The 277,849-nt window shown below is 46.0% G+C and overlaps 20 protein-coding genes across 45 annotated transcripts; 12 read left to right on the top strand and 8 right to left on the bottom strand.

Annotated features, from left to right (window-relative positions):
- Window positions 1–28,211: 28,211 nt before the first annotated feature.
- SEMA4F (ssemaphorin 4F) lies at window positions 28,212–52,743 on the bottom strand. 3 transcript variants are annotated; one of them, XM_065929631.1, is made up of 14 exons: window positions 52,494–52,743; window positions 49,510–49,661; window positions 48,819–48,878; window positions 48,517–48,615; window positions 43,614–43,707; window positions 33,965–34,084; window positions 33,719–33,870; window positions 33,006–33,184; window positions 32,625–32,772; window positions 32,284–32,506; window positions 32,033–32,142; window positions 31,756–31,916; window positions 30,728–30,786; window positions 28,212–30,517 (listed from the first exon to the last, which is right to left on the bottom strand). In XM_065929631.1, the coding sequence occupies exons 1-14, from the start codon at window positions 52,639–52,641 to the stop codon at window positions 29,907–29,909; spliced, it is 2,316 nt and encodes a 771-aa protein (XP_065785703.1). In that variant the 5' UTR covers window positions 52,642–52,743; the 3' UTR covers window positions 28,212–29,906. The 3 variants fall into 3 exon arrangements, with proteins under 3 accessions (XP_065785703.1, XP_065785704.1, XP_065785705.1); XM_065929632.1 differs by lacking the exon at window positions 48,517–48,615; XM_065929633.1 differs by lacking the exons at window positions 43,614–43,707; window positions 48,517–48,615; window positions 48,819–48,878; window positions 49,510–49,661.
- Window positions 52,744–55,998: 3,255 nt separating this feature from the next.
- M1AP (meiosis 1 associated protein) lies at window positions 55,999–146,719 on the top strand. Its single transcript, XM_065927422.1, has 10 exons — window positions 55,999–56,198; window positions 59,479–59,770; window positions 88,160–88,345; window positions 89,240–89,408; window positions 120,627–120,800; window positions 124,991–125,153; window positions 126,115–126,256; window positions 144,125–144,331; window positions 145,393–145,533; window positions 146,453–146,719. Exons 2-10 carry the CDS (start codon window positions 59,531–59,533, stop codon window positions 146,630–146,632), a joined length of 1,602 nt encoding a protein of 533 aa, XP_065783494.1. The 5' UTR covers window positions 55,999–56,198; window positions 59,479–59,530; the 3' UTR covers window positions 146,633–146,719.
- Window positions 146,720–147,687: 968 nt separating this feature from the next.
- Window positions 147,688–150,617, bottom strand: DOK1 (docking protein 1). 3 transcript variants are annotated; one of them, XM_065929625.1, is made up of 5 exons: window positions 150,459–150,617; window positions 149,811–150,110; window positions 149,573–149,666; window positions 149,166–149,350; window positions 147,688–148,940 (listed from the first exon to the last, which is right to left on the bottom strand). In XM_065929625.1, the coding sequence occupies exons 1-5, from the start codon at window positions 150,516–150,518 to the stop codon at window positions 148,128–148,130; spliced, it is 1,452 nt and encodes a 483-aa protein (XP_065785697.1). In that variant the 5' UTR covers window positions 150,519–150,617; the 3' UTR covers window positions 147,688–148,127. The 3 variants fall into 3 exon arrangements, with proteins under 3 accessions (XP_065785697.1, XP_065785698.1, XP_065785699.1); XM_065929626.1 differs by having other exon boundaries at window positions 149,982–150,110; XM_065929627.1 differs by lacking the exon at window positions 150,459–150,617 and having other exon boundaries at window positions 149,573–149,662; window positions 149,811–149,918.
- LOXL3 (lysyl oxidase like 3) lies at window positions 148,970–169,052 on the top strand. 9 transcript variants are annotated; one of them, XM_065929612.1, is made up of 17 exons: window positions 148,970–148,988; window positions 152,932–153,280; window positions 154,959–155,122; window positions 155,757–155,971; window positions 162,667–162,759; window positions 163,392–163,451; window positions 164,402–164,467; window positions 165,606–165,822; window positions 166,056–166,236; window positions 166,369–166,523; window positions 166,770–166,937; window positions 167,072–167,234; window positions 167,434–167,677; window positions 167,772–167,887; window positions 167,967–168,103; window positions 168,210–168,321; window positions 168,503–169,052. In XM_065929612.1, exons 2-17 carry the CDS (start codon window positions 152,968–152,970, stop codon window positions 168,574–168,576), a joined length of 2,478 nt encoding a protein of 825 aa, XP_065785684.1. In that variant the 5' UTR covers window positions 148,970–148,988; window positions 152,932–152,967; the 3' UTR covers window positions 168,577–169,052. The 9 variants fall into 9 exon arrangements, with proteins under 9 accessions (XP_065785684.1, XP_065785685.1, XP_065785683.1 ...); XM_065929613.1 differs by lacking the exon at window positions 148,970–148,988 and adding an exon at window positions 151,308–151,408 and having other exon boundaries at window positions 162,703–162,759; XM_065929611.1 differs by lacking the exon at window positions 148,970–148,988 and adding an exon at window positions 151,308–151,408.
- Window positions 169,007–172,479, bottom strand: HTRA2 (HtrA serine peptidase 2). The gene is made up of 8 exons (XM_065929624.1): window positions 171,599–172,479; window positions 171,283–171,487; window positions 171,000–171,194; window positions 170,725–170,757; window positions 170,395–170,500; window positions 170,190–170,259; window positions 169,469–169,564; window positions 169,007–169,365 (listed from the first exon to the last, which is right to left on the bottom strand). The coding sequence occupies exons 1-8, from the start codon at window positions 172,330–172,332 to the stop codon at window positions 169,200–169,202; spliced, it is 1,605 nt and encodes a 534-aa protein (XP_065785696.1). The 5' UTR covers window positions 172,333–172,479; the 3' UTR covers window positions 169,007–169,199.
- Window positions 172,351–175,393, top strand: AUP1 (AUP1 lipid droplet regulating VLDL assembly factor). 2 transcript variants are annotated; one of them, XM_065929629.1, is made up of 12 exons: window positions 172,353–172,528; window positions 172,609–172,746; window positions 172,826–172,976; window positions 173,173–173,357; window positions 173,612–173,684; window positions 173,776–173,849; window positions 174,078–174,144; window positions 174,239–174,341; window positions 174,472–174,591; window positions 174,708–174,823; window positions 175,009–175,127; window positions 175,222–175,393. In XM_065929629.1, exons 1-12 carry the CDS (start codon window positions 172,479–172,481, stop codon window positions 175,256–175,258), a joined length of 1,233 nt encoding a protein of 410 aa, XP_065785701.1. In that variant the 5' UTR covers window positions 172,353–172,478; the 3' UTR covers window positions 175,259–175,393. The 2 variants fall into 2 exon arrangements, with proteins under 2 accessions (XP_065785702.1, XP_065785701.1); XM_065929630.1 differs by lacking the exon at window positions 175,222–175,393 and having other exon boundaries at window positions 172,351–172,528; window positions 174,947–175,083.
- Window positions 175,394–175,503: 110 nt separating this feature from the next.
- DQX1 (DEAQ-box RNA dependent ATPase 1) lies at window positions 175,504–182,293 on the top strand. 3 transcript variants are annotated; one of them, XM_065929621.1, is made up of 11 exons: window positions 175,504–176,638; window positions 176,890–177,083; window positions 177,463–177,847; window positions 178,189–178,422; window positions 178,511–178,610; window positions 178,715–178,873; window positions 178,954–179,145; window positions 180,604–180,723; window positions 180,897–181,087; window positions 181,425–181,615; window positions 181,873–182,293. In XM_065929621.1, the coding sequence occupies exons 1-11, from the start codon at window positions 176,402–176,404 to the stop codon at window positions 182,027–182,029; spliced, it is 2,160 nt and encodes a 719-aa protein (XP_065785693.1). In that variant the 5' UTR covers window positions 175,504–176,401; the 3' UTR covers window positions 182,030–182,293. The 3 variants fall into 3 exon arrangements, with proteins under 3 accessions (XP_065785693.1, XP_065785694.1, XP_065785695.1); XM_065929622.1 differs by lacking the exon at window positions 181,425–181,615 and having other exon boundaries at window positions 181,873–182,029; XM_065929623.1 differs by lacking the exon at window positions 180,897–181,087 and having other exon boundaries at window positions 181,873–182,005.
- Window positions 182,294–183,553: 1,260 nt separating this feature from the next.
- Window positions 183,554–185,769, bottom strand: TLX2 (T cell leukemia homeobox 2). The gene is made up of 3 exons (XM_065927421.1): window positions 185,115–185,769; window positions 184,432–184,669; window positions 183,554–184,329 (listed from the first exon to the last, which is right to left on the bottom strand). The coding sequence occupies exons 1-3, from the start codon at window positions 185,512–185,514 to the stop codon at window positions 184,113–184,115; spliced, it is 855 nt and encodes a 284-aa protein (XP_065783493.1). The 5' UTR covers window positions 185,515–185,769; the 3' UTR covers window positions 183,554–184,112.
- A 6,042-nt stretch (window positions 185,770–191,811) lies between these two features.
- PCGF1 (polycomb group ring finger 1) lies at window positions 191,812–194,113 on the top strand. The gene is made up of 9 exons (XM_065927420.1): window positions 191,812–191,938; window positions 192,360–192,465; window positions 192,623–192,775; window positions 192,928–192,999; window positions 193,126–193,231; window positions 193,415–193,448; window positions 193,558–193,644; window positions 193,783–193,863; window positions 193,967–194,113. The coding sequence occupies exons 1-9, from the start codon at window positions 191,846–191,848 to the stop codon at window positions 194,012–194,014; spliced, it is 780 nt and encodes a 259-aa protein (XP_065783492.1). The 5' UTR covers window positions 191,812–191,845; the 3' UTR covers window positions 194,015–194,113.
- Window positions 194,114–199,599: 5,486 nt separating this feature from the next.
- On the top strand, window positions 199,600–201,585 carry LBX2 (ladybird homeobox 2). Its single transcript, XM_065927419.1, has 2 exons — window positions 199,600–199,859; window positions 200,925–201,585. The coding sequence occupies exons 1-2, from the start codon at window positions 199,655–199,657 to the stop codon at window positions 201,308–201,310; spliced, it is 591 nt and encodes a 196-aa protein (XP_065783491.1). The 5' UTR covers window positions 199,600–199,654; the 3' UTR covers window positions 201,311–201,585.
- Window positions 201,586–206,323: 4,738 nt separating this feature from the next.
- Window positions 206,324–210,396, bottom strand: TTC31 (tetratricopeptide repeat domain 31). The gene is given in 6 exon segments (XM_065928849.1): window positions 206,324–206,418; window positions 206,502–206,554; window positions 206,861–206,989; window positions 206,991–207,175; window positions 210,131–210,217; window positions 210,349–210,396. Coding segments are annotated over 6 exon segments (597 nt in total).
- CCDC142 (coiled-coil domain containing 142) lies at window positions 210,071–217,543 on the top strand. Of its 3 annotated transcripts, none has more exons than XM_065929608.1 (9): window positions 210,071–211,698; window positions 211,997–212,083; window positions 212,162–212,311; window positions 212,447–212,577; window positions 212,647–212,760; window positions 215,611–215,695; window positions 215,917–216,094; window positions 216,218–216,417; window positions 216,549–217,543. In XM_065929608.1, the coding sequence occupies exons 1-9, from the start codon at window positions 210,654–210,656 to the stop codon at window positions 216,803–216,805; spliced, it is 2,247 nt and encodes a 748-aa protein (XP_065785680.1). In that variant the 5' UTR covers window positions 210,071–210,653; the 3' UTR covers window positions 216,806–217,543. The 3 variants fall into 3 exon arrangements, with proteins under 3 accessions (XP_065785680.1, XP_065785679.1, XP_065785681.1); XM_065929607.1 differs by having other exon boundaries at window positions 215,611–215,725; XM_065929609.1 differs by having other exon boundaries at window positions 215,611–215,725; window positions 216,225–216,417; window positions 216,549–216,805.
- Window positions 217,544–217,728: 185 nt separating this feature from the next.
- On the top strand, window positions 217,729–219,095 carry MRPL53 (mitochondrial ribosomal protein L53). Its single transcript, XM_065929610.1, has 3 exons — window positions 217,729–217,976; window positions 218,076–218,188; window positions 218,277–219,095. Exons 1-3 carry the CDS (start codon window positions 217,885–217,887, stop codon window positions 218,408–218,410), a joined length of 339 nt encoding a protein of 112 aa, XP_065785682.1. The 5' UTR covers window positions 217,729–217,884; the 3' UTR covers window positions 218,411–219,095.
- A 3,256-nt stretch (window positions 219,096–222,351) lies between these two features.
- MOGS (mannosyl-oligosaccharide glucosidase) lies at window positions 222,352–226,059 on the top strand. Its single transcript, XM_065929606.1, has 4 exons — window positions 222,352–222,834; window positions 223,013–223,239; window positions 223,690–223,886; window positions 224,112–226,059. The coding sequence occupies exons 1-4, from the start codon at window positions 222,495–222,497 to the stop codon at window positions 225,853–225,855; spliced, it is 2,508 nt and encodes an 835-aa protein (XP_065785678.1). The 5' UTR covers window positions 222,352–222,494; the 3' UTR covers window positions 225,856–226,059.
- A 182-nt stretch (window positions 226,060–226,241) lies between these two features.
- WBP1 (WW domain binding protein 1) lies at window positions 226,242–229,018 on the bottom strand. The gene is made up of 4 exons (XM_065929605.1): window positions 228,422–229,018; window positions 227,369–227,471; window positions 227,073–227,249; window positions 226,242–226,903 (listed from the first exon to the last, which is right to left on the bottom strand). Exons 1-4 carry the CDS (start codon window positions 228,488–228,490, stop codon window positions 226,443–226,445), a joined length of 810 nt encoding a protein of 269 aa, XP_065785677.1. The 5' UTR covers window positions 228,491–229,018; the 3' UTR covers window positions 226,242–226,442.
- A 142-nt stretch (window positions 229,019–229,160) lies between these two features.
- On the bottom strand, window positions 229,161–231,916 carry INO80B (INO80 complex subunit B). The gene is made up of 5 exons (XM_065929604.1): window positions 231,804–231,916; window positions 231,391–231,583; window positions 231,060–231,178; window positions 230,719–230,888; window positions 229,161–229,777 (listed from the first exon to the last, which is right to left on the bottom strand). The coding sequence occupies exons 1-5, from the start codon at window positions 231,910–231,912 to the stop codon at window positions 229,247–229,249; spliced, it is 1,122 nt and encodes a 373-aa protein (XP_065785676.1). The 5' UTR covers window positions 231,913–231,916; the 3' UTR covers window positions 229,161–229,246.
- A 14,639-nt stretch (window positions 231,917–246,555) lies between these two features.
- RTKN (rhotekin) lies at window positions 246,556–261,450 on the top strand. 7 transcript variants are annotated; one of them, XM_065929597.1, is made up of 13 exons: window positions 248,214–248,606; window positions 248,962–249,388; window positions 254,941–255,140; window positions 256,764–256,825; window positions 256,923–256,976; window positions 257,074–257,191; window positions 257,402–257,611; window positions 258,302–258,438; window positions 258,540–258,646; window positions 258,870–258,998; window positions 259,692–259,860; window positions 260,080–260,184; window positions 260,759–261,450. In XM_065929597.1, exons 2-13 carry the CDS (start codon window positions 249,317–249,319, stop codon window positions 261,091–261,093), a joined length of 1,698 nt encoding a protein of 565 aa, XP_065785669.1. In that variant the 5' UTR covers window positions 248,214–248,606; window positions 248,962–249,316; the 3' UTR covers window positions 261,094–261,450. The 7 variants fall into 7 exon arrangements, with proteins under 7 accessions (XP_065785674.1, XP_065785675.1, XP_065785668.1 ...); XM_065929600.1 differs by having other exon boundaries at window positions 248,220–248,606; window positions 258,344–258,438; XM_065929602.1 differs by lacking the exons at window positions 248,214–248,606; window positions 248,962–249,388 and adding an exon at window positions 246,556–246,629.
- A 138-nt stretch (window positions 261,451–261,588) lies between these two features.
- On the bottom strand, window positions 261,589–265,480 carry WDR54 (WD repeat domain 54). 2 transcript variants are annotated; one of them, XM_065927416.1, is made up of 10 exons: window positions 265,396–265,480; window positions 264,786–265,073; window positions 264,552–264,614; window positions 263,959–264,025; window positions 263,819–263,872; window positions 263,366–263,493; window positions 262,373–262,473; window positions 262,111–262,273; window positions 261,845–261,919; window positions 261,589–261,769 (listed from the first exon to the last, which is right to left on the bottom strand). In XM_065927416.1, the coding sequence occupies exons 2-10, from the start codon at window positions 265,005–265,007 to the stop codon at window positions 261,638–261,640; spliced, it is 1,005 nt and encodes a 334-aa protein (XP_065783488.1). In that variant the 5' UTR covers window positions 265,008–265,073; window positions 265,396–265,480; the 3' UTR covers window positions 261,589–261,637. The 2 variants fall into 2 exon arrangements, with proteins under 2 accessions (XP_065783488.1, XP_065783489.1); XM_065927417.1 differs by lacking the exon at window positions 265,396–265,480 and having other exon boundaries at window positions 264,786–265,378.
- Window positions 265,481–265,634: 154 nt separating this feature from the next.
- On the top strand, window positions 265,635–269,994 carry C3H2orf81 (chromosome 3 C2orf81 homolog). Its single transcript, XM_065927415.1, has 4 exons — window positions 265,635–265,671; window positions 268,049–268,270; window positions 268,357–268,578; window positions 268,669–269,994. Exons 1-4 carry the CDS (start codon window positions 265,654–265,656, stop codon window positions 269,992–269,994), a joined length of 1,788 nt encoding a protein of 595 aa, XP_065783487.1. The 5' UTR covers window positions 265,635–265,653.
- A 674-nt stretch (window positions 269,995–270,668) lies between these two features.
- Window positions 270,669–277,532, top strand: LOC136163001 (retinol dehydrogenase 12-like). Of its 2 annotated transcripts, XM_065927413.1 has the most exons (6): window positions 270,669–270,870; window positions 271,040–271,279; window positions 271,773–271,862; window positions 275,555–275,743; window positions 276,221–276,327; window positions 276,447–277,532. In XM_065927413.1, exons 1-6 carry the CDS (start codon window positions 270,693–270,695, stop codon window positions 276,633–276,635), a joined length of 993 nt encoding a protein of 330 aa, XP_065783485.1. In that variant the 5' UTR covers window positions 270,669–270,692; the 3' UTR covers window positions 276,636–277,532. The 2 variants fall into 2 exon arrangements, with proteins under 2 accessions (XP_065783485.1, XP_065783486.1); XM_065927414.1 differs by lacking the exon at window positions 271,773–271,862.
- The last annotated feature ends 317 nt before the right edge of the window (window positions 277,533–277,849 follow it).

Below are 277,849 nucleotides of genomic sequence, written 5' to 3'. Positions count from 1 at the left end.
CTCATCTGCCTTTTTCACCACCCGTTCACTCTTGCCTCTTCCTGCCCTCTTCCTGATCTTTCCTGATCCTTCATGCAAGTAGCTCCAAGCCCTTTTTAATCTAGTCTTCTGAACTTCCAATTCTCACTGCTACATGTCACCCTGCTTAGCTCAACAAGAGCAGAAGAACCTGACAGAAAATGAAAAAAAGCACTCCAATATATGTTAATATTTTATTCATGTAAAAAAGGAGTGAAGACTAAATAAGATTAGGATCATGTTATATATAGTTTTTTGTCCTCTCTCTCAATCTTATTTTATCTATGTATTTATTGCTTAATATTATAAGCACTTTCCCAAATCCTTGAGTATTCTTAGGAAACCTGGATTTTTTCATGCCCACAGAATATTCCACCGTATGTATTTATCTCATTTTTTTGTTAGATCCAGTGATCCCTTAGTTGCCAAAGCATTCAGTCCTCTTTCTCTTTGAATTTCTACAGCACATGGCACTACTGATCATCCTTCTGCCTTGAAAATGCCTTCCATTTGCTTTTGTAAAGTCCCCTTGGTCTCACTGAAGCCAGGGAGGCTTTACTTCAAGTCAGGGAGAGAGGCTTTATCCTAGCTGTTGGAAAAGATTGGCTTTGAAAGACAAACTTCTATTCATTATCACTGTTAGCAGTTTTCTAGGACTGCCATAACAGAATACCACAGACTGGGAGGCATCAACAACACAAATGCCTTTCATAATTCTGGAGGCTAGAAGGCTGACATCAAGGGGTCATCAGGGGTGTTTTCTCCAAAAGCCTCTTTCCCTGGCCCTATACCCTCAGCCCTAACCTCTTTCCAGGGTCCCAGACCTGCATCTCCCCTGCCTAATGTGCATGACCACCAAAACATAGTCCAATATAGAATCACCAACTCCACTGACCAACCCAAGGGAGCCATCTTTAACTAGCTCTGCTTGCCTCGTCATGCCTGCCAATGTTGCTGCCACTTCCTCGGGGTTCAGCTTGATGTCTCAGAGTCACTGTCCACTCTTTCCTTTATGTTCCACTTCACCAAGTGACAAGCCCTACAGAAATCTTTCTGACATATTTCCCACAACAGTTTCTTATGTCTCATTCTCATTGCTCCATTCAGACTTTGAATTTTCATCTCCCACTTGCATTCACCACCTGCTTGATCTTTTACCTTCTATTTCTGTTTTCTCCAATCTAGCTTACATCCAACCGCCATATTAATCTTCCTAAAGTTTGGCTTTCATGGCATGGCTTACCTGTTCAATAATCTTCAGCAGCTCCACATTACTTACCAAACTGAGTTTTGACATTTAAGGCCCAATTTAATATGACATGCCAAATAACATCCCCAATCTTATTTTTCACTTCCTCCCACACACATCTTGGAGGGGGAATAGTATAGCTCCAGAGTCAGAACTCAACCTAGTGCTTTGGCCTTGGGTAAATTATCTTAAGCCTCTGCTTCACCATCCATAAAATAGGAGTATTAGCAGCACTTACCTCATATGTTGTTGGGAGGATAGGATGAGATAAAGTACACACAGCTTAAAATCAGGCATAAATAAACATCAGATCTTGTTACTATTATGACATCACTGCAATCAAACTTGTCCCTATACAAGTTTTAAGATTTATTTTTCATTCCCCTACTTTTGCTCATACTGTTCCCTTGCCTGCAGTTTTTACCCACCATCTTCACCCTCTGAAGTCCTATTCAAGGCCCTGCTCAGATGCTTTTTCTCTGAGCTTTTCCTCAACCACAAGCTTTAAGAGCTTTATCCTCACCCCTCTCAGCTTTGCTTCCAATACTTCTAAGGCATTTACACCGCCTTCTGGTAAGCTGTGTAAATGCTTCATCTTCCTACAAATTAAGACAGTGCATGTCTTCCTTATATTTAATAACCTCTACACAGACCAGCACAGGGTCTGTCACAGAGCTGAAACTCAGGAAACTTTAATCAAAAGTTTAAGTGGATGATATTTCCTGTTTCTCAACAATAAAGTTGCATCCTGATACCTGTTTATTAATCAAATATTTATTAAGCATCCTATTAAGCTTATTAATACCTCTTATTAAGTCTAGGATTAATGAATATGGTTCTTGCCCTATCAAAACTTACAGCCTAGTTCAGAAGATTATGCTTTCAGAAATAAAACTGAGAACAAGTCAGGACAATATTTAGCAATGTGTTTAATCAACTATAATCAAATTTCACAACATATAATCCAGACAGTTTCCTGGGTGGTCAAGCTAGAGAGGAGTCTTTGAAGGAGTCAGAAAGTGGGGAGGGGAGGGACAAAGACAGAAATCTTCACTAGAAGGTTGAGGTTACTGGAAGGCAGATGAATTTAGATAGAGAAAGCAGAGGGAGGAGTAATTTTACAACAGAATAATTATTATACCTGCTCTATTGAGGAGGGAGATAAGCTAACTGGATACCTACTAAGTTAATGATTCTTTGCTATGAAGTATCAGTAGATGACAATGGATACCAGCTACAGTGTTCACATATAGTAATTATCATAACTATAAACACCAGGGATTAGCATTTACCTGTCAGAAGTCCATGTGAGTAATGGGCATTCCCCAAACCTGTAACTGAATAAAAGTAGCTACAGTTTCTGGGAAGTCAACTTTGATTGAAGAAGTTTTTGAGTTTTTTGCCTTTTTATTTTGAGGCTCTAAGTCGCTATTCAGATTACTAAGGTCAGTCACACTTCATCTAAGAGAAGAAGGTTTGCAGGGACGGCAGACTTCCCTCTCCATCACATAATATGGCCTTAAGTAAAGGTGGGCTTCCCTGAGAGCTCAGCGGGTAAAGAATCGGCCTGCAATGAGGGAGACCTGGGTTCGATCCGTGGGTTGGGAAGATCCCCTGGAGAAGGGAAAGGCTACCCGCTCCAGGATGCTGGCCTGGAGAATTTCATGAACTGTATAGCCCATGGAGTCGCAAAGAGTCGGATACGACTAAGAGACTTTCACTCACACACTCAAAGGCTTGAGCCAGCTGTGAGTTAGGAGATGCAAGGTGAGACATCCTAGAAAGAAAACTATTGCCCTCAAAGGTCTCCCCCGAAAGCCTGTCCACGAGCCTGAAGCGACACCATTATACACCGTGCGGTTGTATCCAGTTCTTTCCTTCCTGAGGAAGGCCACATTTAGGCTCCAATCTTTTGGTTTGGATGTGATTAGCATTCATTTGAGAGGAGGAAAGAGAACGTAGGGACTGAGGATGAGTCCCTGCCAGGAATATTGGGAACAAAATAACTGGGAAAAGGGAAAAATGACTTGGTAAAGGGGAAAGCCTCCCGTCCCGAGACGACTGGGCCGGGGCGCTTCCTCCGCTCTGCGCTCCGCGGGCGCCCGCAGTAAGCGGGCCGAGCCCGCCGGCGCCCGGCCCTCGGAGAGCCGAGCGGGGCCGCGCCTGTGCCCGGGCCGGGAGCACGTGAGGGGGCGGGGCGGCGGGGCGGGGCGGGCCCGCCCCGCCCTGGGCCGGGTAGCCGAGGATGCACTTCTGTCCGGTCTTACGAAATGGGAACGGCCGGTCCTGGCGCCGCAGTTTGGCCGCGGAGGGACTGATATCCAGGCAGAATATTGCTCAGCGCCCGTACCCACCGCGACTTCGGCAAAGGCTTCCTTGCGGGCCGGGCAAAGGATGCTGCGCCTTGCCCTCCCTGGGCCCGCCCGGCACCGCACGTCTCCTGGGCCCACAAGGCCTGCTCGCCGGGAGTTTCAGGTCCAGCCAGACGGGAGGGGTTTAAATGAATCACATGTTTTATCCCAAGTCAGAATTCATGGGTCTTATTTCTGTATCTGACTCCTCCCTCCTCTTCCAGTTTTCTGTCTCCTGAACTCCGCAGCCCGGAGCGTCCTGACCAGACCAAGATCGGCGCTCGTGCTGCCCCCTGCGGGTCAAAGAACCGACTGTCGTTGGGTGCCGCGACTGGACGGAGGATTTCAAGGCCGGATAGAGTATATTCCAGATTACTGGAGCTACTGACGTTTAAACATAATATTTCCAAAGAGTACAACAATTTACAGAAGACTTGGTCTAGGCTCCACCGGTCCTCTAGAGGTTTCTCTTTGGTTTCTTTTTCCGTTTTGTGAATTTAGAAGGGCATTGATATTTGCACAAGTGCAGTTTAGTGCAATAAAACAGATGTTCACCACCAAAGCATGTGATGGACCCACCTAGGTCAGAGCTGGTGTGTTACTGATGCCACCTCCATGATGCCACTGTGATTTCCATCACAGTTGGCTCTGCCCTGCCTAAATTGCTCACGGTGCCTCCTGTGACATACCAGTGGTCATCATCTGGGGAGTTCACAGCCCAGTGGGTTATCTCATTGCCCTGTATTCTGGGCCATAGTGACTCTTTCTTCAGGCACCCTGATTGAAAGTGAATAATTATTTTAAAAATAATTTTAGAACCATTCCACTAGAGTGGTGGTTAAGAGTATAGACCCCGAGGTCAAACTGCCTGGTTTAAATCCTGACTCAAACTTTTAAACTTTCTGGCCTTGACAAAGTCACTTTTTCTCTCTATGCCTTACTTTCCTTGTCTACTAAATGGAAGTGATGATACAGTCCTCCTAGAATTGTTGTGAATTGTAGATGAGATCACGCACATGAGTGCATTTAGTGAGTCTACTGAAAAAAGAGGGTGTGCTCTAAGTTCAAGCCACCCGAGTGTGTGTTCAGCCTTTGACACTTGCTAGTTTGGGGGATATGGGATGAGTTACCTCACTTCTTTGTGCCTTGGGTTTATCATCTGTAGAATAGATACGATAAGAGCATTATCTCACAGGTTATTTATGAGAATTAAATTAAATAAGTCTACTATGGTTCTCACACAGTAAGAACTCAAATGTCAGTCTGTTAAACCTGAACTAGATTTTGCTATATTCAGCATTTTGTTGCTTGGAAGTTTCTGGTTTTTAAATTCCCAGATAAACAATGTCCCATTTGTTCATCATTTTACAGTTGTCTTCAGTACAGTTGTATGTATCCATTCCATTGCCTTGGGAGATGTCCTCATCCCCATTTTATAGATGAATAAACTGAGGCTCAGAGTGGTTTAGTGACATACCCTGTGTCACACAGCAAGTAGGCCAGAACGTGCACCCAGCTCTTCTCTCTCCAAGACCAGGGCTCTACTTACTGTATCACTCTTGCCTTTATAATTCTTCTAAATGTGATGAGTACATATAGTGTGTTATAACTGTTTGTCAAATATCTATGCAATGCCTGCAGTTTTTCAAGTTTTAGTAACTTCCTAAAACCAGACCTCCAAATTTTAAGGAAATTGAGAGAAATACGAGTATTATTAATAATTGAGCCCAATCCCCTCACACTCCCCTTTTGAAATGCTCCCCTACAGAGCTAAAATTGCTTCTTTCTTCTTCTTTCTTCCCTGCAGACTGAGAGCTCTGTGAAACTCAAGACTGAACATGTCGGTTCACTTTTCTTTCTGTAAAAAAGAAATGCGGAGAAGAAACACTTTTCACTGAAAGGAGTCAGGAAACAAGATGAAATTTCTTTAAACTCTTGATAGTAGGTCCATCCCAGTCTACAGAGAAAGAGATTAAGGATAGATTTAATAATTGGGGGTCAAATACTTCATTGAAGATCTTTCTTTCCTGGTTAGTAAAGTAATAATAACAACGAACAATTATCAAATATCAGCCATGAGCAGGCACTAAACTAAGCATGTTACTTGTATAAGCTCCATTCACATGCTGCAGCAACCTTACACACACAGTACTTCAGTCATCCTCATTTCACTGATAAAGAAGCTGTCTGAGAAAGAACTTGGGTTTGCCAGCATCACGCAGCTAGTAAGTAAAGTAGCAGAAAAGGAACTTGAACCCAGGTCTGTCTAACACTAAGAGAAGAGGCTCTACCTCTGCCTGGCCTGCCCCCCAAGAAAGAGCAGGGCAGCTGCTGCCAGGCTTGCACAGGGAAGGTGCCTCATGTGGAGCAGCAGATGGGGGAGTGCGTGCACACTCCCTACCACAACCCTCTCTCTGATTTATTTTCCTCCCCAAGTGGCCAGGGCTTATACCAGAGTCATCTTCTTTGGCTTCTTCCCGGGCTGTGCCTGGCATTCCTGGCCCTGACTCATGCCCCAAAGCACTCTCTCCCCTAGCTCCTGGCAGCAGGGTGGGGGGGGAGATATCCAGTGTCGAAGATCAGCAAAGCCCTTCTGGCAAACAGCACCTATGTCTCCAGAGAGTGGTTTCGATGACACCAGCCCGCCCAGAACTTGTCTTCCCTTCTACAAGTCCCTAGGGCCCAGCTCGCAGGGAGCAGCTGCTCCTTGCAGCTCGCCAAACATTTCTGCTCAATTCATGCAGTTCTGAGCCTCCCATTCTCCTCCCATGTCCCTGCTTGCCCCTACCCATCAGGACTTCCCAGAGCCAGATCTTTTTATGACTGATGGCACAGCCAGTTTGTTTATGGGATTTGATTTCCAAATAGTCAACAGCTCCAGTAATTTCAACAATAACTGCACAAGTAGCCCCAGACGATTCATGGCTTCTGGTCCCAAGATTTTTTTTAATTTTTCAAAGGTTGTTTAGAATTCCAAGCTCATTTTCCTGTCATATCTGTGGCAAACTGTAAAAACCAACTATCACATACTGAATATATGTAGTGGAAGTCAAGGGAAAACTGAACACCTCTACAGGACTTGAGGGAAAGCAAGTACAACAAAGGAGGGAAAGATGAGGATTCTGAGAGGTTAAAGTTGTGAGGAACTTTAGATGCAATAGAAAAAGGAGTTTCCTAGCTCCCAGATGCGGAGGGACAAGAGGAGACCTTGTTGAAATGCAGATTCCAGAGTCCCTCCCCCAGGTCTGATATGGGGCAAGAACTCTCAGGGTCAACAGAGAGTTCTTCCAACACAGGAGGTTCACGGAAAACACTCAGAGAAAAGCTCACTGCAGGACCAAGAGCACCTGCTAGAGGGAGACTTCACCCTTGACGGAAGAGGACTCATGGAGCAAGGAGAGAGAGAAGGGCTTCCTGAGGAAAGTGCTCAGAAAGGAGAACAGTCAGGGAGGAGGAGAGAGAGGGAATGTGCTACAGATGAGAATGAGGTCGAGACCCCCAAAGGCCATATCATGAAGGGATCTAAACGTTCAGTTCAGTTCAGTCGCTCAGTTGTGTCTGACTTGTGACCCCATGGGCTGCAGCACGCCAGGCTTCCCTGTCCATTGCCAACTCCCAGACCTTACTCAAACTCGTGTCCATCGAGTTGGTGATGCCATCCAACCATCTCATCCTCTATTGTCCCATTCTCTTTCTGCCTTCAATCTTTCCCAGCATCTGGGTCTTTTCCAGTGAGTCAGTTCTTCACATCAGGTGGCCAAAGTATTGGAATTTCAACTTCAGTATCAGTCCTTCCAATGAATTTTCAGGACTGCTTTCCTTTAGGATGGACTGGTTGGATCTCATTGCAGTCCAAGGAACTCTCAAGAGTCTTCTCCAACACTACAGTTCAAAAGCATCAATTCGTCAGCATTCAGCTTGCCTTATTGTCCAACTCTCACATCCATACATGACTACTGGGAAAACCATAGTTTTGGCTAGATAAACCTTTGTTGGCAAACTAATTTCTCTGCTTTATCATATGCTGTTTAAGTTGGTCATAGCTTTTCTTCCAAGGGGCAAGCATCTTTTAATTTGATGGCAGCAATCACCATCTGCAGTGATTTTGGAGCCCAAGAAAATAAAGTCTTTCACTGTTTCCATTGTTTCCCCATCTATTTGCCATGAAATGATGGGACTTGATGCCATGATCTTAGTTTTCTGAATGTTGAGTTTTAAGCCAGCTTTTCCACTCTCCTCTTTTACTTTCATCAAGAGGCTATTTAGTGCCTCTTCTCTTTCTGCCATAAGGGTGGTGTCATCTGCATATCTGAGGTTATTGATATTTTTCCTGGCACTCTTGATTCCAGCTTGTGCTTCATCCAGCCCAGCATTTCACATGATGTACTCTGCATGTAAGTTAAATAAGCAGGGTGACAATATACAGCCCTGACGTACTCCTTTCCCAATTTGGAACCAGTCCGTTGTTCCATGTCTGGTTCTAACTGTTGCTTCTTGTCCTTCGTACAGGTTTCTCAGGAGACAGGTAAAGTGGCCTGGTATTGCCATCTCTTGAAGAATTTTCCACAGTTTGTTGTGATCGACACAGTCAAAGATTTTAGTGTAGTCAATGAAGCAGAAGTAGATGTCTTTCTGGAATTCCCTTGTTTTCTCTCTCTCTCTCTCTTTTTTTGGTCTCCTGTCAATATTTTTAATTTTTTAGTTTATTTATTTTAATTGGAGGATATTACAATATTGTGACAGTTTTTGCCACACATCAACATGAATTGGCCACAGGTACACATGTGTCCCCTCCCATCTTGAACTTCTCTCCCATCTCCTTCCCCACCTTATCCCTCTGGGTTGGCCCAGAGCACCAACTTTGGGTGCCCTGCTTCACACATCAAACTTGCACTGGCCATCTGCTTTATATATAGTAATGTATGATCCAACAGATCTTGGCAATTTGATCTCTGGTTCCTCTGCCTTTTCTATAAATCTAGCTTGTACATCTGGATGTACTGTTGAAGCCTAGCTGAAGGATTTTGAAGATTACCTCGCTAGCGTGTGAGATGAGTGCAATTGTGTGGTAGTTTGAGCATTCTTTGGCATTGCCTTTCTTTGGGATTGGAATGAAAACTGACATTTTCCAGTCTTGTGGCCACTGCTGAGTTTTCCAAATTTGCTGACATATTGAGTGTAGCACTTTCACAGCATTATCTTTTAGCATTTTGAAATAGCTCAGCTGGAATTCCATTACCTCCACTAACTTTGTTCATAGTAATGCTTCCTAAGTTCCACTTGACTTCACACTCCAGGATGTCTGGCTCTAGGTGAGTGATAATAGCATCATGTTTATCTGGGTCATTAAAACCTTTTTTGTGCAGTTCTTCTGTGTATGTTGCCTCCTCTTAATATCTTCTGCTTCTGTTAGGTCCAAACTGCTTCTGTCCTTTATTGTGTCCATCTTTGTATGAAATGTCCCCTTGGAATCTCTAATTTTCTTGAAGAGATCTCTAGTGTTTCCCAGTCTATTGATTCTGTCTATTTCTTTGCACTGTTCACTTAAGAAGGTTTTCATAGCTCTTCTTGCTATCCTCTGGAACTCCGCATTCAGATGGGTATATCTTTCCCTTTCTCCTTTGCCTTTCACTTCTCTTCTTTTCTCAGCTATTTGTCAGACAACCATTTGTTGTCTGAGGAGTCAGCCTGGTTGTGAATTTTCTCTAGCTAAACCGCAGCAGAGAAAGTGAATAGTAGGGTGCCTTCAGGACAGGAAACGGCCTGACAGGTACATGGGGAAAGCAAGTGGTGGGTTGTTGATGAGAATATAGCTGAAACAATTGCCAGTTGGCCCCAGGCTGGAAAGGGGAGGGAGGTAAAGCCAGGAGGATCTGATACCCAGAGTGCCCCAACTCAGACAGACTATGGGTGAATCTGTGAGGATCTCAAAGGGACGAAGCATAGGGCACCAGGGCAGACAAGTTGAGGACAGAGAAATCTAAGACAACTGACACTCCCATGCCCAAGCTGGCTCAGTAACCCACGCAGCCTCATCTCCTCCCACAAGCAAGGCAGCAGAAATCCTACACAATCCCCTGTGGCTGCCACATCCTTATCAAAGACTCCCGCGTATCAGGGCTAGGGAAACCTTAGCTTCCCAAGAACAACTCAGGCCCTCCAGTTGAATCTCTCTAGTTTCACCTTTTACTATGTCACGGGGTATCTCACAGTATCAGAAGCATGGCTAAAGAATTAAGGCTCAAGAAAACAAGATCCAGAAAATCCTGGACCTCAAGGACTATAACCAGGAGCTCAAAACCATTTGGACCCTCTTTAGATTCCTTCTCTCCTTTGCTCTGTAAGTCATCTTCATTCTCTCTCAGTAAAGGAACTTAAAAGCTTGGGCTCTGGAACCAGCTACCTGATATTCTTATCCTAACACTGCTCATCCATTTCCCAGCTGAATGACCTTAAGCAAGTTACTTACACTCTCTGTGCCTCAGTTTCCTCATGGAGATAATAATAGTGCCTGCCTCATAGTATTGCTTGAGGAGTAAATCATTTAATATTCTTAGAGCACTTGGAAGAGTCCCTGACCCCCCAGGTTCTTTCTCATCCAAGAGAAGAGTTTGGACACCAGGGATTTAATCAGATATTTGTCCTCAAGGTTGATGGTAATAAACTGGGATCCCGTTCAAGCCGATGGTGGGATCCACAGTTATCCAATCTTGTGGGTGGGGTGGAGGGACAGCAGGAGCTGCGGTGCTACTCAGGGCCAGGCAGGAGACATATCATCTTGTTAGGAGCAGGGCAATACATTCCTCACCCTGGTAATTATTCTCGGGTCCCTCCTGTACCATTGCACCCCTTGATCACCACATGATGATACCTTCTATGTCAAGAAGAAACTGGATATCTTGTCCTTAACTCTCTTCCCCACATTCAGATTCATCTGCTTTGAAACCCATCCACATTGTCTTTTTTCCATCTTTGTGAATGAGGTGCCCATCCCAATCCATAAAGAATCCCTCCTCGTGTCCTTCATTATCCCCCACAGTCTTCCTCAGGACCATCATTCCATCACCCATCTTCTGTCTCTCCACCTGCCACTTCTCTTCCATCTCTCCCTCTGTCCCAGCCCTTTCCCATAGAACTGAAACAAGCTCAGATCTCTCCCACTCTAAAGATAGAGAGATCTCCCTAGACTTCCCCTTCCTTAGGGCTCCACTTCCCCTCCCAGCCTAGCATCTCAAAAATTCATCTCCACTCACTTGACTCTACTTCCTTGCCTCCCATTCTCAACTCTCTGTTTTCTAGCTCTCACTTCTCCTAAGGAACCAACATCTCCCTCAACTACCAAAAGACTGGGCCTTTGCTACATGAGGCATCACTGCTACCCCTACTTTAAACTTTCTCCTTCCTGGGTTCCTATAGTAACACTCTCCCTGGTCATGTTCCTGCCTCCCCAACCACTGCTTCTCATGCTCTTTGTGTGGTCTTACCTCCTTCTCCACCCAACCTTGAACAACCCATTCTTCCCTTACCTCCCAGCCCCCCAGGGTGACCTAATCCATGCTCAAAGTTTCAGTCACCCCCTACACAAGCTAATGATTCTTAAATCTATATCCATTCGCTTAGTTCTTTCTCTTGAATATCAGATTACCCATCCAACAGCCTCCACAACATCTTCACTTGGGAAACCTCTGAAACATTGCAAATTTAGCATGTGGACTTAGGGAATAGTCCCTAAAACTATATCATATGGAAAATAGTTGAAGATACTAAAGGTGTCTAATCCACAGAGGTGATTCAGATAGATTACAATGGTAAATTGGGCCATGGCGGTCAACTGGTAAAGGAATGGAAGATTTTCTGTATAGACCCCAAGGGGTCAGATTCAAACTGGTGATTGGGAAATTGGAGAATTTAGATTTCAGCCAAACCTAAAGAAGACCCTTTGGAAGTCAGTGACTCAAATGTGGACTTCACTACCTTACAAGGTTGTGAGACCTTGGTTACTGAGAGCATTTAAGCACCAGGATTTAAATTCCTTCTAACTAATAGCTTTGTGAGAAAGTGAAACTGAGCTTATGAAGACTTGAGCAAATGCAATAAAAACCTGATAATATTGATACTGATGCCAGTTAGGCATTGACTTGTTGGCTGGATTGGAATCACCCGAAATGGAAATAATAGTAGGAACATTTTAGGATAGCTGAAAGGACAAAATAATTTGGATAAACTCTCAAGGAGGGAAAGACTGATAGTCAAGGAAAACTCACCATGGCATGATTTTCTTGGAGGTATTTTGTGCTTAGTTATATTTTTTTGGAACCACTCAGCTGACAGAGTTTTTGCATTACCCATATTGCCTAAAGTGAAGAAGAACTAAAGAGTCTCTTGATCAAGGTGAAAGAGGAGAGTGAAAAAGTTGGCTTAAAGCTCAACATTCAGAAAACTAAGATCATGGCATCTGGTCCCATCACTTCATGGCAAATAGATGGGGAACAGTGAAAACCGTGGCTGACTATTTTTTTGGACTCCAAAATCACTGCAGATGGTGATTGCAGCCATGAAATTAAAAGACAGTTACTCCTTGGAAGGAAAGTTATCACCAACCTAGACAGCATATTAAAAAGCAGAGACATTACTTTGTCAACAAAGGTCCATCTAGTCAAAGCTATGGTTTTCCCAGTGGTCATGTATGGATGTGAGAGTTGGACTATAAAGAAAACTGAGCACAGAAGAATTGATGCTTTTGAACTGTGGTGTTGGAGAAGACTCTTGAGAGTCCCTTGGACTGCAAGGAGATCCAACCAGTCCATCCTAAAGGAAATTAGTCCTGAATATTCATTGGAAGGACTGATGTTGAAGCTGAAACTCCAGTACTTTGGCCACCTAATGTGAAGAGCTGACTCATTTGAAAAGACCCTGATGCTGGGAAAGATTGAGGGCAGGAGGAGAAGGGGAACGACAGAGGATGAGTTGGTTGGGTGGCATCACTGACTCAATGGACATGGGTTTGGGTGGACTCTGGGAGTTGGTGATGGACAGGGAGGCCTGGCATGCTACAGTTCATGGGGTCACAAACGACTGAGCAACTGAACTGAACTGATATTGCAGAGGGATCCCTGAGTTAAAGTTCTGATTCAACAAACCCAACCACGTATTGCTTGAAGCAAAAGCCTCTGAATCTGGGCGGAACATGGTGGCTTGACAACCAGGCTGGAAAGGAGTTTTGCCCCTGAGTCTACAGATATCTCTGCCTTCTGAGTAGAGGACAGAAGACTGGAATCACGGTCTGAAAAAGAATGGTTCCCACCTACAGCCAGTGCCATGTACCTTCATGGGCCAAGATACCCCAGCTCGAAGACAGCTCCCTCCCTGCCCATCCCTGGACCGTCCCCTTCCAGAACACGTGTTGTACTTATGTTTTCCTGCTTCCTGAGCTTCTGTGACCTCTGACTCCCTTCTGCCTCTTCAAACCCTTTTTACTATGAACATATTTCACTGACTCCCATCTGGCTTGTCTGTACCTGAATTTTCTATCTCTCACTGATGCCTGCAGATTGATAATTTGATTGAACTCTTTCCCATAGTACTACCCACAGGCCCTATATTTTAGAGGGTTCTGCTCTGGCAAAGAAGCCTATGGGCCCAAAGGGGTGTGCTAACCTGGAGTCTTGACCTCCCTCTAAGCCATCCTCCAAATACCTGAGATGTTGGAATTCCATATCCACACAGCCCTAAGCCTGCTTCCAGGGTCTGGACAGGCCTTTTCCTTAGGTCTGTATGGTGGATCTTACTGCCTGTGTGTGAAATTCTAGGCCTGAGGCAGTGGCTGAGGCCAGGGCACAGGGCTCCTTGAGAAACAGGGGTGGGACCATGGCTAGGATTGGGAAGGGACAGCTGGAGGCTGGCGTCTTCCTTCTGTACTCTAGTCCTGAGCCCTGCAAATCCTGGAAGTACTAGGTATGAAGGTGGAGAAGGCCCAGTCCCCGGTCCGGAGAAACATTAAGGATGCAAGCAAACCAGGTTGCCATGTAGCACTTGAATTAAGGAGTCTTTCTTTCTACTCTTCAAGCCTGGAGCCTAGAGCCATCCTTCAGTGCTACTGGGCTCCCTCTGCATGACCTGCATCTCCTCAGCAGGAGGCAGCCCCAGCTCACAGTGCCCCCATCTCACACTGGAGCCCCCAATCGCACATCTGAGCCCCCGACCCAAGGAGAGGAGCAGGCAGTAAGAGAGTGCTGTCTCACTCTTTTGTGCTTCGGTTTCCTCATCTGTCAAGTGGAAATTATAATTGCTCCTCACATCCCACAAGATCATTTTGAGAATAAAATTGGAATTGCCTACCTGATTACCCAATATCCAAGGTTATTCCAAGCAAGGGCCTCTCAAAGAGAAGTGCAAGAAAGAGCTAATTTGGAGCAAGAAACACTGACACTTGTGGAACTACATATTATGTATTAGCTGTGCCAAGTTTTTAAGTCTAAGCTGGTTCCCCATGTGATCCAACATGCCTTGGGATGATATCAATTGATATCAATGGTATTTACTCAAAAGATGAAAGAAAATTCCATATTAGTTCAAGCAGAATATAACTTGGGAAAACAGATCACTAGCAAGGATCAACTCTGTAGGAGAAGAAAGCATGTTCCTACTCTGCTAAATGGAATGCAAAATGGGTGGGTACAAGTCCTATGGAAGGCAGTCTGACAATTTATCAAAACTATACATGCAGTTATTCTTTGACCTCATAAATCCACTTCTGGGAATTTCTTTCACAGATACACCTATATTCCTACAAGATGACATGTGTACCAGGATATTTATGGCAGCACAGGTTGTAAAAGCAAAAGATTGGAAATAACCCAATGGTCCATAAAAAGGAACTGGTTAAATACACTATTGTACATTCTTACAGTGAAATATCTTAAACAAGGAAGCTTTCTATGCATTGATATGCAAATATATCCTTTATACACTGTGTTAAAAAGAGTCAGAAATAAGAAAGCATCTTAATATTTTTAGATTTGTTTGTATTTCCACAAAGAGACACTAGAAGGATGCATAAGAAATTAATAAAAGTGGTAGGAGGGAATCTTTTCAATGTACATCTTTTGATAATGTTTTTGTTTCTAAATCATGTGAATATTTTAACTTTGCAAAATAGAAATGAATACAGGACCAAAAAAAATCCCCTCTACAATCATTCCAGAAGGACAAGGAGTACTGGGCCGAGCACCAGAAGATCAGATTTGGTCCTGGCTGGACCTCTGGCCGCCCTGAATTTCCTCAGCTGAAAGACAGGCAGGGGTGGCCCTGTCTGCTCTCTGTCCTTCCAGCCTCACACTTCTATAAATAAAATCCTTTCCTGGATCATGCTCTGTTTTTTATGATTGCTACCTTCAGTGCCATTTTGCTTATTCAGAGAATTTCAAGATAACTGAGCATGTTTGGCACCGTTTTCTAGAGAATTCCAGATCTAGCAAGTCATATTCCTCACTCTTGGATTAATTTGTCAATTGTCCCTGCCCCTATGCTCCTCTCTCAAGCTTTATTCAGAGGCTTTTAAATTTTCACTTTAACCTGGATTAATCCTTCTGTGTGTGTTAGTCACTCAGTCATGTCCAGCTCTTTGCAACACCATGATCTAGAACCCACCAGACTCCTCTGTCCATGGAATTCTCCAGGCAAGAATACTGGAGTAGCCATTCCCTTCTCCAGGGGATCCTCCCAACCCGGAATAGAACCCAGGTCTCCCACATTGCAGGCGGATTCTTAACTGTCTGAGCCACCAGGCAAGCCCCTTCTAGGAAGCAGTTTGGTCATGTAAAAGATGAATCATAAAAATTTAATGTAGCATCCTGTTTCTCAGGTAATTACCCTATACATAACAAAGTCCAGTTCTGTTCTGTTCATTCATTTGGAATTACTTCTCTTAAGGGTTACGGGAAGGAGGGAGCAGGAGCTGAACAAGGGAGTGCAGTTTATCTGGGAGCTTTTGGGGTTGCAGGCAGGACAGAAGACTGTGCTAGGGAGATGTTCTGCATGAGAGTCAGGAAGAGGGCCTAGGCTACAGGCTGATGAAGGGGTGACCATCTGAACGGAAGGCACGAGGTCTGGGTGGGATCTGCGCCCAGTACAGAGGCAGCGGCTCCACTGTCCCATCTAGCCAACTGTCTAATGCTGGTGTGGACAATGTTGGCATAACCCACTGAGATGCCCAAAGAACCCAACACCACAATTCTCTTTTTTTTCTTTAAAAATAATTTTTGACTATGTACACTCTGCTATATTTAAAATGGATAACCAACAAGGTCTTACTATACAGCACAGGGAACTCTGCTCGATGTTATGTGGCAGTCTGGATGGGAGTGAAGTTTGGGGGAGAATGGATACATGTATACGTGTGGCTGAGTCCTTTGGCTGTCCACCTGAAACTATCACAATATTGTAAGCTGGCTATATGCCTATGCAAAATAAAAAGTTTAAAAAATCATTCTTGACCAGAAACTAAATTTTAAATTAAAAAATCCTGATTATCCAAGTACAACTCTACTGATTTTTCCATATTTACTTCTAAGCCTTAATCATAACAACTTACTTTCCCAGAAGTGGAATAATTGTGTAGGTAAATTTCTGCTGTTTTCATTTATCATTACTCTATTAGTCTGTGACCTCAAAGTCTTCACAATGATTATTTCAATGACTGAATAATATCCCATTGCATAGATCTACTATGGTTTGGTTAACCACTTCTGCATTATGGTGAAGGACCTTGCACATTTAGATTCCCCATCCATAGAACGTTTTCCTTAGAATAAGTTCTCAGAAAGAGGAAACTAAGTTAAAGGATATGAACATGTTGAACATTTTCACTATTTTCTTACTGCTTTTCCCTTTCTTGACTTTATCCTAGCTCCAGCCATAGAGTTTACTAATATCATGAGGTAACTTATCTGTTTACATTTGTTGCCAGTGTTTGAAGGTGAGGTATTACTTTCTTATGTGTTTAATAAACTTTTTTAACCTGGGTTTAAGTTACTGAAACCAGTTTTTATTTTAAAAGTAATGCTTGATCATTGTAAAACTTTGAATGTCTTTTATAAATTTTAGTATAATTTATCATATTGACTCATATAATCTGGTTTTAAAAAATGTGTTGGAGTAAAGCTGATTTACAATGTTAGTTTCTGCTGTATAGCAAAGTGAACCAGTTATACCTATACATGTATCTACACTTTTCTATTTTTTACTTTATTTTTGACTGTACTGTGTCTTCACTGCCATGCACAGGCTTTCTCGGGCTGTGGCAAACAGGGGCTGCTCTTCATTGCAATCCTCAGGCTTCTCTTGTTGAAGAGCACAGGCTCTAGGGCACACGGGCTTAAGTAGTTGTGGTTCACAGGCTTAGTTGCCACAAATGAGAGCCTGTGAGAGCTTCCTGGACCAGGGATTGAACCCACGTCCCCTGCATTGCAAGTGGACTTTTAACCACTGCACCACCAGGAAACTCGCCACCCATTTTTTAGATTCTTTTCTCATATAGACCATTACAGAGTATGGAGAAGAGTCCCTTGTGCTATATGGTAGGTACTTATTAATTATCTATTTCATATATAATAATGTGTGTATGACACATAATTCAGTGTATTCTTATTTATTTAAACACTTTTTCAAATTCTCCATTGTTATCTAATGTTCCTACTTTATTTTTCTGTAGCATCAATTCTAATAAGGCTATTCCTCCACAATAAAAATGGATGTGTTTTAATCTTTGCTAGTTTTCCATGACTTGAATTAAATTTTTTAATAAGCTTACAGACCAGGAGTTTACATTGGTGTGTGGTATGAGGGCCTCAGAAAGGAGCAAACCTGTCTGATTGTATATATCTCCTAATATATACAGTCCCACCCCTGGAAAGTCAGTTTGGTATATATTATCTGGTGGAGTAGCTATTTTTAAGGTTAAGCATTCAACTTATATATTGCTTTGCAAGACTGGATTTCAATTTGCCCAGATAAGAGTCTTGATTTACACTTCAACATTTCCTACAGCAACTAGCCTTATGCCTTCCACATGGTAAATGGCCCAAAAACATTTAATTTGACCTGATTCAACATAAAAATAGAGCTAGTAGCATAGAGCTGCTTCTTAAAAGAATAATCCAGAAGCTGAAAGGTACTGTTTTTGATTAAACATATCTCCATTGGTCAGTCTTTCCCAGCAGAACGGGATGCCAGCAAAGCTGGACGTGGGCATGGGCAAGGTTAACCAAGGAGCAAACACACTTGGCTTCAAGTCCTGCCTCTACGACTTCCCAGTTGGGAGCCTTGAGCAAACTAAACTCTGGTTTCCTCATCTGTAAAAAAGACACAGAAGAGCTCCTGGTGTGCTTGAAGAAATAATACACCCAGAGCACCCAGCACTGTGCCTAGCTCTGGGAAGGTGCTCAATGTGTGATAATGATTACTATCTTCCTTGTCTCCACCGTCACCTGCATGACTTGCTAAGTCGCTTCAGTCATTTGACTCTTGTGACCCTATGAACTGTAGTCTGCCGGGCTCCTCTGTCCATGGGATTCTCCAGGCAAGAATACTGGAGTGGGTCGCCATGCCCTCCTCCCGAGGATCTTCCTGACCCAGGGGTAGAAACCGCGCCTCTTACATCTCCTGCGTTGGCAGGCGGGTTCTTTACCAGGAGTGCCACCTGGGAAGCCCAGGATGTGCACAGCTCTGGGAAAGCTCGAGTGTCAAGAAAGAAACGTGACAGGTATCCAACAACCGCCCCCTTCCTCCCCTCCCCACGTGTACTTGGGAGAATTCCAGCCCCAACTGTCTTTGCTGGGGCTGTTTTATCAAACCCAGGAATAGATTGTTGCCAAGTTATCTAAACTCTGCTTATCTGAGTCAGATTTTACCCGTCTAATGATCTATCACTAAAAGGCTGAATGCTTCCCAATTCATTCTAACACACACACAGCAGTCCATGAAGAGTGGGGTTTGCACACAGCTTGAAATATACGGCCTTTTTTATGAGATTTTCAAGAGCAGCAACTTCCCCTTCCCAGGCTGCAAAATCACGAAGACAGGATTCATTTCAAGAAACCAAGGTATTCTCCACACCAGGACATTAGCAGGCTAAAGGGGAGAATCTGTACCATGTTAATGGACGATGGAAAGGTATTTGACCCAATTCAACATCCATCCTGATTCTCCTAAAAGAAAAATATACACCCCTGTTAGTGTTTGAGACATAGAAGGAGACTCCCTTAATACTATGAATGTATTAGAAACCAACAGAAAACACGAAAAAAAAATGGTGAATTCTTAAAAGCACTGCTATTAAAATTAGATTCAGGTCAAGAATGAGCAGTATCTGGGCTTGTTTTGGAAGTTCTATTCAATGTGCTGAAATAATAAACAAATTTATCATCATTCTAGGAAGATATGACGTTAATCAAGAGGGCTCATTAAAACAAGAAATATCAAGCAAAACAAATCTTATGCAGCTATTAAAATAATGGTATAGAACTATATATGTTATTGTGGAAAAATGTCCAAGATATATTATTAAGTGGAAGAAACAGGATACAAAGAGCATTATAGTATGATTTAATTAAATGTATATTTATATACTTATGCTGAATATATATACTTATTGAAGTGAAAGTTGCTCAGTCGTGTCTGACTCTTTGTGACCCCATGGACCATACAGTCCATGGAATTCTCTAGGCCAGAAGATTGGAGTGGGTAGCCCTTCCCTTCTCCAGGGGATCTTCCCAACCCAGGGATCAAACCCAGGTCTCCCACATTGCAGGCGGATTCTTTACCATCTGAGCCACAAGGGAAGCCCATAGGTAATGAGTCTATATATATATATATATATATAGAGAGAGAGAGAGAGAGAGAGAGAGAAGACTGAAAGGAAATTCACCAAAATATATTTAGAGATAATATTTCTGGCGAGATACAGTGGGGTTTCAGGTGATACTTATTTTCTATACTTTTCTGTATTTTCTGAATGTTTTATACTGTAATAAGCATATTGTATAATGGGGAAAAAAACAATAAATCTCATTTACCCACAAACACATGCACATTGGCCATGCATGCAAAGTTCATTTAAAAGGATGAGCTGTTTTTCTCCTAAAGTGATTAGTGTTTGTGCCCTAAGGCCACTTCCCTACTCACCAGATTGGTCTGTTCTGCCTGGTCCCCTCCCCCTGGAGAGTCCCAGATCCCTGGGTTCCAGAAAGACCTAGCCCTGGGCCTGATTCCCCAAGTGGCTACGGCCCATGGTGTCAGCACCTACCCATAGTCCTGCCACATCTAATCTATTTGCAAAGAATTTCCAATCCTCTAAGGCTGCCCACCTTGCTCAAAGTTGAGACAGCTCTTCCTTGCAGTCATCCCGCAGAAGCCTTTGCCTCATCGGTAGGTGGATTTGGAAACCATTCTGGCAATCTCATACTCCAGGCATCTTTGCCCCGCTTCTGGGCTGAAGGTCATGGGCAGAGCATGCCAAGTCGAGTAACCTTATCCTAGGTTTCTTGGAGACCTTAAGTGTTTCCCACCTGTGCCCCAGCCCTGTACCTCAGATAGTTGTTTGGGTCCATCCTGCTACCTCATTCCTAGTGGCCACAATTTTGTGTCTGAACTCTGCATCTGCCACTGCCCACCTCATCATACATAGACATTGTCTGGCATATGTGGTTCATCCAATCCTTCATTCTGCACCCTGGAGTTTGTAAGAAGGCCCCTAGTAGGTCTCAATGCTTGCTAGGAAGAGGACTGGATCATCTGTCAACTCTGTTTCAACCTGAGTCATAATCTAGCAGCCCCTCCCCTGAGTCTCTTCTTCTACCTTTTACTCACCCCATACTCCACCAGCTTTCCTCCTGGTCCAGAACCCACCAGGCCATCAGAGCTTGTCAGGCCAGTTCTACAAGGCTAGATATCCTCACCCCAGCCTGGAGCTGGGGTGAGGATATCTCTACAGCATTGAAGTGAAAGACCAAGTCCCAGAGTGACTCAGTACACTGAAATCAAGACTGGTGTTGATTATTGGGATTTTTTTTTAATTGGCATAGTCAACCCTCATCTCTCCAGAGCCAACTCCCTATCAGTTTGACCCAGTAAGTAACATACAAATACAAATGCTTTCCAATGGATTCGTTTTGAACTTGCTAACTTCATAGTCATTTCTACCTAGCCTGGGTATTTGATTTATAAGCTTACTCCTTGGAAGGAAAGTTATGACCAACCTGGATAGCATATTTAAAAGCAGAGACATTACTTTGTCAACAAAGGTCCATCTAGTCAAGGCTATGGTTTTTCCAGTAGTCATGCATGGATGTGAGAGTTGGACTATAAAGAAAACTGAGTGATGAAGAATTGATGCTTTTGAACTGTGGTGTTGGAGAAGACTCTTGAGAGTCCCTTGGACTGCAAGGAGATCCAACCAGTCCATCCTAAAGGAGATCAGTCCTGGGTGTTCATTGGAAGGACTGATGTTGAAGTTGAAACTCCAATACTTTGGCCACCTCATGCAAAGAGCTGACTCATTGGGAAAGACTCTAATGCTGGGAAGGATTGGGGGCAGGAGGAGAAGGGGATGACAAAGGATGAGATGGCTGGGTGGCATCACCGACTCGAAGGACATGGGTTTGGGTAGATTCTGGGAGTTGGTGATGGACAAGGAGGCCTGGCGTGCTGCTATTCATGGGGTCGCAGAGTCGGACACGACTGAGCAACTGAACTGAACTGAATATTTGAGGTAAAGCAAACTAGAAAAGGGGAAAATAGCAACTACAAAGCAGGCATCAGGAAGTGATAACCCCCAAAAAATTGCGTGTAAGGTTTGGGAAAATGTAGACCCTCAGAAGGAAAAAGCAAAAACCCTATGTATCTGATATTACCACAAAGCACAATAATGGATGTTTACAATGTAACTCGTAGTCACATACAAACATGAGTTACATTCAGCATGCTCCCCAAGGATGCCTAGGTACTTACAAAGAACTCGCAGACCTCTGAAGGCTGCCTACTTGCCCAAATTTCAGGGCTCCCCTTTGCAGTACATCCATCAGGAGCTTTTTTTTTTTTTTTTTTGCATAACCACACTGCACAAGCAACATGGGTCAGTTCTCATCATCTGGATGGCAGTTCTTGGAAACTGATTTGAATGTACTTTTACTATTGGTACTTCTACATACTGATATATTTATACACAAAAATAGTGCTGTTTTCCTATACATGTGCAAGTTTCTAGAACTAGCCAATGGAGGGGAAAGAAATCTGAACCAATGAACTGTTAATGACTTAAGTTTTCTGGTTAACTTCAGTTTCCTCATCTGTACACTGGAGTATATAATACCTGCCTGCAGGACTTCAAACGATTCCTGTAAAGATAGGATGTATATGTGAAAAGGAATAAAGAGTATGTTTTACTACAGTAGTTTCTCTTACCGAGACTGAGTCATGGAATAAAACGTGGAGAGGAAGGAAAATTACAAGTACATAATACTCAGAGTTAGATTAAATATATCTGGCAGATAGATAATTGGTTTACAATGATCACTGCTCAGAGGACATTAACAATATGCAGCTCTCTGGGGAATAGCGACACCTATTGTACCTTGTCTGGTACTGCAACTGATCTGGAATATGGAAAGCCTATTTTAGTCAGGCACAAAATACCATTGCAAAAATAAAATTTTTTCATAGAAGCACTATTTATAATAACCAAGACATGGAAGTAACCCAAGTGTCCATCGATACATGAATGGGTAAAGAAGATGTGGCATTTATAATACTATTCAGCCATAAAAAATAACAAAATAATGCCATTTGCAGCAACATGGATAGACCTAGAGATTACCGTATTAAGTGAAGTAAGTTAGACAGATAAAGACAAATATCACATGATATCACTTATATGTGGAATATAAAAAATGATGTAAATAAACTTATTTGCAAAACAGAAACAGACTCACAGACATAGAAAAAAATTTTGGTTACCAAAGGGGATAGTGGGTGGGGAGTGGTAGATTAGGAATTTGGGATTAATCTATACACACTACTATATATAAAATAGATAAATAGCAAGGATTTACTGTATAGCACAGGAAATCATATTCTATATCTTGTAATAAACTATAATGGAAAAGAATTTTAAAAATATACACATACATGTATATGTATAATTGAATCACTTTTTTGTACACTTAAAACTAACACAACATTTCAAATTAATTAGCTATTACTCAATTTTTAATTATTTAAACAATTTAAATGGCCACATAGCATTTTCCTTGGGGGAAAAAAATCACAATTTTCTTCCAACTAAAAGTAACTTCTATTATTTTTCATTTGAATGTAATGTATATTAATTGTAGAAATTTTAAAGAAAACATATAGTCCAATAACATCAGTATCAACACTTTTTACTTCATTTAGCGCCACTACCGATACCACCATCATTCTCTCCTCATTCTTCTCTTTCTTCTTTCCCTTCTTCTCTTTTCTTCCCCTCTCCCCTCAAAAAAAAAAAAAAAGTGAAGTAAAATCCCTCACCAGGTTTTGTAAAATCCCTCACGATTACCAACTGCTTGGTACGTATTATTCCACATGTTTCTGTAACAATGGCAGTATATATCTATTACAAACAATAATGGACTAGGCTGTTTGTCATTGACCTCCAGCCAGAGATGACCAGGAACACAGTGGTAATTGGGTTTGTCACTCTACGGCGAAGGAGAATGCACCGCGTGGGCGACTATGGGGTGTTTCAGTAGCAGGCTGTTAGGAGGAACTTACACTTGTGTTGGTGGCTTGCAGGAGGGTTTAAGGAAGCAGGCTTTGCTCTAGATTGGGGGTTGACAGAAGCAACATAATTCTATGTTGTTATTGTTCAGTCGCTCAGCTGTGTCCGACTCTGCGACTCCATGGACTGCAGCACTTCCTGCAGGCTTCCCTGTCCTTCACCATCTCCCAGAGCTTGCTCAAACTCATGTCCATTGAGTCAGTGAAGCCATCCAACCATCTCATCCTCTGTCGTCCCCTTCTCCTCTTGCCTTCAGTCTTTCCCAGCATCACAGTCTTTTCTTATGAGTCAGCTCTTTGCATCAGGTGGCCAAAGCATTGGAGCTTCAGCTTCAGCATCAGTCCTTCCAATGAATATTCAGGATTGCTTTCTTTTTGGGTTGACTGGTTTGATCTCCTTGCAGTCTGAGGGACTCTCAAGAGTCTTCTCCAACACCACAGTTTAAAAGCATCAATTCTTTGGCACTCAGCTTTCTTTATATTCCAATTCTCACATCCATACATGACTACTGGAAAAAACATAGCTTTGACTAGATGGACCTTTGTTGGCAAAGTAATGTCTCTGCTTTTTATGTCTGTGTTTACATTGTCTTTATGTCGTCTTTGTGTCTGTATCTACTTTGCTGCTCTGCATGTAGGATCATCGATATCATCTTTCTAAATTCCATATATATGCATTAATATACAGTATTTGTATTTCTCTTTCTGACTTACTTCACTCTGTATAATAGGCTCTAGATTCATCCACCTCATTAAAACTGACTCAAACGTGTTCCTTTTTATAGCTGAGCAATATTCCATTGTGTACATAACTTCATTATCCATTTGCCAATGGACATCTAGGTTGCTTCCATGTCCTGGCTATTGTAAACAGTGCTGTGATGAACACTGGGGTACATGTGTCTTTTTCAGTTCTGGTTTCCTCAGGGTATATGCCCAGCAATGGGATTGCTGGGTAGCATGGCAGTCCTATCCCCAGGACTTTAAGGAATCTTCACACTGTTCTCCATAGTGGCTGTACCAATTTGCACTCCTACTGACGGTGTAAGAGGGTTCTCTTTTTCCATACCCGGTCCAGCATTTATTATGTGTAGATTTTTTGATGATGGCCATTCTGACCATGTGAGATGATGCCTCATCGTGGTTTTGATTTGCAGTTCTCTAATAATGAGTGATGTTGAGCATCTTTTCATGTGTTTATTAGCCATCTGGATGTCTTCATTGGAGAAATGCCTGTTTAGGTCTTTTGCCCACTTTTTGATTGTGTTTTTCGCTTTTCTGGTACTGAGCTGCATGAGCTGCTTGTATATTTTGGAGAGTAATTCTTTGTCAGTTTTTTCGTTTGCTATTATTTTCTCTCATTCTGAGGGCTGTCTTTTCACCTTGCTTATTGTTTCTTTCATTGTGGACACCACCATTCTACTTGCTGTCTCTACGAATCTGATTACTCTAAGTACCTCATATAGGTGAAATCATACAGCATTGTTGTGATTGGTTTATTTCATTTATCATAATGTCCTCAAGGCCCATCCATGTTGTAGCACATATCAGAACTTCCTTCCTTTCTAAGTTGTGTAAGAAACATGTAGTTTCAAACCACTAAGAAGATGGGGTTGCATGCTATTACATCATAGCAAAGCCTGTCCTGAGTAGTATAGCAATAAATACCCAAAAGAAAAAGAACTTATCTAATAAAGCTCCTAAGGACAGCTTTGTCATAAAACTTTGTAGTGGTAGCATATGGACAACTTAGTTTGTCAACTAGGAACAGATTCATGCTCCCTTCTTTCTAAGAATGTTTACCTGGGAATTACAAAGTGATCACAACACAATGAGGTATAGTATTATGATGAAACCACAGACAAATTGCCAAACTCCAGGAAATCTGAGAGGTGATCAGTTTTGAGTCTGATTAAAAAAATATTAATTTGGTGGATATGTATGCAGATGAGCTACACTAGGGGGACTGACTCCTGCGAAGGGTTGGAAGAAGCCCCTCCTTCTTCATTTCAGACAACTAGGAGTCTTTCAGTCCTACTCTGTCTAGTCAGTTCTGCTCTCTCCATCTATAGGTCAGTTCATAAAGCAGGCATTCTAGACTCAGATAGTTTCAGATACACTGGTGTTAGTTATAAGGTGCGTGGATTTTTCTCCACAAACTCATAGGTACAAAAACTATTATTTTATCTCTATAAGTCAAATTAACCTGGTTCTGAACTTCCAGTCACTTCATGGGGAAAATATTCTATCTCAGCCATTTGCGGATGATTATCCTTCTCCCTAGAACTGGACATGAATTCAGGGGACTTGTGTGGCTCCCACCAAAGGAAAGAAGAGCCTCTGCTTCCATGATGGCTGCTGCTATGCTCATCATCCAACCTCACACGAAAGATAGGCAGCTCCATCCTTCCACACCAAAGCATGGGGACCCGTGCCCATAATCCTCAAGGCCATGACTGTCTCCAGCATCCATAACTTCTATCGCACCAGAGCAGGAGTCACTCCTGGAGAAGCTGCATGGAAACGGGACACAGTTCTACATCACTGAAAGGAAAAAACAGCCAACTCCATCTTCACCTCTCTTCTGTCTCCTCACTTCTTATAAGGAAAGGAATAGCTTACCTACCACACACAATTAAATGTATCTTGAAAGGAGAGTATTGAGGTGGTTTGTGCCAAGTCTTTGCCCTCTTGGGCTTGCAGGGGAGAATTCCAGAGAACCCATCTGAGGCTGATTAGAACCTTTCCTGACAGATATGGAGCTGGCTGGCAAAGGCCTGAAACCTGAGCTTTTCCTAGTTCTCTTCCTCAGCTTCTGATTAGAGAAGTCTGATCAGCCTCTTCAACACGTAGCCTTCAGAGAGTCCCTGGAGTGAACCTCAGCCCCCAAGTGGACTGTATTCCCAGCCTCCTCAACCCAAAGGACTTGCTTGAAACTGAAGTTGAGATGTTGGTCTTTGGACCCAGCATCAGTTGCTGACTCCTGCCTCAACCATGGCTCCAGCTGCAGGTGACAAAAGCCTTCAGCCTGTGGTTCGGCGTTGCCACGCCTTGAAGTCCATGAGATGGGTGCCATACACACTAGTGGGAAGCTCCGGCTTCATCTGCAGCCCGAAATCCTAGGCTCAATGTGTCTAGGGTAAACCCAGTCTCAGGGGCTGGGAACCCAAGAAAAAAGAGAGGAAGACAGTTCCTGGCTTGCATTTCTTTCTCCACAGGACCAGAAGCAGTTCTCTGAAACTGACCCCTCATCTGGGCTCTTCCAAATACCCCTGACTCCATCTAACATCCACAGGGAGCCAGGTCACTCTCTCTGTTGCTTGCCCCTCCATACCCTAATGCAAACCTGGTGTTTTATATCAATTCAGTTGGACTTCTCCTCACCTGGGACCACATCTTCTATCTAGTGGCCACATAAATTGCCATATCACAGAGAGGTCTGTGCCTGGACTCTACTAGGGAGAATTTTAAACTGCATAAACAATTCTTACTGCTTTTATTGCTAGTTTTTCCTCCATTTGGTGAAAACTGATCTTTAAAAATTCCAACCCTGGCTCTACTACAAACAAAAAAGGCAAGGCCAGTCCCCACACCCTTGAGATAGGAGCTCTGTGCTGTTGATCAGGAACAGCCTGTTGTAGCCATGACTGCCCCCCTCTGACAGGGGCACAGTAGCCAGGAAGGACAAGGTCCAGCAGATACCTAAAGGCACCCTCTCCTCCCATCACTTGTGGGCTGCTGGGGAAAGGTAGGGAGTCAGGAGACTCCCAGGAAGAGATGTGAGTCTGCCTCCTGTTGGGCTAGGGCCAACAATCTGGAATTCACTTGGCTCATGACAAGTATGCTGGAATTCACATGGCTCGTGACAGTCAATGGTGAGCGTCTCTTTCTGGCTCTACTTTCAGTAAGGTCACGTGGATAGTAGCAGACCACTGGTTGGGTTGACAAGCTAAGAGTCACAATGTGTGGACCAAAAACAGAAGGGAATTTAAGAGTGAAGGCCAGAAAGTGGATGATCTTTAGAGTCTGGAGGTAAACACAAATAGCCAGAATCCTCACAGTTCTACCCGCAGGAACCCTGCACACTTCTTCACCTCCCTTATCACTGGATTCTTCCCTGCCCCACATCCCCACAGTCCAAAGATAATGCAACCAGCTATTTACACTATTTCTTTGGGAACAGGTTTCACATTTCTCTCCTATCACTCACTCTTGGGGCTTGAACCTTCCACAGCCTAAGATGTGGTTCCCCTCCATTCATGCCTATTTCCAACTTTCCTCAGTTTTCCTACATTTCACTTCTCATTTTCCTCCAACCAGAGCCACTATCTAAGGATCAAATGCCCCAAATCCACTGTGATCTGGGCCTCCCTCCTTGTGAAACTGTTCTCCCCTTTTCCCAGAGACTCCTGGTCCCTCTGAAATCTCCCATTCCCTTCCTTCCTCAAAATAAAACTAACCCATAACCTCCAGAAAGTACAGTGAGTGAGGATAAACCAAATACAGAGCCCTCCTCCATTCCCACGAAGATTAATAAGGTCACCAAGATCAGATGCATCTGAAGAGTATAAAAATGACAGGCCCTGCTCCCAAAACCTAGACACTGGCAGCTAAGACCTGACCAGAGATGACCCAGGAGAGGATGTTTGTGTGTGGCAATGATGCTTCTCCAGCCAAATGAGGCTTAAAGTGACTGCATGTGTCATGGTTATCAGATGGTTAAGCTGTGTGATTATGGCATAATAAGCCAATTTTTACAAAAACCACCTCTACTGGTATAGATAGTGCTTTATTGTTTACATGTTCTCTCATTTAATCCTTGCAGCAACCCTGAGGTAGGTATTATTATCCCCACTTTGCAGATGAGTAAGCCATTGTTCCAAGGTTAGATTACTTGCTGAAGATAACACGCTTACTTACGGCAAAGCCACCAATAATTACAACCCAAGGGGACTCTTGAGTGGTTCACAGGCTGCTGTCAAGGAAAGTGGAGCAGAAAACCTCAACTGGGAAAGGCTGGACCATTTACGAGAGTTCAGGGGGGTCCCTCACCAGGGAGCAATGAGGCACATTCGCAGGCCAAGCCTGAAACCGAGCAGGAGAAGCCTAGAGCTTCTGGGAGTTGTGAAGCAAGAAGAGATCTTTACATTTGGTGAGAGTTGACGTGTCTTCCAATAGGCACAGGGCCCACCTTCCAAGGAACGGAGCAACAAGAAGGTATCCAGCAGCTGCCAGTCCAGAGGCTAGCCACAGGGCAAGTGTGGCAGGGCAGGAGGAACTGCCCCTGCTTGGCACTCCTTCAACTCGGCCAACACGTGCTGACTTTCAGGTAGCGGTCCTTTACTTTTGTTAAGGCTTGAGAATCTGATGAGAGTCATAACCCCCTGTGCCCCCGAGAAAAACAGAGACACGCATGTACAGACAGCATCTTGCATGTGGTTTGCGGGAGGCCATGAACTCAGGTGAAATCCTGCTTCACAGCAAGGATGTCATGAGTAAAGTCACCGAAACAAACCTATCTTTGTGCAGCTTGTAGTTACCATGACTGTTCCCATTTTGCTATCCCCTGATATTTAGAATGTTGTGAAGTTTTAACAGAAGTCATGGAGAGGGCTCTAGCCAGAGAAAGAGTAGCTGTGCATGGCAGTGGTGGCAGCCAGGAGGTAAAAACAAAGAGGAAGATAGGGTCATATATACTATTCCACCCAGAAGATCACTTCAGGGGGTTTTGTCTACTCAACAGAGGGGCTGAGAGAGGTGATGGAGACAGGGCAGTGATTTTCTCCTTTCAGAAAGGAGAGCCATTCCCTCACTGGCTACAGGCTCTAAAGTCCTATAGGCACTGCCCTTACTCCAACCTGACCCTCTCAGCATCCCATGAATACACCTGAGCATTGGCCCAGTCATCCGTGCACATGTGACCAGGTAATCTATGAACACCCGTGTATTTACACATGCTCTTTCATGGAAGAAGGAAAACTGAGATGGAGTAGATCTCAGGACAGAGATTGCATGTTACATTTTGGGGAGCATGCATTCCCCACAGAGAATCACATAAATTTCAAGAATCAGCAAAAGGAGTCAGGGCACATGAGCCCCCAGACACTTCCACGGTTCCTCCTTCTGGCCAGGGCCCAACCCAAAAGCAAAGTCACAGAGATGTCCTGGGCCCCAGACCCAAACTAACAAGCCCGAGAGAGTGGGCTGAAGTGGTCACAAGGTTTGAGCGGGCAAGTGCAGGAAAAGTCCTGATTCACTGTGAGAGCAGTTCTGATCTCTCAGAGGAATCAGGCAAAGGCCTGGCCCTGAACCGGTCCAGGCCCAGAGAGAGCAGACAGGGAAGTTGAAGTGACCATTCAAAGGACAAAGAAAACTCAGAGGCCACGGTGACATTCCAAGCCCACGGACCCCCAGCGTCCCAGTGGTCATTCCACCCAGGGGTCTCTCATGCACTGGTGCTTATTTGCCCGGCCCTAGATGGATGTCTCATCACAGGTGGCTAGAGGAGCCCCTGTTAGCCGAATGTGGGCTGGACTTGGGCAAGGATCAAGTAGAAAGGGTGGAGGGAAGCCACCAAAGCCACTGCCCCTCTTGGCCAGGGCCAGGGGCAGCCGCTCGTCTTCAGGAGAGGGAGAGGGAGGGTCCTGGCTGTAGCTCGTGGTACCAGACGCTGGGACCCCCAGGTCCAAGCCCACCTTGTCTCTAGCCAGAAGTTCCCTCTGTCGCTGTCGCTGCTGATGCCGGCCAATCAGGAGGAGAGTCAGGGATGCTGCAAGAACTCCCAGGAAGAAGCCTGCTAGTCCAGCCCCTATAGTGTGAGCCTGGCTCAAGGGGCCCCGCGAGGTGCCCGACACCAGGCTGTAAGCAGCCACCACACGGGCTGCCCCACCCTCCTGACACTCACAGGCGTAAGCACCCATGGCCTCGGGGGATATCACCACTTCCAGCCCCTCCTGCGGGCGGGTGAGTGCAGTCACTCCGCTGGGCTGGTGCCACACGCAGGATGCCCAGGCTGAGCTCGGGGAACACGGCAAGACCACATGTGCAGCTGCAGCCACAGGAACTTCAAACACCACCGGGTGTTCTGGAGAGAAAGCAAAGGCACAAGAGATGGTGAAGCTAGAGGTTCAGGGTGACAGAAATGTGGGGTGATATGAGAAGGGGCCATGGTGGACAAAGCCAAAAAGTGGATTCCCATATCTTCCAGGATATAAGTTTTAAAGTAGGTCCAAAAAGGACAACTTTCTAGGCCCTTTCCAGCCACTCCACCCAAATTTCCCTAAACCATACAGACCTCCAGGCTCTTCAGGACACAAAGAAGAGACATCCGCTGACTCTATGTCTTGAACCAGCCTATAAAGAAGAGAACACTTGATAAATCCAGTGTCAACACCCCCTCTACCCTCCTCAGTACCACTGAACGTTCACTTGCCAGTTGCACCTCCCATCATCTCATAAATCACCTCTAGAATTATCAGTCAACATTCTCTTCATCTCTAAATTTTTCCCCAATACCTTTTATATGCATGACATTTACCACGTCAAATTCTACAAATATTTCTGGTAGTCGACCGAGAATTAAATCTACACTAGGTCTGTCAGAAAGACATTTGGTGGGGTACTTTAAAAGAAATACAGGAGCCTTCCAAGAAGTACAGCTGGTTGTCCACAACCCCAAGATTTCTCTGGAAATCTCTGGTAAAAGATTTTTCTGTTAAGAGAAAAGCTTCTTTTCTATCACAGTTAATCAAAATCCTGTTAGGGTCAGTGAGATGACTTTCTATTTCATAAAATAGCTCAGCTAAAGGCACATCTGTGGTTGTTACCTGCACTCGGTACTGAATACAATGGGAATGAAATCACCTTGTAAGTGCATAAAAGTGTAAAGAGAAGGATTAAACCCAGGGGGACATTAGCATTCAGAAACTAGATGGAAAAAGAACCAGTAAGAGATACATCTAGATAGGTGAGAGAGGTAGGAAGGAAAACCAGGAGAATGCAGAATCATAGAAGGTAACAAGATGAAGTTTTTCAAGGGAGGAAGGAGGGAGCGAAACCACTTCTAAGAGCACTTGTAAAATGAAAACTGAGAAGCACATGGCAACATGCAAGTCAACCACAGTCAGGGCAGGTCCAGCAGGGATGAGGACAGACAGATGAGTTAGTATGGACTGACAGATGGACACACAAGTGATACTAGCGCGCGCGCGCACACACACACACACACACAGGGCAACATTAACCCATGAGAAATAGACTCAGACAGATGGCTGGGCCAGAGCTCGGGGACATCAGGCAACGTAACAGTGCAGCCACCCTCACCCTCCATGCTCTCCAGGGTGGGCCACACACGCAGCTAGCCGAACGCTCCAGGCACAGACAGGGTCTCGGGCCAGAATGCACTCTGAGCAGCTCTGCAGACGGCCACAGTTGGTTGTATTCACTTGCGTCACCTCAGTACGGGAGCCAACCAGAAGCCAGTTCTACAGAAAGGGAATGAGGAAGAAGAACGTGCCAGACCTCCCAGACATCAGGGTCACCAACTGTCCCCGGATTCAGACATGGATTCCCACCAGCCTTGCCAACATCTACAACTCACTTGATATAACTTCATATTCTCAACTGGCTGAGGCTCTGGGAATAAGGCCAGATCCTCAAGGACACTGAGCTGGGCTCCAATCCGCACGGCTCGATGGAGGTGTCCGTCCTCTAGGAAGCAGGCAAGGGGCGAGACGTCATAACGTAACTGTACCTGGGCCCGGGACCCTGATTACCTGTATGCAGGGGACCCTCTCTGCGGCCACAGCCTGTGTGCGCTGGATGGGCAACTGGCTTGGCTATTAAACATACCTGTCCCCAGATAGAGCACATCATACTCTTTCCCTGAGAGGCTGGGCACCCTGTGGGCCACAGCTCTGACATAGGCTGTATCTGTCGTGACCAGCAGGGGGCGGCCATCAGCTGGAAACACGGGCTTGTCCATGAGTGGGTGGTCCCGGATGAAGGTGAGCACTCGGTCAGGCAGGAAGAGCGAGGAGCCAAACTGCTGGAGCTTCATGTTGTTGGTGATGCACTAGAGGAAACACAGAATGAGTGACAAAGCTTCGCAGGGGCCAGGAATGTCTGTGATGCCTAGCTGGACTCTTGTCCTAAGGCAGCAATTCAGTTCTTCACTGCCCCAGCCCCCTCACCTCTCCAGGCCTGGGCTGGGGTACGTCATTGTCCATGACAGGCAGTCCCCTGTTGCAGTCATGTTTCAGCTCTCTGAAGGGGCCATTCAGCACAGTCCGAATATCTTGGGGTCGGAAGGAACAGACAGCAGAGATGGCAGCCCCTTCCCTGGAAGAGTCACAGGTGGGAGCCAGATATTGGAGGGAACTGGGGGGAGGCAACTCAGCCTCTGTCAAATGAGATGACCCATGAGAAACTCACAGGGAGCTGTGCAGCCTGCCCCAGGGCAGAGGGAACGGGTTCTAGGGAGAATCCACTCCACTCTGGAGGAGACCGCACCGACACTGAACCAATCCCAAATATCTTCCACCCTGTAACTCTCCATATCAGGACCCCCTCACCACTGGGAGGAAAAGACGCCATAAAAGACAGGGGTCCCTGCTCCACGCTCAGGTCGAAGAATGGCCACGTCCTGCAGAACACTGGAGGCCCGGCCAAGCTCAGGCCCTGGACACAGCAGGTCAGCCTTCAGAAAGGTCGTCCATCTCTGCTGGAGGGTCTTCCGGCCCCCGAGATCGCCCTGGGATAACAAGCGTGTAGGAAGTTCTCTTTACAAGACCAGCAATAGGGAAGGACCATGGAGACCAACACACATTCCCCCCAAGACCCAGTCAAGATGCACAGAAAGGCAAGGAGACAGAGCCAGGTAACTGAGGAGGAGACACAGATATGGGGTGGGCAGGGTCACAACAATGAGGCTGACTAGGTTCTCTGTGCACTTGTGGAGTTCTGCACTACGTGCTTGACATAAGTTGCTTCATTTAGTCCTCAGAACAGTACCTATCCCTGCCCAGAGTTACCCAGGCAGTGAGCAGGCAGCAAGGGCTGGAACCCAGGTCTGTTTGTCAACAGTTCCTGCCTTTAACCTCCACACTGCAGCATCACACCGGGTAATAACAGGGTGAAAGAGGCCAGAGCCCTTTCTCCCACATTCCTCAAGCTGCCAGAAAAGCAGTTAAGGCCCAGCAGAAAAAGAGATGGAAGAGAGACACAAAGACAGAGGCCAGAGGAAAGACAGGACAAGCAGAGCGGAAAACTGGGATCAGGGTCTCACCGCACACACACGAGCCACCCTCGGGACTTTAACGCGTTCGTATGAATCAAAGGCGCGGGCGATCTCCGTAAAGAAGAAGTAGATCTCGTCGTCTCCGTCTTCATCCCCCCACTCGGCTGGGCGCAAGGCCATGGCTGCAACAAAGGCTGGGGCTGGGGAGACCGGCGGCTTGAGACCCTGCAGACAGAGCCCGGGGCCGCCCAGCCTCCCCCGACGCTGTCCCCGGAGCAGCCCCCCTCTGCCCACCGTTAAGCCAGGACGGCAAGGTCTCTGTCCGAATCCAGTCCTCAGCGCGACCCACAGCCCGAGAGATAATCGGCTCCGTCCCCAGGTAGTTTTTCACGGTGGCAGCGTAGAGGACGCCCCCTGCAGCGTGACAGGGAGAAGATGGGCTGTCAGACTCACTGAGGACGCCTTCAGAGAGGCTCACAGGGGCAGAGCAGGGAGTAAAAGCGGGGGCAAGAACCCTCAAGGGCTGAGCACCCATGTGCCAGGCACTGCTAGGCACAGGGGGCATTATCTCACTTAAAATAAACAGGAACAGAGTGTTCTAGGGCAGTAACAGGAACCAGGGTTAAGGGGGAAATGCTGGAATGTTCACGTAGAAGAACGAAGGATAAAAGCTACCCCTGTGGAAATCGAGACTTTTTGTTGGCCTGTTTCTTGTTGTTGTCATTTTTAATGACTTTTCTGTTCTGCAATATGCTAATTACATGATAACTTTCCAGGAAGAGGTCTGCTCTGCCGCATGTTCCCATCCTGCTGAAGCTCTCCCACTATGGTGAATGTCTGAAGGAACTTGTGTTCTTTCTGAGCATTAGTGGCGTATGCTGCCCTGGAACAAATCAGGACTTGAGCGTATGCTAGCATCATTTAGGGAACTGATCAAAATGCAGGTTCCTAAACCTGAGGCCCACAATCCTCACTCAGTAGAGTCGGGGGTTGGCCCAAGAACTACATCTCAAACAAGCCGAGTTACTACAGTGTGGGCGACTCGAGACCTCACTTTGAAAAACACCAACCCAAGAGGTTTCTGGATCTTTCACAGCCAGCCACAGGAATCAGATCCTCCCTCCTGTTTCAGTGGCGGAGCAGAAGTGCTCTAGCGATGGTGGGGATTGGAGAAGTGAGATTCTGCATTCTGGGAAGAAACGGAAGGTGCAGCTCTGTGGGCTGAATATAAGAACTATAGCCACTCTGAGCAACACTGCCAAAGGCTCGGACAAGAGTGGAGAAAATGACTTAGGGGACGAAAGAAGGTCACAAAGCCCCTGCTGGAGTTTTGAGTATTACAGGGACTCTGCAGAAAAGAGAGAAGCATTCCTTCACCACCTACTACATGAGAGGCACTGCGCTGGGTGCTAAGAACATCACTGCTCCCCCAAGAATTCCCAGTTGAGTCTAGAAGACAAATGTAACCAGATACCAGGAGGCGTGGACTCCTAGATGTATGGAGGACCCAGCCACATCAACTAGAACAGCATCTCAGAGGTCATGCCTGAGCTGGCTCTGAAGAATGAGCAATTTGCCAGGTAGAAGGGCTCCAGGGAGAAGACAGGCAAGTGGGGAAGGGGGAGCCATGTCTGGGGATGTGGGGCACCCCCTGTGGCTGAAGCTCCCACAAGGCACAGGGCAAGCAAGCAGAGATCGCTAGAGGTGCGGTGACAGGCACTCAGTTGTGATGAATCTTCTCTGTATCACCAGGAAAATGTGGACTTTATCCTAAAGGTGAAGGCAAAACCACAGAGATTTTCTTGAGGAGTGACATAATTAGTTTTGTTTTTTAGGAAGACAATGCTAATTAAAAGGGCCTTCTCACAGTAGAAACTAATACAAAATTGTAAAGCAACTACACACCAATAAAAATTAATTAAGAATTCCCTGGTGGTCCAGTGGTTAAGAACCTGCCTGCCAATGCAGGGGACACGAGTGCTATCCCTGGTCTGGAAAGATTCCACATACCGCCACTTGCTGCCACTGAAGTCACCACAACTCATGTCTGCGCACAGCAAGGAAAACCCAGAGCAGCCATTAAATAATTAATTAGTTTTTTAAAAGGACCTTCACACAGGCCTGTTGAAGAAGGACTAAGGCACAGCAGAGGAAAGAAAGAGGTTGGATTTGGGAGGTATTTCTGAGGTACAGCCCATTAGCAAAATTTGAACATCGAGTATGAGATGTGAAAGAATGTAGTAAGACAGTGTCTCTAAGGTTTCCACCTATAAGATGGACAATAGGAGGTGGTGATATTATGATGGAGGCTCATAAAGGAGGTGGCAATTTCAGTTTTTGGATGCACTAAGGTTGAAATGCCTTTGGGACATCTGGTTGGAGTCACTGGAAGGCAATCCAACAGAAGGGTGTGGACAACAGGGCCAGAGTCAGGCAACCTGGGAGTCAGGTTTAGGTTACTATTGAACTTAAAAGCCAGGGGAAAAAGGGAGAAGAGAATCCTGGGGCACTGCCATTTGAGAGCAATTGAGAAGATCATGTCAAGGAGGCTAGAGAAGCAAGCAAGGCTGGAGTGCTGGAGGCTGGTGTCCAGAAACCCCAGCAAGAGCCATGGGGTCCTGCACGCTGAGGGAGGCGGCAGAGAGCAGGGCCACCCTGGGGGAAGCACTGCATCCCGGGCTCACAGATGGTCCTGTGACGCTGCATGTCTCAGGCACTGAAATGATAACCACTAAACTTAAAAACACTTGATGCAGGGCCAAAAAAAAGGGGGGGAGGACCAGGAGGTGGGAGGGGAGACTACATTATCACTCAACCGCGTGAAAGGAATCCAAGCATTTTAGAGAAAGGAAGGGTTGGGTTTGAACTCTGAATACTTAGTAGTAGTATGATCTTAGGCAAATTACCCTTCCTAAGCCTCAGGTTCCTCAGATGTAAAGTGTGGATAATACCGCCTCCCACTCAGAGCAGTTAGATAAAGTAAAAATAAAGTGCTAGTCACGCTCAGTCGTGTCCAATTCTCTGCAAGCCCATGAACTGTAGCCCACCAGGCTCCTCTGTCTGTGGAATTCTCCAGGCAGGAATGCTGGAGTAGGTTGCCATTCCCTTCTCCAGGTGATCTTCCTGACCCAGGGTTAGAACCCAGGTCTCCTGCATTGTAGGCAGATTCTTTTACCATCTGAGCCACCAGGGAAGTCCTACTCAGAGGAGTGCTAAAGGTTAAGTGAGATAAACAGAGAAACCCAGGTGAGGCCTGGTGCACGGCTGGCATTCACCATGTGTTAGGTCCAGCACCTTACGAACCTTGGAGGACCATATGCTTGTCTTATGGCCATAAGGTAGGAGGCCACAAATATATGGCATCCCATATAAAATAGCATCCCATTTCCTTCCAGAGTGTTTCAGAAGGGAGAAAATAAGATTTGGGGCATAGGCTCTGGCAGCTAAGGAGCAGCAAATAAAAAAATCTTCAGTAGTTCCGGGGGGTTAGGGGTGGGGGAGAAGTTGATACAGAAGCCAGAATTGGAATGAAAATTTTTCTAAAAGCATTATATACGAAACACTTTAAAACCAAAATTCTGACAGAAGCTGTGTCATGGATACCATGAGAATGGGGGAGATGTGGTGAAAGAGATAGTTATAAATATCTTGGAAGCATAACTTGATGTGTCTGAGGGAGAATAGTCAAAAATATTGTGGAGACAGTAAAGGACCACAACCATCCAAGGACCCAACGGTGGACAGAGGTAAAGTCCCAAGACTTTCTAAGGGATCAGTGGGGGCAGTCAGCAACTCTGGAGCCTAGAACTGCTAAGAGCACATTCACTCAGGGTGGAAGAACGGAGGGCCACAGAGGGGCGGCAGGCGGGGTCAGACACTTGGGAGGGAGCAGCAGGGCCTCAGGCATTCTAAGAACACCAAGGAGCTTACAACACAGACTTCACACACACACAGAGGGAAAGGAGAGCAGCCATCACAGTCACGAGGGCAGCAGTCCACCGGAGTACAGAGTTCACACACCCTGAATTTTCCGGAACAGTCCATTTCAAATATTCTATTGTACTGTTCATACAATAAAATATCCCTGTATGAGAAACTGTTTAGGAAATTATTACTGACTAGATCAAGCTAGTAAGCATGAAAATATACATGTACTATATTGGCAAAAGGTGATAAGTCAAAGAGAGTGATGTCCAAAGTGCCAAATTCAGTGAACAAGGTAGTTGGAAAAAAACACCAGGTGTAATTCAACCTTATTAAAAATAAATAAATAAATAAATAAATAAAATATATATATCTTTAGTTGCAGGAAAGATTGAAGGAGTTACAACTATACAGTGTTACTGATGCTTGTTAATGAAATAACAAATAATCTTTATGTTCTCATCTCTATTGTTTTGTATTCACTGAATGTTTTTTGTAGTTAGCATCTTTTATTTTTATAAACCTCCCCCCAAATTAAGATACTATCACTTTGGAAATATGAGAGAAAAAAGATTGAAAGCCACAAAGATGAAGAATCACAGCAAAAGAAAGGTGACAATTATGTGCAGAAATAGATCTCTACTTGCTCAGATGTAAAGTCTGTGAACATAGACCTCCCAGATATGTTAATAACTCAACACGGACAGACTAGGATACAAGCCATGGCAGTGAATATTTCACTATACCCTTGAGGGGTTCAAATTTTAACTCTGGTATCAAAATGCTCACTTTTAAAGAAGGTTTATAATAAGAATTATCACTCATTGGCTTTAAACATATCCTATCCTGCCTTCTTCTTCTCTCTTTTCTTCTCATGGTCAGAGCTTTGCAGGGTAGACAGCTGGTGTGTGTGTGTGTGTGTGTGTGTGTGTGTGCGCGCGCGCGTGTGTGTGTGTGTGTGTGCGCGTGTGTGTGTGTGTCTGTGCACACGCTTAGTGGCTTCAGTCTTGTCCGACTCTATGCAACCCTATGGACTGTAGACTGACAAGCTCCTCTGTCCCTGGGATTCTCCAGGTGAGAATACTGGAGTGGGTTGCCATGTCCTCCTCTAGGGGATCTTCCCGACCCAGGGACTGAAACAGCATCCCTTACGTATCCTGCATTGGCAGGTGAGTTCTTTACCACTAGCACCATCTGGGAAGCCCAGCATAGACTGTTCCTGACCTAATATTCTCTATTTCCTTATCTAAGGATTATGCTAGCTGGATACTTTTTTAAAAAGTCTATTATCAGGACATAATTATGGATCACTGGAGATGCAGTTTTTACCCTACCTTTTCCTCTGCTGGCCATATAGGATTTCTCTATCTTGTTTTGGTGTGTGAATGCTAGTCTCAGGGTACACACACTCATGGATTTAAGAGATAACCGTGACTCCAAAAGCAGGCAGTACCCAGTGCATCTGGAACACATACAAGGCTCCTTGACTGATGCAGTAATCAAAAGATGCAATGAGACCAAAAGGAGACAAGAAAAACATGAGATGGGTTCCCAAGAGAAAACAAAAGCTCCCTTCCGCTCTTCTTCGTAAGAGCCCTATTTATTACTGGATGTGATAGGAAGGGCCGAAGATGACAAATCACCTTCTCCAGCTTAGGTACCTTGGTGGGTAATGGCACTATGCGCTCACAGAAGGGGACACTGGTGGAGAAGGTCTAGGGGAAGTGAGGGCGGATGATGAGCTCGGTTTGGGACATGCTGATTCTGAGATTCCTGTGGGACATCTAAGTGGAGCTGTCTGGAAGGTAGCTGGATATGTGGTCCGTAGCTCCAGATAGGGTATGGGAGGCATCAGAATTTGGTGGAAACAGAATCCGTAGGACTGGCTGAGATCACAATCACGAAGAATCCAAGAGAAGAGGATCTTGGGAACCCCAATATTTAAAGGATGAACAGAAGACAGACTCTGCAAAGAAGACTGAGAAGGAATTGCTGATGATCTTAGGCTAATGTGAACATTACTGTCAAAATATTTGCATTTTTCAAAATTGGAATAGTGCAATTAGAAATACTGAGATCATTTTTTTTTAATTTTATCTCAGTGCAGTGCAGATAAATGTCAAATTTGAAGATAAGAGTTCTGAGACTTTTTCCTAAAGAAATACAAGTACCAATAAACACATGAAAAGCTCTCCGATCTAACAGAAATGCTAATCAAAAACATCAAATTGGACTCTGGAGAAAGTCACTGCTTTATGCTTATTAACTATATTTTTGGTTATAGCTAACAGTGTAAAGAAACAGTCCCACTCATCACTGCTGGTAGGACTAACTGAAGCGCAAATGTGGCCAAATCCATCAAGCACTATAAAAATTTTTTATATCCTTTGGCCCAGCAATCCTACTTTTTGAATTGACTAATGTAATTAATTGTTATTGTTTAGTTGCCAAGTCAAGTCTGACTCTTTTGTGACCCCATAGATTGTACCCACCAACCTCCTCTGTCCATGGGATTTCCCAGGCAAGTATACTGGAGTGGGTTGCCATTTCCTTCTCCAGGAGATCTTCCTGATTCAGGGATCAAACTCGTGTCTCCTGCATTAACAGGTGGGTTCTTTACCACTGAACCACCTGGCAAGCCATGTAATCAATTAGATTCATGTAAAGGATTTACATAAAAATTTATATAAAAGGATTCCTTACACAGCATCATTTATAAAAGCAAGAAGTTATTTTAAAATCTGAATGTATAATATATGATAATAAATCATTGTACTTTCTATATTCATAGGATGAAAAAGTATGCAATCACTAAAAAAATCAAATTTTGAATAATTAAATTCTATGATGACAAAATGCTCAGTATACAATACTAAGTGAAATATATAAAATTCCAATTTATTATAAATGTACACATAATATATTTATAATATGTGTAAACACAGAGAATAAAAGAAAATACTCCAAAATAGTAATAGTGGTTACCTGGTGATGACTTTATTACAATAAGCTTTTTACTTTCTTCTTTATATGCTTCTGTATTTTCTCAATTTCCCACAATGCACGCTGCAATTTTTATAATTTAAAATAAGAAATACTCCTGCCATTATATTCTAATATTTTCATTACTAACAACTTTTACTTTTCTTTCAAAATACCTCTATTATCCTTAAAGACATTTGTATGACTCCTAACTGGAAATTTTGGTTCTAATTCTTAATGAATGTTACTGTTATCTTCTATACCACTATTCAATATTTTCAAAACAGAGGGACAGTAGGACACAATAGATCAACATTAAAAGTTCCAACTAAATATTGGCATTATGTCAGACCAGGAAAAAAATCAAATTATAGCCCTATAAAGAACTTCAGAGGAAAATATTTAATTTGTATATAGCTTTTAAGACTCTTCTTATAATGTCATGCATAAGAAAAAAGTTTAATACTAGATCTTACACCCAATTTTTGCTATTCATAAAATACTGTGCAATATTTAAATTAACATTTAAATTGTCCACACTATTGATAATATGTATAAAATAGATAACTAACGAGAACATACTACACAGAAGAGGGGGCTCTACTTAAGGCTCTGTGGTGACCTGGATGGAAGGCAGTCTAAGAGGGAGCAGATATACGCACGTCTACGGTTGATTCATTTCACCTACAGTAGAAACTAGCACAACACTGTAAATCAACTACACTTCAATAAAAATCAACTTAAGCAAAAAACAACTAATACAACTCCTTCCTGCTCTGCCCCATACACTAGCCATCAGGCCAGGGACCTAGCAGAGTTTTGAAGGTTATATTCCCATCTCAATGTGGAAACTCTAAGCAAATGTGCTTGTTTATTTTTAAGAAATAGTTTTCATAGTTAAAAGTTTTAATTGTCTGATATTTTATAATAAAGTTTGCAGCAACTTTAGTGAAGAAAGAAAAACCAGTATGATGAATGATGCTAAGGTCAACTGATTAGCTAGTTGGGGAAAATTAATTTTGATTTCCTTCTCATGCCATTTGAAAAATAAATTTCCAGTAGATTAGAGTTAAAATATTTGGGAAAAAATTTGAGAAGAAAATTTTACCTCCTCTCTAACTGAAGAAGGGTTTAGCTTAAAATACATAATCACAAAAGAAAAGATGTAGATTGGAATCCTAACATCTTACCTGAAAATTGGCCCAAGAACATGAGCAGAGGATTGACCAAAGAAGAAATAAAAGTAAGTACTAAAACATGAAAAATGTTTAACTTCACTATGTTAACTAATGTTTAACTAATATTTGAAGAGATACAAATCAAAGCAAGGTGCCATTTCTGGCCTCAAATCAGCAAAAAAGAAGAAGTTTAATAATAACAAAACAGTACAGTGAAGTTTATGTGAGAAAAAAACTCATTTACTGCTGATTTAGGGTGTAAATTGGTATACCCTTTCTAAAAACTCAATTAGCAACAAATAATGAGCTGTAAAATATTCACACCCTTTAATATAGCAATCCATTTATTGGAGTCTTAAAGAGACGATCTAAAATGAGAATAAAATTTTACGTGCAAAAAGGTTCATTACAGTGTTATAGTGGCAGTGGTTTTGTCGCTAAGTCGTGTCCAACTCTTTGTGACCCCATGGACTGTAGCCCGCCAGGCTCCTCTGTCCATGGGATTTCCCAGGCAAGAATACTGGAGTGGGTTGCCATTTCCTCCTCCAGGGATCTTCCCGATCCAGGGATCAAACCTGGGTCTCCTGCACTGCAGGCAAATTCTTTACCATCTGAGCCACTAGGGAAGGCCCTGGTGTTACAGACAAGTGTTATAGACAACAGTAAAAACTTTGAAGTGAACTAAAGAAATTTGAGAGAAAAAGTTTATATAAATGATTTGGAATTGTTAAATCAGCATATGCTCACAGGCTGAGTAACATAATACCATTAAAATTTTTCTTCACAAAGAATTTTTAAATTATATAGAAATGCCTGTGCTATAAAGTCACGTGACAATATTCAAAGTTATGTCTGTGCAGCATGACATTTTAAAGTTTCATAATACACACACTCATAAAATTTCTATTAACCTGCTTGTCTTAAACTATCATGAGAAAAATGGTTGTGTTCTCACTGAATTTGCAGAGCGTATGTGGAGCAGTCTAACCTAATATACAGGCTACGTGGCATACAAACTGCTCGCTTTGTGGCTACCAAAGAATTAGTCATTCTCCAGAAAAGCTTTAGGCATAATCTGTGATAGAACCATTCAACACTTGAGCAACTGTATAGGTATAATTTGTTCAAAGGAAGTAACAGAAGAAATTTATTTAATAGTCATTACTGATTCTTCTGAGCAACAAAGGACTGGCCAGCAAAATATACATGCATGAGTATATATGCGTGCGGACATAAAAAGGCTAAAATGAAATATCCTAAAATACTAGCGTGGTTTTCAGCGCAGGAATGCTCTAGAACTGTGTTACTATGGTAGTCACTAGGTATGAATGGCTTTTTACATTTAAATTGCAATTACATAGAATTTAATATTCTTCCCTTCGGTTGCACTAGTCACATTTCAAGGGCTCAACAGCCCATGTAACCAGTGGCTACCGTATTAGACAGCGAAGATACAGAACAGTTCCATCATCATACAAAGCTCTTTTGAACTGTGCTGTTCTAAAAGATTTCTCATGGTCTTTATACTTTTTGCAAACTCATTATAATATGCATTGTAGTAGATTCCTCTTCTACTGAGGAAAAAAATGACTAAAAGAAATAAGGTTAACAAAGGAAATGTTCACCGTCTACTGTGAACAGCAGACACATTCTCTAGAGAAAAACAAGGGAAATGACAGTCTGTGGGGGAAAGCAGGGGGACACAAGCGATCTGGGAAGAACAGGAAAAGCCAGAAAGAGATGTGGGAATAATAGACATTCCAAGGAAAGGAAAGGAAGGACACAGAAATTCAAACAGCAGGGTGGGGAAGGAGGCGATTATAGCAAGAAGTCACAGGTTCTGGTCTCTCCCCACTCACCAGCCATTACAGCTGCTGACCGCTGAGCTGGCTCAAAAGGACATTTCCCCCGGCCACTCTCAAGTCTTTCAACCTGCTGGAAACTGGACACATCCTACAGACCAGAAGGGGGCAATTGGTTTAGAGGTCATGGGGAAGTTCATAGTGAGAATTACAAGGATGGTCAGATGAAGGAAAAACCCCATTCCCATTCATCTATCATTCCCCCACTACCATCCCTGTTTCCCAGTCTGCTATTCCCGATTCCACCACCCATTCCTGTATTTCCTATCTCTGCCATCCCTCTTTTCATCAGTTTATTCCTCTTCCTTCAATTCCCATAGTACCTAACACCCACATGCTCTAATGAAGGAACACTAGGATGGCACTAGAAGACAATGAGAGACTGAAAGGTAGATCTCTCTGAAATGCTGCTGAACTGCCCGCTTGAGAACTGGCTGGAGAATGTGCTATAGGATAAGGAGAACCAGGGAAGAAAGCAGGCCTCCCAAGGGCAGGAGCCCTCAAGAAGGATAAAGAAAAGTACAGCTTGGTATAGGACCATCGGAAGCCCAGGGGCCTAGAGAGAAGGGCCATCCTTCCCCTAATCCCACCCAACAAATAACAGACAGAACCAGAATCAAGGATACATAGGAGGGAAGGGAATCTGCAAAGTCAGTGAAGACCTGAAGCTCAGGTCAGAACCTGAAGATCTGGTGAGTAAGTGTCTTCCTCATCCAGGGATTCCAGAGAGAGTGGCCTGGGTTGGGGGGTTTCGGGCGAGGGTGAGAGGTCTAAGAGCTGCACAGAGTCAGTCAGACAGTACCTTAGCCGAGCACCCAGCACTAAGAGAGGCTTTAAGATAACATCTAAAAATGAAAATCAGGGATGATTTCAACCTGGACTGGCAGGGAAGTTAAAAGTGGCCAGTCAGGAATCAGTTATGACATGAAGTGCCAGCGTGATATACCTAGTTCACAAACTAGGATGGGCATAGGATGTGGCTGGAGCCTAATTACTGTGATGGTGGTGGCAGTAGCAACACAGATCTACGTCCCCTGAGCATAAGTGTACCACTGGCCCATTCTGACTGCTCCTTTATTTGCTGCAGTTGGTAAACAGGGTTTTTTTGCTTGAGACAGGCTTGAAGAAGGCCTGTTAAAATCAGATGTTGTCTGATGCTCCCTCAAAGGGGACTACTGCTGTTTTTGTTTAGTCACTAGGTCATGTCTGACTCCTTGCAACCCTACGGACTATAACCTGCCAGACTCTTCTGTCCATGGGAATACTGGGTCGAGAATCTTCTGGAATAGAGGACCCCACAGAAGCACAATCACCTATCCCGTGTGGCACTGGGCACATCGCAGCTTGAGGAAAAAGATGACAGTTCAATGAGAGATTACCACGATGTTTAGGCTCTCTGAACATGGGGTTATTACCTGCTGCTATGGCCTGTCTTAAGGCCTCCTTTTCTCCATACTGCCTGGCCTTGCCCCTAATTTATTCTCCATACCCACCCCAGATTAATATTCCAAGACTGTTAGTCACTGGCTTGATAAATGCTTGAGTCAGAGAAAGACAAAAAAAATGGCTCACCGTCGCCTCTTTATCCCAAACTACTACTTCTAATCATACCTGGATCACCTGTTATTCCTAGAAAACAATTCCTGAAACTACACCCTTACACTTCACCAAGGACTTAAAAAGGATGAGCCTTTTCTCAGTTCTCATTCTCTTTGATCTTTTTGCACTATTGAATACTTTTGATTCACTCCCTTCCTTAAAATATTCTACTTCTTGACTCCCTTGAAATTCTACCTCCTGGAGCCCCTCATCCTACCTGTTGTCTATTTCCTTTGGTTGGTTCTTTTCTTTCTAAGCCTCCAATCATGTATCCTTAGTCATTTTCACATATATCTTCAAGATCTCATTAATTTTTCACATTTCTGTCCAGACTTTCTGTGAGAATCATTCCCCTAACTCTCTAAAGCCTGATGTCTTCCAAACTCTAGTCCATATTTGCACTTGACGGCTGGACTTACAAAGATGATCTATTAAAACTCAACATGTCAAAAACTCATCTTCTTCCAGTTTTCCCAAATGGCATCATTATAGTATCTAGGTTTATAGCCTTTGAGTGAGTGAGCCTATTAACTACATAGGTTACGATTACTGTATGTTCAAAGTGACATTTAATTAGGGTCTGAAAGGATAAGACCACTCTACCACATTATCTGAATGTTGAGATTCTTCATTATATCATCATGTGTCAGTTGGCACAGTCTTTTCAGCATCAGTTGAGATGAAGGCAAATCCCTCAAGTTGAAAGCCAGAGCTATGTAGGCAGGCTTTCATTAAGCTGTGGGGTTGGAACCCATCCTTTGACTTTGGCCAACAAGAGTGCAAGGCATATAAAGGACCTTTCCTAAATGATTAGGGGTGAGGGATAGAGGGGAGGTGGGCCCTGTTACATGAAGCAAATCAAATGTCACACAAGACTGAAGCCACCTAAGGTCTTCTTCTAGGGTGTAGGCTGGATTAGAAAGACAGGGCAGTGGAGATGAGTCAGACAAACCCTGAGTTTGAATTTGGCTCTGCCTTGACCATCATTATCTCTTACTTTTACCTAACTTTTGGGAACTTCTGTTTCATTCATGTAAATTGGAAATAAATACTGTCGTGATGTGATATCACTATCATAATAAATAAATATCATGATACGGTGATAAGAATTAATCTCATCTGTGAATGTAAGTATCTAGCACCAAGCCTGAACAGAGTAGACACTCAGTTAAATTGCAATTCTTCTCACTGTTGTTGGTGCTGCTCTTTTTTTTTTTTTTTTTTTTGGTGCTGCTCTTTTAAGTCTAACATTTATCTTTGTTAATCACTGGAGCCCTCTCAACAAAACAAATTAAAATATTTTCCTCTAATGTCAAATGAGCTGCCACTGACGGGTAGCACTCTGCATTTTTAGAGCTGGCAGGTCCTATGCTTTCTTTTGTAATAACCTTCATTCTTCTGTGCAATCAACTCTGAGCAAGTTGCTATGTCTGGATCAGCTAGTCAAAGCTCTCAGATAATAGTTACACACAGTGTCAGAGTTATCCCTCTGGGACATGAGAAGTTCAGCACTAAGGATAAGGCCAGAAATTGCTCAAGCAGATGGGGACTGCCAGGTAGCAGGATAAGACAGGTAAAGGCAGAAGAAAGCATTCAAGGAGTCTAGAGAGCAGTCTCGGGATGCTTGAAAAGTTAGCACAGTTGCTAGTTGTAACTTATATTTTCCTATAAACAACTCTTGATTCAAGGATGGTCCTTCATTTTATGAGCTTGCTGGATAGGAGGGTTCAGAAAAAGAGCTGAAAGTCATAGGAGTGCAGACCACAGGCCCCTAGCTTCACTCTTGGTTGCTGATATTCCTAAAAAAAAAAAAAAAAAAAAAAAAATGGATAGGGGTCCAAGTCACACCAATCCCGACAGGTGTGTCCAGAACATTTTCTGTCTAGCTGCTTATCTAACAACCATTAAGGTCCCAGCTCAGAAAGTCAAAGAAGAACAGAAGGCCTGTGGAACCAGCTTGGAGTGACTGCACCATCTGTAAACCATGGCTCTGGTATTCAGATCCATGGGCTCCCTGATGCTATATATACTGGGAAAGGACAAATATGGCAACGGCAGTTCCACTGCTACTTTTGTGAGTTTCATGAGACCGAAGGGAAACTAGACTCTCAATGTTACCTGAAGGGATACAGAGACTGTCAACATTCTGAACTGGGAAACCTTCCCAGGATGAGGGAACTAGCCATAGCTCAACAGGGAATCTATCACCAGCATGATGAAAATAACTCAACATAAGCCCAAGTCCCTCTCTGGAGAGCTCAGAGGGACTGACGAAGGCATCAAATATATACAATTAGAGCAATCTTAAGTCAAAAATACAAGGATGACGTTTAACAAAGAGGTTTCAAGGTATGTGCTGAGTAGACCCATGTGCCAAAGACTACTGAAGACCACAGAGGATCAAGTCAAGATCTAGCATTAATGACCACGGTGAGGAAAGGGAACTGTTGCACTCCCTCCTACCCCTACAGAAAGGGATAAAAAGTGTCCAGTCACATGAAGGATATTTGAGGCTTTGGACTAATTCCAGGGACTGATCACAAATGAATGCTGCCAGAATAACAGTAATCGACTACCAGGTAACTGATGGGAAAAGGTGAGGGGTCAGAAACATTAAAACCCTTCCTCAGATGTAACCAACCCCAGGGGCTTTTGAGGCCATGGCCAATCTACATGTGATTAGGGGTATCCATGTCCCAAGCCTGCATGGGTTTGAGGTTGGAGATGCCCAGGGCTTTAGCAGCAATGAAGAGGATTAAGAAGAAAATATTGTTGACAGAGTGCCCACCTTGAAGGCTAGATCCAGAGTATGAGGCCAACATGTGCTACATTAGTGGGCAGTGACCTCAGAAGCCATGAGAGTGAAGAGTCACAGCCCACACAGAGAGGGGTTGACGGTGGAGGTGGGAGAAAGGGGTGAAAGTCAGTCACATGCTGTGTGAGGAAGACACAGGCACACGCAGTGCTGTCTGAGGAGCGGACCCAGGTCACCTGAACAAAGCATGCACAGGGCAAGGAAACCAAGAATTGCTGGCCTATGAAGTGCCTCCCCTCAGCCCAGCTGGCATCCTCACTTCCTGCACCACCCCACTGCGGCCCCCTTTACGCTTCGTACTCCTCACCTTCTACAGACAGCCTCCCTCCCCCTCCCTTTCACACCCTCCTTCAGGGGACAAAGGCTCCACCCTATGAGGGCATTCTTCACCCACAATGTTCATCATGCACAAGGGCTGCCTTAAGCATGACCCCTGCCACAGTTGTTCACAGAAGTCCCCTCCCGTCCCCCACCCCTGTCACTCACAATAACCCCGCACTTCGGATCAAAAGCGAAGGTGCCACAAGTGAGGAGGTGAGAGGCATTGGCAATGGCGAGAATCTGGACAAAATTGTGACATTCATCCTAGGGGTCAGAGATGGTTAGAATCAGAAGCAGCAGGTACAAGGGAAGGTAGGGTTAGGACAGTTATATGCAGCTCTGGGTATGGTGTTAGAGTCCTCGCCTGGGTCCATTGGGATGCGAGCGTTATGGAGGGCTGACAGAGAGTCAGGGCTGGGCCAAGGCCTCAACTGACACATCAGAACAGGGCCTGGATTTATACCTACCTCCTTCTTGCCTTTCTTCCTACAGTTCTGTCTGTGGGCCTCAGGCACCATCCAGTCAATCTAGAAAGGAAGAGTGACCATTTCCCCCACATTCTCACCCAAATCCCTTCCAAGTCAGGGTAGGTGACACAATTCCACCACCTCCATCAACTTGGGAACAAAAAAGGCAGAACCCCCTCTCCCAACCACGGAGCACGGCTTTTCATACTGGAGGTCTTCTCCCATTAATGAGTGGTGAAATCTCAACCAACATTATTTTTAATGAAATAGAATACATCAGAACGTACCACATGTAGGAGAGTAAATATTGTTTCAAAAAAGTTTTCTTTCAGTACATACTTTGTGCACTGGGTCAAAATGTACCAGATATTTCTTACTAAGGGATGATCAAAAAAGTCTGAAAGCTATTTCCCTAGAGTAATGTGATGTTAATGATTCCTCTGCCCACTGTCACATGAACCCTGGTCACTGTGGCCTCCTCCACATCATCATGAACCTCCATTCTAGCCTCTGCAGTCGCCATGACCCCCCCAATTACTCTCAGCTGAAACAATGAAGTTGATGATCTACCCTCATTCTTTTTCACCCAGCATTCCCCCTCCTACCGCAACACCCTCCCCCATATGCCATAAAACCAAGGATGCAATCACAGGCTCTGGAATCTGAGGTCCTCCCCACTCTCATCTCTCACCCTTCGAGGTCTCTCCTCTGAAAAGGGCAGGGATACAGCGAAGATCGTGTCCCGGGCACCGACATAAAGCATGTGAGAAGCAGGATCCACAAGCAGAACTGAATAATTGTATGTCTGAGGGAAGGCGAACCGGGTGAGATAGGAGTCAGCCTCTAGCAGGAAGAGAGAGTAAGAGTGAAATGCGATATCAGCCTCATTTCATAACAGTTAAGTCCACACGAGCAAAGTCAAAGGGGCCAATTTTTTCTTTCTTCCAAGAACCATTTATTTAGCAGCCTTAAGGGCAAAAACAAAGCCTTGACAGGCCAACCATCTAATTTCCCCAGGGACAGATAACTGATGAGGCACAAAATAAAGTATGCCTTTTCTATAAAAATAGAACAGTTTATTAAAACAGCATAAACATTAAGTTGATTTAATATTGGCTTGGCCATAAAGTTCATTTGGGTTCCCATAAGCTGGTTATGAAAAACCCAAATGAACTTTTTGACCAACCCAATATTTATTTCTATTCATAGCAACATGATACATAATTGAAAATACCCTTAGAAGGTATGGGTACTTTCCTCTCTAAATTTCCTTTTTTAAAAAAATAATTACTTAATTGTTGTTCAGTCACTAAGTTGACTCTTTGCCACTGCATGGACTGCAGCACTCTAGGTCTCTCTGTCCCTCACCATCTCCCGGAGTTCACCTAAGTTCCTGTCCATTGAGTCAGTGATGCTATCCAACGATCTCATTCTCTACCGCCCTCTCCTCCTCCTCCTTCTCGTGCCTTCAATCTTTCCCAGCATCAGTCTTTTCCAATGAGTCAGCTGTTCGCATCAGGTGTGAACTATTGTTACTTAATAGTAACTTCTCTTTACTTAGAAAGGAAATGTCTCACTCTTTTTACCAACACATTAGTAGACCATTTCCTCTCTCTCCCACCACCCTTGATCCCAACCTGATTCTACCCAAAGAAGTAGACAGTAGCGTGGACAAGAGAATCTGCTTCAGAAATAGATTCTACCCACAGTTTCAGCCCAAGTTTAAATGTGGCTCTTTCACTTACCAGATGTCTGATCTTGAGTATGTTACCTGTCTGCTCTGAGCATCACTTTGCTCATCTGTAAACCCCACCATCCAGTGTTGTTGAGAATCAAATGAGATAACCTGTGTGGAAGCATCTGACACATACTACATATTTCACAAATTGTTCCTTTCTTCCACCCTTAAGCATGTGTTCTGTTTGGGCCAAATCTAAACACATATCAGCATTCAAAACTCTGATCTAGGACTGTCCTGGTGGTCCAGTGGATAAGAATCCACCTACCAATGCAGGAGACCCAGGTTTGATCCCTGGTCCAGGAAGATTCCACGTGCCATGGAGCAATGAAGCCCCATGCACAACTCCTGAAGCCCACAGGCCCTAGAGTCTGTGCTCCACAACAAGAGAAGCCACCACAATGAGAAGACCACGCCCTGCAACTAAGAGTAACCCTTACTCCATGCAACTCGCGAAAGCCCGCACACAGCAACAAAGACCCAGTGCAATCAAAAGATAAAGTAAATAATTAATTTTAAAACTCTGTCTATTTAAAGATTACAACAAATAAGTTAAGATGAATTTACCTTCTTAGCTCAATCTCTGGCTCCGGGGACCTGAAGTAATACAGCTCTGCTCTACCTGCTTCATCTGCTCAGCTATCTTCAAGACTGGTAGAATGGCCATGCGGTCTTATATGCGCTGCGGTATGGAGCCCCACCCACCCCATCCTCCCACACCCATACTCATATCTGTGCTGTATCCTGCCTACTATCCCATGCTTAGTATAAGCCCCAGATCACCCAACCAGCCTCATATCCCCAACTCTGCCTCAGCTTGTCATATAGACCTCTCTGGATTCCTGGATATGAACCCAACCTGGCAACCTCAATGCCATGCTGTGGCTATTGCTCCAACAGAAACTGAAACCCAGGCTCTGATCACAACTTTGTCTTCTGGATTCATAGCATCCCTATATGTCACTGGTCTGAAATTACAGAGCAATTTAGAAAACTCTATTACCCGGCTGTGAGTTTTTCCCAACAGGTTGTGCTCTTGGTTTCACTGGTTCTGTCTGTACAAGGTGCTAACCCTCAGGGCCCACTGCTCATGCCCAACTCAGCAAAGAGCCTTTAAAGTCTCTAAATCACTCCAATGACCACTTTTAACCTCGTGGCATCTCTTCACATCTTTTGAAAGGACCTCTTCCTCCTTTTTTTCCTTCTCAAGATTTTAAAAGCCATTTAAACAAAATTTTAAATCAACTCCTTGAATCGTTTCCCAGCACTCAATGTAGGGAATGGATAGAGGAACACTGAGGAAATTAGGAGGGTTATGGTGGATCAGGTAATGGGAGACTAGGAGTTGGCATCAGAGATGAAAGGACTGGGAAGTGGGTTAAGGAAATTAGGGCCGTGAGTCGGACAAAAGGCTAGGAGGAGGTTAGAACTGAGGATAAGGGAGTGAACCTGAGAAGTGGGCAGATGTAAAGGCTAAGTTGGAAATCAGAAGGATGGGTGTTTGGAATAGTATGAGAGATCGATGGGTTTGATAGCAGGATGGTCGTCAGGCTAGCATGACGGACACAAGTACATGTGAGGGAAAAGGGGAATAAGGGAGACGAAACTTGGAAATGGACAGTCTCCGGCAACCCCCATTCCCCTCCCTGGGCCTCGGTGTCTGCGTCTACACTGCGAGAGGCGGCTGCATAAATAAGGCAGAGCGGGAGCCGCCTGGGCGTGTCGTGGGAGCCCAGTCGCCCAGGCGGGCGGAGCGGCACCACGTGGGGGTCCCGCCTGCATTCGGGCGAGGCACGGGCAGCGAAGGAAGCCGTGGGCCGAGCTCTGGGGGCGCGGGGTGCGGCTGCCCGGGTGAGAAGGGCAAGTGGGTTTGGGTACCTGCAGGCGGGATCTGGGCCGGGAGCCAAGGGCTAAGGGCGAGGACGCCCGCGCCTTACCCGAGATGGGAAGCGAGGTCCTGGGGACCGAATGCGGGACGCGGCCACACGCCGGGCCTCTCAGCAACGCCAGCAGCAACAGCAGAAACAAGGGCGAGGTCCGGGAGGGCCGCAGGCGCGGGAGGAGCCGCGCGACAGCGGCCGGCATTTTTGCCACCTCCTGGCCACCGGGGTGTGGCGCGCCCCGCAGCCTCGCTCGGCAGCTGAACAGCCACCAGCCTGGGCCCACTCGGTTCCCCTCTGTTCGGTTGGGCCTGCGGCTGCCGGTCACAAAGCAACCTGGCTCCACCCCTTCAAGAAGAGACCGATGATTGGGCTAATTTTCTCCTCCCAAAGGGGTTGCGCGGAGGAGGCTGGACTAAGAGAAAAAACCCAACCCAGACGGAGGGAGAGCTACACCCAGGGTTAGGTGGGAGGTCTACCTCCGAATTGGGCTGGACTTGTCATTTCCAGAAGGAAATGGCAACCCACTCCAGTATTCTTGCCTGGAGAATCCCATGGACAAAGGAGCTTGGTGGGCTACAGTCCACGGGGTTGCGAAGAGTCAGAAACGACTGAGCGACTTCACTTCACTTCTTGTCATTTCCAGGACCCCAGTGACAGATTTGCAAGGGCTCTGCAACCTAGAACAAATAGACAAATTCTTAGAAATGTACAATATTCTAAGAGTAAACAGGAAGAAATAGAAAACATGAACAGATGAAACAGATCAGTAATGAAACTGAATCAGTAATAAAACAACTCCTACAAAACATGAACAGATGAACAGATCAGTAATGAAACTGAATCAGTAATAAAACAACTCCTACAAAACAAAAGTCTAGGATCAAATGGCTTCATGCTACCAAACATTTAGAGAAAAGTTAACAGAAGTTTAGGACCAAATGACTTCACAGGAGAATCTACCAAACATTTAGAGAAGAGTTAACCCCTATGCTTTTCAAACTAGTTCAAAAAAATTTCAGAGGAAGCAATGCTTTCAAACTCATTCTACAAAGCAGGCATCACCCTGATACCAAAACCAGACAAAGATATCTCCAAAAGATGAGAAAATTATAGGCCAATATCACTGATGAACATAGATGCAAAAATCCTCAGTAAAATAATAGGAAACTGAATTCAACAATACATTAAAAGGCTCACATGCCATGATCAAGTGGGATTCAATCCTCACAACTTAATCAATGTGATATACCAAATTCACAAATTGAAGAATAAAAATCATGTGATCATCTCAATAGATGCAGAAACAGTTTTAACAAAAGTAAACATCTATTCATGATAAAAACTCATCAAAAATAATAAATTAAGTAAATAAAATAAAAACTAAAAACTAAATTATTTTTAAAAACTCATCAAAATGAATATAGAGGGAACATATCTTAACATAATAAAGGCCATATAGGATAAGCCCACATCTATGTTTCAATAAAGTTTCAGGATACAAAATTAATATACAGAAATCAGTTGCATTTCTATACACTAAGAACTATAGTAAGTCCACTACATATGAACACGTTCAGTTCCAGGAGCATGTTCATAAGTCCACTTTATTCATTCAGGAGACAGGCAAATGGGCAACAGGGACATCAAAAAATGCTCAAGATTATTAATATCAGGGAAATGCAAATTGAAATCACAATGAGATGTCACCTCACATCTGTCACTATGGCTATTACCAAAAGGACAACAAATAACGTGTTGGCAAGGGTGTGGAGAAAAGGGAAGCCTCAGACACTGATGGTGGGAATTTAAATTGGTGCAGGCACTATGGAAAACAGTATGGAGATTCCTCAACAAATTATAAATAGAACCACCACAGGATTCAGGAATTCCACTCCTGCGTATTTGTCTGAAGAAAATGAAAACAGTAATTAGAAAAGATACATGCATCTCTATGTTCACTACAGCATTATTTACAATAGCCAAGATATAGAAGCAACCCAAGAGCCCATCAATAGATGAATGGATAAAGAAAATGTGATATACATATATATATACAAATATATATGCACATATATGGGATTTCCCAGGTGGTGCTAGTGGTAAAGAACCTGCTTACCAATGCAGTAGATGTAAGAGACTTGGGTTTGATCCCTGGGTCAGAAAGATTCTCCCTGCAGGAAGGCATGGCCACCCACTCTAGTACTCTTGCCTGGAGAGTCCCATGGACATAGGAGCCTGGAGGGCTACAGTCCATTGGGTCGCACAGAGTCAGACACAAGTGAAGCAGTTTAGCACACACATACACAAGCATGCACGTATATACAACAGAATACTGCTCAACCATTAAATTAATGACATCTTGCCACTTGCAACAACATGCTTGCACCTAGAGAGTGTTAGGCTAAGTGAAATAAGTCAGACAATCACAATATTTTATGATTTCACTTACATGTGGAACCTAAAATACAAAACAAATGAACAGCCAACCATAACGAAACAGAGTATAGATAGAACAAATGGGGTTGCCAGAGGGTGGGGGGCAGGGAGAGGGGAGTATGGAATGAAATAGGTGAGGGAGAGTAACAGGTACAAACTTCTAGTTGCAAAATAAATTAGTTACAGGTATGAAATGTACAGTGTGGAAATATAGTCAGTGACTATGTAATATCTTTGTATAGTGACAAAAATAATGATGCATCATGATGTTCAGTTTGAAATGTATAGAAATATCAAATCACTATGTTGTCTAACAGGAACTAACACAATTTTAAAGGTCAATTATACTTCAAAAACACAGGGAAAAGCTCATAGTAAAGAGATCAGATTTGTGGTTACCAGAGCCAGAGGCAAGTTGGAGTGGATGAAGGCAATCAAAAAGTACAAAATCCCAGTTATATGTAAGTACTAGGGATATAATGTACAATGTAACTAACACTGCTGTATGTTATATATGGAAGTTGTTAAAGAGAGTAAATCCTAAGAGGTCTCATCACAACAAAAAATGTATTTCTTTTAAATTTTTAAATTGTGATCTCTGTGAGATGATGGATATTCAGTAAATTTACTGTGGCAAGCCTTTTGTGATGTATGTAAGTTAAAGCATCATGCTGTACACCTTTAACGTATACAGTACTGGATGTCAATCACATATCTCAATAAAGTTGGAAGAATAAGAGTGACAGACTCAATGAGTGAACCCAGGAATAAGACTGGGATACCGCTGGAGTTTCATGGGGTAGGAGTGGCTTGAGGAAGTGTCGGGTTTGGCATAATATTCTCAACACAAATCCGAAACTCTACCTAAGCGCCAAAGAAGGGCTGTTAACCCTGGTGCAGCCTTGAAGACCGCGATCCCTAAGAGCAGCCTCAAGTGGACCCTGAGGAGGCGTCAGCAGTGAGCCGCCCGGCCTGAGGGGGGCGCCCTCCGAAGCGGTGGAGCACGCCGACGGCCGGAAGGGCCCGGTCTTTGCCTTCACCAAGTGGGTATTCTCTTTGAATGGGGTAGAGGACCTAAGGTTGGGAGCAGCGTTGTCGACAGCGCTTCGCCGAAAAGGCTTGGGCCGAACTCGGGTCTGCCCTCACGGGGGTGTCGGCAGGCAGACCGGTCAGCTGCCAGGGAAGCCTGACGCCCGGAGGCCCAGGTCAGACGCGTGTCTGAAGCCGCCTGCCGCTCGGGTTCTGACAGGGCGGGCAGAGCCGAGTCTCCTCCTCTGCTGACCCTCCCGCGCCTGGGGGCTAGGCGCCAGTCCGTCAGGCCGGGTAGGTGCCCTACTGACAGACCAAGACACTTTGAGTGGGAAAGGGGACAGGAAAATATATTAACTTCTTGTAAATCAATAGGAAACAGTGAAACCTTTGGGTCAAAGAAAAGGGGTTTGGTTTGGTTCAGTTTGGTTTTTCTTACAAGGGTGGGGGAACGAAATTTGAGGGCCTACGAAAATGTTTTAAGTTTTTTTTCTTTTAAATGAGGGTTCACGAAAACAAAGGTGCTTAGGATCATGAAATTTTTAACGCAGCCCAGTGGGAGGGAGAACCATTGACTCATAACACGTAAAGTGTCCAATATAGACGTTACAGGCGCTTTTATAGGGGCTTATTAAAGGGTCCTAAGCTATTCAGACCTGAAGTTTGAGACCTAACGGATGAGTAGGGTTAAGGAGGGGACCACTCAGAAGAGAATATCCAGAGGCAGGATCCAGAGCAAGCGGCCAACCGCCTTGGGGAGGTGAAGGGGGCGGGCAAGGGCAAGGAAGGTGGAGCAGGGGAGGGGGTTGGCGGGGAGTCGCATGGCGGGAAGACAGAGAGTTGGGAGGAAGATGCCTGCAGAATTCCGGATCCAGGGTAGAGATGTCAGATTTTGTTCCAAGTGTATGTGGAAGCCATTGAAGGGTTTTTTGGTAAGGGAGTAACTTGATGGCTTTTGGTGGTTCAAGGCCCAGACTTAACCTGTTTACAGAGAAACATCAAAGAGTGGGCATTCTTGTCAAAAGTGGAAAATATAGGATCACAAATAGTCAGATGCTGCTTAGAACCATGCCCAGACACATTAGATGCATTAATTTATCGTGTGTGATGATACAAGGAAGAAAGCTGCCTTTTACTTCATTTAAAGAATAATACTGGAATTGTACAGTCTAAAAATGACTGTGGGGTGGGATGATGAATTGGGAAATTGGGATTGACATATATACACTATCGATACTATGTATACAGTAGATAAATATTGAGAACCTGATGTGAAGAGCAGACTCAGATGCTGGGAAAGATTGAGGGCAGGAGGAGAAGGGGATGACTCATGATGAGACGGTTGGATGGCACCACGGACTTAATGGATATGAGTTTGAGCAAACTCTGAGAGATAGTGGAGGACAGGGAAACCTGGCATACTGCAGTCCATGGGGTTGCAAAGAGTTGGACATAACTGAACAACAGGAATCTAGCACACTTGATCTGGCACGCAAAAGAGTGTGTCTGAGTCTTTTGCAACCCCCATGGACTGTATCCCACCAGGCTCCTCTGTCCATGGGATTTTCCAGGCAAGAATATTAAAGTGGGTTGCCATTTCCTTTTCCAGGGAATCTTTTCAGCCCAGGGATTAAACCTACACTCCTGCATTTGTTGTTCAGTCTCTGTGTTTGTCTGATACTTTGCGACCGAATGGACCACAGCACACCAGGCTCTGCTCAAATTCAAATCCGTTAAGTCGGTGATGCACCATCTCAGCTTCTGTCAACCCAGTCTCCTCCTGCCCACAGTCTTCCTCAGCATCAGGTCTTTTTCAGTGAGTCAGCTCCTCACATCAGGTGGCCAAAGTATTGGAGCTTCAGTTTCAGCATCAGTCCTTCCAATGAATATTCAGGGTTGATTTCCTTGGCAGGTGGATTCTTTACCACTAAGCCACCTGGGAAGCTCACCTCTAAGAATAAAATTTAATAAAAGATGAGATCTTTGGGGAATATTATGAATTTATAAAATCTGTAGATTCTTTTAGATTTTCTGTATGAACAATCAGTCATATCATCTTGGCAAACAGTGACAGTTTTATTTCTTCCATTGCACTGCTTTTTTTTTAATGTGCCAAGTTTATTTGTCTTGCCTTATTGCTACCTTCACTACTGTGTTGAAGTGATGGTAGCAGCCTCCTTGTCTTGGAGAACTTTCAGCATCAACATTAAGAACTGTATTTGCTTGTTTTTATAAACATTTTATCAGATTATTCCTATTGTCTACTCCTAGTTTACTGAGATTGATTCTTTATCATGTATGAATGTTGTTTTGCTGCATCTGTTGAGATGATCATATAATATTTCTTATTTAATCTTTTAATGTGATAAATTACAGTGACTTTTTCTAATGTTATGTCAACCTTATGTTCTTGAGATAAACCCAGCTTGGTTATGATGTGTTATTCCTTTTATATATTGCTTTTATCAATTTGCTTATATTTTGCTAAGGATTCTTACTTCTAAGTTCAGGAATGAGACTGTCCTATAATTTTTTTCTTATAAAAATTTATCTGATTTTGGTATCAAAGGTTATGCTAACCTACTAAAATGAGTGGTTTTCTCCTGTGCTCTGCAAGAATCTTGTTTGAAATTCTTGATCTTTGAGAGTAATATGGAACTCATCAGTGGAATTATGTGGTCCTGTAGTTTACTTCATGGGAACATATTTGACTACCAATTAAATTTTTTCACTGGTTATAGACTATTTCTGTTTTTTAAATTTCTTTTTGATTTAGTGTCTGTTAAATATGATTTCCTAGAAATTTGTCCATTTTATTAAATTACTGGTATAAAGTTGTTCATTATGTCCTTTTGTAACCTTTTCCATGTTTATTTGTAATGATGTTCCCTTCTCGTTGCTGGTGTTTGTTCCAAGTTTTCATTTGTTTTCCTTTCCAAATCTGAGCCCTGGGGATAAGTGTAAGTAGCCAGTAAAGAAAAAAGGCAGAGCTGTTGCAGGTGGAGAAAACAGCATGAGCAAATGCACTGAAGTTAATGGTATATTTGGTTTTATTTCAGTGAAAAATTTGAGGTAAAGAATAGCCTCCAATAAGACTGAAGAGCAAGTCAAAAAGGGTTTTGAGTGAGTCTTGGAGGGTGAAAATATAGTTATATTTTCATTTTTAAGAATTACTATGTACAAAATAAACACTTTGCTAAACTCTGATATATAGAGTTGGTAATTTCTCTGTCCTTGGGAAGCTCGCAATACAGTGGGAGAGGCAGTCATAGAGACAAATTATACTATAGTACAATGCCAGTAAAGAAACAAAGTTCATGAGGGCAGATAGCTTACTTTGAGGCTAGAGTTTGACTTTTTTGATTAGTTCCATTCACCATTGCTAATCATCCTCAGCCTTACATTACAGGCAAACATCTAGATACCTTGGCAGCTGTTAAGATTAGGATAGCCTAGAGAAACTTGAGTCATCATCTGGTTTGCCTTCTTTCTAGGCTTAGTCCCCTAGATCTGTGTTCACTGTTTACACCTTCAGTTTTATGAAAACCAGTGATTTCTCTTTTCTTTCTTACAGGTGTAGAGACTATCTCAGTGGTAGCTACAGTTCTACCTCTGGTCTGGCTGCCATGTATCATGGGCAAATAGCTAGTAAAAGGCCCTCTAATCCCACACAGATGTACCAGCAACCTCCAAGGCTTCTCATTGTGCATATTGCTCTACGATCCTGGGCTGACGTCTGCTCCAACCTCTGTGAGGCTCTGCAGAACTTTTTCTCTCTAGCCTGCAGCTTGATGGGCCCCAGCCGCATCCCTCTCTTCAGCTTATACATTGTACAAAATCAGCACGAGTGCATCCTCCCTTTTGTGGTAAGTATATCTATACTTGTTTATTTTATCCTCAAAGCAGAGGTGAGAGTTCTGGAACAGAGATCAGTTATTATTACTTACAGCAAAAACTGTGCCCATTCCCCATACCCATAACCCACAGGCAACACATGAGAGCCTCATGTCATCCTACACACCCGGGATTTGTACTGAAAGAAAAGAACCCCAAAATTATTAGTGAAAGTGAAGTCGCTCAGTCATGTCTGACTCTTTGTGACCCCATGGACTGTAGCCTACCAGGCTCCTCAGTCCATGGGATTTTCCAGGCAAGAATACTGGAGTGGGTTGCCATTTCCTTCTCCAGGGGATCTTTCCGACCCAGGGATCGAACCCGGGTCTTCCGCATTGTAGGCAGATGCTTTACCGTCTGAGCTACCAGGGAATCCCCAAAAATTATTAATGTGAGAATGTAAATAAGCCACGTCTTGCCCCCCACCTCCACTCCTGAGAGAGAGAAAAACCTTGGCATTTACAGTCCTTTGGAATGTAAGCAACTGACCTCTCTCATCCCCCTTTGAAATGTAAACACAAGGAAATAAATCTCTGAATTTCTTCAGAAGTCTCTGGCTACTCTGCCACCCTTTAATTTCCAAAACTTGTCCTTTGACCCAGGTTCTAGTTTTTTGCTCAGGAAGCCCCATCTGTGCAGAAACATGAAAATATTTTTTACACAGGACTCAGGTGAAACGCCCCCTAGTTTCAGAATGGGCTAAGGGCAATGCTTTTACCAAGCTCCCTCACACTTAGATAACTCTTTTTCTCCTCAGACAAACCCAATTTTTTACTTCCTCCCCTTTACAAAGCTCAGAGTCTTAGGGATGGAAAAGACTTCAGAGGTTCTAGTAAATCCCCTTCCTGAGACAGCCTTGCTGTTGAGATACTCAGAAAAGACCCAGTAGAAAGCCAGGACTTTGATTTCTACCTATTGTGAATAAGACTTTATCCCACATAGTGTCCATGAAGCCATATGGTAGCCTGGACTCCCCTCAACCTATTCAACTTTAACAGGGTAACTATCTCACCCCCTCCCTATTGAGGTGGTATTGGAGGCAGCGGAGTGGAGGCCATGTGGAGAGTGGCAGTGAGGCATCTTTTTACCTCCAAGGCAGAGTGGTTTCAGTGAAAGCTTAGTGGGAAGCCAGAAGTTGCAGGACTTTGTTCCTAGTGAAATGTGTAATGGTAATGAAGCTTCTCTATTCCCAGGGTGTCAGTGGGGGGCATATGAGGAACCTGAGCTTCCACCCCCACCCAGAGATAACCAGACACTCTCCCTTCCGGGATATAATTAGAGACCAAATAGAGTCACACCCAACCTGGCAATAATTATGTGGAAATCACTTCCTTCACTGGTGCGGTGACAAAAAACTCCTGCTAAAACAGAAGATTTAAATAGGATTCATTCTTACAGCATAATACCCAAAGTGTTCAGAATACAATTTAAAACAAAAAAAAATCCCATGATTATCAGGGAACAGGAAAATCCAAACTTAAATGAGACAACAAACATTGAGATAACACAGATGTTAGAATTATCTGAAAAGGATTTCAAAGCAGCCATCATAAAAATGTTTCCGCAAACACTTATGAATATGCTTAAATGGAAAAATATAAAGTCTCACCAAAGAAATAGAAATATAAAGAAAAACCAGATAAAAATTTTAGAACTGATAAATGCAATACTCAATTTTAAAAACAAAAATCTACTATAGATAGGCTCAACAGCAAAATGAAGAAGACAAAGGAATTTGAAAACAGAGTAGAAATTACCCAATCTGAGTAACAGAGAGAAAAGAAACTTAAAAAAAATTTACAAAGCCTCAGGGATCTGTGAGACTATAACAAAAAGCTAATACATCATCACTGTCCAAGAGGAAAGGGAAAGGAGGGTGGGACTAGAAAAATATTTAAAGAAGTAATCACTGAAAATTTCCCAAATTTGGCAAGAGTTATAAATCTAAAGATTCAAGAGGCTGCAGAAATCCATTCTAAGACACATAATTAAAATCCTTAAAACAAAGACAAAGAAAAATTCTTGAGAGCAGGACACTGACAGCTTACCTATAAGGAAACAATTCAAGTAATAGATTTTTTTCATTAGAAACCATGAAGGCCAGAGGAAGTGTCACCTTTTTCAAATGCTGAAAGAAAAGAAGAACTGCTAACGTAGAACTCTATCCAGTAAAAATATCCTTAAGGAATGATTCAGAAGTCAAGATATTCTCAGATGAAGGAAAGCTAATAAGAGTTTGTCACCAACAGACCTACCTTAACAGAATTACTTAAGGGAGTTCTTGAAACAAAAAGGAAATTATAAAGGCTTTTGGAATATCCAGAAGGAAGAAAAAGTAGAAAGAATTAAAATATAGATAAATATAATAGATTTTCTATAGACTCTTCTAAATTATATTTGATAATTGAAAGAAAAATTATAGCATTGTCTGATATGGTTGTTAGTGTATATAGAGGAACTACTTAGGATAATTACATTATAAACGGGAGGATAAAAGGACTTAAGAAAATTAAGGTTCTTACACTTCATTCAAAATGATAAAATATTGACAATAGTATATTGTGATAAAGATGTATGTATAATGTAACACTTAAAACAACCGCTTAAAAAACCCAAGAGATGCTAGAGATGCGGATTTGATTGCTAGTTTGGGAAGATCCCCTGGAGTAGAAAGTGGCAGTCCCTCTCCAGTATTCTTGCCTTGAAAATTCCAAGGATAGAGGAACCTGGTGGGCTACAGTCCATGGGGCTGAACAAGTCAGACATGACTGAGCAATTGAGCGTGCACACATGCACACACAGTGATAAAAGAGTCACAGAACAGGAATAAATAATCCCAAAATTTATAGGGAATCCAAAGGCCCAGGATTGTCAAAGCAGTCCTGAGGAAAAAGAACAAAACTGGAGGCATAACCACCCCCGCCTCCAGCCAGAACTTCAGACAGTATTACAAAACTACAGGAATCAAAACAGCATGGGGGCCTCCTGGCGGTCCAGTGGTTAAGACTCCATGCTCCCACTGGAGGGGGCATGGGAAGATCCCACATGCCACCTGGTGTAGACAAAAAAAAAAAGCATGGCACTGGCACAAAAACAGACATATGGATTGCTGCTGCTAAGTCACATCAGTCGTGTCCGACTCTGTGCAACCCCACAGATGGCAGCCCACCAGGCTCCTGAGTCCTTGGGATTCTCCAGGCAAGAACACTGGAGTGGGTTGCCATTTCCTTCTCCAATACATGCATATGGATTAATGGAACAGAATAGAGAGCTAAGAAATAAGCCCACACACCTGCAGGCAATTAATCTTTAACAAAGGAAGCAAGAAGATACAATGAAGCAAAGACTGTCTTCAGCAAGTAGTTTTGGAAAAGCTGGACATCCAGGTTTAAACCAATGAAGTTAGAACACTCCCTCACACCATATATAAAAATAAACTCAAAATAGCTTAAAGACTTAAATATGAAGCATGACAGCATAAAACTCCTGGAAGAGAACATAGGCAAAACATTCTCTGAAGTAAATTGCAGCCATGTTTTCTTAGGTCAGTCTCCCAAAGCAAAAGAAATAAGGGCAAAAACAAACAAAGGAGACCTAATCAAACTAGGAAACCATAAACAAAATGAAAAGACAACCTACAAAATGGGAGAAACTGGAAATTATGTGACTGACAAGAGCTTAATGTCCAAAGTATACAAACAGCTCAATATCAAACATTTCTATATAAAAAAATAAAATGAAAAATGGGCAAAAGACCTAAGTAGACATTTCTCCAAAGAAGGCATATAGATGACGAAGAAGTACAGAAAAAGATGCTTGATAATGCTAATTATTAGAGAAATGCAAATACTAATGACTGCAGTGAGGTATCACCTCACACCAGTCAGAATGGCCATCATCAAAAAATCTACAAGTAATAAATGCCTGAGAGGCTGTGGAGAAGAAGCAACCCTCCTACACTTTGGTGGGAATGTAAATTGGTGCAGCCACTATAGAGAACAGTATGGAGGTTCTTTAAAAAACTAAAAATAGTTACCATGTGATTTGGCCATCGCAATACTGTATAGCTAGGGAACTATGTTCAATATCTGATACACTTTGCTATACACCTGAATCTAACACAACATTGTATATCAACTATAATTTTTTTTTTAAATTTCCAAAAGAAAAAAAAAAAGTCAATCCAGCAAGAAGACAACAATCTTTTCTTTTTTTTAATATTTATTTTTTGCTTCATTGCTGCTCATGGACTTTCCCTAGTTGCAGCAAGCAGGGACTGCACTCTAGTTGCAGCGCACAGGCTTCTCATTGTGGTGGCTTCTCTTGTTGTGGAGCATAGACTTGAGGCCACAGGCTTCAGTAGTTGTGGCTCACAGGCTCTAGAATGCGGGCTCAGTACGGGCTTGGTTACCGGACGGCAGGCAGAATCTTCCCGGATCAGGGATCAAACCTATGTTCCTGGCATTGGCAGACAGACTCTTGACCATTGGGCCGCCAGGAAAGTCCAAGAAGACAGCAATCTTAAATCTGTACCCACTAAACAGCAGAGCTGCAAATGTCTATTAACTCGTGAATGACTCAACAAACTGTAAAATTCTCACTCCATAAAACTGGAGTTTTGTACAAGCACACTGAGGACAGAGTGAAAGTGGTAGTGATGTTTACAGCCACATGACCCATATGACAAGTATGTTGTTCTGCTGTGCCATTTTCCTTGTGCATATCTGTCCCATGACCACATTTGGCTGTTATATCTATCTTCTGTCAGGCAACAGGGGTAGAGAAAGGTTGAGAGTGGTTTGGAAGGGCAAATAGAAAATATCCAGCATAGGAAGCTTCTGGGAGATGAGCTTATGTCCCAAACAAGGGTAAAAGGATTTTTATTTCCTTCTTCTAGTGACTGTGTTCTATGCCTCTGGTACTCAGTACATTTGGCTCTAGGTGAATCCCTTGTTCCCTTAATCACTCTATTAGGAAAGACAGACAGTTCTAGACTAAAAACCACTGACTAGTAATTCAGGAAAAATTGGAAGTCAGAATTTCCTTCCAGAAGATCAATAAGTTCAACTATGGTCAAAAGCTCAAGAAGATCACTGAAACGATGCCATCACCTCATGTATCCCTGTGTGCGTGCTCATGCGCAGTTGTGTCCGGCTCTTTTGCGACCCCATGAACTGTAGCCCAGCAGGCTTTTCTGACCATGGGATTTCCTAGGCAAGAATACTAGAATGGGTTGCCATTTATTCCTCCAGGAATCATTTCCAACCAGGAATCAAACCCATGTCTCCTTCGATTCCTGCATTGGCAGGCGGATTCTTTACCACTGGGCCACCTGGGAAGCTCACCTTATGTATAGATGGGTCCAGTCTTTGTTTAAATCCATTTTCTCTGACCTATCTAAGTATCTGACATTTTCTATCTGCAGAGTCAGCTCAAAATATAAATGGAGAAAGAGAGCAGATAGGGAGTCTTGCCTACGTTGAACACTTCAATTTATCTCCTCATGTTTGATTTATAAGTATAATAAAATAATTCTGAACTTTTCATGAGGAATCTTGACCAAGGATTCATAATAAAATATTAGAATTCCTTTTATATCCACTGTGCTCTTAATATAAATAAATTCTAAAATGATTAATCTCTCAAAGAGTTTCAGAAGAATTCCATTACTGTGATGATTTTACCAATTCTTTTACCTTTTTTTTGAGAGCAAAGAAGTTATTTAAATCATATAAGATCTACAGTGGTATTTGAAGATCAGTAGTGCTGTAATTTGGCTATGACATTTTCTTATCCTTACTAGCTGGTCTTCAATAGAATCATTTAAAAGTGGCAAATAATGGGAATATATTATATAAAGTAACATAAAGATAAACTCTAATACAGATAATATGCTGCTGCTGTTTAGTTGCTAGGTTGCTGTTTAGTCCCCAAGGACTATAGTCCAGTAGGCTCCTCTGTCCGTGGGATTTCCCAGGCAAGAATACTGGAGTGGGTTGCCATTTCCTTCTTCAGAGGATCTTTCTGACCCAGGGATCAAACCTGCATCTCCTACATTTGAGACAGATTCTTCAGAACTGAGCCACCTGGGAAGCCCAAAGATGATAAACTATAATTGAGGAGGGTGGGAAGAGTAAGAAAAGGAACTGTACAAACTTTATCATTGTATAGTGGAGATTTTCATTGCTCATTAATGGATATTGATAAAGAAATAACTTACAGGAATTATATAAACATGAAATTATAAAGACAACCACTAGAACAAATACAAACCTTTCTAATTATGACAGAAAAAACATAATAGAGCAAACAAATTTACACAGTATAGTGATTCTTCAAAATTTATGAAAACAGTATATAGCTTAAAATAATATTACTGAAAATAACTATATCTGTCACATTAATAAATGTGTCCTAAACTTACCTATTAAAACATTTAAAAAACACAGATTTGTGCACCCCAATGTTCATTGCAGCACTGTTTGTAATAGCCAGGACATGGAAGCAACCTAGATGCCCATCAGCAGATGAATGAATAAGAAAGCTGTGGTACATATACACCATGGAATATTACTCAGCCGTTAAAAAGAATTCATTTGAATCAGTTCTAATGAGATGGATGAAACTGGAGCCCATTATGCAGAGTGAAGTAAGCCAGAAAGATAAAGAACATTACAGCATACTAACACATATATATGGAATTTAGAAAGATGGTAACGATAACCCTATATGCAAAAAAGAAAAAGAGACGCAGAAGTACAGAACAGACTTTTGAACTCTGTGGGAGAAGGTGAGGGTGGGATGTTTCGAAAGAACAGCATGTATATTATCTGTGGTGAAACAGATCACCCGCCCAGGTGGGATGCATGAGACAAGTGCTCGGGCCTGGTGGGCTGGGAAGACCCAGAGGAATCGGGTGGAGAGGGAGGTGGGATGGGGGACCGCGATGGGGAATACGTGTAACTCTATGGCTGATTCATATCAATGTATGACAAAACCCACTGAAAAATAAAAAAAAAAAAAAAGAAATATATGTATAAAAAATCTGTACCTCCCTGAAGTGCTCATGGAATATTCACAAAAGTTGACAGTATGTTAAGCCACAGCACAAACCCAAAAACTCAGATGAATTAAAAACTACAAATAGATCAGTCAGCATTCCCTGAACACAGTGCAGTAAAACTGGAAATAAGTAACAGACACAGAGAACAAAAAGTCTCTACCACCTGGAAATTTTTGTGCTGTTTAATAGCTTTTGAGTCAAGAGGAAATTCAGGCAAAAATTGTAGTGTATCTAGAAAATAATAATAATGAAACACTATGTATCAAAACATACGTGATACAAAAAAGGCAATGCTAAGAGAAAAAATCATCTTTAAACTATGTTTTATTATTTTAAATTTTATTAGTAAACAAAAACTGAAATGAAAAAAAAAAAAAGAAAAAAAAAACTGAAATGAAGCAAGGAACTCAAGAAGAAAAGAAAAAACAAGCTTAAGGAAAACTGAAAGAAAGAAAAAAACAAAGATAAAAGCAAAGAGTAATGAATATGAAAATAGAAAATGGTATGACAAATGAATAAATCTAAATTTGTTCTTTGGGGGGAAAATAGGAAATATAGATCAACCATTATTAGTTAACTTAGCTTTAGGAAAAGAGCAGTGGGAAAGGCATGTATATACAAAATAAGGTAAAAAGAAAGTAACCATAGATACACTTGTGTGAAATACATAATTCTCCATGAAAATATAATTACCAAAAGTGAATTCACAAGAGATAGAAACTCACCATTTCCCATAAAAGGAATGAGAAAGTTATCAAAGAACTACCCTCCCCCAAAATAAAGTACTGGAACCAAATAGTTTTACAGGGGAATAATACCAAACTTTTAAAGAACAGATCTTTACATTTTTTAAACTGTTTTATACTGCAGAAAGAAAAAACATCGTTCCAGATTCTTTTTATGAAAATAACATAATATTGATCTTAAAATGTAACAAATATTGCAAAGAAAGAAAAACTACAAATCCATCTCACCCAAAATCCCAGCTAAAGTATTATCAGTAGAATCCAACTTGTATTTAAAAAATCAGCTACAAGAATGCAGAGATGGTGCAATATTGAAATCTATTAATATAGTTTACTATGTTAATATATCTAATAAAAATTTGATAGTGTTTTTTCCATAGGTACTAAGAAAAAGGTATTTAATAAAAGGCAATATCCAATCATTAAAAAAAAAACTTAAAAACTAGAAATGGGTGGCTATTCCCATAGTGTCTGTCTATGACAACTCAAAAATGAGACTTAATGAAAGACATTGAATATATTCCTGTGTAAGTCAAATAAATTTACTGTCATCACTGTTATCTAACAGTATTCAAGAGATTTTCACTGATATAATCACACACATAAAATGAAGTTAGAATATAGAAATAAGGAAGTGAGGGACTTAACTGGCAGTCCAGTGGTTAAGACTACATGCTTCCACTGCAGGAGGTGCGAGTTTGATCCCTGGTTGAGGATCTAAGACCCCACATTCAACACGGAGCTGCTAAAAAAAGAGAAAAAGAAGGAAGGGAAAGAGAGGGGAGGGAGGCTCAAGAGGGAGTTGATATGTGTATGATAATGGCTGATTTGCATTGTTGTACAGCAGAAACAACATGGTAAAACAATTTTGCCTCAATTAAAACTCAATTTAAAAAAGGAGAGATAAAATGATTATTATTTGCAAATTAATGATTATATATCTTCAAAACCCAAAAGAATTAACTAGAAAATTATTTCAAACAACGAAAGAATTCATGACAATGGTCAGATATAAATATTAATACAGATAATAGTACCCTTTCCCCTTCATGGATCACAGCCTTGTCTTGGATAAGGGGCTTGTGTAACTCAATGAAACTATGAGCCATGCTGTGTAGGGCCACCCAAGATGTACAGGTCATAATGGAGAGTTATGATCCACTGGAGGAGGGAATGGCAAACCAAAATCCAGTATTCTTAAATGAACAGTGCAAAGAAGTAGAAGGAAGCAATAGAATGGGAAAGACTAGAGATCCCTTCAAGAAAATTGGAGATATCAATGGAACATCTCATGCAGTGATGGTCTGGTAATAAGGATGGAATAAAGGACAGAAATGGTAAGATCCTAACAGAAACAGAAGCAACTGAAAAGAGGTGGCAAGAATACACAGAACTATACAAAAAAGGTCTTAATGACCCGGATAACCACAATGGTGTAGTCACTCACCTAGAGCCTGACATCCTGGAGTCTGAAGTCAGGTGGGCCTTAGGAAGCATTACAGCAAAGACTAGTGGAGGTGACAGAGTGCCAGCTGAGCTATTTAAAATCCTAAAAGATGATGATGTTAAAGTGCTGCACTCAATATATCAGCAAATTTGGAAAACTCAGCAGTGGCCACAGGACTGAAAAAGGTCAGTTTTCATTCCAGTCTCAGAAGGGCAGTGCCAAATAATGTACAAACTGCTGTACAGTAGCACTCTTTCACATGCTAGTAACGTTATGTTCAAAATCCTTCAAGTTCAAAATCCTTCAGCAGTATGTGAACCGAGAACTTCCAAATGTACAAGCTTTGTTTAGAAAAGACAGAGGAACCAGAAATCAAATTGCCAGCATTTGTTGGATCATAGAGAAAGCAAAGGAATCCAGAAAAACATCTACTTCTGCTTCAGTGACCACACTAAAGCCTTGACTGTGTGAATCACAAACTGGAAAATTCTTAAAGAGATGGGAATACCCAACCACCTTATCTGTATCCTCTGAAATCTCTATGTGGGTCAAGAAGCAACAGTTAGAACCTTACATGGAACAACTGACTGGTTTAAAATTGGGGAAGGAGTATGACAAGGCTGTATATTATTACCCTGTTTATTTAACTTATATGAGGAGTACTTCACGTAAAATGCACAAGCTGGAATCACGATTACTGGGAGAAATAACAACCTCAGATACACAGATGGTACCACTCTAATGGCAGAAAGTGAAGATAAACTAAAGAGCCTCTTGATGAGGGTGCAATAGGAGAGTGAAAAAGCTGGCTTAACATTCAGCATTCAAGAAATGAAGATCATGGCATCCAGTCCCAACACTTCATGGCAAATAGATGGGGGAGAAAATGAAAGCTTTTTTCAGTGACAGATTTTCTTTTCTTGGCTCCACAATCACTGAGGATCGTGACTGCAGCCATGAAATTAAAAGATGCTTGCTCCTTGGAAGAAAATCTGTGACAAACCTAGACAGCATATTTAAAAGCAAAAACATTGCAGACAAAATTCCATATAGTCAAAGCTATGCTTTTTTCACTAGTCATGTACAGATGTGAAAGTTGGACCATAAAGAAGGCTGAGGGTGGAAGAATTGATGCTTTCAAATTGTGGTGCTGGAGAAGACTCTTGAGAGCCCCTTTGATAGTGATAGCTTATAGTGAACGATGTCAGATTCATGATCTCTGAAGAAGATTTAGCTTCAGGACCAGGAACCAGGCTTGATCACTCAAGAACTTTTGTGTAGCAGAGTTTTATTAAAGTATGAAAAAAGACAGAGAAAGCTTCTGACACAGGCGTCAGAAGGAGGATGGAAAATGCCCCCTAGCTAGTCTTAGTGAGGGAATTAAATACTTTTTAAATTGGTTATTACAGGGAGGGGGGATTGGGATGGGGAACACATGTAAATCCATGGCTAACTCATATCAATGTATGGCAAAAACCACTGCAATATTGTAAAGTAATTAGCCTCCAACTAATAAAAATAAATGGAAAAAAAAAGAAGGTCAATAAATAAATAAATAAATAGGTTATTACAGTAAATCAAAAGAATGTCTCAAGGTTGTAAAGATCTTACTAGAATCACTCCCTCAATTTACATTTTAAGATAACAAGATTCACTTCGGTCAGTTCAGTCACTCAATCATGTCCGACACTTTGCAGTCCCATGGACTGCACCATGCCAGGCCTCCCTGTTCATCACCAACTCCCAGAGTTTATTCAAACTCATGTCCATTAAGTCGGTAATCCCATCCAACCATCTCATCCTCTTGTTCCCTTCTCCTCCCGCTTTCAATCGTTGATCTTTTCAAATGAGTAAGCTCTTCGCATCAGGTGGCCAAAATATTGGAGTTTCAGCTTCAACATCAGTCCTTCCAAATGAATATTGAAGACTGATTTCCTTTAGGATGGACTGGATCTCCTTGCAGTCCAAGGGACTCTCAATTATCTTCGCCAACACCATAGTTCAAAAGCATCAATTCTTCGGCACTCAGCTTTCTTTATAGTCCAACTCTCACATCCGTACATGATTACTGGGAAAACTATATCCTTGACTAGACAGACCTTTGTTAGCAAAGTAATATCTCTGCTTTTTAATATGCTGTCTAGGTTGGTCATAACTTTTCTTCCAAGGAGAAAGCATCTTTTAATTTCATGGCTGCAATCACCATCTGCAGTGATTTTGGAGCACCCTCAAAAATAAAGGCTGTCACTATTTCCACTGTTTCCCCATCTATTTGCCATGAAGTGATGGGACCAGATGCCATGATCTTAGTTTTCTGACTGTTGGGTTTTAAGCCAGCATTTTCACGCTTCTCTTTCACTTTCATCAAGAGGCTCTTTAGTTCTTTGCTTTCTGCCATAAGGGTGGTGTCATCTGCACATCTGAGGTTATTGCTGTTTCTCCTGGCAATATTGATTCCAGCTTGTGCTTCTTCCAGTCCGATGTTTCCCATGATGTACTCTGCATACAAGTTAAATAAGCAGGGTGACAATATACAGCCTTGATGTACTCCTTTTCCTATTTGGAACCAGTCTGTTGTTCCATGTCCAGTTCTAACTGTTGCTTCCTGACCTGCATACACGTTTCTCAAGAGGCAGGTCAGGTAGTCTGGTATTCCCGTCTCTTTCAGAATTTTCCACAGTTTATTGTAATCCACACAGTCAAAGGCTTTGGCATAGTCAATAAAGCAGAAATAGATGTTTTTCTGGAACTCTCTTGCTTTTTTGATGATCCAGCAGATGTTGGCAATTTGATTTCTGGTTCCTCTGCCTTTTCTAAAACCAGCTTGAACATGTGGAAGTTCACGGTTCACGTGTTGCTGAAACCTGGCTTGGAGAATTTTGAGCATTACTTTACTAGCATGTGAGATGAGTGCGATTGTGCAGTAGTTTGAGTATTCTTTGGCATTGCCTTTCCTAGGGATTGGAATGAAAACTGACCTTTTCCAATAAGGTCCTACCTAATAGGCCCCTCAGCGTCACTTCAGTAAAGAAAAGATGCTTGTCTGCAATCAGGTCAAGGTGTCAACTTGTAAGAGTCCTGACTGTCCTCACTCTCCTTCACAAAAACTTGTTCTCAGGAAGTAGTTTAATCTAATATGATTCTAGATCAATGTTATATCTCCTGAGAATATATACATTTTGAATAAATGTGGAATTAAAATTTGTAACACTGTTTGAAGGAATGCCAAGCATCAATAGCAGATGGGGGTGGGGTGGGGAGAAATTATATTTGGGGTGAAGAAACTTTCCTGATCAAAGAGCAGAATTGAGCAGTATTTGCAAAACACACATAAAATTCATGAGCATGTTACTTTGCTTACTTGCGCCTCTTCATGAATCTCTGGGGAAAACAGAAGAAATAGGATATAATTTTTACACAAAGAGAACTTGTAATCTAGATAAGAAGCTAAGAAACCTACTCAAGAAAGAAATGAGAACAAGCCTTTATGTATTTCTTTTCATGTACTCCCTAAAAGAATATGAAAAATTATATACTCTATTATGTATTATGTTGACATCTAGATTTTAAAATTCTAAGTGTAAGTAGTTGCTAAGGATATATAACTTCCAGTATATTTAAATATCAATATTTAAAAATAACACTATAACACCATTCTTATTAATCTAAATATTAATATAGGAATTTGATACTCTCATTTTTCAATTTTAAAAGTACATGAGCAAGCTCTTTTTTTAACAGATGGAAATTAATATTATTCATTTTCTCCTTGAATTCATATTTCCATTTCAATTTCCCATAGTTTTATCATAATGTAATAGGACTTTGTGGTTGGCAGTCTTTTATTGATTATCTTATCATATTTCTCTGCATCAAAAATATATGTCATCAGATTTTAAAATTTCCTATGACCATAGGCTCTAAGGAGTTATCTAGATTGAGCTATTTTTAAATTATTGTTCATATAAATTGATCAAAACAACATATATATTATCTATTTTGATAATTATTGGCATTGAGGATAAAATTTAATTAGAAATGTATCTCAGTGGTGAACACATTGGGTTCTTTTTTTCATTAGTTAAGGTATGTGTGAATAAATAAATTATTGATTAAATGGCACAACATTCAGTATTTTTTTTCTTTTATTTTTTATTTATTTATTTATTTATTTTTTAACATTCAGTATTAATCCTATTCCTATTTTCTAGGAGGTTTCTAGTGCTGAGAAACCTCATCCTGATAAATACAGATGTCAAACAAACTATCAAATTCATTCTGAGTTATATGCCAGAAATTACATATGGATATATATGTATCCACACATACATATCCATATGTATGTATCCATTTACTTTAATGGATCATTAAAATAAAGTTCTTTTAATGATCTATTAGCTGCCACTCAATTTAGTCTTCCTTCAGTTTTGTTAAAATTGGAGATTACCCGATTGCAAAAGATTTTTAACCCAATCATCAAGTCATTTTCTTTCTTAGACACTAATGTCAATATTTTGAATTATTCCTTTGTTTGGTGCCCCTGGAAGTTTTAAAAACCACATGGCAATTCATCACAGTAAAATTTATAGTGGGTGAAAGATAAGTTCCTCTCAACTCATCCTTTTTATTTTGGGTTTTCTTTGTGAAGTGGAAGACAAGTAATTGTTAAAGGGATGGTAGGAATGAAGAAGGAGCCTAACACCCTCATCATAGGCATAATTATGGAAGTTTTAGAAGAGAATACGGTAGAAATGGAAGATCTATATAACAATTCTTGAAAATTGTATATTCCTATGTACCCCAGGAACTCTTATAGCCCTAGTGGTATGTGTGTCACAGTTGGAAGAGACTTACAGGCTATCGATACTTTAGAAATTTAGAAAGAGTTGTTGGAAAGGGGGTGAGATGGAGCTCAGAATTTAAAGGCTAAGGTTTGTAAGAAGAGTACAGTATTTTAGGTGTATGTGTGTGTGTTTGTTGGGGGGCTGGTGGAGAGGCTGAAAGTTCAATACAAGCATCTATGGAGGTTGCAAGTGAATGTAATGCCAGAGAGAAAGAAGGAATATGCCTGATAAGAGTAGAGGATGCTTGTTGAAGAGTAGTGGACAGTTTATGAATAAAGAAGTACTAGTCTTGGTTCAAGTTTTAGATCCAAATGCAACTTGAGTTCCTAACCTCTCTCTTCTTGACTTTGAGTCCTTAAGCTAAAATTTATTCAACCAGAAGATGAGGACAATGTAAATACTTATCTTAAAGAATATTAAATGACTTAATTCATGGCACACAGTATGTACTCAGTGTTAACTGTTTATTATTTTTTTTATCATGGTGATCAAACCCTAAAAACACTTAAAACATTGCTGATTAAACAGAAGGGATTTGTATGGAGTTAATGGGCCTATTCTACAACTGATAAAAATTAGTGAAGAAAATATACTATTTATGTAAATGACATAGGTCCATTCACTCATCCAGTTAAAAAATTTATTATTATGTGCTTATGATGTGCACACGTGCATGCATGCCAAGTTGTTTCAGTCATGTCCAACTCTGAGACTTTATGGACCGTAGTCCCCCAGGCTCCTCTGTCCATGGGATTCTCCAGGCAAGAACACAGGAGTGGGTTGTAATGCTCTCCTCCGGGGCATCTTCCCAAAGCAGGAATTGAACTAGTGTCTTTTTTGTCTCCTGCATTGGTAGGCGAGTTCTTTACCACTAGCACCACCCGGGAAGCCCACTTATGATGTACTACATACCTTAAAAAAAATACAATTCCCACTCACTACTAACTTTACAACAAGTGAGATAAATAGCCTCAGAATACAAATGGATAAGAGCCACACGAGAATGACATTTTTCCGCAGTATACTGACCAGTTATTGTCTATCTCACTAGAATATAAGCTCAGTATAACAATATATTAAAGGAGGAATCTGAGCTGTTTCTTCATTGCCATGTCTGCAGGGCCTAGAACAGTACCTGGAACTCAGTTGTATTAAACAAATTATTTTTTAATAAATGGTAAAGGGATGCATATATAAAAAATTTCAGGGAGAGGAAACTATAAGCTAAAAATAGAGGAATTACATACTTTGAAACTTTTTGATGTATCTAAAACTACTCAATAATGAGAAATTTATTGAAAAAATAAACCAGGAAAATAGTAGGGAAAAAAAGGATACTATCTTATGGTAGGAAAGGTCTTTGGAAACATGATTTAAAAGGTATGAAACCACAAAGGGAAAAATGAGACGATTTGACCATATAAAAATTAAAATTTTCTGTTTAGGAGAATACAAATAAGGTTAAAGACAAAAAACAAACTAGGTAAGTATTTTCAGTGTATATAATCAGCGTGACATTAATCTTCTTAATATGTAAAAAAAAAGCACTTACAGATAAACTGGATATCTGAAACACATTCTTCTACAAGCTAACAATATATATACTAGATGAAACACAGACATCTTTTTTTTAACTTTTTATTTTGTATTGGGGTATAGCAGATTATCAATGTTGTGATAGTTTCAGGTGAACAAAGAAGGTGTACATATACATGTATCTATTCTTCCCTAAACTCCCTTCCCCTCCAGGCTGCCACACAAGGTTAAGCAGAGTTCTGTGTGCTATACAGGACGTCCTTGTTGGTTATCCATTTTAAATATAGCAGTGTGTATATGTACACCCCAAATTCCATATCTTTCCCCTCCCCGCATCCATCTCCGTGGCAACCATAAGTCCATTCTGAGTCTGTGAGTTTGCTTCTATTTCGTAAGGTCATTTGTATCATTTCTTTTTAGATTCCACACATGAGGGATGACGTATGATATTTTTCCTTCTCTGTCTGACTTACTTTACTCAGTATGACGAATCTCTGTGCACTGTGCTTAGTCGCTCAGTCGTGTCTGACTCTGCAGCCCCACGGACTGTAGCCCACCAGGCTCCTCTGTCCTTGGGGATTCTCCAGGCAAGATTACTGGAGTGAGTTGCCATGCCCTCCTCCAGGGGATATTCCCAACTCAGGGATCGAACTCAGGTCTCCCACACTGCAGGCGGATTCTTTACCACCTGAGCCACCAGGGAAGCCCAAGAATACTGGAGAGGGTAGCCTAGCCCTTCTCCAGGGGACCTTCCTGACCCAGGAATCAAACTGGGGTCTCCTGCATTGCAGGCAGATTCTTTACCAACTGAGCTACCAGGGAAGCCCATGACAAACCTGTAGATCCATCCATATTGCTGCAAATGGCATTATTTCATTCTTTTTAATGGCCAAGTAATATTTCATTATATATATGTACCACATCTTCTTTATCCATTTATACTGATGGACATTTATGTTGCTCCCATGTCTTGGCTATTGTAAACAGTGCTGCAATGAACACTGGGGTGCATGTATCCTTTCATATCATGTTTTTCTCTGGATATATGCCCAGGAGTGGGATTGCTGGGTTATATGGTAGTTCTATTTTTAGTTTTTTAAGGAACCTTCATACTGTTCTCTATAGTGGTTGTACCACCTTACATTCCTACTAACAGTGTAGGAGGCTTCCCTTTTCTTCACATACCCTCCAGCATTTATTGTTTGTGAATATTTTGATGATAGCCATTCTGACTGGTATGAGGTGATATCTCATAGTTTTGATTTGCATTTCTCTAATAATTAGTGACACTGAACATCTTTTCATTTGCCTCTTGGCCATCTGTATGTCTTCTTTGGAGAAATGTCTATTTAGAAAATACAAGTATCTTTTAAATGCATAGTTGAATTCATAAGAAATTAAGGGAAATCCCCAAGTACCAAAGAGGGGTCAACAGGAAGCTACAGTGTTAGATAGGTATAAAAGCCTTGACTTTATTTGCTGATCTTGGGGACCAAGGGCTTTGTGTTGAAAGGGAGAAGGAGACAAGGCATTAGGCCCTTGTAAAGAAGAGTTAGAACCACCACCCTGGCTCAAAAAGTTAAGACCATTCAAAAGGTTATTTTCTCAGTGAAAAGGCCAGCTAGAAAGAATCCACTCACTGGTCAAAGGAGATGATAAAAAAACTTGTTAACTTATGTGAGCTCTGAGTAGAAATGAGAAAGAAATCACTGCTGAAACCTAGAAACTACATGCATTCCTTTATGTCAGCTTAGGATTTGTCTTTATCTACAGGGTCTAGGAAACCCTAAGTTTAAAACATAATTTAAAGTGGTCTTGGGGTGATAGCACCTCAGGGCACCGGACTGAAGCAAACACAAATCCTTTCTAGACGTACATACACCATAAGCTTAAGGCCTCACAGAATTCCCACACATTAAGATCAGTTTAAGATAAACTCATAACCCAAAATTACAAAATCAGTGAGAAAATAAACATTATGAGTGAGAGTCCACAGAAACAACAAAGAGGAGAATTAGAATACCATTTCAGATATTGGAAATATCAAATATATTTAAATATCTTTAGGATGTTTAAAGAAATAAGAGGGATTATTCAAAGTCATGAATAAAGAATTTAAAACTTATCAAAAAGGATCCAAAAGATTTGAAAATTACCAGGGTAACTGTACACTGAAGTAAAGGGAATAGTCAGACCTTTCAGTATCTACTGGATACTGGCTATGAACGGACAGTTTCCAAAGGTTCTGAACATTATTGTTGCCCCCAGTCAGAGCAGGGGCTTATGGCAGTGAAGTGATCAGTGAAATTTTATGTTGGGTCCGATGATCCCCAAATGCATCCTATGGCTATTTCTTCAGTTTTAGAAAGTAAAACTGGAATAGACATGCCTACCAGCTGGCAGAATCCCCACATTGGTTCTCTGATCTGTGGAGTGAAGGCAACTGTGGTGGGAAAGACCAAGTGGAAATCTCTAGAGCTGCCTCTTCTTAGGAAAACAATAAGTACAATACTGAATTCCTGGAGGAATTGTAGAAATTAGTACACCATCAAGGACTTGTAAGATGCAGTTGGTGATTTCTACCATATCCCCGTTCAACTTGGCCTGTATGGCCTGTGCAGAAGACAGATGAGTCTTGGAGAGTGTATTATCATAAACTTACTTAGGTAGTAGCTCCAACAGCAGTTGCTGTACTAGATGCAATTCCATTGCTTGAGCAAATTAACACATCTCTTGGTACCTGGCATATAGCTGTTGATCTGGTAAGTGCCTTTTCTCCACTCTTGTCTGTAAGGTCCTACAGGAGCAGTCTGCTTTCAGCTGCCAATACCAGCAGTACACCTCCTTCACTACCCTACCTCATGGGTGTATCAGTTCTCCAGCCTTGTGTCATAACTTAGTTCACAGGAATTTTGATTGCCATTCCCTTCCACAGGTTATCACACTGGCCCATTACATTACATGCTGAGTGGACCTAGTGAGCAAGAAGTAGCGCCTATTCTAACTTAATGGTAAGACATTTGTAAGCCAGTATGTAGGAAAGAAATTCGACTAAAATTCAGGGGACTTCTACCTCAGTGAAATTTTTAGTTGTCCATTGGTATGGGGCATGTCACAATGTCCGGTCAAAGGTGACGAATCAATTTGTTGTTTTTGGAGTAGAAGAGAGGATCTAAAGTTCAGACTGCTTTTAAAAGAGATAGTTGACATCTTTCTACTTTTAGTTCCACCTACATTCTGACTTTAAAAACTACTTGATTTTGCTAGTTCCTAAGCCTTTTGAGAAATTGGTGGTTTAAACTGCTTTCTTCCTTGGGTTTTCCACTACTGGCTTAAGATTTAGCTCTCTTGGGACTGCTAAGTCAATTATCACTTTTCACTTGTATTACAGTTTCCAAAATTTTGTTGCAATTTTTCTCCTCTCATTCAACAAACATTCAAAGGTTACAAAAGAACATGTAGAAAAAGTCACCTTCCTACTCTTATTTTTCAGCTAACCAGTAGTTTCCTGCAGGCAATAATTATTACTACCTTACTGGGTATCTTTCCAGAGATATTTCTTTACATAAAAGAAAATATAAATGGGCTTCCCTGGTGGCTCAGACAGTAAAGAATTTGTCCAAAAGCAGGAGACCTGAGTTTGATCCCCAGGTCAGGAAGATCCCGTGGAGAAGGGAATGGCAACCCACTCCAGTATTCTTGCCTGGAGAGTTAGATGAACAGAAGAGCCTGGTAGACTACAGTTGATGAGGTTGCAAAGAGTCGGACACAACTGAGTGACTATCACTTTCACTTTTCACCTTTCTTCTTATCAAAACAGAAGAGATTATGATACTTTTTTGAATCTTGATTTTGTTACACAGTATATTTGGGTAATCATTTCATTCAATAGATAAAAAGTATTTTAATTTTTATGGCTAAGTAGGATTCCATTAATGGATGAACCATAACTTTATTTAACCAATTCCCTATTAATTGACAGTAGGTTATTTCCAATCTTTTGCTATTCTGAACAATTCTAAAATGAATAATCTAAAACCATTTTTGCACATATGAAAACATATATGTAAGATAAGTTTCTAAAAGCAGACTTGCTAAGTTAAAGGGTATGTAAACTGTGATACTGTCACCAAATTGCCCACTACAGCAACTGTGTTAAAATATATACCCATAAATGGTATACAAGGGTGCCTGTTTCTTTAAATCCTCAAAAACATTGTCATTTAACTTAAAAAAAATCTTTACCAATCAAATAGGTGAAAAATAATAGCATCTCAAAGTACTTTTAACTTGTATTTCTTTTATGAGTGAGACTGAACATATTCAATATTTCAAGGTCATGTGTATTTCCTTTTCTGAAAACTGTATATATTTCATTTCCTATTAGATTATTGGCCATTATTTTTATTGATTTTAAGGAAACATTTATGCAGCTGTGGAAATTAACCCTTTGTGATATAGAAGCAAATATTTTTCCTCATATGGTCTTTAGATTTTACACCTAGTATTTTTTTTGGCCAAGTGTATATTTTCTATTTTTATTCAGGTGAATTTATTAATCTTTTACTTTTGGAATTTTGGGTTTCATGTTACGGTTAGAAAGGCCTTTCTTACTCTTAGATTTCCTCCCAAGCTCTGCATGCTGTCAATTTATTGCCTCTCAGCTCAAAATTCATCTTTCAGTGAACCTCGGCAATGATAAACAGAATTCTACTTTAAGCCTTTCTCTTTCACAGTAATCATGATGTTAAGTTTTCTGAGTAGAGTGTACTAGAGGGACATTGCAGGAGGAAGGTAGATTTCTGATGAAACCAATGGGTTATGAAGCCACGTCGTAGTGTTCCACCCAAATGCCCAGAACTTACAGGCCCTTGGTGTTATGGACTGAATAAAATTCATGTATTGAAGCCCTAACTCCCAGTGTGATGAAAGGGAAAGCTTCTGGGACATAATTAGGTTTTGATGAGGTCATGAGTGGGGCCTCCATGATGGGTTAGTGTCTTGTAACAAGAGGAACAGACACCAGGGCTCTCTCTTCCTGTAAAATACATGCATTAAGAAAAGTCCATGTGAGCACATAGCAAGAAGGCCGCTGTCCGCAAGATGGAAGAGGGCTCTCACCAGAGTCTGATCAGGTTGGCACCCTGATCTTGGCCTTCCAACTTTCTAAACCGTGAGAAAATAAATGTCTGTTGTTTAAACCGGTCAGTCACAGTTTGAGCTAAGACATTAGAAACTCCTTAGCCCTAGCCTGATCACCTGTCAGCTGCTCACTCAGCCTAGACACTGCATGCTTCAGGCCTCTTGCCTGCACTCATGCCTGACTCCCTTTGCTCACCTGTCATTCCCCGCAGAGGTCTGTCTCTGGAGGTCCTCCCAATGCTGTTGTTCTTTTCAACATGGATACTGCTTACTCCAGGCCTCCTACCCACATTGGCACTCCACTCTGCGTGCTTGTGCATTGGCCATTGTGCCTATACCTGAAGGGTTTCTGTTTTCCCAGTGGCCATGGACCAGCACTAGCTTGAGCAAACCAGTGAACTTCTTTGTATCCAGTGAGCTACAACCATACATTCTCCAACTGGCTCTAAACCCCAACCTTGGGAAAGGGGTCCCCTTTTCAAGTCTGTCCTTTGAGATCTCCCCCTCAGCCTGCAAGCATGCATGCATAGTTGAGTAGGTTAAACTATGTTAAAATATTCTATATAAATTTTCCTTTTTTAAATTACTGTGGTTTCTGTCTCCTGATTGAACCCAAAATTGATACAATCTGTTCTAGTACTTACACATTTTCAATTTTTACATTTAAATCTTTGATCCATCTGGAATTTATATAGGTATAAGTTGTGAGTACAAATAGTTGGAAAAGACCCTGATACTGGGAAAAATTAAAGGCGGGAGGAGAAGGGGACGACAGAGGATGAGATGTTTGGATGGCATCACCGACTCAATGGGCATGAGTTTGAGTAAACTCCCGGAGTTGGTGATGGACAGGGAAGCCTGGTGTGCTGTGGCCCATGGGGTCGCAAAGAGTCGGACATGACTGAGCGACTGAACTGAACTGTGAGTATGAATCTAACTTAATTTTTCTCCGTGACTACCTAGTTTGTTGAATACTTTTTCCAACTAATGTTAAATAGCATCTTTATTATACACTAAATCCTGCCATGTATTTGGGTCTATTTCTAGACTTTAAATTATATTCTGTTGCTTTGTTTTTTCAATTTCCAGTGTCATACTGTTTGAATACCTGTTTAATATTTGAGAGAAAGAATCTCTAGCTATTCTTGTTTTTTGTTTCTAATTTTAACTTTATTATCAAATATCTATTCTGCTAGAAATTTTACTGGAAATTGCATTGGATTTATAGATTCATTTAGAGATAACTGACATCTTTCTGGTCTGAGTCCTCCCAAGAGCTAATGACTTTTCATTTGTTCAAGTCTTCTTTTGTGTTTCTCAGTAGCATTTCAATTCATATAAATTTTGCACGTTTATTATTATTTTCATTCATAAACATTTATTTGGCCACTTTGGTTATTATGATGAGAACTTTTCTGCCATTTTAACTTCTAGTTGGTTCTGGAACAACAACCAGAATACAAAGGGTACTTTTGATGTTGTTCAGTTGCTCAATCATGTTTCTTTGTGACCACATGGACTACAGCATGCCAGGCTTCCCTGTCCTTCACTGTCTCCTGGAGTTTGCTCAAACTCATGTTCATTGAGTCAGTGATGCTACCTAACCATCTCATCCTCTGCCACCCACTTCTCCTTCTGCCCTCAATCTTTCACAGCATCAGAGTCTTTTCCAATGAGTCAGTTCTTTGCATCAGGTGGCGAAAGTGTTGGAGCTTCGGTTTCAGCATCAGTCCTTCTAATTAATATTCAAAGTTGATTTTCTTTAGGATTGATTGGCTTGATCACCTTGCTATTGAGAGAGTCAATTCCTAGCATCACCTGGAAGCACCGACTCAATGAACATGAGTTTGAGTAAACTCCGGGAGTTGGTGATGGACAGGGAGATCTGGTTTGCTGCGATTCATGGGGTCACAAAGAGTCGGACACAACTGAGTGACTGAACTGAACTGAACTGGACTGAAGTCTCCAATTTTAACAAAACTGAAGGAAGACTAAATTGAGTAGCAGCTAATATATCATTAAAATAACTTAATTTGTATATCCATGTATAATTTTTGGCATATAACTCAGAATGAATTTGACAGTTTGTTTGACATCTGTATTTATCAGGATGAGGTTTCTCAGCACTAGAAACCTCCTAGAAAATAGGAATTGGATTAATACTGAATGTTGTGCCATTTAATCAATAATTTACTTTTTCACACATACCTTAACTAATGAAAAAAAGAACCCAATGTGTTCACCATTGAGATACATTTCTAATTAAATTTTATCCTTAATGCCAATAATTATCAAAATAGATAATATATATGTTGTTTTGATCAATTTATATGAACAATAATTTAAAAATAGTTCAATCTAGATAACTCCTTAGAGCCTATGGTCATAGGAAATTTTAAAATCTGATGACATATATTTTTGATGCAGAGAAATATGATAAGATAATCAATAAAAGACTGCCAACCAGAAAGTCCTATTACATTATGATAAAACTATGGGAAATTGAAATGGAAATATGAATTCAAGGAGAAAATGAATAATATTAATTTCCATCTGTTAAAAAGAAAAAAGAGCTTGCTCATGTACTTTTAAAATTGAAAAATGAGAATATCAAATTCCTATGATATTAATATTTAGATTAATAAGAATGGTGTTATAGTGTTATTTTTAAATATTGATATTTAAATATACTGGAAGTTATATATCCTTAACAACTACTTACACTTACAATTTTGAAATCTAGATGTCAACATAATATATAATAGAATATATCATTTTTCATATTCTTTTAGGGAGTACATGAAAAGAAATACTTAAAGGCTTGTTCTCATTTCTTTCTTGAGTAGGTTTCTTAGCTTCCTATCTAGATTACAAGTTCTCTTTGTGTAAAAATTATATCCTATTTCTTCTGTTTCCCCCAGAGATTCATGAAGAGGTGCAAGTAAGCAAAGTAACATGCTCATGAATTTTATGTGTGTTTTGCAAATATTGCTCAGTTCTGCTCTTTGATCAGGAAAGTTTCTTCATCCCAAATATAATTTCTCCCCATCCTACCCCCACCTGCTATTGATGCTTGGCATTCCTTCAAACAGTATCACAAATTTTAATTCCACATTTATTCAAAATGTATATATTCTCAGGAGATGTAATGTTGATCTAGAATCATATTAGATTAAACTACTTCCTGAGAACAAGTTTTTGTGAAGGAGAGTGAAGACAGTCAGGAGATTTACATGTTGACTCCTTGACCTGACTGCAGACTAAGCCAAGCATCTTTTCTTTACTGAAGTGACGCTGAGGGGCCTGTTAGGTAGGACCTTATTGGAAAAGGTCAGTTTTCATTCCAATCCCTAGGAAAGGCGATGCCAAAGAATACTCAAACTACTGCACAATCGCACTCATCTCACATGCTAGTAAAGTAATGCTCAAAATTCTCCAAGCCAGGCTTCAGTAATACGTGAACCGTGAACTTCCACATGTTCAAGCTGGTTTTAGAAAAGGCAGAGGAACCAGAAATCAAATTGCCAACATCTGCTGGATCATCAAAAAAGCAGGAGAGTTCCAAAAAGTCATCTATTTCTGCTTTATTGACTATGCCAAAGCCTTTGACTGTGTGGATTACAATAAACTGTGGAAAATTCTGAAAGAGATGGGCATACCAGACCACCTGACCTGGCTCTTGAGAAACCTGTATGCAGGTCAGGAAGCAACAGTTAGAACTGGACATGGAACAACAGACTGGTTCCAAATAGGGAAAGGAGTATGTCAAGGCTGTATATTGTCACCGTGCTTATTTAACTTATATGCAGAATACATCATGAGAAACTCTGTGCTGGATGAAGCACAAGCTGGAATCAAGATTGCCGGGAGAAATAGCAATAACCTCAGATATGCAGATGACACGACCCTTATGGCAGAAAGTGAAGAAGAACTAAAGAGCCTCTTGATGAAAATGAAAAAGGGGAGTGAAAAACTTGACTTAAAGCTCAACATTCAGAAGGCAAAGATCATGGCATCCAGTCCCATCACTTCATGGCAAATAGATGGGGAAACAGTGAAAACAGTGGCAGACTTTATTTTGGGGGGCTCCAAAATCACTCCAGATGGTGACTGCAGCCATGAAATTAAAATACACTTCAGGTGGCTCAGACAGTAAATCGTCTGTCTACAATGCGGGAGACCTGGGTTTGATCCCTGGGTCGGGAAGATTCCCTGGAGAAGGAAATGGCAACCCACTCCAGTACTTTTGCCTAGAAAATCCCATGGATGGAGGAGCCTGGTGCAGGGTACTGTCCATGGGGTCGCAAAGAGTCAGACACGACTGAGTGACTTAACTTCACTTTACTCCTTGGAAGAAAAGTTATGACCAACCTAGACAGCATATTAAAAAGCAGAGACATTACTTTGCCAACGAAGGTACATCTAGTTAAGGCTATGGTTTTTCCAGTAGTCATGTATGGATGTGAGAGTTGGACTATAAGGAAAGCTAAGGGTCTGTCATATATGACAAACCCACAGCAAACATTATCCTCAATGGTGAAAAATTGAAAGCATTTCCCTTAAAGTCAGGAACAAGACAAGGGTGCCCACTCTCACCACTACTATTAAACATAGTTTTGGAAGTGTTGGCCACAGCAATCAGAGCAGAAAAAGAAATAAAAGGAATCCAGATAGGAAAAGAAGAAGTAAAACTCTCACTGTTTGTAGACGACATGATCCTCTACATAGAAAACCGTAAAGACTCTACCAGAAAATTACTAGAGCTAATCAATGAATATAGTAAAGTTGCAGGATATAAAATTAACACACAGAAATCCCTTGCATTCCTATACACTAACAATGAGAAAACAGAAAGAGAAATCAAGGAAACAATACCATTCACCATTGCAACATAAAGAATAAAATACTTAGGAGTATATCTACCTAAAAAAGTGAAAGACCTATACATAGAAAACTATAAAACACTGATGAAAGTAATCAAAGAGGACACAAATAGATGGAGAAATATACTGTGTTCATGGATTGGAAGAATCAATATTGTGAAAATGACTATACTACCCAAAGCAATCTATAGATTCAGTGCAATCCCTATCAAGCTACCAATGGTATTTTTCACAGAACTAGAACAAATATTTTCACAATTTGTATGGAAATACAAAAACCCTCAAATAGCCAAAGTAATCTTGAGAAAGAAGAATGGAACTGGAGGAATCAACCTGCCTGACTTCAGGCTCTACTACAAAGCCACAGTCATCAAGACAGTATGGTACTGGCACAAAGACAGAAACATAGATCAATGGAACAGAATAGAAAGCCCAGAGACAAATCCACGTACCTGTGGACACCTTATCTTGACAAAGGAGGCAAGGATATGCAATGGAAAAAAGACAAACTCTTTAACAAGTGGTGCTGGGAAAACTGGTCAACCACTTGTAAAAGAATGAAACTAGAACACTTTCTAACACTATACGCAAAAATAAACTCAAAGTGGATTAAAGGTCTAAATGTAAGACCAGAAACTATAAAACTCCTAGAGGAAAACATAGGCAAAACACTCTCCGACATAAATCACAGCAGGATCCTCTATGACCCACCTCCCAGAATATTGGAAATAAAAACAAAAATAAACAAATGGGACCTAATGAAAATTAAAAGCTTTTGCACAGTAAAGGAAACTATAAGCAAGGTGAAAAGACAGCCTTCAGAATGGGAGAAAATAACAGCAAACAAAGCAACAGACAAAGTATTAATCTCAAAAATATACAAGCAACTCCTGCAGCTCAATCCCAGAAAAATATATGACCCAATCAAAAAATGGGCCAAAGAACTAAACAGACATTTTTCCAAAGAAGACATAGAGATGGCTAACAAGCACATGAAAAGATGCTCAACATCACTCATTATCAGAGAAATGCAAATCAAAACCTCAATGAGATACCATTACACGCCAGTCAGGATGGCTGCTATCCAAAAGTCTACAAGCAATAAATGCTGGAGAGGGTGTGGAGAAAAGGGAACCCTCTTACACTGTTGGTGGGAATACAAACTAGTACAGCCACTATGGAGAACAGTGTGGAGATTCCTTAAAAACTGGAAGTAGAACTGCCATATGACCTAGCAATCCCACTCCTGGGCATACACACCGAGGAAACCAGATCTGAAAGAAATACATGCATCCCAGTGTTCATCGCAGCACTGTTTATAATTGCCAGGACATGGAAGCAACCTAGATGCCCATCAGCAGACAAATAGATAAGGAAGCTGTGGTACATATACACCATGGAATATTACTCAGCCATTAAAAAGAATTCATTTGAATCAGTTCTAATGAGATAGATGAAACTGGAGCCCATTATACAGAGTGAAGTAAGCCAGAAAGATAAAGACCAATACAGTATACTAACACATATATATGGAATTTAAAAAGATGGTAACGATAACCCTACATGCAAAAAGAAAAAGAGACACAGATGTACAGAACAGACTTTTGGACTCTGGGAGAAGGCGAGGGTGGGATGTTCTGAGAGAACAGCATTGAAACAAGTATACTATGAAGGGTGGAACAGATCACCAGCCCAGGTTGGATGCATGAGACAAGTGCTCAGGCCTGGTGCACTGGGAAGACCCAGAGGGATCGGATGGGGAGGGAGGCGGGAGGGGGGATCAGGATGGGGAACAGATGTAAATTCATGGCTGATTCATGTCAATGTATGGCAGAAACCACTACAATATTATAAAGTAATTAGCCTCCAACTAATAAAAATAAATGAAAAAATAAAAAAATAAAGAAAGCTGAGCCCCGAAGAATTGATGCTTTTGAACTATGGTGTTGGAGAAGAATCTTGAGAGTCCCTTGGACTGCAAGGAGATCCAACCAGTCCATCCTAAAGGAAATCAGTCCCGAATATTCATTGGAAGGACTGATGTTGAAGCTGAAACTCCAATACTTTGGCCACCTGATCCGAAGAGCTGACTCATCTGAAAAGACCCTGATACTAGGAAAGATTAAAGGCAGGAGGAGAAGGGGACAACAGAGGATGAAATGGTTGGATGGCATCACCGACCTAATGGACATGAGTTTGAGTAAACTCCAGGAGTTGGTGGTGAACAGGGAGGCCTGGTGTGCTGCAGTCCATGGGGTTGCAAAGAGTCAGACACAACTGAGTGACTTATCAGTTTTAAATGATCAACCACATCAAAATCCTCATTTCTGGTAAAATATCACTCTTGAATAGAATGCCTCCCAGTTCCTAGACTGACTGAGAATTTAAGAGTGACACTGCTAGGCCTCCAATTTGCAATAAAACTGAGCAGTCACAACTGTGCCTTCCTTTGGGTGAGTGAATGAGTTAAAACACATTTCCTGTTTCTAGTAACTCCATATAATCAATGCCTTTTGGCTAGGGAAGGTTTTAGTGCCATGCCTAGAATGGAATATGCATTCCATAGGTCTTGGTCAAATAAATGGATTTTCAGGAAGGGAAAAATACTCTTAAGGAATAATTGATGATAAATTAGACTACCAATTAATCTGTAACCTGGTTCACTAAAGATTTGCACCCTTGATTCATTTTTCTCTGCAGCAAGTGAAAGGGAACTTTGCTAGGCTGAAGGCCTGCATCTCAGAACTCCGCATGCTGCAAAGAGAAGGTTGTTTCAGACCACAAGGCATTTCTCTGCAGCTAGCAATAGAGGATGGGCTCCAGCAGTTCAAACAGTACAGCCGACACGTGAGCACAGGTGCAGCTCTGACCTACAGTTCCCTGGAGGTAAGAGATGCTGGCCTTCGGATACTAAGCCTTCTTCCCATTTACGTCCCATCTAAATCCTTCATTATTTGCCATCCTTCTATTGTTCTCTGTTTCATTCACATTGAAGGTCATGATTAGGTACTCCATTGGGTGTGTGAGTGAGTTAAAATACATTCAGTCTCTATAGCATCAATCATCAAACAAATGAGTTTAAAAATAATTATCTTTCATCCACATGCTTATTCACCAATCAAAATGTCTAAGTACAAAAGAAAATTGCATATATTTAATACTTGCCTTCCAGAGTGTAATGTTCAGCCTGGATTCAGACTGAGCAAGGAGAGACATCCAATGGAAGTACCACTGAGAAAAGAGCATATAAGCTCTCTGATATTTAGTACACATCTAACAAGTGGAATTTAAGGATTCTGTTTCCTTTGTTTCTTCTTGAAATCAAAGCACTTTGAGCAAGAGAGATACTGCCTGTGATTCAAGGAATCTTAAAAGTTGAAACACAGTGGGGGACTTCCCTGACAGTCCAGTTGTTGAGACTCCATGCTCCCAATGCAGGTGGTGTGGATTCATTCTCTGGCTGGGGAATTAATATCCTACATGCTATGGCATGGCCAAAAAAAAAAAAAAAAAAAAACTGGAACAAGGATGACTTCTCACTAATCACTTTCTGGGATAGATTCAGTTTGTTTGGAAGGGTGCTGTTACGATCTATCCCACCAGAGTTCTCCCACCAGAATCTGTCAAATAAAACTTGATTTGCAAGTTATAATTAAATCCTCTTCTTCGCCCTAGATACTACCAATTTCTTCGATGTTTATCCTCTAGATCTAACCTGTTACATTCTTCACTCTGTACATCAGCAAAAATAGGCACAATGATTCTTTGATTTATTTCCAGATTACCGTTCTGACTTCACAGCCTGGAAAAGAGGTGGTCAAACAGTTGGAGGAAGGATTGAAAGATACAGACCTAGTCAGGATCAGGAAGCTTCAGGTTGTTGAGATCACAAAGGGAGCCCTAGAATGTATGAACTCAGCATCCCCTGTTGAAGAGCCCAGCAATGAGGGTAAGGATTAAATGAAAAGGTTAAAAGAATGGTAAGATGTTTAATGAGTAGTCTTTTACACCCGAGGAAGATTATTTTCCATCGTCTTTTTATAGTCTTAAATGAAATAAAGCCAACAGATTTCACTCTGGTCCAGAAAAGTGTTTCTAGGTGGTAGAGTTTAATTTTTTAATCTTATTTTTAATTTTAGAAGCAATGTGTATTAATGCAAAATCTGAAAGCTTATAGGTAAAGAAAGTAAAAATTCCTTCCTCCTCAAGAGATTGGGGTATCCTTTGTAATGTTCTAATAAATAAATAGATAGATAGAAATACTTTATATTTTAATGGGATTATGACATACATAATATTCTGTAACCTCTTTGTGTGTTATACAGCTGTCTATGTTAGTATCTGTAGACATGCTTAGTTTTTTACTGGATACATGATATTTTTTACTTTCTGGTTGGACCATAGTTTGTTTAATTGCTTATTCATGAATAATCTGGTTTACTACATTTTGCTGTATGAAGAGACTTACATGCAGGCTGGCTTTGCTGGACCTGTGACCAGCACAGTCATATGAGGCCCTGCATTCAAAAAGGCCCTATGCTTAGAATTTAATGCTTTTGGGTCACTGTCTTAAAATTATTGATAATTTTATTTTTGAATTTGTGCTTTGTAAGTGAAGTTTGACAGAACAATGGAACATGTGCCAGAGGATTATATTCTCGGTTCATATGTGTCCTGCCTCCCCAGAACAAGTTCTCAATCACTAGCTTTCCAGTCCTGATGGTCCTAGACTGCCTACCCCTACCAGTCACTGCTGGCACCAGATCCTACACTTCTCTGAAGAGAAAATATTTAAACTGAGTTTTAAAATACAAGTAGGAATGAATCAAGCAGAGGGAGAGGAAAGAGAAACTCAAAAAGGAGAACAGGGACATGAGAAAGCAAGATAAATCATTGTTCAGAGATAAACCCATGCTTCCATGTCAGGAGCCTATTGGACAGAGGCAGGAGTAAGGCTCTAGAGGTAGGCAAAGGTTAGATGAAGAAAGACCATGTATGCCATGTACCCACTCTGAGACATTTGGATTTAATGCTGAAGCATTGGAAATTTATGAAAAGATCTTTGTCAGAAAGTCAAATAGAGATTCTCAAATTATGGAATTTAAGATTTTTAACTGATTTTAACTTATCAAGTTAAATTCACCCTCCAGCAGTTCTTTGTAGTTATATTAGCTTTCTCCAAGGTTATATACACCTGGAGGTGCTCACTGTTCTGATACCATTGATCTCTTCCTGGTACCACAAAAATAACCTCACTCTTCACTTCACGCCCTAATTGGGTCAGGGAGTTGGTAGCTAAGGGTGTGTTTCCCATCGAATTCTGGCCCATGTGGGTCCTTCCAGCATCATGGACCTCTGACATTGTGCCAGTTGGGGAAGGAGGGTAACCAGCCTTGCTGTGTGGTAAAAGATATCTTACCTACTGTACACCCTCTGCTTTTCTCAAGCCAGTCTCCTCACTGACTATCCTATTTCTATCCTTCCACTTGTAGTAATCTTAGCCTCTGAATTTCCTCTTCTTTCCTCTGAATTCCTCCCCTTATCCTCTTCCAGCCAAATCCTCTTCATCCTTTAAGGCCTAATTCTTGCCTGGAGAATCCCAGGGACGGGGGAGCCTGGTGAGCTGCCGTCCATGGGGTCGCACAGAGTCAGACACGACTGAAGCCACTTAGCAGCAGCAGCAGATCCATGACTACTATACTGATTTACCTCTTCTTAGAACAACCACATAGCTTGTGGCCTGCACAATACAAGTTAGCACTTAATTATATACCATATAGAATTATTTACCACTGCTTTATTGTGATTCCCTAGTAGCTCAGCTGATAAAGATTGTGCCTGTATGCAGGAGACCCCAGTTTGATTCCTGGGTCAGGAAGGCCACCTGGAGAAGGGATAGGCTACCCACTCCAATATCCTTGGGCTTCCCTAGTGGCTCAGCTGGTAAAGAATCCACCTGCAATGCGGGAGACCTGGGTTTGATCCCTGTGTTGGGAAGATCCCCTGGAGAAGGGAAAGGCTACCCACTCAAGTGTTCTGGCCTGGAGAATTCCGGGGACTATATAGTCCATGGGGTCGCAAAGAGTCGAACACGACTGAGTGACTTTCGCTTTCTTTCTTTCTATTGTGTGATAATTTTGTCTTCTCACCTGAACTGTAAACTATTTGATTTTTTTATCTGCACTAAATCTTAATCTTTAAACCTTGGCATTACAAATTTATCTTACTTATTTATGTGCGCCACTCTGTAAGTATCTCCTAGATTAGCAGTAAATATTTGTTAAAGGAACTGATGGCTATGATACCTGTGGAGTCTGTTCTTGCTCTGCCCAGCATCCCCTGCATCCCCTTTCTCTAGTAACACCTCTACTTTCCTAGTCAGAGAGTGGACGATAACCCAGGTAAGGCAATCATAGTTCTCCAGGCCAATAATCTAAGAGTCCCTCCCAGTGGGTTCTCAGACTGAATCTGTGAGAGAGAAGCTCCTTTTATTTCTCTTTGGCTATGAATAGATCAGATATGGACTATGTCCTTTTCTCCCTTCAGTGACTAGAGAAAGGAGATACAGATATCTCAAATCTTATACAAACTTTTCTAGAAATTAAAAAATAAAGAAAAAAAAATGCCCTCCCCCTAGTCATGATAGAAAGCCAAACAAGAACAATGGCAGCTGGATGGGAGGGGAGTTTGGGGGAGAATGGATACTGTTTCTGTATGGCTGAGTTCCTTAGTTGTTCACCTGAAACTCACAACATTGTTGATTGACTATACCCCAATCCAAAATAAGAAGTTAAAAAAAAAAGAAAATTGCAAGTCAATCCACTCATGAAAATACGTAAAACCATCTTAAATAACCTAATCATATCTAAAAAGAGAATACAGAGCTGATCAAGTTGAATTTATCCCTGTAATGCAAGGTGATTTTGCATTAGAAATGCATAAATATAAATTTAACCAAGGAGAAAAAAATTTATACTCTGAAAACTATAAGACGTTAATGAAGGAGATTAATGATGATACAAATAAATGGAAAGATATCCTGTGTTCATGGACTAGAAGTACTAATGTTGTTAAACTATTCATGCTGCCCAAAGCAATCTATACATTTAATGCAATCAGTATCAAAATACCCATGACATTTTTCACAGAACTAGAAAAAATAATCTTAAAACGTGTATGGAACCACAGAAGACACCAAATAGCCAAAGCAATCTTGAGAAAAAAGAAAAAAACTAGAGGCATCACACTCCCTTACATCAGACTATACTACAAAGCTACAGTAATCAAAAAAGTATGGTTCTGGCACAAAAACAGATACATAGATCAATGGAACAGAATAGAGAGCCCAGAAATAAACCTATGTACTTATGGTCAGTTAATCTATAGCAAAGAAGGAAAAATACATGTTGGAGAAAAGACAGTATCTTCAATAACTGGTATTGGAAAAACAGCAGAGCTATGCATAAAAGAATTAAATTGGAACATCTTCTCACACCATGTACAAAAATAAACTCAAAATGAATTAAAAACCTAAATATAAAACTGGAAACCATAAAACTCCTAGAAGAAAATATAGGTGAAACAGTTTGACATAAATTTTTTTTAGATATATCTCTTAAAGCAATGGAAACAAAAGCAAAAATAAATAAATGGGATCTACTTAAACTTAAGAGCTTTTGCACAGTGAAAGAAACCATCAACAAGATGAAAAGACAACCTGCTAAATGGGAGGAGATATTTACAAATGGTATCATTTGATAAGGGGCTGATATCCAAAATATATAAAGAGCTCATACAACTGAATATCAAAAAAAAAAAAAAACAATTAAAAATGGGCAGAAGACCTGAATAGACATTTTTTCCAAAGAAGACATATAGATGGTCAACAGACACGTAAAAGGATGCTCAGCATCACTGATTATCAGGAAATGCAAATCAAAACCACAGTGAGCTATCACCTCACACCTATCAGAATAGCTGTCATCAAAAGATAACAAATAATAAATGCTGGCAAGGATATGAAGAAAGGGAACTCTAGATTACTGTTGGTGGGAATGTCAATTGATGTAGCTACTATGGAAAACAGTATGGGAGTTCCTCAAAAAATTACAAATAAAACTAACACAAGAGGATGTAGAGTTGGCAGTGCCTGACAGCGCATCTGACGCGAAGCTGGATGGGGTAGAGAGTAGGGGATGGTAATGAGGGGTGGTGGGAGAAGGAGGCGGCGCGGTGAATCACTTATAAATTGTGACTCCAAAGCAGGACCTGGAGGATAATGGTTATTCATGATGAAGAGGGAAAGGCCTGAGACATGGAATCAGCGATTGCAACCCTTCAGTGTGAGTCTGTGGGCCTGAGAAAGAGGAATGCCTGCCACCTGGGCTTCATTCAGCTGCAGCCACTCCAACCGCTCCATGTGGTGAACTCAGAGGAAACCCTGAGAATGCAAGGTGACAGGCCCCGGTTAGCTAAGGTGCCCCGTGACCTGCAACCAGAGGGTTATACATTCTGAAAAGACAACTCAAAGGACTGTCTCCAACCCAGACAGAAAGACCCTTATCAGATGACACAGATTTACATCACGATTAAGATGATGTGCAGAGAAAACCCAGGCCCCCAAAGAGATTACAGCCACTCCTCCAAACAGATCCAGCGGGAATAACCACAAAAGTCACCCCAGGGCCCCTTAATAGAACAGGGCGAGAGCTCCATGACCCCAACTAGGTAGGGTCTACGAGTCCTGTGTCAGCATTAAAGAAGTTACAGAAGACTGACCATCTGTCCCTCATTACCCCAATAAAGATTTCTTGGGGTTCACATCTCAAGGAAAATTTGAAGTAGGAGATAGATGGGTCCCTGGGCTGAACAGCTGGTGGTTTTCAAATGGAGCAGAACTGAAGTTTGTCTTAATGACACGTGCTTCCCTTCCTCCATTGATATGGAGTGAATAAACTGATGGGGGAATTTGTCGCAGTGAAAAGGAAAAACGAGGAATGAGTTTTTCTTTTTCACTTCTCTAAGAGTAAAGAAGATAAAGAGAACAGTGAGGAGGCCTGAACATTGCTAGTTTTATTTTACTTTATCTGCTCCTAATTCTGCATATCTGTAACTAAGTTTGCTTTTCTGCCCCCTAACTCTGCAGAGCTACACTTCACTTGACTCTATGCTAAATACATCCCTATCTGGTGTTTACCTTTACAACAGCCTTCCCCTTGTAGTTACAAAGAAGGCCTCAGAGCCACCAAACTGCCAGATGCAGTTACTGGGTTACTGACACCAGTTCATGACTGTCTTTGAAACAATGCAAGAGGATGAAATCAAGATCCTGTCACCTTTGTTCCCTCATCACCTACTGCTGACTGCGAACACTTACCTTAGGGGCACAGTTCTTGAGGCAGGAGCATACTATGTTCCCCTCTCCACCAGCTGAGAATAAAAGCCATCATTCTATTTCTTTAAAAAAAAAAAAAAACTAACACAACATTGTAAAGTAACTGTACCTTAATAAAAGATTAAAAATAGAATTACCGTATGATCCAGCTGTTCCACTCCTGGGTATATATCTGAAGAACACAAAAACACTAATTTGAAAAGACGTATGCACCCCAATCTTCATAGCAGCATTATTTTCAAAAGTTGCTTAAGGAAGCAATTTGTGTCCATCACCAAATGAATGGATAAAGGAGATGTGGTATGTATATACAATGGAATATTACTCAGCCACAAGAACGATTGAAATTTTGCATTTGCACAACATGGATGGACCTAGAAGATATTATGCTTAATAAGGTAAGTCAGACAAAGACAAATACTGTACATTAGCACTTATATATGAAATCTAAAAAAATAAATGAGTGAATATGATAAAACAGAAACAGACTTATACAGAGAACAAATTAGTGGTTACCAGTGGGGAGAGGGCTTAAGGGGGAAGGAAGATAGGGGAAAAGGATTAAGAGGTACAAACTACCATTATAAAAGTACAAGGATATAATGTCCAGCAAAGGGAAAAAGCCAATATTCTTATAATGACTTTAAATAGAATATAACGTAGAAAAATATTGAATTGCCATGTTGTAAACCTGAAACGAATATAACATTGTAAGTCAATTATGTGTGTGCTTGTGCACTCAGCCATATCCAACTCTTTGTGACCCCAAGGACTATAGCTCATCAGGCTCCTCTGTCCATGAAATTTTCCAAGCAAGAATATGAAGTGGGTTGCCATTTCCTACTCCGGGGATCTTCCCGACCTAGAGATCAAACCCGCATTTCTTGTGTCTCCTGCATTAGCAGGCGAATTCTTTACCACTGATGCCACCTGGGAAACTATACTTCAATAAAGAAGAAAAAAAGGTATAAATATAATTTACCACATCAACAAATAAAGGTAAAAATTTTGTTATCTTAATAGACACAGAAAAAAACATATGATACAATAAACATCCATTTATCATTTAAGGAAAAAATCTTAGTAAACCAGGGATAGAAAATAACTTCTGTAACTTGGCAATAATGTTTCCATCAAAAATCTACAATACAGTCCTTACTGGTGAAATGTTAGAAGGATTACCTTCATGCCTCTGCATGAAGCAACCTATGAACAGGTGAAACTAGACTAAACACAGAGGAAAAGGGGAAAAAAAGTGGCTGAGATGGCAGAGTAGAAAGACCCTGAGCTCACCTGCTCTTGCACACACAACAAAATCACAACTGTCTTAGAATAGCCATCAGTGAAAAAGACCAGAACCTACCAGAAAAGGTCTTCTACAATTAAGGACATTAAGAATAAACCACAATCAGGTGGGTAGGAGGGACAGACTTGTTATGTAATCAAGTCTCATACACACTGGGTGGGCAACGCACAAAATAGAGAATAATTATATTGTAGAGGTTCTTCCACAGGAGTGAGAGTTCTAAGCCACATATTAGACTCGCCGGTCTGGGCTGCACCAGAAATAAAAGCCAGAGAGCACCTGGTTTTGCAGGTTCAGTTCAGTTCAGTTCAGTCACTCAGTTGTGGCTAACTCTCTGCAACCACATGGACTGCAGCACGCCAGGCTTCCCTGTCCATCACCAACCCCCAGAGCTTGCTCAAACTCATGTCCATACAGTCGGTGATGCCATCCAACCATCTCATCCTCTGTTGTTCCCGTCTCCTGCCTTCAATCTTTCCCAGCATCAGGATCTTTTCTAATGAGTCAGTTCTTCAAATCAGGTGGCTGAAGTATTGGAACTTCAGCTTCAGCTTCAGCGTCAGTCCATCCAAAGAATATTCAGGACTGATTTCCTTTAGGATTGACTAGTTTGATCTCCTTGCAGTCCAAGGGACTCTCAAGAGCCTTCACCAACACCACAGTTCAAAAGCATCAATTCTTCGGCACTCGGCTTTCTTTATGGTCCAGCTCACATCCATACATGACTACTGGAAAAACCATAGCTTTGACTCGACAGACCTTGGCTGGCAAAGTAGTGTCTCTGCTTTTTAATATGCTGTCTAGATTTGTCATAGCCTTTCTTTCAAGGAGCAAGCGTCTTTTAATTTCATGGCAGCAGTCACCATCTGCAGTGATTTTGGAGCCCCCAAAATAAAGTCTTTCACTGTTTCCATTGTTTCTCCATGTATTTGTCATGAAGTGATGGGACTGGATGCCATGATCTTCATTTTTTGAATGTTGAGTTTTAAGCCAACTTTTTCACTCTTCTCTTTCACTTTCATCAAGAGGCTGTTTAGTTCCTCTGGCTTTGCAGGTTAGCAGGGTTTAATTTCAGGAATCCCAAGGACTGAGGGAAATAGAGACTTCATTCTTAAAGGACACACACAAAATCTCACACACCTAGACCCAAGGCAAAAATAGTAATTTGATAAAAGCCTGGGCTAGACCTAGCTGCCAGTCTTGGAGAGTCTCCCAGAGAGATGGGGGTGACCGCCACTCACCTTGGGGACACAGACACTGGCAGCAGCCATATTTAGGAGCTTTCTACTGGTCCAGGCAGGCACCATGGTGGTGTCTTCCTCCTAGCTCATTTGCACCAAGACCTGGCCCCACCCAACAACTTGGCACCAATTCTGCTACATCTCAGACCAAACAACTAACTGAGCGGGGACATAGCCTCACCAGTCAGCAGACAGGCTGCCTAAAGATTTCCTGAGCCCACAGCTGCCTCTAGATATGCCTCTAGACACAACCCTGTCCACCAGAGAGCCAAGACCCAGTTCAGCTCACCAGTGAGCAGGTACCCACCCTATCCTCCGGAAAGCTTGCAGTAGCCTCTAGACCAGCCTCACCCACAGAGGGCAGACACTAAAGGCGGGAACATCACAGCTCCGCGGACTGCAGACCCAGCCCACCCACAGCAGGCCAAACCTTACCCTAGGATCAGCTGGGCCCTGGCCCTGCCTAGTAGCAGGCCAGCACAAGCTTTTGGACACTCTAGACCCCATACCCAACAGTATTAGAAATGTCTCCCCTGCTCTGACCACAGCAATCTGATACCAACTCTGGGATGCCTGGGCTCAGCAGCTAGACTCCAGGTCGCAGCTCTGCCTTTCAACAATCCAGCACTAACCCCAGACCTGGCTTCATCCACCAGTGTGCAGGCAACATCCCTGGAGTCTTCTGGACCCTGACTACCCACCAGAGAGCCAGCACGAGCCCAGGGGCCCCCGGGGATTCTGCAGTTAGCCACCTTGTGACCAGGCTCTGCTAACCAGCGCCTAGCAGCATCCACACAAGGCAAGGCCTGGCAACCAACCTGGCTCGGGGCTAACATAGCTTACCAGAATGCTCACATGGTCACCACCACAACAAAAGGACCCCTCACGGAGGGAGCCCCTCGAGCATATAACTTGGGTAACAAGAGGGATGTGCACTGAGGGGATGCATAGGCTATCTCCAACAGAAGGCCACTTCTCCAGGGTCAAGAAAAGTAACCTACTACATACATAGAAGTACAAATAACAGCTTAAATAAAATGAGGCAATGGAGGAACATGTTCCAGCCAAAGGAACACAATAAAATCCCAGAAGGACTAAGTGAAGTAAAGATAGGCAATCTACCCAAGAGAGAGTTCAGAGTTTTTTGTGTTTTTTTAATACAATCAAAGAATTCAGGAGAAGAATGGATGTACAGAGAGAGAAGTTGGAAGTTTTTAATGAAGAGTTAGAAAATATAAACAACAACCAAACAGATGAAGAATACAATAACTGAAGTGAAAAATACACTAGGAGGAATCAATAGTAGACTGAATGTTTCAGAGGAATGAATCGGTAATCTGGAAGACAGGGTAGTGGAAATCACTGCCTCTGAACAGAAAAGAGATTGAAAAGAAAGTCTGAAAGCTTGAAAAGTATAGTTTGAAGGACCTCTGGAATAATATCAGGCACACTAATATTTGCACTATAGTGGTCCCAGAAGGAGAAGAGAGAGAAAAGGGCTGAAAATATATTTCAAAACATAATAGCTGAAAACTTCCCTAACCTGGGAAAGGAAAGAGTCACCCAAAGTCCAGGAAGTAGAGAGTCCCATACAGGATTAACCCATAGAGGAACACACCAAGACACATTGTAATTAAAATGACAAAAAGTAAAAATAGAGAACATTAAAAAGGACTAAGGGGAAAGCAACAAAAAACATACAAAGAAACTTCCATATGGCTATCAGCTGATTTTTCAGCAGAAACTCTTCAGGCTAGAACCAGGTGGCACAATATATTTAAAGTGATGAAAAGGAAAAAACTATAACCAAGAATACTCTACCCAGAAAGATTGCCTTGAAAAATCAGGAATAAGACATGGAGGCCCCATTACTGCTTTGATTCAGCATAGTTAATCATAGTGGTTTCCCAGATGGTGCTAATGGTAAAGAACCCGCCTGCCAATGCACGAGATGTAGGAGACGTGTTCAATCCCTGAGTAGGGAAGATCCCCTGAAGAAGTGTATGGCAACCCATTCCAGGATTCCCGCCTGGAGAATCCCATGGACAGAGGAGCCTGGCAGGCTACAGTGCATAGTTGGACACAACTGAAGCGACATCACACACATGCATGCAGTTGTCATAGACTAGTAAAATAAGAAAAATACTTTAAAAATATGAAGATTGGAAAGAAAGAAACAAAACTATTTTTGTCTGAAACATACTTAATTGGCTACATTAATGACCAAAAGATTCCATGGAAAAATTAGTAAGAGTGTAACAAGGTGGTTGGACATACCCATGGACTATAGCTCACCAGGCTCCCTGGGGATTCTCTAGGCAAAAATACTGGAGTGGGTTGCCATGCCCTCCTCCAGGGGACCTTCCCCACCCAGGGATCGAATACAAGCCTTTCGCACTGCAGGCGGTTCTTCACCATCTGAGCCAGTGAGGAAGCCCAGATATAAGACAAACATACAAAGTCAATAGCATTTCTATAATTAGAAACAAACTCTTGGAAACTTCCATTTTTAAAGAAATGCCTTTTACGATAATAAAAGAGTAAAGTATTTAGAAATAAAGTTTAACAAAAGATGCACAGAATAGTTATTGGGAAAAATTGAAAGCTTTACTGATGGAACCTTAAAGAATATATAACTAAGTGAACCATGTTAATGGATAGAAACATTCACTATCATAAGGATTCAGTTCTCCCCAAATTGATCTATCAATGCAATTCCAATCAAAGTGCTATCAGAATTTTTTGATGAACTTACAACCTAATCCTAATATATATATTAAAAGGTGATGGAATTCCAGTTGAGCTATTTCAAATCCTAAAAGATGATGCTGTGAAACTGCTGCACTCTATATGCCAGCAAATTTGGAAAACTCAGCAGTGGCCACGGGACTGGAAAAGGTCAGTTTTCATACCAATCCCAAAGAAAGGCAATGCCAAAGAATGCTCAAACTACCACACAGTTGCACTCATCTCACATGCTGGTAACCCACTCCAGTGTTCTTGCCTGGAGAGTCCCAGGGACGGCGGAGCCTGGTGGGCTGACGTCTATGGGGTCGCACAGTCGGACACGAAGTGACTTAGCAGCAGCAGCACACGCTAGTAAAGTAATGCTCAAAACTCTCCAGCCAGGCTTCAGCACCACGCGAACCGTGAGCTTCCACGTGTTCAAGCTGGTTTTAGAAAAGGCAGAGGAACCGGAGGTCGAATTGCCAACATCCGCTGGATCATCGAAAAAACAAGAGAGTTCCAGAAAGACATCTATTTCTGTTTTATTGACTGTGCCAAAGCCTTTGACTGTGTGGATCACAATAAACTGTGGAACATTCTGAAAGAGATGGGAGTACCAGACCACCTGACCTGCCTCTTGAGAAACCTGTATGCAGGTCAGGAAGCAACAGTTAGAACTGGACATGGACCAACAGGCTGGTTCCAAACTGGAAAAGGAGTACGTCAAGGCTGTATATTGTCACCCTGCTTATTCAACTTATATGCAGAGTATATCATGAGAAACGCTGGGCTGGAGGAAGCACAAGCTGGAATCAAGATTGCTGGGAGAAATATCAATAACCTCAGAAATGCAGATGACACCACCCTTATGACAAAAAGTGAAGAAGAACTAAAGAGCCTCTTGATGGAAGTGAAAGAGGAGAGTGAAAAAGTTGGCTTTAAAGCTCAACATTCAGAAAACTAAGATCATGGCATCTGGTCCCATCACTTCATGGCAAATAGATGGGGAAACAGTGGCTGATTTCACTTTTCTGGGTTCCAGAATCACTGCAGATGGTGATTGAAGCCATGAAATTAAAAGACGCTTACTCCTTGGAAGGAAAGTTATGACCAACCGAGACAGCATATTGAAAACCAGAGACATTACTTTGTCAACAAAGGTCCATCTAGTCAAAGCTATGGTTTTCCCAGTGGTCATGTATGGATGTGAGAGTTGGACTATAAAGAAAGCTGAGCACTGAAGAATTGATTCTTTTGAACTGTGGTGTTGGCGAAGACTCTGGAGAGTCCCCTGGACTGCAAGGAGATCCAACCAGTCCATCCTAAAGGAGGTCAGTCCTCAGTGTTCATTGGAAGGACTGATGTTGAAGCTGAAACTCCAATACTTTGACCACCTGATGTGAAGAGTTGACTCATTTGAAAAGATCCTGATGCTGGGAAAGATTGAGGGCAGGGGGAGAAGGGGACGACAGGATGAGATGGTTGAATGGCATCACCGACATGAGTTTGGTAGACTCCGGGAATTGGTGATGGACAGGGAGGCCTGGTATGCTGCAGTTCATAGGGTTGCAGAGTCAGACACGACTGAGCAGCTGAACTGAACTGAAGATATGTATTGAAGCTAAAGGTTTCCCTTGCCTGATATAAGATGATTATTAATATAAGGCTATTCTAATTAAGATAGTGTTTGTTGTATTTCTACAGGGAAAGACAAATGTCCAGTTTAGAACAGATGAGAGAACCCAGAAACAGACAGCCACATTATATGACAACTTGGTATGTGGCTGAGTTGACATGACAAAGCAATGGGAAGGAATGGATCTAGTCATCAAATCATACAGGAACTATAAGCATTCCATATGGGAAAAAATGAAATGTGATCCCTACTGCATGCCATTTACAATACTGTATTTTAAATAGATTAAGGACTTAAATATGAAAGTTAAAACTTTAAAAATTTGCAGGAAAATACAGGAGAAAATTTTATCACCAAAGTTAGGGAAGAGGAATTTACCTGCAATGTGGGAGACCTGGGTTCGATCCCTGGGTTGGGAAGATTCCCTAGAGAAGGGAAAGGCTACCCACTCCAGTATTCCTGCCTGGAGAATTCCATGGACTGTGTAGTCTATGGGGTTGCAAAGAGTCGGACATGACTGAGCGACTTTCACTTCACTTAGGGAAGAGGAAGAGTAAATTTGCTAACCGTAAAGTAAGAGATTGATACTTTATGGTATTTGATTACTTCAAAATTAAGAATTTCTATTCATCAGAAACACCATGAAGAAAATGATGACATGTCATAACTGTATTTACAACTCATATGACCAATAATGAGTTGTTATCCAGAATACGGAATGCCTGAAACTTGATTTTTTAAAAAAGACCATCCAATTTTTAAATAAAAAGTCTGAACAGGTATGTCACAGAAGAGGAAATCTCATGAAAAATAAACATAAGAAAAATTCTCACCATCATTAATAACCAGGGAAACACAAATTAAAACAATGATATCCCATCTTATACCCACTAGTTTGCAAAAAAATTAAGAAGTCTCACGAGAGTGTTAGCAATAGCAGAGCATGGAAACTCTTATATACTGACAGGAAGAATGTAATTGTTTCACAAATTGTCATTTTGTTATAAAGTAACATTCATAATACCCTACAACCTAGCAGTTCCATCCCTAGGAGAATATCTCCAGAAAAACTTTTTATAAATGTGCACTTGAAGACATGTACAAGAACATGAATATTGATAATATTTAAAAAGCCAAAAATTAAAAAAAAAAAAAAAAAGCCAAAAATTAGAGTACTCAAATGTCTGTTGAATGACTCATGAATAAATGTGTGTGCATGCTCAGTTGCTCAGTGGTGTCTGACTCTTTGCAACTCCGTGGACTGTAGCCTGCCAGGCTCTCTGTCCATGGGATTTTCCAGGCAAGAATACTAGAGTGGATTGCCATTTCCTTCTCCAGGGTATCTTCCCAACCAAAGGATCAAACCTATGTCTCCTCATTGGCAGGCAGATTCTTTTACCATTACAACATATATTCACAAAGTAGAATATCATACAGTTATGGAATTGAATGAACACAGCTACCTACAACAGTGTTGACAAATCTTTTCAATACTGGGGGAAAAAGCAGATAACCAAGAATGGAGACAATAAGATACCTCTTTATAAAGCTCAAGCAAAGCTAAAATAATAAAGTATTTAATAAAGCTAGCTTTAAAAGGAAAGATAAGATTTTTAAAAATTCAGTGTAGCAGTGTTTCCCTTAGAGAAGATCAGAGCAAAGCGTATAGATACCTTACTAGCATTGTTGATCCACATCTTAAGTTAAATAAAGGCTTCATGAGTGTTCATTTTCCTTTTATGCTTCATAGCTTAAATATGTGTTGCCTATATTCATTTGCATGTAATAAAATTTTTATAATAGCTTTCCAAAGAATGACTAAGTAATCAATACGACAAAACTGAAACAGCCACTGTGATCAATGCATTTTGGCATTCAGAGGGTGTCATCCATGTTAACAGCAGTCTGCATTCTTTGGGTATGTAAGTCTTTCAACCAGTTACAAATCATCTTAATGATGCTGTCAACCGGCCTCTATTTCTTGGCCTTGGTACCACAAGAATATCAGGTTCCTTTTCTAAGTGCTCACAAACCATCTGTTTAGTATTTCCTCTTAGTCTTTGCCAGGGATCGATGTCAAGCTATTTTATCCATATGTGTTCTCAGGAAATACCAAATGTTAACAGCCCAAACATATAAGATAAAGATTCATTGCTTCCTAAAGGATTCCAGAAAGATAAAAAAAAACTTTTCTATGATTCATGCTTCAGTACAGTTGTCAGAATTCTACTTACTGATTTTTTTCTGTTTTCGGTATCCTTAAAAATACATCAGAAAATGCAGCTATCCATTAAGTTTGTTTTTGAGAATTATATTAAAGTTATTTCCCTGTGGCATTAAGACTAAATTAGTACCACTGTTCTTTTACTACCTAAAGATTTTTAACACAGAGACATTTATTAACAGGTGGCCTGCATGGCCTCAGAAAAATGGCACCTCTTCTCTTCTTAAAAACTGAAGAATTTTTTTAGAGTTCAGTAGAAAACCTAAAGTTATTTGAAAAGTAGGTCTTTTAATTTTTTCCTCACCTCTTTTGAAGAATAATTTGCATACTAAAAGTTTCGTTCCTGCTTCTCCAGTAGCTCAGATGGTACAGAATCCACCTGCAATGCAGGAGACTCTGGTTCAATTCCTGGGTTGGGAAGATCCCCTGGAGAAGGGATAGACTACCCACTTCAGTATTCATGGACTTCCCTGGTAGCTCAGACATAAAGAATCAGCATGCAATGCGAGAGACCTGGGTTCGATCCCTGCATTGAGAAGATCCCCTGGAGGAGAGCATGGCAACCCACTCCAGTATTCTTGTCTGGAGAATCCTCATGGACAGAGGAGCCTGGCAGGCTACAGTCCATGGGGTGGCAAAGAGTTGGACACGACTGAGTGACTAAGCACAGCACAAGTTTCATCCAAAATGTCCAAGCCAATGAGTTTTGACATTTGTGTATGCCCACAAATCATCACCACAATCAAGATACAGAACACTTCCATCAACCCCAAAAGATTCTTCTTGCCCCTTTACACTCCATCCCTCACGTATACCACTGATCTGGTTCTTGTCTGTAGATTAGTTTGTATTTTTATAAATAGGATCCTATAAATGGTATACAATCTTTTGTCTGAGTCTTTCATTAGATTTTGAGATTCATTTATGTTGTTTATATCAACAAGTAGTTATTAGTTTCTTTTTATTTCTGAGTAGCATTATATTATATGATTATACCACATATTGTTTAACCATTTTTCTGTTAATGGATGTTCAGTTGTTTCTAGTTTTTGACTGTAGTTACTAAAGTTTCTACAAATATCTGTACACATACCTTTGTGTGGGCATATGTTTTTATTTTTCATGAGTCTTACCATATTTATGGTTAATCTTTTTCCATCCACTTACTTTCAACCCATTTGTGTCTTTATACTTAAAGTGTATCTTTTATAGACAGAATATAATTGGGTCGTGCTTTTTAATAATAGCTATTTATGCTATTCTCTGCTTTTTTTTTTTTTTGAGTGTATACTCCATTAACATTTACCATAAATATTGACATTGTTGGATTTAGGTCTGTCTTGTCATTTTATTTTTTGTTTGTCCTCTCTGGTTTTTGTTTATCTTTTCCCTGTTTTCCTGCTTTTCTCTGGATTACCAAATATATTCAGAATTCAGTCTTATCTATTATAATTTAGATATATTTCCTTGCATTATTTTTAGTGGCTTCTATAAGGATTACATTATACATTCTTAACTTTTGAAAGTCTACTTAGAGTCAATATAGTACCCTTCACATAAAGTGTAGAAACCTCAATATTACAGTACTTCACATAAAGTAGAAACCTTGTGGGGATTAGAATATATTTTAACTTGTTTACAGCCTACTTAGAATTAATACAGTACAATGTCATGAATATTAAACAAACTTTGCAACTATGTGGGTCCATTTATCCCCCTGCACACACACACACACACACATTGTCTTTTTGTTATAGTTGTCATGTATGTTAAATCTACATTATAAACTTCACAAGGCAATATTATAAGTTTTGCTTTAAACAACCATGTGTTTATTATAGAAACTGAGAGAAAAATGGTTTCTATATTTACTGTTTCTAGTGTTCTTCACTTATTCCTAAAGATCCAGCTTTCCCTTAGGTATCATTTCCTTCAGGTAAAAGAACTTTAATATTTCCTGTAGCTTGTTTCTGGTAATGACAACTTCTCTTAGCTGTTATCTGAAAATGTAAATTTCACTTTCATTCTTGAAGGACATTTTTATTATACATAGACTTAAGGGTTGACAGGACTCTTTTTTCTTTCAGCACATTAACGGTATCGCTCCACTGTCTCCCTACTTTCCAGGGTTGCTCAGTAAAAGTCACAGTCCTTAAATCACCTTCCCCTTTATGTAAAGGATCGAGTCTCTGGATGCTTTCAGGAATTTTCTCTTTATGTGTGTCTTTAAGCACTTTTATAATTATGTAACTGGGCACAGATTTCTTGTTTGGATTAACTGAGCTGCTTTAATCTGTAAATTTATATCTTTAACCCAATTTGAGAAATTTGTAACCATTATTTCTTCAGATTTTTCTTTTCTGTCTCATTCCCTCGCTTCACTCCTCTGGTACTCCAATTACCCACATGTTAAACCTTTCAAAATTGTTCCACAGTTCCCTAAAGCTGTGTGGTTTTCTACTTGTTTGTTTCACTCTGTCCAAACTCTTTTCTTTCTCTTCTTCAGATCAGATGATCTCTGTTGATCTATCTTTAAATTCACTGATTCTCATCTCTCATCTCCATTCTGCTATTAGGCTCATGTGGGGAGTTTTCATTTCAGATAGTATGCTTTTCAGTTCTAAAATTTCCATTTGGTACTTTTTTATATTTTCTGTTTCTCCGTTGATATTTCCTATCTTTTCATTCATATTGAATGTATTTTCCATTCCTTACGACCATAATTTTAATTATGCTGCTTTAAAGTCCTTGTCTGACAATTCTAACATCTTTGTCATCTTGAGTTTGCATCTATTGACTGTATTTTCCTCTGAAATTGGGTCACATTTTCTGATTCTTTGTATGCTGAAAACATTTGGGTTATATTTTCTTTATGCTGTATAGACTCTGAAATCTATTATATTATTCCGAAAAGTGTTTGTTTTAGCAAACAGTTAACTTTGTTAGACTCAAACTGCAACATTTCATGACCTGCAGTAGGCCCCTCACTCAAATCTCAGTTCCATTCTTTAAGCTTAAACTAGGGACTGCCTCCAGTTTGCCCCACTTGCGGTCAGCTAGGTATCTGGACTCTCTGACCCTGGCTTTCTCCCTCTGTGGATTTCTTCCTCACTCACCAGAGGCTCTGGTTGCCCCAGGCTGCTTCCCCTGGTAATGCTAATGAAAGACAGAGGCCTTTGTATTGAAGCTTTAGTTGACCCTACACTGCTGTGATGGAGGCTACCTGCAGGACAAAGGTACAAAAAAATGGGAAACTCATTCCTTGCTGATCACTTACTCTAAGTTTCAACTCTTCTCACAAATCTATCTTTGTTCAGGCTCAAGAGCCCTCAGGTCGTTATTTTGTTTTGTTTTTTAATATTATCCAGAGCTTATCGCCGTTATTGACAGGAAGATGAGTTCGTCAGGTATTAGATTGAAAGGCCCTTATCATTCTCAGCAGTTTGGTTCCTTCTTTTTACCTCCTCTTCCATCTTCTATTTAGATTAACAAGGTCAAGTTCTTCATCATCTCTCTCTATCTTTAGGAGATTACGACAAGTTATTCTGACTAAATTCCAACTCTTCTTTCCTCCTGTTCTTTCCTCCTCATCCACTGACACTCAGAAATAAACACACCCCTGCTTTACTTGGCAAATGACTTGATTGCTCCCACTCAATCTTAGTACAATCTGGCTACTTCTCTATCTGAAATCATACCTATCATATACCCAACACTAGAGCATAGTTAGCACAGTACAAAGATTGATTCCCAAAGGGACTTTCAGTAAAACTGAAAACCATTCCAATGGGTGTAAAAAAAAAAAAATTGATTGCAGTCAAAAATAGACACAAGTACTTATACGAATTTAGTATAGGATGAAGGTGACAAATCACTAGAGCACAGATGGTTCAAAAAGTGGTCTGGGACAAGTGGTTAGCTATCCAGAAAATATTCCAAATGGACCAAGGACATTAATGTTAAGAATGATATTTTAAAATTAGTTAAAGAAAACCCTGGTGAATTTCTTTATAATCATAGCATAGGGAAAGATTTTCTACCTATGACTCAACATCCAGGTGCAGTAATTTATTTAACTACATAAAAATTCACTATGTAAAATTTAAAATCTTAGGCATGGCAAAGATCACCATAAACAAAATCAAAAAGACAACTGGGACTTTCCTGGTGGTGTAATGGGTAAGAATCCGCCTGCCAATGCAGGGGACATGGGTTCAATCCCTGGTCTGGGAAGATTCCACATGCCTTGGAGCAGCTCAGCCTGTGCGCCACAACTTCTAAGCTCACGCTCTGGAGCCCGCAAGCCATAGCTACTGAGCCCTTGAGACACAACTCCTGAAACCTACGCGCCACAGAGCCTGCGCGCCACAGAGCCTGCGCGCCACAGCAAAGAGCAGCCCCTGCTCCACACAGCTAGAGAAACCCAGCGAAAAGCAGCGAAGACCCAATGCGCCAAAAATAAAAATTAGTCAATTTTTATAAAAAGACAACTGGAAAACTAGGAGAAAGTATTTATAATTGATATCTTGGGGGGAAAGTGACAAATCTCTCTAATATATGAAGAATGCTTAAAAATCAAGGTGAGGGGGAAAGACCAAAACCCTATAGAAAAATGAACAAAAGATATATACAGATAATTTTTTATTTAATAAAAAAATATTTTAAATGGTCCTTAAACACATAAAAATATTGTCAACCTCAATCATAATTAGAGAAATGAAAACTAAGACTATACCAGCATACCATTTCCCACCTTTAAATCGACAAAAGTTAAAAAGTATGGCAACAACAGAAGTATAACAACACATTCTGTTGGTGATGCTACATTTCCACTCAATGCTGGTAGAGTATACAATGGTACAACCCACTGAAAAAAACTCTATACTGAGAAAGATTGAGGGCAGGAAGAGAAGGGGGCAACAGAGGATGAGATGGTTGGATGGCACCATCGACTCAATGGACATTAGTTTGAGCAAATTCCAGGAGATAGTGAAGGACAAGGAAGCCTGGCATGCTGCAGTCCATGGAATCACAAAGAGTTGGACATGCATGACTTAGCAACTGAACAATAATTGGCAGTATCTAACAAAACTACTTAGGTGATTGCTTTTTTCTTTAGGCATTTACTTTTGACTCATCACTCTCACTTCTAAGAATCTAATACCCTGAAGGTATACCTCTAATAATGTAAAAATGCATACATATGTAGAGGATTACAAAACTGTTACCCAGATTTTTATTGCTGTTGTTTCAGTTCAGTTGCTCAGTCATGTCCAACTCTTTCCGACCCCATGAACCGCAGCATGCCAGGCCTCCCAGTCCATCACCAACTCCCAGAGTCCACCCAAACCCATGTCCATTGAGTCGGTGATGCCATCCAACCATCTCATCCTCTGTAGTCCTCTTCTCCGCCCTCAATCTTTCCCAGCATCAGGGTCTTTTCCAGTGAGTCAGCTCTTCACATCAGGTGGTCAAAGTATTGGAGTTTCAGCTTCAACATCAGTCCTTCCAATGAACACCCAGGACTGATCTCCTTTAGAATGGACTGGTTGGATCTCCTTGCAGTCCAAGGGACTCTCAAGAGTCTTCTCCAACACCATAGTTCAAAAGCATCAATTCTTCGGCACTCAACTTTCTTTATAGTCCAACTCTGACATCCATACATGACTACTGGAAAAGCCAAAGCCTTGACTAGATGGACCTTTGTTGACAAAGTAATGTATCTGCTTTTCAATATGCTGTCTAGGTTGGTCATAACTTTCCTTCCAAGGAGTAAGCATCTTTTAATTTCATGACTGCAGTCACCATCTGCAGTGATTTTGGAACCCAGAAAAATAAAGTCTGCCACTGTTTCCACTGTTTCCCCATCTATTTGCCATGAAGTGATGGGACCAGATGCCATGATCTTAGTTTTCTGAATGTTGAGCCTTAAGCCAACTTTTTCCACTCTCCTCTTTCATTTCCATCAAGAGGCTCTTTAGTTCTTCTTCACTTTCTGCCATAAGGATGGTGTCATTTGCATATTTGAGGTTATTGATATTTCTCCTGGCAATCTTGATTCCAGCTTGTGCATCCTACAGCCCAGCGTTTCTCATCATGTACTCTACATATAAGTTAAATAAGCAGGGTGACAATATACAGCCTTGACGTACTTCTTTTCCTACTTGGAACCAGTCTGTTGTTCCATGTCCAGTTCTAACTGTTCCTTCCTGACCTGCATACAGGTTTCTCAAGAGGCAGGTCAGGAGGTCTAGTACTCCCATCTCTTTCAGAATGTTCCACAGTTTATTGTGATCCACACAGTCAAAGGCTTTGGCATAGTCAATAAAGCAGAAATAGATGTCTTTCTGGAACTCTCTTGCTTTTTCGATGATCCAGCAGATGTTGGCAATTTGATCTCTGATTCCTCTGCCTTTTCTAAAACCAGCTTGAACATCTGGAAGTTCACGGTTCATGTATTGCTGTTGTTCAGGATATGTTTTAGGACTTTCTTTAGTTTCTGTCCCCTTTATTAAAACATTTCCTTACTCTACCTAAATCCCCAGTAAGTCTTACAGTCTTTCTTGGTTCCTCCAACTTTTATTTTCATCTCAGAGTAGATCTTTCTCTTAGCTCACTTGGGCATTAAGAAGGCAAACTCCTTGGTCTGAGTTCTCAGGGCCATACCATTTCCTTCTCCAGGGGATCTTCCTGACCCAGGAATCGATCCCATGTCTACTGCATTGGCATCAGGGCCACACCAATGGATTTAATGCCGTCCTAATCCCACTTCCTCCTTTTCCTAAACAACCATTTCCCTGCTCTCCTCCCCCACCGCAGTGCCTTTGAAAACACTTGTTCCCATCCACTTTTCTAATTTGCATTGCAATTTACATTAAATGCTTTTTGTTTATAGAATACGTAAATTTGTGCAGAAAAGGAAGAGTTTTAAAATACCTTCTAAGTCTTTTGTTTCCCAAGTCAAACTATGCTTTAGATCTTGGTATGTCTCAGTCAGTAGTGATCAACCCCTTTTGCATGTGAGTCGTAATTTTTTTCTCAGTAAAATAAAAATAAAGCTAATTGAGACCCACAGATAAAATATGTTTTCTTACAAATTGAATCATATAAGTACGATATAATGTGATTATCTAAGACAAAAATGTCACCAAGAAAAGAGGAAAGAAATGGCCCTGGCATTTAGTAACTGAAATGTTCATATGTAGACAGCTGGGAGGCAGCTTTCTACTGTTTCACCCCTTATAGTTTCATTATGCTTTTAAGTCTACAAAGTGCTTTCCAGTATCATCATTTTATACTTAAATGAACCCTAAGCCTAGGTATTATCAACATCCACTTTATAGATGTAGAAATTGAACTTAGAAGTGATGACTGGTCTAAGATCACGAGGAAGTTAGGAGCATATTGGCTATGATTATTTGTGCAGTGAAACATTTTCTGAGCTCCCTGTTGTATTCCAGACCCTGTGCTAATGCTGGGTCAGTAGAGGTGGGTAAGGTGCTACATCTGGTATCCACAGGCATACAGATGTGTCCACAACCAGGACCCTCTTTATCACATCTACAAGCTCTCCTCTCTATTTGGGCTGGCCAGGGCAGGGCAAGTGAGGTCTCTCAGAGCAGGATTAGATGGGAGTTCCCTGTTGTCCAGTGGTTAGGACTCTGAGCTTCCACTGCAGGGAGCCTGGGTTTGATCCCTGGTCAGGAACTAGGAAGCCATGTGGCTTGGGCAAAAAAAAAACAAAAGAGGATTGGATGGCAGGGAATATTGTCAACTCCTTGTCACAGGGTGTTGCTCCCACGGCTCCAGATGTCTGAGGATTCCATGCAGCTTCTCCCATTAGGAGGTTCCTACAACCAGTCACAGGCTTCTGCACCCTGGGAACAAACAGGCCTGAGAAAGCAATTCTGAAAAGATTACTCTCCCAGCTAAAGTAATTGCTCTGGAAACATTTTCTTTTCTAATTCATCTACTTAGTAAGGGCTGAAATCTTACATCTGGAATTATATTAGGACATGTCTCAGAGCTAGAAATGCCCATACGTCCTTAGTCTCTAATAATGTATATCATCCATTGTGAATCATTAGTATTACATTCTTTAGTTAACAGTCAAGGCTTCTTTCTTTTTTCAGCCCAACTTAGGTTGCACCAGCTTGACCTTCCGTTGCAAAACCCTCTGGGTGACTGACTAAGGCTGGAAAAGAGGCATGTCCACTACATGCTGAGGGATCTCTGCCTGAATTCTGCTCATGGGACTCCCAGATTCCTCTCTCATTTTTCAACCACTGCCCACTACCACCACAGGACAGGAAAGTATGTGTGGGAAGCCTGGACTGAGACATGGGTATCCCACACAAGCTAACAGTTTGGCACACCTTCAAACAAATATCTTTAGAATACTAACTCAACAATTGTTTAGGAGCCAAGAGCTATAAAGAAGAACAGGGAAAGGAGTACGGGTTCTCTTCTGCCCCAGTCTTGCACACTTCTTCCCTAAGTCAAGTCAAAGGCTTGCAATAATGGAACCCACCCTTCTTAGAAACAGGTGTAGTGACTACCTTTTGTTACATGAGTGTGTTCCTTTGGGGAGATCTCATCCTTCACCTTGGCTGCTTAACTGCCTGTCCTCACTTCCTCCCTTTTTCTGCTTTAGCCTTCCTGCTAGTCCTCCAGTATACCAAGGTCATTCTCACTTTAAGACCTTTGACCTTGCTGATTCCTCTGCAAGGAACAATCTTTCCATTGATGTTTTCGTGACTCCCTCCTTCACTTGGTTCAAGTCTCTACTCAGCTGTTACCTTCTTAGAGCATGCTTCTTCCCTGGCCAACCAAGAGAAAAGTTTACACACACACACAAGTATCCTGATTTATTTTTCTTCAAAGTTACCTATTATTATCTGTAATTGTTTTCCATTTTATGTGTTTGTTTATTGTCTGTTCTCCCACTAGAATGGTAAACCATAAAAGCAAAGAATTTGTCATTTTCATTGTTGACCCTAAGCAGTGCCTAGCTCATGGAAGGTACTAATAATCATTTGAATGACAAATTAAGTAAGTGAATGAACAAATGAATGGCAATAGTATCCTCCCTGAGAATAGTTCTGAGAAATAAATTTTCTCTATCTCATTACACTTCTACTGATGTTTTAACCTCTCTTATAGACAGGGACCCTGAGAAGATGATCACCACTTGGTCAGTCCTAAGCTCACTTCTCTACAGAGGACACACTACCTTAACTCCCACTACCCCACCACCTCCTTTCAACAGGCTTTTCCTTTTTCCTGGGGTTCAATCATAACCACCACAAACGAGGCTTATAAGTTCAGAAGGGCAAGCTGGACTGCCCCTAACATTGTGATGTGTTGAAGACTATCCCCTTTAGTTACTGATTTAAAAACTGTGGTTGAATGAACCTGAACAGTTGTTGCTGAGCAAACTTTGTCTGCCCTGATTACTTATCCTAGTTGTTAGCCTCCTAAAGTCACTCCTGTATTCACAGAGTAGATAGCATTGATTGTAAACTGGCCCAGGAAGCTGAGGTACGGTGATCATATAGCTTCTGTAGTAGTTCTTGACATATTGGGGGTCACAGAGCTCTTCTGAGAATCTAATAAAAGCTAAGGACCTAGCCATCTCCACCCCACCAAAATATACCTATGCACTTACAAACCGAGTTGTATTCAATTTCAGGGGTTCCCAGAACCCTTGAAGCCCATCCATGACACCAAAAGACAGGTAACGTCATAGTCATTTAGAAAGAAATAGAACTTGCCTATAGGTCAAGACCTTTGTGGAACTGGGGAGGTTGTGCAGGATTGGCCAGGAGCACAATTTTCCTGGGCCTCTTCTTTAGACATTCTATGTCATGAGAGAAATATAACCATTACATATGTATGTATGTATTAAACTATTAAATTCTCCCATTTTAAACACATTTCAATTTTGTAACCCTATTTTAGGGTTGACTTCTGGGAAGCATTGCTTTAGGCATTACCTTATTACCCTTAGGTTTTCTTCAGTTCAGTTCAGTCGCTCAGTCGTGTCTGACTTTGTGACCCCATGGACTGCAGCATGCCAGGCCTCCCTGTCCATCACCAACTCCCGGAGTTTACTCAAATTCATGTCCATTGAGTTGGTGATGCCATCCAACCATCTCATCCTCTGTCGTCCCCTCTCCTCCCACCTTCAATCTTTCCCAGCATCAGGGTCTTTTCCAATGAGTCAGTTTTTCGCAGAAGGTGGCCAAAGTATTGGAGTTTCAGCTTCAACTTCAGTCCTTCCAATGAATAGTCAGGACTGATTTCCTTAAGGATGTACTGGTTGGATCTCCTTGCAGTCCAAGGGACTCTCAAGAATCTTCTCCAACACCACAGTTCAAAAGCATCAATTCTTCAGCGCTCATAGGTTCTCTTAGTCTTTCCTGTTATTGTGGCTCTTCCAGAAAAGCTTAGCTCAGTGAAGGATATCACTGCTTATGGCCACAGGGAGGCAGAGTAAGTCCAAAAACTGAATGAAAATGCTGGCTACAGCTAAACTGCAACAGACCAGGCCTTCCTCTCTGTCAGGAACATCCAAACAACTCAAAGCCCTCTGCTGTGAGAGCCGCGCGTTGACTCCAGTAAACTTTTAGTTCATAACCTCAGTGGGACCGGTCTCGTTGACTACCCTGCTCACCAGTCAATATGAGAGCTGATCTTCCTCTGAGAAGTCTCCTCCCCATCCCCCAGGTTTAGTACATTTAGTTGTATTTGTAAAGAACACAGTACCAAGTGTTGATGTTCTTAATGTTTGTTGGTGGCAAGGAGAAAGTCACCAAGATAAGCAAGTAGGGGGGAAAATAGTTTTTAAAAAGGAAAGTATCTTCTTTTCCTATAAGAGCAACTCATTTTGTTGATGAGAGAAAAGGAAGAAAATTCTGTTTGTTAGACCTGCTATATGCCATTCTTAGGTAATCATCTCATTTCTTATGCCTCCTATAACTATGATATAGGTTGTGGTTTCCCCACTTTGCCCAAAGTAACATAGCTAACAACTTTCAAGCCATATTCAAACCCTTGTCTTTCTACTACATTCTACCACCTTTCATTAAACAAACAAACAAGCAAAAAAACAAAGAATCAGAAAACCTTTCAGGAGAAACAAAGTAACAAGTATAATTAGTATTGCCCAAATGAAGCCCAGAGATACTCAGGGGCTACTGATTAAAGTCAAATAGGAAAGAAAAATAAATTAAAAAAAAAAAAGTCAAATAGGGAGGATATAATTAAACATGTGTTTGCATTCTAAGTCGCTTCAGTTGTGTCTGACTCTGAGACCCTGTGGACCATAACCTGCCAGTCTCCTCTGTCCATGGGATTCTCCAGGCAAGAACCCTGGAGTGGGTTGCCATTTCCTTCTCCCAAGAATCATCCCAACCCAGGGATCGAACCCGCCTCTCTTATGTCTCCTGCGTTGGCAGATGGGCTCTTTACCACTAGTGCCACCTTGGGAAGCCCATAATTAAGCATAACTTCCTAGAAAAAGTCAGTCTGAGTTGAATTCAGAAGGAATTGCAGACCATAGATTGAAAAAGCACTAAGGAAGGAAATAACATGGCAAGGAGACTAATTTAGTTGAAGCAGAAGAGTTACAGGAAAAAGTAATAAGAGGTGAGGAATAGGCATTTGCTGATCTTCAGCTCTGTGCAGGGTACTAAGCTGGAGGATGGAGGGGCAGGGGTGTTGATAGGCTCTCAACAAGTAGAAACGAGGAGGAATGTATGATAGGGCTTCCTCTGTGGCTCAGTGGTTAAAAAAAAAAAAATCTGCCTGCCAACACAGGAAACATGGGTTCAATCCCTGGGTTGAAAAGATCCCCTGGAGAAGGAAATGGCAACCCACTCCAGTATTCTTGCCTAGAAAATCCCATGGACAAAGAAGTCTGGTGGGCTATAGTCCATAGGATCACAAAGAGTCAGACACGACTTAGCAACTTGAGCACATGCACATGGCGGTATTTGAGGAATAATGAGAAGTAACAAATGGTTCAGAATGAGTGAAGAGAATAAAGAAGCTGACAACAGAAAGGCAGAATATGCTCTTTAGCAAAGGGAGGATCTGGTGAAACTATGTTTTAGAAAAATTAACTGGTAGTAAGAAGTACCAGAGGGGAAAGAATGGAGTTTGGTGGGGCTAAGAGGCTACTGCTATAATTCAGGCACAGAGAAATGAATGCCTTGACCAGTGACAGAAAATATGGAAAAGAAGTGCCCCCTCCAAAGTGTTCTGGTTTCCACATCACTGCTTAGCTTGGACAATGTGACTGTTTCTGAGAAGGTCCCCTCAAACCTGAAGCACAGCGCCTCTGTGGTGACTCCTGAGAACTGTTTCAGAGGAAGAAGCTGTATTCAGCGGCTCTCCGAAGAACCTACAGGTTAAATTGGAAAGAACTTTCACACCGTATACAAAAATAAGCTCAAAATGGATTAAAAAATTAAATGTAAGATCTGAAACCATAAAACTTCTAGAAGAAAACATAGGCAGTGAACTCTTCAGTATCAGTCTTAGCAATATTTTTTGGGATATGTCTACTCAGGCAAGGGAAGCAAAGCAAAAATAAACAAATGGAACTACAGCAAACCAAAAAGGTGTTGCACAGTGAAGGAAACAATCAACAAAATGAAAAGGCAGCCTAGTGCCTTTTGCAAATGATATATCTAAGAAAAGGATTGATATTCAAAATATACATAGAACCTATACAACTCAACATCAAAAAACAAACAACCCAATTTAAAAATGGGTAAGGGGCCTAAAAAGACATCTTTCCAAAGAAGACATGCTCTGTCAACAGGCACATGAAAAGATGCTCAGCATCACTAATCATCAGAGAAATGCAAATCAACACCACAATCACTTGGCACCTGTCAGAATAGCTGTTATCAAAAAGACAACAAATAACAAATAACAAGTGTTAACAAGAATGTGGAGAAAAGGGAACTCTCACGCACTGTTAGTGGGAATGCAAATTGGTGCAGCCACTGTGAAGAACAATATGGAGTTTCCTCAAAAAGTTAAAAATAGAGCTACCATATGATCCATCAGTTCCACTCCTGGGTGTTTATTTGAAGAAAAAACACTAATTTTAAAAGATATATGCATCCCTATGTTTATTGTAGCATTATTTATAGTAGCCTAGATATGAAAGAAGCCTAAGTGCCCATCAGTAGATGAATGGTTAAAGAAGATGTGGAATATTCTTTATGGACTATTATTCAGCCATAGTAAAAAAAAAAAAAAAAAAGAAAAGAAGTAAATCCTGCCATCTGCAGCAACATGGGTGGACCTAGAAGCTATTATTCTAAGTGAAATGAGAAAGACAGATACTTTCATATTTCACTTAAATGTAGAATCCAAACAACAAAACAAATGAACAAACATAACTAAACAGAAACAGAGGTATAGATATAGAGAACAAACAGGAAGTGTAGTAAGGAGAGCAGAGAAATAGCTGAGGAAGAATAAAAGGTACAAACTTTCAATTGCAAAACAGAAGTTGGAAAGAACTTAGCAACATTGACAATGTGTCTGCAGGAAAGACTGGCATTTTCCTTCACAGAGGTGCCATGTTTCAGGCTTGCTTCTTCAGCTTTACAGGATCAACATCCTCTCAGAGATAGACTCACCTTATCAAGCTCAAGACTAAAGAATATTTTAGAGGAAATATTTTAGTGGAAAAGCCATAACCACTATAATCACCAAGAAGAGCAGAAGCTTGACGAATGTATACTGCCTTCCTGCCACTAGGACTCCTCACTGAGCTAGCACACCCTCTCCTCTGTGCTATTCTTGGCTGATTAAGGCCAGCATCTACCGCGGTTCCTCCCTTTCTCTGGGCTCCATTTCTAGGCAACCATCTGTCCTTCTAATGGATCCATTCATTCTTTGGATGAGCCAATACCATCCATAGGCTCCAGCCAAATCTTGCTTTGGTCTGTAAGCCATTCTTTTTAAAGTGATTGTTTTTCATTGACTTCATCACTCTGTATCAACTTTATTTTTTTTTCCTTTTGAAAATAAATTGTTTATTAATTTCTCTCAACTTTATTTTTTAACTATCTGAGGAAACCCCTATTTTTCTTATTTCCAGATTCTTAATGGGGAGATACTTTGCTCTGTCCCCATACCCATGGTAGGAATTTTCTAATCTTTTACCATTTCACTGGGGAGGAAAAAAGAAACACTTCTCTTCTCCAAAATTCTGTTGTTTGAACTAAAAGCAGTATCATCTGCTCTACTTTTTGAGATCCTTTTTCCTACTTCATTTATTTAGTTCTATATCTGCCTCCTTATACTTTAATAACTGCTTTGCTTCTTTGAAGAGAAGTTGTTCAGTCATTTCCCTACTTATTACTCAAGTTGAAGTCCAGACTCAGAAAAATTACTTCTTGTTTTTCCTATGACACAATAAATTTCCCGTTATTAAAAAGAACATTTCTCCTCACTTATGAGGAGCATTTATTTGACAATGACTTCATATTTATCACTGTAGTACCTGAAAACATAGTGGAATAGAAGAGAGTTTAAGGAGAAATGGTCAAGAATAATGTTGCTTTATAAACTTGTTAAGGTAAAGAGTATCATATACCTTTATATAGTATTTCAGCTTCTATGTAGTACATAATATTATTGCTTGATGGAATGAGTTCATTACCTAATGAATCCTCATAACTATTCACAGAAGATGGTAGAAGTTTTTTTTTAAGTGAAAGCTTGTTTATTTAGAGAGATTCACATCCCACAGGCAGAATATGGTCCACCTCAGAAGGCGAGCGTAACCAGTGGTGAAGTTTTAATTATACTGGGTCAAAGAGAAATACATTTGGTGCCCCTTTTCAGCCACATAATAAGTTGATAAATATGACATGAAGTCACTTAAGTCTCACCACACTTTCCCTGTGTGGGTGCCAACACGTTGGACTGAAGCCCTTTGTTCCCTGTGGAGAGTCTGCCACCTCTGCAGACTTGTCCTCAGGAATGTCGTTCTAGAAATAAACCAGCGTTCTCCTCGGGGTCCATGAGTCATACATAGAAGTTAATTCATTGGAGCGACTGATTTTTCTTAGGCCCTTTGTAAAAGTATTTCTGAGAGTCCATCATGGTAAGGCAAAAAAATCCAGGTTCCTCTTCAGTTTCTTTCCAGCTCTTGTCTTATTTCCTCTCTCTATGCTTCCTCTGTCACCTTATATTTGGCTTTTACTGACAAACTTTATGTCCAGATCCAGATCCCAATTCCTGAGCTAGTGTTGCCTAAAGAAGGAAATAGACCAGCAAAGTCTCATCACCCCACCTTCCTAGTCCCATTCATTCAGACTGGGAGTCAAATCACACTCCACCAGACCATCCCTGTCTTCTTGGCTACTAATCACACTTGTGAGATGTAGTATACCAATGACAAACTTGTATAATTCTGTATCAGAAGATGGAGCTTATAATTCATCTTTTCTCTCTTAGTCTTTTTAAAATTTATGTTTTATAACAGAGGAAATAATTGAATACATTTTCACTGTGAAACAATAGCATAAAATTGAAGACCTCATTAACCAAGTATTTAACTTGCATTGTGGATATGAGAGTTGGACCATAAAGAAAGATGAGCGCTGGAGAATTGATGCTTTTGAACTGTGGTGTTGGAGAAGACTCTTGAGAGTTTCTTGGACTGCAAGGAGATCCAACCAGTCCATCCTAAAGGAAATCAGTCCTGAATATTCACTGGAATGACTGATGCTGAAGCTGAAGCTCCAATAATTTGGCCACCTGATGCTAAGAACTGACTCACTGGAAAAGACCTTGATGCTGGGAAAGACTGAAGGGGCAGGAAGAGAAGGGGACGACAGAGGATGAGATAGTTGGATGGCATCACTGACGTGATGGACATGAGTTTGAGCAATCTCCAGGAGTTGGTGATGGACAGGGAAGCCCGCTGTGCTACAGTGCATGTGGTTGCAGAGTCGCACATGAGTGAGTGACTGACCTGAACTGAACTTGAATTGCTATGTTATTTTTGGCTGTTTTTGTATTCTAAAATTTTTTTAAATACAGAAAATACATACATACAGCAAAATTCAAATGTATAGAAGTATGAATAATAAAACGTGAATGTGTCTCAGAATTCTGCTCTATTTCTACTCCTGTTCACTATTAACAATTTAATAGTGGACTTCCAGAGCTCTGCAAAAGGCATTTCCATACATATGTATGTACTTAGGCTAACAGTTTTATTTTTATATAAATGAGTCACACTATACTCTGTTACTAGAACTTTCTTTATTCACTGTCTCCTAGCTTTCCATGTCAGTACATTTAACTTTGTTAACAACTGTATAATACTCCATAGTCTATGCCATAATTTATTTAAATATTTCCCTATTGGTGGACATTTGAATTGCTTCCTGTTTGGGGCTTTGATTATTTGTTTTTGCAACAATGCTGTGCTGAATATCTTTGCATATGTCTCTTTAGGTACTATCCAAGAATGTCTCTAGGCTAGATATCTAGAGGTAGAATTGATAGGTTCAAAAATGGGTGCTTTTAATATTTTATATTTTTCAAAATTTGTAACTAAAGAATTAAACACTAACTACTGTTTCCCTTTCTTCTGCAGAAAGTCCTATCCTGGCAACTGACATTGATCTTCAGACTATAGACAGTGATATTGTCAGCATGGAGATTTTCTTCAAAGCCTGGCTGCATAACAGCGGAACAGATCAAGAACATGTTCACCTTCTTCTTCCTTCACGGAGTATCAGCAACATTTCCAGAACCAGAGATGATTCAAGTACACTCTCCCTAAAAGATATATTACATAGACAATGATTATCCTAGTCTAGAATTAGGATTGGAAAGTCATCAGAATACATAGTAGTTGAGGTTTAGGGACTGGAAGAGGAGTGGATGAGGCTGTCCAATGTCAGCATGAGAATTTCTAAACTTCTAATTTTCAATTAGGAAACTAAACCTGATTAAACCCAGACAGCAAGAGCCAGTTAGTTTCAGTGTAAAGACTTAAACACCTCAATAATAGGGCATCCGCTACACTACATGAGAGAGCAATGAATCACATGTTTTCTCAAGTTTTCATTTTTGATGTGGCAGATATTATTGACATAATTTCAGGTAAGCTGGTACTTCAATAACATGAATAGGGCCTGTAAGGAGAGGAAAAGAACCAAAATTAAATGATTAAATAGAGATCTTCTCAATAGGAAGATACCAAATTGAGGGGAACTAAAGCAACTATAGAACGAGCCCCAGGGAGTTCAACTAGTGGCCTTAGACAATGTTAATGAAGTACGGTCTGGCAATTGTGAAAACCAAAAGGTCAGTTCAGTGTTGTAGGAATGCTAGCAAGGTCGTAGATACTGTTCAGCTGGCAGTGATACCTAACTCAGGTCCCACTAGACTGTAGAGATAAAGCCATTTCTAGTCTCCATCCCCTTTGAAGGTGGGCCTAAGACCTGGGTGGCAGGGCCTGAAAATGGACCCATCAGTATAGTCAGCCACAGCTTCAAAGGGAAAAGACTAAATTATGTCTTCACCTTTAGGAGTGGGCACTTAATGAGAAAAATGGATACCGACTTCTGTCCCCAAAGAGGAGGATACACCTTGGTCCTTTCTTTATAGAGATAGCCACTGGGTTCTTAATTTATCTCCTCTTCCCCCCCATTTTAGTCTAGGACCTGGGATACCTTTAACAACTTCTCTTGATTTTACTGTCTTTCCTTTGTGTGTAAATCTTCACAAGGCCTCCATTCCACCTGCTTTGCCCAAGACCAATTGCTCACTTCTTATCTATTTTTCCCAAACACTGTGTTAACTCCTTTCCTTGCATTATCCTCTTTCATCTTCATAACAACATGATGCAGGTACTGTTATCACATGTCACTGAATCTAAAAGTCAAAGTGTTAGTCACTTCAGTCGTGTCTGACTCTTTGTGACCCCATGAACTGTTGTTGCCCATGAGGCTCCTCTGTCCATGGAATTCTCCAGGCAAGAATACTGAAGTGGGTTGCCATTCTCTTCTCAAGAGGATCTTCCCAACCCAGGGATAGAACCTGGGTCTCCTGCATTGCAGGCAGATTCTTTACCATCTGAGCTACCAGGGAAGCCTGCTGCTGCTGCTGCTGCGTCACTTCAGTCGTGTCTGACTCTGTGCAACCCCATAGACATCAGGCCACCAGGCTCCCTCATCCCTGGGATTCTCCAGGCAAGAACACTGGAGTGGGTTGCCATTTCCTTCTCCAATGCATGAAAGTGAAAAGTGAAAGTGAAGTCGCTCAATCGTGTCTGACTCTTAGCGACCCCATGGACCGCAGCCCACCAAGCTCCTCCATCCATGGGATTTTCCAGGCAAGAGTACTGGAGTGGGGTGCCATTGCCTTCTCCCCCAGGGAAGGCTAAACGGTGTCAGTTATAAGATATAACATTATTTCACATACCACCAAGAAAGAAAAACAATTCCAATTAAGTGTGACACATTGCTTTTTATCACTTAGAAATATTATTTTATTCTTACTGAGAGAGTTATTTTAGATTAGAGTAGTAAGTAAGGGTTAAGAGTGTCTGCCTGGTCCATGGTGATTGTAAGACATACATAGAGACACTAGTAAGTGAAAAAAAAAGTGTCTTAAAATCAATAAATATAATATCCCTGTTTACAGATGAGAAATGTCACCCAGAGGAATTAAACATTTCCCCCAGGGCTGCACAGAATATTAATAGCCAAGCCAAAATCTGAAGCCAGGCAACTCTGAATCCCATTCTTAACCCTTAGGATTAGAAATCTATATTTTATACATTTGATAACTCTCAGCCCAGAGGATATTCATCAAACCTCAGACAAACCCTGGTGACAAACCCTGGTCTGTCACCTCCAGAGCCTGGGCCCTTACCTACTATGCAACCTGCATCCCTCTGGGCACTTCTCTCAATAGGAGCACTAGGGCCATCCAGAGCCAGGATCTCCTGCAACCAGCCTTTCTTCTGCTGCTGCATGGCATTTGCCCATTGTAATATTGAGAATCCTCTGCTTTGCCCTCTCTTTTCCCATGGGTTTCAACACCAGGGTCAGACCCAGAATGTTTATCTCCATCTGCAATTATTTTTTGGAAACCCACAGGTCTTCAGGGTGGGTGGTAGAACTTAGATCTAGGATGGTGGTAAAACTGCTGAAAACATCTTCACTGGAATCCAGATGCTCAGGCACAAGTTGGAATGAGGTCCAGAGAAGGTAGGCCTCTACTGGGGTGGGTATGACCCACATGAGAGTTTAAACAAGCGCGATAAAGACCATATTATAATTATCCATTGTTTACAAAACTGATGCATTGCTCTTTATGTGAATTTCTAGAAATGTGTTTCCCTAAGGAAAAAGAAAAAAAGCTAATTAAAACCCTGAGCTCTCCTAGTATATAATCTTTTGAGAACTGCTCCTCAGATGTTCACTCTGACTTCTCCTTACAAGGTTCTCCACCCAACACTACCTGCTTCTGTAGCCACCTTGGGTCCTTCACCCTCTCCCTAGATGCTTCCTCAGAGGCTCTTTCTGACAGAGCACCGTCTGCCTCAGATGAACTTTTCTCATTCTTGGTCTCTGCCGTCTCTGCACCTGGGTCTGAGTGATGAGAAGCCTACCTGGTTCTAGACTCAAACCCTGCTAAAACATCTTTCCCAGCTTTGGAGCATTGCTGAGACTACAGTTCCAGTAGTTCTCATCCCTGGCTACAGTAAGAATCAAATGAGGAACTTTTAAAAATACCAATATCAGCTCCAGCCCCAGATATCGCAGTTTTGCTGGTGTGCGGTAGGGGCCAGACATCCATACCAGACAAGTTCACTAGGTGATTCTTACTGCAGCCAGAGTCAAGAACCTCAGCCAGATGAGCACAGCCGTCTAATCCTAAAGCCCAAGAACCCAACAATGAAGCAGTCAGGCACAGAGGGAATAAGGGAAGCTGGAGTCCTAGGCAGAGTCCCTCCTAATGACTTCCTAGGCTCTGGGACACAACTGGCCAAGAGCTGTCTCATCCAGAAATGATGTCCAGGTCTGATTGCCAGGCCCAGCTAGACCTGTTTTTTCTACATTATTTCTACTTTTGTTTTTACCTCATGTTGCCGGTACTTCAGTCATTTCATAAATCACTGACATCAACAGCTAACCTTCTCACAAGTACAGAACACACATATATTCATAGTCTGTTAACAATACTTAAACCCAATATACATTTCATTCATTTAAAACTTTCATAATATCAAGGATTCAAATCTAGAGCAACAGAACATTATACACTGTGACATGTGAATATGCTTGCTGGAGAAGAAGCTTATGGATACATAAAAAACCTCCATGAATAACCCATACATAGTTGAAACACCCTCAGAACTGTTGTATGTTGCCACAGTGATGTTGTAAGGTCCAAAAGGTTCTATTCACTTGGGGAATTATAAAATAAACTGTTTCAGGAACTTAATCCTCCCCCTCCCTCGAATGTCCTGGAAGAACTCACGAGAAGCAGTAGCTGTCAGCTGACTGCCTGACTTCTGCTTTCCTGCTCTTCCTTCATCTGACCTGCAGTCTTGCCAAAGCTTAGCCACAGGGAAGCAGGAGGGGCAGAATTTCCTTCTGTGATTGCCAAAAGGCCCTGCATATTGCAGTGTTAACTGCCTCCTCCACAGAGGACACACATTCCTCTCGGAGTCAATCACAAGCCAGATCTCTCTCTATGAGGAAACTGCTCAGCCAGTCCAGAAGTAAAACAAGAAAAAACTCATGTCACATCCAGAAAATAAAGTTACCTGTTATGTAGAGCAATATTATTTCAGACCTGCTCCTCTGTCCACTTTCCTGCCTCTCCCAACCCTTACTTGTCTGGTGGACATGGAATGGGTGGCAGATGATCTCTCTTAATCATATAGCCTGAGGTAACTTGTGACAAACAATCCCTCCCCAAATGCTGTTTTTACTGTAGTGTGCCTGAAATGTGATCTTCAAGAGCGACTTCTCAGCCCGTCCCTACTCCCTGGAACAGCTGATGGCTCTTTGAGGATGGATGACCCCAAAGGAGACTTCAGCACCCTCTACCAGATGGTTTCCCAGTCATCAGCCTCTTGTTACAAGCTCCGGGTGATCAAGTATGGGCCAAGAGAACCCCCCTAATCCATGCAAATATTTATTCTTGTTGGTTCCAGCTAGGAAGACTAAGATAGAGGGAGGGCATGAGCATTCCCCAAGTGTCAGGCAGCAGGGGGTCAGTTCCAGAGTAGCAACTAACTGCAGGTGTGGGCACGAAAGAGCAAGGTCAGGCTGCTCCATATGTGGCGATGGATGAGGAGACAGTGAAAGATATGTCTCAGTAGAATATTCTAAAGTCTGGATGAAGACTGGAAATCCAAAAGGTCTCTGAGAATGCAGAGGAAAAAAAGATAAACAGAATGATGTTTATCCATTCAGCAAATATTTATTGAACACCTAATATGTTTAGACATTGGGAAAGAGATCTGATCTTCAAGGAATGAGTGGCACCTAGGATCTACCCCACTTTTCCATTTCTTTAAGTACTAGAATTCTTGTTTCCAAGAGAATCAGTTCCAGAGCTGAATTAAGAATGATGGCAAAGACCACTGCTTCCTAGTTCTATCACAGTGCCCATGTACAGGTATCTGAGTAAGCTTGTCTGTGGACTTGGGACCATGGATGCTGCTGGGGAAACTGCTTAAATGCAATCTCTTCTTAACTGTGTCTTTCATCAGCATCTTGCCACAGAAGAACCAGATGTGGGATGCAGATCGTTAGTATACTGTTGTGTAATGTGGATGCTGCAGCAGGAATGAATGGGACAGAATGAGCTCAGGAGAGGAAATACCCATCAGAGTCTTAGGTCTCAGAATAGGTGCTGCATTCCTTAATTCACAGATTTTGAGACTCTGCTGTGTGCCACATACCCTGATAGGTACATCCTAAGGTGAATAATTCACAAGCCCTAACCTAAAGGATTTCACAATAGGGTCTTAGCCTGAAGCTAAATTTAAGTGGATCTGGGTCAAGGTTCTGGATATCACTAAGGGGCCTCACACTTCCATTGTCTCTTCCCAGGGCTCTAAAATCCAGTGGGGTCTGCGAATCATTGACCTATGGACTCCCCTTTGTCCTCAGACCCACAAGCTGTTGGCAGCTGGAATGGGATGAGCTGGAAACAAATCAACAGCATTTCCATGCTTTGTGTCACAGCCTGCTGGTGAGTACCCGTGTCACCAGGTGATGAAGAGTGTTAAAATACCCACCATAGGAAAGCAGCTGATTTAATCCTGCCCTGATCCCAAATCTGCCCCAGTCTTCCAGAGGATAGAGAAAAACTGGACATACTTTGAAATATGGATTAAGTATGACTTGCCTTTGTTGGTTTCATGCTATAGCGAATAATTCCTGAATTCAGTTATATGACTAAACTTGAAAATCCCTGATTTTTACATTTTATTGGCAATAAGGAATTGTCCTTAAGTAACTATATCTTAAACCCTATTTTTTCCTATCACTATGCTGGATATTACGATTTATTTCAATGAAGAACACTTAGTATATGCTAGAAATTGTGCTAAGTCCCAGGTATTCAGTCTATTATGGTAGACATTATCTGTGGTCTCAAAATCTTTCTAATGAAAGAGACAGAATTAAATATGTGTATTGTTAATTGTGAGAAGTTTATGAAGGAAAACAAGGGCTTGCTCTAATAGAGCTTCTCTATGAGATTGACAGTTAAACTGACATCTGCCCGATGAATGGGAATTAGCTAGGTGCAGAGTGGCAGGAAGACCATTCCAGGTGCAGAGAAATGCATGTGCAAAGACCAAAAGGCCAGAAAGAACTGATCCTCAAATCAAGAATGGAATGAATACATGTAAATCCATGGCTGATTCATGTCAATGTATGACAAAAACCACTACAATATTGTAAAGTAATTAGCCTCCAACTAATAAAAATAAATGAAAAAAAAAAAAAAAAGGATGGAATGATCATTGTGACTGAAACAAAATGAGCAACAATAGAGAGAGCCAGAAGGTGAGGAGCTAAAAGTGAGCAGGGTCAAATCATACAGGATTTGTAACCCAAACTGAGGATGTGGGCTTTAGGTACAGAAAGAAGTCATTAGAAATGACATCATCTATTTAAATGTTTAAATGATTAATTGTGCCAAAATTTAGAAATGAACTTTCCGAAGCAAAAATGAAAACAAGAAAATGAGGTAGGAGGGCACTGACATAGTCTAGGCAAGAGACAGTTTTGGCTTGGAATTGGATACTAGATGAGAAAAGTAAAGCAATTAAAGTGGTGTTTTAGAGAAAGAGAACTTGTGAAGGAAGAGGAAAGTATCAAATAACTGCCTGGTTTCTGATTTACCATTTCCTGAAATGACAAATCTAAAAAGATCATATACATGAAACAGTAATACAACGCTGAGAAAGCAAAATGAAAAAACTGCAAATACAATTCAGGGTTGGGTATAACTGCTTAGTGGATACAGAATAACAGTTTGACCCAGTAGGATATGGGAGATCAAGACAGCACAGTAATGTGTCTCTTTCACTATCAGAAGCAGACTTCTTTTTTCCTGTTTCAAAGCCCACACTCCCTTTTAGGTCCACCCACTGAGTTCCTGTTTCCTATCTGACGAACACCCATCTCCTATCTTTGCAGAGCAGAGGCAACAGATACCTCCTGACTGTTAAAGCCCAACGGCTCAGTTTACTATACTCTACCTGATTCCTCAGGATCTTGGAGATCTACTGGGGAGAAATTTCTCTCAAGGGGATTCAATACATTCTTTCGTACGTGATATCTTAAACAGACATTTGCATTTTAAAACACTGATAGAGTATAAATTTTCTGAAAAGTGGTAACCTTCAACACTTTAATTCCATGACCAAGAATATAGCCCAAGAAAACAATGAGAAAAGAGAGAAAAGATATATGTATGGTCATGTTTATCTCAGTGTTATTTACAATGGTAAAAAACTGGAAACAACTTTAATGTCCTAAGTAGAGGAATGGTTAAATTGAAATAGGGGAAAAGTTAGAGGAACAATAATTCACCCATGCAATTAGGTATTATGTAGCAATAATAGTTTATAGTAAGGTTGGGAAAGAATATTCTTTTCCATCCTGGCTTAAATTACACGAGATTAGAGTCTCTCTGCCTCTGAACTTGGGGTGTGAGAATCCATATTTATTCGTTCAGCAAATATTTATTGAGTGCTTCCCAGGTGGTTCAGGGGTAAAGAATCCACCAGCCAATACAGAAGACACAGAAGACTCAGGCTTGATCCCTGGGTTGGGAAGATGCCCTGGAGTAGGAAATGGCAGCCCACTCCAGTATTCTTGCCTAGAGAATCCCATACACAGAGGAGCCTGGCAGGCTGCAGTCCTTGAGGTTGCAAAGAGTCAGACAGGACTGAGCAATTAAGCGTTCATTTATTGAGCACTATGCTCCGGATATAGTTGTAGAGGCCAAAGAGACCTCTTCTTTATCACTCCTCTCTTATGGAAACTCACAAGTATGTAGTTGATCCAAGTCTAGCAGATACCCATTTTTGGTAGCACTTATTATAATAAGAGCTAGTCACTTAACCAAGTGCTTTGCATAGCTTAACTCATTTAATCCTCACAGTAATTCCATGAGATAGATTGTTATCCATATTTTTACAGATAGAGAATACTGAAGAGATCAAGTGACTTACCAAAGGTCACACTGCTACTGCCGTGATCTAGTCAGAATTTGAATGTAGTTCTGCTGACTACATACTTTTTAAAAATATATCTCATACTTTTAACTCCTTGGCTAAGTTTCTAATACCAGTGTAGCCAGATGAACACAGACTATAACACCAAAGCTAATTCTTCTCCCTTCATTTAACACCCCGTGCTTCTGTACTTCACTGGACTTGAATTCACTTAAACTGGTAGTAAGTACCTAGTTCCTTACCCATGTTGTGCTTCTTGTGCTCCACTTCACCAAATCAAAGGCCACTCTCCTTTTCTAGAAAGGAAAGAAGCAAAATAGTGTTTGAATGACTCTTCCTTCTTGCTTCTCACATAGCAACTTCAAGCAGCAAAAAGCCTGAAAGGCAGTATGTTATGGAGGGAAAAATTCACAAGCTTCTGTTCAGTCATTCAACACCAAGTATTTCTGGAGTCCCTACTATGTGACAAGACTTATTTAGAGTTTTAACCTTCCTGATCCTACTTTTACAAGTTCTCAGCACTTCTTTAAGCCCATCCTTGGTTTAATTCTTTCTCACACCTCTTTCATATGTTCTTTCAAAATCTGATGTCATCGGCTCCCCATGTAAATCTTTTGACTTCTTTTTTTTTTTACTTCTGTTTCTCACTTTGTTGTTTCCCCTCCAGCTAACTTCTCATTCTAACTTCTGTCTTTCTGTTAATAGCAGCACCACCACTGTCTACTCACCCAGGCTTGAAACCTCAGTCACTTTCAGCCTTCTCACCCTTTACACGCATTTCATTACTAAGTCATATCAAATTTTTTCTCATGAGTTGTAACTGTTCTTCCCTTCCCCTTCCCACTGCTTGTTCTCACCAAGACTTCTTCAATAAACTCCTAATTAGCTTCCCCATGTCCAATCTGTCACTCTTCTAATTTGCTCTGTTCTTTAGGTCAGGTTAATCTTCCTGAAGCATTCCCCTAATGTCACCTGATTACTTATGTCTTGCCTGCTCTAAGACCATAACATCTATTGTGTGTATTTTTTCCTCTCTATTCTTACTATCTGAGGTCAAGTTCCCTGCCCCTCTTTCCTTTAATATCACAGTAACCGCTTAACTCAGCTCAATGTTTTTAGTGTTTCCCCATCCCAGTTCATTTTCCATACTGCTACCAGATTAATCTTCTTGAAACAGCACTGATCCTGCCACTCTTCAGCTTAAAACTATTTTAAAGTCTATATTCCTTAGCTAGGTATTCAAACTCCATCCTTGCCTCCTGTTATTCTCTTTCCTGTATCATACAGTCCAACCAAATTAATATACAAACTTTAAAATCACCCCACCATTGAACTTTTGTTCATGTTGTCCCTTCTATCTCCATCTATTCAAATTCTACCTCATTCTGAAGGACTCAGCTCAGATGTTGCTTCTGCAATGAGGCCTTTCTGGATGCCTATATTTACCACTAGACTTTGTGCATTCTGTTTCTTTTTGGATAAAAGTATATTTCAATTTGTTTTTAAAATATATGATCCTATGATTTTGGTTAAAGCCTATGATATAAATTTGACTACCCAGACTCTAGGAAAACATGGTTGCCTTTTCCTGAAATTTCTACCACTTCCCCATTTTACCAACTAACTCCTCAGCCTTATTCAAATTTAGGTTTAGAGTAGAAACTCTTCTTTTGCTATCTCTCTTTGTTGGGAGTCAAGATCAGGCAGTCTTCTTTTCTTTTTTCTTTTTTTTCATTTTCTTTATTTGGTAGGAATGTTTTCAATATAATTCAAGCAGTACTTTATGCCAATAATGATTTTATTGAAAATAAGCAGCTTTGCATTTTTCTTTATAGTTCCCATGATTAGAATATTACATGGAACACAGCAGTTTCTCAATAAATGTCCATAAATACCATTTAAATTTTTTATTTTTTTATTTATTTATGTTTAATTGGAGGATAATTACTTTATAGTATTGTGTTGATTTCTACCATATATCATGAATCAGCCATGGGTGTACATATGTTCCCTCCCTCTTGAACCTCACTCCCACCTCCCACCCCATCCCACCCCTGTAGGTTATCACAGAGCATCGGATTTGAGCTACCTGCCTCATACAGTAAATTTCCACTGGCTACTTAATTTTACATATGGTAATGTATACGTTTCAATGCTACTTTCTTAATTTGTCCCACCCTCTCCTTCCCGCACTGTGTCCACAAGTCTGTTCTCTATGTTTGCATCTCCACTGCTGCCCTGCAGACAGGCTCATCATTACCATCTTTCTAGATTCCATATATGTGTGTTAATATACGATATTTCTCTTTCTGAACTTACTTCACTCTGTATAATAGGCTCTAGATTCATCTGCCTTGTTAGAACTGAGTCAAATGTGTTCCTTTTTATGGCTGAGTAATATTCCATTGTGTATATGTACCACAGCTTTTTTATCCATTCATCTATTAATGGACATCCAGGTTGTTTCCACATCCTACCTATTGTAAGTAGTGCTGTGGTGAACATTAGGGTGCATGTGTCTTTTTAAATTATGACTTCCTCAAGGTGTATGTCCAGTAGTGGGATTATTGGATCATATGGTAGTTTTATTCCTAGTTTTTTTAAGAAATTTTCATAATATTCTCCATAGTGGCTAAATCAATTTGCATTCCCACTAACAGTGCAAGAGAGTTCCCTTTTCTCCACACTCTCTCCAGCACTTACTGTTTATAGATTTTTGTGACGATAACCATTCCAGCCCATGTGAGGTGATACCTCCTCATTGTAGCTTTGATTTGGATTTCCCTAATAATGAGTGATGTTGATCACCATTTCATGTGTTTATTCACCATCTGTATTTATTCTTAGGGGAAATATCTTTTTAGGTCTTCTGCCCACTTTTTGATTGGATTGTTTTTCTGGTATTGAACTGAATGAGTTGCTTGTATATTTTGAAGATTAATCCTTTGTCAGTTGTTTCATTTGCTACTATTTTCTCCCATTGTGAGCATTGTCTTTTCATCTTGTTTATAGTTCCCTCTGCTGTGCAAAGGCTTTTAAGTTAAATTAGGTCCCGTTTGCTTATTTTTGGTTTTGTTTCCATTGCTCTAGGAGGTGAGTTATAGAGGATCTTGCTGTGATTTATGTCAAAAAGTGTTCTGCCCATGTTTTCCCCTAAGAGTTTTATACTTTCTGGTCTTATATTTAGGTCTTTAATCCATTTTGAGTTAATGTTTGTGTATGGTGTTAGGAAGTGTTCTAATTTCATTCTTTTGCATGTAGCTGTCTAGTTTTCCCAGCGCCACTTATCAAAGAGACTCTCTTTTCTCCATTGTATATTCATGCCTCCTCTGTCAAAGATAAGGTGCCCATAAGTGCGTGGGTTTATCTCTGGGCTTTCAATTTTGTTCCATTGGTCTGTATATCTGTTTTTGTGCCAGTGTTCCATTGGTCTATGTTTCTATTTTGTTCCAGTGTCTTGATGACTGTGGCTTTGTAGGATAGTCTGAAGTCAGGCAGGTTGATTCCTCCAGCTCCATTCTTCTTTTTCAAGGTTGCTTTGGCTATTCAGGGTCTTTTGTGTTTCCATTACAAACTGTGAAATTTTTTGTTCTAATTCTAGAAAAATACCACTGGTAGTTTGATAGAAATTGAAATTTCATTGAATCTGTAGGTTGCTTTGGGTAGTATAGTCATTTTCACAATACTGATTCTTCCAATCCAGGAACATGGTATCTCTCCATCTATTTGTGTGGTCTTTGATTTCTTTCATCAGTGTCTTATAGTTTTCTGCATACAGGTCTTTGTCTCTTTAGGTAGGTTTATTCCTAGGTGTTTTATTCTTTTTGTTGCCATGGTGAATGGGATAATTTTTCTTTCTGACTTTTCATTGTTAGTGTATAAGAATGCAAGAAGTTTATGTTATTAATTTTATATACTGTGACTTTGCTATATCCATTGATTAGCTCTAGTAATTTTCTGGTGGCATAGGGTTTTCTATGCCATCTGCAAATAGAGTTTTACTTCTTCTTTTCCAGTCAAGATTCTTTTTATTTCTTTTTCTTCTCTGATTGCTGTAGCTAGGATTTCCAAAACTATGTTGAATAATAGCGGTGAGAGTGGACACCCTTGTCTTGTTCCTGTCTTAGAGGAAATGCTTTCAGTTTTCCACCATCGAGAATAATGTTTGCTGTGGGTTTGTCACATATGGCCTTTATTATGTTGAGTTTTTTTTTTTATGCCTACTTTCTGGAGTTTTTTTTTTTATCATAAATGTGTATTGAATTTTGTCAAAAGCTTTTCCTGCATCGATTGAGGTGATCATATGATTTTTATCTTTCAGTTTGTTAATATGGTGTATCACATTGATTGGTTTGCATATATTGAAAAATTCTTGCATCCCTGGGATAAAGCCCTCTTGATCATGATGTATGATCCTTTTTATATGTTATTGGATTCTGTTTGCTAGAATTTTGTTGAGGATTTTTGCATCTATGTTCATCAATGATGTTGGCCTATAATTTTCTTTTTTGTGTGTGGCATCTTTGGCTTTGGTATCAGGGTGATGGTAAGGCCAGGCAGTTTTCTAATCTGTTTTGGTAAAATACAATTCATATTGTCTGTAAAAAGCATGGGCTTTGGAATCAGATGGTGCTAGGTTTCTGAAAGCTTCATTATTTTCCAATTGTGTGAACTTAGGCCATATACTTAACCTCTCTAAACATAAGTGTACTTATCTATTTGTAACCCTAACAAATCTAGTGGCCCCATGTGCTTTAGTCTCCATATAAAGAAGCACTACCCAGAAGACAAATAGTAGTTTTAAAATTAATTTATGTGTGCTTTCAAAGAACACCAAAGAGGAAATAGTTCATTACCCACAATGATGTTTTTCAAATTTTCTTCTTCTACTCCTCAATCATATCTAACCTGGAGATGTTCCAAGAGCCTTTCACATACATGCACACACAAAAACTAAGACTCTGTTCCAGTCCCTGTTACTCTATCTCATTCCTCTCTCAACCGTATATATATACATATATCCTAGAGATTGATTTAGCCTCTCTAACGTAGTCCTTTCCCTCTTAGGTCCTGTCTCTCTTTACCTATCTAAAATACACACAGCTTCTCCTTTTATAAGTAGAAGTGGAGTGTGAAAGAAGGGAAAAGAGGGAGGAGGTGCATGATGGACATATTAGTAACCCTTGTCTCTTTCACATGTAAAACAAGACAATAAAAAATACCTCATGTGGTTTTTTAAGATGACTAAGTAATATTACATATGTAAAGCACCTGGCATACATCTGGCATATGATTTGTACATAATGGTTGGTTAGTAGTTCTATGAATTACGTATATTTCTTTTTTATGGATTCTAATTCTCTAGAGAAGTTCTCCACATTTTAACCTATTTTTTTAAACAAGCTAATCATAGTTATTTTAAGGTACTTGGCTAAACTCAACACCTGGATCACTTGTAGTTCTGTATCTATCGTCTCTTTCTTTTTTTTTTTTTTAATTTGTTTATTAGTTGGAGGCTAATTACTTCACAATATTTCAGTGGGTTTTGTCATACATTGACATGAATCAGCCATAGAGTTACACGTATTCCCCATCCTGATCCCCTCTCCCCCCTCCCTCTCTATCGTCTCTTTCTTCATTTGGTTTTTAGACATGAGAAAGTTATGACCAACCTGGATAGCATATTTAAAAGCAGAGACATTACTTTGCCGACCAAGGTCCGTCTAGTCAAGGCTATGGTTTTTCCAGTAGTCATGTATGGATGTGAGAGTTGGACGGTGAAGAAAGCTGAGCACCAAAGAATTGATGCTTTTGAACTGTGGTGTTGGAGAAGACTCTTGAGAGTCCCTTAGACTGCAAGAAGATCCAACCAGTCCATCCTAAAGGAGATCAATCCTGGCTGTTCATTGGAAGGACTGACACTGAAGCTGAAACTCCAATACTTTGGCCACCTCGTGCAAAGAGTTGACTCATTGGAAAAGACTCTGATGCTGGGAGGGATTGGGGACAGGAGGAGAAGGGGACAACAGAGGATGAGATGGCTGGATGGCATCACTGACTCAATGGACATGGGTTTGGGTGGATTCTGGGAGTTGGTGATGGACAGGGAGGCCTGGCGTGCTGCGATTCATAGGGTCACAAAGAGTCAGACACGACTGAGCGACTGAAATGAACTGAACTGATCTGATCCTGTCTTTTGATGAGCCTGGTAATATTTTAATGAAAGATAGTCACTATGCATAAAGAAACTGTAAAGTTTCTAGTTGGTGTTAGCTTCCTCTGAGCAAGTTTATCCTGCCCTGCACTAAGCAGATAGTGTTGACAAATCATCCTTTTCTACTCAGGAGCTGTGCTGAGTCAAGGCTGGACTGCAGTTCTGCTAAGACTCAATCTACCCCTGGTTTGCTCCAGGCCCTCTAGAATTTTCCACTGAAAACTTAGTGTATAATACACTCGACGATCCCAACTCTAATCACTGTTTCTCAAGTCTACTAAAATGCTCTACTTCTAGAGGCTTTCTCCTTGGGTGTTTTTGTCCTCCACTCCATGCAGCCCCAGTATTTGGCAAATATGCTAAGTGAGAAATTGACTTGAGCACCCATCTTACCCCTGTCAAGTCTCTACCAAAAAGTTCTGCTTATTTCTCTGTTCGCTTGCAAGTGCCTCAGGAGATATAAATCCTAGATTCTCAGTTCCCAACCACCATCCCCTTCAACTCAAAGTAAACATATGCCCTCAGGATTACAATACCTCCCTCACTTCTCTGAATTCTTCCTTTTCCAGACACTTAGCTCCCTCTCACTTCTATTGTCTCCACACTTTCTCACAGCCCTCAAACAAATGGTTTCTATATATTTTTCAGCTTTCACAGATATTTTAGGCAGGAAAACCAGTCTGCCTCTGGCCATTCCAGCCCACTCAAAGAAGCTGAAAGTTATTAAATGTTCATTTATTCCCTTTTGCATCCTTTATCTGGCTGGACAATCCATAATACATTTTCTGGTTTACCCTCAGTTAGTTGACTGGTTCCACCGTGTTCTCATTTTCAGGTTCCTGGGCATAGCCTCTAGCAAAAGTGGGCGGTTTGCATTTTTATGATTTTATCTAATCTTGGCTCTGCTATCACCCTTTAATCCGCTCCAGTATTCTTGCCTGGAAAATTCCATGGACAGAGGAGCCTGGCGAGTTACGGTCCCTGGGGTGGCAAAGAGTCAGACACGACTGAGCGACTGAGCAGGGAGCAGCACCTTTTGTTTCCTTTGTGCAGTCCCCCTAGTTGTTTATTTTGTTGTTGTTGCCTTTTTCTAAACTTGGATAACCACTTTGGAGAATGTGGTAGGGAATTATATATATAATTTTTCCAGGTGTTTGTTAGATGAATTTATTCATCACCAGGAAAACATCCTTTCAGTTACCAAATCCTACTACATAGTCCCCATTATGTAGCTAGTGACTCACTTTCCACATCCTCATTTCTCTTACAAAGTCATGTCTGTGTGAACATGAAAATGCCACCTATTTAATAGATCTTTATATTAAATATTTAATAGATCTTTCCATTTCCAACTTAAAATATCAGAGTTTCTGGATACACATTCCAGAGCTTTACAGCCCATGTCTGCCCTAATTGGCCACAGAAGTGACAGAATTCAAGCCAAGGTATGCCCAGCAGAAGTCGAAGTACATAGGCAGTGACCTGGTTGGGCTGTAAATGGGTGGGGAAATGGAAATTCCTTGGTTATATTAGGCAAAGAGTCAAGAGCAAGAATCTAAGCTGAGAGTGGGGTGATGGCAGGTCAAGAGCCATTTTTTAAAAATGATCAGAATGTAGTTAGAGTATACAGCCTCCAGTGTATACAGACAGGGGCTAGAATAGCAGGATAGCACAGCATCAGTAGCCTTCTTGTGACCCAGCCTCTTGCTTCATCTTTCACCATGTCCCTTCTATCCTCCGCACCAGTCATACTTATAAATTACTAAATGTTTCCCAAAGATGCTAAACTGCTTCATACCACCACACCCTTTTTCATGCTGCTCCCTTCCCCTTGCCTCTAGCCACACAACAAATTCTTTTTACCTTTTTTCCAGATTCTGCTTAAATACCTTCACTATGAAGCTGTTCCTACCTCCCACCACAGCCTGCCCCTACTCATCCTTTTTTTCCTGTCCCCACCCTTGTGCCCATTGTCACATGTGTTTCGACCTTCACAGAACTGGTAAATGGTATGAATATGCACCTTAGCTCTCTGATGTTGAGAAATGTCACATTATTATATTTTTCTAAATCAAAATTTAAAAATATAGTCCTCAAGTGCTAGGATATTAACATACTCATAATCCTAGGGAGGCTAATAGTCCAGAAGTGTGGGAAATGGCCCTTTGGTCTTCAATACATCTCCAACATTGTTGAATAGAAATGACAAGTGCAGACATCTTTGTCTTGCTCCTAATCTTAGGGGCAAAGCACCCAGTCTTTAACCACTACATATGATGTTAACTGTAAGTTTTTTATAGAGGCCTTTGATAGGTTGAGGAAGTTCCATTCTGTTGAATGTTTTTATCATGAATTTTATCAAATGCATTTCCCACCTTTATTGAGATAATTATATAGTTTAGTTCATTAGTATATTAACATGATGTATTACATTGTTTGGTTTTTCAGATATTATGCCAACCTTGCATTCCTAGAATAAATCCCACTTTTAGTGTATAATCCTTTTTATATTTGCTGGATTTGGTTGGCTGGTATGTTGCTGAGGATATTTGCATCTATATTTATAAGGAATATTGGTCTGTAATTTTCTTGTGATGTCTTTTTCTAGTTTTAGTATCAGGGTAATACTAGCCTCATAGATTAGTTGCAAAGTTTTCCTTCATCTTCTGTTTTCTTGGAAGAATTCGTGAAAGATTAATGATATTTATTTAAAGGTTTGGCACAATTCACCAGTAAAGCCATCTAAGCCTTGATTTTTTTTGTGGAAAATCTTTTAATTACTAACTGTATATCTTACTTGTTATAGATTGTGCCAAAAAGTTAATATAGCAGGCCTGAGATTTCTTTCCTTAGAAAGTCCTGCTTACAAGATTAACCCTTGTCTGGCATGTGGGAATTTGAATTTAGGGAGTGTTCCCACCATCCCCGGGTGGGATGCAAAAGCATGTGCTGACATCTGCTTTTCTTACAGGAGTCTAGAACTTTGGGATGTGCTGGGTACAAGGTGCTTATGTGACCAGCCTCCAAAAAACGTTGGGCACTGAGTCTCTAATGACTTCTGGTAGACAACATTTTACATACGTTGTCACAGTTTAACACTAGAGGAATTAAGTATGTTCCATGACTCTGTAGGTGTGCATGTTAAGTTGCTTCAGCCATGCCCCCAACTCTTTCAACCATATGGACTGTAGCCCACAGTCTTCTCTGTCCATTGGATTCTCTAGGCAAGAATACTGGGGTGGGTTGCCAAGCCTCCTCCAGGGGATCTTCCCAACCCAGAGGTCAGGCCTGCATCTCCTGCAACTCCTTCATTGCAGGAGGATTCTTTACCGCTGAGCCACTAGGGAAGCCCAACTCTATAGGTAGAGGACTTTTAAAAGCTTACACTTCGTTTTCTCTGAACTTCACCCCATAAGCCTTTTCTCCATGCTGATTTTCTTTTGTATTCCCTTGCCATAAAAGTCATATTTATGCTAAGTCTTGTGAGTCCTCTTAATGAATCACTCAACCCAGGAGTAGTCTTGGGGACTCCTGACACAGATTTATTCAGAAGATTTTCTATTTCCTGTTGAGTCAGTCTTAGCAGTTCGTGTCTTTCTAGGAATCTGTCCATTTCATCTAGGTTACCTAATTTGTTGTCATACAATTGTTTATAATATTCCCTTATAATCCTTTTCATTTCTGAAAGGTCAGTAGTGATGCTACCTCTTTTTTTAATTTAATGTTTATTTTTGTTTGGCGGTGCCAGGTCTTAGCTGCAGCATGTAAACTCTTAATTGAGGCGTGTAGGATCTAGTTTCCTGACCAGGGATCAAACCCAGGCCCCTGCATTGTGAGCATGGAGTCTTAACCACTGGACCACCCAGAAAGTCCTGACGCTACCTCTTTTATTTTTTATTTTAGTAATTTAGATATTTTCTCTTTTTCCCTTATCAATCTAGCTAACAGGTTTTTAAATTTCTATTGACCTTTTCAAAGAACCAACTTTGGTTCCACTGATTTTTCTCTATTATTTTTATACTGTCTATTTTATGTTTTTCTGCTCCAGTAATTTTATAATTTCCTTCCTTCTACTTGCTTTAAGTTTAGTTTGGTCTTCTTTTTCTAGTTTCTTAAAGTAGAATATTAAACTATTGATTTGAGATCTTTTTTCTTTTTAGTTTAATAGAGGAGCTATCAGCTATAAATTTCCCTCGAAGCACTGCTTTGGCTGTATTTCATAAGTTTCGGTATGTTGTGTTTTTACTTAAAGTCATCTCAGATTGTTTTCTAATTTCCTTTGTGATTTCTTCCTTGATCCATTGATTACTTAGGAGTATGTTATTTAATTTTCTTATACTTATGAATTTCCCAAATTTGTTTTCTTTGTTGATTTCTAATTGCATTCTACTGTGATCAGAGAAGATACTTTGGATGATTTTAATTTTTTTAATTATTACAGTTTGTTTTATGGCCTATCACATGATCCATTCTGGAGAATGTTCCATGTTCATTTGAAAAGAATATACAATCTGCTATTTGGGGGTTTGAAATCTCATTTACCATCTTCCCCTGGTCTCCTCTGTGGAAGCCAGTGTGAGAGTAACAGAGGAGTTGTTATTGAAGCTTCTTTTTCTTCCCCTCCTGCATCCTGCCTTCCTGAGTGAGAGAATAAGCAAATAATGCCAAATTAACAACTTCTTCCTGATGCCCTTCCAGATTCCAAAAAACCCCAGGTATGCCTGGCTTTGCTATAACTAGCTGTAATTTCTCTTCCTAGACACATTATGACAATGAAATGTGTCTCTTCCCACAAGCAACGCAAAATGAGTGCTCTTGGCTCTTCCCCACTCTCAGTGGCTGCCTCAGGAACATTCCCACTCAAGAGTTGGTCAGTGCCTCTTTATTGAATATATTTGGTCCTAGGTCATTATATTGATGGGCTTCCCTGGTGGCTCAGATGATAAAGAATCTGCCTACAATGTAGGAGACCCAGGTTTAATCCCTGGGTCAGGAAGATCCCGTGGAGAAGGGAATGGCAACCCACTCCAGTATTCTTGCCTGGAGAATTCCACAGAGGAGACTGGTGGGCTACAGTTCATGGGGTTGCAAAGAGTCACACATGACTGAGTGACTAATACTTTTACTTTTTCATCATTGATGGCAAGTCAAGGGAGGAATGGTTTAGTGAGATTATAGTTTTTACTATAATAATAGTAAAAACTATTATTAATTATTATTTTACTAAATATAGTAAAAACTATAATATAATTACTATAATAATAAACTCCCACCTGCCCCTCTAGCAAGGCCTACACCAGTGCCATTGAATTGGCCCTTCTACTCCTATTTTACCATATACTAGAAGTAAATAACCACATCCTCTTCTTTTTCTTTAAAATCTGTAAAAGATCCATTTGGCTATAACTAACAGAAAACCAAGCCAACTCTACTTTGAATAATTAAGAGTTTATTTTTCTCATGTAACAGGAAGTGCGAGGACAGAATCCTGGGGCTGATGCAGTTGATCAATGCTGTCAAGGACCCAGGCTCTTTCCTTTTCCCCATAGCATCCATAGCGGGTGTACTTCATCCTTATGCCTGCTGCCTCACGGTCACAAGATGGCTGCTGCACCTTAAGATCAAGTCTTGTCCTAGGGAGAAAGAAGGGGTAGGGTGCAGACACAAAAAGCCTGCCAGCATATTACAAAGCTTTTCCAGAAGCCACACCTAGCAACTTCTGCTGATGTCTCATTATTTAAGTCCACGTTACATATCACTGAAAGACTAAAAAATGGACAGAGAGAAAGGGGGAGGGGGCAGTGGCCAGGAAACCAACAGTGGCTGCCACACCACACCTTCCTTCATAGCTTTAGTAGTTAGAAGTGGGGAGGATGACTTTAATCAGGCTGAACTTGGAGTGCAGCATGCCGTTCAATTCTTCCCCTGTCACACCTATTCTAATGAGAATCAACCTCCACTTCCTAAAATCTAAGCTCCCTGGCACCTTACATAGCAAAGTCCCTAACCACAACATGAATATAGAAATTTTTTCACACACCTTCTGGTAAATTCAGCATCCAACTCATGCTCCTTTCTTTTGAATTAGCAAAAACATATTCTAAAGTACTCAGCAGTCATCTAATCATTCTAATCCCAAAGAAGGGCAATGCTAAAGAATGTTCAAACTACCATACAGTTTTGCTCATTTCATATGCTAGCAAGGTTATGCTCAAGCTAGGCTTCAACAGTATGTGAACCGAGAACTTCCAGATGTACAAGCTGGGTTTCAAAGAGGCAGAGGAACCAGAGATCAAATTGTCAACACCTGTTGGATCACAGAAAAAGCAAGAGCAAGAGAATTCCAGAAAAACATCTGCTTCATTGACTATGCTAAAGCCTTTGACTGTGTGGATCACAACAAACAATGAGAAATTCTTCAAGAGATGAGAATACCAGACCCCTTACTTGTCTCCTGAGAAGCCTGTATGAGGTTCAAGAAACAACAAGTAGACCCTTACATGGAACAACGGACTGGTTCAGAATTTGGAAAGGAGTACAAGGCTGTATATTGTCACTCTGCTTATTTAATTTCTATGCAGAGTACATCATGAGAAATGCCAGGCTGGATGAATCACAAGCTAGAATCAAGATTGCTGGGAGAAATATCAACAACCTCAGATATGCAGATGATACCAACCTAATGGCAGAAAGTGAAGAGGAACTACAGAGCCTCTTGATGAGGATGCAACAGGAGAGTGTAAAGGCTGACTTGAAACTCAACATTCAAAAAACAAAGATCATGGTATCTGGTCCCTTCACTTCATGGCAAACAGAAGGGGGAAAAGTGAAAGCAGTGGCAGATTTTCTTTTCTTGGGCTCCAAAATTACTGTGGATGGTGACTGCAGTTGTGAAATTAAAAGAGGCCTGCTCCTTGGAAGAAAAGTGATGACAAACCTAGACAGCACCTTAAAAAGGAAAGACATCACTTCACCAACAAAGGTCTGTATAGTCAAAGCTATGGTTTTTTCACTTGTCATGCACAGATGTGAGAGTTGGTCCATAAAGAAGGCTGAGCACCAGAGAATTGACGCTTTTGAATGATGGTGCTGCAGAACACTGTTAAGAGTCCCTTGGACTGCAAGGAGATCAACCCTGAATATTCATCGGAAGGACTGTTGCTGAAGCTGAAGCTCCAATACTTTGGCCACCTGATGGGAAAAGCCAACTCACTGGGAAAGTCCCTGATGCTGGGAAAGACTGAAGGCAAGAGAAGGGGGCAACAGAGGAAGAGATGGTTAGATAGCATCACCAAGTAAATGGACATGAATTTGAGCCCAACTCCAGGAGACAAAAGAGGACAGAAGAACCTGGCATGCTGCAGTCCACGGGGTCACAAAGAGTCAGACATGACTTAGTGACTGCACAACAGCAACCCAGTCATTAAACACTTCAATTTGAGGACCCCAAAGGTTTTCTGAGACACCCCATGCCACTGCCTTTTCTCAACCTCAGATACCTGGTTTGTCAATTAACTATTTCCATCATAGGTACAATGCCTGTAGGAACAAGTCCACCCATGACCTGGGTAACATGTTCAAGCTTGGTTCCAGGACTTCAGATAATCACTGTCCAGAAAGAGGTTAGAAATTCAAAGTCAAAATAGGAGCCTTAAAGTTCAATTTCCCTACCTCTCACTTTCTCAGAATGTTCCTGGGAAATGCAGATAAATTAATATCTTTACCATTCTAATAAGGGTATATTTGCCTGTCTTCTTCCAGAGTCTCTGTCAATCTGTCTGTAAATTCGTCCAGAAATTTTAAAGCACACTGTGAAATCCTTTCAAATCAATCTTTTCCCAGTCCTCTGATGGTTCCCACATCAGGAGTTACTTTTGAGAGATCTCATGTATTTCTACGTATTACTTCTCTAACATAATCTTAGCCATTGTCTCAAAAATCAATTGAACTCAAATTCTAGGGGTTGTAATTTTTTTGTGTGCTGCATTCAGATTTTCTTAGTAATCCCAGGATATAATGGTTGTGAATTTGTCTCATAACCCTGAGGTGTAAGAAATGTCACACTGCCATAGTTTTAACCCCCAGAGACTTGCCACAGTAGCAAGATATTTTATTCTCCAAGGAGTCTTAAAAGGTAACCAATTGCTCCAGTTTGCCCAAGGCTGAAATGTCTTCTGGGACACAGGACTTTCAGTGCTAAAAATGGACAAACTGAAACAGTTGGTCATCCTAAATCTTGGACAAACATTAGTTTACAAACCTTCTGCTTACTATATTATAAGCTCTAAGGAGACAAGGAACATGTCTAACGAATTTCTATATACCCATGCTTAGTGCTTGGGACATAATGGGCATTCAACAAATTCTTAATAAACTAATCGACAAACAAATACATGAACTAGCATGAAAAAAAAGATTAAAGTAATGATAATAATCCAAACCCTGAGCCACATCAGAAGTTACTGGAAGGATTTCCCTGGTGGTCTAGTGGCTAAGATTCCACACTCCCAAAGCAGGGGGCCCAGGTTCAATCCCTGATCAGGGAACTAGTCCCACATGCTGCAACTAAAAAGCCTGCATGCTGCACCAATATCTAAGATCCTGCATGCTGCAACTAAGACCCGGCGCAGTCAAATAAATAAGTAAATACTTTTTTTAAAAAAGAATTGAGAGTCTAGTAATAAGCCATCACTTTTTACTTGCGCCAACTGAAATGGAGTGCCCTGCAATTTCCTAATATCCCTTCCAGCAAACATCCTTTCCAGGCTTAAAAAGGCCATGTCCTTGGACCAGGGGCAAATTCTCCCCATGCACACATATACTGTGAGTTCTATATCATTTATTTCCAATTTGACGGACTTGAGAAGCATCAGGTAGATTTTCCAGACATTTTGGATCTGTTCTTCAGGAACACAGTGCATCTCCAGATAATAAGCAAAATGTTTAGAAACCATGAACTTCTGCAGGCACCTACCACCCGCCTGGCTTACCAGACCCCCTCAGAGTTCTGTGCTGCACAAAATGATGGCGCTGTTTTAAAGTGTCTAGAACTAATTGAGGGGAGGGAGAGTGAACAGGCCAGCGATTGGGACTAATCTTCCAAACATGTCAAAGACTGAAGATGAGCCTACGTTTTTGTATGTCTTTGTTTCAGAAAAGAGAATGGCTGCTATTAGCCAAAGGGGAACCCCTGAACCGAGAAGACAAACTGAGAGAGCCCACTAGCACCTTCTATGTGATCCTGCCATCTCCCTCTCCCACTCTGCTGGTGAAGGCAGTGGCCACTCGGGAACTGATGCTGCCCAGCCCTTTCCCCCTGCTACCTGAGGACATGTCTGCTGACAGCCTTAAGACTGTGGAGGCGAGTGAGCCCAGATCTCATGGGATAGAGGGGAGGGAAGAGAATGGAGTTCAAGAAAGGGATGAGGGAAATGAGTCAGCCCCAGAAGGAAAGGACCAGGGAGCAGAGGGAGAAGTGGTTCCAAGAGTATGGTAAGAGGAGCAGAGAAGCAAGGAACTGAGGCGAGACGGAAGAAAGCACGCATCTGCGTGATGGTGTGTTCTCATGGGTCCTTCTCTGCAATCTCTGAATGCATGTGTGTGCCTGTTTGTACACGTCTATCTCTGAGAGAGGGAGGAAAAGGCAGCCGATATAGGCGCTGAGAATAGGAAGAGCTTTAAAATGAGACTATGATGCAAAGGAGGGAACAGCTCTAAAGGCCATTTTTCTCCTCCTCCTCTCATCTTGGATTTGGATTCTGGATTTCCTCTGCCGGCCTTACCAGTTGAGGGTGGGAGGGGGGCTCACAGCACACAGAACAGTTACCACACCCTTGCTGCTAGATTCCTGGCTTACGTGCCGAGAGGACAGAGCCTGGGATTGTGCTCTTGGCTTGGCAGCCACAGGGATGCAAGAGAGGTGGGCACAAGTGGCCGTGGCTCACTCAGCGTCTCACTTCAGGGCCAGTTGTTTCCTGGCACAGGATGTTGTGGCCGGAAAACGTGACTGCTCAGGAATGCGCTGCTCGCGTGTCCTCTGGTTCTGCTCTGCTCACAGCCCGAGAACTCAGTGTACTTGCTTTGCAGACTGAGCACCTCAGCCCCAACTCACCCTCCCTCACAGCCTCACACACTGGATCCCTTGTAACCCTCATGGCACTCTGGCCCCTCTCAGAATCCTGGGACATGGTTCTTGGGGCCAGGATGTTCAGTGTCCCTAACCATTCAGTTGCTGCTACTTCTTGTACCCTTGCCTGACACTTCACAAGCACTGAGACCAAGAGGACACGCATCTATTTCACATCCTTCAGTGAAGCCCTGGGCCATCACCCCTCCTCAGCTTCTCACACTCAGGTCTCTGCATGACATCTTGGGTTCTGTGACCTCGCGTTTTTAGTGAGGCGCCCCTTCTCTCTTCTTCAGAGCATACTTGATGACCTGGAACTAGAATCCACCTACAACCCCTTGCAAGTTTGGAGCCACCTGTACTCACACCTGAGCAGCACCTTTGCCAACCCTCACGGCCGGTTCCACCCAAGCTCCAAGAGCCGAGCTGTGAGAAAGGTACTTCCCTCCTTCCCCTTTATGCCCAGAATGCCAAAGTCCTCTTCCCCTGTCCCCCATCCAAGGGAGAGCCTCCCTGATCGCCTCTGGAAAAGAAGCCTTTCACCCTAGACAAAGAACATTACAACCCCTACGCAGTACTGGGACTTTTTTGCTTGGACATTTACATAAAATATTTAGTTATCTTAATTGCGGTGTTTGGGTAATTCAGTAGTCATTTAACAGATCACTGTCCCACTAAGCAAACGGACTGCACTGGAACCACAACCGCAGCCTCTGTGGAAAGAAGGTGGCATAAGAAATGCCCAAGGGAAGGGAAATTAGTATTTACCAAGCAACAGTAATTTGCCAGGTTTTATGACGTGTACTCTCACATATATTTTTCTCATTTAATCCCCACAGCATCCCTATAAGGTAAGTGTTATGCTCATTTTACAGATGAGGAAAGGGAGGCTGACCAAGCTTAGAAGCTTAGAGACATGGCCCCAGTGACAAGAGTTTGAGAGAAGAGTAATGGGCGGGGGGTGGATTTATTTTTATGAAATCCATGTTCTATAGGCTTATGGGCTTCCTTTTGTGCTCTTATAAATCTTTTCCTTGTTTCTCAGTAACAAAGCCTGTAGAAAAAAACCTTTGTCTTACCTGAAGTTAAAAGAGAAAGAGGTTTCCAAACTACAGTCAGTCTAGACATGGGGATAGAACCCACCGTGAGTTAGCTGGTAGGCAAGCAAACAGAGGAGGACACTCAGCCAGGAGACAGGCACTGTGGAGGCGAGAGCCCGGGGACTCCACTGCTCTGGGCCTTGAGGCTGTCACTCACGCGACCCAAGGAGTTAGGACTGGAGACCCAGCAAGGAATGGAATAGGAAATCAGGACTTGTCTAGCCTTCACAGAAAGCTCTTCTTGCTTTCTTTGCAGGCTGAGCCTTTGCAAATAAATCGAGTGCGAGCCACAGTGGCCCCTCTGCCTATGACTCCAGCCCCTGGCAGAGCCTCCAAGATGCCAGCAGCCAGCAAAGCTTCCTCAGAAGTTTTCTTCCAGCCTTCTATGGAAGAGGAGGAAGAAGAGGCAGATGAGGAGTATCCCTCAGGGCCCTAAGTCACTAGCACCATAGCCCAACTGCCCTGCTAAAGCACATCCATGCCAAGGCTCCAGATCTGCCCCACAATGGCTTTCTGTGGCGACTTGCCTTCTATCCACCTGACCCTCTGTGAGCTCCAGGCGACTGGGAAACAGAGCCTCCCCCTCCTCCCCCTTCGGTGCTTTCCCCACCCCACTCCTCAGGCCATGAGGAGACACATTGACCCTCTTCTTTCTCCAAGAAGGGACTTATTTTTCCTTTGGATCATTTGATACTGTTAACACAAATGAAGAATAAATACCCAGTGGGTCTCCACCATTGTTAGGAGCATTCCCAGAACCACATTTCTCCTTGTAGTTCTGGGTAAGCAGGTGGATGATGTCAGGTCACCTTCAGGAAACTGGACCTCAGGAGAGAAGGATGAGGTTTTCAGAGCTCGTGAAAAACAAGAAGGAGTGAAATCTAAGCTTCATTTCAAAGCCTGTGCCCCTCCCACTACACCCATCACACTGCAATTCCCGTCAGCCTTCAAACAGAAAAGTGGCTGGTGCTTGCTACCTACACGCAAAGTGTGTGGGTGAGAGAGAGAGAGAGAGAGAGAGAGAGAGAAGGGGAGGGGGGCATCCTAGAGCTGAGAACAGGGGAGAGGGTGGTATGAAAAATGCCTGTTCCTTCCCTGTTCCCCTTTCCTCACACCTGCCCAGCAGCCTTGTCCATCCACAGAATAACTACTATTTGTAAAATGCTTATTCTGCACTTCAAATCAATTAAGTACTTGAGAAATTTAACTCCTTCCATACAAACAACCCTCTGAGGTTGTGCCTATAATTAAGCTTTCCCATTTTACGTAAGAGCAACAGGGGAAACTGAGGGTTACCGACGTTATACCCAGGGTCCCACCCGCCCCAGGTGGGCCTAACTGGACCTTTCAGACTCTGAATGATCACCCCCTCCCCAGGGCCCTCTCCTCCTTCAGTGGCCCCCAACACCTTTCTGGTTCTCCTAATCCCATGTCTACCCAGTACATCTTGCCACTCTGTCCCCTTTATGACTGTTCACAGACATAGACCTCTTAAATCCAAACTGACTTTAATGAGAATAAAACTTACCCCCCAAAAATTATATATATATGTATATATTTGGTAAAGAACAGTGAAGGGGGAGGGGTCCAGACACAGCTCAGTGTCACCCTTTACTTCCATACAAGCCTCTCAAACCACACCGCCTCTGATCAAATACCCTTTTCTACAGTTCTGCTCCGGCAGCCATCCCTTCCTTTGGTGGGGATGACTTAGAGGTGCTGGCTTCCCCCAGCCCCCATCCCTGAGCCCCTTAGTGACTCTGTCCCGCTTCCATGACTTCTTGGGACAGATCATCCTTTACTTGACCCCCCTTGCACCCCGGTCTCTGCACACAGGCCCCCCTGGTTCCTGCTGGCTCTAACAGGTTCCTTTGATCCTGTGCCCCTTCCCCATGGTCCTCCTATCAGCAACCTCAGTTTCGCCCTGTTTCTCACGTGGAACCCTCTGACTTGGCCCCAGTCCTGTCAGTCCCTACTCCAGGAAGCCCACAGTCCCAGCTCCCCAAGGCCCCGCTTTTCTGGACCTGGCTGTACAGGGCAGTGTCTGAGCTATGGCCTTGGCTGCCGCCGCCAGCTGCAGCACCAGATTCGGGTAAGGCCCAGGCCTGGGGCTTGGGAGCCGGGAAGGGCTTTGTGCTCCGAGGGGGTGGCACAGCATAGTCATCAGTGGCAGGGTTGTAGGGGAGCTCATAGCCCTCCTCCTTCACCCGGGCCTGGCGCCACCATGCATCCTGGGGCTCCTGAGGCAGATCGTAAAGGCCCCGGAGAGCGGCTGGGGCCAGGCCCTCGGGTTCATCATAGATGGGGTCTTCTTTAGGGTCCGTCAGCTTGGCCTTTATCAGCTTTTGCTGCACATGCTCACACAAGTCCCAGTAGAGAGCTTTCTTTAACTGTGTCCCGTCGCCTGTGCGCGCAGGGGTGCTGTCCACGGGGTCTGAGTATAGGGCATCTTGGCCGGGGCCTGGAGGAACGCGCAGGGAGTCTAAGGGCTCAGCATACAGGGCGGGAGGGCTGCCTGGGAGCTCCAGGGGGGCCGCGGGGGAAGCCAGCTTCCCGTCTGCCACTTCTCCTTCATGGGAATCAGCTCTGAGAACATCCTGCCCCTGGCCAGCCTTGCCCTGAGTCTTCTGTTGGTGGATAGCAGTCTCGACTGCCTGAAAGATATCATTTCCCTGTGCTGTGTGGAAGGTGAAGGTTCCAGGGCCGGAGGGACAGCGGCGGCCAGCCTCAAAAGAGAACATGACCTGAAAAGGATGTAGAGGGAAACATGTTACCAGGAGCCATCAGAGGAGGTGAGTCACAGGGCTAGAACTAGCTAGGGGACCTACAAAGAAGAGAGCACTGGAAAGCGAGGTGGGTCATGGTCTAGGCAAGAGAAAATTATCTAGAGCGCAGTCTCCCACCTTCCTGTCCACCCCTCCCACAGGCGCCCAACCCAGGGAGCCAGTCCTGTCTTGACAGCACCGTACCTTGTCACGGCCATAGCGACGCAACAGAGTGTAGGGCCAGGAAAGGAGTGGCTCCAATATCTGACTCTGGGCCCCCGCGGCCAGAAGAGTTAGCTTGTCCGCCTCCACTCTCAGCACGTAGGAGCCGTGCAGGCCACAACGCTCAGCGGCCTCGGTCTTCTGCATCGTCACCCAGAACTGGGATCCTGGAAGGAATACACAATTAGACTGGGACCTGGCCAGGACTGGGGTGGGGGAAGGGAGCAGACTGTACACACACACACACACACACACACACACACACGCACGCGCGCGTGCGCACACACACACACACACTTGAAAGCTAGCTCTCAGGCGCTTCCTACTTCCCCTCCTAGGACACCCTTTCTTTCCACCCCTTCCCTGCTGGGGCTTTTCAGGCCATCTACCTTCCCAGGAGGGGCTATACAGCGAGTTCTCCAGCATCTCCAGGGCAGAAAGCTTGGGTGGGTTCTCGGCAGGTGCCAGGGCCCAGCTGCCTTTCTGGGGTAAAGAGAAGGAGCATGAAGGAGGCTGTGATTTCCTCACCGCGATTCCCAGGGTCTGAGCCAGCCCAGTTCCTCTGCCGCTGTAACTGCTCCCACCCCGCCTCGCCTCCTGGGCCCAGTAGCGCCCCGGGCCCCTCACCGGAAAGGCGTTTTGGCACAGCGTTTGCACCCAGGCTGCACTGGACGGCGCGTCGGCCGCCAGCAGGTGGGATCGCTGTGCGGTGTCCAGGCGAAAAGCTGCGGCGCCAGGCTCAGGGGGGCTCTCCACCGCCACGGGGGCCACGCTCACACACTCTGCCAGCCGGATCACCTTGCAGTCCAGGCGGCGCGAGCTCCCTCGGCCACCTCCAGAGCTCGACCCCTTGTGGTCAAAGAACTCGAGCCGCGCGACACCGTGGGGACTGGCCGGGTAGAGAACCGCCCAGGTCTTCCTCCACCTCTGGGGAAAGAGCCGAGAGACGCTGGGGAGCGAGCGGACAAGCACCGGCTGCCCGGCCCCGACGGGGGACGGAAAGACCCGAGCGGGCCGATTTCAAGGCTAAGGCTTCCCGACCGCCGGCGAAGTTTCCCCAGGTGGATGCCGCTCTGTCTCCCCAGGGCTAGAGAGGCATACCCGGAGGCCGACGGACGCTTCTCCGAAGAATGTGCAAAGCATTTTAGAGGAAACGTCACAGGGCTCTCCGGTCCCGGCGCCGCTCCCCTACCGGCCGCGCGCCCCCTCCCTCCGTTTGGGCTCAGTCGCCCACCCCTAGTTCTGATGGGGTTCGGCAACCCCTGCCCACACTACCTTGGTCCCGAAACGCTGACTCTGCAAAAACAGCGGCCCTTCCATCACGGCCCCGTCCATGGCCCCCGGCGGTTCCTTCCGCGCTTCCTGACCCGGCGGGCCCGGAGGCGGGGCGGGGCGGGGTTCGCGGGAGGCGTTCCCACCCCTCCCCAACCTTCGCGAACCGAGGAAGGGGAGGAAGGAGATGTGCCAGGGGAAGGGGAAGGGGTACCACCTCCAGACCCCCACCCCCAGCCCTAGGTTTCGCACTAGTGGCTTCTCCGAGAAAAACCCCGTGACGTCGGTCAGAGCACTCTGGCTCTTAGGCTTGGGGGCTGTGTACAACGTCAGATGCTCAACGTGACATCAGAGTGAAGGCTGTGACATCATCTTGAAAATGCCTACGGGCACCCTGGGGTATTGGAGGGAATTTCTGGGCCTTCGAGGCTTCAGTTCCCCGGACCTGACCCGACCCCTGCTCCGCGGGAGATGGGCTATTTACGGTCCGCAGAGCCGGGGACGTGGGGGAAGGGCTGGGGCCGGGGACTGAAGACTTCCCGGAGTTCGGAGCCGAGTCGCCGCACGGGGCGCAGCCCGGGGTAATCTGCGGCCCCGGGGCCTCCTGTGTGTCCAGCTCTCTGACCGCAGCTGCCCGGCACCCAACCCGCGGGAGAAAAGAGCTTTATTAAACAGGCTGGGAGGGGAGAGGAGGGGGGCGGGACGGATATTGAGCGGCGGCAGCGGCCAGCTCCGAGGAGGAGGGGAGAAGAGGAGGGAACTGGCCTGGGAGGGATCCTGGGAGAAGGCGGAATGTGGGAGGGCTCAAGGGGACGTGGGAGGAACGAGGCGCGCGGCGGGGGGCGGGGGAGAAAGAAGGGCAGTCTCCCAAGTACTTTTTTTTGGAAGTCCTAGGATTGATCTACAGGACCAAGACTCTTTTCCCAGCCGCTAGGGTCCCCGTTCAGCCAAAGGTAGGGGGAGTCACGCTCCCGGTGGGAGGAAGGCGAGCTGTAGATGGAGAGGATGGTGGAGGGACCTGGGGAAAGGGGTGATGAAGGATAGAATCAAAGGAAAGCCAAGTTACTTAGAGTTGTATAGTCAAAGAAGACACAAGATGAGTGGAGAAAGGAAGCAGATACTGGGGAGTGGGGGCTACAGGGTGTTCCAAATAGGGCATCCGAAGTGCCCGAAGGCTAGGGGCTCCTCTGTGAGGCCCTCTCCCTGGGTCCCCAAACCAAAATGTCCCCAAACAAAGCTTCCCTGTTGTGTTGTTTGTCTGGGTTGGGGGAAGCATGGGGGGGGGGGGGGTAGGGGGAGCTCGCTGTAAAGGAGCTGTTCTCCCGACAGAGGGAAGGCCTTGGCTGAGAAGCCGACTAGTGCTCTTGCCTCCTGTTGCCCCGGGAAAGAGATGGCTGTGTTGGCAGGAGGCTTGGACAACTCCACCCACCCCACCCCCACCTTGAGGCCTGGCCCTTCTGGGCCCCTTGACCCTGCAGGGCATATAGGATGTGTACCAAGTTCTCCAATGCATTCTGGTTTTCTGCCTTTTCTACCTGGAATCTGCCCAGAAAGGACTCTCAGCTTGATTCCCATTTAGGGGACCTGAGATCTGAGGGTGCCCTAAACCCCTTCTTGCCTGCCTCTTTCCACAATCAGTAACTATCTGTCCTCTCTCTGACTGGCTGAACAGGATCATCTGGGTCCCTCCTGTCTCTGCTCCTTGGCTTTTGTCAGTCCCTCTCCTTCTTTTTGCCTTTTCATACTGTTCGTGGGGTTCTCAAGGCAAGAATACTGAGTTTCAGCAAGCTCCGATGGTGATGGATAGGAAAGCCTGGCACACTGCAGTCTGTGGGATCGCAAAGACTGAGCGACTGAACTGAACTGAACTCCTTACTCATTGCCTGCCTTTCTCAGTTGCTCCCCAATTCTGTGTGCCAGACTCTCTCCTGATCTCCTGTCCATTTTTCAACACACACTCTCTCTCTCCACTGTGTTTGGTCCCCTTTTATTCCCACAGTTTCCCTTCCCCTCACATCCTGTCTGTCTGGGTCTCCCTGTCTGTGTCTCCTGCTCAGTCTCAACCTATTTATCTTGATGGGCCTCTGATCTTGGTCTCTAGTCTCTGTCTGTTGATCACTGGGTCTCCTTGACCCGTGAGTTGGGATATAGAGGTGATGATAGCAGAACCAGGGAAAGGACATTATGAGACATAACAACTAATAGTGAGCATTTATTCTTTACAGAAGAGAGGGAGAGCCTCCTCTCTCTCTCTCTCCTCTCTCTCTCTCTCTCCCGCCCCCCACCCTCTCCAATCTGGGTGTCTCAGCCTGTGCCTTTGTCACTCTGTATTTCTCTTATTTAGTGTGTATTTCTTTCTGTCTCTCTTAGCCCCTGGGTCCCTCCCTTTCTGTCACACTGGCTCTCTGTCTCTGGTCTTGATTGGTGTCTCTTCCTCTCATGACCTCTCTCTCAAACCTGGGCTTCTCAATTTCAGCTTCTCTCTCTCTGGGGCACCCAGGCCTTCCCTGCCATGCGACCTGTCGGTGTTTGGCGGTGGAGCCTGTGGGGGCTGCTTCTGCGCCTGCTCTGCAGTCCGTGCCTGGGCTCTCCAACCCCATCCACGGCACCTGAGAAGAGGGCCGGGAGCCAGGGGCTGCGGTTTCGGCTGGCTGGTTTCCCCAGGAAGCCATCTGAGGGCCGCGTGGAGATACAGCGGGCTGGTGAATGGGGCACCATCTGCGATGATGACTTCACGCTGCAGGCTGCTCATGTCCTATGCCGGGAGCTGGGCTTCACAGAGGCCACAGGCTGGACCCACAGTGCCAAATATGGCCCTGGAACAGGTGAGCAATGCTTCAGGCACAGCCTACTTATTGCCAAAATACAGCCTAAATGTAGGGAGAGGGAACAGCCATGGGGACACAGAACACCAAGAACAGCCAGTGTCAAGTACACCCGCGGAGGATAAACCAACCAACACATAGCTGTGTGATCAATGCCCTCTCTGAGCCTCAGATGCCCCCATGTGCAAAATGACTAGATGATCTGCAAGTTACTTTCTCCTGCAAAAGTATGATTCTACAGAGCCACATGCAAAGACAGCCCTGACACAGACGAGCCCTGTATGATTAAAGTACAGCTGGTTTCATGGGAAGCTGAGAGCAGGTAAATGATGTCTGGATGTCCCAAAGACAAAAGTGATCACAGATACTGCAGCCAAAAAGATCAGATTATAGTTTAGAGCTGAAACCGACAAGCTGGGCTTCCAAAGACAAGTATAAATTTTAGGATAAGTATGATGTGGTTAGTAGGGACTTAGGAGCAATTCTGAGACCTGGGGGCACTTGCATTGTATAAACTCACAGTGGGATTGATAGAGCTGGTGCAATCTGCAGTTAACCCCCAATTCCCACTGGTTAGACCACATCTGGAATAAAGTATCACTTTAGATGCCACATTTTCAAACAGACAGTAGAAAAATGGAAGTACTGGGCATTTCCTGGTGGTCTAGTAGTTAGGACTTTGCGCTTTCACTCCCAAGGGCACAGGTTTAATCTCTGAATAGGGAACTTAGGTTCCTGGAAATTGAAGTACTTTCAGAGGAGAGCTACCAGATGTAAAAGATTGGAAGCCATATTTCAAGGAGGAATAGCTGAAGAAACCAGGGATATATGATATGAAATGAAAAAGCTTTGGATAATAATTACATGATGGTTGAATTCAAACATGAAGACAGGCATTTGACTGAGGGATTTTTCTGGGTGGCTTCAAAGGACTGAATCAGACCTGGAGTGAAAGAAAGTAATAAAAGAATCTCAATAGTTTGTGATGGTTCCAACAGCCTAATGGGGCGAGAGGTAGGTATCCCAGCAGAAGCTGGTTAAGTCCTGTCAGGATACCCATGAGGGTTCCCTGCACATGGCCCTTTGAGGGGCCACAAGTTCTGAGAGAAAGTCAGTGATACTTATTTCAGTTTGGCCCAGGTCAAGAGTAAAACATGGGGCAACATGGCAGCGCAGAGCAGTCACATGGGAGAATGTAAGGCTGAGGTGAAAGGATCTTACGTTTCCAAGTCTCACAAATGGCTCAAATCCCTAAGCCCTCAGGCATTGGCTGTATGGTCCTAGGCAAGTTACTTCCCTTCCCTGAACTTCAATTTCTTTATACAAGATGCTGATAATATCTAATGGCAGCTCTGTTCTAAGAATGATCACATATGTACATACCTTGGCAGAGTGCCTCACGCATCTGAGGCGGCTATCACTGAAAGGGTAAGGACTGATCAGAACTTCAGTGTTGACTCTTGGGTTTTTTTATTCACCCTGCCAAATTCTTGGGTATCCCCAGAACACTGCCAACCCTCCATCAATGCCATGCCCCCTTTCCTATTCCTCTCCAGGGTCCCCTGTCCCTTCCCCACCCATTGTCTTGCCAGGCGTGAGGCTTCCGTGCTCACTCTCACCAACAGCCCCACACTACCTCTCCAAGCCTCTCCACCCCCTTATCTCCCCTCCCACACAGGCCGCATCTGGCTGGACAACCTGAGCTGCAGTGGGACTGAGCAGAGTGTGACCGAATGTGCCTCCCGGGGTTGGGGGAACAGTGACTGTACCCACGATGAGGATGCTGGGGTCATCTGCAAGGACGAGCGCCTCCCTGGCTTCTCAGATTCCAATGTCATTGAGGTCTGTAGTTCATAAACACACACACACACATGTACATACCACCCAGGACGGCAAGACAGAAAGGGTTGTGGGGTGGTTATATGTGGAGATACTAGAATGGAGAGGATCCCATGTGCCCAATGGGATAATTGGGGTTGGTGGGAAACTGGGGAGGTGGCAAAATGATAGAGCTCTGAGACACTATATAGTCCAGGTTTACTTTAGCATTAGCATTCAAGTTACTAAGCCTGGCATGAACCTCTCCAACTTCATCCCCAGTCCCCAGGGCACCTGTGCTCTCTCTCAGCTCAGATATTCCTGAGGGAACCTTTCACTCTTAACTTTCTCCTACTTCTTCAGTGCTTCTTCCTCTGTGAAGTGTTCCCTCAGGCTCCAAGCAGAGTTAGATGCTCCTTCCCCAGCTTCTTCTGGACCCTTTCTCAGAGCACAGCAAGTCCTTACACTCTGGTGGCTGCAGGAAAGCCAACACACCCACACACCTCAGTCAGTACCTCACAGAGAGCAGGCCTGCCTCTCAGCCCCATCTCGCCATTGGGGTCACAGCAAGTGCACTCAATCAGGGTTTCTTAAGAGTGGCCAGACATATGAAAGGTGCCACTGGGATTCCTTCCTCTGCTTGTGGTTCCATCCCCAGGTAGAGCATCACCTACAAGTGGAGGAGGTGCGACTTCGGCCAGCCGTTGGAAGGGGCAGACGGCCCCTGCCCGTGACTGAGGGACTGGTCGAAGTCAGGCTTCCGGATGGCTGGTCGCAAGTGTGTGACAAAGGCTGGACTGCGCACAACAGCCACGTGATCTGCGGGATGCTGGGCTTCCCGAGCGAAAAGCGGGTCAACGTGGCCTTCTACAGGTGAAGGGACGTGGGCGCTGGTGCAGCGGACTGAAGTTGAGGGGCGCTTGTTAAGGAGTGGTGTTGAGGGGCCTCCGAAGGAGTTGGTTCACCTGGGCAGCCGGGGGAAATGTGGAAGCCTCTGTGAAACTACAGAGTTGAAAAATCTCGGACCATGAAGCGGTCCCCGAGGCGGATCTGCTGCGGGGACCAGCGAAGCTCTGGCCCCAGTGGCCAGAGAGCCGGGGCGGGGCGAGCGGCGGCGGTGGCGTCGGGGCCCGAGAGGCGGTCGGTCGACAGGTGGCGTCTCCGCGCCCGGGGCGAGAGCTGGGCCTCGCGAGGCCACGCCCAGCGGCCCGGGAGCCCGCGGGTCCGAGTCGGAGGGTGGGGGTAGCGACCACGCCCCGCCGAGGCAGCATCCGGGCGGGGCCAGACGCCGTGAGTCTGACGGCGACAGGCCCGGGGCGCCCGCGGGGCGGCGGTCCCATGCTGACCGCCAATCCCTGAAGGCCGGAGGGCGCGGGAAGAGGCCGAGGCCCTTCCCTGGGTCCAGTGAGCGCGAGAGCACTCAGGACTGCTAAGCTAGTTTTCCAGAATATCCTTCAGCCCTGGAGGCCGGCCCTCTCCACCTGCCCTGGAGCCCCGGTGTACGCGCCGGCTTCCGGGGAATGTATCACACTGGGGACAGGCTCTTTGCTCACTGCGTCTCGCTTCCCTGGAGCATGTAGTTTGGCCGTTTTGAGAAATTTGGAAATCTCTTTGTAATTTAAATGATTTTCTTCAGCTCTTCCTTAGACCAGTTTTGCAGGAAGAGCTCTTAACATCTGGGTGACCTTCTGCTGGGCACGCTACTTCAGATGTGGGGCTGATCGGGGCAGGGTACAGCATAAAAGCTCATTTTTAAAGAACGCGTATCTAGATTTTCCACTGCCTTTCCGTTGAGGCAGCATCCCACTGCTCATATTGACCTTGTAATCACTTGAATTAGGTCTTCCCTCCTCCTTGATACTGATAGAGCAGCCTATTTGAACCTAAATCCGTTGAGCTTACCCTATGAAATGTTTGATCTCATGTCTGATACATCATTTAAAACCCATAATGATCCCATGAGATTATCTTGAATCTTGACATTTTTTTGCACTTGTCATACCTCCCTGCCCCCTCTGTTCAATAGATATGATAGCTATGCCTCCTGACTTCATCAAAGTGACTGATAAATTTGTTGAAATCTTTAAAACCGAAGTCTAACTCTTCTTATGAATCCTCCAGATTTACATCAAACCTTTAATCATTGAAATGTTTTATCAGCAGTTGGGACAAACTTAACACTACAGTGATACAGCCAACATTTCATCATCTTATCTATAATGAAATTATAGTCTTTTGCTAAAATCCAGATATACTATGTTCACAGCCATTCTGCAATTTTAGTAATTTTAAAGGAAATCATGGTGGTTTGATTGAGCTGACTTTTACTGAAATCCATTTAGATTTCTAAGGATCACCATATTTTTTCCTCAATGCTCACAAACTTTCTATTTAATGACTATCCTAGAACATAAATTATCTGTAAATTGAGGAATCCTTTTCCTCCTTTTTGAAAGTTAGTACATTATCCAGCCTCCAGTCATTTCCATACTTGCTGAAATTTTTTTTGCCTTGGCTCTGAGCCACATCTGAAAATTCTTTAGGCTCCAAGGAATATACTTTTCCTGGTATAGCAACTCATATACGGTTTAAAACATCTATGTGCTGTGCTCCTCTGCTATTATCTACCTTGGGCCTATATTTCCCTGTGCTTGTTCTTTACCTTTTCAAATCCAAACTCCAGGTTCTGAAAGATTCGTGCGACTTAAATAGCAGGCATTTCAGATGAAGAGAATAGCATGAACAAAGGTATAGAGAATAAACATTTATTGAGTGCCTATTGTATGCCAGGGACTGTTGTAGACACTAGGAATTCAACAATGAACAACAACCAAAAAAAACCAAAAACCCAAAAAATCCTTGATCTCATGAACTAGGGAAGAATCAGGAAAAAAGTAAAATTACAAAATGTAAGGATGGCAAAGAGTGTAATAGGTAAAAATAAAGCAGGGAAAATGTTAGAAAGTGGAACTGGAATTGGAGTTTTAAAATAAGTCAGAGGAGGCATCATTTGAGAAAATATTTAAAGGGCACAAACTATGCAGAAATCTTGATGAGCATCTCCAGGAAGAAACATCATATATGAGAAGATAGCAGATGAGGGGTTAGGGGGAATTCTTGTCATACTCCAGGAGGCCACTGGGGCTGGAGCTGAGTGAACAAGGCAGAAAATGACAGGAGATGTAATTTAGAAGACAAGGCAAGAATGAGGAGTCAGATCATGTAAGGCCATTTGAGAGACCAATTTTTACCGTGTGAGATGAGGTTTTGAGCAGAGGTGTGACATCTGTCTTCCACTTTTTGCATATTATTTGGACAGTTTTGTTAAGAAGAGACTGTAAGGAATGTGTAGAGTCAAGGAGGCACTGAGACTTGTTAGGCAGTTATTGTCTCCTGAAAGCCAACTAAAGAAAATGAGAGGTGATGTGACCAGTGAAAGTGGTGAAAAAGTGATCAAATTCTGTGTTAAAGATAAAGCCAACAGGATTTGCTGATGGATTCAGTGTGGTGTGAGAGAATGAGAAGAATTAAGGATCATTCCAAGGTTTTTGGCCTGAGCTAGATATGGAGTCGACCTCATTTGATAAAGAAAACAGTGAGTAGGGCATGTTTTATCTGGAGACGGGAGAGTGGAGATTGTATATTAGGAACTTGTTTTTAGACCAATTAAATTCAAGGTGCTTTAGACACTGAAATGGTGAGGTTATTGGGTATATGACTCTAGAGTCCAGTTGAATACAAGTATTTAAAGCCCTGAAACTGGACAACATCATCAAGGGAAGGAGTGTAAATAGAGAAAAGGAGTTGCAGGGACTGAACTCTAGGGAGTTTAAACATTATGAGGTCAGGAAGATAAGGCAAAATGCAAAGGGAGGTGAGGTAGAAAGAAAACCAGGTGAGTGTGGAGACCTGGAAGCCAAGTAAAGTGCTTCAAGGGAGAGAGGGATCAACTGAGTCACTACTGCTGATGCTTCCAAAAACATGAGGACTGAGAAATGAATGCGATTTAGTAACTTGGATGTCATTGTTGACCCCAACAGAGATGAAAATGAACAGGATATTTTGAAAGACAGTTGACTAGAGTAGAAGATTGTTGTTCAGTCACTAAGTCATGTCCAACTCTTTTATGACCCCATGGACTGTAGCCTGTCGGGCTCCTCTGTCCATGGGGTTTTCCAGCCAAGAATATTGGAGTGGGTTGCCATTTCCTTCTCCAGGGGATCTTCCCAACCCAGAGACCGAACCCATGTCCTCTGAACTGCAGGCAGATTCTTTACTGCTGAGCCACCAGGGAAGCCAGAGAGAAGATGTATACTGAGAAATAGTGGAAGAAAAATCTGGATGAAGTAAGATTAGGAAATGAAACACTTTTAATGCCGGATTGGAGAGTTTTACCTTTATCCTATGAAAAATTAAAAAATAAAAGTGCTTGTATGGGACAGTGATAAAATAAGGCCAGTGTTTTTTAAAGTTTGTCTGATAGTAGTGATTTGGAAGAGGAGGTTCTAGATGCAGTAAAATTAATTAGGAATTATAAAAATGAAGCTGATTAGGAGGATGACAACAAAGAGAGAGGAATGAATAGAAGTTGGATGACAGATAGAATATATAAAATAAAAGAAGAGATAATTAAAATGATTCTGAGGCTACTTAAGAGAAGGATGATGCCTGGCATCTCTGGGCTTCAAGTTAATATGAACTAGCTTTAGACATGGGCCATCCCTGGGAATTTTGAGGCCCAGGAATTGTCCCTAAGTATGCACAGACTCAAGAAAGTTTCAGAAATCAGGAATATATGTGTGCATATTGGAATCTCTTACTGAGTCTGGGATATGAAAGCTGGAAAAGGAGATATATATTAAGTATAGAGTTCATTCTTAGTAAAGAAAGAGATTACAGTGATCCTGGGAGATTCTGTGATGAGAATTTAACGTAGATATTCCTTCACAGGTCAAGTCAGACAGAGGGAGACTCCTCATAGGTAATACAATTATAACGGCTAGGCAGGATAGCTATAAACAACTCTGCCTTCCTTGGAGAAAGAAGATGCATCTGCTAGCTTTTAGAGGAAGTTAGTAAGATTTAAAGAATAAGAAAATCAGAATGTGATGCGTTTATCATTTTTCAACTTGGTTTGGTACTTCTACCCTAGAACATGTGAAAGTTGTAGAATTTTAGAAGAGGAAAAGAATGTACAGAATGTACAGAGCAATTTACTGCCTTTTGCAGGCAAAGAAGTTGAGGTTCTAAGAGCTTAAGTGCTATTTAAGAAGGCACTCATCTAGCTCATTTCAGATATTCTAGTTCATATTCAGATATATTCAGTGACAGATATTTATTGAACTCCTACTATTTGCCAAGCACTGTGCAAGGTGCTGAGAATACAGAGATGACAAGAGAGTTAATTTGGCACCAGATCATAGAAGACCTTATAGGCTACGGTAATGATTTGAATCTTTATGGTAAAAGTAATGGAAAGTGATTGAAGTTTTTCAATGAGGAGGGCTGTGAGAGGACATGATCAGGTTTGTGGCTCCCAGAGATCACTTTGCATTTTGAGAATGGTTTAGAGAAGAGCAAGAGCAAATGGATTAGAGAGTCATTCAGGAAGGAACATTGACAGGACTTGGTTATGGATTGACTTTGGGAGCCAAAGAAGAGAGGGATGTCAAGGTTAGATGTAAATGAGAATATATAAAGAGAGGGTTTGAAGTGAGAAGAATGCCTTAGAGCTCCAAAAATGTAAATTACTATATAGAGGAGGAGCCTGCAAAGAAGACCAAGAAAGAGCATCCAGAATTAGGACTCAAATAAAGCTAGTAGTGTTGTGACAGCTAAGGAGGGAGAGAGAGCAGCAGTGTCAGATACTACCAAGAGTCGGTGGTGTGTGAGACAAAAAAAAAATTCCAGATTTATCATCACAGAGTGATGGGTAGGGAAAAACAGAAAGGAGTGGATTAAGGAGTGAGCGGTAAAGATGATGAGTGTTGACACTACTGAAAAGTTTTTCTACTAAGAAGAAATGTGGGGGGGAGTGTGTGTGTGTGAAAGAGAGAGATTTGAATATGTTTAAAAGGATTCAGTTGAGGAAAGGTTATGTGCAACTTCTCAATTGAGGAGAGAAAAGTTCATAGGGGAAGGAATTCAGAAACATTTAGGGGTGGTGACTTTAGAAAAGAGAGACAGGTATCAGCACTGGTCCTAAATAAGTACCAGGTCCTCAATGTAACCTGTATTTGCCTTGTATATTTTAATAATTATATATACCATACAATTATAAAGACCTTATAAAGTCCTTAAATAACTAGAGAAGTACTTCTAAATTTCTAGATAATACATTTTTCTGAGTACTGTTACGTGATTTCTCTTGGTTACTGGTGAAAGAAAGTGCCAGATATATTTCATTTCAGACATGCTTGAGAAAAAGACATTTGGAGAAGACATTTTACCCTATACTTATCCAATGAAAGGTTCTAAACTCTTAGCAGTGTCTCAGGAAAGGGACCCAAGAGTTATTGTAGACTCTTTGCTAGGAATGTTGGACGTATTGGATGTTTTGGCAAAGACCATCCTCAAGAAGAAGCCAAGGTAGGAAATACCAAGCAGATTCAGCCCTGTTTATATATTAAAATCCTAGCACATCTGCACATAATATACCACATCCAAATATAACTCAAGAGAAACAGCTGAACAGGAACATGTTCAAAGACAGGATAACTAAAAGGATAATGGGGAATTCCATAAATTTTGTAAGGACAGACAGACAAGACCTGCATTCATCTATACATAGTTGGACAGGACAAAGAGTGGGCAAAATGAAAGTCTTTGAAATCAAAGGGAGAATGAGAGGAGAAACAGACCTAGTTTCCATTCATTAGACTTAAAGTAACCTCTTGAAGAGTAAAATAGGTCAAATATTTAGGTCAGTTAAGAAGAAATAAGGTTTTAGACCTTAATTCCCTAGAAGTAAGTTTGGGAGATGAGCTGCTTGTGAATGACTAAAGCATATGGGATTTAATTTAGACAGGAAGGATGCTGTCATCCTAAGCATCCTGGCCTCATGCTCCCCAGTCAAACCAAGTTAATGTCCCTTGCTGTCCAGCCTTGTTCCTTGGTCCTAGTTCACTGGCCTCAGGCCTGGATATGCCAGAAGCCAGAGCGCATCCAGAAAAAAAATACACAGTCAGCCTCCCTAGGTGTGACCAGGCCACTTCTCTCTCCTTGCCTCATCAGTCTGGCAATCTTAACACCCTTCCACTTTAATCTATCCCCCCAGTTCTCCCCCAGGTTTAGATCAGCCCTAATATCAATCCAAGACTCCTGTTCCTCATCTGCCTTAGCCTAATTTCTGTGGGTCCTGATACAGGGTCTTTATCAGCCCCGAGTCCACGTCCTTCACTGCAGCTCACCTGCCTTGTTCATGAGCTTATGAGGCCAAACAACTGTGAAGGGCAGAGCCTTGGGGTCATCTAATGTTACAAGATCCTGCCACCAGGAGGCCTCTAACTGCTAAAACAGAAATCTTGCCCCTGGTCCCTGTTCCACCAACTTTTCCCACTTGGTTCTAGACTGTTCCTGACTCTGCTGTTGTCTTATCCTCACAGAAAGTTGAGGAAGCGAGCGGCCAAAGCCTCGGCCCGACGCTCCAAGCCCCTTGGAAGGTAATGGGGCAAGAGCCCCGGGACCTCCGGCTCATCCCTGTGGCCCCAGGAGGTGGATGGATGGAAGGCAGCCTATCCATGTCCATCCCAGAACCCAAGCTGATGAATTAGGGATGTGGCTGGGAAATGGCCATTCCAGGAGGGAGGGGAGGGGAGGCAGGCATGGGGATGGGTAAGCTTTGATTTAGGAAACACAAGGAGGAAATAATGTAGGAATGACTAAGAAGAGACCTCTGCATCTTTCTACTGCCCGCAAATAGCTTGGGCTCCAGCCTCCGCCACCTGCATGCTTCCTCCCCTCCCCTAACTCCTAACCTCCCTTCATTCAGCTACATTCCCACACTCTCTCCTCCCTCCACCATTCCTCTCATCTCCTCTCCCCTCACCACCTGGACAGACATCACCAGATTTCTCATCACTGTTGCTGAATCCAGAGAGCAGCATGTATTCCAAAAATACAGTTAAGTGGTATTCAGCAGTGTATGTGGAAAATCTGACTGCCTTTGCTTTGCTCCTTCCCATGCTCTGCATGAAGGGTCCTTCCTAGAAACAGAAAAAAGAAATAATCCTTTACCTTTCCTGGGTAATGTACCTGACCACTACTTCCACTAACTTCTTTCTCCTTTTTTCAGACCAGTCACCAAGCTTAAAGCCAAACCCAAAACCCGAATGGGCAGGGGGCCAGTTAAGAGGTAAATAAAGTTTAGGCTGGGTGGAGAGGAGAGGGAGTGCCAAGCAATGAGTCGGGGGCATCGGGCTGTGGTTAGGAAGGGGTCAAAGAGACGCCTCCATCAGGAGGTGGAGGAGCAGCAGCAACTGTTACAAGCCACCTTCCAGATGATTCACCAAAATGTAAAATAAGATTGACCCTTTTGCTTGGGGTTTTGTTTGTTTGGTTTTTTGGTTTTTTTTTGGACCTTATGTTTTTTGTCTGAGAAACTATGCTCGTCACAGGATTTTTGAAAAATCTCCATAGAAGTTCACGCATTGACTTCTCTTGTTCCGCATGCTTATTTGTCTTCCCCCAGCAGATTTTAGTAGATACTCTTCAGATGCCATGCTTGCCTCTCGCCCAAGAAGTTAAGTTTCCCTAAGGGATCAGTGTTCCCATCCTACCTTTATTTGATAATTGTTAAATGGAGTAAGTGCTACTGGGTTGGATGTGATACTCAGGATCCCCTCTGAACCTTTCCCAGGGAAGGAGTCAGATGGCAGTCCTGACTCTCTGGCCCAGTTAACACAATTAGGCTCCCAGTTCCATCATTTTCCTCCTGGGTGCCTTCAGAACCCCAGGGAACAAAAAGCTCCCAATCCCAATGATTGTATCTCACTTGGCTTCTGAAGGCAGTTCGTGCGTGAAAAGTCTCCTGGAGAGCTTCTTCAGCAGTGGGTGAGCTGTAGAGAATTCAGCCCTTGCTGTTGTCTCCGCCTCTCTTCACAGCATCCCAGGATCACTCAGTGGCCCCAGGCACCCCTCACTCCCCAGCTCCTCCATCTGGTGCCTTCAACAGGCCTCGGGATATGGGGGTGTTCCCACAGTGCCCTTCTAGCTTAGGGTTGTGTTGCACAACATGGCCATACCCTGGCCTTCCCTGACCCCCATGTTAAAGTGATGACCTCTTTCACTTTCATTTTCAGCCAGACAGGACTTCGAAAGAATACTAAGTCTCTTTGAGCTTCAGAGTCCACTTATCTTGAGCTTCCAAAGGTATTCTGTGAAGTCTCTAGGCTTCCTATGTCTGATTTGTCTATAACTTATCCCTCTGTGTGTCTTCCTAGCCAGTGGCTTCAAATCATCATATTCCTCCTCTGACATCAAGTGATAGAGCACATCACTGCAGTAATTCACCACCAGACCAGCCTCAAAGGCCCACTCCACCAACACAAGGCCTCACTGGTCCTTCCCTCTCTGGGTTCAAATCAGCTGTTCTAGGAAGAAAGCTCTTATCACATGGCTCACTGCAATATTCCATTCCGCTGGTGTTGATAAGCAAGTCCCCTCATTCTCTCCAGCATCTCTCTGCTGTTTCCAAGTTTTAACATCTCTACTTAGTCCCATTTTCCTGCTCAGGTGGCTATGGAACATTATTTCTGTTACATTTAAACTACAGAAACATGGACTACCTCATTGAAGACCCATACAGTTCAGCTTTCGGTCTGGGGTTATCCTTACCCTTCTGTTTTTCATATTCCCTCTCCTTCTCTGGTCGTGTGGTCTCTCTCTGTCTTGTATTTGTACATCTATCTTCATTCCTATTTATACCAACTCCTGTCTTTCGTTCACCATCTGCTCTGTTCTTCCTGTAACTGCCCATCATCCTCTGGCCTGGAAGCCCCTCTGGCCTCTTCAGAAGCCATGTGGACCCAAGACTTACTCACTTCTTTGCATCCTGACTCATTTAGTTCTTTCAGTCGCAGTGTAATAGAAAGATCTGCTTACTCTGGCCATTCAGGCTTCCTGTTAGCTACTCCCTCCTGCCTATCTCTTCCAGATGGTCTGTCCTGGCTTCCTAATCTCTTTGCACAGCAGCTTCAGCCTCCATTAGGGCCAGCTCCCTGACACCACACAGAACAAGGTTGCTGTCAGGCAAGTCAAAACTAGCCTTCCTCCCCACAGGGTTCTTCTGTTGCAGAACATACCCAAGGACCCCCGTCTGGGCTCTCTCAGCCCGGAAACTCCCCATTACCATTGTCTCTTTGTCTCTGTGTTTCTGCAGAGAAGAAAAGAAGAACTAAAGCGGTCATGAAAGGTTGGGGGATGGCGGAGGCATGGAGTGGGAGGAGGGTAGTGGGCAAAGAGGCAGGCGCGTTGTTTTACCCAACTACTCCCACTCCTGTCCCCCCAGGCTGCTGGCCCGGCGGCAGCAACACTCCTTTGGTCTGCACGGGGTGGCATGCGTGGGCACGGAGGCCCACCTTTCCCTCTGCTCCTTGGAGTTCTATCGAGCCAATGACACCACCAGGTGCCCTGGGGGGGCCCCTGCGGTGGTGAGCTGTGTGCCAAGCCCTCTCTACGCAGCGTCCAGTGGCCAGAAGAAGCAACAGTCGAAGCCTCAGGGGGAGGTGTGTGAAACACTATGACCTTCCCCACCACCCAGGTGAAGAACCCCGTAGCCTGGCCACCCCTTGATTAAGCATAGTCCTGACCTTGGAGGACAGAGAGGAACCTTCCAGTGGTTGGGCCACAGACCTGAGACCACCTGCTCCCTCCCACCAGAATCTCATTCATCTCCCAGGTCTACTGTCTCTGTGCTGATGTTCCCATTCACTGCTGAGCACCTCTCTCTCCTCTGCAGGCCCGAGTGCGTCTGAAGGGCGGAGCCCACCCAGGAGAGGGCCGGGTAGAAGTCCTGAAGGCTGGCACGTGGGGCACGGTCTGTGATCGCAAGTGGGACCTGCAAGCAGCCAGCGTGGTGTGTCGGGAGCTAGGCTTCGGGAGTGCTCGAGAGGCTCTGAGCGGTGCCCGCATGGGGCAGGGTGAGGCGGGTACAGGTTGGAGGGAGGGGGAGGTAGGAGGTACATACTCCTGGAGGCGTACATTCCTTAGGAAGGAGACCCCTGGGCAGAAAGTAAAGTTAGAACCTCCCAATCTCTGACTTCTGACCTTAGGCATGGGTGCCATCCACTTAAGTGAAGTTAGATGCTCTGGGCAGGAACTCTCTCTCTGGAAGTGCCCCCACAAGAACATCACAGCCGAAGACTGCTCCCATAGCCAAGATGCTGGTGTCCGATGCAACCTGCCCTACACTGGGGTGGAGACCAAGGTCAGTCACTCACTCTTTCCACCTTGGTTCAGGTATCTCATCCTATCCAATCCTACCTGGTCATGATGCAGTCTGATGGCCCTTCTGCCCACTGCCTCAGGACCCTATCATCCTGCAGCTCCCCTTGATGCCACCACTTGCTAGCCCTGTGAGTGCTTCTGAATCACCATTCAGCCATAGGCCCACTGCAGACTCCCACTACTCCACCCCAAAAGCTTCCACAGCACTTCCATTGCATCACTGCAGATCCGACTCAGCGGGGGCCGCAGCCGCCATGAAGGGCGAGTGGAAGTTCAAACAGGGGGCCCGGGGTCCCTTCGCTGGGGCCTCATCTGCGGAGACGGCTGGGGAACACTGGAGGCCATGGTTGCCTGCAGGCAGCTCGGACTGGGCTATGCCAACCACGGCCTGCAGGTGAGTGGGGAGGAGAGGGGAACTGAGGCTATTGCCTCCAAAGCTTGTGTTGGGGACAGAGGTCTGTCAAAATGGGTCCCTTGGCTGGGGAGGCTGGATGGTGGCCTCACAAAAACACCTCTCTATGTCCCCAGGAGACCTGGTACTGGGATTCGGGGAACATAACAGAGGTGGTGATGAGTGGTGTGCGCTGCACAGGGACTGAGCTGTCCCTGGACCAGTGTGCTCATCATGGCACCCATGTCACCTGCAAGAGGACGGGAAGCCGTTTTACTGCTGGAGTCATTTGTTCTGAAAGTGAGTGAGGTGTCGGGGGATGCAAGCCAGGGAAGGGAGGCTCTGGCTCACCTCTTTGCAGGGAGAGCTGCAATCTGGAGGGGTACACTTTCCCTGTGGAAAGCGTCTCACCCGTTTTCTGGGGGAGGGGATGGAAGCACTCCCACCTGTCCCTGCCCCTCAGCAGTGACGCCTAACTCTCCTCCCTTCCTCGGTGCAGCCGCATCAGATCTGCTGTTGCACTCAGCGCTGGTGCAGGAGACCGCTTACATCGAGGACCGGCCCCTGCACATGTTGTATTGTGCTGCCGAAGAGAACTGCCTGGCCAGCTCGGCCCGCTCAGCCAACTGGCCTTACGGCCACCGGCGTCTGCTCAGATTCTCCTCCCAGATCCACAACCTGGGACGTGCTGACTTCAGGCCCAAGGCCGGGCGCCACTCCTGGGTGTGGCATGAGTGTCATGGGTGAGAGGGTCAACTAGTAGAAGGGCAAGACCGCTGGGGAAGAGGCGCGCCTGAGGGGGCAGGGAAGGAAACAGGGATTCCCTTGTCCCCACAGGCATTATCACAGTATGGACATCTTCACTCACTACGATATCCTGACCCCCAACGGCACCAAGGTGGCCGAGGGCCACAAAGCTAGCTTCTGTCTAGAAGACACCGAATGTCAGGAGGGTGAGTTGGGGCCTAGAATAGACTGCACTATCCTCATCTCCACAGCCTTGCCTCACATGACACATGCTCATTTCCTCAGATGTCTCCAAGAGGTATGAGTGTGCCAACTTTGGAGAGCAGGGCATCACTGTCGGCTGCTGGGATCTCTACCGGCATGACATCGACTGTCAATGGATTGACATCACAGATGTGAAACCAGGAAACTACATTCTGCAGGTGCCTGGGTCTGAGACTTGTGCTTGTTGAGTGGGAGGACTGTTTATTAAAGGCACCTTTGGATTTGAGGAATGCAGCTCATTCGTTGGCTTTCTCCCACTCACAGGTGGTCATCAACCCCAATTTTGAAGTAGCAGAGAGTGACTTCACCAACAATGCCATGAAATGTAACTGCAAATATGATGGACATCGCATCTGGGTGCACAACTGTCACATTGGTATCTGGCGGGAAGAGCAGTCAGAAGGCCTGGGGGTGGGAGGGGAAGGCCTTCATTCTCATCTCCCTAGGTTGTTTCTGGGCCTCCCACCCACTTCTGGATCTCCCAGTCTCTCCATTTCCACCCACCCTTCCCCACAATGGGTCTGTTTTCCTACCCAAACTACCTGTTCACCTTGCAGGGGATGCCTTCAGTGAAGAGGCCAACAGGAGGTTTGAACGTTACCCTGGCCAGACCAGTAACCAGGTCATCTAAGGTGCCACCACCTTCCTCTACAGACCACCACTGGCCCCTAATGGCAGGGGTCTGAGGCTGCCATTACCTCAGGAGCTTACCAAGGAAGCTTTGACATCAGCAGGCCCACGGCACTCGCCCGTTGTGCACTGCGGATGTGGACCGTCAAGCAGAAATCACTGCCCTCTTTCCTAGGCCAACTGTCCTGATCTGTGGCCAGGCCTGGGGAATTCTGTGCCCAGGCTCAGCACCAAGCCAAGCACACCAGAGAGGCGCACCTGATTAACTGCCCAGGACAACAGACAACAGCAGCTCGCTTTCTTGAATAGGGAGGTCAGAATGGTTTAACTCCAGTATCTCCCCTCAGTTCTGGAAGATAAAGCTTTACCTCTAGCCTTTTTGTGGGGGAAAAGAGCAGTGTTCCACCCTTCCCCTCATTTTTCAGTATGACATGTTGTTAGGTATAATTTTATTTTATATAAAAAGTGTTTTTGTGACTCTTCAGAGCCAGGAATCAGTGCTGGTAGTTGGAGGGACCTGCCCCCAACTGGTTCATTTAATCCTCTGTCCAGGTGCCCTCAGAGCCCAAGCCATGTAACCAAGGTTGAAATCAGAGCAGGAGCCTCCTACTCTTGCTGATCCATTCATTCTGTGACTTCAGGGGTCACATATAAGGTCAATGTTTCCTGTCCTCGCCGGATCCGCACTGCCAGTTGGGATTGGGTTCGAACAGCTTCATAAATATCTTCAGCATTTTGTACCAGCTGCTCCCCAATAGCCAAGATCACATCACCAGGTCGCAGACCAGCCCTATGGCAAAAGACAGAGATATAAAGGAGGGACTAGATGGCCCAGTTCAAGGGCACATACATGCCCCACCCATCTCCACCTCCTAATGCAGCCTCTCCCTCACCGGTGAGCAGGGGAGTCCAGGATGACTTTATGGATGAGGACACCATGCTGAACATCAGGAAAGCTTGGTTCTCGAAGCTGTAGTTCAGCAAGGATGCTGAAAGGACACATATGACTCTGTTAATCACAGGGCACTCTCCCCATTTGGGGTTTGCCTCAAATCTTTCATCAGCACACTGACAAGTGTGTGAACAGGGCATGCACTAGATCCTTTTGATACAAAAACAATTCACTTTCTGCCTTCTAGCAGTTAAGAAGTGGAATATGTATATATAGAAGATAACATTCCAAATGACACACAGTGTTAAATCAATAGCACTAATGTCATTTGAGAATCCTAAGAGAAGCTATAACTTTAGGAAGTGCTATAACTTTAGCTTAACCTAGAAGGATCAATCTGATATTTAACTATATAAAATAAGAACAACATAAAAACAGGGGATTAGGAATCAAGTTGGCCAGAACAGAAAATACTCATAAGGAAGCCACATCTGGAAGGTTGGGTATTGTAAATCTAAGCAATAACAAGATGGGAGGTATGCCAAATAGAGTAAGGTGAGAAAAATCAAGATAATGAGAGAGGACAGCTCCTCTGATAGCTCCAAGAATGAGGCAACTCATCTTAGATAAAAAGAACTGAGAACAAAGCTCAACAGAAGTGCCAGGTACCTACCACTGGTTACACTGATGGCCCTACGTGTCACTACCCCTAAAGCTCATACCTGGGAGTCAAGGTTAGCATCATCACCCCAATGTAGCGGCGCTGGGATCCACTGATTCCAAACCAGGAATCTGTGTTAGAAGGACAAATGAGCCCCACCCAGGTATATCCTTACTTCCCCTCCTCCACCCAACAGACCCCTCTACAGGAAACCCTCCCCACCCCTGCCACTTAAAGAAACCCCTTTCCCCGCAAGCCAGGCTTACTCTTCTTTTCTCCACGATGCAGAAACTCTCGAAGGCGATCGGAAGGGATGGCAAAGGAGATTCCAGCTGTGACCTTCATGGTATTCACCCCAATCACCTCCCCATCCTGTTGGGACACAGCCCACTATTCTCTAGCCCAAACAAATAATAGGAGATGGGGGTATCTGAGCAAGAGTGGCAGGGAGTTTGGGGGGAGATCTAGTTGGATTCTGGGAGACAGCCAACAAGAAACTGCTCAGAAACTTGACCAAACATCAGTGAGTTAGGGAAAACCCACCCCTTCCCATACTGACCTGGGATAGGGAATCTTGGAAAGGATGTCGCACTTACCAGGTTAACCAGGGGACCTCCAGAGTTTCCAAACTGCAGGACAAGGAGAAAATATGGGAGAAATCCAGGGACTCTATGCCTCGGGCACAACCAGGATGTAGACACTTTCTCCAAATCCTCTCCTTTCCCAGCCCGTGAAGGAGTGGCCACATTTTTTGCGACCCAATCCCGGTATATAGGCTCATCCACCATCTATCACAATTGGTGCCTGTACCACACACCCCCGTCCCCCCTCCCCCCACCTAGTCTTCCATTTCTCTCATGTCAGGACGCACATCAATAGCCGCATCAGTCTGGATATACTCCACATTGGTTTGCGGAAGGCCCAGGTCTTTGGCTGGACGCTGAGCAGAGCTGACAATGCCGGAGGTGATTGTGTTCTGCAGCGCAAAGGGACTGCCCATGGCAACAACAAACTCCCCTTGGCGGACGTCCGCTGAGCGCCCCAGGGGTAGCGTAGGGAGAGGCTCCTAGGAGAGAATGGCCGCAAGGACCTGTCACCTGGGGATGTGAACAAATTCACAGCCCCAGGCAGACGTGGCCCGCCCCGGCCCCCACCTTGGTCTGAATCCTCAGCGTGGCGATGTCTGCCACGGGATCCACAGCTGTGACCACGGCCTCATATGTGTCGCCGCTAGGCAGCCTTACACGGACTCGGCGCCGATCAGCCACCACATGGGCATTGGTAACGATGAGTCCATCGGCAGCCACCACGAATCCTGAGCCATTCGAGATAGGGACTTCGCGGCCCGAAAAGGGGTGCCTGGAATGGGGGTCGGGGGGAGAGTACGGATGTGAGGAGGCTCGGACCCATCCTTCTCGCCCGCCCTCTAGCCCGCGGCTTCGTTGCCTTAGTGTTTACCCCCACCGTTACCGGCCCAAGATCTCGATATAAACCACGGCAGGGGCAGTCTTCTCCACCACGTCCGCGATGAAGTTGTACTGGCTCCGGGGAGAGGTGGGCGGCGAGCCAAGGACCGAGGCGAGCACTGCCGGGGGTCCCCGCCCCCCGCCCCAAAACAACAACAACACTGCCCCTCCAGCGCCCAGCGCCACCGCCAGCCACAGGCGCGGACGGGTTCCAGGAGTCCCTGAGTCTTCCGGGGTCCGGGGATCTGGGGTCCCAGCGATCAGCCGTGCTCGAAGATCCGAAGTCCGGGACCTCAGACATGTCCTTGGTTCAGGGACCCCCACAGATAACCGGGCCCTGAAACTGGGGGTCCCATAAGTCACTCGGGTCCGAGAGTCAGAAGTTCCTGACGTCAGCAGGCCCCGGAGGTCAGGGGTCAACAGGGGTCCCTTTCCCCAGCGAACCCCCCCCAAAGCCCGCCATCCCCGGAGGCTCCAGCCAGCACCCCGCCCCGCCCTCAGTGCAGCCATCAGCTCCGCCTCGGCGGCTTCCTCGCCCGCCCAGCGCAGAGGCGGCGCCCTAAAGACGTGAGCGGGAGGACAGCTGGACGCTGAGGACGCCGGTACCTGAAGTCTCCAGAAGTGCACGCCGGGACCCAGGATTCCGGGAGGCCAACTCCGCCCCCGCCCCGCGAATGCCGGGAATTGTGGTCCCCGCGGGACGCGAGTTATGAGGTGGCCCACGGGTCCGCGAGGCATGCTGGGACCGCTAGCCCTTCCGGGGCGCCTCAGAATTTCAGGTCCCGGCACCCTGGGCGGATGCCCGAAGACTCCGCCTTCCCAAGAGCCCCTGCGGCGGGGCGCGAAGATGGCGGCATCGGCCAGACAACCCTAAAGCAGCGGCAATGGAGCCTCCCTCGTCGCCGGGGCCGGAGCGGCTCTTTGATTCGCACCGGTAAGAGCCCCGGCGGGAAGAGACAGACTTCCGCGTCCACTTGGCCTTCGGCGCCCGATCACCCCGCCTCTCGCCCCCAGGCTCCCGGGTGACGGCTTCCTGCTCCTCGCGCTACTACTCTACGCTCCAGTCGGGTTCTGCCTCCTCGTCCTGCGCCTGTTTCTTGGGATCCACGTCTTCCTGGTCAGCTGCGCGCTACCAGACAGTGTCCTTCGCAGGTTCCGACCCGGGCGCTCGGGGAGGGTCGGGGCTGGGCCTGGACCGAGGCCAGATAGTCACCACTGCCTGCGTTCGCAGGTTCGTGGTGCGGACCATGTGTGCGGTGCTGGGGCTCGTGGCCCGGCAGGAGGACTCTGGACTCCGGGATCACCGTGTCAGGGTCCTCATTTCCAACCACGTGACACCTTTCGACCACAACATAGTCAATCTGCTCACCAGCTGTAGCACCGTGAGTTAGGGAGGAAGCCGAGAGTGCCACGGAGTGGCTCCCTGGGGCCCAGCTCAAGGCGCTCCTCTCCGTGTGCGGCTTTCCCTTGGGGACCACAAGATACCCTTACCCCGACCTCGCTTTTCCACCCATATGTCAGTTTTTCTCACTTCACGGCATTCTTTTTTTTCTTGCTTTCTCTCCTTCCGGTTCCCAGCCTCTACTCAATAGTCCCCCAAGCTTTGTGTGCTGGTCTCGGGGCTTTATGGAGATGAATGGTCAGGGGGAGTTGGTGGAGTCACTCAAGAGATTCTGTGCTTCAACACGGCTTCCCCCTACCCCTCTGCTGCTATTCCCCGAGGAAGAAGCCACCAATGGCCGGGAGGGACTCCTGCGCTTCAGGTGGGTGAGCACAGGTATTTGTCTCCAACTGTAGGTGATCAAGCTTGGGGGCCCTTGGGTTTTCACAGCCTTCTTCAGCCCTGCCCCCTACCTTCCTAGTTTATTTGCTTTTTTCCCACTTTTAGTTCTTTCCCCTGAATCCATTTATTTCCCACATTTCTATTTGTACAGAGTGACAGTTACCTGTTTTAAGTCAGGTATGAGCTGCTGACTAGATTGGCTAGAATCCCATCTTACTTTCTTCACTCTTCTAGTTCCTGGCCGTTTTCTATCCAGGATGTGGTACAGCCTCTTACCCTGCGAGTCCACAGACCCCTTGTCTCCGTGGTGAGTGTGTTCCACAGGGAATCTCTGGGTTTGGAGGGGAAGTTTCCTACTCCTGGCCCTGGTTTAGACCTCACTCATGCCCTCCCCTCAGACGGTGTCAGATGCCTCCTGGGTCTCAGAACTGCTGTGGTCACTTTTCGTCCCTTTCACGGTGTATCAAGTAAGGTATTAACTGTCCTCACTTTTTGGTGGCTGGGAGAAACTCATCTCAAGGTCCAGGAAGTAGCTGTCTCTGCCCTATCCATTTGCAGATCTTTTAATATCAAGGTCCTACTACAGAGGCAATATAAAGTATTTACTACCTCCCCTTCTGTCACCACCACTGTTCCAAGAAAAGAGGTATCAGAGTGGAGAGTGGGTGCCCCCAACGTGAACCTGGATTGTTTTTTGCAGGTGGCTCCGTCCAGTTCATCGACAGCTGGGGGAGGGGAGTGAAGAGTTTGCCCTCCGTGTACAACAGGTGGTAGGGGACATGGGCAGGGTGGAAGTGGGTTCTTTCTTTGGGGGAAGGAGAAGGACACTTGAGAAACTTCCAATCCTCCAATTCTCCCTAGCTGGTGGCCAAAGAATTGGGCCAGACAGGGACACGACTCACTCCAGCAGACAAAGCAGAGCACATGAAGCGACAGAGACACCCCAGATTGCGCCCTCAGTCAGGTGTGTGGTCTCTGGACATACAGCTTTTCAACTCTTTTTCAGCCTGTTCTGACTTCCTCCCTGTGTCTGTACTAATCAGCCTCTCTCCTCTAGTTTTCCACTCAGCATATTTCGGATTTCTTTTTTGCAGCCCAGTCTTCTTTCCCTCACTCCCCTGGCCCTTCTCCTGATGTGCATCTGGCAAGTCTGGCTCAGAGAGTGAAGGAGGTTTTACCCCATGTTCCACTGGGCGTCATCCAGAGAGACCTAGGTATGAGAAAGAGTAGCTTTACCCGAGGAGACAGGCGTCGAGAGGGAAAGTGGGTGGAGAAGGGAGAAGGTGAACAGAGAAGCCGACTGCGCTGTCCACTCCTCCCTTCTCCCCAGCCAGGACTGGCTGTGTAGACTTGACCATCACTAATCTGCTTGAGGGAGCCGAGGCTTTCATGCCTGAAGACATCACTGAGGGGACCCAGTCCCTTGCCACAGCCTCCACTCCCAAGGTGAGGCCCAGAAAATGAGCCGGTCCAGGACTTGAGGTGGGATGGGGCAGTCTGCGTATTCCCTGTCCTGATGTCTGTTCTTTGACCCTGAGACCCTAGCACAGTACCTCTCTTGCAAAGTAGGCATTCGATGCGTGTTTAATGATGATGACTTCGCAAGCCCTCTGACATTGTGATCACCTCAGTTCCCCAGCTCTGGCCCGGCAACCCCTCAGCCCACAGCCCTAACATTTGCCAAGTCCTCCTGGGCCCGGCAGGAGAGTCTACAGGAGCGAAAGCAGGCGCTGTATGAATATGCAAGAAGGTGAGACGCTGAGAGGACAACCGGTAGGAAAGGGCAGGTTGGAGAAGGAGGATGATACGGCAAAGCCCATACAGTGTCTTCTTGTGTCCCACAGGCGATTCACAGAGAGGCAGGCCCAGGAGGCTGACTGAGTACAGCATGGCACCCAGAGCCGCGGGACGGAGGCTGGGGCAGCCTCACCCCGCCTCACAGCAGGCGGATGGGTGGGCGCTAAAGGGAGGAGTGGGGCTCCCCCAGCATCACATTAAATTCAGGGTTTGCACTCACGGTCTCTGTTGCCTCTTTGGGTCTCAAAAGCCCTCTAGCAGGTTCCTTGTCCCTTGGTCGCGGGGATCAGGAATGAGGGCCTCCTTGTGGGTTTGTGGAGGGTCGGTCAGAATGGAACTGTGTGCAATCACCTCCTCATGTCAAGAGATGAGTGATATTAAGGAAGTATAACTAAGCTGAATGCCCAGCAGCAACTGGACCCTGGCCTCAGAATTCAGCCCAGGCATGTGAGGAAACAGCTGCAGAACTGCAGGTCCCAGGATACCTTTCACTAATGAGCACAGAACACAAAGTCTGTAGAATTCACGCATGCCCAGTGTGGCAGCTGGAGCCTATTTTTCCTAGGCTCCTAACTAGGTTAAAGAAGGTGGAGCACATGGCCCCACCCCAGAACAGTCTCTAGGACTGTGTCTGAGCAGTGCCCCAGGGTGGATCCGGAATTGACCTTTGTACCTCATAGCAGGTCAGGGTTTGTGGTGACTTGCTGGGTGGGTCTGGAACTGGCTGCCATTCCAACGCGTCTCAGAGCTGCAGGCAAAGGTTTGAATCCAGGATCCTTCTGTCCCTGCTCCCCAATTCCTGACCCCACTCCTGCTCTTCATTCTCTCCCCAAGGGACCTTCCCACAGGTGACCAGGTCTTTCTTCCTTTCTTTTTGGCTATGTTGGGTCTTAGTCGAAGTGCCTGGGCTTTGTTCCCTGCCACAGGCAGGGTCTTATGTCCCCAACCAAGGATTGAACCCACGTCCCCTGCATTGGAAGTTGGGGTCTTAACTACTGGACTGCCAGGGAAGTCCCAATAGTCCACTTCTGATAGTCCCTTACTTGGAGACTCAACTCTTCCCTGTTTCCCGGCAGACAAGAAGTACTGGGAAGGATGGACCCCAGTGCATTATCACCTGAGGGTACAGGTTAGGGATCAGGGCTGAGGTGGGAAGATGGTGTCAGTCACCAAATACAAGGCCTTGATGACTGCCCTGCCTCCTGTAGGTCCTGCTAGACAGTCACCATGGCCTCTCAGCTTCTTGGGTTGGAAGAAGAGTCTGGCCCAAACCCTGGGGAGTCTGAACTGGCTGTGAACCCCTTTGACGGGCTCCCCTTCTCTTCCCGCTACTACAAACTACTTGAGCAGCGCCGATCCTTGCCTGTCTGGGCTGCTCGCTTTATCTTCTTGGAGCAATTGGAGAGTAGCCCCAGTGGAGTGGTACTGGTGTCTGGAGAGCCTGGCTGTGGCAAGAGCACCCAGGTGGGGGTCGGGGGGTGGGGAAGGAAATTCTGACAAAGGGAGGGGGTAGGGAACTGGCTCCTCCTGGGACAAGGCCGGGAATGGGGTGGGGGTTGCTGTGTGGAATAATAGGGGAGGTGGTCAAAAGGAGACAGGCAGTGAAGTACCGGAGAACTCCTCAAATAAGGAGAGATTAAACTGGCAACAGCTCTTTCAGCACTTCAGAGTTCTGTGTCTCGCTGACGGGTTGTCCTTTCCTATGCTTACCCCAGATCCCACAGTGGTGTGCAGAGTTTGTGCTGGCCAGAGGTTTCCAGAAGGGTTGGGTAACTGTGACTCAGCCTCACCCTCTAGCAGCCCTAAGCTTGGCCCTGCGAGTTGCTGATGAAATGGACCTGACCCTGGGTCATGAGGTTGGATACAGCATCCCCCAAGAAGACTGCACTGGGCCAGACACTCTGCTAAGGTGTGGCCCCTTGCAGGCCCGACTCAAATCTCCTTCCACTCACCCCAGAGAAACAAACCCAGCCTTCTGACATCTCACCGTACCCTCCCTCAGCTTAGCTCACCCTTTAAATCATGCATGATGCAACTTCTGAATTCAGCCATTTAACCCTAGCCAGCAACCTCAGACATTCAACTTCACCATCATCTTGAAAGTCTCACTTTCCTAACTGGAGTACAGCTTATGAACAGTGTCACCAATAGGTCACAGAAAGTCAGTCACAAGATCTTTTTCTGACCTTTACTGTCAGAGCCTAGGCCCCCTGGGGAGAAGCTCCTCTGGACTTCTGGGGCTGGTCGGTGTCCACACTGACTCCTCTGCCCACTGCCACTGTCAACAGGTTCTGCTGGGACAGGCTGCTTCTGCAGGAGATGGCCTCGACCCGGGGCACTGGAACCTGGGGCGTGCTGGTCCTGGATGAGGCTCAGGAGCGGTCGGTGGCCTCAGATTTGCTCCAGGGACTCCTGCGAGATGCCAGGCTGGGAAGCCTCCCAGGGGACCTCAGAGTGGTTGTAGTTACTGACCCAACCCTTGAACCTAAGCTCCAAGACTTCTGGGGCAACCCTCCTACTGTGTGTGTACCCAGGGAGACTGGCAGGTGCCCCACTCCTGTCTATAGAGACTCTTTCCCTACTGATCGAGTGGAAGCTGCCTGCCAGGCTGTGCTTGAATTGTGTCGGAAGGAGGCTCCAGGAGATGTGCTAGTGTACCTGCCCAGTGAGGAGGTAAAACAACGGGATGCGAAAGGAGGTATTCATGTCAGATGTCTGCCCCTTCCTGTCCCGGGGGAGAACGGGAGCAATGCTTATTAGGAACATTGGAGTTCTAGTACTTACTCTCTGTTGGGGTCTTGAGGAAAAACTCCAGGGTTTGGGGATAAAAACTTTTTGATTCCATACAATGTAGAGATTTGCCGTTCAGCAAGTTCCTGAAATTATACCACCCCAACTTTATATGAGCATGTGCACTTTTTCAGAGTGAAGGTCCATAGCTTTCGTCAGTTTTTCAAAGGGGTCTCTGACCCACAAAGGTGAGAATCACCCTAACACCCCACCTCTCTCCTCAGGAAATTTCCCTGTGCTGTGAGTCCTTGTCCAGGAAGGTAGGGTCCTTGGGAAACCAGGGGCCTCCCCCACGGGTGCTGCCCCTTCACCCAGGCTGTGGACGAGCTGTCCAGGCTGTGTACGAGGACACAGAGTCAGGTGCCCGGAAGGTTGTGGTCACTCACTGGCTGGCCGACTTCTCCTTTTCCCTCCCTTCCATCCGACATGTCATTGACTCAGGACTGGAGCTTCGAAGTGTGAGTGAAAGACAAGTGAGGGGACACGGGCTAAAGATAGAAATAGCCCACTCTCACCTGTCTTGGCCTTGGTTGGGGGTGGTGACAGGTTTACAGTCCTCAGATCCGAGCAGAATCTCAAGTGTTGAGACCAGTCAGCAAGTGTCAGGCAGAGGCAAGACGACTACGGGCAGCAGGGATCCCACCAGGTAAGAGCTCTTGCCCTCAGTAGGATCAAACACGAGAAGAGTCACGACCCACAGGCCCTGAGAAATCTACAGTGGTCTTCTTTCCCAGATCTTTCTCCCCTCAGGATCCTGCCTCTGCCTGTATCCTAAGTCCTTCCTAGAAGTAGAGGCTCCCTGCCTGCCACAGCCCAGAGTGTGGGCGGAGAATTTGAGCCCCCTGATGTTACTACTAAAGAGGAGACAGATTGCAGAGCCAGGGAAGTGTCACTTCCTGGACAGGCCTGGTGAGCACCCCTCCTGCCCACGTCCTGCTGCTCTCCAGGTTCTGAGATCCCCTGTCCTCTCAGCCTTGTTCCCTCTCCAGCTCCAGAAGCACTGATGCAGGCTCTGGAAGACTTAGACTATCTGGCTGCCCTGGATGATGACGGGGACCTGTCTGACCTGGGAGTTATCCTATCAGAGTTTCCCCTGGCCCCTGAGCTGGCCAAAGCCCTGCTGGCCTCGTGCGAATTTGACTGTGTGGATGAGATGCTCACCCTGGCCGCCATGCTCACTGGTATAAATCACTTCTCTCTCTGGCTCTTAAGACGACTCCAAGCCTTCCCTTTGGTGTCATGGTGCTCCTCAAGCTAGCCCATTCCTCTTGGCTCTAGTTCCCAGCCCTCACTGTGCTGAAAGAGTTAGGCTTCATCACTTATCCCTCTCCTGTCTGTTACTTCTTGTCCTGCAACAAGTCTCTCCGACCTGTTTTTGCTGAAACTATACCTGTCTTGCTCAACCCTGTAATCCCTTCATTATTCAGAATAATCTCTATCCTGCTCAATCCAGGGTATTCCTCGCCCACTGCATTCCAGCTTCAGGCCCACCCCAGCAGGAGAGTGACACCTCTGCTCACCAGTGGCCTCCTGGAGACCTAATCCAGCGAGCACTTTTGAACCCTGTTTATGACTTTCCTTAGACACTTGAGAATGGCAACCACTCCGCCTTTAACGTTGCCCCCTCCCTAAGCCTCTGTGATCTGCTCCTGGTGGTTCTCACCGTCCCTCCATTGCCATCCCTTAGTCTCCCACTTGAGCTCTTCCTCCTCTGCTTGCTCAAAGTAAGTTGAACCTCAGGGTTCTACCCTTGCCCCTTTTGTCTTCTCATTCCCTGAACTCTCTGAGCAAGTTCATTCATATTCATGGTCTGAAATGCTACAATATCATTCTTCTGAATCTTGGATTTATATATCTAACTCCTGATGGTCATTCCTATCAGAATGGTTCACAAAACTTCAACCCAGAACTGAACTCGAGTACTTCTGTTGTTGTTGAGCTGAGCCCTTTTTAAATCTGCTCCCTCACCACCACCACCAAAAAATCGTACCATCACCTCTGCAGCTCTATCATCATTCTAGACTAACCTTTCTCCAGGATTTTTTTTTTCATTTTTATCTCCTAATTTAAAAAAAATTTTTACCTGTTCTTCTTGATACTCAGAGTTAATGCCAATGTAGCTCCTCATCACTGCTCAGCTGGATTCCTTGAGTAGCCGCCTAACTAGTCAGGTGAACTTCTTCCAAACATGTGGATTCTCTTAAAAACTCTTCTTCATCAGTTATTCTCTACCTTCCAAACAATGTAAATTCATTTGCACAGCCTTGCCCATACCTTCCTTCAGCTTTATCTCCTGCCACCCTGCCACACATACCGTTCCCTCTGTCCCAGGTGCTCGAAGTTCTCCAAACATGCTATTCCCATGTCTAGAATACTCCCTCTGCCTTTCTCCACTCAACTAATTCTCAAACTTCAAATATTGGCCTGCACACCCATCTTACATGTTGGTCTCTCCCAATAGACTCTAAGCTCCTTGAGGGCAGAAACTGTTTTTCATCTATTTATCTTCAGTGTCCAATAAAGTGAATAGTATCTAGAAGTCTTTTGAATAAAGTGCCCAGAGTGACGTTGCTGCCTTTTTCAGTGTACTGCTATCTGTTCTCATGCCCCAGAATGAACTTCCTCTCTTCTGCCTCCAGCTGCCCCTGGGTTTACTCGTCCTCCACTCTGTGCAGAAGAAGCTGCCCTGCGTCGAGCGCTAGAACACGTGGATGGTGATCACAGCTCTCTGATCCAAGTGTATGAAGCCTTTATACAGAGTGAGTGCTCCACTCTGCATCCTCTTACAGAATCCCAGATTTTCCAAAGAGAGAAAGTGTGCAGCCAGCTGACAGATCCCTAGTCCCAGGAAAAGGAAGCCCTTTGACCAAAAATTGGGTTCTTTTAGGGGTCTCAAGGACTTTAGCTATAGCTGGTCCCTTTCTATTCCTAGGTGGAGCAGACAAGGCTTGGTGCCAGGCTCGGGGTCTAAACTGGGCAGCATTGTGCCAAGCCCGTAAACTTCGGGGAGAACTCCTAGAACTCATGCAACGGATTGAACTTCCCTTGTCTCAACCAGCCTTTGGATCTGAGCAGAATCGCAGAGACCTTCAGAAAGCGCTGGTGTCAGGATACTTCCTTAAGGTTAGGGGAAAGAGTTGGAGTAAGGATCATAAAAGGAACAGAAAGTAGAGGGAACAAAGGTTAAGGTATGCCACCTCTGAAATTGGGACCCAGGTGGCCATTCAAAGGACTCTTTAGAACCAGGAGAAACTTTTCCTTTGATGTTTTGGGGTACAAGGGGCTATGGAAATGCCATACATTATGGTCGTATGGTAGGGCTATAACACCTAGAGGTATGCCTTACTTTTAATACTCTCACTACCCTTGCTAATAATTCTTTCTCAACCCTCCTTTCTTTCTTCTACTGACTGACACTTCACTCTCACTTATTCCTTCAATATCTTTGTCTTTCAATGAGGTGGCCCGAGACACAGATGGAACTGGAAATTACCTGCTTCTAACCCACAAGCATGTGGCCCAGCTCTCCCCACTCTGCTGCTACAGAAGCCGCAGGGCTCCTGCCAGACCCCCACTGTGGGTGCTTTACCACAGTTTCTCCATTTCCAAAGACAACTGTCTTTCCATTGTTTCTGAAATTCAGCCACAGATGTGAGTTCCCTGACACCCCTCCTACACTGTCCATTCCTCTTCCTGGGGCCAAAATTATAGCTGGGGACTTACCGAAGCTAAGTGGGGGTGGGGGGTGGGGTGGCAGGGGCGGGAATGGAGGGGAGTGAGAGGGTCTTAGTGGTTTGTGGTAACATGATTTGAGGAGACAGGGTTTGTGGAAGGGGTAGTAAGAAGTTCAACAATATGCATTATGAAAGAGGATACGGAAATCATCTAACTATGAATGTCTCTGTCAGGCTGGTGGAATTGGCTCCTCCATACTTCCTGAGTAACTTACCCCCTAGTGAGAGCAGAGACTTCCTGAACCAGCTGAGGGAAGAAATGACAGATTCCCCGACCAGGAGTGAATCTTCCTCCACCCAAGAACTTGAAAATGCCTGTGTCCTGCAGTGACCTGCCTCTGGGGTGAAGTTGAATTCATCTCATCACATGAGATCTTCCCTCAGGCTAGCACCTAGGCAGTCATCCAGATTTAGAAGCCCAAGGGTCACATGTAAATACTGGAACCTGAGTCCCAAGAAATGGAGCTGGGAGTGGAGCAAATTGGTTAAGCCCCAGTCTTTACAGGGTAGGACCGATTCCTTAGCTTTCTTCTATTTATTGAAGAGGAACTGACATGCCCTCCATGCCCCCAACTTATGCCAAACCCATCCTTGTGCTCCCTTTTGGTCTATAAAAGTTGTTTATATGATACCAAATTTGAGTTTGGTTCTGCAGTAGCATTTACAGTATCTATGAGTTAAAGATGACACAATATAAAAGAATCAGGGTGAACTTCAACAGTGATATCCTCTTGCCTGGTTACCACCTCTGGTCAAGCCTTTGTGCTATGACTGACCTTAGTGTCACTAACATGGAAAACAAGCAGTTTGACTACAGTTGGCCTCTGACCCTGCCTAAAGCTTACCTCACTCTATCAACTGCTCTTGCCTGCAGGGGAGGAAGAATGGGGGTGCTATAAGAATAAGACAAAATCATCCCTTTTGTTCTCATACAACTTAGATCTTGCTTCTTCTTAAAGGCTATTGGATCTGTACCCAAACCCTTAACTTTCCAGCAACAAGCTTCCCAGCAGCCCCTGGCCCACTCATAAGTTCTAACAACTTCAGGAACATCATGCTTTTACCAACTGGGTACTCCTTTTTCTTTCCTTAGACTATTAACTTTGATAGCCTCAATCATCTTACACATTATAAATGTGTTTATAGAAATTGATAAAACATTTAATCCTTAGAACTCTGCTTTTCTGCTCAGAGTTCCCTCCCTTGGAGATGTGGTCTGCTTTCATCATTCCATCTATTTCCTCCTCTATGTGGATGTCAACTGACCTCCCCCAAAAGGCATTTTTCCAGAATGTATTCTCTCCCTGTGTGCTTGCTCAGTCGCTCAGTCGTGTCCGACTCTCTGTGACCACATAGACTGTAGCCGACCAGGTGCCTCTGTCCATGGAATTATCCAGGCAAGAATACTGGAGTGGTTGCCATTTCCTACTCTAGGGGATCCTTCTCTCTAGGTTTAGCATTTAGTTTTGCCTGCAGAGTTAATCTTGGTCTTGTCTTCCCAATTTCCCTTTCATCATCCACAGCACCATTGATTTCTTGATCCTTTACATTTCCAACCTAGGAATTATCTTTGATTATTTTTAAGCCTATCACTTCCTATTATTTGCCAGATTCTGCTCACTCTAACTCCCCTGGGCCCATTAACTTTGTCCATTGCTTACCTCTCTGTCCCTGAGAGACACCAGAGCCTGATTAGTGTTCTTAGATTTTCTCTTTCATCAAGTGTGTCTCGCCCACCACTCACTTGGGAGGCTTAAGACGGAGGACGCAGTCAGCAGGTTAAACACACACACAATATGGGGCTCAAAGTCCTTAGCGATTATTTTACAGTTGAAGAATGACATGCCCAGCATGGATAACCCTCTGGTTCCTGTCACAGTCAGACTCGCCCTCCAGCACCTCCTCCATCACTCCCCTGTCATTGACGTCTTCCTTCTTTCCTTCCTTCACACTTTTGGTACAGACCCGACAGGCTGCAGCTGCCGAATCCCAGCTGGGCCTGTGAACAGCTTGGGCCGGACGGAACTCTGGTTCCAACCCACCCGCGGAAGAATGCGGAGTTCCTCAAGAGGGCAGCCACAGGCCAGCCTGCTCTCCTCCCCGCACCTCATTGGCTATCAAGCTGCAGGTCCCGCCCCCTCAGCTAGGTTCCAGCCGCCGTTCGACAAGTGTGTGGGAAATGGCGGGAAAGGTCGCATTTAAGCGCGCGGGGCAATTGTGAAACGTTGGCTTGCGAACCGGCGGTGGCCGAGGAGCCCTCGACGATAGCCTCAAAGCCAGCTCCTCCTCACACGCTCCACTGCTACAGAACCACGGCGTGGGCGGCCATGCGCTCCTAGGCCCCAGCTCCGGGGCTCCACGAGGCGCCTCGGTCCGGAAAAGAGCGCTCGGTCGGTCGGTCGGGCAGGCGTCGCTCACACCACTGAAGCAAGCCCGGACACGGAAGCCACCTTGTTGTCCTCGGCCCAGGGCTGCAGGTTCTGCAGCGCGAAGAGCGACGAGTTGTGCAGGCAGAGCGGGTCCGGGGGCAGCGGCGGCCGCAGCGGCCGAGGCAGCGCGTCCTGCTGCAGGTGCAGAAGCAGTCGGCCCGCGCGGTGCCGCTCCGCCTCGCGCTCCTCGGCCGTCTGGCGCCTGGGCGGGCGGAGACGCGGGGTCAGCGAGGCCAGCCCCAGCCCGCCCCGCGCCTCACCGCCACTTGGCCCAGCCCGGTCCTTCACCCGCCCCGCGCCTCACCGCCACTTGGTGCGCCGGTTCTGGAACCACGTCTTGACCTGCGCGTCGGTCATGCGCAGGGCCTTGGCCAGCGCCGCCCTCTCGGCCGAGGCCAGGTACTTCTGGCGCAGGAAGCGCCGCTCCAGCTCCAGCACCTGCGAGCGGGAGAAGGATGTGCGCGGCTTCTTCCGTTTTGGGGGGGTCCGATTTTGGTAGGGGTGACCTATACGGCGCGTCCCGGAGAAGGGCGAGAGCGCCGCTACAGGGAGGAAGAAAGAGCAAGGCGAGGTTTTCCGGGCGGCCCGAGGTGTCACAGAAGAGAGCGCGGCTGCCGAGGCCGCAGAGCTCCCGCGCCAGGTCCCTACCTCCCCAACCTCGACTCCGCACCGGTAGAGTCTAATACACAAAAAAAGGGGGCTTCGGAAATGGCCCTCCCTCTTCGGTGAGGGAGATACGTCCCCTGTAACTTCACTCTGCCCTCCCCGCCGTGCGGACAGTGAACTGCGGAGGAGAGCGCGGGCACCGACGGCAGCTACCTCCCCAGCGCCTCTCAGCAGCGGGACCAAGAGATACAAGTTGAGGGAGGACCCCCTGGGATTAGGGGCGAAGGGTACGGAAGGGACCTTGAGTTGGAGCAGAAGGATCAAAGATGAGAAAATAGGGTCAGTGTGGGGCATGACACTGGAGGGATCGGGCAACCTCACCCGTGAGCCGGTCCTTGGCATAGCGGCGGCCGCTGTCCATCCAAGGGAAGGTGAGTCCCGCTAGGCCCCCGGCGCCGCCCAAGCCCGAAGGTCCAGGAACTGCAGGTGCGCCTCCCGCGGGCGGCTGCACTGGCAAAGGACGATGCGCCGGGACGCGGATCACGCCGCCCGGGCCAACACCAGAGCTGCCTGGTACCGGGGCCAGCGAGGCCGCGGGGCCGTAGCTTGAGGCTCCGTGAAATCCACCCGAGAACGCCGCACTCTCTCCATGGCCCTGGCCCGTGCGACCCGGGCCTAGGCCGCTCCCAGGGGGTTCCGGGCAGCTCAGGATCTGATCGATGCCGAAGCTGATTGGCTCGTGGTGCGGGAGGTTGTGCGAGGCCAGCACCCCCGGTTCCATGGGTCCGGGTCAAAGAGGACCTCAGGAGGTTTGGTGGTTAGAGAGGGGCCCCCAAACAGCTTTGGGAGCCCAGCAGCGGAGCGTTTAGGGCGGTGGCTTCAGGGACCTGCCGGGCTGGCCGCAGAGAGGCGCCGGGACGCCCAGGACATCTTCATCCCTATGTACTGGGAGTAACCCAGCGCGTGCCGGCCTCTGCCGGGTGTCGGCGCAGGGACTCGCATCCCGGGGAGCGCGACAGACTGGGGCCCCAGGAGCGCCCTTCCTGACTCTGAAGCGCGGATGGACGCTGGACTGCCAGGGCCTCTGCCCGAGTCCGGGGTGGAGAGGGTTGGCTGACTTGGGCTGGGGCAGTGACTGACAGATCAGTCTTGGGTGGGCAGTGGGGGCTGGGGGTAGGGCAGGGGCGGGGCCGGGCCCGTTAAAGGGGAAGAGACGCCTGTTTGCTCCAAGCGCGGGCAAGACTAGCCGGCGGGAGTGGTGAGGGTGTTGGAGGGGGGAAGGTGGCGATTGTGTTATGAACTTGCACGGGAGGGGCCAGAGCTCGGGCCGCTGCGCGCTGAGTCAGCCGAGATGCGCAAGGACTCCATCCTCACTGGCCTCCGCCTCTGGGTTTGCTCTGCCTCACCAACTTCCTTGCAGGTGCCGCCTCCCACAGCCCCTACTCTTCGCCTCCCGATGGGTCCATCCTGACGACTCCCGGATTCGTTGTGGGCCCCGCCTAAGTGCTCTCGAAGACCAAATTTCGTTTTGGCTTTCTGGCTGCCATGGGAAGCGGCTGGGGAACGGCGCCGGCGAGTTGGAGGCTGGGGAAGAGGACAGTTGGAGGTGTGGCGGGGTGTCCGGTGAGCTAGGGCGGGGAATCACTGGGCCAGTGATCCTGGTGCTCCTCCCGGCCTCTCCCGTAGGGGCCCCAGCTCCTCTCCGGAGCGCCAGTAATGGGCGTCCAATGTTTCTTAGAATTTCGATTTCCTTAAATCGGTGTAAAGCGGACCCGTGGTTGTACCCGAGCCAGTTTAGGTTGGTGAGTACTTGGGACTGGCGTTCTGCCCCCGACAGGGAACCAGCAACGCGGACTCTGCGCCCCGACTCTTCGCCCAGGAAGTCTGTTCTCACACACTCCCGCCCAGCCTCCAAAGGCAGGAGGACGAAATCGCCACAGGCGACACTTGGAACCTCACTGACGTCCACGGAGGATCCTAACCGCCACATTTCGCATAGCTGCTTCACCCCACCCCAAGCCCAGGAAATTGTGCCTGGAGCGTGTCAGAGAAGGGAGGTGGGGAAAGACCGAAGCCGCTCAGCGACCTTGTGACCTCTGGCCGCGGACCCAGGAGCTGGGAGCGTGTGAACTCTGCATCCTTCCCCGGGATGGGACCCCGGGCCTGCGGGCCCCTAGCCTTAGACCCGCCCCTGCCGCCACCCGGCCCGGTGCAGGCCGCCATAATCGGGTTAGCTGGGTCGGAATTACATTACCTTCCCCGGCCCGCCCCGGCCCCGGGGGTTGGGGGGGGAATCCTGGCGCCTCTGAGCCGGTGAGACTGGGCGCCTGGAGGCGGATGTTCTTACCATCCCTCGGAGGGTGGGCACCCGATGAGCAGCTTGGCCTGTCTCAGACACATGGTGGCCAGAGGACCCTGCCCCGCTGTGGCAGTCCTCAGCCCCTCCACCGCAGCCCACTCAGGTGCTCTGCTCCTGACCGCCTGACCCTTGGGAGCTGAAGTGCCTTCTAAGTCTAATAGCCGGTCTCCCCGGGAGCACAGATCTTCCAGTTGATTGTCCAGGATCTCCTGGGGAAAACTCTGCCCCTCCTTTCTCCCTAGCAGATGGGCTGGCAGCCTGGCGCCTAGGGCAGGGTAAGAGGTCTTTTCTCTCGAGGGAACCAGGAGTGATATTTGGTCATCTGGGCAGGAAGATGAAGAAGAAGAAGAAGGGAGTAGGCTTTCTCCCCATACAAAACCTGTGTTCTCAGAAGCCCCAAGGTGACGGCTGAGGTAGGGAACCAAGGGGCAGGGAGGCAGTGGGCATTAATAACATGCGACATCCTCCCCTAGTCTTGTCTACCTTCATCATGCATTTATCCAGCTCTTCCCCCACCCTGCCAACAATCTTCTGAAAGGGTTGGGGGTGGGGAGGTACTGCCACTTTGGTAGCTGTTTTTGTCTTGGTGAAGAAGACAGATAATACCACCTTCCCTAAGCCTTCACAGAACTCCAAGCTTTTCTCCGCAGTTAAGGGCTTGGGCTACTAGATAGCATGAAGCCTCTGCTGTTCGGGCAAACCCTTCAGAGACAGCATGGGCTGGATTCCCCTGGATTCGAACAAAGCGCCTAGGGAGACAGTGAACTAAACAACAGCTCTGAAGAGGACTGGCTGGCAGGTTAGGACTTTGTCAGTCCCTTTTCCCACTCCCTTGGGGGTTTCCCTGGTGGCTCAGCTGGTAAAGAGTCTGCTTGCAATTCGGGAGATCTCGGTTAGATCCCTGGGTTGGAAAGATCCCCTGGAGAAGGGAAAAGCTACCCAATCCAGTATTCTGGCCTGGAAAATTCCATGCAAAGAGTTGGACACGACTGAGCATCTTTCACTTTCACTTTCTTTTGCCACTCCAGGGGTGGGCCTCTGAGGAGACAACGGCACTAGTGTGTCTCCAATCAGGCTGAATAAAATCCTTCTTGAATAAATCAATGCAAGTGAAAAACGTAACATCGTGCAGACTTTTATACCTCCTTATTCTACACCCTGCCTTTTGAGGTCGGCACAGATGGCTCTGCCACCCAGAGATTGCCCAACTGATCCTTAGAGGAGAATGGGCACAAACCTGGTAGCGTGTATATATATATACATCTTCTGGGTATTTACAAAAAAAAAAAAAAAGATTTCAGTGCTCTGCTTCAAGGACAAAAGGCATCCAGTTCTGTCAGCCACAGTCCTAGGAGCTTCGCTGTTTGCCTCCACCTTGCTGATTCCCTGACTCTATGAAAAGGATGGTTCCTGTTGGTTTATGTTGAGAAGAGGCTCTGGTTTCAGCATCCGCACCTTTCATACAGACTTCCTTGAATCCATCTCACCATAGCTCACATGCATGTGGCTGCCCAACTCTTCAAGTGTTCAGGGCTTCAAATCTGCAGCTTCACAGGGAGAGGCCACACTCCTGTTTTCCTGCATCTTCTCTTCCATCCTGCTGTTGGTGCAGTATTCCATGCTTGAGGTGGTCCCCACTCCTATATCATAAGTTTCCTCATCAACTTAGTCCCTCCTACTGCCAACTGTCTTAGGTCTCTACTGTCTGGACAAAGTCTTTGCAAGAGAAATTATGTTTCTTTTTCTCTTTTACTGCCCATATCTGTTGCCTCCATTTCCTCCATATTTATTCTTTTAATCCACTGTAAGTTGGCTTCACTACATGGACCCTATCTCAGAGATATCCAGTATCCAGTGTCTATTATCCAAGACTTCTCTGACATGTTTTACTTTGTTGACCATCAACTCTCTTGAAATATGTCTCTTTTGCCTTCCATAATTTGTATTATTCTACATTTTTGGACATTCACAGTTATTGCTTATCTTTTTCCTCCATTGACTTTTCTTCTTCCACTGAAGACTGTGAACATTCTTCAGAGCTCAGACTTCAGCTTTACCCGTATCTACATCTGCTCAGTTTTCATCCGTTCCAATAGTTCCAGCTAATACATCTACCCGGAAAGCTCTGTGACCTCAGCCCCTGGTTGTGACCCCTGCTGTGCTCCACCCCACCATTCTAGTCTTCTGGCCAGCTCTACCTGCTTTTGCTGTAGCCACCTTAGTCCAACAAGCTGGAGGAAATGCTTCCCCCAAGCTCTTTATTCACTTCCTCCTATTATTCTTTGAAATGTTTCACACACAGCCCTTCCTTTCTATTTCCAGAGATAAAACCCTAATATAGGCCAGGCTTCCCTGGTGGCTCAGTGGAGAGAATCTGCTTGCCAGTGCAGGAGACACAGGTTCAACCTCTGGTTCAGGAAGGTCCCACATGCTCCGGAGCCATGCTCTAGCTAAGCCTACGTGCCACTACTACTGAGCCTGTGCTCTAGGGTCCAGGAGCCACAACTACTGAGCCTGTGCATGCCTTAGAGCCTATCTTCTGCAACAAGAGAAGCCACCACACCCTGCAACTAGAGAGTAGCCCCCACTCACAACTAAAGAAAAGCCTGTGCAGCAATGAAGACTCAGCACAGCAAAAATATATTCTTAAAAAAAAAAAAAAGCCTAATATAGGCCATCATCACCACCACCCATATTCATGTGTTCATCCACAAAATTTGATTGAAGGTACTATGTGCTCAGTACTATGTACTAGGTACTACGTGCCTGGCACTGGAAATATAGTTGTAAACACAACAACAAAAGTCCTACCACTGAACAGCTTACATTCCAGTGAGGGAGGCAGTTGAAAAAGAAAATGTATACCATGTACTCAGAAATGCTAAGAAGAAAAATAAAACAAGGAAGGGGGGAGAGTATAAGAGTAGGAGATGATGATTTATCTAGATTGATCACAGAAGGCCTCACGGAGGAAAGACCTGAAGGAAGAACAGGGCCATTTGGATACCTGAGCTTTCAAGTTGGGGACAAAATGAGATTATATACCGGTGTACCTGTGGAACAAACAGAGGGAGGTCCAGTGTGTCTGGAGAGACTGAGTGACTGTAGAGACCATGCAGTCTTGAAGGCTTTTATTCTAATTGGAAAGTGACTGGAATGTTTTAAACAGAAGAGACACCTGATTTTTAAAGTTTAAACAAATTTAAGGCAAAACTAACATACAATAAGCTGTACATAAAATGTGCAATTTGATACACTGATATATGCATACACTTATGAAACCATAGACACAATCCAGATAATAAGCATCTGTCAACTCAAAAATACTATGTATCCTTTTTTATTTTGATTCATGTTTTACCGGAATCACTGTGAGCTGCTATGTTTAGACTAGGCTAAAGAGGATAAAAGTAGAAGCCAGAAAGCAGGCAAGAAGCCACTGCAGTCGCCCAGAGAAGAGACAATGGCATCTTGGAACAGGGAAGTAAGCAGTGGCTGTAGCGAGTAGTTATTTTTAAAAGTCACTTATCTCATAACTCCTTGCCTCTAATTCACTCTGAAGATAAATGAATATGTTTCTTTCATAGGATAACCCCCTTTCTTCAGAAAAGTTTATTTGTCCCTACTGCCCTCACACTGAAGTCCCAACTCCATAAGGTTCTGCTTCTTCTATCATTGCTCTCAAATCTACACCTTATCCTCTTTTCAGGTCCCTCTCCGATCATTTCCCTCCACTGTGCCTTTCTTTTCCATTTCCACCACACTTCTTTCCCTACTCCCAATCTCCAACTGTGCCCACACAAAGACCCACTTCCTCCAGAAAGTTTTTCCCCCGTCTCCGCTGGTATTTCTCGTTTCTTGATTCTCCAACTGTACTTGATGTTAATACTCCACGGTAATTTTATCCTTGTTTTCGTTTGATTTTGAATCCCACGTTTTAAAAAGTCCCTAGGGACGTCGGTGTACCAGGTCCAGTGCCCCTGCATCCTCCCCAAGTCCGGGACTGGACCTATGCCACCGCAGGAGCTCGCTGCCTCAGGGTGCCCACATGTGGTAGTGTCCGAGCCGTCCTCCCCTCCTCCCTGGGCATCTGCTCTGCATTAGTCTGTCCCAGGCCTCCGCAGGCGCCGATGATTGAATCATCATCATTAACCAGGGCCTGCCCCCCCAACCTCGGCGGCAGGAGGGAGTGATGGGGGTGGGCACGATCACTACCAAGTCCCTGGGGTCCCTCCTTCCCCGCCACCCTCTACGAGGTTCCGCAGAGCTCCAAGAAACCGCCGCCGTGGAGGGGGGACAAGGCCTGCCATCGGGATGAAGCTCCGTAATGCGGGCGCGTAGTAGGACACAAGCAGGGGACCCGGAGGGGTTTCTTTTATCAGGGACGTCGCCTCAGGAGATCGACAACCCTGAGTGGTGGCGGGCGGAGACCGCCGGGCCTTTGGGGTAGAAGGCGGCAGTCTTTTTGCAAGGTCCAAAAGTCAGTCCCGAGATCGTGTAGGGTCTACTATGACGATTACTACAGGAGGTCGAGGAGATAGGACCCCTTCCCACCAAGCCCCTGGACGCCCTAATTACAGATTGAGGAGGGGGAGGGGCCAGCGGGGCTCAGGTGAGCACACGGAGAGAAGGGACATGGGCGGGGCCTTACAGAGGGTCAGCGAATCCGAAAAGACCTAAGCCTTCGTTGCGGGGCGACAAGTCCCGCCCCGCAGGCGGCACCGGAAGTAGCAGGCCGAGATCAGCCTTTAAGATGGCGTCTCCTCAGGGGGGCCAGATTGCGATCGCGATGAGGCTTCGGAACCAGCTCCAGTCAGTGTACAAGATGGACCCACTACGGAACGAGGTGAAGGGGCGGCAGGGTTACCACTGTGGTCGGCTAGCAGTGAGAACTGGGGCCGGCTAGAGGACGGGCGGTGGCTGGCCGGGCGCCCAGTGCGCCTGCGCAGAGACAGGGTGCCCAGTGCGCCTGCGCGATTGCGATTGGGTTGCCAAACTCCGAGCTAGGACGCCTGCGCATTGCGCCGCTGACGTTTTGTAGGCTCCCCTGGGAAAGGAAGGTCGGGCGAGCCAGCCTAGAGAGAACCCCTGCTGTGCACGGAGCCCTCTGCTGGGCGGAGGGGGAGTGTCAACCCCCTGGGAGCTAATCAGCTGACGGCGCGGTGTGCAGGGTTGGCGGTGGGCTCTGATGAGTGGCGGCTTCCAGATCGTGAAGGCACACGGGTTGTGGTTGGGGAAATAATTGTTGACAGAGGGTGTGTCTGCAGGAGGAAGTACGAGTAAAGATCAAAGACTTGAACGAGCATATCGTCTGCTGCCTGTGCGCAGGCTACTTCGTGGATGCCACCACCATAACAGAGTGTCTTCATACGTGTGAGTGCCCAGAACCCTGGCTGTTTCTTCCAGGCCCTACATCCCACTAAGCTGGCTGGCAGCCTCTAGGCTGCTTGCCCTAACCACCCAGGATACCCAGCCAACCCATAAACCCAGTTTTCCGAGGGCCTGAGAGTCTGCCTTTCTCTTCTTGCAGTCTGCAAGAGTTGTATTGTGAAGTACCTCCAAACCAGCAAGTACTGCCCCATGTGTAACATCAAGATCCATGAAACACAACCACTGCTCAACCTCAAACTGGACCGGGTCATGCAGGACATCGTGTACAAGCTAGTGCCAGGCTTGCAAGACAGTGAGTAACCAACTTGACTTTGAGGGGCCTCTAGAGCACTGTTCCTGAGTGGCAGCTTGAGGTAGCAAGGGCTTTGGTGAAGAGGTTGACAGTTCGAGGAACAAAGAATGACAGAGGGCTTATATTTTACTTCCCATACTCCCCTCTTCTAGGTGAAGAGAAACGAATCCGAGAATTCTACCAGTCCCGAGGCTTGGACCGGGTCACCCAGCCCAGTGGGGAAGGTATGTTGCTTAGTAGCAGAAGGGTAAGGTAAAGCCCCCAGAGCATTCCTCCTGCCCAGATTTGCTCCCTGGGGAAAATGGAGTATGGGACATGTGCCACTCTCCTTGTTACTCTGTCTTTCTCAGAGCCAGCCCTGAGCAACCTTGGCCTCCCCTTCAGCAGCTTCGACCACTCAAAAGCCCACTACTATCGCTATGATGAGCAGCTGAGCCTATGCCTGGAGCGGCTGAGGTGAAGGATAGGTCATGGGCCATCTGAAGTGACAGTGACAATTACCCAGAGCTGGAGGAGGGCAGGGGCAGGGAGAAGGCGAGCAGTAAGGGAGTGTCTTCCATTCAAGAGAGTATATCTTGGTTCTGGGTGGGGGGCGGGGGAAAAGACAGGACTCTCTAACCTGTGTCTGTTTCCCCCCAGTTCTGGCAAAGACAAGAATAAAAGCATCCTGCAGGTAAGAGGGGCTGAGGGGAGGGCCTCTCTAAGGAGACTCACCACTCCATGACCCTTCCCTCACACAGCTTGTCTTCTTCCTGTCCCTCCCGCCCCCCACCAACCCCCAGAACAAATATGTCCGGTGTTCTGTTAGAGCTGAAGTTCGCCATCTCAGGAGGGTCCTGTGTCATCGCTTGATGCTAAATCCCCAGCATGTGAGTATTCCCATGTAGATTTTTCTGAGGGGGCGGAAAGGGGTAAGAAAGGAGGAACAGAGTCAATGGTAGACTTGGGTAGTTCTTGACCTGGGCAAGAGAATCGTTTCTGAAACTATGCCCCTATCTCCTTCCTAGGTGCAGCTCCTTTTTGACAATGAAGTTCTCCCTGATCACATGACCATGAAGCAGATATGGCTGTCCCACTGGTTCGGCAAGGTGAGGCGGTGCCGAGGCAGTGCCCAGGGCAGACGTGGGCTGAGGGGGCCTCTTGGGTAAGAACGTTCCCACTGACTACTTGTTCCCCTTGTTTTTCCCTTAGCCATCCCCTTTGCTTTTACAATACAGTGTGAAAGAGAAGAGGAGGTAGGGGCCAAGCCCCCACCCATCTTTGTCCCCTTCCCTCCCCAGATATTTATGTGAAATTAACTTTGGCTTTATTTTTTGAAATAAAAACTTTAAAAAAGCATCTCTCTTTTCCCTTGTTTGTTCTGTCACACACTCCTGCTTTGTCCGGTGTCCTGCTTCCCTGTTGAGAAGTCTTCTTGTTTCATCGAAAAGGAGGGCCTTTCTGTGTGGGTGTTCCTTCAGTGAATTGCCAAAGGACAGCAGCAGAGAAGCTTACATATATAAATCTCAGAAAGTGAGCTGAGTGAACCAGGTGGGACCTGGTTCATATCTTCATCTTTTGGTGAAGCGAAGGGGAGCTCTCGCTGTCCTTGAATGTTACCACATGTAAAGCAGACCTGAGTGCATTATGTGTCCTAATTCAGTAGTGGTGAGAATGGGGCTAGGGTCTGATAGTGGCCACTGCAGGACTGAAGAAGAGTGATATTTCAAAGAAAATACAAAGAATTGCACTATGGGAGGAGCCTTAAAAAAAAAAAAAATTGGGATGCAAGAACACATTGGGGATAGTCACAATTGGAAACCTGGCTGTCCATATGAGATTCAGGTACCTGGGCTAGGTGAAGCCAGGGCATGGAGAGGGTAGTTGAGAGAAGGGAACTGGTTCCCAGGAAGGGCACCTTTTAGGAACAAGAGGGAAGCAACAGGGTGAGAACTCTATTGAGTAGTTTAGCAATCATTCCTTGTCGGTTTGAGCCAGACAATAACAAAGGAGGGAACTGGAGGCCAAAGCAAGGAGTTCCTCCTGTAACAAGCTAATGAGCTGCTGTGGAATCTGGGACAAGTTGGATGGTGCAGGCAGCATAGATGTTGCTAGAACCTGATGTTAGAGCCTAAATCTGGAGCTGGCCAGAGTTTGACAGTACGAATTCAAGGGGGTCACTGAGCGTAGCTTGTGAGGGCTGAAGGTGCCTGAGCTTCCCTAGATGGAAACTGGGTGGCAGAGGACTTGAGAAAGGGGATAGTGAGAACCCCTTGAACTGGCCAAAGGAGCCAGAGACTCAGGGGCAAAAAACCCGATCTCTCTCCCAGGACACAGTAGGCTGGGGCTTTGCTCCCCGTGGATGAAGCTTGTAGGCCAAAAGAAAGGCCTATGTGGAGAGATTGCAGACAGCAAGGCAGAGCCCTTGGTACGAGCTGGACAGGCAACAGGGCCCAGGGTGGACACTGCCCAGGCACAATTCCCTCCTGGTACCATATCCAGGATTCCTGAACCTCCCACATTTCAGGCCTCATGCCTGATGTGTATCCCCCATCCCCTGCCCTCAGCTGTCCTTGAAAGCGTAAATTCACCTCCTCCAGAAAACCTTTCCTCAATCAGAATCAGGCCTTCTTCCAGTGTCTTTGGCCTGTCTCCACACCAGCATACATCTGGAGGATTTTGATTAATTATATCTATCCCAGGGTTCCCTATTCTCTTCTCCCTGAATTTAAGCTCTGGGTACTCCCAGGCCCACTCAAGCCACAGTACTCAGATTGTTCTCAATGCATTTGTGTGTGAAATGGCATTTCCAAGGCAGGTGGGGTGGGGGAGTGGAGGTAAGGAGAATGGAAATACCCCTGGGGACTTTCTCTGGCATAGTAGTCCAGTTGGGGCTTGATGGCAGCTTGGTGTTTAGCAAGCCCAGTCAGAAGATAACTCTGGGGGAGACCTGAGAACCAAACCTTAGGATGAGGCCTTTGATGACACATGATTTGCAGCCAAGAAGCACCAGAAGGTGCTCTGGCCTTGATCTGGGGTGGCATGGCTCCCTGCCTGACCCCCAGCTCAGCAGAACCTTCTTTTTATCAGCAGCCGTGGCAGCCGGCTAATGCCGGCCATCTGCAGGTACCACGCAATTCTCTAGCTATGGGTCCATTACTTCCCTCCCTAGCCTGCTCCACACAGATCCTGCCCCTCGGAGTCACTTGGGTCTCTATCTGTGCCACGGTGGGCAAGTCAAGCCCACAGTACTCTTGGGCTCAGTGACCCAGAACGCACATGCCTGCTCAGAGAAGCAGCTGCAGGGCTGCCCCAGCATGGACCTCCTGGGGTGCCAGGGTGGAAATGTCAGTCCTCACCTGCAGGGCCAAGCTTGTGCATGCCCCTGATGCCCTTTCTCACCAAGCTGTTTTCATGGTCCACGTTCACCTGGGAGAGAGGGCAGAGACTTGCTCTCCCCTTTGGCACAGAGGAAGACAGGTCCCTCTCAGGCTGGTCCCTCTCCCAGGACTTGGAGGTGAGCCAGGGTTGAGGAGACAGGGAAAAGGGACTTCCCTGGAACAATGCACCTCAAGGGGTACGCCAGTGTCGGGGTGTGGTGGGGGTGTCCGAGCATCCCACTGCTCCCCCACCCCAGCCTGCAGACCCCCCGAGTTGGCAGCAACTGCACAGAGCATTTTGTGAGGCAGTGTAAAGGGCCTAAAGAATGCACAGACCCAGGGTCCTGGCAGTAAGGAAACAGATTTATGTCTGAATCGGTTCACTCTGCATGAACATTTTCTGAAAGAGAAAACCATCCCAGAGGTTTGTGATATGGAAGGACTCCCGGCCCCAGCTCTTCTGCCTGGAGTGTCCTCCCTGAAACACCCACAGCCCGATCACCCTGGTTAACAGGTTTTCTCAAAGATGGGGGGATGGTGAGGAGAAACACACCTCTTGGGGCTGTCCCTCTCAGTTGTCCACCACCCCTAGGAGGTTATTCTGAGGATCCCTGTCCCCCATCCCTCATGCTATTACACTCACAGAACTCAGAGAAACGTGTATGGTGGGAGATCCAGGGGACCGAAGGCCATTTATTGAGCTGATATGGATGTCAAGAAGAGGGGGTACCTCTGGAGTAGGCCTGGGTAGAGGCATCTGCAAGATGAGAGGCTGAAGTGGACAAAGGCGAGTCAGAGATGCAGTGTCAGGGAATGGGAAATAAGATGGGGGTGATGGGGAAAGGGGATTCTGGAAGAGGGTGGCAGGTGTGTGTGAGAAGGCATCCTTAAGTGGGAATGGAGGTGTCTTCTGAAGGGCAAGTGAGAAAGAGGGGATCTCTACCAAGTGAGGGAGCAGAGGACCCCCAAATGTCCTCTGAAGGGACAATGGGGAGAATCCATCAAAGAAGGGGAGTGGCAGGCAGGAATGTACGCTCAAGTCCTTCTGAGGAGGACCCAAGGCAGAGAGGCTTGGACCACGGGGGTGGGAGGGACGGTGGGAGAGGGGCACCAGAGCCCAACAGCACTGTTGGGCCTGGGGGAGCCCAGGAGACAGCTAGACACCCCCTCCTCAACCCGGGTTTAATCTCTTAATCTCCCTCATTAATCATTCCCCCTCCTCCTACACCCGTCAGAGGATCTGGTTTCTCCCCAGCTCAGGTTCCAGGGGCTTGGCTGGGAAAAGTCCCCTCCTGCGGCCCCACAATTGTCTGGACAAATCCCTGGCTGCTGGGATGACCTTAGCTGGGCTCTGCTGTCAGCAACCTCTTCCCTTAACTAGTCTCTCCTTCCCTCTCCTCCCCCAAACCTACATCTGGGGACTGCCCAAGCCCACTATCCAACCCCATCTGTAAGCCTGACTGCAAGGGGGAGAAGGTTGAGAGACAGAAGCAGAGGAAAGCAAAGGCCCTTCAGGAGCGCTCCACAAGAACACACAAGAGTAGCTACGGGCAGAAGAGATGACATAAAAGTTACATAGAAGACGCATGAGTGAAGCTCAGAGTGTCTTTTCGGTGGCAGGCCTGGGACATGAGCTAGGCAGTGCCTGCAGCCTTCCTAGAAAGACCTTTCATCGCAGACTAATCGAAACCACCAGCATGGTTCACAGGGCTGAGGCCTCCCGCCTCTCTGCCACCTGCCACCATTCATAATCAGTTAACAAGGTCCTGAGGCATCTCAGCTTTCCACTGTCTGCTCTCTGACCCAACAGTGGGCCCACTGGGCTGAGTTTGTTGCTTAGGCTGCCATGAAGGTACTATGTGAGTATCTGGGTGTGTCTTAGGGGATGGGGAGTGTCATTGGAGAGAGTCCTTTATTAAGAAGACCCTGTGTTTCTCCACCTTTGTTGGATGTGGACTCGGTCAGTGCCTCAGGTTACATGAGGTTCCCTGAGCCCCATTATCAAGGTGCCTTCCTGTCCATGTCAAGGAGTCCTTATCCAGGTGTCTTGGCTCTCCCAAGCTCTGCTTGGTGCACCCCATTTCAGGCTCCACTTGCCCCAGAGTAGACAGGTGGACTCAGAGGATCGCTGCACAAATGGTGGGAGGAAGTCTACAGAGAAGGTGACCAGGAGGGACTTCACGGCACTGTTTGAAGAAAACAAGAAAACCCCGAGTTCCCTAGAATGGTGAGCTCCTCAGGAGTGGTGGGGCTTCTCTGCCTCTGTGATGTGACCTGTGAACAAAACCCTTGCCCGGCTGAACCTCCACTGGTGAGCCGTGCTGTCCCAGAGCTGCCTTCTTCCTACAGCGGGAGGATGTGGTGTGAGACCAGGACTAGAACACGTGTGGGAGAGAAGAGAGACTGGACACAGACAAAATGGAAAAGAGTATCCCAGGTCTCAGAATTTGCAGTCGGGTTTGTAGGGGTTCTGTCTCCGGATCTGGTTGGGTAGATGAAGTCTGCACTTGAGGTTACTCTTCTATGGCCAGTGGCCCTGATGCTCCCGGGCAGTGAGTGCTTCCCACCGTTGCAGATGCTGGGTGGTTTCTGGGCCTCTCCAGGCTGAAGGACCCATACTCCAACCATAGGAGCTTCATAGGAAGACAAAGAGACAGATCGACTGATAGACGGAAAGACTAATCAGGAGGCCCTCAGTGGAGGCCAGTTTGCTGTGTTCTCTTTCCTGAGGTCCAGGTCTCCAGCCGGTTCTCCGTGTGTTTAGACTTCCTCAGGGCCTCTGAGCCGCGGCAGGACGGCCTTGGATTCGGCCAGAGGGCCGGCAGAATCCACTCACCTGCGCTTGCTTCCCCGTGGCACCCCCAGAATCCCCGGTTACAGTCGCCCTGCCCAGCCGGTCCTTCCAAGTCTCCCCGTCCCCCAGCCCCCAGCGCCGCGCTAATAACTTCCAGCCGCCGGACCTCTCTAAGAGAGCTCCGCAGGGGTGGGGCGGGACCAGGGGGCCAGGTCAGGAGACAGAGGTCCTTACTAGGTGAGGCTGGGGACCCTACCACTGTCAGCTCTGCTATTCCTTCTCGGAGTTTTGCAAATCCCCAGCCGTTGGGGCCAGGGAAGGCAATTTTATTGCCGACGACTTTATGAGCCAGAGCTGCGGCTAGGCGGAGAGCCTGTGGTACACAGAATCTGGGGGCCGCCCAGGACGGGTCCAGCCCGAGAGCGCACTGGGCCGCGTCTGGCAGCGCAGAGTAGCCCTGCGGCCCGGCCTGGCGGGTGGTTCCGCCGGTTTCTCTCCGCACCTCCCCACCCTGTAGAAATACCGCTGCAGGGACGTCTACCAGCTCCAGACCCACCGCCGACCCGGGGTGGGAGGTGGGGGCGCAGGAGGAGGGGAACGCGAGGCTCGGGCCCAGCGCGGGGGGCGGGTCCGAGGCGGGGGGCCCAGATCGGGAGCCGCGCTGGGGCCCAGGCAGCTGCGGAGCCGAGCGCGGCGGGCAGCTGGGCCGCCACAGCCCCGCTGGCCATGAGCTCCGGATCCGAGCCCCGGACACCCTGGACACCCTTCAGCATCGCAGACATCCTAGGTCCGCGCAAGATTCCCCGAAGACCCTCTGTGTCGCGGCCTCCAGAGTCGAACCAAGGGCCCACGTCGCCGCTGTGCGCCCTGGAGGAGCTGACTAGTAAAACTTTCCGCGGACTTGACGGGCACACACCGCAGCCCTCTGAAGGTACAGCTCCGGCAAGGTCGCCCACTGTCACTTGGCCTTCTCCCCATTCCTCTCCTCCAGGTTCCTGGTCTCGAACCTTCGTTCACCCCGGCCGCTACCCTAACCTGCACCCTGCCCGCGGCCCACGTGCCGGGGTTCGCCTTCTCCTCCCCTCCCCTCCCCGCCGTTAGTTCCCAGGCTCCGCTGCCGCTCCAGGAGGCCGCCAGCGCCGGGGGTAAAGGACCAGACTGTCGAAAACTGAGCTACTCTTGGGTCCGTTCGCTGTAGGCGGAGCAGTCGCGACAGAGAAAGGCCGGACAGGAGACAAAGGGCCTGGCCTGGAGGCTGTACATGAGCGAACTAGGGTTAGGACCGCACAGAAAGTGCTGGGAGGTGAGGCTCGGGCCTCACCGGGTGACCAAGCTCCGCTCCAAGCCGCTCTCTTCTCGAGAGGGCTCAAGGAGCAGCGGGGCCATAGAGCCGCAGGGGCCGCGGGACTCTGGACTCTGCTCTTCCTCGCCCTTTGTACCCCACTCTCCGCCTTTTGGGCTCGAGGAGGGAGTGCTTGTGTCATCCAAAACGAGTAAGCCGAGAGTACCCGACATCCACGAGTTTATAACGGGGCAAGATCAGGGTTCTGTTACACTCACCATGCCAGCTGGCTGCCCCTACTCTGACCATGGTCGGCCCCCCGCCTCTGGTGCCGGCCTGGATCTGCAAGTCCGCTCCAGCAGGCGCTCCGGAAGGCCTCAGAGTCCCCGCCCTGTGCCTCCAGACGGTGCACCCGTTCTCCTCTGGCTTGTCCCGCCTTCTTCCCAGTGCCCCGACCCCGCGAGATGCCCTCATCCTTCTGCCTCCCACGGGTACCCTGGAGGGCGGCTCCACTTTGCGCCCCACCCCTCGGGATGAAACACCACCGTCGCCCCTCGCCAAGTTCGGGAAGGGTCCGCGTCTCTGGCTCCGGTTCGCCTTCTGGCTCCGCACCAACCCTCCCCCTCTCTGGCTTGACCCCACGCCCGCTTCTCCTCGCGGACAGAAGCCTGACCCCCCCAGGCTAGGAGGCTGACCCCCACCCTGTCCCCGCAGGCCGCGCGGCCCCGGGCGCGCTGGGCCCCGACCCGGCTGGCCGAAGACGGCGGAAGTCACGCACGGCGTTCACCGCGCAGCAGGTGCTGGAGCTGGAGCGGCGCTTCGTCTTCCAGAAGTACCTGGCGCCGTCCGAGCGCGACGGGCTGGCGGCTCGGCTCGGCTTGGCCAACGCGCAGGTCGTCACGTGGTTCCAGAACCGGCGCGCCAAGCTCAAGCGCGACGTGGAGGAGATGCGCGCCGACCTGGCCTCGCTGCGCTCGCTGTCCCTGGAAGCCCAGGGCCGCCTCGCGCTGCCGGTCGGCGCTCCGGGCCTCGGCCCTGGCCCCGCCCGGCCTGACTCTGAGCTCCATCTTTCTGACGAGGAGATACAGGTGGACGACTGAAGGCAAAGCTGCCTCCAGGACTCTGCGGGCGCTGACCTACGCGCCCCCGCGCCCTGCCCCGGTTCCGGGGTAGGAGGAATGGTGTCCATCCGCCCCTTTCGGCTCACAGTCCAGACGCCCACCTTCCCCGATTGTTGAGAATAAAGTCCAGACTTTGCCGCTGCACTCCTCAATTCTAGCGCCCGGAGCAAAACCTACTGGTTATTGCGAAGATTCCATGCTTTGCACTGTGCCGAGCGCTTTAAATCCGAGGTTTCCCTTAACTGTCATAGCAACCCTATAAGGTAGGTGATACGGTTACGTCCGTTTTACAAAAGAAGAACCCCTAAGTCAGGATGTAGACCCAGGCATCCAACCACCCTTCAGAGCTGGTGCTTGCCAGCTCTCTGCTCCGGAGACGCTGGGTGAGGGGAAGGGCACTGGACTCTGATAGGGGCCAACCCCTCCTCTAGGCCCGCCTCGGGGCTTCCCTGGTAGCTCAGCTGGTAAAGAACCCGCCTGCAATGCAAGAGACCCGGTTCAATTCCTGGGTCGGGAAGATCCAGTGGAGAAGGGATAGGCTACCCACTCCAGTATTCTTGGGTTTTGCTGGTGGCTCAGCTGGTAAAGAATCTGCCTGCAATGCGGGATGCCCAGGTTCCTGAGTTGGGAAGATCCCCCAGAGAAGGGAAAGGCTACCCACTCCAGTATTCTGGCCTGGAGAATTCCACGGGGTCTCAAAGAGCTGGACACAACTAAGCGGCTTTCACATCACTTCACTTCAGGGGCCGCCTTAGTTCCAGAACTCCACTCGGGGTTTGATCTGCCGCCGCCTGGCAGACCTTGCACCTAACTAACAGACTGGCGCCTGAATAACAGCGTCCCACCTGTCTCTCCTCCTTCCCCACCCTGGGGTCATTTGTTAATAGGGTCCTGACCTTTCACCTTTTTCCCCCGCACTGGGAGAGTCCTACACTGAGACCCAGGCAAAATGATAAGTTCTGAGAGAGGAGACATACCCCTGCTTCTGGGACCTCCACCCCACCTTGCGCTGGTGGGAAAATGTCCCCACCAGGATGGTGGTGGTGGCAGCGGGAGGGTGGGGAGGACTGGTCCTACCCTCTGAGGCAGAGCTTGGGGTAGCTGCTTGCAGGGTAGAGAGCCCAGCCCACCTCCTCCAGCAGGCTTTTCTGAGATAATTTCTAACTGAATTAATCGTCCTCCAGCATGTGATGGGGAGGGAGTGCAGGTTGTCCCTGAACCAACCATCCCTGCTCTCGGTCAGGAGCCTTCCTGCTTCCCCATCACTGACGGGAACAGATAATGACCACTAGTGTAGAGCTGAGAACCTGTCATCTCAGAGATGTAAAGAACAGAAGTTTGGACTCTGTGGGAGAAGAAGAGGGTGGGATGATCTGAGAGAATAGCATTGAAACATGTATATTATCACATGTGAAACAGATCGCCTGTCCAGGTTCGATGCATGAGGCAGGGTGCTCGGGGCTGGTGCACTGGGATGACCCTGAGGGATGGGATGGGGAGGGAGGTAGGGGGGTGGGTCAGGATGGGGAACCCATGTACACCCATGGCTGATTCATGTCAATGTATGGCAAAAACCACAATATTGTAATTAGCCTCCAATTTAAAAAAAAAAAAAACCTGTCATCTATCATGTACAGAAAGTATTCTCTGCACCTGTGTTGCCTCTTCAGTACACACAGACAACACACACATACCTCCCCTGGTTCCTCTTCAGGACCCCTTCTGTATTCCCTTCATGCTCTTCTAAAGTCTGCCTCTCTGGAACCTTTAAATTGGAGTAACCAACTCATTCGTGTTTGCCCAGGACTTTTCCAGTTTTAGCATTGAAAGTTCCACACCTTTGGAAATCCTTCAGTCCCAGGAAAACCACGATATTCGGTCATTCTGCTTTCCAGCCCTGGGGACTCAGAGCTCAGGCACTGGGTCCGAACCCTACCAGTTAGCAGTGTGAATGTGGGATGACGTGGAGGCAAGGTGTCAGGAGTCCTATGGCTCTTCGGGAAGATTCAAGCCCGGGACAGTCTAAGAGGTACTGGGGAGGGGACATTTCTTTTGAGAGGCTAGAACCCTCCTCTAATTAAGGCTTCCTAAATTCTAGCCCAGGGCTGCCACCTCTTATAATCAAGCCTTGAATAAACAAAACTCAAACCTGTAACCCCAAGATAGCCTCCTGGATGAGTGTCTCCTCCCCTAGGTCCTAGAGCTACTGCTGCTGCTGAGTCACTTCAATCATGTCTGACTCTGTGATCCTATGGGCTGTAACCCACCAGGCTCCTCTGTCCATGGGATTCTCTAGACAAGAGTACTTGAGTAGGTTGCCATGCCCTCCTCCAGGGGATCTTCCCAACACAGGGATCAAATGTCTTCTGCATTTCAGGCAGATTCTTTACCGCTGAATCACCAGGGAAGCCCAGGTCCTAGAGCAGACCTTCTCAAATGTCAGGATACCTCAGAATCACCTGGAGGGCTTATTGAAACATAAATTGTTGCGCCCTACTGTTAGTTTCTGATTCAGAAGGCCTAGGGTGGGCCTGAGAATTTGCATTTGTGAAAAGTTCCCAGGCAACATGCTTTGAGAACCTCAGTCGCAGGAACTCGGCACTTTGTGAGATAAGCAGCAGTTCAGTCACACCCTCTCTTTCTGGCGCTGGAATCATGAATATGTAGGACAACTGCAGAGAAAAATCAGTTTATTGAATACTCGCTATGTCCCAGACTTTTGGTAGGTATTTTCTCACACTTTCTCTTTCAGCCTTCATAGCAGCCCTGTGAGGTAGGGATCGTCCACATTGTACAGAAGAGGAAATGAAGCACAGGAGTTAAGAAATCTGCCCAAGGTGACACAGCTTGTAATGACAGACTGCATTCTGCCATACAGTATTTAAGAGGCCTGCAACCATAAACAAAAGAATTTGGGAAAGCCTTAAACAAAGGAGGTGTCTCAGCACCTCCTATCTCTAGGTACAAATGGTGTTGAGTAAGACCCACATGGCAGCAAGAGTCATTTATCCTGATAAATGGTTCTCCTAAGACAAGCATACTGGGAGGCCTGCGGATCCCAAGCAGAGCCCGGGAGGAACCAGCCAGGAGGAGCTGTCAAGATCTTAGAGGAACAACACGGAGTCTTCATGACAGGTCTGCAAGATCATATCAGCCCTACTTTCTTATAGAGAAATTAGAGAATTTTAGTATTTTTAGGGGCAGTGACCCTGGGTAGAAAAACTAAGTAAATTCACATGGGGGAAATGCTAGTTACAAAGCCCTGCGCTGGAGTGGAGAAAGAGTATGACCAAAGTAGCATAAGCCTGTGTACCTGCTGAGGCCGCATCAGTGGGAGAGCCAGCAGGTGGGGTATATGGAGATGTATGGGTTCTGCCAGCTCCAGCAAGGGGCTGGTAAGGGGCTTCCCAGATGCATACCCTTGGTGAATCTTCTAGCAGTGGAAGGAGGTGAGTGAGGATCAGAACCACTGGACAAAGGAGAGGTCAGAATACGCATAGAAGTGTGGACAGGAAACAAGGCATGAGAACTGAGGCTTGAGAAAACATGGTGAAAACTGGGATTAGGAAGAAGTGAGCATCCATCAAGCTGAAGATCAAGACTTAAGCCTTATTCATTACTGTGACCCCATTCCTGAGCACAGAGCTCTGGCTGGTGAGTTCCCCAAGACCAACAGCAAGCTTCAGATGCCCCTACAGACAGGTCAGTTATAGTCTGAAAATGTGAATTTTTGTACAGATCCCTTCTTGAGCCTTGGGGGATTTTATTCTTCTTTACTGCTCCCAGAAGAAGCCATCTGCTTAAGAACCAAAGAAAGGCTATTTCAGTGGATGCAGGGCTCCTTTCTCTCATCAGAGGGTCTCTGTGTGAAGAGGTATGACTGCCGGGGATGTTCCCAACCGTGGTTTTAGAATTCAGGTCTCAAAATGTGCAGTGAACTGCCACTACGCCATGTCCTTTATCCCTATGGGATGCACACATGGCCCTGCCTTATTAGGGACAGGTGCTCCTTCATCTGGTGTGAGGTAGATGCTGGGGCCCAAGTTCCAGGGATGCCCCAGCCCTTTGAGGAGTCCTGGAGGTGGAGAGGACTGGGTCTTCTGCTCTGAGTCTGGGGGAGGGACCAGAGTGGCTCAGGTTGGGGATAATGCAAGGGTGGAGACAGAAGGCCAGGGGCCCTTCGGGCAGTGCTTCCAGGGCAACTGCAGGAGAAGAGGCTTAAAGGCCCCAGCTCAACATGGAAAAATGGATGGAGGAATTCGGTTGAGGGAGGCAGCCCAGGGATTCCTCTTCGCTGGTCCTGCTGAGAAGGGGGGCACTTGACACTCCTTCCAGCAGTGCTGCCCATGCCCCGCTTATCCTCCACGTCCCTTATCCGTCTGAGGCAGGAAGTAGCACCACTTGTTATTGCAGTCTTGGCCAGTTCTCTCTGTTGCCCCCTCAGCATAAGAGCGGGCCTGATCCCCTTACCAGGGCGACTTGCGGGAGGCAGGAATGTTAGCTCCCAGACTGCTGGGTCAGGCTGGGACCCACCTCTCAGTCTCCAGAACACACCGCTGCCTCTCTAAAATGCTTTGGTCCCAGAGAAATTAGAAAGAGGAAAGTTGAGGTGTCAGCAGAGGCAAGGAATGTTAAAACTTCCCTTTTCTCAAACTGGCTCCAGCTCTTAGTACCACTAGGACATTTTGGTAGTAGCTTAACTAGAAAATGTCAATGTACACCTGATCCCCACCCCATCCCACCCAAATTCCTCTTCTGCTTCCAACTTCAGACCTGCAGTCCCATCATGGCCTTGCCCAGGCAGAAGAGGCCCCAGGGGCTGCATCAGTCAGGGCCCACACCCGCTGACTCAGCTGTTCATTGCGTATTGAGCAATTTCCAAATAACCTGATAAAAAACAAAGTGGGCAAAAGTCTGGGTCCTTGGCACCCAGCCTTGCCCTGATAGCTCAGCACAGAGGGCCCCCCCCCACCTCCCCCCCGCCACACACACCTACTCGTGGTCCTGGGGGGTGAGCGTCAAGACTCAGGTGAACAGGACCATGGCCTTGCAGTAGAAACCATTTTGAGCAAAGCTGGTACCCAATTCTGGGGAGAAGGGAGAGTGGGAAGGTTCAGATGGGGTTATCCTAGGGAGGGATGGGTGAGGAAGGAGAGAGAAAGAATCTCACTTGCCAGCTCCTGGCTCTGTTGTAAGGCAGCTGCCAGCAGTCCTGGAGATAACCTAGGGATGGGAAGCAAAGTCAAGGCCTCAGCCTCCCCAAATCCTTCTCCTTTGTTCAAACACTTTGCATCATGCAACTCACGGAGTCCATGACAGGTCTGCAAGATCGTATCAGCCCTACTTTCCTGTAGAGGAAACGAGCCTGGTTCAGGCTGACAGTGATGGATCTTGATCCCCGGTCCCTTAACCTTGGGGCCAGAGACCTCCTCCTACTAGTCACTGCCCTCAGCCCTTAGTAGGTCACTGCTCTTCCCAAAGCCCTCTGGCACCCCTTCCCCTGGTTCTAGCTGAGGCTCTTCTGCCCACTGCCTCACCTCTGCCTTATGACTCTGCCTAGGGCTCTCTTCTTTTGGAGTGCTTCCTTCCTCCTGGTTCATCTTTTCTTGGAGACCCAGGCTTCTGCCCTGGGGCTCCTGACTTAGTCCCTTTTCTCTGTGGGCAATCTCCAACCTTGCAGAAAGCCAGAGACACAAAGGTACTATTAACAGATAGATCCAGTGAGTCTTGTGAGCAGAAAGGAAAGTGAAGGAAGGGCAGGGATGACGTATGTCCTGGAGTAGTGGGAGGAGAGAGCGGGCAGGGACCGTGAAGGGAAGGAAGGAGGCTCTCTCTTCTTCCTTGCTACACGGTCCCCGAGCTGGGTGCCCAGAGCTGGATGGGGGGCTCCCATCAACATCTGTAATGAGAGAATTTGACAGGCCCACCTCTCCCTGCTCAGCTGGCTGTCATGGTGTCATCACGTCCCTTCACTAATTCTCCTGCTTTCCCAAGGGCTGACGGTGGCATTCAGTCCAGGCTGCTTCACCATCCTGTCCCTACTCAGCCAAAATGACGCCCCTGAGATAGAGCCCTCTTACTTGCTCTTCCAACTGTGTCCCTTGTCATACCCTTGAATATGAACATCCCCATATAATCCACCCTGGGGCTAGCTCAATGCCTAAATGAGTGCCACAGTTCCTAGCTGGCCTCTCCCCTGCACTTTATCTGTTTCTCCCCCAAACCAAGTTCTCAGCAATTATACCCTGTCTCAAAATTTTCCAGTAATCCCCCAATGCCAGGGCCACAGGCAGGACTGAGTCTAGCCTGGGACTTGGACCCTTCCAAAAAGCTCCCCGGCTAAGCTTTCCAGTCTTCCCTTACAATCTTCCCTTACTTAGCTGCTGCCCTCCCTCTGCCACCAGGCTCCTTCCAGCCTTGGGGTCTTCCCCCAGCTGTCCTTGAATCCTTTCTGGCTCTGAACTTCTTTTTCACCACACTTTGCCTTACCTTCAAGATGAAGTTCAAGTTCAAATCCCATTTCTGCCTAAAGCCTTTCCAGACTCTTTCATCTGCAGTTGTGTGTGTGTGTGTGTGTGTGTTAAGTCGCTCAGTTGTGTCTGACTCTGTGTGACCCCATGGACTGTAGCCCACCAAGCTCCTCTGTCTGTGGAATTCTATAGGCAAGAATACTGGAGTGGGTTGCCATTTCCTCCTCCAGGGGATCTTCCCAACCCAAGGTTCGAACCTGAATCTCCCACACTGCAGGCAGATTCTTTACCGTCTGAGCCACCAGGGAAGCCCCTCCAGTTACCTCTGCCCTCACTCAAAAAAGCGGCACTAATATAGCCTGTGTTATATAATTTAAAACCTTATTATTCATTGGTTTTTACTGCTCTTAACTAGCCAGGAGCACAGAGCTGGAAGAACACTGCTGGGAGCAGAGCCACTTGCACCTTAGTTCTGCCTCTGACACTGCCTGGCTGTTTGATTTTGGACAAGTCATTTAACCTCTCTGGACCTCAGCTTACTCATTTGCAAAATAAGGCAAGTCCCTTCAAGGCTTGGCCTGGACATTCTGTGGTTCTAATGAGGATTGTTTCCTTAGTAAGTGTAAGCCATCTTTAAAACCAGACAGAAAAAGGCCTGCCTTGTCCTTCTATTTCTCCCCCCAGTCTATGCTACTCTCTTAATTCACCACCTGGCCACTCATGATCTGGCCATGCAATCTCTTCATGAAATCATCTCCTACCCTTTCATCCTCTTCCAACTGCAGCAGTCTTCTCTGAAGTTTCTACAATGCGCCAAGTGTGCTCCCATTTCAGAGCTTTGGTATGTGTTATTTCCTCTGCCTGGAATGCTCTTTCCCCAGTGAATGACTCAGTCCTTCACCCTCTTCAGATCCCTATTTAAATCTTCCAAGGGAGGACTTCTCTGACCACTCCATTTAAAAAGTGAAACCTCTCAATTCTCCTCAATGCTCCCTAACTTCCTTCTTGCTTTATCTTTCTTTACACCTCTCATATTTGACATATTATATTGTTTATTTGTTGACGGGCTGCCCCCACTAGACACTTCTGATTCACTGAATAGAGGGATTTTTGTCTGTTTGGCTTACTGCTTTCTTCTCAGTGCCTAGAGCAGTGTGCAGCAAACAGCTGGTGCTCAATAAGTGTATGCTGAAGGAGCAAAGGTGGGTGAGGCTGCTACTGTAATTGAGATTCAGCCAGGAGCTGGGCCTGAAAAACCCAGTGTGATCTGTGTGATCTGGTGAGTTTGGACTCTGTCTTGTTAGTGATGCAAGTGGATCTGATCTAGGGATCTAAGGAGTGAAATACTCAAATGAAAGAGCATAGGGGAAAGAGATGAATCTAGGCGTGAAATGTTTAGTCAGCAGGTCATTACAACTGTTCAAGTCAGAAAGAATGAATTCTTGAACCCGTGGCTGCAGAAGCAGGACTGGAAATAATGGGTTTGACCCAAAAGACACTTCAGAAATAGACTGACGACACAAATGAAGGAAAGGAAGGAATATGGAGAATGGTTCTCAGATTTCTGAATAAAGCAGCTGGAAGGAAGTTTGTGTCGTTAATCAAGATTAGAGGAAATGCAATGAATCTGCAAAGATGATGAATTAACTTCTGGACTTGTTGCTTTTTGAGATAACCGGGAAGCAGTTGGAAGTATGGCTTCTCGGTGCTCCCAAATCTGATCCTGTCCCTCCCCTCAGTAATCCTACCACCTACTTCGGGACATCCAAACCCATGTGCCACTCTTTCAAGCCACTTGCGGTCCTCTTTCTCGCCTCTTCTCTCAAACCCCTAAGGCATCGCTTCAGTTAAGTTCTCCTTAAGGTTTCTTTGCTTTAGTGTCTTTGTTCCTTCCGTTCATAATATCTTTCCCCAAGCAGCTCCTTGTTGTTTAGTCACTAAGTAATGTCTGACTCCCGCGTGACCCCATGGACTGTAACCCACCAGCTTCCTCTGTCCGTGGGATTTCTCAGATAAGAATACTGGAGCGGATTGCCATTTCCTTCTCTGGGGGATCTTCCCCATCCAGGGATTGAACCCACGTCTCCTGCGTTGGCAGGTGGGTTCTTTATCACTGAGCCATACCCAATCCTCAACCCTCCTCTGCCCAATCCTGCCCACTTCAAGCATTTATCACCGCCGAGTTGTCCCTGGCTCCCCACCCTCCCTCCACTTGCATCGCGCTGCTTGACAGTAAGCCCCAGAGTCACTCCTCTCCAAAGACCCGGGAGAGCGCCACAGGACGGCCAGGGGATTCCCATGGAGTCCTTTTTACCTCGGCGGCGCCTCAGTCCTCAGGACCGAATACCCTGCAGTGTTTGGAGACAGCAGCGACCCCCAGCGGGCAGCCAGGCCGCAGAGGAAAGCCTACAGGAAACTAAAGCGGCAGCGCGTCGGCAGGCCTCGGGGTAGACAAGTCGGAGCCTCTGCCCGCCTCGCGAAGCACAAAATCCCACTGAAAACAGATCCAAGTGGAGCCCTCCTGGACCCCCTCTGGTCTGGTCTCACCTGTTTGCCTAACTTGATTAGCCCCACAGTCTTCGGAATCGGCGCCATCCCCGTCAACAGTGACGCGAGAATGAAAGACAGTAGGGTATTCGATAACGGCCAAGGGCGAAGTGAGACGGCGTGCGCAGCCATCTTTGTCGAGGGCGGAAGCATGCGCTTACGGAGCGCCAGAGAGTCCATCCCGGCCCCGGCGCACCCTGGCAAGAGTTGAAGGCTCCGGGGATAGGGCGGAGCCGCCGCTGTGGCGGGCGTTGGGCAGTGCGGGGTGGTGGGAATCGTTAGGCTGGTTCCGGACACGGTGTCCCATGGCCCAAGCGTCTCGCTCTGGTGGCCTGCTGCCTCCGCTGGCTGCCGTGCCGCCGTTCCGGGCGCAGCCCCGGGGCGCCGAGGAGGAGCAGTGGCAGAGAAAGCGGGCAGGCGCTCTCCGCGGGGACGTTCGTGGCTGGCCGGGGCTGCCGGGTCCTCGGCCTGACGGAGCTCCGAAAGAGCGGCCGAGGGGGGCGGCGCCGGCGGACGCAGGAGAGCGCAGTGAGGCTGGCGCTGTAGACTGGGGGCGGGAGCTGGCACCTGGCGGCCTGATTCCTCCGGCGCTCCGGCGTCTCAGGGCTGTGTTGCTGCGGCTGCAGCGCGAGCGGGAGCAGCTCCTCCAAGCGCGGAATTGCGCCCTCCACCTACAGGCGGCCGTGCGCCTCCTGAGGATCCTGAGTCCCGGCGCTCCATCTCCCAGCCACCGCCCCTTGCTTCAGCTGTGCCGCGACCTGCTACAGCACCTTTCCGGAGGGGCGGTCCTGCGAAGCAGCCTTCTGGAGACGCCCCACCCGCTACTCCTGGCACGCCCCGTCGGACTAGCAGCCCAGCGCTTGGATGCTACTGTCGAGATGCAGCTTCGGGCTCTGGGCCGGGCGCCCGCCACCCCAGCCCTGTCGTCCCAACTCGCCAACCTGCTGCTGACACTTACGGCGTACCACCAGCTGCAGGGGAAAGCCTTGAGCCAAGTCCCAGTATCAGCGCGCCCATATCCCCCCGGCCGTGTGCTCCGCCTCCTGACGGGGGAGCGGGGTTGCCAGGTGGCATGTTGGCTGGATGAGGCGCTCAGGGGATCTGGCTTGAGGGACCAGCTCCTCAGACGGTGCCAAGAGGAGCGGGAGCTGTTGCCTGGGCTACTGGGCCTGTTGGGTGGCGTCGCGGGTTCAGCCAGAGGTGAACTGGGGCTTGGAGGGGCCGGAGCCTTACGGAGCCAGTACTGGACCCTGCTGTGGGCAGCCTGTGCTCAGAGCCTGGACTTAGGTCTAGGACCCTGGAGGGACCCCAGGGCAGCGGCACAGCAGCTGAGTCAGGCACTGGGTCAGGGTGAGTGATGGGCCTGGGTGGGTGTTTGGGAAGGCTGGAGTCTTTTACTTCCGTATTCACCTCACTCACCTGCCACCAGACTACAAAAGCAGGCCCTTTAGAACGAACATCCCCCACCCCACCCAACCCCTGGGGGTTCAGGTTATAAGCTTCTTAGCTTTCAAGGCAAGGTCTTGCTTTCCATGCCAGCCTTGAGTCTTGGGGGAAACTTCCCCTCTTCCCCCATCATTGAGTGGGGGCAGTGGCTGTGGAAAAGAGAGACCTTGTTTTCAGGCTCCAGAGTCATTTCTCCCACTAGCATCACTGCCTCAGGAGTGTGAGAAGGAGCTGGCTTCTTTGTGTCGCAACCTACTTCATCAGTCTCTTATTTGGAGCTGGGATCAAGGTGAGGAGGAAGGGGTAATGGCAGTGAGACAAGCCCCAGATTGCCCCTTCCATATCAAACCATACCTCTCATCTTCAGGCTTCTGCCAGGTCTTGGGATCTGCTAGTGGAAATCAGAGCAGCCTTCCCTCATCCTCTTGTACCACCCAACTTTTACAACAGCTCTTCCCTCCTCTCTTGGATGCCCTTCGGGAGCCCAAATCAGGACTGCTTCTCTGTGGGCAGCCAGGTGAGACAAGGTGCTGGGGATGGGGGACAGCAAAACACTGAGGATACCCCCTTTATTCCTCATTCTGTTCTGAAACCTGCCTCTTCCCAAAGGTGCTCCATATCCCTTCAGATACTCTGTCCCTCCTCTCCCCAGGTCCTGCACCCCTTGCCCTGGGGCTCTGTACCCTGCAGACTACCTTGCTCTGGTTTTGGAGCACAACTCGGCAGCACCTGGCAGCGTGGGCCCCAGGTTCCTTCCTGCTCCTGATCCAGAAGGAATTACCTGTGAGTAGCTAGGGAACAGGAGGGGAGCATCCTGCGTTGGGCTCAGAGCTCACTCTGTTTCTGTCAAAGCCTCTACTGCAGGAGGCAGAAGCTTTGTCTCGCCTGGCCTCAGAGGAAAGCTTGGATCTGGATGTGGAGCAGCAGCTGGGCCTGGAGATCCGGAAGCTAACTGTGCAGATCCAGGTAAGGAGAGGCAACAGCTCGGGGGTTGGTGAGGTGGTTGTGATGGTGGGAGAACAACTCAAGTGCCTTGGAATTGCCACTGAATGTATCTTTTCTTGTGTGAACTACCACTAAATCCACTTTTTGTCCTCTCACTATGGAAAATTTTTTAAAAATACAGAAGTAGAGAGAAGAGCATAATGGACCTCCATATTCCTACCACTGAGGCTTTAATAACAATCAATCCATGGTTATTTTTTTCATTTGTATATCTAAACCCCCAACTCTCATGTCAGGCTCTCCTGTTGTGACTTTAACAGCCACTGATGATCACTGTCTATATCCATTATTTCATTAGAGGGTGCAAGGTGGTGACATTCTAATTCTGTCATCCTTTCTTCATTATAAATCAGATTACTCTTATGAAATGAAACTTTAAAATTTTTAATTTACTTGTTTGGCTGAGTCTTAGTTGTAGCATGTGCAATCCTCATTGAAGTATGTGAGATCGTTCATTGTGCATGGGTGCCAGAGTGTGGGGGCTCAGGTGCCCTCTGCTTGTGGGATCTAAGTTCCCTGACCAGGAACTGAACCGGGGTCCCTTGGATTGGAAAGTGGATTCAACCACTGGACCACCTGGGAAGTCCCAAGTGAAACTTGCCCCCAAAATTAATTGGTTACTTTGAGGTATATTTTGTAGAGAATAAGCAAGATAAATGATTGACTTTATTTACTTGTTTTCAATAGAATGTTTCTTTTTTTTTTGTAAAAGTACAACCTGTATTTTTATTAAAACTGAAATAAAATATTCTAGAAGGCTTGTGATGAAAAAATAGCACTTTAGTTGCCTCCACCTTGACTTCTAATTCCTGTTCTACAGTGGTGATTTTCATTCATTCTTGGCTGTTTCTTCTAATACTTTATTATTTTCCTCTAAATTTATGAATCAAACTCCTATACTTCTATTTAAATTGTTCTCCACCTTACACTCTATCTGTTCCTATTGTGGATGATGTCTCTGCTTTTTGTCTTCTCTTCCTGCCCAGATGTCTCCTCTTTGCCCTGAACAGAGGCATGGTTGTGGAGTTTAGTCCCTGTCCCTCTGCTCCTTCTCTCTGCACCAAGGCGCTGTGAACCCTCACAGTTTAGCCCTAACCCACCATCTGCATCTACCTGTTGGGCATTTCTACATCAGTTTACTCCATGTCCTCTTTCAATTCAACATGTCCCAGAACAGGCTCTTCAAGAGTAGGGTTGGACAGTGATGACTGTGGGAGCTCTGGGGAGGGAAGGCTTTGGTGGGCATTTGGTAACAGAAGCTCCATACAGGGCCTATGGCTCAAGCTGGTGGATGGGTAGCCTCAGAGGAGCAGCAGGGGTTATTGGAGGTGGGTAGTTCATAGTTCCTTGGGGGAGTAGTGGGGAGATGGCCTGACCAAAGCAAAAGCTCCCTTTGTGTGTGTGTGCATGTACATGGGCACATAACTTGCCCTAGCATGCACATGTCAAGGGTAGGGGCGGAGGATTGTGGAGGAGTAGGTTGTCATCAAGATGTGGAGGGCAGTGAACACCAGCCCACAGGTTTTAGACTTTATCTCATAAGTGATAGGGAGCCATTGTAAGCTGTAAGTGATAAGAGTTTGATCCAGCGATAGCAGTCAGGATAAAAAGGAAGCAGGGAGACATAGTGTAAGAAAGGTCCAGCTCTTGGTAGTTGCAGTGAGAAGAGAGCAAACGGGGCCGGGACGGTGTGCTCACCATGTGACCCGCTGGGTCACATGCGCCACTGCTGGGTCTGTTCTGGGCTTTCAACTACATATAGCACTGGGACAAAAAAGAATGATCAGATGTGAATTTTCTCCTCAGCTGGACTGTAACGTCTCAGAAAAAACTGTCTCATAGTGTGACCGTGTATTTCCTGAGTGCTGAGTACAGAATTTCCTAACAAATGTCAGCTGACAAAAGGGTAACATCTTTATCATATATAAGGAAGAAAGGGGTTCTGGTGTTTGGACTAAGAGAAGAGTTTGGATTTAGATAGGCTGTTGTCAGGATATGTATCAGGAGCCACAGGGGCCCTCCCCCACCAAGTCTGCCCACCCCCGCCCAACCCAGTCCCACCCTCTCTTCAGGCATACAGTCACTTTTTCTTTAGACCTGCCACTACACACCCCAATTCTTGGGGTTCTTCTCCAAGATGGGCTGTAGATACCTCTCCCTTTTTGCTGTCTTCTTCCCCATCCAAAAACAAAACCTATCAAACCAGGGAAACCAAACCAGCACAGGGCCTTTTTCTTGCTTTATGGGTTATAATGCTTTGGAGAAATAGAAGTGGCTATAAAGAATATTCAGCGTGAGGACATTTCAAAGGTTCCTGAATCTCAGAAACTTACATTCATTGCTCCTGATCTACAAGCAGTTCTTGCCTTCCTTTTATAGATGACAGAAGATTGTACAATTTGCTTTTCTCTTTTCAGCTGCTGCCTGTCTGCAGATCATGCAGACCCCTCTCTGTAGCATTCGCTTTTGAACATTGGTGGTAGTGAGGGTGTCTCCATCTTTTTTTCCTATTAATGTTACTATGTAATAAAATTAACATGGAGGATATCCATTTTCTAAACCAAGCTGAGGAGAGCAGGGTAATCTTAGGGCAATTGTCCATAATCTTTTCTCAGTCCAGGCCTTTGGAAAGCTCAGTAAAAGTTATAGCATCTCTCCTCAGAAAATGCCCAAGCCCATACAATTATGCATACAATTCTCTTCTGGGGCTTTATGGATGCCAGGTTAAACACCTCGGATTTAGAAGAGCATATGACTTGACAAACCCCTCACAGATAAGCAAGCCCTTTTACTTTTTCCTTATCCCCACAGCTCTTGCCTGAAGAGTCACTAAGTCTCTTTTTTCAAGAATGTCATAAACAAGCCACACAGGACTTCGAATTCCACATGCCACGGGGTCGGTACTGGCGGCATCGTCTATGTCCTGGTAACTCCTCATCTCGGCATTCCCTAAGGCTTCCCGGGGTAACAGTGTCCAAGCCCCTCCACATCCTTGAGGGGCTCCACCTCTGTGTCTCCAACCTTGTCCTTACCTTCTTTGCCACCCTGAATGCTCCATTAGGGGCTGAGGGGGTCTCCCTAACCTCTAACCCTGTCCCTTCTCTTCTCTCACTCCAGAGCTTCCCAGCATTCCTAGTGAGTATGCTGGGTTAGTGGTCCGCAGGGTACTGGAGCCTGTGTTGCAAGGACTGCATGGACTGCCACCCCAAGCCCAGGCCCCTGCCCTGAGCCAGGCGCTGACCGCCATCCTGGGTGCCTGGCTTGACCACATCCTCTCTCATGGAATCCGGTTCAGGTGAGAAGAAAAGAAGGAAGTGGCCGGGCGATGAACAGAACTGAAAAAGGGAGGGGAATGGTGGGGAAGAGCAGTTTGGAAAGGTAGGAGGGTCAGGTGGTCACACTGTACCTTGGCCTTAAGCCTGCAGGGGGCGCTGCAGCTCAGACAAGACTTTGGAGTGGTCAGGGATTTGCTGGAGGAGGAGCGGTGGGGCCTGTCCCCAGAACTTCGCCAGACTCTGTTCATGCTCAGCATCTTCCAGCGGCTGGATGGGGCCCTGCTGTGTCTGTTGCAGCAGCCCCTACCCAAGACTCAAGTCCGTAGGGGGCTTCCCCGTTGCTGTAAGTCACTCTCCCTCCCCAACTCCAGGCTCTCTTCGCCCCTAGCTCATTATCCATAACCCATCCCCATCCTCAATCTGGCTTTAGTGTCCCTTTTGCTAGCCACCTGCCTTCCACTCCTGCCTTACCAGGTACATGTAATGAGGTTCAGACCATGGAATTGCCCAGCAGCAGCCTCAACAGCCTGGAGAGCTTGGAGCCCCCTCTTCAGCCTGGAGTATTTCCAACCCAGACAGCTCAGCTGCTAAGCACATTGTGGGGAGGAGGACCTAGCCCTGAGGCTTACCTGGTAGGAAACCAGGAGGCCTGGCTTGCCCTGAGGCAGCACCAGCATCCTCGCTGGCACTTATCTTTTCTTTCCTGCCTGGGGACCAGTTCTGAATCCTAAGGACCCTCATCAGAATCCAGTCAGAGCTCCCCGTCTCTGTCTGAAAAAGCCCAGACATTTAGAAATGCAAATTTAAAAGCTTAATTGGGAGCTTGGAAGAAAGCATATCTGAGAACCACAAGCTACACAGAGCCTGGACTTGAAAAGCTAAACCAAGATCACCACTCCAATTGCCTGGAATCCAGAGTAAAGGGCATGACCACAGCTTGAAACCTGAAGGTCAGCATCCTTGGGAGGCTCGGGCACAGTACTCCATCAGTAAACACATCTCAAGGCTAGACGCTAGCAGCTAAATCCTGGGAGTAAGACTTCAGGGTTGGATCCCAGGAGAAAAGGGAAAAGCAAAAGAAAGCAGGGAGCCTAGATGTCACTTCCTCTTAAATCCCAGGAGCCAGGCTAAACACAAGACAGGTTGGGACACCACTACAAAGCAATTCCTCGGGAACCACAGAGGTGGAAATTCTACACTTAAATCAGTCCCCACGGCATATGTTACAGCACCCTGTATGCCCCTCCTCATTACTGTTTTTAGTCATTTAAGAATAGTGGGCTGTAGAACTTTCACGTGTAAGCTTTAGCTATTCCAGAGTCCACACATTTAATCTGAAATTACCTGAGTGGGGATTACCCTCTGGTAGGTTTATAATCCCTGCGGTGGTAGTGCCCTCCCCTTGGAAGGGACCAGAATTTAAGACGGTGTTAACCTAGATCTAGCACAGCAGGGTGCAGATAGGGAGACGCTGCAGAAGGCGTGTCATCCGAGTCAGGAGCAAACGGCTTTCGCATTATTCATTGCCTTCACTATGGTACAAGAGGGCTATTGATTTCAGGTAGTGTTTATTGAGCGCGTACTTTGGGCCCTCCATACCCTGTGCCGAAACCGTCTCTCTCCTTCCTGGCGTTCCTCCTCTTCTCGGTTGGGGAGCCCAGGGCGGCGCTTGGGGGACCAGCACCGCCAACCCAGGCGGAGAATCCGCACCGAGCGGAGGTCCGTGACTGCGGAAGTGCGCCGCGGCTCACAGACTCTCGCACTAGATACACTTCCGCCAGCCAAGAGTCCTTCCGGGGCGGGTGTCACCATGGCGGCGGCCTTGGCTCGGCTGGGACTCCGCTCGGTCAAGGAGGTTCGGGTTCAGTTCTGCCCCTTCGAGAAGAACGTGGAATCGACGAGGTACGAGGGGCAGCGGTGCGGATGCGGAGGGGCACGCCTCCCTCCCACTGGGGGACCTAGTCCCTTCTGCCCGGCGCTCACGCCGTTTTCTCACCGCAGGACCTTTCTCCAGGCGGTGAGCAGCGAGAAAGTTCGCTGCACGAACCTCAACTGCTCAGTGATTGCTGACGTGAGGCACGATGGCTCCGAGCCCTGCGTGGACGTGCTGTTCGGTGGGTCTTGTTGGGAGTCGGGCGGGAGTCGCGAGCCCTCGGCCCTGGCCCCGCAGTCCTGGTGCCTGACTCGTGTTTTTCCCTCCAGGAGACGGCCATCGGTTGATTATGCGCGGCGCTCACCTGACCGCCCGGGAAATGCTCACTGCTTTCGCGTCCCACATCCAGGCCAGGGGCGTGGCGGCGAGCGGGGACAAGCAGAGCGCCAGTACCGGGCGCTGACAGCACAGAAGAGACCAATCCGGTTTTAACCTAAGACTGCTAGGGACACTTATTTAAGAAGAACTTAATTACTGAAATCACTATCTGGAGGGCCACAGAAGGCCAAAAAAAGAAAAGAGGCCTGTGACTACAAACCTAACCAGTGTTTCTGGGACGAGAAAAGATGGGAGGGGTGCGGACAAATTTGAATTTATTTCAGTTTCTTACCATCACTCACTGCTTAGCCCTTTTGAATTTGGCTTCTCCTTCCACTATTCAAGGTACTTCTTACTCTTACTAGAAATGCTGTTTTCTCAGTCCTCATCTTTCCATTTCAGTACCATTTGCCGTTCTTAATTCACTCCTTGTGGAACTTCTCTTCCTGTCGGTCCCTGTCTTCTCTTAACCATAAAAGTGTACTACTCTCCTTTCTCTTATTTTTGGGGCATCCTGTCTTCTGTCATGACTTGAACTATCCTCTTGGGTTAAATCCTACATTTCTGTTTGGCTCTAATCTTAATTTCTGTGCTATATAGTCAGGGTACCTACTACCAGTTTTCTCCAAATTCCAGCAACACTCTTTGTCCAAAATAAAACTGATAATCTTGTATACTGTCTATAATGATCCTTGAACAACAGCAGGTTTGAACTGCAGGGGTGCTCCTATGTGCCTGTGTTTAAAATAAATAACTACATTACTACGTGATCTGTGGTTGTTTGAATCTGCAGTTGTGAAATCATTGATGCTGACTGTAAAGTTATCCCCCTCGTCTCAACGCTGAAGGAATGGAGCCCCTAACTCCCTTCCCCACCCCAATTGTTTTAGAGTCAACTGTACTTGCCTCCTCTTCTGACTTCCTTATTCCTTTAAAAGGCACTTCGTCTGCTCAGCCTCCTGAGCTGGAAACCACAGCTTTATTTCTGGTTCTGCCCACTCCCTTTCCCTGCATATTCAGTCAGTAAGTTCAGAATATTTTGTCTTAAACAAAATCTCCTGAAATGTTCTCTCCGTTACCATTCATGCTCCTGTATTATTGCTGTATTCTCTCACCTGGTCTCCTTTTCTCCTAACCATTTTCGTTCCTTAATTTTATCTTTCCAAAGCATTGGTTTTATGTCTTACTACTACTTGTTTCTGGAAAAGGAAATGGCAACCCACTCCAGTATTCTTGCTTGGAGAATTCCATGGACAGAAGAGCCTGTTGGGCTACAGTCCATGGGGTTACAAAGAGTTGGACACGACTGAGTGACTGACTAACTTTCATTACTTGTTTCAGAGAACAGTGCCTAAACTTGTTTTTAATACTAGGTTATGGCTGTGGATCATGAAGTCAATTTAGCGGGTTAAATCAACCTTTAGAAAAACAGTAAAATAGAATAAAAGTGTCAGAGTGCATGGCACATGGACTGGGAAGTATTCTTTAAGAAACCTAAGTTTTAAGTATATAGTCATGAATATAGTTATATAAAGTGTGTATTTACTTGGTTGTACTTGGTTGCAGTATAGAATTATTTCTTACCATAGGTTGTAAGAAAAAAATGCTTGATAGCCACTGGTTTAAAGTTATAGTGAATAACTATAATAATAATAGTGAATAACTTCAGAATGTTCAGCCATGCAATCAAGAATCTCTGGACACTGGCTGCTATGTACTTTGCCAGATATATCCTACTACCACATTACTATGGTACTTCTCTGCTTAAAACTGTGATATCTTCAAAGGACTGGTTTTCTCCCCTCTCCCTTTAAAGAAAAACTATCAGGAGCAATCAAGTGTAGTAAAAACCAGAATGTCTGGGATTGAAATCCTAAGCTTTTCCCTTAAGTAGCTATGTAACTTTGGACACATTACTTAGTGCCTATTTCCTTGTTTGTGAAATGGGGATAATAGTACTACCTCATAGAACTGTTGAGAGGATTAAGTGAATTGATATCTGGGACTTCCCTAACAGTCCAGTGATTAAGACTCTGTGCTTCCACCACAGAGGGCACTGGTTCAATCCCTGGTCTGGGAACTAAGATCCCCACATGCAAATAAGTAAATAGATGTCTGTAAACTGCCTGGAAGATTGGGTGAGCATAACGTAAACATCTAAGAGGCCTTACGCTACAAGCCTCTATATAGTGATGAAAGGATACCGACTGCCTAGATTTGCATTCTCCACGCCTATGGTTAACCTCTTATCTTTGACCTGATGAACGACTGATCTGTACAAATACAGAAGGCTCAGACATTGCTTTAAGCCTGGACTGACTGCTGGCACTGTGCTTCTAGATTGTGAATTTGAGGTTGGGACCCTTTTCTCTGTGTCACCAACACTCTGCTTAGTGCCTGATACGCAGTGTGCAATAAACATGTGTTGAATTTACAAATATTTAGCATTAACCTTCTGACTTGACCTGATTATTATTACTGAGATTCAAGGATGAATAGTGAAGTTCAGGTGTGTACCAAGTGCTAAAATACAGACATGGACCAGGTGCAGTGGTAGCAAGAAAGGACCACCCATTCGATTTGGTCAGAAGGTGATTGTTTAATGAGTGAAAAGTCTGCCACTAGAGGGCAGGGCCAGAGGTCAGATTACAGTGAAATAAGTGAGCATGCAGCATAAAGTGTTAATTTTGTATAATTAAAGTTAGGATGGTAGGTGTGATAATAGCTAGAAAAACATAAATGTGGATTAGGGTTTTTTTAGAGGATGATAGAAATTTGTACTTTATGAAAACACCTTTTATGCTGAGCTATTGATGAGAAGTAACTATGAATCCAAGTGGCATTTCTGAACCATCATCAAATGTAACCTTGGGACTTATTCAGTGGCCAGTGGTTGACTCCTTGCTCCTGAGGCAGGGGGCCTGGGTTCGATCCCTGGCCAAAGAACTAGATACTACATGCAGCAACTAAGAGTTTGCATGCTGCAAGTAAGACCTGGTACAACCAAATAATTTTTTTTCCCCTAAAACCCTCTTAACAAGAAAAAAAGAGTAGGGCTTCCCTCATGGTCCAGTGGTTAAGAATCCACCTTGGAATGCAGGGGACTCGGATTCAATCCTTGGTCTGGGAAGATCTCACATGCCCTAGCCAACTAAGCCCTTGCATCACAACTACTACTGAGCCTGCACTTTAGAGCCCCAGCTGCACAATAAGAGAAGCCAGAGCAGTGAGAACCCATGCATCACGATGAAGAGTAGCCCCTACTCACAACTAGAGAAAACCCGTGTGCAGCAAGGAAGACCCACTACAGCCAAAAAGAAAAAAAAAAATTTTTTTTTTAATGTAACCTTGACTCTACGTCAACATCAGGTGCAGATGCCACCTCTTTGCTACAGCCTTCCCTGACCTGGACATGAGCAATCTTTCCCCTAAGCACCTTTGCTTCTTGGGTTGTAGAAAAGGCTAAAAGAAAAAAAAAAAAAGTATACACAGCACCATTATGGTCCTTTTAGGGTTCATCTAAATTAAGAACCCTAGACCGGAGATGCCACAGCAAAAGTCAGAGGGAGGCTTAAAGACACTGCTGGGAAAGATGCTCTTGTATTCACTCCATTTCACTAGGAAAGAAGGCATAGATATGTGGACAATATGGTGCAGTCTGATTCAGATACACCTAGGTTCCAAGCTAGCCACGTAGCTCTGTGGCCAGGGCCAGCTTATTGAACTTTCTAGGTCACGGTTTTCAGCCCCAAGACTGGAGCGCTGTGGGGAGAAGCTAAAAGTAAAACAGGATGGGGTCTCAGGCTCTTAATATATAAAATTCACTAAAAGGGGAAAAAAGACAAATGTGAGGTTGGTTTTTCCTACTAGCCTGTGAACTCTGAGAAGGCCAAATAAACCCTGATCCAGTGGACACAGCTCAAAAGGCCCACCCCCGAGATCAACCCTACGCCACAAGGGCGACAGCCTTTCCGGGTCGTGGAGCTTAACCTGACGTGGCGGGGCGGGACTTCCGGGAGGAGGCGGAAGTCGAGCTGTAGGCACCGGCCGGCAGGGGCAGCTGACACATCGGTGGTCGCCCCAGGCGCCGCGCAAGCCTAGGAGGCAAAGCAGGCCCGGGCTCTGTTGCCATCTTCCCGGGTCCCCGCGACGACGATTTCTGTGCAAGGATGGCTCGGGGCGAGCGGCGGCGCCGCGGAGCGCCGGCAGACGGAGCGCGCATGGCAGAGAGGGCGGCTCGGGGAGGCCCCGCACGGCGGGATGGCCGGGGCGGCAGGGCTGGGGGCGCGGCTCTGGCGGTAGTGGTCCTGTCTCTGGCCCTGGGCCTGTCCGGTCGCTGGTTTCTGGCGTGGTACCGTGCGCGGCGGGCTGTCATGCTGCACTCCGCGCCGCCGGCGCTGCCTCCCAACTCTTCCAGCCCTACCGTGGCTCCGGACCTCTTCTGGGGCACCTACCGCCCTCACGTCTACTTCGGCATGAAGACCCGAAGCCCGCAGCCCCTCCTCACCGGTAACCTGGACCCGGGGCGGGCAGGCAGGCGGGCATTTAATCTGGGAACCCTAGCTTCGCGCCAGATCAAGGGTGGTGAGGAGTGGTTCAGGAGAGTTATGAGGAGGGATGACCCTGAAGTAATCGGCGACCCAGAGGGACAAGAGCTCTCTGACTTACGTGGCCATTCTACCCCCAGGACTGATGTGGGCGCAGCAAGGCACCACCCCAGGGACCCCTAAGCTCAGGCACACGTGTGAGCAGGGGGACGGCGTGGGTCCCTATGGCTGGGAGTTCCACGACGGTGTCTCCTTCGGGCGGCAACACATCCAGGATGGGGCCTTAAGGCTCACCACTGAGTTCGTCAAGAGGCCTGGGGGTCAGCACGGAGGGGACTGGAGCTGGAGAGTGACTGTAGAGCCTCAGGTCAGGGCCCTCAGGACACCCCTCCCCCAGTCCAGCCTTCCTCCACCCTTTCTTTGCCGCCTGCAAATGCAGGATAAAGTGGGGGTAAACAGAAGGGGCTCTGAGTTTGCTGCTTGCCTTAAACACTTGCCTGTATGACCATCTCTTTTTTCTGAGCCCTGGTTTTCTTGTCTGTAAGCTGTAAATAAAAATAGCACCTAATTCACAGAATTGTTAAGGATTAAAGGAAATACCAGTAATATGTAGAGTTCGCCCAGTACATGGCACAAAAGTACTATTATTTCCCAGAGCTGAGCATAGCTCTTTATCCCACTGGTGCTTCCTCTCAGTGACCCTTGACAGTGCTAGATGTATGTTGTTCTCCCTGGCCGTCCCCCTCCCTAAGGCTGCTTCTCAGGGGAAGGCCTGCTAACCTCACTCTGTGTTTTTCTCTCCGCATTGGCCACCCAGGCCTCAGGGACCTCTGCCCGCCCTCTGGTGTCCCTGTTCTTCTATGTGGTAACAGACGGCAAAGAAGTCCTTGTGCCAGAGGTTGGGGCTAAGGGGCAGTTGAAGTTCATCAGTGGGCACACCAGTGAGCTTGGTGACTTCCGCTTTACACTTCTGGCACCAACCAGTCCAGGAGATACCACCCCCAAGTATGGCAGGTAACTGGGGAAGAGCGTATGGGATGGTGGGAGGGGTGGTATGGATGCTGACTTAGTCTGATTTCCTTCTCCTCAACCCTACCCTCCTTTCACCTTCTCACTAGGCCCCGTGTTCCCTGCATTGCCAAGACTCTCCCATCCTGACTCCTCATCACCTCGTTTCTCTTTATAATCCTCACCGCTTCCTCCTGCATAATATTTCCTGTTTCTCTTCTTCCTTTCAAGCTACAATGTCTTCTGGTCCTCCAACCCAGGACTTCCCTTGCTGACAGAGATGGTGAAGAGTCGCCTAAATCACTGGTTTCAGCACCGGCCCCCCGGGGCTTCCCCTGAACGCTACCTCGGCTTGCCAGGATCTCTGAAGTGGGACGACAGAGGCCCGAGTGGGCAAGGACAGGGACAAGGGCAGTTTTTGATACAACAGGTGACACTGAAAGTCCCCTTTTCTGTGGAGTTGGTGTTTGAATCAGGCAGTGCCCGGACAGGAGGCAGCCAAGCCCCAGAGCAGCTGGCAGGCAGCCTGCTGACCCACACCCTGGAAAGCCATGCCAAAGCCTTTAGAGAGCGCTTTGAAAAGACCTTCCGGCTAAAGGAGAAGGGCCTGAGCCCTGAGGAGCAGGCTTTGGGTCAGGCTGCCCTCAGTGGCCTTCTTGGTGGGATTGGCTACTTCTATGGACAGGGTCTGGTGTTGCCAGACATGGAAGTTGAGGGGTCTGAGCAGAAGGTGGACCCAGTCCTCTTTCCATCTGTCCCTCTTTTCACAGCAGTGCCCTCTCGGTCGTTCTTCCCAAGAGGCTTCCTTTGGGATGAGGGCTTTCACCAGCTGGTGATCCAACGGTGGGATCCCCGGCTCACCCGGGAAGCCATAGGCCACTGGCTGGGGCTGCTTAATGCCGACGGCTGGATTGGGCGGGAGCAGGTGCTGGGGGATGAGGCCCGAGCCCGGGTGCCCTCAGAGTTCCTGGTGCAAAGGACAGCACATGCCAACCCTCCAACTCTGCTTTTGCCTGTAGCCCACATGCTAGACGGTGGTGACCCTGCCGACTTGGCCTTCCTCCGCAGGGCCTTCCCTCGCCTGCGTGCCTGGTTCTCCTGGCTTCATCACAGCCAGGCAGGGCCAGTGCCACTATCTTACCGCTGGCGCGGCCGGGACCCAGCCTTACCAACCCTACTAAACCCCAAGACGCTGCCTTCAGGCCTGGATGACTACCCCCGGGCTTCACACCCTTCGGCCAGTGAGCGGCACCTGGATCTGTGGTGCTGGGTGGCCCTAGGTTCCCGTGTGCTGATGCGGCTAGCTGAGCAGTTGGGAGAGGCTGAGGCGGCTGCAGAGTTGGGCCCACTGGCTGCCTCCCTGGAAGCAGAGGAGAGCCTGGATGAGCTGCATTGGGCCCCAGAGCTAGGAGTCTTCGCAGACTTTGGGAACCATACAAAAGCAGTGCAGCTGAAGCCTCGGCCCCCTCAGGGGCTGATGCGGGTGGTGGGCCGGCCCCACCCTCACTTACAGTTTGTGGATGCCTTGGGCTATGTCAGTCTTTTCCCCTTTCTGCTGCGGCTGCTGGATCCCAATTCACCTCGCCTTGGACCCATGCTGGATGTTCTAGCTGATCGGCGTCAACTCTGGAGCCCCTTTGGTTTGCGCTCTCTTGCAGCGTCCAGCCCCTTTTACAGCCAGCGCAATTCAGAGCATGATCCTCCCTACTGGCGAGGGGCTGTGTGGCTCAATGTCAACTACCTGGCACTGGGGGCTCTGCACTACTACGGGCATCTGGAGGGTCCCCACCAGGCCCGTGCTGCCAGGCTCCACAGAGAGCTCCGTGCCAATCTGGTGGACAATGTGAGACGGCAGTACCAGGCCACAGGCTTCCTGTGGGAGCAGTACAGCGACCAGGATGGGCGAGGCATGGGCTGCCGCCCTTTCCAGGGCTGGACCAGCCTTGTCCTACTGGCCATGGCTGAAGACTACTGAAGGGGGAGCGTGGGAGGAGAAGCCAGCCCGCTTATTCCATTCTGGATTAGAGGGACAAGTCTCTCACTTCTGCCCCTAGCTGTCAGATACCAGTGCTTCAAACCCTCCTCAGCTCATCTCAGGTGTCTCCTAACTGACATCCCACATAGCCCTGGGGTGAATGTGAATTCAGAGTCTATTTTTCTAAATAAAAGGGAAAACCATGCCAGACTCCATTGCTTTTGCCAGCTTTGCCTCACCAAGAGGTCTTAACTCAGTCCAGGCCTTAGGGCTGCTCTCCTTCAGAGAAGGTGGAAAAAGTGGCCACTGACTGTCCCTGCCAAACCTAGTCAGGTCAAGTGCAATGCAGTCAGCCGAGCACTAGTCCACCCAAATCCACAAGCAGCTGCTTCACATCTCTTTAATGAGATCAAAGGCTCCTGGGTATGTCTTGGGGGATAGAGCTCGCACAGTCCCCCAAACACTGCCCTTCTCAGGACTCCAGTCTTTTCAGATTCTAGAAGGGCAGGGAGAGGCCGAGAACCCAGGGAGTTGGGAACAGGGCTTTCTGGTGGGCAGGTAACCCACCCCACACCTCCCAAAATTGCTTATGGGATGTCCCCTTCACTGGAAGCCAGCCCTGCAGGAGAAACTTGGGGTGCTGGATTTAGGGGCCGTGCACAAGGGGACTGGTCCTCCACCTCTCGTAGGGTGGCACTAACCTTAGCCTCCTTGACTGGCTCACCCTCGCTGGAGTCAGGACAAGGGCAGAGCTCAATACCTGAGTCACCAGTCAGGCGGCGATAGCGGCAGGAGGGGGGTGTGGGGGCAGGGCTCACTCCTGCCCCAAGCTCACCCTCCTGATGAGGAGGGGCACTCTGGTGGGAGGAAACATCTTCCACATTTGTTCCCTCATGGTGGGCAGGACAGCTGGAAGCGGAGGAGCAGCAGGTGCATTGACTGGAAGTCGTCGAGGGGCAGCCTGTGGCTGCAGTGTAAGGAGGCGGCGGTGTGCCTGGGCGGTGAACCACATCCTCATAGGCTGGGGGTTTGAAGGCGCTGAGGAGGCCTGCAGGAAAGAATGGTATGGTTGATAGGAGGCAACCAGGGGTGGGGTGGTGGTGTCTTTCCTATGAGGGAAAAGTGTGCTTTGAAATCTCTGAAAAGGGAGTGTGGAATGAAGCAAACCTCCTGGTTTGGGAGGGACCACTGCGAGGCCAGAGCCTCAAGTCACTCACGAAGGTCAAGCAGTGAGCCAGCAGAGACAGGGCCAGCCCCATGGCATGCCCCATGGTAGGCCAACAAGTTGATCTCACGCTGCCGCTGCTGCTGCTGCAGCCGGAGTTTAGCTCGTCGATGGCGGAAGGCGCAACAGCAGCTAAAGAGAATGAGGACAGTCCAGAGCAGCCAGAACCCTGCAGGAGGCGAGGAGGAAGAGACTTAGATACCTCCTATGCAGAGAAGGGTCCTTGAAGGCTGCAGTCCAAAGGCGGGTGGGCAGAAGAACAAAAGAGGAGCCCCCGTGAAGACTCACACCAGAGCTCATAGTAGTACGTGCAGCAGCCAGTCTCCCCGCAGCAGTGACCACTCTCACAGAGGTAGGGCTGGTTGTTCACTCCTGGGCACAGCTCTCGAAGCTGGGAGCAAGGAAGCACTTAAAACCAAGGGAGATTACAGCCCAAGGCACTGTCCACCCCCACCCCCTGCACACACATACACAAGCCCCTCCTGTGTGCCAAGTTAGCTCAGAAATCTATGGGGAGAGGGAAAGGTGATACTGAGAGTGTTCAAATATCTGAAGGGCTGCTAGCATGGAAGATTTGGAATAGCAAGAATCAGCCTAGAGACTAAGATGCAAGGTGTGGGCATACAAAAAGGCAGATTTCAGCTCTGCATATAGGAGACTTCTCTCACGTTCAAGCCTGGCTCCCAAGGGTGTTTAATGTTAAGGGAGTGTTTTGGCAGAAGTCAGAAGACTGGGCTATCTCAAAGTCTCAGATAATGGGTAAGCGGTTTAGGTAATTTACAAAGCTGTCTTCATTATCATTCCCTGTGGTCTGCCAATCCCCACTCCGAAGCTGGATCTTTCCACCCCTGGGTCTTAGGCTTCCTAGGGTCGAGGAGGAGCAATATGAGACCCAGAGCAGGGTTCCCAACCAGATGGGATTGCTGTGGATGATAAAGGATGGCATCTACGGCATGATTCTGGGTTCCATCTCTTCTCCAAATTGCTCCCTCAAGAAAAGACGCTGCCAGACTCTGTTGTGACAATAGGCACATAGAAAAACATCACAAGTAATTGTTGCAAGACAGAAGGAACCTCCCTGGGGCCTCACTATGCCTCTGGTCACTGGAGAGTCACTGCAAGCTTCCACTGCAGCTAAGGGATGGAATCTATGAAGCTGCAGGCAAAAGTCAACAGCACCTACATTACAAAGTTTACACAGAGTAGAAGGGCCATATCTAGGAATTTCACAGTACCTTTGGCTCCGAGAGTTCCTCCGCCACCCGCCAAAAGGTGGGGGCAAGGAATGGGGAAGGAGAAATAAATGGCTGTCGTGATAGGCTTTTGGAGCTGTTGGGATACCTGCTGTTGCCGCACCCGAAGTGCCCCCCAGGCCTCCTCGCTGCCGTTCCCGCCGGTAGCCCGAGCCATGCCTCCACCTACAGCTCCCTGAAGACCACAGTCTCCTCTACCGCCAGCTGCCCCGCCCCTGCCACCTCTGCCTCCACCGCCATGGTCCCTGCCCGGCCCATCTTCGCTGCCGCCACCATCACTCTGCGACCGGACCTTCCATCCAGCGAGAGCTCTGCCAACTAGCACCCAGGTTGTTCCGTCCCACCAATCCGCATCACCCTCGGACAGATGGGCCAATAGGAAAGATCACAGGCTTCTCCCTGTGACCAATCTACAGCAGCACGTCCGCCACTCTCCCAGACAACAGGAGCTTGCACAGACAAAGAGTGGGGAAGGTTTGACCCACGGCTATGACTGACAGCGACAACAGCCAATACGGACAACAGAACAGGGCTTGCGTTATCAACCAATGAACGGCCGCCCGGGACAGCAAAGTTCCCGCTGACTGGTTTGAGCCCTATTTTCTGGATGACGCCAAATGCTTGACCACGCCAGGTAATCCCAGTAGGAGCGGCGGAGTCCCGAGAGTCTACTGGAGTCTGGGTGGGCGCGGACCGGCTACCATTCTCGAGCCTGGTGGACGTTTCCCGGCGCCAATGCAAGCAGCGGGCGGGGGCAAGGGGGCAATCTGTGTGTATGGGGAATTGGCTTACCCATACTCCATCCCCCCAATTCTGTACAAGTCAAGGCACAGGATGAAATTTAATAAAATGGGGAGGACACTGAAAACAAGGGGCAGAGGAGAAGGCTCAGAGTCCAGGTTGGATAAGGGCCTTAAGTAGCCAGAAGTGGGGACCCGGGGCCCTCAGGCCCACCTAGCCGCATCTGCAAATTGATGCGGTAGCACTGAAGGCTGCAGAGTGCCTGGCCCGTGCGCGAGCAGGCATAGCGGCGCGGATGGGGACAGCCGGGGACAGAGCATCGAGGAGGCGGGCCAGATGGGGATGGCCTCTGAGACACAGGCGTGGGGGCAGGGACGCCAGGCGGGAAGGAAAGGGTGGAACCCTGTGCCCCGCTGCTGTAGCGCACCATGGGGGCTGGGGCCACGGCCCGCCCTCCCCGCCGCTCGCCCCTTGAGGCCCCTCGGCCTCCCCGCCCACTGGGCGCCGCAGTCTTGGTGAGGCGCTCAATAGTCTGGTTCTTGTGCTCCTCGGCCCGCCGAGCTGCCTGCAGCCGCCTCTTCCGTGCCCGCTCCTCACGCTTCAGCAGCATTTCTTCGGTGAGAGCGGGGGCCGGGCAGCCCCCAGCCACAGGAAGTGACAGCATCGGGGAAGGCTGACTTCGAGCCTTCTGCAGCAGAGCTCGCTAGGGAGATATGGAGATGGGAGCAAATAGAGAAGTGAGTTCCGCCAGAACGAGGGAGGGGGAAGTGGGGACATGGAAAGCAGGGTTTTGAGGAGCAGGCCTTGAGAAAAGAGTCCAATGAGCACAGTCTCCAGGAGCCTTTCATACTGCCTCCTCTCAGGTCTCCAGACTTTCAGCTTTAGATCCTTGACCCTCAAGGACAAATGCTTTAGTAATGTTACCTTCCTGCCCTGAGTCCCAAAACTCTGTACTAGTTCACTGGAGGCCTTTTTGTTGTTTTCAATCTTTGAATCCCAATGAATAGCATCAACTGGATAATTGCTCAAGTCAAAAAGTCAGGGTTATCCTTGATTTCTTCCTTCCCCCAACAAGTGTCTGTTTCCTAAATATATCCAGAATCCGTCTGGTTTCTCCAACTCATTTCACCTTGGTTCAAGCCACCACCATCTCTTACCTGACTACTTCAATAGCTTCCTATCTGGTCTTGTTTCTATCGTTTACCACCACTAAGAAGCCAAAGTAATCTACTGAAATATAAACCAAACATATCACTTCTCTGCATACCAGCTTTTTGTCATAGTCACATTTATTCTTCTCCTTGACCGTGATTAGGCATGTTCTGCTCTCAGGGTCTTTGCCCCTGCTGGTCTCTCTGTCTGGAAAGCCTCTCCGGTATTGGAAACATTATATTTTTAGACAGGTCTTTCCAGACTACCCTATCTAATGTTGTTTGTTTTCTACTTTCTATTTCATCACCCTATTTTTGTCATAAACATTCCAGTTTTTCAAAATTGTTTACTACACAATACTAGCTCCATGAGGACAGAAACCTTGTCTGTCTTTTCTCCACTGCTGATATCCCTGCTACTTTGCAAAGTTCTCCAGACAGGGAAAGTTCTCAGTATCAGTTTGGCAAACGAATAAAGAACGAACCTACTTACCTGTCGGGCAGTGAGCAGCCGTTCATTGATCTCCTTCTTGAGATCTCCATTATCGTCCAGCTCCCCCTTCTCCAAGGCATCCAGCCACCTCTGTTCTTCCTCTTCCTCCTGCCCTCCTAACCCCCCGGACAGGTCCCGCAGTGGGGAGGGGGACAGATTACTGTCTTCATCTGGAAAGTAAAAGTTGGAGAGCTAAAAGTAGAATTGTTCAGATTGGGAACCTTAATTTGTCCAAGTTAATACTGGGACACGCAAAATTCTCACCTTCCTCAGAACGAACCCTCTTCCCTTAACCAGGTATAATGAGAAACCCAGTTTCCCCACCTCTAGATCCTTCTCACCCAGCCAGGCACGGTACTGCTCAAGGGGGACTCCTTCCACAGGTTCCTCTTCATTGTCCACAACCATAAGGGGAGAGGGTGAGCGAGGCCCTTCAGGGATCACAGTGAAGGTAGGAACACTGCAGAGAAGCAACCACTCTGTAAGCTGAGCAACTGTCTCCTGCTCAGTACATCGTCTTCCCTACGCCCTCTTGGGTTCTAGCTACATTAACCTGGGCCCTGAAGTCACAGCATCCATTCTCTGTCTTCTGAAAACTGCAGCCAGTTTCTCGTTCTGTCTCTGCCTGCTTCTAAAGTCCCTCAAGTAAAACTTTGGCTCTCTTGGCCTTACCTCTTGGTGCCCAAGACCTGCCCGCCCAACTTGATTTTGAGTTTGAGCTGGGGCTTGGCAGGAGACTGCTGCGTTGGCCCAGCCTCCTCTTCCTGGTAGTGTTTTTTCTTGTGTTTCTTCTTGTGTTTCTTGTGCTTTTTCTTGTGCACTCCGTGGCCGTGACCACCCGCTAGACTCAACTCCAGGGCTTCCCCTGCAGAAAGAGAGCCTGTCAAAGATGTATGGGAGCGGGGCAAGAAAAGCCCAGTACCCCGAAGGGTCCTATAGTCCCCCCAGTATTCTGGTATTACCATAACAACGGCCCCGCCTTTTTGCTTCCCACCTGTGGCGAAGTACCCGAGGGAAGCTCAAAGGATCAAGAAAGAGACTGCTTTTATGTGAAGGCCTAACTTGCCTTATGGGTCCACGCTTACCAGGCTCAGGGGCCTCCATAGCCCCAGAGGTGCTCCCGCGCCGCCACAGCTTACTCATGAGGCCCTGCAAGGAAAGGGGGCTGTAAATAGTCGAAACACATTCAGACATACCTTTTCCGCCCCGCGGAAGAACTTATCCCAGCAAATAACCGGGTACTTCCGGTGCATAGGAACCATGTTTGTGCGGGGCACGCTTTGCGACTAAAATCCTCCGGGAGAAACAACGGTCCTTCCAACAATAGTTCCGGACTCTTTGAGGCCGGGAGGATTTTCCGGTCTCTCCGCAGCCCCACAATCGATATACGAACTCAGCAACGGAGATTCAATTATTATTACACGCAAGCGTTTTGAACGTATCTATATGTTCCGGGACCAAATTCGGGGCTAGGCTATGATAATACAAAGATAAATATGAATACTCCTCTCTGCCTTTGAGGAGCTTACAGTTTGGTGAAGGAGAACTTAACAAACTATTTCAGCAAAAGGAGGGCTTAACAGCACAAGTGCCCTACAAGGAGGGCAGATGGTATTTAAGCCTCAATTCTTTATCAGTAGGGACGTGAATAGATGAATTATGGTACAAGCTTAAGAGTTAATCGGTGATTGATAAAGATAGACGTGGGATTTAGATCCTAGTGGGTAATAGTATTGGAAACAATCTAAAGAAAAACCAAAATAATTTGGTACAGGGATTTGATACACCATGGTGGGAAGCTGTGGTGCTATTAAAAGAAATGGGTCCCCAGAAGGTTACCCAAGAAATTGGTGACAGCAGTTCCAATGGATGGTTGGGAGAACAAGGGTGAAGGGAGACTTATTCTTCATAATATACCCTTTTGTGCCTTTTGAACTTTGTATAAAACGTTTGTAAGATAACCCATGTCTCAGTGGTAAAGAATTCACCAGCCAGTGCAGGAGATGTAGGAGACTTGGGTTCCATCCCTGAGTTGGGAAGATCCCCTGGAGGAGGACATGGCAACCCACTTCAGTATTCTTGCCTGGAAAATTCCACCGATAGAGGAACCTGATGGGCTGGAGTCCATGAGGTTGCAAAGAGTCAGACTGGACTGAGCACATTTTATGAGACTGACGCGCTACTCACTGCTGTACCGAGGTACCTGTGATTCCATTTTTAAAAGGCATAATATGCTACTGCATTCGTAGAAAAAACTAAGGAATGTATACTAAACAGTTAATGGTGATTATCTTTGAACCTTGGACTTGGGGGACTTGCACTATCTAGATCTGTAGTGAGTTTTCTTTCCTTTTTTTCTTCTTTTAAAATAGTCCTTAGTATTTTGTGTAATGAATTTTCTTACAGCCAATATATATCACATTTATAATTAGAAAAAAGCACTATACATGTGGTGTATACATGTAGTGTATACATGGGATACATGTCTGAACAGAGTAGTGAACAAAGTAAGGGAAGAACTGACTCAAGAAACATTTCATTAATGAAATTTAAAGGACCTAATGAACAACTGTATGTGAGAATTCAGGAAGAAATCAGTATAGTGATTAAGATTAAGAGAATGAACTTTGGAGTCAGACAAGCCTATTATCAAATTCTAGTTTATTGGCTATGTAAAGGCAGAGGAATCAGAGATCAAATTGCCAACATCCGCTGGATCATCAAAAAAGCAAGAGAGTTCAAAAAAAAAATCTATTTCTGCTTTGTTGACTATGCCAAAGCCTTTGACCGTGTGGATCACAATGAACTGTGGAAAGCTCTGAAAGAGTTGGGAATACCAGACCACCTGACCTGCCTCTTGAGAAACCTGTATGCAGGTCAGGAAGAAACAGTTAGAACTGGACATGGAACAACAGACTGGTTCCAAATAGGAAAAGGAGAATGTCAAGGCTGTATATTGTCACCCTGCTTATTTAATTTCTATGCAGAGTACATCATGAGAAACGCTGGGCTGGAAGAAGCACAAGCTGGAATCAAGTTTGAAATATCAATAACCTCAGATATGCAGATGACACCACCCTTATGGCAGAAAGTGAAGAAGAACTAAAGAGCTTCTTAATGAAAGTGAAAGAGGAGAGTGAAAAAGTTGGTTTAAGGCTCAACATTCAGAAAACTAAGATCATGGCATCTGGTCCTGTTAGGGAAAGCATGCTGATTGAAACCGCCCACCCTGGCCAGGCACCATAGTAACTATTTGCATGAGTTGTTTTATGACAGGAGATCCTAATAAGGAATGCGGAACTAATAAGCCACCACCAACCGGAAGAGTTCGGGAAAGGTCAAAAGAAGACACTGCGTGTCTGTCCACGTCCCAGAATCCCTCTCGCTAGCATCCATCTTGGCTGAGCAATGCGTGTGCGCCACCAGGAAAGACTCTGAATTAGAATGATTGGCCAAAGACCACCTAGAAACTAATCCCATCACTGTAAAACTGTGAGCCATGCGGCAGAACAGTTCTCCTGGGTTCCCTTACCCTCCTGCTCTCCACCTGGGTGCCCTTCCCAATAAAATCTCTTGCTTTGTCAGCACATGTGTCTCCTCAGACAATTCGCTTCTGAGTGTTAGACAAGAGCCCAGTTTTGGGCCCTGGATGGGGTCCCTGTTCCTACAACAGTCCCATCACTTCATGGCAAATAGATGGGGAAACAGTGACTGACTTTATTTTTCTGGGCTCCAAAATCACTGTGGATGGTAATTGCAGCCATGAAATTAAAAGACACTTGCTCCTTGGAAGGAAAGTTATGACCAACCTAGGCAGCATGTTAAAAAGCAGAGACATTACTTTGCCAACAAGGGTCCATCTAGTCAAGGCTATGGTTTTTCCAGTAGTCATGTATGGATGTGAGAGTTGGACTATAAGGAAAGCTGAGTGCAGAAGAATTGATGCTTTTGAATTGTGGCGTTGGAGAAGACTCTTGAGAGTCCCTTGAACTGCAGGGAGATCCAACCAGTCCATCCTAAAGGAGATCAGTCCTGGGTATTCATTGGAGGGACTGGTGTTGAAGCTGAAACTCCAATACTTTGGCTACCTGATGACTCATTTGAAAAGACCCTGATGCTGGGAAAGATTGAGGGCAGGAAGAGAAGGGGATGACGGAGTATGAGATGGTTGGATGGCATCACTGACACAATGGACATGGGTTTGGGTGGACTCTGGGAGATGGTGATGGACAGGGAGGGCTGGCAAGCTGCGGTTCATGGGGTCGCAAAGAGTCGGACACGACTGAGCGACTGAACTGAACTGAACTGAACTGAACCTTGGGTTCACAGTTATTTAAGCTCTCTGAACCTCATATTCCAGCTTTGTAAAATGGAATGAAGTAGGATCTAGTTCATAGTGATCTTGATGAGGTAGCAGTGAGTGGTGGCATGAAGTACGATCTTAATTTCCTGCCCAGGAACTGAACTTAGGTAGCCTGGATGAGAACCAGGAATCCTAGCCACCGGACCAGCAAGGGCCAGAGGCTAAAAGCTATTTTTCCCTGGGTCTTTGTCCCCAGTGAAAAATGCATTTATCATAGAGGCAGAAACTGTAAATGCAGGTACAAAGTTTATTATTAGAGACATAGTACAATAACAAGTGAGAGAGCAAACAGAGAAACCATGTGTTTAGATGAACTAGAAGCAAAACAGAGAGAAAGGATGTGGGCATCCTCCCTAGAGAGGAGGAGCTCAGTAAAGAGGTTAAGTCATTTATATAGGTCAGTTCTGCTGGGCCTTTGTCTTCCTTCAGCCAATTATCTGGTTTCTTTTTCCACACCTGAGCTACCCTGGGACCCTCTCCTGGGTGCTCACGCACCCCTCAGCCAAGATGGATCTTGAAGTGAAGGCTTCTGAGAGGAGCAAGGCTCATTATGACCTGGAGTTATACCTTGACTTTTGACCCACAAGGAGCCTCTCTGCCTATGGGTAGTGTCTCCCTTGTCCCCAAAAGGGGGTGGGGGGGTGGGGAGCAGAGATCCCTTAATCCTTGACTCAAACAGGATTTTGCCCCCTCTTTGTCCTTGCCATGGACTATTACCTTGATTATTGCCATGACTATTACCTTAAGATGTTTATAAGAGAAAAACACTGGCTATTTACCCTGTTTCTGTTGTTACTTCTATTTCAGAGGGCAAACAGGAGGTTGATTATAAATGCTTAACTGGAGCCCACCTATCTCTTATCTCAGAAAATGCTAACACTTTTAAGTATCCAGCCTGAGGCCCACTTATTTGTGCCCCATGAAATGCAAATAGGAGGTCAATTGTAAATGTCTACCCTGAAGTCCATCTATTTCCTAAGTCCAAAGAATTCTTTCAAGGAATAAAACAAATTGAGAATGCAAAGTATGTAGGGTAGTATCTTGCACATAGTAGATGTTCAATAAGCATACAACCACAATAATAAATGACTTCTACATTTCTAGCCCAAGTATTAGAAGGAAATAATATTTTAAATACAGAAGAGAACATAAGAAGAGAAGTAAGTAAAAAGAAAAATATTTAGTGTCGCCCAAGGTGAATTTAAAGTGCATGTGGAAAGTCAAAACTATAATGAGGTACCACCTCACACCTGTCAGAATGACCATCATCAAAAAATCTACAAACAATAATTGCTGGAGAGGGTGTGGAGAAAAGGGAGCCCTCCTACACTGCTGGTAGGAATGTAAACTGGTGCAACCACTATGGAGAACAGTATGGAAGTTACTTGAAAACCTAAACTAGAGCTACTATATATGACTCAGCAATTCCACTCCTAGGCATATGTCCAGAGAAAACCAGAATTCTAATGGATGCATGCTCCCTGACGTTCACTGCAGCACTATTTACAATAGCTAGGACTTGGAAGCAAACTAAATATCCACCGACAAAGGAATGGAGAAGGAAGATGTGGTACATATATACAATGGAATATTATTCAAGATATAAAAAGGAGCAAAATAGTGCCATTTGCAGAGATGTGGATGGACCTGAAGAGTCAAATAATTCAAAAAGAGAAAAACAAATATCGAGTAATGTTTCTTATATGTGTGTGTGGGGGGGAGGTACAGATGAACTACTTGCAAAGCAGAAATACTCACGGGTGTAGAGAACAAACTTACAGTTACCAAGCGGAGGAGGAGGAGGAATTGGGAGACTGGGACTGACATATACACACTACTATGTAGAAAATAGATAACTAATGAGAACCTACTGGACAGCACAGGGAGCACTACTCAATGCTCTGTGGTGACCGAAATGGGGAGGAAAGCTAAAAAAGAGTGGATATGTGTGAAGGTGTAACTGATTCACTTTGCTGCACAGCAGAAACCAACACAACATGGCAAAGCAACTCTACTCTTAACAAAAATTAATAAAAATATAGAACAAAGGGCAGGTGGGAATGCCCACACAGAGATGGAATACTGGGAAGAGAAGCCAATGCAGAAGCTCTGAGCTGGGGTGTCATCAGCACTGGAAATGCTGATGGAGTTCCTCCTCAAGAGATGGGAATGAGCAAGCAAATGAAGGGGAAAGGACCAAGAACAAACCCAAGTGGGCATCAGTCTGGAACAGACTGGCAGAGGGGGAAGGTAGGGTTGAGAAGAGGTCAAAGGGGCAATAAAGGCACCCAAGAACAGAGATTATCAGCAGACAAAGACTATGCTGAGCTGTGTGCAGTTTTGCAGAGCCTAGGTTGAGCTCCAAGAAGAGGATGCATTGTAGCAGCGTGTGAAGACAATAGTCCTGTATCACCAGGAGTTAAAGTGCAGTTAGTATTTGTCAAACATGTTAGAGTTTATAACCTGCTTTCATGTTCCTTCCCTCCCTTGAGCCCATGACAGCTCTGTCAGGGAGATGCTGTTTTTCCCTCATGAGGAAACTGAGGCTTAGAAGGGTTAAATGATGTGGCCAGAGTCACATAGTTAAGGAGCGGCAGAACCAGCATCAAACAGAGACTTCCTGACACTCGGCCCAGTGGTGTTTCCTCAACATCCTGATGTCCAGCAGGGAGGAAGTGGTGACAGTAAGTGACTGTGAGCTTCATTATTTTGTTTTGTTTTTAGTTTTGCTTTGTTTAGTGTCAGAGAGATTTGAGCAGGTTTGTAGGCTGAAAGGAAGAACTTTGTCCTTCTGAAAAAGTTCTTAGCTTTAATTTTTTAGGTGTTTTTTGGGGAAATAATTTCAAAACTTACAGAAAAGTTGCAAGAAGACTACAAAGAACTCCCTTAACTTCTTAAATCAGATTCTACCATCATTAACATTTACCATTTCTTCCCCTTCCTCTCTATTATCACTACTCCTTTTCTGATCATTTTGAGAGCAAGTTGCAGACACGGTGCTATTTCATCTCTAAATATTTCATTGTGTATTTTCCTCAAATATGAGTACCCGATTCTATAACCTTTTTGCAACCCTCCCAATCAGGAAATTATCACTGATGCAATACTACCATCCTATCCATGGATCCTATTCAAATTTCACATACTGCCCAATGTCTCCTTTTCCTTTCTAGGTCAGAATTCAAATCCATAGTCATACATTACAATTCCTTGTCATATGTCTTTGATCTGCTTTAATCTACTAGACCATTTCCTCACTCCTTCCTTATCTTTTGTGACCTTGACAGTTTTAAAGAGTACAAGCGTTTGACTCTGTAGTATGTCCCTCAACCTGGACCATCTGGTGTTTCCTCAAGTCAAGACATAAGTTTTGGGCAGGAGTGCTGCTCAAAAAATGTTTCGCTGTGTTCTCAGTGTATCACATTAGGAGGCACAGGACATCAGCTTATTCCACTGATGATGCTAACATTTGTCACCTGCCGGGAGCCGGCACACGAGACCCCACCCATGACAAGGTCACGAGGGAGAAAACCTGGCAGGCAAGGCGGATCAGGTTTTCAGGGATTTCGAAAAGCTGCCCCCGGCGCTCACCTTAAAGATGATATCTGTCTTTCTGACGCCTGCCTCAATAGACTACTCCCTAATTTCTCTGACACAGGCAGAAGGCCTTCCCCGATCTCTTTCCAAATAAGAATCAATTTAGAACTTTAATCAATAAGTTTCCCGGGTGGTGGTATTTCATGAGATTATCCAGGGTGAAAGGAGTGTTTTAATTTAAACTCCTTTGCTGGTATTTTAGTTTGTTTGGCAAATGCATTTATGCCCTTGGTATTAATATGCATGATTGCTTATAATACCCTAATCATAAAATAACATAAAGAACCTGATCATATAAAGGCCCTAATAGACATAGAGCCCTTCGGGGGGGTGAGGAAGTCCTATTAGAAAACACAAGAAAAATTATTCTAAAGGTGGTTATTAGGTTGACGTTTGCTTGCTGTGTTTTGCTTTTAAAGTGCTAAGGTTGTGTTATAGAAACCATTGTTAATACAGTTAAAGATCTAGAGAAATAAGAACTTAGCCCTCGTGTGGTAACAATGAAACGGTTGTTAATTGTCAGCCAGGAGTGCTAGGCAGAAGCTGCCTCACCAAAGTCGCAGAGTCAGTGTGGGGTAAACTTAGATAAATGCAACTGACAACTTCTGCAGAAGGATTAATTTTTGTATTAACAAGGTTATACTTCTACTCTGTACTGTTGCCCTATGAAACTGCTACCTTTCAGTTAAGGTCACCATAGAAACAGAAAATAGGTTTACATTCACCTGACTTGCACAAAATGTTAATAGGCCCCAAGGCCAGAAGATAATGTACAAGGCCCTCATAAACAAAGAAGTATGCAGAACACACCCTGGTTTCGTGAAGAACAAGCTGATGTAATGTTAAACTATCTTCCCCTTAGAAATGTACTAATTTAGGGTATAAAAGCCACGGTAAAAAATAAAGCATTGCCAGACTCTGCCAGACCCTGCAAACACCCCCGTCTGGTCATTGTCTCTCTCTCTCTCTCTCTCTCTTTCTCTCTCTCTCTCCCTCGCAGACTTGGCCGTATCAAGACTGGTCTCACGTGTCTTCTCTCTCTCTCACCGACGCTGTTCATCCTGAGGGTATCCCCTGGATCCTGCCGAGGCTGGACCCTGGCAGTCACCTGTTCAAGGTGGTGTCTGTCAGTTTTTTCCACTGTAAAGTCACCGTTTTCTTTCTTTTTTATTATTTATTTTAAATTTATTTTTAATTTGGCCGTGCCCTGTGACTTTCAGGATCTTAGGTCCCCAACCAGGGATTAAACTTGGGCTCCAGCAGTGAAAGTGCCAAGTCCTAACCACTGGGGTGCCAAGGAATTCCCAAACTCACCATTTTCAACACTTTACTGAGTGTGTTCTGGGGAAATACTCTGAAACTACTCTGATATACTATCCTCCATCAAACTTCCACCCACCCGGTGTAATATCCATTGATGAATACTGTACAAATCAATTCTACTGTAATAATTGCCAAGTGGTATTCTACTTCCCTTATTCCATCTACATTTGTTAGTTGGTGTTCTATTGTGAAGTGCAGTTTTCTCTTCTCCTTACATTCTGTTACATTAATGTTTATTTATATCAGTATGGATTCTCATTTCAGTCAATGAGTTGTAATTCGTTACTATTATTATTTATTTTGATGCTTAAATTTGCCCCAGATTTGGTCAGTGGACATTTATTTAAGATGGTTTCTATATTCTTCTCCCATATCTTCATCATTCCTTGAGCACTTTTTACTTCCCAGCACTACAAAATATTTTGGGCTTATCTTGTACTCTCCCTGGATACGGGGTGGGAGCCCTTCAGAGGCCAGGCATTGGGAACATATGGCTGAGGTCATGCTGAGCCCAGCTGGTTCAAGATGGCAGCTGGATAACATGGCAGTGGTAGATTGAAGAGGCAGTGGTGCCCTAAAGAGGTGGTAGAGTCACAGGTAGTGGGTTTGCAGAGATCACCATGGAGGCAGAAGCAGGGTAGTGACTGGAGCCCCTGAGTTCCTAGCATGATGGGGTGTGAAGCCAGGAAGCACTGAGTGCCCCACTCAGTTAGGCTGGTCTCAACAGGCCTGGGCAATAACGACAAGGAACCAGAGAGGAAAGGCAGGGGTCAGAGATGAGCTGGCAGTGGGCCATGCAGGTGGCAGATCAGCCCCAGGGCACCTGGCAGCAGTGAGGCTGGGGACCCCTATGCTCTTGGGCATCCTCCAACCTTGGCTCCAGCCTTCCTTGGACACACTTCCTGGCAACTCCAGTAGGACCTTTGCCCTGGCCCCTGGCAAAGGTTTACATGCTCAGTGAGGACCAGCAGTGGGTCAACCAGGGTGCTGGGCATGTCTTCCAGCTACATGGAGTGGCTGAAGGGCATGTCCCTGCTAGTCAGGGCCTGACAAAATGTGGTCCACTGGAAAAGTAATGGCAAACCACTTCAGTATTCTTACCTTGAGAACCGCATGAACAAAATGAAAAGGCAAAATATATGACTGGAAGACGAGCCCCGCACCGCCCCCCCCCTCAAAAGGTGGGTAGGTGTCCAATATGCTACTGGGGAAGAATGGAGAAATAGTTCCATAAAAAATGAAGAGGCTGGCCTAAAGTGGAAATGTCACTCAATTGTGGATGTGTCTGGTGGTGAAAGTAAAGTCCATTGCTATAAACAACAATGTTGCGTAGGAACCCGAAATGTTAGGTCCATAAATCAAGGTAAATTGGACATGGTCAAGCAGGAGATGCAAGAGTCAACACTGACATTTTAGGAATCTGTGAACTAACCAAAATGGATGAGAATGGGTGAATTTAATTCAGATGACCATTATATCTACTACTATGGGCAAGAATCTTATAGAAGAAATGGAGTAGCCCTCTTGGTCAACAAAAGAGTCCACAATGCAGTACTTGGGTGCAGTCTTAAAAACAACAGAATGATCTCTGTTCATTTCAAGGCAAACCATTCAACATCACAGTAATCCAAGCCTATGCCCCAGGCACTAATGCCAAAGAAGCTGAAGTTGAATGGTTCTATGAAGACCTACAAGATCTAAAACTAACATAAAAAAAAAAAAAAAAAAAAAAAAAAAAAAAAAAAAACACCTTTCATCATAGGGGACTGGAATGCAAAATAGTAAGTCAAGAGATACCTGGAGTAACAGGCAAGTTTGGCCTTGGAGTACAAAATGAAGCAGGGCAAAGGCTAACAGAGTTTTGCCAAGAGAATGCACTGGTCATAGCAAACACTTTTTTCCAACAAGAGATGACTCTACACATGGACATCACCAGATGGTAAATACTGAAATCAAATCAATTATATTCTTTGCAGCCAAAGATGAAGAAGCTTGATACAGTCAGCAAAAACAAGACCTGGAGCTGACTGTGGCTCAGATCATCAGCTCTTATTGCAAAATTTAGGCTTAAATTGAACAGAATAGGGAAAGCCACTAGGTCAGTGAGGTATGATCTAAATCAAATCCCTTATTATTATGCAGGAGAAGTGACAAATAGATTCAAGCAATTAGATCTGGTAGAATGTCTGAAGAACTATGGATGGAGTTTTGTAACATTGTACAGGATATGGGGACCAAAACCATCCCCAAGAAAAAGAAATGCAAGACGGCAAAGTGGTTGTATGAGGAGGCCTTAGAAATAGCTGAGGAAAGAAGAGAACCAAAAGGCAAAGGAGATAGAGAAAGATATAGCCATCTGAATGCAGAGTTCCAGAGAATAGCAAGGAGAGATAAGAAAGACTTCTTAAGTAAAAAATGCAAAGAAATAGAGGGAAACAATAAAATGGGAAAGACTAGAGATCTCTTCAAGAAAATTGGAGATATCAAGGGAACATTTCATGCAAAGATGGGCACAATAAAGAATAGAAACAGATAGGACCTAACAGAAGCAGAAGAGATTAAGAAGAGGTGGAAAGAATACACAAACCTGTACAAAAAAAAAGGTCTTAATGGCTCAGATAACCACGATATGACTCACCTAGAGCCACACATGCTGGAGTGTGAAGTCAAGTGAGCCTTAGAAGCATCACTATGAGCAAAGCTAGTGGACATGATGGAATTCCAGTTGAGCTATTTCAAATCCTAAGAGATGATACTTTTAAAGTGCTGCACTCAATATGCCAGCAAATTTGGAAAACTCAGCAGTGGGCATAGGACTGAAAAAGGTCAGTTTTCATTCCAATCCCAAAGAAAGGTAATGCTAAAGAATGTTCAAATTACCATACAATTGTGCTCATTTCACATGCTAGGAAGATTATGCTCAAAATCCTTCAAGCTAGGCTTCAATAGTACATGAACCAAGAACTTGCAGATGTACAAGCTGGATTTAGAAAAGCAGAGAAACCAGAGATGAAATTGCCAACATCTGTTGGATCATAGAAAAACCAAGAGAGTTAAAAAAAATGTCTACTTCTCCTTCACTGACTACACCAAAGCCTTTGACTATGTGAACCACAACAAACTATGGAAAATTCTTATAGAGCTGGGAATACCAGACCACCTTACCTGTCTCCTGAGAAACCTGTATGCAGGACAAGAAGCAACAGTTAGAACCAGACATGGAAAAACAAACTGGTTCCTAATTGGGAAAGGAGTACTTCAAGGCTGTATATTGTTACCCTGCTTATTTAACTTACATGCAGAGTACATAATATGAAATATCAGTCTGGATGACTCACAAGCTGGAATCAAGATTGTGGGGGAAAATATCAACAACCTCAGATATGCAGATGATACCAGCCTAATGGCAGAAAGTGAAGAGGAATTAAACAGCCTCTTGAAGATGAAAGAGGAGAGTGATTTAACTGACTTAAAACTCAACATTCAAAACATTAAGATAAAAAAAAAACACAAAACACCCAAACATGAAGATCATGGCATCCGGTCCCATTGCTTCATGGCAAATAGATGGCGGGGGGGCTAGGGGGGAGTGGAAACAGTGACAGATTTTATTTTCCTGGGCTCCAAAAATCATTGCAGATGGTGACTGAAGCCACAACATTAAAAGAGGCTTGCTCCTTGGAAGAAAAGCTATGACAAAGCTAGATAGTACATTAAAAAGCAGAGACATCACTTTGCTGACAAAGGTCCGTATAGTCAAAGCCATGGTTTTCCCAGGAGTCGTGTATGGATGTGAGAGCTGGACCATAAAAAGGGCTTAGTGCCAAATAACTGATGTTTTCAAATTTTGGTGCTGGAGAAGACTCATGAGAGTCCCTTAGATTGCAAGGAAACCAAACCAGTCAATCCTAAAGGAAATCAACCCTGAATATTCATTGGAAGGACTGATGCTGAAGCTGAAGTTCCAATTCTTTGGCCATGTGATAAAAAGAGCCAACTTATTGGAAAAGACCCTGGTTTGGGGAAAGATTGAGGGCAGGAAGAGAAGGCAGCAACAGATGATGAGATGGTTGGATGGCATTATCGACTCATTGGACATGTGTCTGAGCAAACTCTGGGAGATGGTGAAGGACAGGAAAGCCTGGCGTGCTGCAGTCCATGTGCTTGTGTGCCAAGTAGCTTCAGTTATGTCTGACTCTTTGTGACCCCATGGACTGTAGGCTGCCAGGCTCCTCTGTCCATGGGCTTCTCCAGGCAAGAATACTGGAGTGGGTTACCATTTCCTTCTCCAGGGGATCTTCCTGACCCAGGCATTGAAGTCTCTTAAGTCTCCTGCATTGGTAGGAGTTTTCTTTATCACCAGTGCTGCCTGGGAAGCCCAGTTCATGAGATCAGAAAGAGTCAGGCACAACTAAGCGACAACAAAGTTGTATTTAACAGCTGGAATGCACAATTCCAGAAAATTCAGCAATTTTCTCTTATGAGCTAGTATGAGGCTTCAGCATTCCATGGCACCAAACTGTGTCAGTGTTTTTCTGTGATTATGGGGAAAGTGTGGTTTGTTCATTTATTTTTTACTTTGTATTATTTTTTAAGTGGTAGAAAAAGAAATGTTTCAAAAACTGAATGAGCACTTTCAAAAAAGAATTTAATTAAAAATTAATAACTCCTCAGAAATTTTGGCCCTTGTCTCTCCATCTTCAGTTGAGAACAGTGTGAGCTGGCTTCCCAAACCCCAGACACAACCTCGTCCAACAGATTTATGCAAATACATGTCAGACTATGATCCCTAAAATATAACTCTGGTCGTGTCACTCCTTTCCCAAAATCTGAAGTCACATCAAGTGCAAATTCTCAGGCAGGATTTGAGCTCTATTTCCTTTCCAAATGCTTTCCATTTCTCCAGCTTTTGTTAGGGGTTTTCAAACCCTTCCGTATAGCCTGTGTTCCACAGGTGTGTGTGTGTGTGTGTGTGTGTGTCTGTGTGTGTGTCCCTGCATGCAGCTGAGGGGGCCTCTGGAGAGGACAAGATTTGGGGCTCCAGACCCTGCTTCTATTACAGCAGCTGTGATCATATTTCATATATTTCAGGTGACATTTCATTTGGGGGAAAAAGCATTCTGCTGCTAAAAGTTAAACATTTGAAACAAACCATTTTAGTCCCACAGCATGGCTCATCCCAGTCAAGCACTCCCAAATCTGTATGTTTCCTTTGGGCATCTCATTTGTTCATTTACTTCAACCAATGATTTATTGAGAACTTCGTATGTGCCAGGCACTGGGCATAAAGTAGTGGATAAGACAGACTGTCCCTCCCTGGGGAGCTTACAGTTTAGAAGAGTGATGATAGATATCTGAAGAAATTCAGAAACAATGCCTTCCTTTCCCCCTCACTCTTCCTTTGAGATTTATCTCAGAGGCCACAGATTTTTCAAAATCTTTTGATCTGCCTTTCCTACTGACAGAAGAACTCCCTTCTCCATGTAAACTTCTGGAAACAACAAAGATGTTTGTTGTTTTCTCCGGTCCAGCATCCATTCTTTCACTTTCTGGTGGTAGTGCCTGTAATAGTTTTTCAGAGGCCATGTCTCCCTCCCCTTTCTCCCAGCTCATTGGGTTCCATTTGGTTTCCAGGAGTGGGAAGTGACCTAGGCCTGGCCAACTGGCACATGGAATCCTATTTGACTATAGTGATTGGTTCAGGTCTGGCCATCCCTCTGCCTATAAAAATCAGTTTGAGATGGATAAACGATGTGAAATGGCCCATAGTGAATCCCAGACATGCACAGGAGCTTCAAGAAACAGAGGCTCAGGAAAAAAAAAAGAAAAGAAAAGAAACAGAGGCTCTCTTTTCTGCTGCATTTAAGTCTGAAAGTACACAGACCCAGAATTTTTGACAACCATTTTATAGTACTGTGGAGAATGAAGCCCTTGGAGAGGAAAGTAGATCCAGATGAAGAAGAAAGACAGGATCCTTGTGGGCCAAGCCACAACTAAAGCCTGAACCCTGGATACCATCATTCCTTAAGCCATAAATTTCCCCTTTTGCCAAAGTAAATTTAAATCAGGTTTTCTAAAAGAATGTTGAGTAATTTTTCATAGCCCAGCAGTTCTAACCTGGGCTCTGGTATTTCTCTGGCTCTAGCTTTGAAGGAACAGTTCTCTCTTTCTGTCTCTCTCGTTCTCCCCAGTAAATTCCTAAATCCCCGGAATTCCTCATCTATGGCCAGCAAACTAATCCTCTGCCATTTCCTTCTGTCCTACAGAGCTGGGGGTGGTGGTGAGGGGCCTCTTTTTCTGCAGAAGCTGAGAATCCTAACCCTGTCTCAGCTTCCCAGCAAAGCAGCAGAGAGCCCATCTTAGGTAACAGACATCCTCACCCTCTAAGGCAGTCAAGGTCTGGGCCCAGGGAACCGAAGGTCGCTGGTGCCCCATCCAAGGGCACAAAGGTGCGGCACCCTACCCTTTTCCTTCAGAGCTCCGCTTAGGGGGCGCTTGTCTCGTGCCGGGCATTCATGCTCGTGTGTAATCCTCATAGCGACCTGAGGGGTGCGGTGATTACCGTATCCTCACTGCACAAGTGAGAAGACTGAAGCTCAAGAAGTTCTCTGACAGTCAAGGATCCACGGTTAGTAACGAATAGAGCAGAGTTATCAGGCGTGCTTAAGCCCTGCTCGGTGAACACGAGGCCACGAGGCCACGAGGGACGGAGAGGAGCTTAAAGTGGGGAGGGGGACGAAGAAGGGACATCTGGGGCCGCAGGAAGCCGGAACCCTGAGGAGCTGCTCAGGGGTGAGATTGGGCGCGGCCCCGGGGCCTGGCGGTGAGACTCGCGGTGATCCCCGGGCCTCGGGGTTTTCCGCGCGCAGGTAGCCCGGCTCGCCGAGGGGCGCAGCCTTGGGGGCGGGGCTCCTCTAGGCCCGCCCCGCGCCCAGGTGTGGCGCCCGCGCCCCCTCCGCTAGCGGCGGCGCGCCCCCTCAGCGCTCCCGAGGTGTAGGCCTGCTTGCAGCCCGGGACTGGCCCGGCCGCCCGGGCCTTCGGCGGGGGCGGGGGGGTGGAGGGAGAGAGTGCCGCGCCCTGCCCGCCCAGGTGTCGTCTCCGGAGGCGGAGTTTGGGAATCCGGCTGCGGGAGATTCCCAGCCGGACTAGCTGAAGGGCAGCGAGGGAAAGAAGCCTGCGGGACGAGGCAGAGCGGGCGGCGCGGGGAGTGCAGAAGGCAGGCAAAGGCGCGGGGCCGCCAGCATGTTCTCCCGAAACCACCGGAGCCGGGTCACCGTGGCCAGGGGCTCTGCCCTGGAGATGGAGTTCAAACGCGGCCGCTTCCGACTCAGCCTCTTAAGCGACCCGCCGGAGGTGAGAGACCCGCGTCCCTGCCTTCCCCTCCCCCGGCTCCCGCAGTTCGGGCCGCCCGGGCCTCCCGCCCCGCCCGCGCGCGCCGAGGGGCGGAGACGCGGTGGGTCGGGTACAGACCAGAGGTTGTTGACTTAAAAAGTCAGGCGCGGACCGCCTGCACGTTAATCCAGCCGTGTCACCCCAGACATTCTCTGGCCCGTGGGATGATTTGCCTCCGCTTGGAAAAACTTCAGTTTAAGGAGTCCTAGGCTCGATTCCTAAGATGTGCCTTACGGCAGCCCTTCTGGGTATCCTGGAGATGTGCAACTAGCCGGGCTCTAACAAGACTCCTGGCCGGGGTGCCCGCTCCTTCCCTGGCCTCCAGCCGCATCCCACTGCCCGTCTCTACCGTCTGGGCCAGCCTCCATCGTCTGTCCTGACTTCTCGGCTGAAACTCTCCGCAACTGCTCCTCTGTGGCTGGGGGAATCGGAAGTGAGGGGTTCCCGATTAACGATTTGGGATTATTTCCCACACCCAAGCTTTCAGCCTCCTTTTCTGTGGCCTAAGAGTCCAGCCTCTACAGTTCCCTCCCTGGCCCACTACTCTACACGTTGCCCAAATCTGAGCCCGACTTGTAATTCCCAAAAGAGGCTCAGGGGGGGCTGAAAGATGCGGGGGCTGAACTAGGACTGCGAGGGCCCGTGGCGACAGCAAAGGCTGTCCCCCAGGTCAGTTCTCCTTCGCTGCCGGTCCTGGAAAGGGTTAAGTGAGGGGGCCTTCCTCACTCCTCCCGGATTCCAGTTCTGGCTTCTGCACTTTACCCCACAGCCTGCCCAGAACAAAGGCTCTTTCACACCCATGTCCCACACTCCCAGGCCTTCTCTGACTCAGAAGCTAGTGGGCCTGGGAGACAGGGCCTCTGTCGAGTCCCGCATAAGCAACGCCGCGTGGGGCCAGCGTGGGGGAGTGAGGGGCGAGGCCCAGGGACCCGGAGGAGGGGCCTGTGAGCTGGGGCCGCCCCCGGGAGAAGCCCGGCCTTTTGGGGGCCATCGCGGAGGAACCGGAGTGGAGCCGCTGGGCCCCGGAGCGGAGTGTGACTCCGTGGGCCTGGGGTGGAGGGGGGGCGGTGGTGGCAAAGCCGCAGCTGGCTGGGAATCGGGGCTGGTTTCCTGTCTGGAAGGGAAGGGGCCCGCAGAGGGGAGCGGGGGCAGCGCAGCCAGGCACACCCCTGCCTTTCTCCCTCCTTCTCCTCCCTTCTGCTGGAAAAGCAAGGTAATTGTGAACCCAGGGTGGGGCGGGCTGGATGAAGGTCCCAAGTTGGAAGAGGTGGCCCTGGGGGTTGGGCCGCAATGACCCCTCTGTCCCACTTCTTAGGCTCACGCAATCAAGTCCCCACCTCTATCCCTCTTCTTCCTCAAACTAAGCCCGAACCCTTTCAGAAAGCAACCTCCTGACAATCCCCACAGCTCCACAGAACCTGCATGAACTGTCCCTTCCCGGCCCCCTTCCAGCTGTGCCTGCCCCTCACACCCTACAGCACACAGATTCTCTGTCCACCAGGCCAGGGTTGTGGGCGGGGGCTGGGGAGGGGCCAGAGTCGGAATGAAAGAGCCTTTTTCTTCCACAGCTGGGAGAGCAGCTGCCACCAAAGCAAGACTGGACACTCTGTGCCCAGAGCCCCTTCTGCAGCTGGCCTCCTCTCCGGGTACCCTGCGCATCCTCACCTCGCTTTCCTTTTCTCCCATGCCTGGCTCCATCAGGGCCCTGGAACAGCGGTAGGCAAGGAGACTTTGTCACAGCAGCCAGAGGGGTCTAACTGGAGCACGAGAGGGGCAGGGGCTGCCTCTGCCCTCTGACCAAGAACTGCCCACCTCTTTCAAGACGAGGAGAGCAGCGGGAGAGGAATTGTGGGCAGCGTGGGGCTGTCTTGCCCCACCCCTCTGAGGGGTCAGCAAGGGAAGGGGAGCCCAGGGGGCACAGACATGCAGGACAGATTGCACATCCTGGAGGACCTGAATATGCTCTACATCCGGCAGATGGCGCTCAGCCTGGAGGTAACGCCCCCACCCCTGGAGTGCGCCTCCTCCGCAGCATCCCAGCCCCTGTTCTGTGCTGCCCTCCCCGGCTGGGCCTGCTCCACGGGGGAGAGGGATTTAGTGGTTCTGTGTGCCCTTCTTTGGGTGCTATTTGGGGACCCAGGTTCAGTTCTGCGAGTTAGAGTATTGCGTTGGCAACAGGGTCTTCACCCTTACTTCTGGAAGCTCTGTGGGTTTGTGTGGTTGTCGGTTCTGGGGCCGAGGGTTCCTTTTAGGTGTGGGAAGAAGAGAGTACACTGTGAACGTGATCTTCAGAAAGGAGATGACCTTACCAGAGAAGGGGAAGAGGATTCTAGGGCAGGATGTAAGGATTCTGTGGCCCTAAAGATGGCAGGGAGCTGTTTATTCATTTGTTTATTCTTACTCACATTTATTGAGCACCTACTATATGCCAGCTACTTTCTAGATCTTGGAACACCTCAGTGAACAAAACAGGACAGGTCCACTCTAGGGGACCTAGAAACACGCAAACACATAAATAATCTCACAATGAAATTATGATAAAAACGGGGGTATCATTAACATTAGGTAGGAGAGGCAGCATTAGATGTAGGAGTCAGGGAAGGCTTTTGTGAACTCTTTGAGCTGTGGCCAGAAGGATAAAGATATGTAAAGATGGGAGGAAGAGCTTTCCAGACAGAGGGCAGAGTAAGGACCTTAAATGAGGATGAGGATGATATGTTTGGGGAAGAAAGAGAGCCAGTGTGGCTAAAACATACTGGTTGGGGTCAAGCTGGTGGGCAGGGACCAGATTATGCAGGGCTTTGAAGGCCATGACAAGTCATTTAGATTTTACTATAAGTGTGGTGTTGGCCCATGGAGGGTTTTAAGCATATGGGACAACTCACCTAATGTTTTAAAATGATAGCTGTTGTGTTTGAAAGGAACAGGCTAGGTAGGGGTCGGGGGGGTGACCACCAGCTAGGAGATCATTACAGCCTTTGGGGAATGATGCTGATGGTGAGGATTAAATGCTTATGGTGAAGATAGGGAGAAAGGGGTGGATTTGAAATGATGGTGGGCGATCTGACAGGGCTTGTTGATGGGTTGGACGTGAGGCTGAGGCCAAAAGAGGGCTCCAGGATGATTCTTAGGCGTGTGGCTAAGCAGCTGGGCAGTGTGGTCATTTACAGAGGTGGGAAAGGTAGAGGAAGCTGTGGCGGTAACTGCCTGGACCAGGCAGAGGGTTGCTGCTGAGGGAGGTCAGAGGCCGGACAGTAGAGTCTAGCTCAGAGAGGGATTTATCACAAGTTTTTGCACCCTCAAGCTGGTCCCCACTCCCTAGATAATGATAGACATTACTAGTCAGTTATTCACTCTTCACCAACAAACCCATGCATGGCCTCACAATCTTTCTCAGCACAACCTTGGCATAAATTATGCAGATTGTGTCCTTCACAAGGGCATTGCATAGTGGCAAGAGTCCTGGCCTAGTTTCAGACTGTGAGGAGGAAACACCTTTATCTAAGTTATTTGCCTAGTGAGGGTCATCTTTTTCTAATATGCAGAAAGTTGCCCAAGGTTTCCAGTGGGACTCTGACACTACCTATTGTCTTGTGTTGGCACATGAGATAAAATCTATTTGCCATCCCTAGTCCTCTGCGCTGTTCATGTTACTAGTTACATGTGTCTATTTACACTTAAAATTTAGTTAATTAAAATGAAATAAAATAATTTTTAGTTCCTTAATTTTTCATGTGGTCAATGAAATATGGCTATTGGTCCATGTGGTCATAGCTATTGAGCATTTCCGTCATTGTAGGATGATGGAATGATCTTATTGGACATGGCTGGTCTAGGTATTTAAGTATTCAAATTCTTCATCCCTCCCTCTCCATGTAATTGTTCTTCATAGGAGCCCTGCCCAAGTTCTGGGACAGAAGAGGGGGCTTAGATTTCACTTTCAGTTCAGTCACTCAATCATGTCTGACTCTTTGCGGCCCCATGAACCACAGCACGCCAGGCCTCCCTGTCCATCACCAACTCCCAGAGTTCACCCAAACCCATGTCCATTTAATCATCTCTTATTCATCCATTGGTTGGTTGAGGGTGCTGTGTTCTTTCCCTGGGAGGCTCAGCAGTTCTCCAACCCCCAACTCATTGATGTTTCAGGGATTAGCAAGAGGGATAGTTGTGAAAGTGTAAATTCAAGGAGATTTTTCTGGAGAAGGCAACTTAAGGTGCAAGTAAGGAGGAGGTGGGAATGCTGGGCCCAGGTAGAAGTTAGATTTTCCTATTTAATCTTCAAACAGTGCTATGGAGCAGGTGGAATACCCAACTCCCACCCCCTACCCCTACCCCCACCCCCAGAGGTTAAGTTCTCACAGCTAGTTAAGTTCCTAAGCCAGGATTTGAATTTAGCCCTGGTGGAGTTTCAAAGGATCATAAGGTGATGAGAAGCAGAGCAGGAAGTCAGAGACAGAAGAGGGTGGGAGGAACTGGAAAGGATGTCCAGAGAGGGCCTAGTATGTGCTGGGGTTTCGGACCATGACTCATCCTTCTTCAGCCCCTTGGGTCCTGACCTCGTCCCGCTGACATCCAACTGAGGGCTCTTTCCCAGGAGAACCTGGTGAAAGTACTGCTGGCTTGGGAAGAGAGGGCATATGGGGGGGTGGGGAAGGGGAGGGGACATGGAGCTATCCCTGAGGTAGGGAGAGGGGGTGAAGGTCTGGGATCCAGATCCTGTGTCAGGATTCCCAAGATGGTCTGCCCAACGGATGGGAGGTTTTTAGGGCATTCTCCACTCTGGGGTGTGGGAGGGTGGATTCAGACCAGAGGGCTGAGGGGGCAGTGGTAGACAGGGTGTCTGGGCCCCTAGGCCAGCTCATCCGGGCTGAACACCATGACTTCTCTGCAGCCCATTATACCAATGTATTCCAGTGTATATACCATCCTCCCTCCTGCAAGCTCCCAGGCCAGGAGTCACCTTGGAGAGCAATTGTAACGTGGAGGGGTCTCCTGGTCTCCAGCAGCTCTAGAGCCTGGAGCCCTTTCCAGGGTGAGGGCAGTGCTCCTGGAGGTACCATCCCTCTGCCACTCGGTCTCTCTGGGTAACACTGCCGCTGGAGCCTAATGGGGCCAGGCGCACCGAGGGAACAGGGGCTGCCTGAGGCTCACTCTCGAGACAGCTGGGAGCTGATGTCATCGGCGCTCACTGCAGGCGGGGAGGCTCCCCAGGGTACCTGGCGGGGAGGTTCCCCAGAGGACCAGCCACACTGCCTGCTTCATGCTGCGTGTGCAATGGATAGGGCTAGGGAGGAATCCGTGAGTGCTGGGGCTGGGACCAAAAGGCAAGTCAGGAGGGGGCCTGAGGATGTTGCTCAGCCCTGCCCCCCTCACTTGTTTGGGGCATTTGTGGTAGAAGCTGGATGCAGAATGAGATGGGGGTGGGCAAGCAACAAACCTTAGCAGAGGTGGGACCCTGGTGCAGGCAGACATGTGGAGGTGGGGACAACTGTGTAGTCTGAGAGGAGGCGGAGGTGGCATTGCACACGTTGGCCTATTTATAAAGAGTCAGGAAGGGAAACGTAGATAGTGAGGGCGATGAGATGAGGTGAGAGGTGATGAGAGTCTGGCCTAGCCCAAGTGGGGAAGGAAGAATCAGCAGGTAGGTCGGACAAGGCAATTCCTGGAAGCAGCAATTTAGGGTGTTCAGGTCTTGGAGACTTGAAGGTTGTCCCCATTAGGGACAGAGGTAAGGGCACAGAGTGTGAAAGAGAGCTGGTGTGAGGGAGAAGACGGGTTTGGATGTCGGGCAGTCACATTCACCCTCCTCTTCCAATCCTATGACTCCACTTGGCTTGCTTCTGATTTGTATACACTGTAATAGGGTTAGTCTTCCAGTTGCGCCCCGAAGCCTTCCCCATCACCTCAGTCAGAAACAAATAGGGTCTGTTTCCTGAGAGTGCATTTGTGCCACGACCTGGCACTTACAGAGCAGCCATTAATGTCTGCATCTCTCACCTCCCAGCTGGATTTCAAATGTGAAGACTTTGACAGCACAGGGATGCTCTAGTGTTATTATTGGGTGAATGTTACTGGGGCTGAGATAGCATCATTACAATAAGTACACACTACTTCTTCCCCGCCCCCACCTCCTTCCAAGTGTAACATATGTTGGGCATTTTGCTAAGTGCCTGCTCAGCAACTCACTCTTGACCTTCTGTTTCACCTGCCTTCATGTCTCTGTCTTCACCTCCAATACTCAGAAGGACAGCAGGTGGCAGGTTCCAAAATGTGGGGTGTGTACTGCATTCTGTACAGTCTGGGTGAACACTGTAGGGAATATGCTTCTCCACTGACCCCTTGCCAACTAGATGTCCTCTCTCATCACTTGAGTCTTTGGGGTAACCCAGGATAGCCCTTACTATCTGTGGCCATTCCCTTTAGGTGGTGGTTCTCAGCCTGGGCTGCACCTCAAGGTCACTTGGGGAATTTTCCAAAAAATGCACATGCCCCACTTCCTGAGAGATTCTTATTCTGCTAATGTGAGGTGGGGCCTGGTGACTTTTTTTTTAATCAGAAGATTTAATTTTTTTAAAAGGTAACACAATTCCAATAGTATGGTAATAAAGAACCATATTTATAAAGTATCATAAATTGACTTTCCATTCCTGGCTCACAGCCCCACAACCACTATTTTATGTGTATCTATGGATATGGATTGCAGAAGGCAATGGCACCCCACTCCAGTACCCTTGCCTGGAAAATCCCATGGATGGAGGAGACTGGTAGGCTGTGGTCCATGGGGTCACGAAGAGTTGGACACGACTGAGCGACTTCACTTTCACTTTTCACTTTCACGCATTGGAGAAGGAAATGGCAACCCACTCCAGTATTCTTGCCTGGAGAATCCCAGGGACGGGGGAGCCTGGCGGGATGCCGTCTACGGGGTCGTACAGAGGCGGACACGACTGAAATGACTTAGCAGCAGCAGCATGGACATGGATATGCATATATAAATATTGTGCCCAAATAGGAGCATGCTGTAATACTGTTCTGCTTTCTCTTCTCATTTCATATATTTTGAATATTGTTTCATTTTTGCATACGTACCTACCTTATTGTCTGCAATATTCCATATTCCGTGGTATAGATGTACTATAACTTATTTAACCAATGCCCTATTGAAGGACTTTTAATCTTGGTGTTTTAAATTGATGTGCAATGAATATGGCTCTGCCCACCAGTGTCACTATATCTGTAGGGTAAAATCCTAGATGATGCATAGCTGGATAAAAGGATGTGAATTTGTAGTTTTTACAGATTTTTCCAAATTGTGCTCCAAAGACGCTGAAAAATTTATACTCCTGAAGGGCATCTGTATTTTTACAAAGCTTCTCTGGTTATTCCTGGGCAGTTGAAGTTGAGACTCAGTCCCTGCCCTTTAGTTGTCTGAAACCTATGTTCATCAGTTTCTTGTTGACCACAGCCCACTTAGGGACTGAAGGGTGCATCAGTCTGTCCCCCGATTGACATTTCCTTCTCTTCCTTATCCCCAATCTGGCTAGGACACAGAGTTGCAAAGAAAGTTAGACCATGAGATCCGGATGAGGGAAGGGGCCTGCAAGCTGCTGGCGGCCTGCTCCCAGCGAGAGCAGGCTCTGGAGGCCACCAAGAGCCTGCTGGTGTGCAATAGCCGCATCCTCAACTACATGGGCGAGCTGCAGCGGCGCAAGGAGGCACAGGTGCTGAAGAAGACAGGCCGGAGGTAAGCAAGGGGGAGGCGAGGCTTTATGGGGATAGCGGTGTGCTGGAGGTATATATGGAGCATGGAGTGTGGAGCACCTCAAAGACGACTCCCTGATGAAGACTGCCTAGGGACCTAGAAGACACCTTGATGTTTTATCACCACAGTGTGCTGCCCAGAGGCGCACTAGTGAATTGCTAGGGCCCAGTAAAGCCAGTTTGTCTGGTGAAAGGCTGGCAGTTTGAGGATAGTAATGCAGAAGTGCTAATTTGCTAAGCCGTGCCTGTGACCTGATGATCCTGTTTGTCTAGCTTCTGGAAAGCTAATTTTCTCAAAGCCAGTTCACCAAATGGTCAATTTGCTAAATGACCAATTAGTCATTTACTGTAACAGACAGTAGCTAATTGTACCTGGGGTTTGCCTCATTTGAGGCAGAAATTGGGAGAAATAATAATTCAAATATGTAAGTAAAAGCTTACCCATTCATATAATTAGACTGTGTTCTAAAAGGACTCAATCTGACAAAACTGTAGTGAGATGGTTGAGGTGATGCTCTGATAAAACTAAAATGTGAAGAAAATATTTGACAAATTGATCATTCTGAGAATTGACCATTTTTTTGTCACACACAAGGAGAGGTTGCCAGGAGGCCTCTAGAGTTCACCCATAAAGACACCAGGGGAAGGCAGGAACCCCTCAATGGCTGCTCCATAAAGTTAAAGAAGAGCAAGCCGGCAGGGACAGCTTCTACTGTGAGTCTGCTGTCTCTTTAAGAGGTGGCCATTGACAAGCTCTGCCTTGCCCAAGTCCCCACACATCCTATACAGTGTGATCTGTGGCACACCCTAAGTCCCTGGCAGCTGAACACATTGCTATCAGTGCCACATCATTTAGTTTAAGGCTGTTCCAAGTCACTAATTTCATTATGATGAATTATAAATTAGTCTGGATAAGCTGGCCCACCTTAGGAGAGGGACACATGCTTGTTGAGTTCTAATGATAGGCAGGGAGGGGAGGAAGGCTGGATGTCCCTCCTGCAGTAGAGGGACTGGGCAACTTGGGGCACTGGGAAGGTTCAGCCGATCTAGCCAGAAGGGTAGAGGAGAAATCAAAGCTGGGCGGGGGTGGGTGGGTGGGGGGGAGATGGAGAGAGATTTGTGATAAATGGGACACAAATGTCCCCTAATTGGGTTCTTGACTTTCTGACTGACCGAGTACCCTCCTTTATTGAAGTGATGAGATGGTGGAGACAAGCAGCCTCTTTTGTTGTTAAAAAGACAGCCTGCGAACTCCTCCAAGCCTGAGAAGAACCCTTGACAGGGGGTCTCTCTGTGGGTACCTGTCTCCTCAAGCCCCACTTCTTCCTGGCAGGGGTCTAGGGAGGTGGTCAGGAGGGGTGCTTGTTGGGGGTGGCCTGAGTTTGTACTGTGTGTGTGAGCTAACTGCCTCGAGTATTCCCAAGCCCAGCAACCTCCTGGGTTCAATGGACAACTCTCCCTAACCGTCCTTCAGCTCTGCCAATGTCAGCCTGGCTGGGACCTGGCAGCTGAGCACTGGGCCAGGGGGTTCCTAGAGCCTTTGGGAACCAGAGTCAGGGGGAACAGTGTCAAGAGGCCAGGCTAGGATGTTGTGATTTGCCCACAGGCCTTCGGACAGTGGGCCACACACTGAGCGCTCCCCCTGCCGTGGCCAGATCTGCATTTCTGGTAAGAAACACAACTACCCCAGCTGCTGGCATTCTTCGCCCAGTGATAAGGTCTCCTGTCCTGCCTTGACATCTATTCCTATCCCTCTGTCCCTTAGATCTCCGGATTCCACTCATGTGGAAGGACACAGAATATTTCAAGAACAAAGGCGGTGAGTTCCACACATGTGGGACAGACTTAAGGGAGTGGCCCTGAGATTGGAGGTCCCCTTGGGGCACATCATTACCAGTTTTGCTCTCGGCCCCCAGACCTGCACCGCTGGGCTGTGTTCCTGCTGCTGCAGATAGGGGAACACATTCAGGACACAGAGATGATCCTGGTGGACAGGACCCTCACAGACATCTCCTTTCAGAACAACGTGCTCTTGTGGGTACCTCATCCCTGTGGCTCCCCACTTTCTCTGCTAGGCTCTAATCTTGTAGCTACAGAGGAGGGGAGGAAGAGAAGGAGGGAGGGAGCTGGGCCTTCCCTGTGGAGCTGTCTTGTACTCGCACGACATCCATCCTAACCCCAGCGCCGCTCCCTGGACTGGCCCAGACTATCCTCCTCTCCTTGCTTCCTCCCGTATTCCTACAGTGCTGAGGCAGGGCCAGACTTTGAACTGCGGCTGGAGCTGTACGGGGCCTGTGTGGAAGAGGAGGGGGCCCTGGCTGGAGCCCCCAAGAGGCTTGCCACCAAACTCAGCAGCTCCTTGGGTCGCTCCTCTGGGAGGCGTGTCCGAGCATCGCTGGAGACTGCTGGGGGTTCAGGCAGCAGTCCCATCTTGCTTCCCACCCCGGCTGTGGGGTAAGCACCTATAGTCCTGCCCGGCCCTCAGCTGGCCACTGGCGATCTCTGAGTTGTGTTGAGCATGCACAGCCTATTTTCCATGGCTGCCAGGACATGCAGACAGATATGAATGAGCAGTGGTCACATACTGGGAGGCACTCTGGCCCATACCTCAGGCACTTCAAACAGCCAACTGAGAAGACCAACAGGAATGCAGGAAGAGCTAGGTTCTGGGGTCTTCACTGCTTTTGCAGCAACAGATACACCTTATGTGGAGATAACAGAGTGCCCCTGGCTACAGCAGAATAGCCCAGGTTCTGTGGTGTTGCCTACAGGCACCTGGAGGCAACTGTTAGACTCACTGGGTCTCTGAGGAGCAGTTTGAGAACCTTGCAGGTAATGAACAGATTGCTTATTTTGGAGACAGATGCAGATTCAAATTCAAGTTCTACCACCTCCGTTTTATTTTGGGGCAGACTTCTTAACCTCTTTAAGCCTCCAACTGCTTTAACTAAAGAATGCCACCAACCTCACAGGGCTGTTGTGGGTATACAGTGGGATAATATATTTAAAGCACAGGCCCCAGCACTTAGTGGGAGTACAGTAAATGTTTGTTTCAACCCCTGTGGGGGGAGGCAAGCTAGTTTTCTGTGGGGCAGCCTAAACGGTGGGGCAGCCCTGCTCAGCTGTTATCGCTCTTGCATGCAGCATACCGCTCACTTGGCTGCTGCCCACCTCTCTGTCCTGCAGTGGTCCCCGTTACCACCTCTTGGCTCATACCACGCTCACCCTAGCAGCTGTGCAAGATGGGTTCCGCACACATGACCTCACCCTCGCAGCTCCTGGTGAGTATGTGCGTGTGTGGGGGATGCTGGGTGGCGAGAAGAGCGGCTGTCAGAGGGCCCCCTTCACATCGCCCACGCTCGCCCTGCACTTCTCCCCCCAGAGGAGAACCCCGCCTGGCTGCCCCTTTACGGCAGCGTGTGCTGCCGCCTGGTGGCCCAGCCTCTCTGCATGACTCAGCCTACCGCAAGTGGTACCCTCAGGGTGCAGGTGAGGGGCCCGGGGAGTGGAAGGGAAGTGGGAGAAGGCAAAGGAGAGCCAGATCACCTAGGAATCAAAGAACTGTTGAGAAAGGAGGAAGGAGGGGCGTGGTAGCATGAAAGGAGGGTAAGATAGGAGGGTGGGCAGAAAGGAGTCGTTTTTCTGGGGGGGGGCTGGGAAGAAGGGTGCTGGGGGTGTGATTCCCTCAGGAAACCTTGGGTCATTTATGCAGCAAGCTGGGGAGCCGCGGGACTGGGTGCAAGTTCACGGAGTCCTGAAAGGCACAAACCTCTTCTGTTACCGGCAACCTGAGGACACAGCCCCTGGGGCCGAGCCGCTGTTTACTATCGCAATCAACAAGGTGAGGAGTCTCTGGTGGTGAGGCCATCATGTGCCAGGGTTTGGGTATCTCTCCACCAGGCCCCAGGAGGGTGGGCACAGAGACCTCAGAGAGATCAAAGCTAGCTTCCTGCCCCCAACAGCACCACACCCAGCTTCAGGGCCAGGGAAGCCGAGGGACCTTGCTCTCCCCACCAGCATCACTGAAAACGACTATCCCTTCTACTCAGCAGCCTCAGCCCCTGCCGAGTGTCAGAGAGGGTTCTGTTGCCAGTTTAGGACTCTGCACCCTCCTCCCATCTTTCTTCAGATCCCAGTCTGCACCTCCTTCACCCTTTCCTGGTTTTCTCTCCCGGCCCAAGTCCAAGGACCTGTTTGGTTTCCTAGCCCTTGTGCTGGCAGTCCTGCCAACTTCTATAAACTGAGGGGCCTTCATGTCCCTGCTCCTGCCTGCCTCCTCACCCTCCCTGCCTTGCTCTATCCCTCCTTTCCTGTCTCCATCTGCTCCTTTTCCTGACTGACGATGACTTGTCTCATTCCAGCCCTTTCTTGCCATTTCTTTCCACGCTGGTCAGTAGGAGGCAAATGAGAGGGCTTGGTGAAAGCTCCACCAACTCTGCCTTCTACGAGTAGGGATGACCAAGCCTGCCTGATGTCACTGCTAACTCCTGTGACCACGGTGAAGGTGGAAGCAGATCTTGGATTTCTCCTACAGGACACTCAAGTCCGGGCAGGGGAGCTGGACCAGGCAGCCGGTGGGCCCTTCACCCTGAGCATCAGGAACCAGGATGGGGAGGAAGAGGTGATACACACTCTTCAGGCGGAGAGTCGGGGAGCCCTGCAGAGCTGGATGGAGGCTCTGTGGCAGCTTTTCTTTGACATGAGTAAGAGAAGGGGTCTGGATCGCGGCTTGCTATTTTTACCAAAATAAAATTATTTGATAATTCTTATAATTAAAAATTATATAATTAATACAATATTAAATTATTATACTAATTCTTATAGTAATACAATATTTTTTGAAATGAGCATATTTCAAGAATGTGTGGAAGGGAATGTAGCAGGGGAGAAGGCAGCCCACCCCCTCAATGCTCTCCCCTCAGGTCAGTGGAAGCAGTGCTGCGATGAAATAATGAAAATTGAAACACCTGCTCCTCGGAAACCACCCCAAGTGCTGGCCAAGCAGGGGTCCTTGTACCATGAAATGGGTGAGTGGAAGTGCACTGTGGGATCCTCATGGGAAGTTGCACTGGGGGCTTCAAGGGAACCCAGATAATGGAGACACAGAGAAAGCACACTGTGGGCGAAGGCAGAGCTCTGGGGACCCAAGTCCCACCCAGGATTCCTTTCCCTTCTCCAACTCTTCTTAAAGTCACCTCCACCAAAGTTCAAACAAAACTCTGTAGAACCAGGCTCATTTCATGGATTTGTTTTCCTAATTTTTTCTTTCCCATTTCCCTTTCTGCATGTGGATTCCTGTCTCTTCCTCTGATCCTTCACTTGCCTGGCAATGCTTTAATTTTCCTCCTTTCTTGGTTTCTTCACCTGCTTCTGCCTACTCCCCGTCCCTGTCCACCCGCTCCGCCCATGTGCCACAGTCTTATCAGAACCTGTGGCTCCTGGGGGCCCATGTGAGGGGCTCCTCCTGCAGGATAATGCAGTCTCAGCTGAGATCCGGGCTCTGCTTTCCTCCTCTTACAGTGACAGGTGATGCTCAGGGCTGAGTAGCTCTGGGGCCCAAGCTCTGACTCCCCTCCCCTCAATCCCTTCCTGATGCCACAGCTATTGAGCCGCTGGATGACATCGCAGCGGTGACAGACATCCTGGCCCAGCGGGAGGGTGCGAGGCTGGAGACGCCCCCACCCTGGCTAGCAATGTTTACAGACCAGCCTGCCTTGCCTGGCCCCTGCTCACCTGCTTCAGTGGCCCCAGCTCCAGCCCGGATCCACTCCTTGCCCTGGGGGAGACCCCGAACATTCTCTCTGGATGCTGTCCCCCCAGACCACTCCCCTGGGGCTTCTCGCTTGGTTGCCCCTCTCCCCCTGCAACGATCCCCACGGTCCAGAGGCCTCTGCAGCAAAGGCCCACCCCACACTTGGCTCCAGTCACCAGTGTGAGAGAAAAAGGTGCTGGCAACAGGATCTGGCCAGAAGAGGAGAAGATCTGTGTGCAGCTGGGCTCTGGATTCAGCACTGTTTCTGGCAGGTTGACCAGCTTGGCCTCCCCTTCCTTTGCTGGAGTCGGGGCAGGCTGAGAAGGGGTAGCAGAAGCCCCTTTACGCTGTGGTTGCCACGGTGCTGAAGGACTCGTTCCCAGGGCTGACTGGGACCCCCTAAACCCTTCCTGGGAGAAAACTGGAACCAACCCTGCCCTACCTCCCTGCATTAACCAGCTTAGAGAATGGCACTGAAGAGCCCTGGGAGGGAACACACCTCCCTTGTGACTTTTACATTGACCATTAAAGTTATTTAACATCACCCTTCACCTGGTTGTTGAGGACAGATTGCCTCTTGACTTGGTCAGGACCCGCCATAGCCCCTTATCCCTGGAGCTTAGTTCACTAGTTGTGAAGTATGACGATGAGATTGAATAATCAGACAAGGGCTGGGTGGAGGGGAGTACTTTATAAATACCACAGGGAAACAGAGGGTTGCCCTTCTCTCACATGCTGCTGAATCTCAGGATCTCAGCAAGGTCATAGCCAGTCACAGCAAAGGAGCTGCCTGAGGGGTCACAGAATCGGGCACCACAGATCTGGGTGTCAGGCACACACTCGCCATGGCAGTGTTCCACCTGGGAGAGAAGACAGCTGCTCAGGGCCTGTGGCCTCATCCTCGGGCCTCATTCCACTTCTCTTATGACACATACCTCAATGTAGCCACCCTCTGGGCTTCTGCTCAACTTCCAGATGTGTATGAAGGTGTCTTCAGCCGCAGAGAGTAGCTATTTTAAAGAAAGGCAAGGAGGACCAGTGGGAGTCAATGTGCTGACAGAGGGCTGGTATAGGCTGTAAAGCCCAGTCCAGGTGCCTGGGGAGGGCGCTACCCTGAGAGGCAGGGATAAGTCTGTGGAGTGCCTCTCAACATCCCAGGGCCAGGAAACAAGGGTATGCAAGGACAGAGCTGGAGACTGACCTTGCCTGCCTCAGGAGCCAGGTCCAGGGCACAGACGGCCCGGGCATGGGCGCTGATCTGGACGTGTAAAGTTCCTGTGCTGGCTTCATACAGACGCACCTGCCCATTCCCATAGCCTGCTGCCACGGTCCCCTGCCACAGCTGCACAGAAGAACACGGGGCCCTGCAAGGGTGACATCGCACTTTGATTTCCCAGACCTCAGCCTGCTCCCAACCTTGAAGCCGCTTCAGGAAGGCCTCAGGCCCCTTCTGCCTCACCTACCCGAATCCTGGAATCTGGGTCAGTAATTTGAATTTGGGCCCTGATCTCCAGACACACAGCAACCCCGAGTCATCCGCTGTCACAGTGTCAGCCACGCAGTCCTGAGGGGAAAGGCAGGATTAGCCCTTTTTTCCTCCCTGCTGGGTCCTGTATACAGGGCAGGAGGGGAAGGGAGGCAGTATTTGCATCTTTGCCTCTCCAGGGAAATGGGAAGACGTGGAGCCATCACTGGCTCGAAGGGTCTCTTGGAAGCATTAAATGCTTTCATTGTATTCCTTATAGAGTCTGACTCCCTACCCCAACCCCAGCACACATCCTGTGTGTTAGGGTATGTAACTGTCCTCACTGAATGAATAATGAAACTAGGCCACAATATCAGGACCTTCTGGAGGTCTTGCATTGAGCCAGTCATAGTCATGACCAGACTCTGGGACTCTAACTCCCCAACCCAGGCAGCCAGCAGAACCCATGGGCCCAACACTGTGCCAGGTGTAGTGTAGCATAGGAATTATAAGATACATACCCTGTTTTCAAGAGGTTTACAGTCTAATCAGGGAGATAAGAGTTGTCTTTATGGACAGTATCAATTCAGGGTTCAGCTAAGGGAGATGAGTGGGGGCTGGAAGAGGGGGAAGGCTTCTAGCAGAGGACAGCACCAGAGGTGGGCCTCAATAGGGGGGGACTCGCCAAAGTTCAGAGAAGGAAGCCACACATGTCAGAGCTGGAATGCAACTCAGAAACCATCAGTCTCAACTCCTCCATTCACACCAGGATCATAACGTATGGGTGAACTATTAAGTACCACGTAAATATAAAGTATTTCGGGACTCATCACTGGACCTGAGGTTGCTAAAACTTAGCAAAGTGCACTAATTTGCCCAAAGTCATGCAGCTGCTTAGTGGCAAAGCCAAGGCTTGAACCCAGGTCCCCTGCTTCCCCAAGGTGGGGAAGGCCCTCAGATTCACTGGAACAGGTAGGGAGGATCCACTCACCTGTCCCTGGGCAGGCTCGGTGGCAATGTCTGTGATTGGTGTCTGGTGCCTTGCCAGCTCTTCACTCAGTACAATGTTGGGACCCTTGGTGGGGATGTCAAACACCAGTACCCGGCCTGACCATGTTCCTACAGAACCAGTGCTCCACTGATGCCTTCCTGATCCTCCCAGATCTCCTGCCACCATGCTCAGCCCTCCCTCCATCCCAGAAACCTTAGTAACAAACCCACCTCTCACTGTGCCAACAGCCCCACTCCCAACATTCACTGCCCTTTTCCTATACCATCCTGCCCCTCTGAACCCCTCCATGGCTTTTTGGGAGTTTCTCAGACCCTCCTTCGCTCCCAGCCCTCTAACATCCCACAATTTCCTCAGACCTTCAGCAGCATCCTGGTCAAAGCCCACACCCCTATACCTCAGCACTCTCCAATGCCCTGCCTTTGGCCCCCTCACCCACACAGACGTAGTGGCCGCTGGCAGCAATTCCTCGGGCAAACACGGCCTGCACTAGTATGACAGGGGAAAATGATTAGAAGCATTATCCCTCCTAGCCCCAGCAAACACTCCCTACCCCAACCCCGTCCTGCAGGTACCTAGAGAGGCATCTCCAGCGTCCAGTGCATGCCAGTAGACCATGACGGAGCCATCAGACTCGTACATCTGGAAGACCAGGGCAAGGATGGGGTCATAACCCAGCTGACCTTTGCTGCGCTCTGTACCAGCTACTCCACATACGCATGTTAACCTCAGCCTGTTGAATCCTCAGAATTACCCTGGGAGGGAGGCCCTTCTTTTAGAAGTGCACAGAAGGCAGTGAGGCTCTGAGAAGTTCACTAAATCGCTCAAGGTCACACAATAAAAAGGCAGATACTGGAGATGGCACTTAAAAATTGGACAAGGAAGGTATGAAGATGAGAAATGAGGGGGCTAAGCATGAGAATAGCTTGGAAATGTTTAGAAGTAAGATCACTGGGTTTTGGGAAGATCCCCTGGAGAAGGAAATGGCAACCCACTCCAGTGTTCTTGCCTGGAGAATCCCATGGACAGAGGAGCCTGGTGGGCTACAGTCCATGGGGTTGCAAAGAGTGGGACACGACTGGGAGACAGCACACATACACACACTAGGGGCCCTGGAGAGAAGCTGAGAAGACTCTAGCGGGGGAGGATAGGAAGGTCCTCTTCTTACTTGTATTCCTCGATGAGAGGTGAGTACCAGCAATACTCGGAAAGGGAGCACACACCAGTGGATCTAGAGGGAGATGAATCAGAGTAAGAAGCAGTCAGAGCTGAGGTCATGAAGACTCGGAAGTGGGGAAATTCAGATGGTCAGGGAAGGCCTATTCCTTGAGGTTTGGAGAGGAAGTACCGGGTTCTAGGTAGGGCAGGGTTCAGCAACACCACTCCCAACTCCACACCTCACCTGGGTGATAAGTGGGGGGCTCACTCCAGCGCCCTCCTTAGCGTGGAGCTGGCGCTGGGCCAAGGGCACACCGTCAGGAGCAGCGCTGAGCAGCTGGGCGCTGGGTCCATGGACTACTCCAAAATGAGTGAGGGTGCGGGTGGGCAGCGGCAGCACACTGAGGTTGTTGCACAGGGCGGCCGCCGAGCCTCGAAGCGGGATGGAGCGCTCCCGGCGGAACATTCTTGGGGAGAGACGTTCTATCCCAGGCGCGCGGAAAGCAGAAGACAGCCGAGATTCCTATGGGGGCTTGGGGGTGGGGTGGTGCTGACATTAGGCACTGGGAAAGCCTACGGCGACTGGGTCGTGATGTGAATGAATGGGGGCCTCGGGGATGGTGATGGGGGTTGGTGGTCACATGGTGTGGGGAGGGTATCGCGGAGCTGGCGAGGGGAACCCTAGGGCTGAGTCATGAGGTGATGGGGGGGAACCCCAGAGGAGGAATGGTGATGGCCCAGGACCCAGTGGCCCCAAGAGCCCGAGTCAAGGCAGGATGAAACAGGGTAGCCCCTCGGCTCTTCCTCCCTCAACCTGGCTCCCCGAAGCCCCCGGACCAGGTCAGAGTTCACACCAGCAGCTCCGAGACTCCAGAAGCGTTCGATCTCTCCGAATCCGCCGCCACCATAGAGACGACGCACGTACGCACGGCCGTTGGGTGGGGTGAACTACCCTAACGTGCGACGCGCGGCCGGCGCGGCTGCCGGGGCAACTGTGGGCGGGGCGAGCCTCCCGGCGGCGCGGTTGCCTAGGAGACCGATGGGCTTCAGCAGCAGCTACCGCTGGACAGGAAAGCTGCTGGAGCCTGGTGGTTGAAGTTACAGTTGAGGCGATGGCGCACGAAGGCTCGGTGAGCTTTAGCTCAGCTGAGGGTGGCCCAGAGCGGGGTTAAGACCGTTAAGATCTGTGTCCGGAACCGTGGACCGGCTCTGTGCCACCTGGCATCCGCCCTTCACGCGGGCGTTCAAGATGACCGAGAAAGCCATGTCGGTGCACTAGAATAGAAAACCTGCACCTGCACCACGCGCGCTCACAAGCACTGTCACACTTGGAGCCTGAGGGAAGGGGGTTAAATGGGTGATGAAGAGCCCAAAAACAAGAAGTGACTTTGGCAACAGTTAACGCATTTAATGAGTCTCTTATATTGAGGTACTCATTTAAATGGATAAACCAGAATTAGTCAGGCACTGGGGAGAGGGTGTTGCTAGATAGGATTCATTTGGAGAATTTCGGGAGGAAGAAATGGATTAAACAACAATTCTGAGGCTGCACTTGAAAGTTAATTGTTTAAAAGCCAAGAAACTCTAAAATAAACAGACTGAAGAGCATTCATGCAGTAATATCTCCAACCCCTCTGGTCAGTCCATTTCTAGGTATAGCCATTAGCGCGGGTGTAATGAGAGCCTGGGCGGGGTTGTCTAAGGAATCAACTCTCCTCTCCCAGCCCTACCTACCCGTGCTCTGGCCAAGCCTGAACGGGGCTTTGGACCATTCCTTAGGCTTGCCAACAGAACTGTTCTCACTAGCAGAGAGGGGAAACGAAACTTAAGGGATTTTGAGTTCAGTGTGAGGTTTAGGAAACACCAGAGTTGGGGGAGAATTAATTTTGGAGAACACCATGTATGAAGCAATAATGTTGGGGCTGGGGAGACAAAAGTTAGGGAAATTGTGTTGGGAGGTAAATTTTAGAAGGAATCAGATTCAGGGAGGCTTTCGTGGGGGAAATTAAGAGGCTCCCCATAATTTACTAGTAAATTCATATGTCCCTAAAATGGGTTTTTGGGAGACTAGACTTTTCTTTTTCAGTGGATTTTTCTTGATTATAAAAGGATATAAAGTCATTGTAGAGAACTTATAAAATGGAGAAGAGTGTAGGAAAGAAACATATGCATGGTGCTTTCCTTTTCTTCAACACATATTGGTTTACATACTGAGATCATACTTGATATGTAATTTTATATCATTTCTTTCATTTAACATTACATCATAAGTATTTTCTTATGCTATTGTAAATTCTTCCTAAAGACTGCCTTTAATCATCACATAATATTTCATCATATAGGTAGCACACAATTAGTCACCTATTTTCATTTCAGAGTATGCCTTTGTGTATTTATAAAACTGGAATTGGTACTTTTGAAGGTTGAACATCTTTTCAAATGTTTATTAGTCATCAATAGTTCCACTTTTGTGAAATATTATGTTCTTTGCTTATTATCCTTGGAGATCTTATGGTTATAAAAATTTATATGCATTTTTAATGTATTTGGGAATATTTCTCTTTTAAAAAATTTGTTGCATGTATTTTTTGTTTAGGAAGCAGAATGAAGCCAAACTCTGGAGTCAGACAGACCTGCATATGAATTATGACTCTACTACTTCCTTACTCTGTGATCTTGGGCAAATTCTGTAAATTGGGGATAAAAATAGTATGTAGTCTAAAAAATGTAGGAACTGAATCCATGTATGTGACTGATATACTTTAAGTGCCAGTAAATGATAACTACTATTATCAGCTTGTAATTAGGAATTTTTTAAAAAAGCACAGGAAAATTTGACATATATAATATATATATATGTGTGTGTGTGTGTATATAAATATATATACAGTTACCTACCCATTTCTTTATTATTTCTTGCATTACTTTTATGCTTAGGCAGCTCTTTCTCACCCAGAGATTATATGACAATTTAAACTATTTTCCCTACATTTTATCTTTTGTTTTAGGTTTGTTTTGTTTGTGTGCGTGCTTTAATTCATCTGGAATTTATTTAGATATATATTGTGAAATGAGGATCTAAGTTGATTTGGGGGATGGGAGGAGATGGGAAACACATCAATAATTCCTGTACTGTTTATTGACTTTTTAAAAATTCTTGAACTCTGAAGAATTTTGAATACTTTGAACTAGCGCAAATAGCAGGGACCGTGCAGTTAGAGCTATATATAGCCTGGGTTCACTGTGTAATCCCAAGTAAGTGGAGGTAAACTGCCCTCAGGTTTCAGCTCCTTTGTCTGTGAAAGGGACTGAGTGAGCTGTTTGAAAAATTAAATCGGCTGGGTCACCTGAGAAACATCTGTCACATAGGAGGCTCTTAGTAGTAAATCGTCCCTTTCTAAAGGCCCTTCCTTCGTCCTAGACAACCTAAGGAAGCTTCCTCCTAACCCATAACTGCTGCTCCACTCCTCGGTTTCCTGCCCTGATTGCCTTGTTCCTTTCCCACAGAGGCAGGTCCGAGACCGCGGGGTGACCCGATCCAAGGCGGAAAAGGTGCGGCCACCTACGGTTCCGGTGCCGCAGGTGGATATCGTGCCTGGGCGGCTCACTGAGGCTGAATGGATAGCGTTCACGGCTCTTGAAGAGGGCGAGGACGTGGTGGGCGACATCTTGGCCGATCTGGTGGCCCGAGTCATGGAGTCCGCCTTTAAAGTCTATCTGACCCAGCAGGTAGGCCTGGATCCTTGTCCTTCAGACATACCTCCGCTCTCCCTGACCCCTCCCTGCTGGACTGAGACCCTTTCCTGCCTCCGCAGTGCATTCCATTCACCATCAGTCAGGCACGGGAGGCCATGCTGCAAATCACCGAGTGGCGCTTTTTGGCTCGGGACGAGGGAGAATCTGCAGTGGCAGAGGACCCCACATGGGGCGAGGATGAGGAGCCCTTGGCTTGCACGACGGATGCCTGGGCTCAGGGATCCGTACCGGTGCTGCACGCCCGGGCCTCGGTGGGGCTGGAGGAGACGTTTCAAGGCGAAGTAAGCCCAGCCTCCAGCTGCCGCCCACCTCTCACCGCTGCCCCGGACCCATTACTCGCCCCTGACCTCCACCCCTGTGCATTTCCCCAGGACCAAGAGAGCGTGGACCAGATCCCTTTAGAAGGATCGTGGACGGATTCAGGCTCTCAGGAGCGGATGGAATCTTGGGAGCTCCCAGTCACGTCCGAGTTGCTTCAGGAGACAGGGCCCCGAGGTCCTTTAGAGAAACTGGGTGACCAATCGAGGGGCGACCAGACTGACCTGTTTGCAACCGGATCCTGGAACTCCAGCAGCCAACGGTCGATGGAGATGGTGCCGGCAGGCAGTACCCACGCTTCTCTGGAGCTGTCCTTGGTAGCCAGCCCTCAGGCCTCTGTCGAGCGGGCACAGCCCATCAGCTCTCAGTTCTCCCTCGAGGACCTCTACGATTGCACGCCCCAGCCGCACGCGGCTGGAGACGGGCCGGAGCTCAGAGAGGAGAAGGTGCCCCTCATCTCCTCGCGGGTGTTGGTGTCCGATCCCTCCGCGGGCGGCTCCACCACGCTCAGCCCCTCGGCGGGATTCCAGCCGCAGCCGCCGCGGCTGGCTGACGAGCGGCCCAGAGCACTTCACTCCAGAATTGGCCGTAAGAGGGCGACGGCGCGTCTGGACCCCGCGCGGCTGCCGCGCCCCTGGGTGCGCCCGCTGTCGGAGATCCTGGTCCCAGACTCGAAGGGCCGCCCGCTGGAGGCCTACCGGGAGCGCCAGCAGGGCGAGAAGACCGAGGCCCCAGGCGGACCGCAAGCCTACGTCTCCCAGTCAGAGCTCTTCCCTTTCCCACCTGGCGTTCCTGTCCGAGCTTTGGGCCCCGGTCTCAGCCTCCAGTTCCCTACTCTAAGCTTGGGCCTACCGTCGCCAGGCTTTGGTTCAAAGCTTCCTTTCCCCAGGCCCGGGCTCCGTTTTCTCGCCACACACCGGGCGCGCCCGGACATGGCACGCAGCCCCAGCCCCAAACTGTGGCCGGGTGCTAAGTGGCCCAGCGGCTGGGAGGGGGAGGCCGAACTGCTGGGTGAGCTCTGGGCCGGCCGCACCCGTGTACCTCCGCAGGGCCTGGACCCTGGGGACCGGGAGAGCGAGGATCCTCACCAGTGCTTTCATCCCGTGCCCCAAGTTCTGGAGGCCACGTCCCAGGTGATGTGGAAACCTGTCTTGCTGCCGGGAGCACTGAAGCTGGCTCCTGGTGTGAGCATGTGGAACCCAAGTACGCAGGTGCTGGTCAGCTCCGCTGAGCCTCAACGGGACGACAGAGAAGGCAGCGCCTCTCCTCCCATCCATACAGATGCCCCGAAGCCCCAGGTGACTGTGGCACAGCTGACGAACTCAGCCGTCAAATTGTGGTCACTCCCCTCCAAGCGCCTGCCCCATTCTAAGCCCTAGGCAGTGGGAATTCTACCTTCCTTCTGTTTGCTTGCCAGAAATAAACAGCTGAGTTGCCTTAAGAATTGGCCTGATGTCTATCAGTTCCTTCCAAATGTGTGCTCTCACTGAACTGGAGAGGTCTATAAGAACACAGAACATAATTAGGTTACACCCTTAGGAGACCCTGCTTTAGGGTCAAGGTGGCTCTCCAGCAGAGGCATTCTGGAGAACCATCCCCATTTCCACAAAGGAGCACACAAGGGTTGCAAGAGGGATCTGCCTCAGTTGGGAGAACTTAAAATCTTCCAGTAGGGGAAGAAGGGGATGGCTCTGTTTAAGCACAGAGTGATTCAAGACATGAGGAATTTTATTTTCAGTCCCTGGAGCTCTATCAATTCACCTTAGGGTGCAAATCCAAGTTTCCTTTGGAGACAAATTTGAGGCTATGCAGGATTTAGGGAAACTCTGACTCTCTTGATCTTTGACTTGGACCAGCATTGGAATGAGGCAATCAGATAGCTAGTGAAAATGATTTAAGGAGGAACTCACTCTCAGGTTCAAATGGGATATTCTAACACATCCAAGAGTGAGTGCCTCCTTAAATTTTGTGCTTTATGCTCCATACCAACTTGCTGGTTGGTCCTACTCAGCTTTGACCAGTCCCTGCCTCCCTCCTGTGGGCAGCACTTCCCGGTGGCAGGCCAGTCTTCTCTGCCATGTCGCTGTCGTCTGTACTCAGCAGCCCAGTGTGGGGTGCTGGCTCTGTCCTCCTCATTCTGGTCCTCCTGCTTAGACTAAGTGTGCAGATCTGGCATAAGTTTTACCTCTGGGACCTCCAGCACTGCTCCACAGATTTGACTGGGAAGACAGCAGTGGTGACTGGGGCCAACAGTGGTGAGTGTTCCTCCTGACCTGTCACAACCACAGCCTCCAACTGCCTCATCAGGGAGGGCAGAGAGGAGGACCAGCTCCTACTGTCAGAACACTTGTTTCCCGCCCTACTTGCTCCATTGGCCTCTAGTCACTCTCCAGACTAGTATAATCTGAAGCTGCCCTCCCATAGGCATTGGAAAGGCTGTGTCCCAGGAGCTGGCCCGCCGCGGGGCCCGTGTGATCCTGGCCTGCCGTAGCCGAGAGCGTGGACAGCAAGCCCTGGCCGAGATACAAGCAGCATCTAAGAGCAGCCGTCTCCTACTTGGTGAGGTGGACCTGAGCTCTATGGCCTCCATCCGGAGCTTTGCTCAGCGCCTGCTGCAGGAGTGTCCTGAGATTCATCTGTTGGTTAACAATGCTGCAGTCTGTGGTATGTGCCTTGACTTGCTTCCCCTAAACACATTTCCAGAGTTTCATTTCTCAGGGACCTCAAAACAGGCATCCTTCAAGCCTAACCTGTACATCCCATGGAAACTCTCTAATTCAGACACTATCTTGAAAAACCTAAATTATAGTCTCAAACATCATTGCCCCATCTCAACACACCCGTGCTCCTGTGGTGGTTCTGTGCTGGGTTTAGTCACTCAGTCGTGTCCGACTCTTTGTGACCCCATGGACTGTAGCCCCCCAGGCTCGTCTGCCCGTGGAACTCTGTAGGCAAGAATACTGGAGTGGTTACCATGCCCTCCTCCAGGGGATCTTCCCAAACAAGGGATCCAATCCAGGTCCCCCACCTTGCAGGTGAATTCTTTACTGTCTGAGCCACCAGGGCATTTCTACTAGATCCAATATATCCTCCCTAGACTCTGTCTCCCTCAGGATTCTCACTCCATCACCCACCACCTATGTTTTATCTCTCTCAGGGTTCCCTACAACACTTACCTCAGAGGGCCTTGATCTCACCTTTGCTACCAACTACACTGGGCCCTTTCTGCTCACAAATCTGCTCCAAGGTAAGGAAGGATGGGTACTTACCTTCTGTGTGACCCCTGCTTTTCCATTCCTCTAGCATTTTCATGGCTTACTGTCTATCATGGTCATCTCCTTTCCCTTGGCACCCAGATGCATGCTGAGTAATAACCCAATACATTTTTACTTTTCATACCTGGCATCAGTCATGATTAGGAGACTGGTAATGGAATCAGTTAGCCCCCATACATCAATACAACCAGTAAGAGGATATAAGATCTACACCACACTTCTCTTTCCCTCAGGTCTGAGTTCTAGCCAGACCAGTAGAGTCAGTCATCTCAGGTCTGAGTTCTAGCCAAACTGGTAGAGTCAGTCATCTCAACAAAAGCTTCTTGAAGGTGGCATCAGGCTACTAGGTTTAAGGAGGCTGTGTTCTCCTAGGGAAGGGAGGAGTTAAGCAGCAGACACATTCTCCCTAACATTTTCTCTGGATTGTCTAATAGCCTCTTTATAATTTTATTTATTTATTTTTGGCTGTGCTGGGTCTTCCTTGCTGCATGGGCTTTCTCTAGCTGCCCTGCATAGGCTTCTCATTGCAGTGGCCTCTCTTTTCATGGGGCACAGGCTCTAGGGTGCGCGGGCTTCAGTAGTTCTGGCATGCAGGCTCAGTAGTTGCAGCTCAACTGTGCTGGGGCTCAGAGGTCGTGGTGCATGGACCCAGCTGCTCTGTGGCACGTGGGATCCTCCTGGGTCAGGGATTGAACTCGTGTCTCCTGTACTGGCAGGCAGATTCTTTACCACTGAGCCATCTAGAAAACCCTCTAATAGCCTCTTTAAAAGAAAATTAATTTTTTGGTCAGGTAATGAATATATGTCCAAAGTACAAAAGGGTATATAGAAAAAGAAAGAAAGAAAAGAAAAACTCTCCTCCTCTCCTCTCCTCAGCTGCCCATTCCCTTCCTGGGAGGCAACTCCTATTGACAGGTCTCATGTACCCTTTAGTGGGCAATTAAATTAGTCCTGACTGGAAAGTGAACAAAGAGCAAGGCCAAGTTCTATGGGTCTGTAATGTATTAATATATGTTTTTCCCCTTTCCAAAAATTGTAACATGCTATAATACCCTGTGTCTTGCTTAGTAATAATTTCTTGAACTGTCTTCTTGTTACTGAAAAGTGTGTGTGTGGGGGGGGTCTTGCTGCTCGCCATTCAAAAGCCAGTAAATAGGCCAGGTTGATGGAAAGGAAAGTTTGCTTTATTTCAGATTCTGGCAACTAGTGGTAGGGAGGGTGGTGGACATCTGTTCAAAGGCTAACTCCACCACCTGACAAGAAGGGGGTGAGAGCTTTGATAGAGTGTGTGTAGTGGGGAGATTACATGTGAAACAGCACATTTATCTCTAACAAGCATCTTCAACTGGTTATCAGTAGTCTGACTAACATCATCTTGATTGTTTTAGGTAGTGCTAATCTTCAGTTCCAGGGTCTGTTTGTTCCCATTTCTTTGTGGTCAGTTTTCAGAATCGTGGCAGCTCATATCCTGGGAAGAGTCTGGTCACTATGTAGTTAACTTTTCCACCTGATATTTTGGTATCTATAAGACAGCTCACAGGATATGGCTCAAAATATTATCTATAACCCTTGAGAAAGAACTAAAGGTCCTTGACCATGCTTAATGACTAAATTACTATTATTTAGTCTCTTTAGACTGTTTTCCTTTGTTTCAGTGTTTTTCACTTTTCTGATTAAACTTATTCTTTGACTAAAGTTTTCTACAAACAAACGGCAGGCAGAGGACATGGGGTGGGGAGGAGGGGCAAGGACTTATGGTCTTGGTCTGTTTCATTCTCTCCTATCTCCCCTGTCTAATCTATTCTTCCTTCTGTGTCTTATAAGAAATCACATTTCATTATATCACTTTCTTGGTTCAAATTCTTGGAAGGTATTCTGACCTTTATAAAGTAACTAAGCTGTTTCAGTTCAGTTCAGTTCAGTTCAGTCACTCAGTCATGTCCAACTCTGTGACCCCATGAATCACAGCATGCCAGGCCTTCTTGTCCTTCACCAACTCCCAGAGTTTACTCAGACTCATGTCCACTGAGTCAGTGATGCCATCCAGCAATCTCATTCTCTGTCATCCCCTTCTCCTCCTGCCCCCAATCCCTTCCAGCATCAGGGTCTTTTCCAATGAGTCAACTGTTCGCATCAGGTAGCCAAAGTATTGGACTAAGCTGTTTATCTCCACTTAAAAAACCTTCTGCAGGCTGAGAGCCTCACCTTAGCCTTTCCCAAACCCACACCCTCATCCTCAGTTAAAATTTTTTCTCTCTTAGGCCACACTCTGTCTTCTAAATCCTGGCTGTAATTTGCACATGTGTTTCCCTCTATTTGGAATATCCTTTCCCATCCTTTTAGGCTGGCTAACTTAATTCAGCTTCCAGCACTCAGCACAGATACCACTCATGCTGTGGATCCTGTCCTGACACCTCTGCCTCCCACGAGGTGTCCCCATTTACCGCATAGCTCAGTTGATAAAGAATCTGCCTACAGTGCAGGAGACCTGGGTTTAATTCCTGGGTTGGGAAGATCCCCTGGAGAAGGGAATGGCAGGAGACCTGGGTTTAATTCCTGGGTTGGGAAGATCCCCTGGAGAAGGGAATGGCAACCCACTCCAGGATTCTTGCCTGGAGAATCCCATGAACAGAGAAGCCTGGCAGGCAGTCCATGCGGTCGCAGAGCTGGACACGACTTAGTGACTAAACCAACACCACCAGCTGAGCCGCTGTAAACAGCTCTGTTCCTGTGAAGGTGCTGATGCATGAAGATCAGTGCCCAACTAGGCTGTGAGTCCCTTTGGTCTTTACGTCACTATGTTTGAAAGTCTGGAGTTCAACTGTGCTCTTTAAGAATAATTTTCTCTTCGGCAAATTATGGCTGAATACCTCCACTCAATTTTTCATTTGTGTTTCTTCATTTAAATGGAGGGTTCAAAATAGCTTTAGTATTTTGAAACAATAAGTAAACTTATATGTGATAACTATAATTTTCTGTACTTTATATAATCCAGACTTTTTTTTGTATAGTTAGGAAACTCTTTTTTCCCCCCAGAGATTTGCTTACACCTCTTCTATTGATAGTAATTTTACGTTCATTCTTTTGGAAGATAAATTCCAAAATCTTTTTTTAATTAAAAAAATTTTTTAATAAAACTCTTTCCCAAGAATCTCTGCACATATTTCTTTCCCCCTAAACCTAGCACCCATATGTCTTTAGTGCCTAGCATGGTGTCTGCCATAACTCAGGGGCACAGTGAATATTTGTGGGATGAATAAGTGAATGAATGAATGTATGAATGTGTGAAAGAAAATTTTCACAGCATTTCCAGCCTCTCCTCCCCATTCTTAGTCATCAGCAAAATAAAAATATAAACAAGAATTAAATTAGCTTCAGCTGGCAAGTGGCAGAAAAGGGACAACTCCACTTTTACTTTAGGCAAAAAAAAAGAAAAAAAGAAAAAAAAAAGACCACACTAAAATAAAACAAGAAGAACACTAGGCAAGCAGCTAATGAAAACAGTCACAGTTCACATTACAGTACGCACAGGGCCCACTGATCTCCTGAAAGCCTGGGAAGGACTCTGCTCTCTTGTAGTCTCATGGAGAAGCAGGCTGGGGAGTGGGCATGGGCGTTGACTCCATGACTTGGATTAAAGGTATGTGGTCTTCTCTCCACCTAGGGGCCCTTCAGCGGGCAGGGTCAGCCCGGGTGGTGAATGTATCCTCCTTCCGGCAATCACATGGGTACATTGATGAGGATCATCTGGTAGGGGCCGGTAGACCTTTGGCCTTCAACCAGAACTATGATTGCAGCAAACTGCTCTTGGCCTCGTTCACTGGGAAGCTTGCCCAGAGACTTCAAGGGACAGGTAAGTGCCACTGCCACTCCCTACTCGTCCGCTCCCAACACTGCCTCCCAACCCTTCCCATCTCATTCCACCATATTCTGGCTCTAAAATACTCCCAATATCCCCAAGCCAGCTGTTAATCTCCTCCATTTATCATCTGTGCACCCAATATCTCACTCAACCCCATCTTCCTACCTCCTTTTCATTCTTTTCCAACTTTCTCATCATCCACAACATCCCTCTCCTCCAACACCATCCATCATATTCCCCCTCAAGATCACCCAATGCTTTCTAATCCTTCTATCTCCTTACTGGCTTGGGTATTGCCATTCATGTAAGTTACGAAACACGGACTTCTCTGGCAGCACCCCCAAGTCTCTGGTCACCTCTGCCTGACAGAACTGGTGGGCTCCTTCCTGAACTGCACACCGCAGAGCCACACTTAGCCCTCCCTTCCCTCCACCCTCCTCTCACTTCACTGTGCACTACGCTTCTCAGGTGTGACTGTGAACTCCGTGGACCCAGGTGTTGTGTACACGAAAATCATGAAGCACTTCTCCTGGTCATATCGCACCCTCTTCTGGCTCCTCAGCTTCTTCTTTAAGGTGGGTGGTGGAGAAGCTGGCGCTGCCTGAAGAGGGTGGGTCAGGGCTCTGCTGGTCGGCGTCCCGGTAAGTCAGAGCTTGCCTGGCGTTACTCTTCCACTTCCTCGGTGTCTCTGCAGGATAGCAAGCAAGGCGCAGTCCCAGTCCTCTACCTGAGCTTAGCAAAGGAGCTGGACGGCATTTCTGGGAAACATTTTAGCAGTTCCTGTGTGATAACTCTTCCCCCGGAAGCTGCTCAGGATCCTCACGTGGCCCAAAGCCTCTGGAATACCTCAGTCCGACTAACAAACCTAGACAAGGTGGACTGATCTTCTGTGACCCCTGCCCTAACTAGCCACCCTCCCTCTGACTCCCTTATGCCTTCTGTCTGCCAGCTCCAAGGATCAATCTCTTTTGTCTAGTAGAGTGACCACTCCCTCTCCCTGTTGGTTCAGGGACGTGAGACCTCAGATCAGCCAGGGAATAGTTGCAGCTTCTACTTTATTGCTAGTTGTCTGATAGAAGTATTCATGTCTTAGGCACTGGGACCTCCAAACCTACTGAGTCCCACATTGCAGGGACAGGGAATAAGACTCCTTTCAGTGGGTATTAGACGTGCCAGTAAGAGGGGAAACTTCTACCTATAGCCCTTGGTTCCTGGCCTTGGGAGAGGCAGCGCCACACTGCGTCCTCTGGATCAAGGTGTGTGCCGCGTCCTGCCGGGCCACACTCCAACTCCACAGGGTGCTGTCTCCAGGCTCTGCTGTGACAGCCTATAGGTAACCCTTCCACCTTGCTATCAAGTCAGTTGCTCCTGAGTGCTGAGTCCTGCAATAAAGATAGTGAATTCTGAGGGTGAGACACCATTGTTTCTTTCAAAATCTAAGTGAATTTTGAAATAAACTTTTCAAATTTCACATACACAAAGCCTGTATGTGTATGTATCTACTTGGGAGGATTGAAGTTTTTATGACAATGAGTTGTTCCAAACATGAACAGTGTATACTTTTATCTATCTAAATCTTTTTAATATCTTTGTAAAATTTTGAATAAAGATCTTACACAAGTTTTACTATATTTAATTTCAGATACCTTACTTTTTATGCTATTGCAAATGATATTTTAAAATTTGTATATTAATTGTATATCATTGAGCAACTTTATTGTTATCTAATTGTGATAAGTCATCTGTACATTCTTTTGGTTTTTGCATGTGGAAAATCACACCATCTGGGAATGATAACACTTATTTCTCCTTTTTCAATTAATATAAATTTTATTTTTTTCCCTAGACCTTAACTGATTTTCTACAATTAAACCAAACTTGAATTTAAACCAACTTTGTCAGAGTGCTAATTTTGTCTGAAAAAAAGTGGAAGTTAGTTACACAGTTGTGTCTGACTCTTTTCGATCCTGTGAACTGTAGCCTGCCCAGATACTCTGTCCATGGAATTCTCCAGGCAAGTTTACTGGAGTGGGTTGCCATTTCTTTCTCCAGAGGATCTTCCCAACACAGGAATCGAACCTGGGTCTCCTGTATTGT

The sequence above is a fragment of the Muntiacus reevesi genome, chromosome 3 (assembly GCF_963930625.1).
Source record: "Muntiacus reevesi chromosome 3, mMunRee1.1, whole genome shotgun sequence".
Lineage (NCBI taxonomy): Eukaryota > Metazoa > Chordata > Mammalia > Artiodactyla > Cervidae > Muntiacus > Muntiacus reevesi.
This window is presented reverse-complemented; position numbering and strand designations above follow the sequence as displayed.

Excerpts from the sequence above, each read along its gene's own strand:
- SEMA4F (XM_065929631.1), bottom strand. The coding sequence starts at position 52,641 with ATGCCGGCCGCTGTCGCGCGGCTCCTCCCGCGCCTGCGGCCCTCCCGG. Across the intron at positions 49,662-52,493 it reads GACCTCGCTTCCCATCTCGG|AGGCTGACTCCTATCTCACC; the intron begins GTAAGGCGCGGG and ends TCTTCCTGCTAG. Across the intron at positions 48,879-49,509 it reads CAGAGGAGAGACCTCGAAGG|ATTGACTGGATGGTGCCTGA; the intron begins GTGAGAGATGAG and ends CTTCCTTTCTAG.
- M1AP (XM_065927422.1), top strand. The coding sequence starts at position 59,531 with ATGTATCATGGGCAAATAGCTAGTAAAAGGCCCTCTAATCCCACACAG. Across the intron at positions 88,346-89,239 it reads TGACCTACAGTTCCCTGGAG|ATTACCGTTCTGACTTCACA; the intron begins GTAAGAGATGCT and ends ATTTATTTCCAG. Across the intron at positions 144,332-145,392 it reads ACAGCCTTAAGACTGTGGAG|AGCATACTTGATGACCTGGA; the intron begins GCGAGTGAGCCC and ends TCTCTTCTTCAG.
- DOK1 (XM_065929625.1), bottom strand. The coding sequence starts at position 150,518 with ATGGACGGGGCCGTGATGGAAGGGCCGCTGTTTTTGCAGAGTCAGCGT. Across the intron at positions 149,667-149,810 it reads TGTGCCAAAACGCCTTTCCG|AAAGGCAGCTGGGCCCTGGC; the intron begins GTGAGGGGCCCG and ends TCTTTACCCCAG. Across the intron at positions 148,941-149,165 it reads GTCGCTATGGCCGTGACAAG|GTCATGTTCTCTTTTGAGGC; the intron begins GTACGGTGCTGT and ends CATCCTTTTCAG.
- LOXL3 (XM_065929612.1), top strand. The coding sequence starts at position 152,968 with ATGCGACCTGTCGGTGTTTGGCGGTGGAGCCTGTGGGGGCTGCTTCTG. Across the intron at positions 166,938-167,071 it reads ATGCCAACCACGGCCTGCAG|GAGACCTGGTACTGGGATTC; the intron begins GTGAGTGGGGAG and ends CTATGTCCCCAG. Across the intron at positions 167,888-167,966 it reads AGACACCGAATGTCAGGAGG|ATGTCTCCAAGAGGTATGAG; the intron begins GTGAGTTGGGGC and ends TCATTTCCTCAG.
- HTRA2 (XM_065929624.1), bottom strand. The coding sequence starts at position 172,332 with ATGCCTCGCGGACCCGTGGGCCACCTCATAACTCGCGTCCCGCGGGGA. Across the intron at positions 171,488-171,598 it reads TATATCGAGATCTTGGGCCG|GCACCCCTTTTCGGGCCGCG; the intron begins GTAACGGTGGGG and ends CCCCCATTCCAG. Across the intron at positions 170,501-170,724 it reads GAGGTCCCCTGGTTAACCTG|GATGGGGAGGTGATTGGGGT; the intron begins GTAAGTGCGACA and ends GTGTCCCAACAG.
- AUP1 (XM_065929629.1), top strand. The coding sequence starts at position 172,479 with ATGGAGCCTCCCTCGTCGCCGGGGCCGGAGCGGCTCTTTGATTCGCAC. Across the intron at positions 172,747-172,825 it reads CCAGACAGTGTCCTTCGCAG|GTTCGTGGTGCGGACCATGT; the intron begins GTTCCGACCCGG and ends CTGCGTTCGCAG. Across the intron at positions 173,358-173,611 it reads GAGGGACTCCTGCGCTTCAG|TTCCTGGCCGTTTTCTATCC; the intron begins GTGGGTGAGCAC and ends TCACTCTTCTAG.
- DQX1 (XM_065929621.1), top strand. The coding sequence starts at position 176,402 with ATGGCCTCTCAGCTTCTTGGGTTGGAAGAAGAGTCTGGCCCAAACCCT. Across the intron at positions 177,084-177,462 it reads GGGCCAGACACTCTGCTAAG|GTTCTGCTGGGACAGGCTGC; the intron begins GTGTGGCCCCTT and ends CACTGTCAACAG. Across the intron at positions 177,848-178,188 it reads TGTACCTGCCCAGTGAGGAG|GAAATTTCCCTGTGCTGTGA; the intron begins GTAAAACAACGG and ends CTCTCTCCTCAG.
- TLX2 (XM_065927421.1), bottom strand. The coding sequence starts at position 185,514 with ATGGAACCGGGGGTGCTGGCCTCGCACAACCTCCCGCACCACGAGCCA. Across the intron at positions 184,670-185,114 it reads TGCCAAGGACCGGCTCACGG|CGGCGCTCTCGCCCTTCTCC; the intron begins GTGAGGTTGCCC and ends TCCTCCCTGTAG. Across the intron at positions 184,330-184,431 it reads AACCGGCGCACCAAGTGGCG|GCGCCAGACGGCCGAGGAGC; the intron begins GTGAGGCGCGGG and ends CCGCCCGCCCAG.
- PCGF1 (XM_065927420.1), top strand. The coding sequence starts at position 191,846 with ATGGCGTCTCCTCAGGGGGGCCAGATTGCGATCGCGATGAGGCTTCGG. Across the intron at positions 193,232-193,414 it reads CTATGCCTGGAGCGGCTGAG|TTCTGGCAAAGACAAGAATA; the intron begins GTGAAGGATAGG and ends GTTTCCCCCCAG. Across the intron at positions 193,449-193,557 it reads AGAATAAAAGCATCCTGCAG|AACAAATATGTCCGGTGTTC; the intron begins GTAAGAGGGGCT and ends ACCAACCCCCAG.
- LBX2 (XM_065927419.1), top strand. The coding sequence starts at position 199,655 with ATGAGCTCCGGATCCGAGCCCCGGACACCCTGGACACCCTTCAGCATC. Across the intron at positions 199,860-200,924 it reads CACACCGCAGCCCTCTGAAG|GCCGCGCGGCCCCGGGCGCG; the intron begins GTACAGCTCCGG and ends CTGTCCCCGCAG.
- CCDC142 (XM_065929607.1), top strand. The coding sequence starts at position 210,654 with ATGGCCCAAGCGTCTCGCTCTGGTGGCCTGCTGCCTCCGCTGGCTGCC. Across the intron at positions 212,761-215,610 it reads AGCTAACTGTGCAGATCCAG|CTCTTGCCTGAAGAGTCACT; the intron begins GTAAGGAGAGGC and ends TTATCCCCACAG. Across the intron at positions 216,095-216,217 it reads TCTCATGGAATCCGGTTCAG|CCTGCAGGGGGCGCTGCAGC; the intron begins GTGAGAAGAAAA and ends CTTGGCCTTAAG.
- MRPL53 (XM_065929610.1), top strand. The coding sequence starts at position 217,885 with ATGGCGGCGGCCTTGGCTCGGCTGGGACTCCGCTCGGTCAAGGAGGTT. Across the intron at positions 217,977-218,075 it reads AAGAACGTGGAATCGACGAG|GACCTTTCTCCAGGCGGTGA; the intron begins GTACGAGGGGCA and ends TTCTCACCGCAG. Across the intron at positions 218,189-218,276 it reads CTGCGTGGACGTGCTGTTCG|GAGACGGCCATCGGTTGATT; the intron begins GTGGGTCTTGTT and ends TTTTCCCTCCAG.
- MOGS (XM_065929606.1), top strand. The coding sequence starts at position 222,495 with ATGGCTCGGGGCGAGCGGCGGCGCCGCGGAGCGCCGGCAGACGGAGCG. Across the intron at positions 222,835-223,012 it reads CCCGCAGCCCCTCCTCACCG|GACTGATGTGGGCGCAGCAA; the intron begins GTAACCTGGACC and ends TTCTACCCCCAG. Across the intron at positions 223,240-223,689 it reads GAGTGACTGTAGAGCCTCAG|GCCTCAGGGACCTCTGCCCG; the intron begins GTCAGGGCCCTC and ends TTGGCCACCCAG.
- WBP1 (XM_065929605.1), bottom strand. The coding sequence starts at position 228,490 with ATGGCTCGGGCTACCGGCGGGAACGGCAGCGAGGAGGCCTGGGGGGCA. Across the intron at positions 227,250-227,368 it reads GTACTACTATGAGCTCTGGT|GGTTCTGGCTGCTCTGGACT; the intron begins GTGAGTCTTCAC and ends CGCCTCCTGCAG. Across the intron at positions 226,904-227,072 it reads TGGCTCACTGCTTGACCTTC|GCCTCCTCAGCGCCTTCAAA; the intron begins GTGAGTGACTTG and ends TCTTTCCTGCAG.
- INO80B (XM_065929604.1), bottom strand. The coding sequence starts at position 231,912 with ATGTCTGAATGTGTTTCGACTATTTACAGCCCCCTTTCCTTGCAGGGC. Across the intron at positions 231,584-231,803 it reads TATGGAGGCCCCTGAGCCTG|GGGAAGCCCTGGAGTTGAGT; the intron begins GTAAGCGTGGAC and ends CTCTTTCTGCAG. Across the intron at positions 231,179-231,390 it reads CAGGTCTTGGGCACCAAGAG|TGTTCCTACCTTCACTGTGA; the intron begins GTAAGGCCAAGA and ends GCTTCTCTGCAG.
- RTKN (XM_065929596.1), top strand. The coding sequence starts at position 247,244 with ATGTTCTCCCGAAACCACCGGAGCCGGGTCACCGTGGCCAGGGGCTCT. Across the intron at positions 256,826-256,922 it reads TGGCCAGATCTGCATTTCTG|ATCTCCGGATTCCACTCATG; the intron begins GTAAGAAACACA and ends TCTGTCCCTTAG. Across the intron at positions 258,439-258,539 it reads CCTCACCCTCGCAGCTCCTG|AGGAGAACCCCGCCTGGCTG; the intron begins GTGAGTATGTGC and ends TTCTCCCCCCAG.
- WDR54 (XM_065927416.1), bottom strand. The coding sequence starts at position 265,007 with ATGTTCCGCCGGGAGCGCTCCATCCCGCTTCGAGGCTCGGCGGCCGCC. Across the intron at positions 264,615-264,785 it reads GCCCCCCACTTATCACCCAG|ATCCACTGGTGTGTGCTCCC; the intron begins GTGAGGTGTGGA and ends ATCTCCCTCTAG. Across the intron at positions 262,474-263,365 it reads CCGAGCCTGCCCAGGGACAG|GACTGCGTGGCTGACACTGT; the intron begins GTGAGTGGATCC and ends CTTTCCCCTCAG.
- C3H2orf81 (XM_065927415.1), top strand. Across the intron at positions 268,271-268,356 it reads AAGTCTATCTGACCCAGCAG|TGCATTCCATTCACCATCAG; the intron begins GTAGGCCTGGAT and ends CTGCCTCCGCAG. Across the intron at positions 268,579-268,668 it reads AGGAGACGTTTCAAGGCGAA|GACCAAGAGAGCGTGGACCA; the intron begins GTAAGCCCAGCC and ends GCATTTCCCCAG.
- LOC136163001 (XM_065927413.1), top strand. The coding sequence starts at position 270,693 with ATGTCGCTGTCGTCTGTACTCAGCAGCCCAGTGTGGGGTGCTGGCTCT. Across the intron at positions 271,863-275,554 it reads GCTCACAAATCTGCTCCAAG|GGGCCCTTCAGCGGGCAGGG; the intron begins GTAAGGAAGGAT and ends CTCTCCACCTAG. Across the intron at positions 276,328-276,446 it reads TCCTCAGCTTCTTCTTTAAG|GATAGCAAGCAAGGCGCAGT; the intron begins GTGGGTGGTGGA and ends GTGTCTCTGCAG.